Here is a 279918-nt window from a genome sequence, read left to right on the forward strand (position 1 = left end):
GGAGGTACGAGCCCACCCGGTGGTGGTGCGGCGCTTTTTTTTCTTTGGGCTGATAGCTTTGAGGATATGTTCTGATGGTGGTGAGAGTGGAGCACGACTGTCTCCGTGGCGCGATTGGCTATTCGATCGGCTGTTAACCGAAAGGTTGGAGGTTCGAACCGTCCCGGTGGTGGTGTGGCGCTTTTTTTTCTTTGGACTGAGAGCTTTGAAGATATGTTCTGATGGTGGTGAGAGTGGAGCACGACTGTCTCCGTGGCGCAATTGGCTAGCGCGATCGGCTGTTATCCGAAAGGTTGGAGGTACGAGCCCACCCGGTGGTGGTGCGGCGCTTTTTTTTCTTTGGGCTGATAGCTCTGAAGAAATGTTCTGACGGTGGTGAGAGTGGAGCAGGACTGTCTCCGTGGCACAATTGGCTACCGCGATCGGCTGTTAACAAAAAGGTTGGAGGTACGAGCCCACCCGGTGGAGGTGCGGCGCTTTTTTTTCTTTGGACTGAGAGCTTTGAAGATATGTTCTGATGGTGGTGAGAGTGGAGCACGACTGTCTCCGTGGCGCAATTGGCTAGCGCGATCGGCTGTTAACCGAGAGGTTGGAGGTTCGAGCCCACCCGGTGGTGGTGCGGCGCTTCTTTTTCTTTGGGCTGATAGCTTTGAAGATATGTTCTGATGGTGGTGAGAGTGGAGCAGGACTGTCTCCGTGGCGCAATCGGCTAACGCGATCGGCTGTTAACCGAAAGGTTGGAGGTACGAGCCTTCCCGGGAGTGGTGTGTTGCTTTTTTATTTTGGGCTGATAGCTTTGAAGATATGTTCTGATGGTGGTGAGAGTGGAGCACGACTGTCTAGCGCCATCGGCTGTTAACCGAAAGGTTGGAGGTACGAGCCCACCCGGTGGTGGTGCGGCGCTTTTTTTTCTTTGGGCTGATAGCTTTGAAGATATGTTCTGATGGTGGTGAGAGTGGAGCACGACTGTCTCCGTGGCGCAATTGGCTAGCGCAATCGGCTGTTAACCGAAAGGTTGGAGGTACGAGCCATCCCGGGAGTGGTGTGTTGCTTTTTTTCTTTGGGCTGATAGCTTTGAAGATATGTTCTGATGGTGGTGAGAGTGGAGCACGACTGTCTCCGTGGCGCAATTGGCTAGCGCGATCGGCTGTTAACCGAAAGGTTGGAGGTACGAGCCCACCTGGTAGTGGTGCGGCGCTTTTTTTTCTTTGGGCTGATAGCTCTGAAGAATTGTTCTGACGGTGGTGAGAGTAGAGCACGACTGTCTCCGTGGCGCAATCGGCTAGCGCGATTGGCTGTTAACCGAAATGTTGGAGGTACGAGCCCTCCAGGGAGTGGTGTGTTGCTTTTTATTCTTTGGGCTGATAGCTTTGAAGATATGTTCTGATGGTGGTGAGAGTGAAGCACGACTGTCTCCGTGGCGCAATCGGCTATTCGATCGGCTGTTAACTGAAAGGTTGGATGTTCGAGCCCTCCCGGGAGTGGTGTGTTGCTTTTTTTATTTTGGGCTGATAGCTTTGAAGAAATGTTCTGGTGGTGGTGAGAGTGGAGCACGACTGTCTCCGTGGCGCAATTGGCTAGCGCGATCGGCTGTTAACCGAAATGTTGGAGGTACGAGCCCTCCCGGGAGTGGTGTGTTGCTTTTTATTTTTTGGGCTGATAGCTTTGAAGTTATGTTCTGATGGTGGTGAGAGTGGAGCACGACTGTCTCGTGGCGCAATTGGCTATTCGATCGGCTGTTTACTGAAAGGTTGGATGTTCGAGCCCTCCCGGGAGTGGTGTGTTTCTTTTTTTCTTTGGGCTGATAGCTTTTAAGATATGTTCTGATGGTGGTGAGAGAGGAGCACGACTGTCTCCGTGGCGCAATAGGCTAGCGCGATCGGCTGTTAACCGAAAGGTTAGAGGTTTGAGCCCTCCCGGGAGTGGTGTGTTGTTTTGTTTATTTTGGGCTGATAGCTTTGAAGATATGTTCTGGTGGTGGTGAGTGTGGAGCAGGACTGTCTCCGTGGCGCATAAGGCTAGCGCGATCGGCTGTTAACCAAGAGGTTGGAGGTACGAGCCCTCCCGGGAGTGGTGCGTTGCCTTCTTTTCTTTGGGCTGATAGCTTTGAAGATATGTTCTGATGGTGGTGAGAGTGGAGCAGGACTGTCTCCGTGGCGCAATCGGCTAACGCGATCGGCTGTTAACCGAAAGGTTGGAGGTACGAGCCCTCCCTGGAGTGGTGTGTTGCTTTTTTTATTTTGGGCTGATAGCTTTGAAGATATGTTCTGATGGTGGTGAGAGTGGAGCACGACTGTCTAGCGCGATCGGCTGTTAACCGAAAGGTTGGAGGTACGAGCCCACCCGGTGGTGGTGCGGCGCTTTTTTTTCTTTGGGCTGATAGCTTTGAGGATATGTTCTGATGGTGGTGAGAGTGGAGCACGACTGTCTCCGTGGCGCAATTGGCTATTCGATCGGCTGTTAACCGAAAGGTTGGAGGTTCGAGCCCACCTGGTGGTAGTGCGGCGCTTTTTTTTCTTTGGGCTGATAGCTTTGAAGATATGTTCTGATGGTGGTGAGAGTGGAGCACGACTGTCTCCGTGGCGCAATTGGCTAGCGCGATCGGCTGTTATCCGAAAGGTTGGAGGTACGAGCCCACCCGGTGGTGGTGCGGCGCTTTTTTTTCTTTGGGCTGATAGCTCTGAAGAAATGTTCTGATGGTGGTGAGAGTGGAGCACGACTGCCTCTGTGGCGCATTTGGCAAGCGCGATCGGCTGTTAACCGAAAGGTTGGAGGTACGAGCCCTCCCGGGAGTGGTGTGTTGCTTTTTATTCTTTGGGCTGATAGCTTTGAAGATATGTTCTGATGGTGGTGAGAGTGGAGCACGACTGTCTCCTTGGCGCAATTGGCTATTCGATCGGCTGTTAACTGAAAGGTTGGATGTTCGAGCCCTCCCGGGAGTGGTGTGCTGCTTTTTTTCTTTGGGCTGATAGTTTCGAAGATATGTTCTGATGGTGCTGAGAGTGGAGCAGGACTGTCTCCGTGGCGGAATTGGCTACCGCGATCGGCTGTTAACAAAAAGGTTGGAGGTACGAGCCCACCCGGTGGAGGTGCGGCGCTTTTTTTTCTTTCGACTGATAGCTTTGAAGATATGTTCTGATGGTGGTGAGAGTGGAGCACGACTGTCTCGGTGGCGCATTTGGCTAGCGCGATCGGCTGTTAACCGAGAGGTTGGAGGTTCGAGCCCACCCGGTGGTGGTGCGGCGCTTCTTTTTCTTTGGGCTGATAGCTTTGAAGATATGTTCTGATGGTGGTGAGAGTGGAGCACGACTGTCTCCGTGGCGCAATAGGCTAGCGCGATCGGCTGTTAACCGAAAGGTTGGAGGTTTGAGCCCTCCCGGGAGTGGTGTGTTGCTTTGTTTATTTTGGGCTGATAGCTTTGAAAATATGTTCTGGTGGTGGTGAGTGTGGAGCAGGACTGCCTCCGTGGCGCATATGGCTAGCGCGATCGGCTGTTAACCGAGAGGTTGGAGGTACGAGCCCTCCCGGGAGTGGTGCGTTGCTTTTTTTTCTTTGGGCTGATAGCTTCGAAGATATAATCTGATGGTGGTGAGATTGGAGCACGACTGTCTTCGTGGCGCAATTGGCTAGCGCGATCGGCTGTTAACCGAGCGGGTAGAGGTTGGAGCCCACCCGGTGGTAGTGCGGCGCTTTTTTTTCTTTGGGCTGATAGCTTTGAAGATATGTTCTGATGGTGGTGAGAGTGGAGCACGACTGTCTCCGTGGCGCAATTGGCTAGCGCGATCGGCTGTTATCCGAAAGGTTGGAGGTACGAGCCCACCCGGTGGTGGTGCGGCGCTTTTTTTTCTTTGGGCTGATAGCTCTGAAGAAATGTTCTGATGGTGGTGAGAGTGGAGCACGACTGCCTCTGTGGCGCATTTGGCAAGCGCGATCGGCTGTTAACCGAAAGGTTGGAGGTACGAGCCCTCCCGGGAGTGGTGTGTTGCTTTTTATTCTTTGGGCTGATAGCTTTGAAGATATGTTCTGATGGTGGTGAGAGTGGAGCACGACTGTCTCCTTGGCGCAATTGGCTATTCGATCGGCTGTTAACCGAAAGGTTGGAGGTTTGAGCCCTCCCGGGAGTGGTGTGTTGCTTTTTTTATTTTGGGCTGATAGCTTTGAAGATTTGTTCTGATGGTGGTGAGAGTGGAGCACGACTGTCTTCGTGGCGCAATTGGCTAGCGCGATCGGCTGTTAACCGAGCGGGTAGAGGTTGGAGCCCACCCGGTGGTGGTGCGGCGATTTTTTTCCTTTGGGCTGATAGCTCTGAACAAATGTTCTGACGGTGCTGAGAGTGGAGCACGACTGTCTCCATGGCGCAATTGGCTATGCGATCGGCTGTTAACTGAAAGGTTGGAGGTTCGAGTCCTCCCGGGAGTGGTGTATTGCTTTTCTTTTTTTGGGCTGATAGCTTTGAAGATATGTTCTGATGGTGGTGAGAGTGGAGCACGACTGTCTCCATGGCGCAATTGGCTAGCGCGATCAGCTGTTAACCGAAAGGTTGGAGGTACGAGCCCACCCAGTGGTGGCATGGCGCTTTTTTTCTTTGGGCTGATAGCTCTGAAGAAATGTTCTGACGGTGGTGAGAGTGGAGCACGACTGTCTTCGCGGCGCAATAGGCTATGCGATTGGCTGTTATCTGAAAGGTTGGAGGTTGGAGCCCTCCCGGGAGTGGTGTGTTGCTTTTTTTCTTTGGACTGATAGCTTTGAAGATATGTTCTGATGGTGGTGAGAGTGGAGCAGGACTGCCTCCGTGGCGCAATTGGCTAGCGCAATTGGCTGTTAACCGAAAGGTTGGAGGTTCGAGCCCTCTCGGGAGTGGTGTGTTGCTTTTTTTATTTTGGGCTGATAGCTTTGAAGAAATGTTCTGGTGGTGGTGAGTGTGGAGCAGGACTGTCTCCGTGGCGCAATTGGCTAGCGCGATCGGCTGTTAACCGAAAGGTTGGAGGTACGAGCCCTCCCGGGAGTGGTGTGTTGCTTTTTAGTTTTTGGGCTGATAGCTCTGAAGAAATGTTCTGACGGTGGTGAGAGTGGAGCACGACTGTCTTCGTGGCGCAATTGGCTATGCGATCGGCTGTTAACTGAAAGGTTGGTGGTTCGAGCCCTCCCGGGAGTGGTGTGTTGCTTTTTTTTCTTTGGGCTGATAGCTTTGAAGATATGTTCTCATGGTGTTGAGAGTGAAGCAGGACTGTCTCCGTGGCGCATAAGGCTAGCACGATCGGCTGTTAACCGAGAGGTTGGAGGTACGAGCCCTCCCGGAACTGGTGCGTTGCTTTTTTTTCTTTGGGCTGATAGCTTTGAAGATATGTTCTGATGGTGGTGAGACTGGAGCAGGACTGTCTCCGTGGCGCAATCGGCTAACGCGATCGGCTGTTAACCGAAAGGTTGGAGGTACGAGCCCTCCCGGGAGTGGTGTGTTGCTTTTTTTATTTTGGGCTGATAGCTTTGAAGATATGTTCTGATGGTGGTGAGAGTGGAGCACGACTGTCTAGCGCGATCGGCTGTTAACCGAAAGGTTGGAGGTACGAGCCCACCCGGTGGTGGTGCGGCGCTTTTTTTTCTTTGGGCTGATAGCTTTGAGGATATGTTCTGATGGTGGTGAGAGTGGAGCACGACTGTCTCCGTGGCGCGATTGGCTATTCGATCGGCTGTTAACCGAAAGGTTGGAGGTTCGAACCGTCCCGGTGGTGGTGTGGCGCTTTTTTTTCTTTGGACTGAGAGCTTTGAAGATATGTTCTGATGGTGGTGAGAGTGGAGCACGACTGTCTCCGTGGCGCAATTGGCTAGCGCGATCGGCTGTTATCCGAAAGGTTGGAGGTACGAGCCCACCCGGTGGTGGTGCGGCGCTTTTTTTTCTTTGGGCTGATAGCTCTGAAGAAATGTTCTGACGGTGGTGAGAGTGGAGCAGGACTGTCTCCGTGGCACAATTGGCTACCGCGATCGGCTGTTAACAAAAAGGTTGGAGGTACGAGCCCACCCGGTGGAGGTGCGGCGCTTTTTTTTCTTTGGACTGAGAGCTTTGAAGATATGTTCTGATGGTGGTGAGAGTGGAGCACGACTGTCTCCGTGGCGCAATTGGCTAGCGCGATCGGCTGTTAACCGAGAGGTTGGAGGTTCGAGCCCACCCGGTGGTGGTGCGGCGCTTCTTTTTCTTTGGGCTGATAGCTTTGAAGATATGTTCTGATGGTGGTGAGAGTGGAGCAGGACTGTCTCCGTGGCGCAATCGGCTAACGCGATCGGCTGTTAACCGAAAGGTTGGAGGTACGAGCCTTCCCGGGAGTGGTGTGTTGCTTTTTTATTTTGGGCTGATAGCTTTGAAGATATGTTCTGATGGTGGTGAGAGTGGAGCACGACTGTCTAGCGCCATCGGCTGTTAACCGAAAGGTTGGAGGTACGAGCCCACCCGGTGGTGGTGCGGCGCTTTTTTTTCTTTGGGCTGATAGCTTTGAAGATATGTTCTGATGGTGGTGAGAGTGGAGCACGACTGTCTCCGTGGCGCAATTGGCTAGCGCAATCGGCTGTTAACCGAAAGGTTGGAGGTACGAGCCATCCCGGGAGTGGTGTGTTGCTTTTTATTCTTTGGGCTGATAGCTTTGAAGATATGTTCTGATGGTGGTGAGAGTGGAGTACGACTGTCTCCGTGGCGCAATAGGCTAGTGCGATCGGCTGTTAACCGAAAGGTTGGAGGTACGAGCCCTCCCGGAAGTGGTGTGTTGCTTTGTTTATTTTGGGCTGATAGCTTTGAAGATATGTTCTGATGGTGGTGAGAGTGGAGCAGGACTGTCTCCGTGGCGCAATCGGCTAACGCGATCGGCTGTTAACCGAAAGGTTGGAGGTACGAGCCCTCCCTGGAGTGGTGTGTTGCTTTTTTTATTTTGGGCTGATAGCTTTGAAGATATTGTTGCGGGTTCGCGGCTATGCAGCTATGCGGGCGGTGCGAAGAAGAAGACGACGACGTTTTGGGGCTGTTCGAAATACACAACGGCTGCCATCTTGACTGCTGGAGTACTTTTCTACTCTAAAGTAGTAAATACATTCGCAACATTTTGGTGGTGGCGCTGGGTACGACGCAAGACGGAACTTCGAAGCGGACGTGTTCTCGACTGCCCGACCATGGCAACAGAAACCAATTCTGCCGCTCCTGTTTCAGCCGCGACTCCGGCGCAGCCTGTACAGCCGGTCGTATTGACGCAACCGCGCGACCCTGGCAACTTCTGCGGCACCGACCATGTTGACGTTGACGACTGGATTCCGAAGTTCGAGCGGTTTGCAGCAGTGTACCGGTGGGACCCTACGATGATGCTCGCCAACGTTGGCTTCTATCTCTGCGGAACAGCTGGCGCGTGGTTCGAGGCTCATGAAGCGGACATAACCAGCTGGGATACTTGCAAACAGAAGCTTCGTGACCTGTTTGGTAAGGCCGTCGGACGCCAGCGGGCCGCTTCTAAAGAACTCTCTGGTCGGGCACAAACTACGACCGAATCATATGTCACCTACATCCTTGACGTTCTCGCCCTTTGCCATCGTGCCGACCCCAACATGTCCGAGGAAGACAAAGTAAGCCATTTACTTAAAGGCATTGCAGATGATGCTTTTAACATACTGGTTTCCAAAGACTGTTCCACCATTGATGACATCATCAAAGAGTGCCGCCGATTCGAAGAGCTGAAGAGTCGCCGGGTCGCCAAGAATTTCTTGCGACTTCCGAACACGGCCGCTACGTCATCTTGCGAGGACCTTCAGCCGCCATGCAGTCAACCACATAACAACGAAAGTGTGGTTCGCATCGTTCGTAGAGAAATCGAGGCCGCGTCTCCGTCTTTTCTGACCCGCCCATCTGATGATCGACCAACGATCTCGTTGATCCAACAGGTCGTGAGAGAGGAGCTGGCAAACGTTGGGCTGCAGCCTGTGTGTTCGTTGACGGAACCTCGGGTCAGTACCATAGCGCCTTCTCCTGCACCAGAAAGATTCCGCCGCTATCGTGATCCTGCTCAGTGGAGGACACAGGACGACAAGCCTATATGTTTTCATTGTCATGGTGTAGGACACATCTCCCGCTACTGTCGTTTCCGCACGTATCCACCTCGGTCGTTTCCTGGCTATCGACGTGACGACAACCACCGGCCCCTGCAGTACAGCGCTCGTGACGATGGACCGTACAATGGCACTCCTGCGACACCAGTCCGCCGGTCCAGCCGTTCGCCGTCCCCGCATGACCGTCGCTCCAGGTCACCTCAGCACCGCCGCTATTCGTCGCCCCACCCTAGTGGACGCCCTTCTTCGGAAAACTGAGCAATGCAGCTCCCGGAGGTGACGCTGCATTGGACTCCCGACCTGAAAACCCTCTGCTGACCTTGACTACGGACAAGAACCTGCTTGATGTAGAAGTGGATGGCCTTCCTGTTACTGCCCTTATTGACACCGGCGCACATATTTCAATTCTGAGCTCTGACCTCCGTGCACGATTAAACAAGGTCCTTACGCCGCCAGAGTCCCTATTTGTACGTGTCGCTAGTGGAGCGACCCCGGCTGTGCTCGGAATGTGCACCGCGCGTGTGAGATTCGCCGACCGCCAGACGTCCGTTCTATTCCATGTTCTCGCTCACTGTCCACATGACGTCATCCTTGGACTCGATTTTTTGTCCGACCACTCCGCTGTAATTGACTGCTCAGCCGGCGTCGTGCAACTTGACTTGCCTGCGGCCACCGAAGAGTCGAAGATGGTACAGAACAAGCTTTCGTGCGCTGAGTTTGTTCGCCTCCCACCCCAAGCCCTAACTTGTGTCACAGTTGAACCATATCCCAGTGTTCCGGATGGGGATTACGTGGTCTTTCCCTCTCCCGGTGTTTTATTGGCCCGCAACGTTTCCTCCCCATACACCATATTAACTGTCACAGCGAACAAGACGTGCCTTCGTCTTCTGAACTTCGGACTCAGCCCTCAAATCCTACCACAAGGCATTGTTCTCGCCACTCTTTCACCGTCACACGAGTGCCAGATCTCATCAGTGTCACGTGAACTGGCCGCAGTCGCCTCGCCGAACCCGCATAGCACCGACCCAGCCAAATCTACACGGCTCAACAATGTAACTAAGATGATTGCCTCAGACCTCTTGCCGTCTCAGGTCAAAGACCTCACTGATCTTCTCACGAGCTATTAGGACATATTTGACTTTGACGGTAGGCCCATAAGTCAAACATCGCAAGTCAAACATCGCATTAATACCGGTGATGCAGCTCCAATTCACAGGCGTCCCTATCGAGTGTCACCATCAGAACGCCAAGTTATCCAACAGGAGGTGAATAAGATGCTCACAAAAGGCATCATAGAGCCCTCATCGAGTCCGTGGGCGTCCCCTGTAGTCTTAGTTAAAAAGAAGGACAATACCTGGCGTTTCTGCGTGGACTATCGGCATTTAAACAAGGTCACCAAAAGGGATGTCTACCCGCTTCCTCGTATTGATGATGCCCTGGACTGCCTTCATGGCGCAACCTATTTTTCTTCGATAGACTTACGCTCCGGTTACTGGCAGATCGCCGTGGACGACCTCGACCGGGAGAAGACCGCCTTTGTAACGCCTGACGGTCTCTACCAATTCAAGGTAATGCCGTTTGGCTTGTGCAATGCGCCGGCAACGTTCGAGCGGATGATGGACACGCTTTTGCGCAGCTTTAAATGGTCTATCTGCCTGTGTTATCTGGACGACGTGATTGTGTTTGCCCCAACCTTTAAGTCTCACCTCGAGCGCCTTTCCTCAATTCTTTCAGTATTTCGAGAGGCTGGGCTCCAACTTAATTCCTCGAAATGCCATTTTGGGCATCGCCAAGTTACTATTCTAGGGCATCTCGTTGACTCCTCCGGCATCCGCCCCGATCCCGACAAAGTCCGAGCTGTCCTGGATTTTCCTGTACCGACTTGTGTCAAGGACGTTCGAAGTTTTGTGGGCCTATGCTCATATTTCCGACGATTTGTCAGAAACTTCGCAGAGGTCGCACGCCCCCTCACTGATCTTTTGAAGAAAGATGTACCATTTGAGTGGGGTCCTGATCAAGGCACGGCCTTTTCCCAGCTCATAACACTTCTGACCACGCCACCGATTCTCGCCCACTTCGACCCGTCTGCTCCAACCGAGGTCCGCACTGATGCTAGTGGCTACGGTATTGGCGCGGTTTTAGCCCAGCGTCAATCCGGTCACGATCGAGTTCTTGCGTATGCCAGCCGGCTCCTTTCTCCTGCCGAACGCAATTACTCTATTACGGAACGCGAGTGCCTGGCGCTTGTATGGGCAGTTGGTAAATTCCGCCCCTATTTATATGGCCGGCCTTTCACAGTTACCACTGACCATCACGCTCTATGCTGGCTTTCAGCCCTCAAAGATCCAACGGGGCGCCTTGCTCGTTGGGCTCTGCGCCTCCAGGAATTCACATACACAGTGGTTTACAAGTCTGGCCGTTTACACCAAGACGCCGACTGCCTCTCTCGGTACCCCGTTGACGCTCCAGATCTAGTAACCGACGACGCGTCCATCTGTATTTCCTCGCTCTCTGCTTTCGGCAACATGGGATGTGAGCAACGGCGTGACGCGTCCCTACGCGAGCTAATCGACCGCCTGAACACAGGCTGTACAGACAGTTCGCTTCGCATGTTCGTTGTCATAGACGGCATTTTATACCGCCGCAACATGCACCATGTGGGAAACGAACTACTACTCGTAATACCCACTCATTTGCACTCGACCGTACTTCAGCAACTACATGATGTACCAACGGCTGGCCACCTTGGTGTTGCCAGAACGTACGACCGTGTCCGCCGACGCTTTTTCTGGCCCGGCCTCTACCGTTCTGTACAACGTTATGTTAGGTCTTGTGAGTCGTGCCAACGCCGCAAAAGGCCAGCGCTACACCCCGCCGGGCTCCTTCAACCGATCGACGTACCTGCCGAGCCTTTCTATCGTGTCGGCCTCGACCTGCTGGGCCCTTTCCCTCTTTCTACCGACGGTAACAGGTGGGTCGCCGTCGCCATAGATTACTCGACCCGTTTCGCAATTACGAGACCTCTTCCAAGCAGCTGCGCTACAGATGTCGCCGACTTTTTGATTCAAGACGTCATCTTACATCATGGTGCTCCTCGTCAACTGGTCACCGATCGCGGTCGCTACTTTTTATCTAAGGTAATTGACGATCTACTTCGTTCTTGTGCAACCAAGCACAAGCTTACGACGGCCTACCATCCTCAAACAAACGGCCTCACAGAACGTCTGAATCGCACACTCACTGACATGCTCGCCATGTACGTGTCGACGGATCATCGTGACTGGGACATTGCGCTACCCTTTGTCACTTTCGCTTACAATAGCTCACGCCACGACACTGCTGGATATTCTCCCTTTTACCTTTTGTATGGAAGAGACCCGACATTGCCGTTCGACACGCTTGTACCCAACCCTACCGACCTGTCCACAGCATATGCTCGCCGCGCTATTAGCACCGCGGAGAAAGCCCGTCAGATTGCCCACCAGCGCCTTTCGGACTCGCAGCTCCGTCAGAAACGTAGCTATGACAGCCACCATCGGGACGTCCACTTTAGTCCAGGTGACCTCGTTCTTCTGTGGACTCCGTCGCGACATGTTGGTCTGGCTGAAAAGCTTCTACCCAAGTATTCCGGACCTTATCGTGTGCTACGGCAGGTAACTGATGTTACCTATGAAATAGCACCTCTAAACCCTTCGATACCTTCCACATCTTCCGACATCGTCCACGTCGCTCGCCTCAAGCCGTACATCTCGTCCAACACCTGCTAACAAGCGCCGGGTCGGCGCTTTTCGCCGCCGGAGGTCGATGTTGCGGGTTCGCGGCTATGCAGCTATGCGGGCGGTGCGAAGAAGAAGACGACGACGTTTTTGGGCTGTTCGAAATACACAACGGCTGCCATCTTGACTGCTGGAGTACTTTTCTACTCTAAAGTAGTAAATACATTCGCAACAATATGTTCTGATGGTGGTGAGAGTGGAGCACGACTGTCTAGCGCGATCGGCTGTTAACCGAAAGGTTGGAGGTACGAGCCCACCCGGTGGTGGTGCGGCGCTTTTTTTTCTTTGGGCTGATAGCTTTGAGGATATGTTCTGATGGTGGTGAGAGTGGAGCACGACTGTCTCCGTGGCGCAATTGGCTATTCGATCGGCTGTTAACCGAAAGGTTGGAGGTTCGAGCCCACCTGGTGGTAGTGCGGCGCTTTTTTTTCTTTGGGCTGATAGCTTTGAAGATATGTTCTGATGGTGGTGAGAGTGGAGCACGACTGTCTCCGTGGCGCAATTGGCTAGCGCGATCGGCTGTTATCCGAAAGGTTGGAGGTACGAGCCCACCCGGTGGTGGTGCGGCGCTTTTTTTTCTTTGGGCTGATAGCTCTGAAGAAATGTTCTGATGGTGGTGAGAGTGGAGCACGACTGCCTCTGTGGCGCATTTGGCAAGCGCGATCGGCTGTTAACCGAAAGGTTGGAGGTACGAGCCCTCCCGGGAGTGGTGTGTTGCTTTTTATTCTTTGGGCTGATAGCTTTGAAGATATGTTCTGATGGTGGTGAGAGTGGAGCACGACTGTCTCCTTGGCGCAATTGGCTATTCGATCGGCTGTTAACTGAAAGGTTGGATGTTCGAGCCCTCCCGGGAGTGGTGTGCTGCTTTTTTTCTTTGGGCTGATAGTTTCGAAGATATGTTCTGATGGTGCTGAGAGTGGAGCAGGACTGTCTCCGTGGCGGAATTGGCTACCGCGATCGGCTGTTAACAAAAAGGTTGGAGGTACGAGCCCACCCGGTGGAGGTGCGGCGCTTTTTTTTCTTTCGACTGATAGCTTTGAAGATATGTTCTGATGGTGGTGAGAGTGGAGCACGACTGTCTCGGTGGCGCATTTGGCTAGCGCGATCGGCTGTTAACCGAGAGGTTGGAGGTTCGAGCCCACCCGGTGGTGGTGCGGCGCTTCTTTTTCTTTGGGCTGATAGCTTTGAAGATATGTTCTGATGGTGGTGAGAGTGGAGCACGACTGTCTCCGTGGCGCAATAGGCTAGCGCGATCGGCTGTTAACCGAAAGGTTGGAGGTTTGAGCCCTCCCGGGAGTGGTGTGTTGCTTTGTTTATTTTGGGCTGATAGCTTTGAAAATATGTTCTGGTGGTGGTGAGTGTGGAGCAGGACTGCCTCCGTGGCGCATATGGCTAGCGCGATCGGCTGTTAACCGAGAGGTTGGAGGTACGAGCCCTCCCGGGAGTGGTGCGTTGCTTTTTTTTCTTTGGGCTGATAGCTTCGAAGATATAATCTGATGGTGGTGAGATTGGAGCACGACTGTCTTCGTGGCGCAATTGGCTAGCGCGATCGGCTGTTAACCGAGCGGGTAGAGGTTGGAGCCCACCCGGTGGTAGTGCGGCGCTTTTTTTTCTTTGGGCTGATAGCTTTGAAGATATGTTCTGATGGTGGTGAGAGTGGAGCACGACTGTCTCCGTGGCGCAATTGGCTAGCGCGATCGGCTGTTATCCGAAAGGTTGGAGGTACGAGCCCACCCGGTGGTGGTGCGGCGCTTTTTTTTTCTTTGGGCTGATAGCTCTGAAGAAATGTTCTGATGGTGGTGAGAGTGGAGCACGACTGCCTCTGTGGCGCATTTGGCAAGCGCGATCGGCTGTTAACCGAAAGGTTGGAGGTACGAGCCCTCCCGGGAGTGGTGTGTTGCTTTTTATTCTTTGGGCTGATAGCTTTGAAGATATGTTCTGATGGTGGTGAGAGTGGAGCACGACTGTCTCCTTGGCGCAATTGGCTATTCGATCGGCTGTTAACCGAAAGGTTGGAGGTTTGAGCCCTCCCGGGAGTGGTGTGTTGCTTTTTTTATTTTGGGCTGATAGCTTTGAAGATTTGTTCTGATGGTGGTGAGAGTGGAGCACGACTGTCTTCGTGGCGCAATTGGCTAGCGCGATCGGCTGTTAACCGAGCGGGTAGAGGTTGGAGCCCACCCGGTGGTGGTGCGGCGATTTTTTTCCTTTGGGCTGATAGCTCTGAACAAATGTTCTGACGGTGCTGAGAGTGGAGCACGACTGTCTCCATGGCGCAATTGGCTATGCGATCGGCTGTTAACTGAAAGGTTGGAGGTTCGAGTCCTCCCGGGAGTGGTGTATTGCTTTTCTTTTTTTGGGCTGATAGCTTTGAAGATATGTTCTGATGGTGGTGAGAGTGGAGCACGACTGTCTCCATGGCGCAATTGGCTAGCGCGATCAGCTGTTAACCGAAAGGTTGGAGGTACGAGCCCACCCAGTGGTGGCATGGCGCTTTTTTTCTTTGGGCTGATAGCTCTGAAGAAATGTTCTGACGGTGGTGAGAGTGGAGCACGACTGTCTTCGCGGCGCAATAGGCTATGCGATTGGCTGTTATCTGAAAGGTTGGAGGTTGGAGCCCTCCCGGGAGTGGTGTGTTGCTTTTTTTCTTTGGACTGATAGCTTTGAAGATATGTTCTGATGGTGGTGAGAGTGGAGCAGGACTGCCTCCGTGGCGCAATTGGCTAGCGCAATTGGCTGTTAACCGAAAGGTTGGAGGTTCGAGCCCTCTCGGGAGTGGTGTGTTGCTTTTTTTATTTTGGGCTGATAGCTTTGAAGAAATGTTCTGGTGGTGGTGAGTGTGGAGCAGGACTGTCTCCGTGGCGCAATTGGCTAGCGCGATCGGCTGTTAACCGAAAGGTTGGAGGTACGAGCCCTCCCGGGAGTGGTGTGTTGCTTTTTAGTTTTTGGGCTGATAGCTCTGAAGAAATGTTCTGACGGTGGTGAGAGTGGAGCACGACTGTCTTCGTGGCGCAATTGGCTATGCGATCGGCTGTTAACTGAAAGGTTGGTGGTTCGAGCCCTCCCGGGAGTGGTGTGTTGCTTTTTTTTCTTTGGGCTGATAGCTTTGAAGATATGTTCTCATGGTGTTGAGAGTGAAGCAGGACTGTCTCCGTTGCGCAATGGACTAGCGCGATCGGCTGGTAACCGAAAGGTTGGAGGTACGAGCCCACCCGGTGGTGGTGCGGCGCTTTTTTTTCTTTGGGCTGATAGCTCTGAAGAGATGTTCTGAGGGTGGTGAGAGTGGAGCACGACTGTCTCCGTGGCGCAATTGGCTAGGGCGGTCGGCTGTTAATGGAAAGGTTGGAGGTTCGAGCCCTCCCGAGAGTGGTGTGTTGCTTTTTTTATTTTGGGCTCATAGCTTTGAAAATATGTTCTGATGGTGGTGAGTGTGGCGCAGGACTGTCTCCGTGACGCAATTCGCTAGCGCGATCGGCTGTTAACCGAAAGGTTGGAGGTGCGAGCCTACCCAGTGGAGGTGCGGCGCTTTTTTTTCTTTGGGCTGAAAGCTTTGAAGATATGTTCTGATGGTGGTGAGAGTGGAGCACGACTCTCTCCGTGGCGCAATTGGCTAGCGCGACCGGCTGTTAACCGAAAGGTTGGAGGTACGAGCCCACCCGGTGGTGGTGCGGCGCTTTTTTTTTCTTTGGGCTGATCGCTTTGAAGATATGTTCTGATGGTGGTGAGAGTGGAGCACGACTGTCTACGTGGCGCAATCGGGTATTCGATCGGCTGTTAACTGAAAGGTTGGTTGTTCTAGCCCTCCCGGGAGTGGTGTTTGGCTTTTTTTTCTTTGACTGATAGCTTCGAAGATATGTTCTGATGGTGGTGAGAGTGGAGCAGGACTGTCTCCGTGGCGCAATCGGCTACCGCGATCGGCTGTTAACCGAAAGGTTGGAGGTACGAGCCCACCCGGTGGTGGTGCGGCGCTTTTTTTTCTTTGGGCTGATAGCTTTGAAGATATGTTCTGATGGTGGTGAGAGTGGAGCACGACTGTCTCCGTGGCGCAATTGGCTAGCGCAATCGGCTGTTAACCGAAAGGTTGGAGGTACGAGCCATCCCGGGAGTGGTGTGTTGCTTTTTATTCTTTGGGCTGATAGCTTTGAAGATATGTTCTGATGGTGGTGAGAGTGGAGCACGACTGCCCTTGTGGCGCATTTGGCTAGCGCGATCGGCTGTTAACCGAAAGGTTGGAGGTACGAGCCCTCCCGGGAGTGGTGTGTTGCTTTTTATTCTTTGGGCTGATAGCTTTGAAGATATGTTCTGATGGTGGTGAGAGTGGAGCATGACTGTCTAGCGCGATTGGCTGTTAACCGAAAGGTTGGAGGTACGAGCCCACCCGGTGGTGGTGCGGCGCTTTTTTTTCTTTGGGCTGATAGCTTCGAAGATATAATCTGATGGTGGTGAGAGTGGAGCACGACTGTCTCCGTGGCGCAATTGGCTATTCGATCGGCTGTTAACCGAAAGGTTGGAGGTTTGAGCCCTCCCGGGAGTGGTGTGTTGCTTTTTTTATTTTGGGCTGATAGCTTTGAAGATTTGATCTGATGGTGGTGAGTGTGGAGCAGGACTGTCTCCGTGGCGCATAAGGCTAGCACGATCGGCTGTTAACCGAGAGGTTGGAGGTACGAGCCCTCCCGGAACTGGTGCGTTGCTTTTTTTTCTTTGGGCTGATAGCTTTGAAGATATGTTCTGATGGTGGTGAGACTGGAGCAGGACTGTCTCCGTGGCGCAATCGGCTAACGCGATCGGCTGTTAACCGAAAGGTTGGAGGTACGAGCCCTCCCGGGAGTGGTGTGTTGCTTTTTTTATTTTGGGCTGATAGCTTTGAAGATATGTTCTGATGGTGGTGAGAGTGGAGCACGACTGTCTAGCGCGATCGGCTGTTAACCGAAAGGTTGGAGGTACGAGCCCACCCGGTGGTGGTGCGGCGCTTTTTTTTCTTTGGGCTGATAGCTTTGAGGATATGTTCTGATGGTGGTGAGAGTGGAGCACGACTGTCTCCGTGGCGCGATTGGCTATTCGATCGGCTGTTAACCGAAAGGTTGGAGGTTCGAACCGTCCCGGTGGTGGTGTGGCGCTTTTTTTTCTTTGGACTGAGAGCTTTGAAGATATGTTCTGATGGTGGTGAGAGTGGAGCACGACTGTCTCCGTGGCGCAATTGGCTAGCGCGATCGGCTGTTATCCGAAAGGTTGGAGGTACGAGCCCACCCGGTGGTGGTGCGGCGCTTTTTTTTCTTTGGGCTGATAGCTCTGAAGAAATGTTCTGACGGTGGTGAGAGTGGAGCAGGACTGTCTCCGTGGCACAATTGGCTACCGCGATCGGCTGTTAACAAAAAGGTTGGAGGTACGAGCCCACCCGGTGGAGGTGCGGCGCTTTTTTTTCTTTGGACTGAGAGCTTTGAAGATATGTTCTGATGGTGGTGAGAGTGGAGCACGACTGTCTCCGTGGCGCAATTGGCTAGCGCGATCGGCTGTTAACCGAGAGGTTGGAGGTTCGAGCCCACCCGGTGGTGGTGCGGCGCTTCTTTTTCTTTGGGCTGATAGCTTTGAAGATATGTTCTGATGGTGGTGAGAGTGGAGCAGGACTGTCTCCGTGGCGCAATCGGCTAACGCGATCGGCTGTTAACCGAAAGGTTGGAGGTACGAGCCTTCCCGGGAGTGGTGTGTTGCTTTTTTATTTTGGGCTGATAGCTTTGAAGATATGTTCTGATGGTGGTGAGAGTGGAGCACGACTGTCTAGCGCCATCGGCTGTTAACCGAAAGGTTGGAGGTACGAGCCCACCCGGTGGTGGTGCGGCGCTTTTTTTTCTTTGGGCTGATAGCTTTGAAGATATGTTCTGATGGTGGTGAGAGTGGAGCACGACTGTCTCCGTGGCGCAATTGGCTAGCGCAATCGGCTGTTAACCGAAAGGTTGGAGGTACGAGCCATCCCGGGAGTGGTGTGTTGCTTTTTATTCTTTGGGCTGATAGCTTTGAAGATATGTTCTGATGGTGGTGAGAGTGGAGTACGACTGTCTCCGTGGCGCAATAGGCTAGTGCGATCGGCTGTTAACCGAAAGGTTGGAGGTTTGAGCCCTCCCGGAAGTGGTGTGTTGCTTTGTTTATTTTGGGCTGATAGCTTTGAAGATATGTTCTGGTGGTGGTGAGTGTGGAGCAGGACTGTCTCCGTGGCGCATAAGGCTAGCGCGATGGGCTGTTAACCGAGAGGTTGGAGGTACGAGCCCTCCCGGGAGTGGTGCGTTGCTTTTTTTTCTTTGGTTCGATAGCTTTGAAGATATGTTCTGATGGTGGTGGGAGTGGAGCAGGACTGTCTCCGTGGCGCAATCGGCTAACGCGATCGGCTGTTAACCGAAAGGTTGGAGGTACGAGCCCTCCCGGGAGTGGTGTGTTGCTTTTTTATTTTGGGCTGATAGCTTTGAAGATATGTTCTGATGGTGGTGAGAGTGGAGCACGACTGTCTAGCGCGATCGGCTGTTAACCGAAAGGTTGGAGGTACGACCCCACCCGGTGGTGGTGCGGAGCTTTTTTTTCTTTGGGCTGATAGCTTTGAGGATATGTTCTGGTGGTGGTGAGAGTGGAGCACGACTGTCTCCGTGGCGCAATTGGCTATTCGATCGGCTGTTAACCGAAAGGTTGGAGGTTCGAGCCCACCCGGTGGTGGTGTGGCGCTTTTTTTTCTTTGGGCTGATAGCTTTGAAGATATGTTCTGATGGTGGTAAGAGTCGAGCACGACTGTCTCCGTGGCGCAATTGGCTAGTGCGATCGGCTGTTAACCGAAAGGTTGGAGGTTCGAGCCCACCTGGTGGTAGTGCGGCGCTTTTTTTTTCTTTGGGCTGATAGCTTTGAAGATATGTTCTGATGGTGGTAAGAGTCGAGCACGACTGTCTCCGTGGCGCAATTGGCTAGTGCGATAGGCTGTTAACCGAAAGGTTGGAGGTTCGAGCCCACCTGGTGGTAGTGCGGCGCTTTTTTTTTTCTTTGGGCTGATAGCTTTGAAGATATGTTCTGACGGTGGTGAGAGTGGAGCACGACTGTCTCCGTGGCGCAATAGGCTAGTGCGATCGGCTGTTAACCGAAAGGTTGGAGGTACGAGCCCTCCCGGGAGTGGTGCGTTGCTTTTTTTTCTTTGGGCTGATAGCTTTGAAGATATGTTCTGATGGTGGTGAGAGTGGTGCAGGACTGTCTCCATGGCGCAATCGGCTAACGCGATCGGCTGTTAACCGAAAGGTTGGAGGTACGAGCCCTCCCGGGAGTGGTGTGTTGCTTTTTTATTTTGGGCTGATAGCTTTGAAGATATGTTCTGATGGTGGTGAGAGTGGAGCACGACTGTCTAGCGCGATCGGCTGTTAACCGAAAGGTTGGAGGTACGAGCCCACCCGGTGGTGGTGCGGCGCTTTTTTTTCTTTGGGCTGATAGCTTTGAGGATATGTTCTGATGGTGGTGAGAGTGGAGCACGACTGTCTCCGTGGCGCAATTGGCTATTCGATCGGCTGTTAACCGAAAGGTTGGATGTTCGAGCCCTCCCGGGAGTGGTGTGTTGCTTTTTTTCTTTGGGCTGATAGTTTCGAAGATATGTTCTGATGGTGGTGAGAGTGGAGCAGGACTGTCTCCGTGGCGGAATTGGCTACCGCGATCGGCTGTTAACAAAAAGGTTGGAGGTACGAGCCCAACCGGTGGAGGTGCGGCGCTTTTTTTTCTTTGGACTGATAGCTTTGAAGATATGTTCTGATGGTGGTGAGAGTGGAGCACGACTGTCTCCGTGGCGCAATTGGCTAGCGCGATCGGATGTTAACCGAGAGGTTGGAGGTTCGAGCCCACCCGGTGGTGGTGCGGCGCTTCTTTTTCTTTGGGCTGATAGCTTTGAAGATATGTTCTGATGGTGGTGAGAGTGGAGCACGACTGTCTCCGTGGCGCAATAGGCTAGCGCGATCGGCTGTTAATCGAAAGGTTGGAGGTTTGAGCCCTCCCGGGAGTGGTGTGTTGCTTTGTTTATTTTGGGGTGATAGCTTTGAAGATATGTTCTGGTGGTGGTGAGTGTGGAGCAGGACTGTCTCCGTGGCGCATATGGCTAGCGCGATCGGCTGTTAACCGAGAGGTTGGAGGTACGAGCCCTCCCGGGAGTGGTGCGTTGCTTTTTTTCTTTGGGCTGATAGCTTTGAAGATATGTTGTGATGGTGGTGAGAGTAGAGCACGACTGTCTCCGTGGCGCAATTGGCTAGTGCAATCGGCTGTTAACCGGAAGGTTGGAGGTACGAGCCCTCCCGGGAGTGGTGTGTTGCTTTTTATTCTTTGGGCTGATAGCTTTGAAGATATGTTCTGATGGTGGTGAGAGTGGAGCAGGACTGTCTCCGTGGCGCAATCGGCTAACGCGATCGGCTGTTAACCGAAAGGTTGGAGGTACGAGCCTTCCCGGGAGTGGTGTGTTGCTTTTTTTATTTTGGGCTGATAGCTTTGAAGATATGTTTTGATGGTGGTGAGAGTGGAGCACGAGTGTCTCCGTGGCGCAATTGGCTATTCGATCGGCTGTTAACCGAAAGGTTGGAGGTTTGAGCCCTCCCGGGAGTGGTGTGTTGCTTTTTTTAATTTGGGCTGATAGCTTTGAAGATATGTTCTGATGGTGGTGAGAGTGGAGCACGACTGTCTTCGTGGCGCAATTGGCTAGCGCGATCGGCTGGTAACCGAGAGGGTAGAGGTTGGAGCCCACCCGGTGGTGGTGCGCCGTTTTTTTTCCTTTGGGCTGATAGCTCTGAAGAAATGTTCTGACGGTGGTGAGAGTGGAGCACGACTGTCTTCGCGGCGCAATAGGCTATGCGATTGGCTGTTATCTGAAAGGTTGGAGGTTGGAGCCCTCCCGGGAGTGGTGTGTTGCTTTTTTTCTTTGGGCTGATAGCTTTGAAGATATGTTCTGATGGTGGTGAGAGTGGAGCAGGACTGTCTCCGTGGCGCAATTGGCCAGCGCGATCGGCTGTTAACCGAAAGGTTGGAGGTACGAGCCCAACCGGTGTTGGTGCGGTGCTTTTTTTTCTTTGGGCTGATAGCTTTGAAGAAATGTTCTGATGGTGGTGAGAGTGGAGCACGACTGCCTCCGTGGCGCAATTGGCTAGCGCAGTCGGCTGTTAACCGAAAGGTTGGAGGTTCGAGCCCACTCGGGAGTGGTGTGTTGCTTTTTTTTATTTTGGCCTGATAGCTTTGAAGAAATGTTCTGGTGGTGGTGAGTGTGGAGCAGGACTGTCTCCGTGGCGCAATTGGCTAGCGCGATCGGCTGTTAACCGAAACGTTGGAAGTACGAGCCCTCCCGGGACTGGTGCGTTGCTTTTTTTTCTTTGGGCTGATAGCTTTGAAGGTATGTTCTGATGGTGGTGAGAGTGGAGCACGACTGTCTCCGTGGCGCAATTGGCCAGCGCGATCGGCTGTTAACCGAAAGGTTGGAGGTTCGAGCCCACCCGGTGGTGGTGTGGCGCTTTTTTTTTCTTTGGGCTGATAGCTTTGAAGATATGTTCTGATGGTGGTAAGAGTCGAGCACGACTGTCTCCGTGGCGCAATTGGCTAGTGCGATCAGCTGTTAACCGAAAGGTTGGAGGTTCGAGCCCACCTGGTGGTGGTGAGGCGCTTTTTTCTTTCTTTGGGCTGATAGCTTTGAAGATATGTTCTGATGGTGGTGAGAGTGGAGCACGAGTGTCTTCGTGGCGCAATTGGCTAGCGCGATCGGCTGTTAACCGAGACGTTGGAGGTTGGAGCCCACCCGGTGATGGTGCGGCGATTTTTTTCCTTTGGGCTGATAGCTCTGAAGAAATGTTCTGACGGTGGTGAGAGTGGAGCAGGACTGTCTCCGTGGCGCAATCGGCTAACGCGATCGGCTGTTAACCGAAATGTTGGAGGTACGAGCCTTCCCGGGAGTGGTGTGTTGCTTTTTTATTTTGGGCTGATAGCTTTGAAGATATGTTCTGATGGTGGTGAGAGTGGAGCACGACTGTCTAGCGCCATCGGCTGTTAACCGAAAGGTTGGAGGTACGAGCCCACCCGGTGGTGGTGTGGCGCTTTTTTTTCTTTGGGCTGATAGCTTTGAAGATATGTTCTGATGGTGGTGAGAGTGGAGCACGACTGTCTCCGTGGCGCAATTGGCTAGCGCAATCGGCTGTTAACCTAAAGGTTGGAGGTACGAGCCATCCCGGGAGTGGTGTGTTGCTTTTTATTCTTTGGGCTGATAGCTTTGAAGATATGTTCTGATGGTGGTGAGAGTGGAGTACGACTGTCTCCGTGGCGCAATAGGCTAGCGCGATCGGCTGTTAACCGAAAGGTTGGAGGTTTGAGCCCTCCCGGGAGTGGTGTGTTGCTTTGTTTATTTTGGGCTGATAGCTTTGAAGATATGTTCTGGTGGTGGTAAGTGTGGAGCAGGACTGTCTCCGTGGCGCATAAGGCTAGCGCGATCGGCTGTTAACCGAGAGGTTGGAGGTACGAGCCCTCCCGGGAGTGGTGCGTTGCTTTTTTTTTGGGCTGATAGCTTTGAAGATATGTTGTGATGGTGGTGAGAGTGGAGCAGGACTGTCTCCGTGGCGCAATCGGCTAACGCGATCGGCTGTTAACCGAACGGTTGGAGGTACGAGCCCTCCCGGGAGTGGTGTGTTGCTTTTTTTATTTTGGGCTGATAGCTTTGAAGATATGTTCTGATGGTGGTGAGAGTGGAGCACGACTGTCTAGCGCGATCGGCTGTTAACCGAAAGGTTGGAGGTACGAGCCCACCCGGTGGTGGTGCGGCGCTTTTTTTTCTTTGGGCTGATAGCTTTGAGGATATGTTCTGATGGTGGTGAGAATGGAGCACGACAGTCTCCGTGGCGCAATTGGCTATTCGATCGGCTGTTAACCGAAAGGTTGGAGGTTCGAGCCCACCCGGTGGTGGTGTGGCGCTTTTTTTTCTTTAGGCTGATAGCTTTGAAGATATGTTCTGATGGTGGTAAGAGTCGAGCACGACTGTCTCCGTGGCGCAATTGGCTAGTGCGATCGGCTGTTAACCGAAAGGTTGGAGGTTCGAGCCCACCTGGTGGTAGTGCGGCGCTTTTTTTTCTTTGGGCTGATAGCTTTGAAGATATGTTCTGATGGTGGTGAGAGTGGAGCACGACTGTCTCCGTGGCGCAATTGGCTATTCGATCGGCTGTTAACTGAAAGGTTGGATGTTCGAGCCCTCCCGGGAGTGGTGTGTTGCTTTTTTTCTTTGGGCTGATAGTTTCGAAGATATGTTCTGATGGTGGTGAGAGTGGAGCAGGACTGTCTCCGTGGCGGAATTGGCTACCGCGATCGGCTGTTAACAAAAAGGTTGGAGGTACGAGCCCACCCGGTGGAGGTGCGGCGCTTTTTTTTCTTTGGACTGATAGCTTTGAAGATATGTTCTGATGGTGGTGAGAGTGGAGCACGACTGTCTCCGTGGCGCAATAGGCTAGTGCGATCGGCTGTTAACCGAAAGGTTGGAGGTACGAGCCCTCCCGGGAGTGGTGCGTTGCTTTTTTTTCTTTGGGCTGATAGCTTTGAAGATATGTTCTGATGGTGGTGAGAGTGGTGCAGGACTGTCTCCATGGCGCAATCGGCTAACGCGATCGGCTGTTAACCGAAAGGTTGGAGGTACGAGCCCTCCCGGGAGTGGTGTGTTGCTTTTTTATTTTGGGCTGATAGCTTTGAAGATATGTTCTGATGGTGGTGAGAGTGGAGCACGACTGTCTAGCGCGATCGGCTGTTAACCGAAAGGTTGGAGGTACGAGCCCACCCGGTGGTGGTGCGGCGCTTTTTTTTCTTTGGGCTGATAGCTTTGAGGATATGTTCTGATGGTGGTGAGAGTGGAGCACGACTGTCTCCGTGGCGCAATTGGCTATTCGATCGGCTGTTAACCGAAAGGTTGGATGTTCGAGCCCTCCCGGGAGTGGTGTGTTGCTTTTTTTCTTTGGGCTGATAGTTTCGAAGATATGTTCTGATGGTGGTGAGAGTGGAGCAGGACTGTCTCCGTGGCGGAATTGGCTACCGCGATCGGCTGTTAACAAAAAGGTTGGAGGTACGAGCCCAACCGGTGGAGGTGCGGCGCTTTTTTTTCTTTGGACTGATAGCTTTGAAGATATGTTCTGATGGTGGTGAGAGTGGAGCACGACTGTCTCCGTGGCGCAATTGGCTAGCGCGATCGGATGTTAACCGAGAGGTTGGAGGTTCGAGCCCACCCGGTGGTGGTGCGGCGCTTCTTTTTCTTTGGGCTGATAGCTTTGAAGATATGTTCTGATGGTGGTGAGAGTGGAGCACGACTGTCTCCGTGGCGCAATAGGCTAGCGCGATCGGCTGTTAATCGAAAGGTTGGAGGTTTGAGCCCTCCCGGGAGTGGTGTGTTGCTTTGTTTATTTTGGGGTGATAGCTTTGAAGATATGTTCTGGTGGTGGTGAGTGTGGAGCAGGACTGTCTCCGTGGCGCATATGGCTAGCGCGATCGGCTGTTAACCGAGAGGTTGGAGGTACGAGCCCTCCCGGGAGTGGTGCGTTGCTTTTTTTCTTTGGGCTGATAGCTTTGAAGATATGTTGTGATGGTGGTGAGAGTAGAGCACGACTGTCTCCGTGGCGCAATTGGCTAGTGCAATCGGCTGTTAACCGGAAGGTTGGAGGTACGAGCCCTCCCGGGAGTGGTGTGTTGCTTTTTATTCTTTGGGCTGATAGCTTTGAAGATATGTTCTGATGGTGGTGAGAGTGGAGCAGGACTGTCTCCGTGGCGCAATCGGCTAACGCGATCGGCTGTTAACCGAAAGGTTGGAGGTACGAGCCTTCCCGGGAGTGGTGTGTTGCTTTTTTTATTTTGGGCTGATAGCTTTGAAGATATGTTTTGATGGTGGTGAGAGTGGAGCACGAGTGTCTCCGTGGCGCAATTGGCTATTCGATCGGCTGTTAACCGAAAGGTTGGAGGTTTGAGCCCTCCCGGGAGTGGTGTGTTGCTTTTTTTAATTTGGGCTGATAGCTTTGAAGATATGTTCTGATGGTGGTGAGAGTGGAGCACGACTGTCTTCGTGGCGCAATTGGCTAGCGCGATCGGCTGGTAACCGAGAGGGTAGAGGTTGGAGCCCACCCGGTGGTGGTGCGCCGTTTTTTTTCCTTTGGGCTGATAGCTCTGAAGAAATGTTCTGACGGTGGTGAGAGTGGAGCACGACTGTCTTCGCGGCGCAATAGGCTATGCGATTGGCTGTTATCTGAAAGGTTGGAGGTTGGAGCCCTCCCGGGAGTGGTGTGTTGCTTTTTTTCTTTGGGCTGATAGCTTTGAAGATATGTTCTGATGGTGGTGAGAGTGGAGCAGGACTGTCTCCGTGGCGCAATTGGCCAGCGCGATCGGCTGTTAACCGAAAGGTTGGAGGTACGAGCCCAACCGGTGTTGGTGCGGTGCTTTTTTTTCTTTGGGCTGATAGCTTTGAAGAAATGTTCTGATGGTGGTGAGAGTGGAGCACGACTGCCTCCGTGGCGCAATTGGCTAGCGCAGTCGGCTGTTAACCGAAAGGTTGGAGGTTCGAGCCCACTCGGGAGTGGTGTGTTGCTTTTTTTTATTTTGGCCTGATAGCTTTGAAGAAATGTTCTGGTGGTGGTGAGTGTGGAGCAGGACTGTCTCCGTGGCGCAATTGGCTAGCGCGATCGGCTGTTAACCGAAACGTTGGAAGTACGAGCCCTCCCGGGACTGGTGCGTTGCTTTTTTTTCTTTGGGCTGATAGCTTTGAAGGTATGTTCTGATGGTGGTGAGAGTGGAGCACGACTGTCTCCGTGGCGCAATTGGCCAGCGCGATCGGCTGTTAACCGAAAGGTTGGAGGTTCGAGCCCACCCGGTGGTGGTGTGGCGCTTTTTTTTTCTTTGGGCTGATAGCTTTGAAGATATGTTCTGATGGTGGTAAGAGTCGAGCACGACTGTCTCCGTGGCGCAATTGGCTAGTGCGATCAGCTGTTAACCGAAAGGTTGGAGGTTCGAGCCCACCTGGTGGTGGTGAGGCGCTTTTTTCTTTCTTTGGGCTGATAGCTTTGAAGATATGTTCTGATGGTGGTGAGAGTGGAGCACGAGTGTCTTCGTGGCGCAATTGGCTAGCGCGATCGGCTGTTAACCGAGACGTTGGAGGTTGGAGCCCACCCGGTGATGGTGCGGCGATTTTTTTCCTTTGGGCTGATAGCTCTGAAGAAATGTTCTGACGGTGGTGAGAGTGGAGCAGGACTGTCTCCGTGGCGCAATCGGCTAACGCGATCGGCTGTTAACCGAAATGTTGGAGGTACGAGCCTTCCCGGGAGTGGTGTGTTGCTTTTTTATTTTGGGCTGATAGCTTTGAAGATATGTTCTGATGGTGGTGAGAGTGGAGCACGACTGTCTAGCGCCATCGGCTGTTAACCGAAAGGTTGGAGGTACGAGCCCACCCGGTGGTGGTGTGGCGCTTTTTTTTCTTTGGGCTGATAGCTTTGAAGATATGTTCTGATGGTGGTGAGAGTGGAGCACGACTGTCTCCGTGGCGCAATTGGCTAGCGCAATCGGCTGTTAACCTAAAGGTTGGAGGTACGAGCCATCCCGGGAGTGGTGTGTTGCTTTTTATTCTTTGGGCTGATAGCTTTGAAGATATGTTCTGATGGTGGTGAGAGTGGAGTACGACTGTCTCCGTGGCGCAATAGGCTAGCGCGATCGGCTGTTAACCGAAAGGTTGGAGGTTTGAGCCCTCCCGGGAGTGGTGTGTTGCTTTGTTTATTTTGGGCTGATAGCTTTGAAGATATGTTCTGGTGGTGGTAAGTGTGGAGCAGGACTGTCTCCGTGGCGCATAAGGCTAGCGCGATCGGCTGTTAACCGAGAGGTTGGAGGTACGAGCCCTCCCGGGAGTGGTGCGTTGCTTTTTTTTTTGGGCTGATAGCTTTGAAGATATGTTGTGATGGTGGTGAGAGTGGAGCAGGACTGTCTCCGTGGCGCAATCGGCTAACGCGATCGGCTGTTAACCGAACGGTTGGAGGTACGAGCCCTCCCGGGAGTGGTGTGTTGCTTTTTTTATTTTGGGCTGATAGCTTTGAAGATATGTTCTGATGGTGGTGAGAGTGGAGCACGACTGTCTAGCGCGATCGGCTGTTAACCGAAAGGTTGGAGGTACGAGCCCACCCGGTGGTGGTGCGGCGCTTTTTTTTCTTTGGGCTGATAGCTTTGAGGATATGTTCTGATGGTGGTGAGAATGGAGCACGACAGTCTCCGTGGCGCAATTGGCTATTCGATCGGCTGTTAACCGAAAGGTTGGAGGTTCGAGCCCACCCGGTGGTGGTGTGGCGCTTTTTTTTCTTTAGGCTGATAGCTTTGAAGATATGTTCTGATGGTGGTAAGAGTCGAGCACGACTGTCTCCGTGGCGCAATTGGCTAGTGCGATCGGCTGTTAACCGAAAGGTTGGAGGTTCGAGCCCACCTGGTGGTAGTGCGGCGCTTTTTTTTCTTTGGGCTGATAGCTTTGAAGATATGTTCTGATGGTGGTGAGAGTGGAGCACGACTGTCTCCGTGGCGCAATTGGCTATTCGATCGGCTGTTAACTGAAAGGTTGGATGTTCGAGCCCTCCCGGGAGTGGTGTGTTGCTTTTTTTCTTTGGGCTGATAGTTTCGAAGATATGTTCTGATGGTGGTGAGAGTGGAGCAGGACTGTCTCCGTGGCGGAATTGGCTACCGCGATCGGCTGTTAACAAAAAGGTTGGAGGTACGAGCCCACCCGGTGGAGGTGCGGCGCTTTTTTTTCTTTGGACTGATAGCTTTGAAGATATGTTCTGATGGTGGTGAGAGTGGAGCACGACTGTCTCCGTGGCGCAATTGGCTAGCGCGATCGGCTGTTAACTGAGAGGTTGGAGGTTCGAGCCCACCCGGTGGTGGTGCGGCGCTTCTTTTTCTTTGGGCTGATAGCTTTGAAGATATGTTTTGATGGTGGTGAGAGTGGAGCACGACTGTCTTCGTGGCGCAATTGGCTAGCGCGATCGGCTGTTAACCGAGACGTTGGAGGTTGGAGCCCACCCGGTGATGGTGCGGCGATTTTTTTCCTTTGGGCTGATAGCTCTGAAGAAATGTTCTGACGGTGGTGAGAGTGGAGCAGGACTGTCTCCGTGGCGCAATCGGCTAACGCGATCGGCTGTTAACCGAAAGGTTGGACGTACGAGCCTTCCCGGGAGTGGTGTGTTGCTTTTTTATTTTGGGCTGATAGCTTTGAAGATATGTTCTGATGGTGGTGAGAGTGGAGCACGACTGTCTAGCGCCATCGGCTGTTAACCGAAAGGTTGGAGGTACGAGCCCACCCGGTGGTGGTGCGGCGCTTTTTTTTCTTTGGGCTGATAGCTTTGAAGATATGTTCTGATGGTAGTGAGAGTGGAGCACGACTGTCTCCGTGGCGCAATTGGCTAGCGCAATCGGCTGTTAACCGAAAGGTTGGAGGTAAGAGCCATCCCGGGAGTGGTGTGTTGCTTTTTATTCTTTGGGCTGATAGCTTTGAAGATATGTTCTGATGGTGGTGAGAGTGGAGTACGACTGTCTCCGTGGCGCAATAGGCTAGCGCGATCGGCTGTTAACCGAAAGGTTGGAGGTTTGAGCCCTCCCGGGAGTGGTGTGTTGCTTTGTTTATTTTGGGCTGATAGCTTTGAAGATATGTTCTGGTGGTGGTAAGTGTGGAGCAGGACTGTCTCCGTGGCGCATAAGGCTAGCGCGATCGGCTGTTAACCGAGAGGTTGGAGGTACGAGCCCTCCCGGGAGTGGTGCGTTGCTTTTTTTTCTTTGAGCTGATAGCTTTGAAGATATGTTCTGATGGTGGTGAGAGTAGAGCAGGACTGTCTCCGTGGCGCAATCGGCTAACGCGATCGGCTGTTAACCGAAAGGTTGGAGGTACGAGCCCTCCCGGGAGTGGTGTGTTGCTTTTTTTATTTTGGGCTGATAGCTTTGAAGATATGTTCTGATGGTGGTGAGAGTGGAGCACGACTGTCTAGCGCGATCGCCTGTTAACCGAAAGGTTGGAGGTACGAGCCCACCCGGTGGTGGTGCGGCGCGTTTTTTTCTTTGGGCTGATAGCTTTGAGGATATGTTCTGATGGTGGTGAGAGTGGAGCAAGACTGTCTCCGTGGCGCAATTGGCTATTCGATCGGCTGTTAACCGAAAGGTTGGAGGTTCGAGCCCACCCGGTGGTGGTGCGGCGCTTTTTTTTCTTTGGGCTGATAGCTCTGAAGAAATGTTCTGACGGTGGTGAGAGTGGAGCACGACTGTCTCCGTGGCGCATTTGGCTAGCGCGATCGGCTGTTAACCGAAAAGTTGGAGGTTCGAGCCCTCCCGGGAGTGGTGTGTTGCTTTTTATTCTTTGGGCTGATGGCTTTGAAGATATGTTCTGATGGTGGTGAGAGTGGAGCACGACTGTCTCCGTGGCGCAATTGGCTATTCGATCGGCTGTTAACTGAAAGGTTGGATGTTCGAGCCCTCCCGGGAGTGGTGTGTTGCTTTTTTTCTTTGGGCTGATAGTTTCGAAGATATGTTCTGATGGTGGTGAGAGTGGAGCAGGACTGTCTCCGTGGCGGAATTGGCTACCGCGATCGGCTGTTAACAAAAAGGTTGGAGGTACGAGCCCACCCGGTGGAGGTGCGGCGCTTTTTTTTCTTTGGACTGATAGCTTTGAAGATATGTTCTGATGGTGGTGAGAGTGGAGCACGACTGTCTCCGTGGCGCAATTGGCTAGCGCGATCGGCTGTTAACCGAGAGGTTGGAGGTTCGAGCCCACCCGGTGGTGGTGCGGCGCTTCTTTTTCTTTGGGCTGATAGCTTTGGAGATATGTTCTGATGGTGGTGAGAGTGGAGCACGACTGTCTCCGTGGCGCAATAGGCTAGCGCAATCGGCTGTTAACCAAAAGGTTGGAGGTTTGAGCCCTCCCGGGAGTGGTGCGTTGCTTTTTTTCTTTGGGCTGATAGCTTTGAAGATATGTTCTGATGGTGGTGAGAGTGGAGCACGACTGTCTCCGTGGCGCAATTGGCTAGCGCAATCGGCTGTTAACCGAAAAGTTGGAGGTACGAGCCCTCCCGGGAGTGGTGTGTTGCTTTTTATTCTTTGGGCTGATAGCTTTGAAGATATGTTCTGATGGTGGTGAGAGTGGAGCAGGACTGTCTCCGTGGCGCAATCGGCTAAAGCGATCGGCTATTAACCGAAAGGTTGGAGGTACGAGCCTTCCCGGGAGTGGTGTGTTGCTTTTTTTATTTTGGGCTGATAGCTTTGAAGATATGTTCTGATGGTGGTGAGAGTGGAGCACGACTGTCTAGCGCGATCGGCTGTTAACCGAAGGGTTGGAGGTACGAGCCCACCCGGTGGTGGTGCGGCGCTTTTTTTTCTTTGGGCTGATAGCTTTGAAGATATAATCTGATGGTGGTGGGAGTGGAGCACGAGTGGCTCCGTGGCGCAATTGGCTATTCGATCGGCTGTTAACCGAAAGGTTGGAGGTTCGAGCCCTCCCGGGAGTGGTGTGTTGCTTTTTTTAATTTGGGCTGATAGCTTTGAAGATATGTTCTGATGGTGGTGAGAGTGGAGCACGACTGTCTTCGTGGCGCAATTGGCTAGCGCGATCGGCTGTTAACCGAGAGGGTAGAGGTTGGAGCCCACCCGGTGGTGGTGCGGCGATTTTTTTCCTTTGGGCTGATAGCTCTGAAGAAATGTTCTGACGGTAGTGAGAGTGGAGCACGACTGTCTCCATGGCGCAATTGGCTATGCGATCGGCTGTTAACTGAAAGGTTGGAGGTTCGAGTCCTCCCGGGAGTGGTGTATTGATTTTCTTTCTTTGGGCTGATAGCTTTGAAGATATGTTCTGATGGTGGCGAGAGTGGAGCAGGGCTGTCTCCATGGCGCAATTGGCTAACGCGATCGGCAGTTAACCGAAAGGTTGGAGGTACGAGCCCTCCCGGGAGTGGTGTGTTGCTTTTTTTATTTTGGGCTGATAGCTTCGAAGCTATGTTCTGATGGTGGTGAGAGTGGAGCACGACTGTCTCCGTAGCGCAATTGGCTAGCGCGATCGGCTGTTAACCGAAAGGTTGGAGGTACGAGCCCACCCGGTGGTGGTGCGGCGCTTTTTTTTCTTTGGGCTGATAGCTTTGAAGAAATGTTCTGATGGTGGTGAGAGTGGAGCACGACTGTCTCCGTGGCGCAATTGGCTATTCGATCGGCTGTTAACTGAAAGGTTGGATGTTCGAGCCCTCCCGGGAGTGGTGTGTTGCTTTTTTTCTTTGGGCTGATAGTTTCGAAGATATGTTCTGATAGTGGTGAGAGTGGAGCAGGACTGTCTCCGTGGCACAATTGGCTACAGCGATCGGCTGTTAACCAAAAGGTTGGAGGTACGAGCCCACCCGGTGGACGTGCGGCGCTTTTTTTTCTTTGGACTGATAGCTTTGAAGATATGTTCTGATGGTGGTGAGAGTGGAGCACGACTGTCTTTGTGGCGCAATTGGCTAGCGTGATCGGCTGTTAACCGAGAGGTTGGAGGTTCGTGCCCACCCGGTGGTGGTGCGGCGCTTCTTTTTCTTTGGGCTGATAGCTTTGAAGACATATTCTGATGGTGGTGAGAGTGGAGCACGACTGTCTCCGTGGCGCAATAGGCTAGCGCGATCGGCTGTTAACCGAAAGGTTGGAGGTTTGAGCCCTCCCGGGAGTGGTGTGTTGCTTTGTTTATTTTGGGCTGATAGCTTTGAAGATATGTTCTGATGGTGTTGAGAGTGAAGCAGGACTGTCTCCGTGGCGCAATGGACTAGCGCGATCGGCTGTTAACCGAAAGGTTGGAGGTACGAGCCCTCCCGGGAGTGGTGTGTTGCTTTTTTTTATTTTGGGCTGATAGCTTTGAAGATATGTTCTGATGGTGGTGAGAGTGGAGCACGACTGTCTAGCGCGATCGGCTGTTAACCGAAAGGTTGGAGGTACGAGCCCACCCGGTGGTGGTGCGGCGCTTTTTTTTCTTTGGGCTGATAGCTTTGAGGATATGTTCTGATGGTGGTGAGAGTGGAGCACGACTGTCTCCGTGGCGCAATTGGCTATTCGATCGGCTGTTAACCGAAAGGTTGGAGGTTCGAGCCCACCCGGTGGTGGTGTGTTGCTTTTTTTTCTTTGGGCTGATAGCTTTGAAGATATGTTCTGATGGTGGTAAGAGTCGAGCACGACTGTATCCGTGGCGCAATTGGCTAGTGCGATTGGCTGTTAACCGAAAGGTTGGAGGTTCGAGCCCACCTGGTGGTAGTGCGGCGCTTTTTTTTTCTTTGGGCTGATAGCTTTGAAGATATGTTCTGATGGTGGTGAGAGTGGAGCACGACTGTCTCCGTGGCGCAATAGGCTAGCGCGATCGGCAGTTAACCGAAAGGTTGGAGGTTTGAGCCCTCCCGGGAGTGGTGTGTTGCTTTTTTTATTTTGGGCTGATAGCTTTGAAGATATGTTCTGATGGTGGTGAGAGTGGAGCACGACTCTCTCCGTGGCGCAATTGGCTAGCGCGATCGGCTGTTATCCGAAAGGTTGGAGGTACGAGCCCACCCGGTGGTGGTGCGGCGCTTTTTTTTCTTTGGGCTGATAGCTCTGAAGAAATGTTCTGATGGTGGTGAGAGTGGAGCACGACTGTCTCCGTGGCGCATTTGGCTAGCGCGATCGGCTGTTAACCGAAAGGTTGGAGGTACGAGCCCTCCCGGGAGTGGTGTGTTGCTTTTTATTCTCTGGGCTGATAGCTTTGAAGATATGTTCTGATGGCGGTGAGAGTGGAGCACGACTGTCTCCGTGGCGCAATTGGCTATTCTATCGGCTGTTAACTGAAAGGTTGGATGTTCGAGCCCTCCCGGGAGTGGTGTGTTGCTTTTTTTCTTTGGGCTGATAGTTTCGAAGATATGTTCTGATGGTGGTGAGAGTGGAGCAGGAATGTCTCCGTGGCGCAATTGGCTACCGCGATCGGCTGTTAAAAAAGGTTGGAGGTACGAGCCCACCCGGTGGAGGTGCGGCGCTTTTTTTTCTTTGGACTGATAGCTTTGAAGATATGTTCTGATGGTGGTGAGAGTGGAGCACGATTGTCTCCGTGGCGCAATTGGCTAGCGCGATCGGCTGTTAACCGAGAGGTTGGAGGTTCGAGCCCACCCGGTGGTGGTGCGGCACTTCTTTTTCTTTGGGCTGATAGCTTTGAAGATATGTTCTGATGGTGGTGAGAGTGGAGCACGACTGTCTCCGTGGCGCAATAGGCTAGCGCGATCGGCTGTGAACCGAAAGGTTGGAGGTTTGAGCCCTCCCGGGAGTGGTGTGTTACTTTGTTTATTTTGGGCTGATAGCTTTGAAGATATGTTCTGGTGGTGGTGAGTGTGGAGCAGGACTGTCTCCGTGGCGCATATGGCTAGAGCGATCGGCTGTTAACCGAGAGGTTGGAGGTACGAGCCGTCCCGGGAGTGGTGCGTTGCTTTTTTTTCTTTGGGCTGATAGCTTTGAAGATATGTTCTGATGGTGGTGAGAGTGGAGCACGACTGTCTCCGTGGCACAATTGGCTAGCGCAATCGGCTGTTTTTCGAAAGGTTGGAGGTACGAGCCCTCCCGGGAGTGGTGTGTTGCTTTTTATTCTTTGGGCTGATAGCTTTGAAGATATGTTCTGATGGTGGTGAGAGTGGAGCACGACTGTCTTCGTGGCGCAATTGGCTAGCGCGATCGGCTGTTAACCGAGAGGGTAGAGGTTGGAGCCCACCCGGTGGTGGTGCGGCGATTTTTTTTCCTTTGGGCTGATAGCTCTGAACAAATGTTCTGACGGTGGTGAGAGTGGAGCACGACTGTCTCCATGGCGCAATTGGCTATGCGATCGGCTGTTAACTGAAAGGTTGGAGGTTCGTGTCCTCCCAGGAGTGGTGTATTGCTTTTCTTTTTTTGGGCTGATAGGTTTGAAGATATGTTCTGATGGTGGTGAGAGTGGAGCATGACTGTCTCCATGGCGCAATTGGCTAGCGCGATCAGCTGTTAACCGAAAGGTTGGAGGTACGAGCCCACCCAGTGGTGGCATGGCGCTTTTTTTCTTTGGGCTGATAGCTCTGAAGAAATGTTCTGACGGTGGTGAGAGTGGAGCACGACTGTCTTCGCGGCGCAATAGGCTATGCGATTGGCTGTTATCTGAAAGGTTGGAGGTTGGAGCCCTCCCGGGAGTGGTGTGTTGCTTTTTTTCTTTGGGCTGATAGCTTTGAAGATATGTTCTGATGGTGGTGAGAGTGGAGCAGGACTGTCTCCGTGGCGCAATGGGCTAGCGCGATCGGCTGTTAACCGAAAGGTTGGAGGTACGAGCCCAACCGGTGTTGGTGCGGTGCTTTTTTTTCTTTGGGCTGATAGCTTTGAAGAAATGTTCTGATGGTGGTGAGAGTGGAGCACGACTGCCTCCGTGGCGCAATTGGCTAGCGCAGTCGGCTGTTAACCAAAGGTTGGAGGTTCGAGCCCTCTCGGGAGTGGTGTGTTGTTTTTTTATTTTGGGCTGATAGGTTTGAAGAAATGTTCTGGTGGTGGTGAGTGTGGAGCAGGACTGTCTCCGTGGCGCAATTGGCTAGCGCGATCGGCTGTTAACCGAAAGGTTGGAGGTACGAGCCCTCCCGGGAGTGGTGTGTTGCTTTTTATTCTTTGGGCTGATAGCTCTGAAGAAATGTTCTGATGGTGGTGAGAGTGGAGCACGACTGTCTTCGTGGCGCAGTTGGCTAGTGCGATCGGCTGTTAACCGAAAGGTTGGAGGTTCGAGCCCACCTGGTGGTGGTGAGGCGCTTTTTTTTCTTTGGGCTGATAGCTTTGAAGATATGTTCTGATGGCGGTGAGAGTGGAGCACGACTGTCTCCGTGGCGCGATTCGCTAGCGCGATCGGCTGTGAACCGAAAGTTTGGAGGTACGAGCCCACCCGGTGGTGGTGCGGCGCTTTTTTTTCTTTGGGCTGATAGCTCTGAAGAAATGTTCTGATGGTGGTGAGAGTGGAGAACGACTGTCTCCATGGCGCAATTGGCTAGCGCGATCGGCTGTTAACCGAAAGGTTGGAGGTACGAGCCCTCCCGGGAGTGGTGTGTTGCTTTTTATTCTTTGGGCTGATAGCTCTGAAGAAATGTTCTGATGGTGGTGAGAGTGGCGCACGACTGTCTTCGTGGCGCAGTTGGCTATGCGATCGGCTGTTAACTGAAAGGTTGGTGGTTCGAGCCCTCCCGGGAGTGGTGTGTTGCTTTTTTTTCTTTGGGCTGATAGCTTTGAAGATATGTTCTGTTGGTGTTGAGAGTGAAGCAGGACTGTCTCCGTGGCGCAATGGACTAGCGCGATCGGCTGTTAACCGAAAGGTTGGAGGTACGAGCCCTCCCGGGAGTGGTGTGTTGCTTTTTTTATTTTGGGCTGATAGCTTCGAAGATATGTTCTGATGGTGGTGAGAGTGGAGCACGACTGTCTCCGTGGCGCAATTGGCTAGCGCGATCGGCTGTGAACCTAAAGGTTGGAGGTACGAGCCCACCCGGTGGAGGTGCGGCGCTTTTTTTTCTTTGGACTGATAGCTTTGAAGATATGTTCTTTTGGTGGTGAGAGTGGAGCACGACTGTCTCCGTGGCGCAATTGGCCAGCGCGATCTGCTGTTAACCGAGAGGTTGGAGGTTCGAGCCCACCCGTTGGTGGTGCGGCGATTTTTTTCCTTTGGGCTGATAGCTCTGAAAAAATTTTCTGACGGGTGTGAGAGTGGAGCACGACTGTCTCCATGGCGCAATTGGCTATGCGATCGGCTTTTAACTGAAAGGTTGGAGGGTCGAGCCCTCCCGGGGGTGGTGTGTTGTTTTTTTTGGGCTGATAGCTTTGAAGATATGTTCTGATGGTGGCTAGAGTGGAGCAGGACTGTCTCCGTGGCGCAATTGGCTAGCGTGATCGGCTGTTAACCGAAAGGTTGGAGGTACGAGCCCACCCGGTGGTGGTGCGCCGCTTTTTTTTCTTTGGGCTGATAGCTTTGAAGATATGTTCTGATGGTGGTGAGAGTGGAGCACGACTGTCTCCGTGGCGCAATAGGCTAGCGCGATCGGCAGTTAACCGAAAGGTTGGAGGTTTGAGCCCTCCCGGGAGTGGTGTGTTGCTTTTTTTATTTTGGGCTGATAGCTTTGAAGATATGTTCTGATGGTGGTGAGAGTGGAGCACGACTGTCTCCGTGGCGCAATTGGCTAGCGCGATCGGCTGTTAACCGAAAGGTTGGAGGTACGAGCCCACCCGGTGGTGGTGCGGCGCTTTTTTTTCTTTGGGCTGATAGCTTTGAAGATATGTTCTGACGGTGGTGAGAGTGGAGCACGACTGTCTCCGTGGCGCAATTGGCTATTCGATCGGCTGTTAACTGAAAGGTTGGTTGTTCTAGCCCTACCGGGAGTGGTGTGTGGCTTTTTTTCTTTGGGCTGATAGATTCGAAGATATGTTCTGATGGTGGTGAGAGTGGAGCAGGACTGTCTCCGTGGCGCAATCGGCTACCGCGATCGGTTGTTAACCGAAAGGTTGGAAGTACGAGCCCACCCGGTGGTGGTGCGGCGCTTTTTTTCTTTGGGCTGAGAGCTTTGAAGATATGTTCTCATGGTGGGGAGAGTGGAGCACGACTGTCTCAGTGGTGCAATTGGGTAGCGCGATCGGCTGTTAATCGAAAGGTTGGAGGGTCGAGCCCACGCGGTGGTTGTGCGGTGCTTTTTTTTTGGGCTGATAGCTTTGAACAAATGTTCTGATGGGGGTGAGAGTGGAGCACGACTGTCTCCGTGGCGCAATCGGCTATTCGATCGGCTGTTAACTGAAAAATTGGATGTTCGAGCCCTCCCGGGAGTGGTGTGTTGCTTTTTTTCTTTGTGCTGATAGCTTCGAAGATATGTTCTAATGGTGGTGAGAGTGGAGCAGGACTGTCTCCGTGGCGCGATTGGCTACCGCGATTGGCTGTTAACCGAAAGGTTGGAGGTACGAGCCCACCTGGTGAAGGTGCGGCGCTTTTTTTTCTTTGGGCTGATAGCTTTGAAGATATTTTTTTATTTATTTATTTATTTTATTTATTTATAAATACTGCGATCCTTCAGCTGAAAGATCATGGCAGGGTGGAAAAAAAATGTTCGAGAATCGGTACATACAAAAAAAAATAATGAAAACACAATAAATCGTACGATTTGAATATACAAGGCGAAGGTTCACAAACGCTTATTTCAACAAATTTTTCGAGTAACATAACACATAAGAACGTAACACGTAGAATACGGGTTATAGACTAACACAATAATTACAATAAAACAAATAATACAATGCAATGTGTAGTGATGGTTTAGGCGATGCTGTTTTCAAACAATGACAGTTTGTTCTGTAAAACGACATCATTTGTCAGGCTATTCCAGTCACTAATAGTTCTAGGGAAGAACGAATACTTGTGGCAGTTAATCCGTGCTCTGATGGTGGTGAGAGTGGAGCACGACTGTCTCCGTGGCGCAATTGGCTAGCGCGATTGGCTGTTAACCAAAAGGTTGGAGGTACGAGCCCACCCGGTGGAGGTGCGGCGCTTTTTTTTCTTTGGACTGATAGCTTTGAAGATATGTTCTGATGGTGGTGAGAGTGGAGCACGACTGTCTCCGTGGCGCAATTGGCTAGCGCGATCGGCTCTTAACCGAAGGTTGGAGGTATGAGCCCACCCGGTGTTGGTGCGGCGCTTTTTTATCTTTGGGCTGATAGCTTTGAAGAAATGTTCTGATGGTGGTGAGAGTAGAGCACGACTGCCTCGGTGGCGCAATTGGCTAGCGCAGTCGGCTGTTAACCGAAAGGTTGGAGGTTCGAGCCCTCCCGGGAGTGGTGTGTTGCTTTTTTTATTTTGGGCTGATAGCTTTGAAGAAATGTTCTGGTGGTGGTGAGTGTGGAGCACGACTGTCTCCAAGGCGCAATTGGCTAGCGCGATCGGCTGTTAACCGAGAGGTTGGCGGTTCGAGCCCACGCGGTGGTGGTGCGGCGATTTTTTTCCTTTGGGCTGATAGCTCTGAAGAAATGTTCTGATGGGGGTGAGAGTGGAGCACGACTGTCTCCGCGGCGCAATTGGCTAGCGCGATTGGCTGTTAACCGAAAGGTTGGAGGTTCGAGCCAACCCGGTGGTGGTGCGGCGCTTTTTTTCCTTTGGGCTGATAGCTCTGAAGAAATCTTCTGACGGTGGTGACTGTGGAGCACGACTGTCTTCGTGGCGCGATTGGCTATGCGATCGGCTGTTAACTGAAAGGTTGGAGGTTCGAGCCCTGCCGGGAGTGGTGTGTTGCTTTTTTTTTCTTTGGGCTTATAGCTTTGAAAATATATTCTGATGGTGGTGAGAGTGGACCACGACTGTCTCCGTGGCGCAATTGGCTAGCGCGATCGGCTTTGAAACGAGAGGTTGGCGGTTCGAGCCCACCCGGTGGTGGTGCGGCGATTTTTTTCCTTTGGGCTGATAGCTCTGAAGAAATGTTCTGATGGGGGTGAGAGTGGAGCACGACTGTCTCCGTGGCGCAATAGGCTAGCGCGATCGGCTGTTAACCGAAAGGTTGGAGGTTTGAGCCCTCCCGGGAGTGGTGTGTTGCTTTTTTTATTTTGGGCTGATAGCTTTGAAGATATGTTCTGGTGGTGGTGAGTGTGGAGCAGGACTGTCTCCGTGGCGCATATGGCTAGCGCGATCGGCTGTTAAGCGAAAGGTTGGAGGTACGAGCCCTCCCGGGAGTGGTGCGTTGCTTTTTTTTCTTTGGGCTGATAGCTTTGAAGATATGTTCTGATGGTGGTGAGAGTGGAGCACGACTGTCTCGGTGGCGCCATTGGCTAGCGCGATCGGCTGTTAACCGAAAGGTTGGAGGTTCGAGCCCACCCGGTGGTGGTGCGGCGCTTTTTTATTCTTTGGGCTGTTGCTTTGAAGATGTGTTCGGATAGTGGTAAGAGTGGAGCACGACTGTCTCCGTGGCGCAACTGGCTAGCGCGATCGGCTGTTAACCGAAAGGTTGGAGGTACGAGCCCTCCCGGGAGTGGTGTGTTGCTTTTTATTCTTTGGACTGATAGCTTTGAAGATATGTTCTGATGGTGGTGAGAGTGGAGCACGACTGTCTTTGTGGCGCAATTGGCTAGCGTGATCGGCTGTTAACCGAGAGGTTGGAGGTTCGTGCCCACCCGGTGGTGGTGCGGCGCTTCTTTTTCTTTGGGCTGATAGCTTTGAAGATATGTTCTGATGGTGGTGAGAGTGGAGCACGACTGTCTCCGTGGCGCAATAGGCTAGCGCGATCGGCTGTTAACCGAAAGGTTGGAGGTTTGAGCCCTCCCGGGAGTGGTGTGTTGCTTTGTTTATTTTGGGCTGATAGCTTTGAAGATATGTTCTGATGGTGTTGAGAGTGAAGCAGGACTGTCTCCGTGGCGCAATGGACTAACGCGATCGGCTGTTAACCGAAAGGTTGGAGGTACGAGCCCTCCCGGGAGTGGTGTGTTGCTTTTTTTTATTTTGGGCTGATAGCTTTGAAGATATGTTCTGATGGTGGTGAGAGTGGAGCACGACTGTCTAGCGCGATCGGCTGTTAACCGAAAGGTTGGAGGTACGAGCCCACCCGGTGGTGGTGCGGCGCTTTTTTTTCTTTGGGCTGATAGCTTTGAGGATATGTTCTGATGGTGGTGAGAGTGGAGCACGACTGTCTCCGTGGCGCAATTGGCTATTCGATCGGCTGTTAACCGAAAGGTTGGAGGTTCGAGCCCACCCGGTGGTGGTGTGGCGCTTTTTTTTCTTTGGGCTGATAGCTTTGAAGATATGTTCTGATGGTGGTAAGAGTCGAGCACGACTGTATCCGTGGCGCAATTGGCTAGTGCGATTGGCTGTTAACCGAAAGGTTGGAGGTTCGAGCCCACCTGGTGGTAGTGCGGCGCTTTTTTTTTCTTTGGGCTGATAGCTTTGAAGATATGTTCTGATGGTGGTGAGAGTGGAGCACGACTCTCTCCGTGGCGCGATTGGCTAGCGCGATCGGCTGTTATCCGAAAGGTTGGAGGTACGAGCCCACCCGGTGGTGGTGCGGCGCTTTTTTTTCTTTGGGCTGATAGCTCTGAAGAAATGTTCTGATGGTGGTGAGAGTGGAGCACGACTGTCTCCGTGGCGCATTTGGCTAGCGCGATCGGCTGTTAACCGAAAGGTTGGAGGTACGAGCCCTCCCGGGAGTGGTGTGTTGCTTTTTATTCTCTGGGCTGATAGCTTTGAAGATATGTTCTGATGGCGGTGAGAGTGGAGCACGACTGTCTCCGTGGCGCAATTGGCTATTCTATCGGCTGTTAACTGAAAGGTTGGATGTTCGAGCCCTCCCGGGAGTGGTGTGTTGCTTTTTTTCTTTGGGCTGATAGTTTCGAAGATATGTTCTGATGGTGGTGAGAGTGGAGCAGGAATGTCTCCGTGGCGCAATTGGCTACCGCGATCGGCTGTTAAAAAGGTTGGAGGTACGAGCCCACCCGGTGGAGGTGCGGCGCTTTTTTTTCTTTGGACTGATAGCTTTGAAGATATGTTCTGATGGTGGTGAGAGTGGAGCACGATTGTCTCCGTGGCGCAATTGGCTAGCGCGATCGGCTGTTAACCGAGAGGTTGGAGGTTCGAGCCCACCCGGTGGTGGTGCGGCACTTCTTTTTCTTTGGGCTGATAGCTTTGAAGATATGTTCTGATGGTGGTGAGAGTGGAGCACGACTGTCTCCGTGGCGCAATAGGCTAGCGCGATCGGCTGTTAACCGAAAGGTTGGAGGTTTGAGCCCTCCCGGGAGTGGTGTGTTGCTTTGTTTATTTTGGGCTGATAGCTTTGAAGATATGTTCTGGTGGTGGTGAGTGTGGAGCAGGACTGTCTCCGTGGCGCATATGGCTAGCGCGATCGGCTGTTAACCGAGAGGTTGGAGGTACGAGCCCTCCCGGGAGTGGTGCGTTGCTTTTTTTTCTTTGGGCTGATAGCTTTGAAGATATGTTCTGATGGTGGTGAGAGTGGAGCACGACTGTCTCCGTGGCACAATTGGCTAGCGCAATCGGCTGTTTTTCGAAAGGTTGGAGGTTCGAGCCCTCTCGGGAGTGGTGTGTTGTTTTTTTATTTTGGGCTGATAGGTTTGAAGAAATGTTCTGGTGGTGGTGAGTGTGGAGCAGGACTGTCGCCGTGGCGCAATTGGCTAGCGCGATCGGCTGTTAACCGAAAGGTTGGAGGTACGAGCCCTCCCGGGAGTGGTGTGTTGCTTTTTATTCTTTGGGCTGATAGCTCTGAAGAAATGTTCTGATGGTGGTGAGAGTGGAGCACGACTGTCTTCGTGGCGCAGTTGGCTAGTGCGATCGGCTGTTAACTGAAAGGTTGGAGGTTCGAGCCCACCTGGTGGTGGTGAGGCGCTTTTTTTTTCTTTGGGCTGATAGCTTTGAAGATATGTTCTGATGGCGGTGAGAGTGGAGCACGACTGTCTCCGTGGCGCGATTCGCTAGCGCGATCGGCTGTTAACCGAAAGTTTGGAGGTACGAGCCCACCCGGTGGTGGTGCGGCGCTTTTTTTCTTTGGGCTGATAGCTCTGAAGAAATGTTCTGATGGTGGTGAGAGTGGAGAACGACAGTCTCCATGGCGCAATTGGCTATGCGATCGGCTTTTAACTGAAAGGTTGGAGGGTCGAGCCCTCCCGGGGGTGGTGTGTTGTTTTTTTTGGGCTGATAGCTTTGAAGATATGTTCTGATGGTGGCTAGAGTGGAGCAGGACTGTCTCCGTGGCGCAATTGGCTAGCGTGATCGGCTGTTAACCGAAAGGTTGGAGGTACGAGCCCACCCGGTGGTGGTGCGCCGCTTTTTTTTCTTTGGGCTGATAGCTTTGAAGATATGTTCTGATGGTGGTGAGAGTGGAGCACGACTGTCTCCGTGGCGCAATAGGCTAGCGCGATCGGCAGTTAACCGAAAGGTTGGAGGTTTGAGCCCTCCCGGGAGTGGTGTGTTGCTTTTTTTATTTTGGGCTGATAGCTTTGAAGATATGTTCTGATGGTGGTGAGAGTGGAGCACGACTGTCTCCGTGGCGCAATTGGCTAGCGCGATCGGCTGTTAACCGAAAGGTTGGAGGTACGAGCCCACCCGGTGGTGGTGCGGCGCTTTTTTTTCTTTGGGCTGATAGCTTTGAAGATATGTTCTGACGGTGGTGAGAGTGGAGCACGACTGTCTCCGTGGCGCAATTGGCTATTCGATCGGCTGTTAACTGAAAGGTTGGTTGTTCTAGCCCTACCGGGAGTGGTGTGTGGCTTTTTTTCTTTGGGCTGATAGATTCGAAGATATGTTCTGATGGTGGTGAGAGTGGAGCAGGACTGTCTCCGTGGCGCAATCGGCTACCGCGATCGGTTGTTAACCGAAAGGTTGGAAGTACGAGCCCACCCGGTGGTGGTGCGGCGCTTTTTTTCTTTGGGCTGAGAGCTTTGAAGATATGTTCTCATGGTGGGGAGAGTGGAGCACGACTGTCTCAGTGGTGCAATTGGGTAGCGCGATCGGCTGTTAATCGAAAGGTTGGAGGTTCGAGCCCACGCGGTGGTTGTGCGGTGCTTTTTTTGGGCTGATAGCTTTGAACAAATGTTCTGATGGGGGTGAGAGTGGAGCACGACTGTCTCCGTGGCGCAATCGGCTATTCGATCGGCTGTTAACTGAAAAATTGGATGTTCGAGCCCTCCCGGGAGTGGTGTGTTGCTTTTTTTCTTTGTGCTGATAGCTTCGAAGATATGTTCTAATGGTGGTGAGAGTGGAGCAGGACTGTCTCCGTGGCGCGATTGGCTACCGCGATTGGCGGTTAACCGAAAGGTTGGAGGTACGAGCCCACCTGGTGAAGGTGCGGCGCTTTTTTTTCTTTGGGCTGATAGCTTTGAAGATATGCTCTGATGGTGGTGAGAGTGGAGCACGACTGTCTCCGTGGCGCAATTGGCTAGCGCGATTGGCTGTTAACCAAAAGGTTGGAGGTACGAGCCCACCCGGTGGAGGTGCGGCGCTTTTTTTTCTTTGGACTGATAGCTTTGAAGATATGTTCTGATGGTGGTGAGAGTGGAGCACGACTGTCTCCGTGGCGCAATTGGCTAGCGCGATCGGCTCTTAACCGAAGGTTGGAGGTATGAGCCCACCCGGTGTTGGTGCGGCGCTTTTTTTTCTTTGGGCTGATAGCTTTGAAGAAATGTTCTGATGGTGGTGAGAGTAGAGCACGACTGCCTCGGTGGCGCAATTGGCTAGCGCAGTCGGCTGTTAACCGAAAGGTTGGAGGTTCGAGCCCTCCCGGGAGTGGTGTGTTGCTTTTTTTATTTTGGGCTGATAGCTTTGAAGAAATGTTCTGGTGGTGGTGAGTGTGGAGCACGACTGTCTCCAAGGCGCAATTGGCTAGCGCGATCGGCTGTTAACCGAGAGGTTGGCGGTTCGAGCCCACGCCGTGGTGGTGCGGCGATTTTTTTCCTTTGGGCTGATAGCTCTGAAGAAATGTTCTGATGGGGGTGAGAGTGGAGCACGACTGTCTCCGTGGCGCAATTGGCTAGCGCGATTGGCTGTTAACCGAAAGGTTGGAGGTTCGAGCCAACCCGGTGGTGGTGCGGCGCTTTTTTTCCTTTGGGCTGATAGCTCTGAAGAAATCTTCTGACGGTGGTGACTGTGGAGCACGACTGTCTTCGTGGCGCGATTGGCTATGCGATCGGCTGTTAACTGAAAGGTTGGAGGTTCGAGCCCTGCCGGGAGTGGTGTGTTGCTTTTTTTTTCTTTGGGCTTATAGCTTTGAAAATATATTCTGATGGTGGTGAGAGTGGACCACGACTGTCTCCGTGGCGCAATTGGCTAGCGCGATCGGCTTTGAAACGAGAGGTTGGCGGTTCGAGCCCACCCGGTGGTGGTGCGGCGATTTTTTTCCTTTGGGCTGATAGCTCTGAAGAAATGTTCTGATGGGGGTGAGAGTGGAGCACGACTGTCTCCGTGGCGCAATAGGCTAGCGCGATCGGCTGTTAACCGAAAGGTTGGAGGTTTGAGCCCTCCCGGGAGTTGTGTGTTGCTTTTTTTATTTTGGGCTGATAGCTTTGAAGATATGTTCTGGTGGTGGTGAGTGTGGAGCAGGACTGTCTCCGTGGCGCATATGGCTAGCGCGATCGGCTGTTAAGCGAAAGGTTGGAGGTACGAGCCCTCCCGGGAGTGGTGCGTTGCTTTTTTTTCTTTGGGCTGATAGCTTTGAAGTTATGTTCTGATGGTGGTGAGAGTGGAGCACGACTGTCTCGGTGGCGCCATTGGCTAGCGCGATCGGCTGTTAACCGAAAGGTTGGAGGTTCGAGCCCACCCGGTGGTGGTGCGGCGCTTTTTTATTCTTTGGGCTGTTGCTTTGAAGATGTGTTCGGATAGTGGTAAGAGTGGAGCACGACTGTCTCCGTGGCGCAACTGGCTAGCGCGATCGGCTGTTAACCGAAAGGTTGGAGGTACGAGCCCTCCCGGGAGTGGTGTGTTGCTTTTTATTCTTTAGGCTGATAGCTTTGAAGATATGTTCTGATGGTGGTGAGAGTAGAGCAGGACTGTCTCCGTGGCGCAATCGGCTAACGCGCTCGGCTGTTAACCGAAAGGTTGGAGGTACGAGCCCTCCCTGGAGTGGTGCGTTGCTTTTTTTTTTCTTTGGGCTGATAGCTTTGAAGATATGTTCTGATGGTGTTGAGAGTGGAGCAGGACTGTCTCCGTGGCGCAATGGGCTAGCGCGATCGGCTGTTAACCAAAAGGTTGGAGGTACGAGCCCACCCGGTGGAGGTGCGGCGCTTTTTTTCTTTGGACTGATAGCTTTGAAGATATGTTCTGATGGTTGTGAGAGTGGAGCACGTGTGTCTCTGTGGCGCAATTGGCTAGCGTGATCGGCTGTTAACCGAGAGGTTGGAGGTTCGAGCCCACCCGGTGGTGGTGCGGCGCTTCTTTTTCTTTGGGCTGATAGCTTTGAAGATAAGTTCTGATGGTGGTGAGAGTGGAGCACGACTGTCTCCGTGGCGCAATAGGCTAGCGCGATCGGCTGTTAACCGAAAGGTTGGAGGTTTGAGCCCTCCCGGGAGTGGTGTGTTGCTTTGTTTATTTTGGGCTGATAGCTTTGAAGATATGTTCTGATGGTGTTGAGAGTGAAGCAGGACTGTCTCCGTGGCGCAATGGACTAGCGCGATCGGCTGTTAACCGAAAGGTTGGAGGTATGAGCCCTCCCGGGAGTGGTGTGTTGCTTTTTTTATTTTGGGCTGATAGCTTTGAAGATATGTTCTGATGGTGGTGAGAGTGGACACGACTGTCTAGCGCGATCGGCTGTTAACCGAAAGGTTGGAGGTACGAGCCCACCCGGTGGTGGTGCGGCGCTTTTTTTTCTTTGGGCTGATAGCTTTGAGGATATGTTCTGATGGTGGTGAGAGTGGAGCACGACTGTCTCCGTGGCGCAATTGGCTATTCGATCGGCTGTTAACCGAAAGGTTGGAAGTTCGAGCCCACCCGGTGGTGGTGTGGCGCTTTTTTTTCTTTGGGCTGATAGCTTTGAAGATATGTTCTGATGGTGGTGAGAGTGGAGCACGACTGTCTCCGTGGCGCAATTGGCTAGCGCGATCGGCTGTTATCCGAAAGGTTGGAGGTACGAGCCCACCCGGTGGTGGTGCGGCGCTTTTTTTTCTTTGGGCTGATAGCTCTGAAGAAATGTTCTGACGGTGGTGAGAGTGGAGCACGACTGTCTCCGTGGCGCATTTGGCTAGCGCGATCGGCTGTTAACCGAAAGGTTGGAGGTACGAGCCCTCCCGGGAGTGGTGTGTTGCTTTTTATTCTCTGGGCTGATAGCTTTGAAGATATGTTCTGATGGTGGTGAGAGTGGAGCACGACTGTCTCCGTGGCGCAATTGGCTATTCGATCGGCTGTTAACTGAAAGGTTGGATGTTCGAGCCCTCCCGGGAGTGGTGTGTTGCTTTTTTTCTTTGGGCTGATAGTTTCGAAGATATGTTCTGATGGTGGTGAGAGTAGAGCAGGACTGTCTCCGTGGCGCAATTGGCTACCGCGATCGGCTGTTAACAAAAAGGTTGGCGGTTCGAGCCCACCCGGTGGTGGTGCGGCGATTTTTTTCCTTTGGGCTGATAGCTCTGAAGAAATGTTCTGATGGGGGTGAGAGTGGAGCACGACTGTCTCCGTGGCGCAATAGGCTAGCGCGATCGGCTGTTAACCGAAAGGTTGGAGGTTTGAGCCCTCCCGGGAGTGGTGTGTTGCTTTTTTTATTTTGGGCTGATAGCTTTGAAGATATGTTCTGGTGGTGGTGAGTGTGGAGCAGGACTGTCTCCGTGGTGCATATGGCTAGCGCGATCAGCTGTTAACCGAAAGGTTGGAGGTACGAGCCCTCCCGGGAGTGGTGCGTTGCTTTTCTTTCTTTGGGCTGATGGCTTTGAAGATATGTTCTGATGGTGGTGAGAGTGGAGCACGACTGTCTCGGTGGCGCCATTGGCTAGCGCGATCGTCTGTTAACCGAAAGGTTGGAGGTTCGAGCCCAACCGGTGGTGGTGCGGCGCTTTTTTTTTCTTTGGGCTGTTGCTTTGAAGATGTGTTCGGATAGTGGTAAGAGTGGAGCACGACTGTCTCCGTGGCGCAACTGGCTAGCGCGGTCGGCTGTTAACCGAAAGGTTGGAGGTACGAGCCCTCCCGGGAGTGGTGTGTTGCTTTTTATTCTTTGGGCTGATAGCTTTGAAGATATGTTCTGATGGTGGTGAGAGTGGAGCAGGACTGTCTCCGGGGCGCAATCGGCTAACGCGCTCGGCTGTTAACCGAAAGGTTGGAGGTACGAGCCCTCCCGGGAGTGGTGCGTTGCTTTTTTTTCTTTGGGCTGATAGCTTTGAAGATATGTTCTGATGGTGTTGAGAGTGGAGCAGGACTGTCTCCGTGGCGCAATGGGCTAGCGCGATCAGCTGTTAACCAAATGGTTGGAGGTACGAGCCCACCCGGTGGAGGTGCGGCGCTTTTTTTTCTTTGGACTGATAGCTTTGAAGATATGTTCTGATGGTTGTGAGAGTGGAGCACGACTGTCTCTGTGGCGCAATTGGCTAGCGTGATCGGCTGTTAACCGAGAGGTTGGAGGTTCGAGCCCACCCGGTGGTGGTGCGGCGCTTCTTTTTCTTTGGGCTGATAGCTTTGAAGATATGTTCTGATGGTGGTGAGAGTGGAGCACGACTGTCTCCGTGACGCAATAGGCTAGCGCGATCGGCTGTTAACCGAAAGGTTGGAGGTTTGAGCCCTCCCGGGAGTGGTGTGTTGCTTTGTTTATTTTGGGCTGATAGCTTTGAAGATATGTTCTGATGGTGTTTAGAGTGAAGCAGGACTGTCTCCGTGGCGCAATGGACTAGCGCGATCGGCTGTTAACCGAAAGGTTGGAGGTACGAGCCCTCCCGGGAGTGGTGTGTTGCTTTTTTTATTTTGGGCTGATAGCTTTGAAGATATGTTCTGATGGGGGTGAGAGTGGAGCACGACTGTCTAGCGCGATCGGCTGTTAACCGAAAGGTTGGAGGTACGAGCCCACCCGGTGGTGGTGCGGCGTTTTTTTTTCTTTGGGCTGATAGCTTTGAGGATATGTTCTGATGGTGGTGAGAGTGGAGCACGACTGTCTCCGTCGCGCAATTGGCTATTCGACCGGCTGTTAACCGAAAGGTTGGAGGTTCGAGCCCACCCGGTGGTGGTGTGGCGCTTTTTTTTCTTTGGGCTGATAGCTTTGAAGATATGTTCTGATGGTGGTAAGAGTCGAGCACGACTGTCTCCGTGGCGCGATTGGCTAGTGCGATTGGCTTTTGACCGAAAGGTTGGAGGTTCGAGCCCACCTGGTGGTAGTGCGGCGCTTTTTTTTTCTTTGGGCTGATAGCTTTGAAGATATGTTCTGATGGTGGTGAGAGTGGAGCACGACTGTCTCCGTGGCGCAATTTGCTAGCGCGATCGGCTGTTATCCGAAAGGTTGGAGGTACGAGCCCACCCGGTGGTGGTGCGGCGCTTTTTTTTCTTTGGGCTGATAGCTCTGAAGAAATGTTCTGACGGTGGTGAGAGTGGAGCACGACTGTCTCCGTGGCGCATTGGGCTAGCGCGATCGGCTGTTAACCGAAAGGTTGGAGGTACGAGCCCTCCCGGGAGTGGTGTGTTGCTTTTTATTCTCTGGGCTGATAGCTTTGAAGATATGTTCTGATGGTGGTGAGAGTGGAGCACGACTGTCTCCGTGGCGCAATTGGCTATTCGATCGGCTGTTAACTGAAAGGTTGGATGTTCGAGCCCTCCCGGGAGTGGTGTGTTGCTTTTTTTCTTTGGGCTGATAGTTTCGAAGATATGTTCTGATGGTGGTGAGAGGGGAGCAGGACTGTCTCCGTGGCGCAATTGGCTACCGCGATCGGCTGTTAACAAAAAGGTTGGAGGTACGAGCCCACCCGGTGGAGGTGCGGCGCTTTTTTTTCTTTGGACTGATAGCTTTGAAGATATGTTCTGATGGTGGTGAGAGTGGAGCACGACTGTCTCCGTGGCGCAATTGGCTAGCGCGATCGGCTGTTAACCGAGAGGTTGGAGGTTCGAGCCCACCCGGTGGTGGTGCGGCGCTTCTTTTCCTTTGGGCTGATAGCTTTGAAGATATGTTCTGATGGTGGTGAGAGTGGAGCACGACTGTCTCCGTGGCGCAATAGGCTAGCGCGATCGGCTGTTAGCCGAAAGGTTGGAGGTTTGAGCCCTCCCGGGAGTGGTGTGTTGCTTTGTTTATTTTGGGCTGATAGCTTTGAAGATATGTTCTGGTGGTGGTGAGTGTGGAGCAGGACTGTCTCCGTGGCGCATATGGCTAGCGCGATCGGCTGTTAACCGAGAGGTGTGAGAAACGAGCCCTCCCGGGAGTGGTGCGTTGCTTTTTTTTTCTTTGGGCTGATAGCTTTGAAGATATGTTCTGATGGTGGTGAGAGTGGAGCACGACTGTCTCCGTGGCACCATTGGCTAGCGCAATCGGCTGTTAACCGAAAGGTTGGAGGTACGAGCCCTCCCGGGAGTGGTGTGTTGCTTTTTATTCTTTGGGCTGATAGCTTTGAAGATATCTTCTGATGGTGGTGAGAGTGGAGCACGACTGTCTTCGTGGCGCAATTGGCTAGCGCGATCGGCTGTTAACCGAGAGGGTAGAGGTTGGAGCCCACCCGGTGGTGGTGCGGCGATTTTTTTCCTTTGGGCTGATAGCTCTGAATAAATGTTCTGACGGTGGTGAGAGTGGAGCACGACTGTCTCCATGGCGCAATTGGCTATGCGATCGGCTGTTAACTGAAAGGTTGGAGGTTCGAGTCCTCCCAGGAGTGGTGTATTGCTTTTCTTTTTTTGGGCTGATAGCTTTGAAGATATGTTCTGATGGTGGTGAGAGTGGAGCACGACTGTCTCCATGGCGCAATTGGCTAGCGCGATCAGCTGTTAACCGAAAGGTTGGAGGTACGAGCCCACCCAGTGGTGGCGTGGCGCTTTTTTTCTTTGGGCTGATAGCTCTGAAGAAATGTTCTGATGGTGGTGGGAGTGGAGCACGGCTGTCTTCGCGGCGCAATAGGCTAGCGCGATCGGCAGTTAACCGAAAGGTTGGAGGTTTGAGCCCTCCCGGGAGTGGTGCGTTGCTTTTTTTATTTTGGGCTGATAGCTTTGAAGATATGTTCTGATGGTGGTGAGAGTGGAGCAGGACTGTCTCCGTGGCGCAATTGGCTAACGCGATCGGCTGTTAACCGAAAGGATGGACGTACGAGCCCTCCCGGGAGTGGTGTGTTGCTTTTTTTATTTTGGGCTGATAGCTTTGAAGATATGTTCTGATGGTGGTGAGAGTGGAGCACGACTGTCTCCGTGGCGCAATTGGCTAGCGCGATCGGCTGTTAACCGAAAGGTTGGAGGTACGAGCCCACCCGGTGGTGGTGCGGCGCTTTTTTTTCTTTGGGCTGATAGCTTTGAAGATATGTTCTGACGGTGGTGAGAGTGGAGCACGACTGTCTCCGTGGCGCAATTGGCTATTCGATCGGCTGTTAACTGAAAGGTTGGATGTTCTAGCCCTCCCGGGAGTGGTGTGTGGCTTTTTTTCTTTGGGCTGATAGATTCGAAGATATGTTCTGATGGTGGTGAGAGTGGAGCAGGACTGTCTCCGTGGCGCAATCGGCTACCGCGATCGGTTGTTAACCGAAAGGTTGGAAGTACGAGCCCACCCGGTGGTGGTGCGGCGCTTTTTTTCTTTGGGCTGAGAGCTTTGAAGATATGTTCTGATGGTGGGGAGAGTGGAGCACGACTGTATCAGTGGTGCAATTGGGTAGCGCGATCGGCTGTTAATCGAAAGGTTGGAGGTTCGAGCCCACGCGGTGGTTGTGCGGTGCTTTTTTTGGGCTGATAGCTTTGAACAAATGTTCTGATGGTGGTGAGAGTGGAGCACGACTGTCTTCGTGGCGCAATCGGCTATTCGATCGGCTTTTAACTGAAAGGTTGGAGGGTCGAGCTCTCCCGGGGGTGGTGTGTTGTTTTTTTGGGGCTGATAGCTTTGAAGATATGTTCTGATGGTGGCTAGAGTGGAGCAGGACTGTCTGCGTGGCGCAATTGGCTAGCGTGATCGGCTGTTAACCGAAGGGTTGGAGGTACGAGCCCACCCGGTGGTGGTGCGGCGCTTTTTTTTCTTTGGGCTGATAGCTTTGAAGATATGTTCTAATGGTGGTGAGAGTGGAGCACGACTGTCTCCGTGGCGCAATAGGCTAGCGCGATCGGCAGTTAACCGAAAGGTTGGAGGTTTGAGCCCTCCCGGGAGTGGTGTGTTGCTTTTTTTATTTTGGGCTGATAGCTTTGAAGATATGTTCTGATGGTGGTGAGAGTGGAGCAGGACTGTCTCCGTGGCGCAATTGGCTAACGCGATCGGCTGTTAACCGAAAGGATGGACGTACGAGCCCTCCTGGGAGTGGTGTGTTGCTTTTTTTATTTTGGGCTGATAGCTTTGAAGATATGTTCTGATTGTGGTGAGAGTGGAGCACGACTGTCTCCGTGGCGCAATTGGCTAGCGCGATCGGCTGTTAACCGAAAGGTTGGAGGTACGAGCCCACCCGGTGGTGGTGCGGCGCTTTTTTTTCATTGGGCTGATAGCTTTGAAGATATGTTCTGACGGTGGTGAGAGTGGAGCACGACTGTCTCCGTGGCGCAATTGGCTATTCGATCGGCTGTTAACTGAAAGGTTGGATGTTCGAGCCCTCCCGGGAGTGGTGTGTGGCTTTGTTTATTTTGGGCTGATAGCTTTGAAGATATGTTCTGGTGGTGGTGAGTGTGGAGCAGGACTGTCTCCGTGGCGCATATGGCTAGCGCGATCGGCTGTTAACCGAGAGGTGTGAGAAACGAGCCCTCCCGGGAGTGGTGCGTTGCTTTTTTTTTCTTTGGGCTGATAGCTTTGAAGATATGTTCTGATGGTGGTGAGAGTGGAGCACGACTGTCTCCGTGGCACCATTGGCTAGCGCAATCGGCTGTTAACCGAAAGGTTGGAGGTACGAGCCCTCCCGGGAGTGGTGTGTTGCTTTTTATTCTTTGGGCTGATAGCTTTGAAGATATCTTCTGATGGTGGTGAGAGTGGAGCACGACTGTCTTCGTGGCGCAATTGGCTAGCGCGATCGGCTGTTAACCGAGAGGGTAGAGGTTGGAGCCCACCCGGTGGTGGTGCGGCGATTTTTTTCCTTTGGGCTGATAGCTCTGAATAAATGTTCTGACGGTGGTGAGAGTGGAGCACGACTGTCTCCATGGCGCAATTGGCTATGCGATCGGCTGTTAACTGAAAGGTTGGAGGTTCGAGTCCTCCCAGGAGTGGTGTATTGCTTTTCTTTTTTTGGGCTGATAGCTTTGAAGATATGTTCTGATGGTGGTGAGAGTGGAGCACGACTGTCTCCATGGCGCAATTGGCTAGCGCGATCAGCTGTTAACCGAAAGGTTGGAGGTACGAGCCCACCCAGTGGTGGCGTGGCGCTTTTTTTCTTTGGGCTGATAGCTCTGAAGAAATGTTCTGATGGTGGTGGGAGTGGAGCACGGCTGTCTTCGCGGCGCAATAGGCTATGCGATTGGCTGTTATCTGAAAGGTTGGAGGTTGGAGCCCTCCCGGGAGTAGTGTGTTGCTTTTTTTCTTTGGGCTGATAGCTTTGAAGATATGTTCTGATGGTGGTGAGAGTGGAGCAGGACTGTCTCCGTGGCGCAATTGGCTAGCGCGATCGGCTGTTAACCGAAAGGTTGGAGGTACGAGCCCAACCGGTGTTGGTGCGGTGCTTTTTTTTCTTTGGGCTGATAGCTTTGAAGAAATGTTCTGATGGTGGTGAGAGTGGAGCACGACTGCCTCCGTGGCGCAATTGGCTAGCGCAGTCGGCTGTTAACCGAAAGGTTGGAGGTTCGAGCCCTCTCGGGAGTGGTGTGTTGTTTTTTTATTTTGGGCTGATAGGTTTGAAGAAATGTTCTGGTGGTGGTGAGTGTGGAGCAGGACTGTCTCCGTGGCGCAATTGGCTAGCGCGATCGGCTGTTAAAAAAAGGTTGGAGGTACGAGCCCACCCGGTGGAGGTGCGGCGCTTTTTTTCCTTTGGGCTGATAGCTCTGAAAAAATGTTCTGACGGTGGTGAGAGTGGAGCACGACTGTCTCCATGGCGCAATTGGCTATGCGATCGGCTTTTAACTGAAAGGTTGGAGGGTCGAGCCCTCCCGGGGGTGGTGTGTTGATTTTTTGGGGCTGATAGCTTTGAAGATATGTTCTGATGGTGGCTAGAGTGGAGCAGGACTGTCTCCGTGGCGCAATTGGCTAGCGTGATCGGCTGTTAACCGAAAGGTTGGAGGTACGAGCCCACCCGGTGGTGGTGCGGCGCTTTTTTTCTTTGGGCTGATACCTTTGAAGATATGTTCTGATGGTGGTGAGAGTGGAGCACGACTGTCTCCGTGGCGCAATAGGCTAGCGCGATCGGCAGTTAACCGAAAGGTTGGAGGTTTGAGCCCTCCCAGGAGTGGTGCGTTGCTTTTTTTATTTTGGGCTGATAGCTTTGAAGATATGTTCTGATGGTGGTGAGAGTGGAGCAGGACTGTCTCCGTGGCGCAATTGGCTAACGCGATCGGCTGTTAACCGAAAGGATGGACGTACGAGCCCTCCCGGGAGTGGTGTGTTGCTTTTTTTATTTTGGGCTGATAGCTTTGAAGATATGTTCTGATGGTGGTGAGAGTGGAGCACGACTGTCTCCGTGGCGCAATTGGCTAGCGCGATCGGCTGTTAACCGAAAGGTTGGAGGTACGAGCCCACCCGGTGGTGGTGCGGCGCTTTTTTTTCTTTGGGCTGATAGCTTTGAAGATATGTTCTGACGGTGGTGAGAGTGGAGCACGACTGTCTCCGTGGCGCAATTGGCTATTCGATCGGCTGTTAACTGAAAGGTTGGATGTTCTAGCCCTCCCGGGAGTGGTGTGTGGCTTTTTTTCTTTGGGCTGATAGATTCGAAGATATGTTCTGATGGTGGTGAGAGTGGAGCAGGACTGTCTCCGTGGCGCAATCGGCTACCGCGATCGGTTGTTAACCGAAAGGTTGGAAGTACGAGCCCACCCGGTGGTGGTGCGGCGCTTTTTTTCTTTGGGCTGAGAGCTTTGAAGATATGTTCTGATGGTGGGGAGAGTGGAGCACGACTGTATCAGTGGTGCAATTGGGTAGCGCGATCGGCTGTTAATCGAAAGGTTGGAGGTTCGAGCCTACGCGACGCGGTGGTTGTGCGGTGCTTTTTTTGGGCTGATAGCTTTGAACAAATGTTCTGATGGTGGTGAGAGTGGAGCACGACTGTCTTCGTGGCGCAATCGGCTATTCGATCGGCTTTTAACTGAAAGGTTGGAGGGTCGAGCTCTCCCGGGGGTGGTGTGTTGTTTTTTTGGGGCTGATAGCTTTGAAGATATGTTCTGATGGTGGCTAGAGTGGAGCAGGACTGTCTCCGTGGCGCAATTGGCTAGCGTGATCGGCTGTTAACCGAAGGGTTGGAGGTACGAGCCCACCCGGTGGTGGTGCGGCGCTTTTTTTTCTTTGGGCTGATAGCTTTGAAGATATGTTCTGATGGTGGTGAGAGTGGAGCACGACTGTCTCCGTGGCGCAATAGGCTAGCGCGATCGGCAGTTAACCGAAAGGTTGGAGGTTTGAGCCCTCCCGGGAGTGGTGTGTTGCTTTTTTTATTTTGGGCTGATAGCTTTGAAGATATGTTCTGATGGTGGTGAGAGTGGAGCAGGACTGTCTCCGTGGCGCAATTGGCTAACGCGATCGGCTGTTAACCGAAAGGATGGACGTACGAGCCCTCCTGGGAGTGGTGTGTTGCTTTTTTTATTTTGGGCTGATAGCTTTGAAGATATGTTCTGATTGTGGTGAGAGTGGAGCACGACTGTCTCCGTGGCGCAATTGGCTAGCGCGATCGGCTGTTAACCGAAAGGTTGGAGGTACGAGCCCACCCGGTGGTGGTGCGGCGCTTTTTTTTCTTTGGGCTGATAGCTTTGAAGATATGTTCTGACGGTGGTGAGAGTGGAGCACGACTGTCTCCGTGGCGCAATTGGCTATTCGATCGGCTGTTAACTGAAAGGTTGGATGTTCGAGCCCTCCCGGGAGTGGTGTGTGGCTTTTTTTCTTTGGGCTGATAGATTCGAAGATATGTTCTGATGGTGGTGAGAGTGGAGCACGACTGTCTCCGTGGCGCAATTGGCTAGCGCGATCGGTTGTTAACCGAAAGGTTGGAAGTACGAGCCCACCCGGTGGGGGTGCGGCGCTTTTTTTCTTTGGGCTGAGAGCTTTGAAGATATGTTCTGATGGTGGGGAGAGTGGAGCACGACTGTCCCAGTGGTGCAATTGGGTAGCGCGATCGGCTGTTAATCGAAAGGTTGGAGGTTCGAGCCCACGCGGTGGTTGTGCGGTGATTTTTTTTTGGGCTGATAGCTTTGAACAAATGTTCTGATGGTGGTGAGAGTGGAGCACGACTGTCTCCGTGGCGCAATCGGCTATTCGATCGGCTGTTAACTGAAAAATTGGATGTTCGAGCCCTCCCGGGAGTGGTGTGTTGCTTTTTTTCTTTGTGCTGATAGCTTCGAACATATGTTCTAATGGTGGTGAGAGTGGAGCAGGACTGTCTCCGTGGTGCAATTGGCTACCGCGATCGGCTGTTAACCGAAAGGTTGGAGGCACGAGCCCACCCGGTGAAGGTGCGGCGCTTTTTTTTCTTTGGGCTGATAGCTTTGAAGATATGCTCTGATGGTGGTGAGAGTGGAGCACGACTGTCTCCGTGGCGCAATTGGCTAGCGCGATTGGCTGTTAACCAAAAGGTTGGAGGTACGAGCCCACCCGGTGGAGGTGCGGCGCTTTTTTTTCTTTGGACTGATAGCTTTGAAGATATGTTCTGATGGTGGTGAGAGTGGAGCACGACTGTCTCCGTGGCGCAATTGGCTAGCGCGATCGGCTCTTAACCGAAGGTTGGAGGTACGAGCCCACCCGGTGTTGGTGCGGCGCTTTTTTTTTCTTTGGGCTGATAGCTTTGATGAAATGTTCTGATGGTGGTGAGAGTGGAGCACGACTGCCTCCGTGGCGCAATTGGCTAGTGCAGTCGGCTGTTAACCGAAAGGTTGGAGGTTCGAGCCCTCCCGGGAGTGGTGTGTTGCTTTTTTTAGTTTGGGCTGATAGCTTTGAAGAAATGTTCTGGGGGTGGTGAGTGTGGAGCACGACTGTCTCCAAGGCGCAATTGGCTAGCGCGATCGGCTGTTAACCGAGAGGTTGGCGGTTCGAGCCCACGCGGTGGTGGTGCGGCGATTTTTTTCCTTTGGGCTGATAGCTCTGAAGAAATGTTCTGATGGGGGTGAGAGTGGAGCACGACTGTCTCCGTGGCGCAATTGGCTAGCGCGATTGGCTGTTAACCGAAAGGTTGGAGGTTCGAGCCAACCCGGTGGTGGTGCGGCGCTTTTTTTCCATTGGGCTGATAGCTCTGAAGAAATCTTCTGACGGTGGTGACTGTGGAGCACGACTGTCTTCGTGGCGCGATTGGCTATGCGATCGGCTGTTAACTGAAAGGTTGGAGGTTCGAGCCCTCCCGGGAGTGGTGTGTTGCTTTTTTTTCTTTGGGCTGATAGCTTTGAAAATATATTCTGATGGTGGTGAGAGTGGAGCACGACTGTCTCCGTGGCGCAATTGGCTAGCGCGATCGGCTGTTAACCGAGAGGTTGGCGGTTCGAGCCCACCCGGTGGTGGTGCGGCGATTTTTTTCCTTTGGGCTGATAGCTCTCAAGAAATGTTCTGGTGGTGGTGAGTGTGGAGCAGGACTGTCTCCGTGGCGCATATGGCTAGCGCGATCGGCTGTTAACCGAAAGGTTGGAGGTACGAGCCCTCCCGGGAGTGGTGCGTTGCTTTTCTTTCTTTGGGCTGATAGCTTTGAAGAAATGTTCTGGTGGTGGTGACTGTGGAGCACGACTGTCCCCGTGGCGCAATTGGCTAGCGCGATCGGCTGTTAACCGAAAGGTTGGAGGCACGAGCCCTCCCGGGACTGGTGCGTTGCTTTTTTTTCTTTGGGCTGTTGCTTTGAAGATATGTTCTGATGGTGGTAAGAGTGGAGCACGACTGTCTCCGTGGCGCAATTGGCTAGCACGATCGGCTGTTAACCAAAAGGTTGGAGGTTCGAGCCCTCCCGGTGGTGGTGTGGCGCTTTTTTTTCTTTGGGCTGATAGCTTTGAAGATATGTTCTGATGGTGGTAAGAGTCGAGCACGACTGTCTCCGTGGCGCACATGGCTAGTGCGATTGGCTGTTAACCGAAAGGTTGGAGGTTCGAGCCCACCTGGTGGTGGTGCGGCGCTTTTCTTTCTTTGGGCTGATAGCTCTGAAGAAATGTTCTGACGGTGGTGAGAGTGGAGCACGACTGTCTCCGTGGCGCAATGGGCTAGAGCGATCGGCTCTTAACCGAAAGGTTGGAGGTACGAGCCCACCCGGTGTTGGTGCGGCGCTTTTTTTTCTTTGGGCTGATAGCTTTGAAGAAATGTTCTGATGGTGGTGAGAGTGGAGCACGACTGCCTCCGTGGCGCAATTGGCTAGCGCAGTCGGCTTTTAACCGAAAGGTTGGAGGTACGAGCCCTCCTGGGAGTGGTGTGTTGCATTTTATTCTTTGGGCTGATAGCTTTGAAGATATGTTCTGATGGTGGTGAGAGTGGAGCAGGACTGTCTCTGTGGCGCCATTGGCTAACGCAATCGGCTGATAAATGATAGGTTGGAGGTACGAGCCCTCCCGGGACTGGTGCGTTGCTTTTTTTTCTTTGGGCTGATAGCTTTGAAGATATGTTCTGATGGTGGTGAGAGTGGAGCACGACTGTCTCCGTGGCGCAATCGGCTAATCGATCGGCTGTTAACTGAAAGGTTGGATGTTCGAGCCCTCTCGGGAGTGGTGTGTTGCTTTTTTTCTTTGGGCTGATAGTTTCGAAGATATGTACTGATGGTGGTGAGAGTGGAGCAGGACTGTCTCCGCGGCGCAATTGGCTACCACGATCGGCTGTTAACCAAAAGGTTGGAGGTACGAGCCCACCCGGTGGAGGTGCGGCGCTTTTTTTTCTTTGGACTGATAGCTTTGAAGATATGTTCTGATGGTGGTGAGTGTGGAGCACGACTGTCTCCGTGGCGCAATTGGCTAGCGCGATCGGCTGTTAACCGAAACGTTGGAGGTACGAGCCCTCCCGGGACTGGTGCGTTCCTTTTTTTTCTTTGGGCTGATAGCTTTGAAGATATGTTCTGATGGTGGTGAGAGCGGAGCACGACTGTCTCCGTGGCGCAATTGGCTAGCGCGATCGGCTGTTAACCGAAAGGTTGGAGGTTCGAGCCCACCCGGTGGTGGTGTGGCACTTTTTTTTTCTTTGGGCTGATAGTTTTGAAGATATGTTCTGATGGTGGTAAGAGTCGAGCACGACTGTCTCCGTGGCGCAATTGGCTAGTGCGATCGGCTGTTAACCGAAAGGTTGGAGGTTCAAGCCCACCTGGTGGTGGTGCGGCGCTTTTTTTTCTTTGGGCTGATAGCTTTGAAGATTTGTTCAGATGGCGGTGAGAGTGGAGCACGACTGTCTCCATGGCGCAATTGGCTATTCGATCGGCTGTTAACTGAAAAATTGGATGTTCGAGCCCTCCCGGGAGTGGTGTGTTGCTTTTTTTCTTTGTGCTGATAGCTTCGAAGATATGTTCTGATGGTGGTGAGAGTGGAGTACGACTGTCTCCGTGGCGCAATTGGCTAGCGCGGTCGGCTGTTAACCGAAAGATTGGAGGTACGAGCCCTCCCGGGAGTGGTGTGTTGCTTTTTATTCTTTGGGCTGATAGCTTTGAAGATATGTTCTGATGGTGGTGAGAGTGGAGCAGGACTGTCTCCGTGGCGCAATCGGCTAACGCGATCGGCTGTTAACCGAAAGGTTTGAGGTACGAGCCCTCCCGGGAGTGGTGTGTTGCTTTTTTTATTTTGGGCTGATAGCTTTGAAGATATGTTCTGATGGTGGTGAGAGTGGAGCACGACGGTCTAGCGCGATCGGCTGTTAACCGAAAGGTTGGAGGTACGAGCCCCCCCGGTGGTGGTGCGGCACTTTTTTTTCTTTGGGCTGATAGCTTTGAAGATATGTTCCGATGGTGGTGAGAGTGGAGCACGACTGTCTCCGTGGCGCAATTGGCTATTCGATCGGCTGTTAACCGAAAGGTAGAAGGTTCGAGCCCACCCGGTGGTGGTGTGGCGCTTTTTTTTCTTTGGGCTGATAGCTTTGAATATATGTTCTGATGGTGGTAAGAGTCGAGCACGACTGTCTCCGTGGCGCAATTGGCTAGTGCGATCGGCTGTTATCCGAAAGGTTGGAGGTACGAGCCCACCCGGTGGTGGTGCGGCGCTTTTTTTTCTTTGGGCTGATAGCTCTGAAGAAATGTTCTGACGGTAGTGAGAGTGGAGCACGACTGTCTCCGTGGCGCAATTGGCTAGCGCGATCGGCTGTTAACCGAAAGGTTGGAGGTACGAGCCCTCCCGGGAGTGGTGTGTTGCTTTTTATTCTTTGGGCTGATAGCTTTGAAGATATGTTCTGATGGTGGTGAGAGTGGAGCACAACGGTCTCCATGGTGCAGTTGGCTATTCGATCGGCTGTTAACTGAAAGGTTGGATGTTCGAGCCCTCCCGGGAGTGGTGTGTTGCTTTTTTTCTTTGGGCTGATAGTTTAAAAGATATGTTCTGATGGTGGTGAGAGTGGAGCAGGACTGTCTCCGTGGCGCAATTGGCTACCGCGATCGGCTGTTAACCAAAAGGTTGTAGGTACGAGCCCACCCGGTGGAGGTGCGGCGCTTTTTTTCTTTGGACTGATAGCTTTGAAGATATGTTCTGATGGTGGTGAGAGTGGAGCACGACTGTCTCCGTGGCGCAATTGGCTAGCGCGATCGGCTGTTAACCGAGAGGTTGGAGGTTCGAGCCCACCCGGTGGTGGTGCGGCGCTTCTTTTTCTTTGGGCTCATAGCTTTGAAGATATGTTCTGATGGTGGTGAGAGTGGAGCACGACTGTCTCCGTGGCGCAATAGGCTAGCGCGATCGGCTGTTAACCGAAAGGTTGGAGGTTTGAGCCCTCCCGGGAGTGGTGTGTTGCTTTGTTTATTTTGGGCTGATAGCTTTGAAGATATGTTCTGGTGGTGGTGAGTGTGGAGCAGGACTGTCTCCGTGGCGCATATGGCTAGCGCGATCGGCTGTTAACCGAGAGGTAGAGGTACGAGCCCTCCTGGGAGTGGTGCGTTGCTTTTTTTTCTTTGGGCTGATAGCTTTGAAGATATGTTCTGATGGTGGTGAGAGTGGAGCACGACTGTCTCCGTGGCGCAATTGGCTAGCGCGATCGGCTGTTAACCGAAACGTTGGAAGTACGAGCCCTCCCGGGACTGGTGCGTTGCTTTTTTTTCTTTGGGCTGATAGCTCTGAAGAAATGTTCTGACGGTGGTGAGAGTGGAGCAGGACTGTCTCCGTGGCGCAATCGGCTAAAGCGATCGGCTGTTAACCGAAAGGTTGGAGGTACGAGCCTTCCCGAAAGTGGTGTGTTGCTTTTTTTATTTTGGGCTGACAGCTTTGAAGATATGTTCTGATGGTGGTGAGAGTGGAGCACGACTGTCTGGCGCGATCGGCTGTTAACCGAAAGGTTGGAGGTACGAGCCCACCCGGTGGTGGTGCGGCGCTTTTTTTTCTTTGGGCTGGTAGTTTGAATATATGTTCTGATGGTGGTGAGAGTGGAGCACGACTGTCTCCGTGGCGCAATTGGCTATTCGATCGGCTGTTAACCGAAAGGTTGGAGGTTTGAGCCCTCCCGGGAGTGGTGTGTTGCTTTTTTTAATTTGGGCTGATAGCTTTGAAGATATGTTTTGATGGTGGTGAGAAGGGAGCACGACTGTCTTCGTGGCGCAATTGGCTAGCGCGATCGGCTGTTAACCGAGAGGGTAGAGGTTGGAGCCCACCCGGTGGTGGTGCGGCGATTTTTTTCCTTTGGGCTGATAGCTTTGAAGATATGTTCTGATGGTGGTGAGAGTGGAGCAGGACTGTCTCCGTGGCGCAATTGGCTAGCGCGATCGGCTGTTAACCGAAAGGTTGGAGGTACGAGCCCAACCGGTGTTGGTGCGGTGCTTTTTTTTCTTTGGGCTGATAGCTTTGAAGAAATGTTCTGATGGTGGTGAGAGTGGAGCACGACTGCCTCCGTGGCGCAATTGGCTAGCGCAGTCGGCTGTTAACCGAAAGGTTGGAGGTTCGAGCCCTCTCGGGAGTGGTGTGTTGTTTTTTTATTTTGGGCTGATAGGTTTGAAGAAATGTTCTGGTGGTGGTGAGTGTGGAGCAGGACTGTCTCCGTGGCGCAATTGGCTAGCGCGATCGGCTGTTAAAAAAAGGTTGGAGGTACGAGCCCACCCGGTGGAGGTGCGGCGCTTTTTTTCCTTTGGGCTGATAGCTCTGAAAAAATGTTCTGACGGTGGTGAGAGTGGAGCACGACTGTCTCCATGGCGCAATTGGCTATGCGATCGGCTTTTAACTGAAAGGTTGGAGGGTCGAGCCCTCCCGGGGGTGGTGTGTTGATTTTTTGGGGCTGATAGCTTTGAAGATATGTTCTGATGGTGGCTAGAGTGGAGCAGGACTGTCTCCGTGGCGCAATTGGCTAGCGTGATCGGCTGTTAACCGAAAGGTTGGAGGTACGAGCCCACCCGGTGGTGGTGCGGCGCTTTTTTTCTTTGGGCTGATACCTTTGAAGATATGTTCTGATGGTGGTGAGAGTGGAGCACGACTGTCTCCGTGGCGCAATAGGCTAGCGCGATCGGCAGTTAACCGAAAGGTTGGAGGTTTGAGCCCTCCCAGGAGTGGTGCGTTGCTTTTTTTATTTTGGGCTGATAGCTTTGAAGATATGTTCTGATGGTGGTGAGAGTGGAGCAGGACTGTCTCCGTGGCGCAATTGGCTAACGCGATCGGCTGTTAACCGAAAGGATGGACGTACGAGCCCTCCCGGGAGTGGTGTGTTGCTTTTTTTATTTTGGGCTGATAGCTTTGAAGATATGTTCTGATGGTGGTGAGAGTGGAGCACGACTGTCTCCGTGGCGCAATTGGCTAGCGCGATCGGCTGTTAACCGAAAGGTTGGAGGTACGAGCCCACCCGGTGGTGGTGCGGCGCTTTTTTTTCTTTGGGCTGATAGCTTTGAAGATATGTTCTGACGGTGGTGAGAGTGGAGCACGACTGTCTCCGTGGCGCAATTGGCTATTCGATCGGCTGTTAACTGAAAGGTTGGATGTTCTAGCCCTCCCGGGAGTGGTGTGTGGCTTTTTTTCTTTGGGCTGATAGATTCGAAGATATGTTCTGATGGTGGTGAGAGTGGAGCAGGACTGTCTCCGTGGCGCAATCGGCTACCGCGATCGGTTGTTAACCGAAAGGTTGGAAGTACGAGCCCACCCGGTGGTGGTGCGGCGCTTTTTTTCTTTGGGCTGAGAGCTTTGAAGATATGTTCTGATGGTGGGGAGAGTGGAGCACGACTGTATCAGTGGTGCAATTGGGTAGCGCGATCGGCTGTTAATCGAAAGGTTGGAGGTTCGAGCCTACGCGACGCGGTGGTTGTGCGGTGCTTTTTTTGGGCTGATAGCTTTGAACAAATGTTCTGATGGTGGTGAGAGTGGAGCACGACTGTCTTCGTGGCGCAATCGGCTATTCGATCGGCTTTTAACTGAAAGGTTGGAGGGTCGAGCTCTCCCGGGGGTGGTGTGTTGTTTTTTTGGGGCTGATAGCTTTGAAGATATGTTCTGATGGTGGCTAGAGTGGAGCAGGACTGTCTCCGTGGCGCAATTGGCTAGCGTGATCGGCTGTTAACCGAAGGGTTGGAGGTACGAGCCCACCCGGTGGTGGTGCGGCGCTTTTTTTTCTTTGGGCTGATAGCTTTGAAGATATGTTCTGATGGTGGTGAGAGTGGAGCACGACTGTCTCCGTGGCGCAATAGGCTAGCGCGATCGGCAGTTAACCGAAAGGTTGGAGGTTTGAGCCCTCCCGGGAGTGGTGTGTTGCTTTTTTTATTTTGGGCTGATAGCTTTGAAGATATGTTCTGATGGTGGTGAGAGTGGAGCAGGACTGTCTCCGTGGCGCAATTGGCTAACGCGATCGGCTGTTAACCGAAAGGATGGACGTACGAGCCCTCCTGGGAGTGGTGTGTTGCTTTTTTTATTTTGGGCTGATAGCTTTGAAGATATGTTCTGATTGTGGTGAGAGTGGAGCACGACTGTCTCCGTGGCGCAATTGGCTAGCGCGATCGGCTGTTAACCGAAAGGTTGGAGGTACGAGCCCACCCGGTGGTGGTGCGGCGCTTTTTTTTCTTTGGGCTGATAGCTTTGAAGATATGTTCTGACGGTGGTGAGAGTGGAGCACGACTGTCTCCGTGGCGCAATTGGCTATTCGATCGGCTGTTAACTGAAAGGTTGGATGTTCGAGCCCTCCCGGGAGTGGTGTGTGGCTTTTTTTCTTTGGGCTGATAGATTCGAAGATATGTTCTGATGGTGGTGAGAGTGGAGCACGACTGTCTCCGTGGCGCAATTGGCTAGCGCGATCGGTTGTTAACCGAAAGGTTGGAAGTACGAGCCCACCCGGTGGGGGTGCGGCGCTTTTTTTCTTTGGGCTGAGAGCTTTGAAGATATGTTCTGATGGTGGGGAGAGTGGAGCACGACTGTCCCAGTGGTGCAATTGGGTAGCGCGATCGGCTGTTAATCGAAAGGTTGGAGGTTCGAGCCCACGCGGTGGTTGTGCGGTGATTTTTTTTTGGGCTGATAGCTTTGAACAAATGTTCTGATGGTGGTGAGAGTGGAGCACGACTGTCTCCGTGGCGCAATCGGCTATTCGATCGGCTGTTAACTGAAAAATTGGATGTTCGAGCCCTCCCGGGAGTGGTGTGTTGCTTTTTTTCTTTGTGCTGATAGCTTCGAACATATGTTCTAATGGTGGTGAGAGTGGAGCAGGACTGTCTCCGTGGTGCAATTGGCTACCGCGATCGGCTGTTAACCGAAAGGTTGGAGGTACGAGCCCACCCGGTGAAGGTGCGGCGCTTTTTTTTCTTTGGGCTGATAGCTTTGAAGATATGCTCTGATGGTGGTGAGAGTGGAGCACGACTGTCTCCGTGGCGCAATTGGCTAGCGCGATTGGCTGTTAACCAAAAGGTTGGAGGTACGAGCCCACCCGGTGGAGGTGCGGCGCTTTTTTTTCTTTGGACTGATAGCTTTGAAGATATGTTCTGATGGTGGTGAGAGTGGAGCACGACTGTCTCCGTGGCGCAATTGGCTAGCGCGATCGGCTCTTAACCGAAGGTTGGAGGTACGAGCCCACCCGGTGTTGGTGCGGCGCTTTTTTTTTCTTTGGGCTGATAGCTTTGATGAAATGTTCTGATGGTGGTGAGAGTGGAGCACGACTGCCTCCGTGGCGCAATTGGCTAGTGCAGTCGGCTGTTAACCGAAAGGTTGGAGGTTCGAGCCCTCCCGGGAGTGGTGTGTTGCTTTTTTTAGTTTGGGCTGATAGCTTTGAAGAAATGTTCTGGGGGTGGTGAGTGTGGAGCACGACTGTCTCCAAGGCGCAATTGGCTAGCGCGATCGGCTGTTAACCGAGAGGTTGGCGGTTCGAGCCCACGCGGTGGTGGTGCGGCGATTTTTTTCCTTTGGGCTGATAGCTCTGAAGAAATGTTCTGATGGGGGTGAGAGTGGAGCACGACTGTCTCCGTGGCGCAATTGGCTAGCGCGATTGGCTGTTAACCGAAAGGTTGGAGGTTCGAGCCAACCCGGTGGTGGTGCGGCGCTTTTTTTCCATTGGGCTGATAGCTCTGAAGAAATCTTCTGACGGTGGTGACTGTGGAGCACGACTGTCTTCGTGGCGCGATTGGCTATGCGATCGGCTGTTAACTGAAAGGTTGGAGGTTCGAGCCCTCCCGGGAGTGGTGTGTTGCTTTTTTTTCTTTGGGCTGATAGCTTTGAAAATATATTCTGATGGTGGTGAGAGTGGAGCACGACTGTCTCCGTGGCGCAATTGGCTAGCGCGATCGGCTGTTAACCGAGAGGTTGGCGGTTCGAGCCCACCCGGTGGTGGTGCGGCGATTTTTTTCCTTTGGGCTGATAGCTCTCAAGAAATGTTCTGGTGGTGGTGAGTGTGGAGCAGGACTGTCTCCGTGGCGCATATGGCTAGCGCGATCGGCTGTTAACCGAAAGGTTGGAGGTACGAGCCCTCCCGGGAGTGGTGCGTTGCTTTTCTTTCTTTGGGCTGATAGCTTTGAAGAAATGTTCTGGTGGTGGTGACTGTGGAGCACGACTGTCCCCGTGGCGCAATTGGCTAGCGCGATCGGCTGTTAACCGAAAGGTTGGAGGCACGAGCCCTCCCGGGACTGGTGCGTTGCTTTTTTTTCTTTGGGCTGTTGCTTTGAAGATATGTTCTGATGGTGGTAAGAGTGGAGCACGACTGTCTCCGTGGCGCAATTGGCTAGCACGATCGGCTGTTAACCAAAAGGTTGGAGGTTCGAGCCCTCCCGGTGGTGGTGTGGCGCTTTTTTTTCTTTGGGCTGATAGCTTTGAAGATATGTTCTGATGGTGGTAAGAGTCGAGCACGACTGTCTCCGTGGCGCACATGGCTAGTGCGATTGGCTGTTAACCGAAAGGTTGGAGGTTCGAGCCCACCTGGTGGTGGTGCGGCGCTTTTCTTTCTTTGGGCTGATAGCTCTGAAGAAATGTTCTGACGGTGGTGAGAGTGGAGCACGACTGTCTCCGTGGCGCAATGGGCTAGAGCGATCGGCTCTTAACCGAAAGGTTGGAGGTACGAGCCCACCCGGTGTTGGTGCGGCGCTTTTTTTTCTTTGGGCTGATAGCTTTGAAGAAATGTTCTGATGGTGGTGAGAGTGGAGCACGACTGCCTCCGTGGCGCAATTGGCTAGCGCAGTCGGCTTTTAACCGAAAGGTTGGAGGTACGAGCCCTCCTGGGAGTGGTGTGTTGCATTTTATTCTTTGGGCTGATAGCTTTGAAGATATGTTCTGATGGTGGTGAGAGTGGAGCAGGACTGTCTCTGTGGCGCCATTGGCTAACGCAATCGGCTGATAAATGATAGGTTGGAGGTACGAGCCCTCCCGGGACTGGTGCGTTGCTTTTTTTTCTTTGGGCTGATAGCTTTGAAGATATGTTCTGATGGTGGTGAGAGTGGAGCACGACTGTCTCCGTGGCGCAATCGGCTAATCGATCGGCTGTTAACTGAAAGGTTGGATGTTCGAGCCCTCTCGGGAGTGGTGTGTTGCTTTTTTTCTTTGGGCTGATAGTTTCGAAGATATGTACTGATGGTGGTGAGAGTGGAGCAGGACTGTCTCCGCGGCGCAATTGGCTACCACGATCGGCTGTTAACCAAAAGGTTGGAGGTACGAGCCCACCCGGTGGAGGTGCGGCGCTTTTTTTTCTTTGGACTGATAGCTTTGAAGATATGTTCTGATGGTGGTGAGTGTGGAGCACGACTGTCTCCGTGGCGCAATTGGCTAGCGCGATCGGCTGTTAACCGAAACGTTGGAGGTACGAGCCCTCCCGGGACTGGTGCGTTCCTTTTTTTTCTTTGGGCTGATAGCTTTGAAGATATGTTCTGATGGTGGTGAGAGCGGAGCACGACTGTCTCCGTGGCGCAATTGGCTAGCGCGATCGGCTGTTAACCGAAAGGTTGGAGGTTCGAGCCCACCCGGTGGTGGTGTGGCACTTTTTTTTTCTTTGGGCTGATAGTTTTGAAGATATGTTCTGATGGTGGTAAGAGTCGAGCACGACTGTCTCCGTGGCGCAATTGGCTAGTGCGATCGGCTGTTAACCGAAAGGTTGGAGGTTCAAGCCCACCTGGTGGTGGTGCGGCGCTTTTTTTTCTTTGGGCTGATAGCTTTGAAGATTTGTTCAGATGGCGGTGAGAGTGGAGCACGACTGTCTCCATGGCGCAATTGGCTATTCGATCGGCTGTTAACTGAAAAATTGGATGTTCGAGCCCTCCCGGGAGTGGTGTGTTGCTTTTTTTCTTTGTGCTGATAGCTTCGAAGATATGTTCTGATGGTGGTGAGAGTGGAGTACGACTGTCTCCGTGGCGCAATTGGCTAGCGCGGTCGGCTGTTAACCGAAAGATTGGAGGTACGAGCCCTCCCGGGAGTGGTGTGTTGCTTTTTATTCTTTGGGCTGATAGCTTTGAAGATATGTTCTGATGGTGGTGAGAGTGGAGCAGGACTGTCTCCGTGGCGCAATCGGCTAACGCGATCGGCTGTTAACCGAAAGGTTTGAGGTACGAGCCCTCCCGGGAGTGGTGTGTTGCTTTTTTTATTTTGGGCTGATAGCTTTGAAGATATGTTCTGATGGTGGTGAGAGTGGAGCACGACGGTCTAGCGCGATCGGCTGTTAACCGAAAGGTTGGAGGTACGAGCCCCCCCGGTGGTGGTGCGGCACTTTTTTTTCTTTGGGCTGATAGCTTTGAAGATATGTTCCGATGGTGGTGAGAGTGGAGCACGACTGTCTCCGTGGCGCAATTGGCTATTCGATCGGCTGTTAACCGAAAGGTAGAAGGTTCGAGCCCACCCGGTGGTGGTGTGGCGCTTTTTTTTCTTTGGGCTGATAGCTTTGAATATATGTTCTGATGGTGGTAAGAGTCGAGCACGACTGTCTCCGTGGCGCAATTGGCTAGTGCGATCGGCTGTTATCCGAAAGGTTGGAGGTACGAGCCCACCCGGTGGTGGTGCGGCGCTTTTTTTTCTTTGGGCTGATAGCTCTGAAGAAATGTTCTGACGGTAGTGAGAGTGGAGCACGACTGTCTCCGTGGCGCAATTGGCTAGCGCGATCGGCTGTTAACCGAAAGGTTGGAGGTACGAGCCCTCCCGGGAGTGGTGTGTTGCTTTTTATTCTTTGGGCTGATAGCTTTGAAGATATGTTCTGATGGTGGTGAGAGTGGAGCACAACGGTCTCCATGGCGCAGTTGGCTATTCGATCGGCTGTTAACTGAAAGGTTGGATGTTCGAGCCCTCCCGGGAGTGGTGTGTTGCTTTTTTTCTTTGGGCTGATAGTTTCAAAGATATGTTCTGATGGTGGTGAGAGTGGAGCAGGACTGTCTCCGTGGCGCAATTGGCTACCGCGATCGGCTGTTAACCAAAAGGTTGTAGGTACGAGCCCACCCGGTGGAGGTGCGGCGCTTTTTTTCTTTGGACTGATAGCTTTGAAGATATGTTCTGATGGTGGTGAGAGTGGAGCACGACTGTCTCCGTGGCGCAATTGGCTAGCGCGATCGGCTGTTAACCGAGAGGTTGGAGGTTCGAGCCCACCCGGTGGTGGTGCGGCGCTTCTTTTTCTTTGGGCTCATAGCTTTGAAGATATGTTCTGATGGTGGTGAGAGTGGAGCACGACTGTCTCCGTGGCGCAATAGGCTAGCGCGATCGGCTGTTAACCGAAAGGTTGGAGGTTTGAGCCCTCCCGGGAGTGGTGTGTTGCTTTGTTTATTTTGGGCTGATAGCTTTGAAGATATGTTCTGGTGGTGGTGAGTGTGGAGCAGGACTGTCTCCGTGGCGCATATGGCTAGCGCGATCGGCTGTTAACCGAGAGGTAGAGGTACGAGCCCTCCTGGGAGTGGTGCGTTGCTTTTTTTTCTTTGGGCTGATAGCTTTGAAGATATGTTCTGATGGTGGTGAGAGTGGAGCACGACTGTCTCCGTGGCGCAATTGGCTAGCGCGATCGGCTGTTAACCGAAACGTTGGAAGTACGAGCCCTCCCGGGACTGGTGCGTTGCTTTTTTTTCTTTGGGCTGATAGCTCTGAAGAAATGTTCTGACGGTGGTGAGAGTGGAGCAGGACTGTCTCCGTGGCGCAATCGGCTAAAGCGATCGGCTGTTAACCGAAAGGTTGGAGGTACGAGCCTTCCCGAAAGTGGTGTGTTGCTTTTTTTATTTTGGGCTGACAGCTTTGAAGATATGTTCTGATGGTGGTGAGAGTGGAGCACGACTGTCTGGCGCGATCGGCTGTTAACCGAAAGGTTGGAGGTACGAGCCCACCCGGTGGTGGTGCGGCACTTTTTTTTCTTTGGGCTGGTAGTTTGAATATATTGCCGCGCGCTTGATCTGCCAGCGCAAAAGAGGCAGACGAAGTGGCAGTTCCCCTCGTGCCATTGTTCTGTTTTTGGCTGCGCTGAGCCGACCGCTCTTCGGACTTTTGTGAGGACGCCTTAAAAACGTCTCCTGTCTCTTTAACGTGACATTTTAATGGTGGAGGTGCTGGGTAACCTCACCTATGCAACAGACTCCTTCTAGCAGCCGGAACGTGACCCAAAACCCAGAGCTTACGCCGGTACACCGTTTCAGTCGGAGGATTCGAGGACTGTCCCCCGAGTTTGTGCCTCACAGTACAAGTACGTCGACTGGTATGGAGAATACTGTTGCTGTCACCGCTTCCCCTACCGCTGGAGCCGCCGCTGCTCCAACCGCTGCACCCGCAGCTGCACCCACTCATTACACGCTACAAAAACCACGTGTTCCGAGTCCCTTTCGTGGTGGCCTCTATGAAGATGTGGAAGATTGGCTGGCTGAGTACGAGTACGTAGCGGATTTCAACGGGTGGGACGAAGTAGCGAAGCTCAAGAATGTGTACTTTAGTCTTCTGGATGGTGCTCGCACATGGTTCCAGAACCGCAAGGGCCTCCTAACGTCGTGGCATGAGTTCTGTCACAGGCTCCGCGAAACGTACTCGAGTCTCGATCGTCGAGAGCGCGCTGAAAGGGCCCTCCAGTCCCGCATGCAGATGCCTAATGAAGGTGTGGCTACATACGTGGAGGATATGGTTCATCTGTTCACTCGCGCCGATCCAACCATGCCGGAAGACAAGAAGCTGCGACACTTGATGCGAGGTGTGAAAGAGCAGCTCTTCGCTGGACTCATTCGTAGTCCGCCTAGAACGGTCGCGGAGTTCCTCACTGAAGCCGTCGCCATGGAAAAGGCGCTGCAGCAGCGGAACCAGTACGATCGGCAAGTGAATGCTACCTATACCACCGGGCTAGGCTCGTTCCCGACCGACGTGGGAGCGCTTCGCGAGCTGATACGTTCGGTTGTTCGCGACGAGCTACAACAGCTGCAACAGCTGAACCAGGCGCAGCAGCAGCCTTCCACGAATTGCATCGCCACCATCATACGTGACGAAGTTCAGCATGCGCTCGGCACACCTCGCCGCGAGACACCAACGCAGGTTGCTGCACCACTTCAGGCGTTCGCAACTTCAAGTGAACCTCTAGGGGTGACCTACGCAGACGTATTGAGACGCACCGTTCCGTCGTCCACGACACCATCCCCAGTGAGTGGTTTCCAGCGCACCACTTATACCGACACGTTCGAACACAACGCACCTGCACCAGTCCCACTACCAGCCGCAACCCCGTACGCCACACTGCAGTCCGCACAGGTGGTCCCTTATTTTGCAGACACTCGACCCGTCATGCGTAAATCCGACATATGGCGCATGCCCGACCGACGACCGCTTTGCTACCACTGCGGTGAAGCGGGTCACCTCTACCGAGACTGCCAGTACCGCCGACTTGGGCTGCAGGGTTTTCCTGCCAATTCACCCCGCCCCCGGTTTGGACAGAGACCACCAGAAATTGAAGATTTTATCGCTCGGCAGAACGTCCCACTCAGGCGTCAGTCGCGCTCACCGTCACCGCGGTCGTCATCTTATTCAGGCAACGGAAATCGAAGGCCGCAAGGACGGTCTCCGAGCCCTCGCCTGGAAAACTAACGCCAGCGACCTTTCGAGGCGAGGCCGCTGATTCTCGACGTGATGAAGACCTCGCCCTCCAATCGACGCGACATCGGACCAACGGAAATTCGACTACGCCGGCGCCTGTATCCCAGCTGAGCGACTTTTCAATGGACATACCTGTGCTGCTCGACGGTCGCAATTTAACTGCCTTAATAGACACTGGTGCTGACTACTCGATTATTAGCGGACAATTGGCACGTACCTTGAAGAAAGTGATAATGCCTTGGACAGGATCGCATGTACGTACAGCTGGCGGACATGTTGTAACGCCGGTTGGTTTGTGCACGTCCAGGCTACAAATACGAGGCTGCACGTTTTTGGTCAGCTCCATCGTGCTACGTGACTGCTCCCGCGAATTAATTCTCGGCCTCGATTTTCTTCGGGAATATGGCGCCGTAATCGACCTACGGCGACGCTGCATTTCCTTTTCGACAGTCAACGCTACGTCAAGGGACTCCAACCGCCGTACAACCGCCCTCCGTGTTTCCGACGACAGTGTCACAATACCACCTCGTGCAAGTATCCTAATTCAGGTGACTTCCGAAGGAACCAGTGACGGTGAAACAGTGGCAGAGTGCAACGTCTCCCTGCTGCTGGCGCTTGGAATTTCTGTGGCACGAGGCATCATTGACATTCGGAACGGTACAGCCGAGGTCATGATTACAAATTTCACCAATGAGCATCGTCACCTTTTCCGGGGCACTGCGGTCGCCTACGCTGAAGCCTTGGAGGACGTCATTGAGTGTTTTGCCTGTGAAGACAGTAGCCGCAATGGACAAACCGTAATAGATGTTGACATGAACAGTGCACTGCCAGAAGAGAACCAGAGGGCCTTGCGAGAGCTATTGTTTGAATTCAGGGCGTGCTTTGCTCAGTCGTCTAAAGTGAGTCAGACGCCAATTACACAGCACAGGATAATCACTTACGACGACGCAAGACCTATTCACCAACAGCCATACCGCGTCTCGCCGACAGAACGCGCAGCTATCAAGCAGCAAGTGAAAGAAATGATCGACGACGGCGTTATCCAGCCTTCGAACAGTCCCTGGTCCTCACCGGTCGTTCTGGTTAAGAAGAAGGACGGTACGCTTCGCTTCTGTGTAGATTACAGAAAGCTCAACAACGTCACAAAAAAAGATGTTTATCCGCTGCCGCGTATTGATGACTCGCTTGACCGACTACGACGAGCGAAGTATTTTTCTTCCCTGGATTTAAAGAGTGGCTACTGGCAAATTGAGGTTGATGAGCGCGACCGCGAAAAAACCGCCTTTGTCACGCCGGATGGCCTCTACGAATTTCGGGTGCTACCGTTCGGACTCTGCTCTGCGCCAGCTACCTTCCAACGCATGATGGACACTGTGTTGACTGACTTAAAATGGCAAAGCTGCCTTGTGTACTTGGATGATGTGGTCGTGTTTTCAACCAGCTTCTCCGAACATCTGAAGCGACTACGACAAGTACTTGAGGCGATTCGGACGGCTAACCTTACGTTAAAGCCGCAAAAATGCCATTTCGGTTACGAAGAACTAAAGTTCCTTGGACATGTCGTAAGCGCAGAAGGCGTCCGTCCTGACCCTGAGAAAACCGCCGCTGTCGCAGCCTTCCCGACTCCTGCCGATAAGAAAAGTGTGCGGCGGTTTCTTGGTCTATGCGCGTACTACCGGCGCTTTATAGGCAATTTTTCGAAAATTGCCGAACCATTAACTAGACTCACTAGAGACGATACGCCGTTCGTTTGGAGTGCTGAACAAGAATCAGCATTCACAGAGCTTCGGCTTCGCCTGGCATCACCACCTGTTCTTGGACATTTCGACGAGGAAGCCGAAACAGAAATTCATACCGACGCCAGTAACGTCGGTCTGGGCGCGGTACTCGTCCAACGGCAGGAGGGAATTGAAAAGGTTATCGCCTACGCAAGCCGAACCCTAACACGCCCGGAGTCAAACTACAGTACCACGGAGAAGGAGTGCCTTGCTGTCGTGTGGGCAATTGCTAAGTTTCGACCTTACCTTTACGGCCGTCCATTCAGAGTAGTGACGGATCATCACTCGCTGTGCTGGCTTGCGAACCTCAGAGACCCCTCCGGACGACTGGCAAGGTGGAGCCTACGTCTGCAGGAGTACGACGTCACTATCGTGTACAAGTCCGGTCGTGCACACGAAGATGCGGACACGTTGTCACGCGCGCCAGTTGAGCCTGCCGCTCAGAGCTTCGAAGAGGACTGCCCTTTCCTTGGCTCCGTAAGCGTAACAGACTTGGCTTTACGGCAGCGAGCAGATGCTCAATTGCGACCTATCATTGAACATCTAGAGGGCCGCAACGTATCACTGCCCCAGCATATAACTCGCGGATTGTCATCCTTCTGCTTACGACAGGGCGTGTTGTACAAGAAGAACGCAGCCGCCAGCAACAAAACTTACCTGTTGGTCGTCCCCGCAGAGCTGCGTGAGGAAATTCTATTTGCCTGCCACAACGAGCCTCCATCGGGCCATCTGGGCATCACCCGAACCATCGCTAGGGTACGAAAGTCTTACTACTGGCCGAAACTTGCCGCTTGCGTTAAACAGTACGTTCAAGCCTGCCGCGAATGCCAGCGCCGAAAATCCCCATCTGTTAAGCCTGCGGGATTACTTCACCCTATCGAGCCACCCAGAACACCCTTCGATCAAGTCGGCATGGACCTCCTGGGTCCGTTTCCCTTGTCATCTTCCGGCAACAAGTGGATAATCGTCGCTACAGATTATCTAACCCGCTATGCTGAAACTAAGGCGCTTCCTAAAAGCACGGCTTGTGAAGTTGCTCAGTTTTTCATCGAGAGAATTGTATTACGCCACGGTGCTCCATCCTGTGTCATCACAGACCGAGGAACAGCGTTTACAGCAAGGCTCCTTGAACAAGTTTTTCAGTTAAGTTACTCCACGCATCGCAAGACAACAGCGTATCACCCTCAGACAAATGGACTGACCGAGCGGCTTAACAAAACGATGACTGATATGCTGTCTATGTACATAGACGTACAGCACAAGACGTGGGATGAAATACTGCCTTACGTAACATTCGCGTATAATACCGCTACGCAAGAGACCACACGATTCACTCCGTTTCGTCTTCTATACGGTCGGGACGTTCAGACGATGTTGGACGCAATGCTCCCATGCGACATTGACAACATCGAGAATCTCGACGAAGATGCTGAGTGTTTCGTGCAACGAGCCGAGGAAGCACGTCAACTAGCCCGCGTAAACATCAAGAAACAACAAGGCGTCGATGCACAGCGCTACAACCGCTGCCACAGACAAGTCGATTATAAACCAGGTGACCAGGTGTTGGTTTGGACCCCTGTGCGCTGCAAAGGTCTCTCTGAGAAGCTTCTCAGTCGGTATTTTGGCCCGTACAAAGTGCTACGACAAGTGAGCGACGTCAATTACGAAGTCCTTCCGGACGGAAGCCAACCACCCCGACGCCGACAGCTACGACCCGAGATTGTGCACGTGGTGCGGTTAAAACCGTACCACACACTGTGACAATGTTTTTTTTTTTTTTACGATACACGCTTCGTTTAGCATCGAGGCGATGCTCTTCAGGGAGGAGGGGCAGTGCCGCGCGCTTGATCTGCCAGCGCAAAAGAGGCAGACGAAGTGGCAGTTCCCCTCGTGCCATTGTTCTGTTTTTGGCTGCGCTGAGCCGACCGCTCTTCGGACTTTTGTGAGGACGCCTTAAAAACGTCTCCTGTCTCTTTAACGTGACAATATGTTCTGATGGTGGTGAGAGTGGAGCACGACTGTCTCCGTGGCGCAATTGGCTATTCGATCGGCTGTTAACCGAAAGGTTGGAGGTTTGAGCCCTCCCGGGAGTGGTGTGTTGCTTTTTTTAATTTGGGCTGATAGCTTTGAAGATATGTTTTGATGGTGGTGAGAAGGGAGCACGACTGTCTTCGTGGCGCAATTGGCTAGCGCGATCGGCTGTTAACCGAGAGGGTAGAGGTTGGAGCCCACCCGGTGGTGGTGCGGCGATTTTTTTCCTTTGGGCTGATAGCTTTGAAGATATGTTCTGATGGTGGTGAGAGTGGAGCACGACTGTCTCAATGGCGCAATTGGCTATGCGATCGGCTGTTAACTGAAAGGTTGGAGGTTTGAGTCCTCCCGGGAGTGGTGTATTGCTTTTCTTTTTTTGGGCTGATAGCTTTGAAGATATGTTCTGATGGTGGTGAGAGTGGAGCACGACTGTCTCCATGGCGCAATTGGCTAGCGCGATCGGCTGTTAACCGAAAGGTTGGAGGTACGAGCCCACCCGGTGGTGGCGTGGTGCTTTTTTTCTTTGGGCTGATAGCTCTGAAGAAATGTTCTGACGGTGGTGAGAGTGGAGCACGACTGTCTTCGCGGCGCAATAGGCTATGCGATCGGCTGTTATCTGAAAGGTTGGAGGTTGGAGCCCTCCCGGGAGTGGTGTGTTGCTTTTTTTCTTTGGGCTGATAGCTTTGAAGATATGTTCTGATGGTGGTGAGAGTGGAGCAGGACTGTCTCCGTGTCGCAATTGGCTAGCGCGATCGGCTGTTAACCGAAAGGTTGGAGGTACGAGCCCACCCGGTGTAGGTGCGGCGCTTTTTTTTCTTTGGGCTGATAGCTTTGAAGAAATGTTTTGATGGTGGTGAGAGTGGAGCACGACTGCCTCCGTGGCGCAATTGGCTAGCGCAGTCGGCTGTTAACCGAAAGGTTGGAGGTTCGAGCCCTCTAAGGAGTGGTGTGTTGCTTTTTTATTTTAGGCTGATAGCTTTGAACAAATGTTCTGGTGGTGGTGGGTGTGGAGCAGGACTGTCTCCGTGGCGCAATTGGCTAGCGCGATGGGCTGTTACCCGAAACGTTGGAAGTACGAGCCCTCCCGAGACTGGTGCGTTGCTTTTCTTTCTTTGGGCTGATAGCTTTGAAGATATGTTCTGATGGTGGTGAGAGTGGAGCACGACTGTCTCCGTGGCGCAATTGGCTAGCGCGACCAGCTGTTAACCGAAAGGTTGGAGGCTCGCGCCCACCCGGTGGTGGTGTGGCGCTTTTTTTTCTTTGGGCTGATAGCTTTGAAGATATGTTCTGATGGTGGTAAGAGTCGAGCACGACTGTCTCCGTGGCGCAATTGGCTAGTGCGATCGGCTGTTAACTGAAAGGTTGGAGGTTCGAGCCCACCTGGTGGTGGTGCGGCGCTTTTTTTTCTTTGGGCTGATAGCTTTGAAGATACGTTCTGATGGCGGTGAGAGTGGAGCACGACTGTCTCCGTGGCGCAATTGGCTAGCGCGATCGGCTGTTACCCGAAAGGTTGGAGGTACGAGCCCACCCGGTGGTGGTGCGGCGCTTTTTTTTCTTTGGGCTGATAGCTCTGAAGAAATGTTCTGACGGTGGTGAGAGTGGAGCACGACTGTCTCCATGGCGCAATTGGCTAGCGAGATCGGCTGTTAACCGAAAGGTTGGAGGTTCGAGCCCACCCGGTGGTGGTGTGGCGCTTTTTTTTCTTTAGGCTGATAGCTTTGAAGATATGTTCTGATGGTGGTAAGAGTCGAGGACGACTGTCTCCATGGCGCAATTGGCTATGCGATCGGCTGTTAACTTAAAGGTTGGAGGTTCGAGTCCTCCCGGGAGTGGTGTATTGATTTTCTTTCTTTGGGCTGATAGCTTTGAAGATATGTTCTGATGGTGGTGAGAGTGGAGCAGGGCTGTCTCCATGGCGCAATTGGCTAACGCGATCGGCTGTTAGTTGAAAGGTTGGAGGTACGAGCCCTCCCGGGAGTGGTGTGTTGCTTTTTTTAATTTGGGCTGACAGCTTTGAAGATATGTTCTGATGGTGGTGAGAATGGAGCACGACTGTCTTCGTGGTGCAATTGGCTACCGCGATCGGCTGTTAACCGAAAGGTTGGAGGTACGAGCCCACCCGGTGAAGGTGCGGCGCTTTTTTTTCTTTGGGCTGATAGCTTTGAAGATATGCTCTGATGGTGGTGAGAGTGGAGCACGACTGTCTCAGTGGTGCAATAGGGTAGCGCGATCGGCTGTTAATCGAAAGGTTGGAGGTTCGAGCCCACGCGGTGGTTGTGCGGTGATTTTTTTTTGGGCTGATAGCTTTGAACAAATGTTCTGATGGTGTTGAGAGTGAAGCACGACTGTCTCCGTGGCGCAATCGGCTATTCGATCGGCTGTTAACTGAAAAATTGGATGTTCGAGCCCTCCCGGGAGTGGTGTGTTGCTTTTTTTCTTTGTGCTGATAGCTTCGAAGATATGTTCTAATGGTGGTGAGAGTGGAGCAGGACTGTCTCCGTGGTGCAATTGGCTACCGCGATCGGCTGTTAACCGAAAGGTTGGAGGTACGAGCCCACCCGGTGAAGGTGCGGCGCTTTTTTTTCTTTGGGCTGATAGCTTTGAAGATATGCTCTGATGGTGGTGAGAGTGGAGCACGACTGTCTCCGTGGCGCAATTGGCTAGCGCGATTGGCTGTTAACCAAAAGGTTGGAGGTACGAGCCCACCCGGTGGAGGTGCGGCGCTTTTTTTTCTTTGGACTGATAGCTTTGAAGATATGTTCTGATGGTGGTGAGAGTGGAGCACGACTGTCTCCGTGGCGCAATTGGCTAGCGCGATCGGCTCTTAACCGAAGGTTGGAGGTACGAGCCCACCCGGTGTTGGTGCGGCGCTTTTTTTTCTTTGGGCTGATAGCTTTGATGAAATGTTCTGATGGTGGTGAGAGTGGAGCACGACTGCCTCCGTGGCGCAATTGGCTAGTGCAGTCGGCTGTTAACCGAAAGGTTGGAGGTTCGAGCCCTCCCGGGAGTGGTGTGTTGCTTTTTTTATTTTGGGCTGATAGCTTTGAAGAAATGTTCTGGTGGTGGTGAGTGTGGAGCACGACTGTCTCCAAGGCGCAATTGGCTAGCGCGATCGGCTGTTAACCGAGAGGTTGGCGGTTCGAGCCCACGCGGTGGTGGTGCGGCGATTTTTTTCCTTTGGGCTGATAGCTCTGAAGAAATGTTCTGATGGGGGTGAGAGTGGAGCACGACTGTCTCCGTGGCGCAATTGGCTAGCGCGATTGGCTGTTAACCGAAAGGTTGGAGGTTCGAGCCCACCCGGTGGTGGTGCGGCGCTTTTTTTTCTTTGGGCTGATAGCTCTGAAGAAATGTTCTGACGGTGGTGAGAGTGGAGCACGACTGTCTCCATGGCGCAATTGGCTAGCGCGATCGGCTGTTAACCGAAAGGTTGGAGGTTCGAGCCCACCCGGTGGTGGTGTGGCGCTTTTTTTTCTTTAGGCTGATAGCTTTGAAGATATGTTCTGATGGTGGTAAGAGTCGAGGACGACTGTCTCCATGGCGCAATTGGCTATGCGATCGGCTGTTAACTTAAAGGTTGGAGGTTCGAGTCCTCCCGGGAGTGGTGTATTGATTTTCTTTCTTTGGGCTGATAGCTTTGAAGATATGTTCTGATGGTGGTGAGAGTGGAGCAGGGCTGTCTCCATGGCGCAATTGGCTAACGCGATCGGCTGTTAGTTGAAAGGTTGGAGGTACGAGCCCTCCCGGGAGTGGTGTGTTGCTTTTTTTAATTTGGGCTGATAGCTTTGAAGATATGTTCTGATGGTGGTGAGAATGGAGCACGACTGTCTTCGTGGTGCAATTGGCTACCGCGATCGGCTGTTAACCGAAAGGTTGGAGGTACGAGCCCACCCGGTGAAGGTGCGGCGCTTTTTTTTCTTTGGGCTGATAGCTTTGAAGATATGCTCTGATGGTGGTGAGAGTGGAGCACGACTGTCTCAGTGGTGCAATTGGGTAGCGCGATCGGCTGTTAATCGAAAGGTTGGAGGTTCGAGCCCACGCGGTGGTTGTGCGGTGATTTTTTTTTTGGGCTGATAGCTTTGAACAAATGTTCTGATGGTGGTGAGAGTGAAGCACGACTGTCTCCGTGGCGCAATCGGCTATTCGATCGGCTGTTAACTGAAAAATTGGATGTTTGAGCCCTCCCGGGAGTGGTGTGTTGCTTTTTTTCTTTGTGCTGATAGCTTCGAAGATATGTTCTAATGGTGGTGAGAGTGGAGCAGGACTGTCTCCGTGGTGCAATTGGCTACCGCGATCGGCTGTTAACCGAAAGGTTGGAGGTACGAGCCCACCCGGTGGAGGTGCGGCGCTTTTTTTTCTTTGGACTGATAGCTTTGAAGATATGTTCTGATGGTGGTGAGAGTGGAGCACGACTGTCTCCGTGGCGCAATTGGCTAGCGCGATCGGCTCTTAACCGAAGGTTGGAGGTACGAGCCCACCCGGTGTTGGTGCGGCGCTTTTTTTTCTTTGGGCTGATAGCTTTGATGAAATGTTCTGATGGTGGTGAGAGTGGAGCACGACTGCCTCCGTGGCGCAATTGGCTAGTGCAGTCGGCTGTTAACCGAGAGGTTGGAGGTTCGAGCCCACGCGGTGGTTGTGCGGTGATTTTTTTTTTGGGCTGATAGCTTTGAACAAATGTTCTGATGGTGTAGAGAGTGAAGCACGACTGTCTCCGTGGCGCAATCGGCTATTCGATCGGCTGTTAACTGAAAAATTGGATGTTCGAGCCCTCCCGGGAGTGGTGTGTTGCTTTTTTTCTTTGTGCTGATAGCTTCGAAGATATGTTCTAATGGTGGTGAGAGTGGAGCAGGACTGTCTCCGTGGTGCAATTGGCTACCGCGATCGGCTGTTAACCGAAAGGTTGGAGGTACGAGCCCACCCGGTGAAGGTGCGGCGCTTTTTTTTCTTTGGGCTGATAGCTTTGAAGATATGCTCTGATGGTGGTGAGAGTGGAGCACGACTGTCTCCGTGGCGCAATTGGCTAGCGCGATTGGCTGTTAACCAAAAGGTTGGAGGTACGAGCCCACCCGGTGGAGGTGCGGCGCTTTTTTTTCTTTGGACTGATAGCTTTGAAGATATGTTCTGATGGTGGTGAGAGTGGAGCACGACTGTCTCCGTGGCGCAATTGGCTAGCGCGATCGGCTCTTAACCGAAGGTTGGAGGTACGAGCCCACCCGGTGTTGGTGCGGCGCTTTTTTTTCTTTGGGCTGATAGCTTTGATGAAATGTTCTGATGGTGGTGAGAGTGGAGCACGACTGCCTCCGTGGCGCAATTGGCTAGTGCAGTCGGCTGTTAACCGAAAGGTTGGAGGTTCGAGCCCTCCCGGGAGTGGTGTGTTGCTTTTTTTATTTTGGGCTGATAGCTTTGAAGAAATGTTCTGGTGGTGGTGAGTGTGGAGCACGACTGTCTCCAAGGCGCAATTGGCTAGCGCGATCGGCTGTTAACCGAGAGGTTGGCGGTTCGAGCCCACGCGGTGGTGGTGCGGCGATTTTTTTCCTTTGGGCTGATAGCTCTGAAGAAATGTTCTGATGGGGGTGAGAGTGGAGCACGACTGTCTCCGTGGCGCAATTGGCTAGCGCGATTGGCTGTTAACCGAAAGGTTGGAGGTTCGAGCCCACCCGGTGGTGGTGCGGCGCTTTTTTTTCTTTGGGCTGATAGCTCTGAAGAAATGTTCTGACGGTGGTGAGAGTGGAGCACGACTGTCTCCATGGCGCAATTGGCTAGCGCGATCGGCTGTTAACCGAAAGGTTGGAGGTTCGAGCCCACCCGGTGGTGGTGTGGCGCTTTTTTTTCTTTAGGCTGATAGCTTTGAAGATATGTTCTGATGGTGGTAAGAGTCGAGGACGACTGTCTCCATGGCGCAATTGGCTATGCGATCGGCTGTTAACTTAAAGGTTGGAGGTTCGAGTCCTCCCGGGAGTGGTGTATTGATTTTCTTTCTTTGGGCTGATAGCTTTGAAGATATGTTCTGATGGTGGTGAGAGTGGAGCAGGGCTGTCTCCATGGCGCAATTGGCTAACGCGATCGGCTGTTAGTTGAAAGGTTGGAGGTACGAGCCCTCCCGGGAGTGGTGTGTTGCTTTTTTTAATTTGGGCTGATAGCTTTGAAGATATGTTCTGATGGTGGTGAGAATGGAGCACGACTGTCTTCGTGGTGCAATTGGCTACCGCGATCGGCTGTTAACCGAAAGGTTGGAGGTACGAGCCCACCCGGTGAAGGTGCGGCGCTTTTTTTTCTTTGGGCTGATAGCTTTGAAGATATGCTCTGATGGTGGTGAGAGTGGAGCACGACTGTCTCAGTGGTGCAATTGGGTAGCGCGATCGGCTGTTAATCGAAAGGTTGGAGGTTCGAGCCCACGCGGTGGTTGTGCGGTGATTTTTTTTGGGCTGATAGCTTTGAACAAATGTTCTGATGGTGGTGAGAGTGAAGCACGACTGTCTCCGTGGCGCAATCGGCTATTCGATCGGCTGTTAACTGAAAAATTGGATGTTTGAGCCCTCCCGGGAGTGGTGTGTTGCTTTTTTTCTTTGTGCTGATAGCTTCGAAGATATGTTCTAATGGTGGTGAGAGTGGAGCAGGACTGTCTCCGTGGTGCAATTGGCTACCGCGATCGGCTGTTAACCGAAAGGTTGGAGGTACGAGCCCACCCGGTGGAGGTGCGGCGCTTTTTTTTCTTTGGACTGATAGCTTTGAAGATATGTTCTGATGGTGGTGAGAGTGGAGCACGACTGTCTCCGTGGCGCAATTGGCTAGCGCGATCGGCTCTTAACCGAAGGTTGGAGGTACGAGCCCACCCGGTGTTGGTGCGGCGCTTTTTTTTCTTTGGGCTGATAGCTTTGATGAAATGTTCTGATGGTGGTGAGAGTGGAGCACGACTGCCTCCGTGGCGCAATTGGCTAGTGCAGTCGGCTGTTAACCGAAAGGTTGGAGGTTCGAGCCCTCCCGGGAGTGGTGTGTTGCTTTTTTTATTTTGGGCTCATAGCTTTGAAGAAATGTTCTGGTGGTGGTGAGTGTGGAGCACGACTGTCTCCAAGGCGCAATTGGCTAGCGCGATCGGCTGTTAACCGAGAGGTTGGCGGTTCGAGCCCACGCGGTGGTGGTGCGGCGATTTTTTTCCTTTGGGCTGATAGCTCTGAAGAAATGTTCTGATGGGGGTGAGAGTGGAGCACGACTGTCTCCGTGGCGCAATTGGCTAGCGCGATTGGCTGTTAACCGAAAGGTTGGAGGTTCGAGCCAACCCGGTGGAGGTGCGGCGCTTTTTTTCCTTTGGGCTGATAGCTCTGAAGAAATCTTCTGACGGTGGTGACTGTGGAGCACGACTGTCTTCGTGGCGCGATTGGCTATGCGATCGGCTGTTAACTGAAAGGTTGGAGGTTCGAGCCCTCCCGGGAGTGGTGTGTAGCTTTTTTTTTTCTTTGGGCTGATAGCTTTGAAAATATATTCTGATGGTGGTGAGAGTGGAGCACGACTGTCTCCGTGGCGCAATTGGCTAGCGCGATCGGCTGTTAACCGAGAGGTTGGCGGTTCGAGCCCACCCGGTGGTGGTGCGGCGATTTGTTTCCTTTGGGCTGTTGCTTTGAAGATATGTTCTGATGGTGGTAAGAGTGGAGCACGACTGTCTCCGTGGCGCAATTGGCTAGCACGATCGGCTGTTAACCAAAAGGTTGGAGGTTCGAGCCCACCCGGTGGTGGTGTGGCGCTTTTTTTTCTTTGGGCTGATAGCTTTGAAGATATGTTCTGATGGTGAAAAGAGTCGAGCACGACTGTCTCCGTGGCGCAATTGGCTAGTGCGATTGGCTGTTAACCGAAAGGTTGGAGGTTCGAGCCCACCTGGTGGTGGTCCGGCGCTTTTTTTTTTCTTTGGGCTGATAGCTCTGAAGAAATGTTCTGACGGTGGTGAGAGTGGAGCACGACTGTCTCCGTGGCGCAATGGGCTAGCGCGATCGGCTCTTAACCGAAAGGTTGGAGGTACGAGCCCACCCGGTGTTGGTGCGGCGTTTTTTTTTCTTTGGACTGATAGCTTTGAAGAAATGTTCTGATGGTGGTGAGAGTGGAGCACGACTGCCTCCGTGGCGCAATTGGCTAGCGCGATCGGCTGTTAACCGAAAGGTTGGAGGTACGAGCCCTCCCGGGAGTGGTGTGTTGCTTTTTATTCTTTGGGCTGATAGCTTTGAAAATATGTTCTGATGGTGGTGAGAGTGGAGCACGACGGTCTCCGTGGCGCAGTTGGCTATTCGATCGGCTGTTAACTGAAAGGTTGGATGTTCGAGCCCTCCCGGGAGTGGTGTGTTGCTTTTTTTCTTTGGGCTGATAGTTTCAAAGATATGTTCTGATGGTGGTGAGAGTGGAGCAGGACTGTCTCCGTGGCGCAATTGGCTACCGCGATCGGCTGTTAACCAAAAGGTTGGAGGTACGAGCCCACCCGGTGGAGGTGCGGCGCTTTTTTTCTTTGGACTGATAGCTTTGCAGATATGTACTGATGGTGGTGAGAGTGGAGCACGACTGTCTCCGTGGCGCAATTGGCTAGCGCGATCGGCTGTTAACCGAGAGTTTGGAGGTTCGAGCCCACCCAGTGGTGGTGCGGCGCTTCTTTTTCTTTGGGCTGATAGCTTTGAAGATATGTTCTGATGGTGGTGAGAGTGGAGCACGACTGTCTCCGTGGCGCAATAGGCTAGCGAGATCGGCTGTTAACCGAAAGGTTGGAGGTTTGAGCCCTCCCGGGAGTGGTGTGTTGCTTTGTTTATTTTGGGCTGATAGCTTTGAAGATATGTTCTGGTGGTGGTGAGTGTGGAGCAGGACTGTCTCCGTGGCGCATATGGCTAGCGCGATCGGCTGTTAACCGAGAGGTAGAGGTACGAGCCCTCCTGGGAGTGGTGCGTTGCTTTTATTTCTTTGGGGTGATAGCTTTGAAGATATGTTCTGATGGTGGTGAGAGTGGAGCACGACTGTCTCCGTGGCGCAATTGGCTAGCGCGATCGGCTGTTAACCGAAACGTTGGAAGTACGAGCCCTCCCGGGACTGGTGCGTTGCTTTTTTTTCTTTGGGCTGATAGCTCTGAAGAAATGTTCTGACGGTGGTGAGAGTGGAGCAGGACTGTCTCCGTGGCGCAATCGGCTAAAGCGATCGGCTGTTAACCGAAAGGTTGGAGGTACGAGCCTTCCCGAAAGTGGTGTGTTGCTTTTTTTATTTTGGGCTGACAGCTTTGAAGATATGTTCTGATGGTGGTGAGAGTGGAGCACGACTGTCTAGCGCGATCGGCTGTTAACCGAAAGGTTGGAGGTACGAGCCCACCCGGTGGTGGTGCGGCGCTTTTTTTTCTTTGGGCTGGTAGTTTGAATATATGTTCTGATGGTGGTGAGAGTGGAGCACGACTGTCTCCGTGGCGCAATCGGCTATTCGATCGGCTGTTAACCGAAAGGTTGGAGGTTTGAGCCCTCCCGGGAGTGGTGTGTTGCATTTTTTAATTTGGGCTGATAGCTTTGAAGATATGTTCTGATGGAGGTGAGAAGGGAGCACGACTGTCTTCGTGGCGCAATTGGCTAGCGCGATCGGCTGTTAACCGAGAGGGTAGAGGTTGGAGCCCACCCGGTGGTGGTGCGGCGATTTTTTTCCTTTGGGCTGATAGCTCTGAAGAAATGTTCTGGCGCTGGTGAGAGTGGAGCACGACTGTCTCCATGGCGCAATTGGCTATGCGATCGGCTGTTAACTGAAAGGTTGGAGGTTTGAGTCCTCCCGGGAGTGGTGTATTGCTTTTCTTTTTTTGGGCTGATAGCTTTGAAGATATGTTCTGATGGTGGTGAGAGTGGAGCACGACTGTCTCCAAGGCGCAATTGGCTAGCGCGATCGGCTGTTAACCGAAAGGTTGGAGGTACGAGCCCACCCGGTGGTGGCGTGGTGCTTTTTTTCTTTGGGCTGATAGCTCTGAAGAAATGTTCTGACGGTGGTGAGAGTGGAGCACGACTGTCTTCGCGGTGCAATAGGCTATGCGATCGGCTGTTATCTGAAAGGTTGGAGGTTGGAGCCCTCCCGGGAGTGGTGTGTTGCTTTTTTTCTTTGGGCTGATAGCTTTGAAGATATGTTCTGATGGTGGTGAGAGTGGAGCAGGACTGTCTCCGTGTCGCAATTGGCTAGCGCGATCGGCTGTTAACCGAAAGGTTGGAGGTACGAGCCCACCCGGTGTAGGTGCGGCGCTTTTTTTTCTTTGGGCTGATAGCTTTGAAGAAATGTTTTGATGGTGGTGAGAGTGGAGCACGACTGCCTCCGTGGCGCAATTGGCTAGCGCAGTCGGCTGTTAACCGAAAGGTTGGAGGTTCGAGCCCTCTCGGGAGTGGTGTGTTGCTTTTTATTTTAGGCTGATAGCTTTGAACAAATGTTCTGGTGGTGGTGGGTGTGGAGCAGGACTGTCTCCGTGGCGCAATTGGCTAGCGCGATGGGCTGTTACCCGAAACGTTGGAAGTACGAGCCCTCCCGAGACTGGTGCGTTGCTTTTTTTTCTTTGGGCTGATAGCTTTGAAGATATGTTCTGATGGTGGTGAGAGTGGAGCACGACTGTCTCCGTGGCGCAATTGGCTAGCGCGACCGGCTGTTAACCGAAAGGTTGGAGGCTCGCGCCCACCCGGTGGTGGTGTGGCGCTTTTTTTTCTTTGGGCTGATAGCTTTGAAGATATGTTCTGATGGTGGTAAGAGTCGAGCACGACTGTCTCCGTGGCGCAATTGGCTAGTGCGATCGGCTGTTAACTGAAAGGTTGGAGGTTCGAGCCCACCTGGTGGTGGTGCGGCGCTTTTTTTTCTTTGGGCTGATAGCTTTGAAGATATGTTCTGATGGCGGTGAGAGTGGAGCACGACTGTCTCCGTGGCGCAATTGGCTAGCGCGATCGGCTGTTACCCGAAAGGTTGGAGGTACGAGCCCACCCGGTGGTGGTGCGGCGCTTTTTTTTCTTTGGGCTGATAGCTCTGAAGAAATGTTCTGACGGTGGTGAGAGTGGAGCACGACTGTCTCCATGGCGCAATTGGCTAGCGCGATCGGCTGTTAACCGAAAGGTTGGAGGTTCGAGCCCACCCGGTGGTGGTGTGGCGCTTTTTTTTCTTTAGGCTGATAGCTTTGAAGATATGTTCTGATGGTGGTAAGAGTCGAGCACGACTGTCTCCATGGCGCAATTGGCTATGCGATCGGCTGTTAACTTAAAGGTTGGAGGTTCGAGTCCTCCCGGGAGTGGTGTATTGATTTTCTTTCTTTGGGCTGATAGCTTTGAAGATATGTTCTGATGGTGGTGAGAGTGGAGCAGGGCTGTCTCCATGGCGCAATTGGCTAACGCGATCGGCTGTTAGTTGAAAGGTTGGAGGTACGAGCCCTCCCGGGAGTGGTGTGTTGCTTTTTTTAATTTGGGCTGACAGCTTTGAAGATATGTTCTGATGGTGGTGAGAATGGAGCACGACTGTCTTCGTGGTGCAATTGGCTACCGCGATCGGCTGTTAACCGAAAGGTTGGAGGTACGAGCCCACCCGGTGAAGGTGCGGCGCTTTTTTTTCTTTGGGCTGATAGCTTTGAAGATATGCTCTGATGGTGGTGAGAGTGGAGCACGACTGTCTCAGTGGTGCAATAGGGTAGCGCGATCGGCTGTTAATCGAAAGGTTGGAGGTTCGAGCCCACGCGGTGGTTGTGCGGTGATTTTTTTTTGGGCTGATAGCTTTGAACAAATGTTCTGATGGTGTTGAGAGTGAAGCACGACTGTCTCCGTGGCGCAATCGGCTATTCGATAGCTGTTAACTGAAAAATTGGATGTTCGAGCCCTCCCGGGAGTGGTGTGTTGCTTTTTTTCTTTGTGCTGATAGCTTCGAAGATATGTTCTAATGGTGGTGAGAGTGGAGCAGGACTGTCTCCGTGGTGCAATTGGCTACCGCGATCGGCTGTTAACCGAAAGGTTGGAGGTACGAGCCCACCCGGTGAAGGTGCGGCGCTTTTTTTTCTTTGGGCTGATAGCTTTGAAGATATGCTCTGATGGTGGTGAGAGTGGAGCACGACTGTCTCCGTGGCGCAATTGGCTAGCGCGATTGGCTGTTAACCAAAAGGTTGGAGGTACGAGCCCACCCGGTGGAGGTGCGGCGCTTTTTTTTCTTTGGACTGATAGCTTTGAAGATATGTTCTGATGGTGGTGAGAGTGGAGCACGACTGTCTCCGTGGCGCAATTGGCTAGCGCGATCGGCTCTTAACCGAAGGTTGGAGGTACGAGCCCACCCGGTGTTGGTGCGGCGCTTTTTTTTCTTTGGGCTGATAGCTTTGATGAAATGTTCTGATGGTGGTGAGAGTGGAGCACGACTGCCTCCGTGGCGCAATTGGCTAGTGCAGTCGGCTGTTAACCGAAAGGTTGGAGGTTCGAGCCCTCCCGGGAGTGGTGTGTTGCTTTTTTTATTTTGGGCTGATAGCTTTGAAGAAATGTTCTGGTGGTGGTGAGTGTGGAGCACGACTGTCTCCAAGGCGCAATTGGCTAGCGCGATCGGCTGTTAACCGAGAGGTTGGCGGTTCGAGCCCACGCGGTGGTGGTGCGGCGATTTTTTTCCTTTGGGCTGATAGCTCTGAAGAAATGTTCTGATGGGGGTGAGAGTGGAGCACGACTGTCTCCGTGGCGCAATTGGCTAGCGCGATTGGCTGTTAACCGAAAGGTTGGAGGTTCGAGCCCACCCGGTGGTGGTGCGGCGCTTTTTTTTCTTTGGGCTGATAGCTCTGAAGAAATGTTCTGACGGTGGTGAGAGTGGAGCACGACTGTCTCCATGGCGCAATTGGCTAGCGCGATCGGCTGTTAACCGAAAGGTTGGAGGTTCGAGCCCACCCGGTGGTGGTGTGGCGCTTTTTTTTCTTTAGGCTGATAGCTTTGAAGATATGTTCTGATGGTGGTAAGAGTCGAGGACGACTGTCTCCATGGCGCAATTGGCTATGCGATCGGCTGTTAACTTAAAGGTTGGAGGTTCGAGTCCTCCCGGGAGTGGTGTATTGATTTTCTTTCTTTGGGCTGATAGCTTTGAAGATATGTTCTGATGGTGGTGAGAATGGAGCACGACTGTCTTCGTGGTGCAATTGGCTACCGCGATCGGCTGTTAACCGAAAGGTTGGAGGTACGAGCCCACCCGGTGAAGGTGCGGCGCTTTTTTTTCTTTGGGCTGATAGCTTTGAAGATATGCTCTGATGGTGGTGAGAGTGGAGCACGACTGTCTCAGTGGTGCAATTGGGTAGCGCGATCGGCTGTTAATCGAAAGGTTGGAGGTTCGAGCCCACGCGGTGGTTGTGCGGTGATTTTTTTTTTGGGCTGATAGCTTTGAACAAATGTTCTGATGGTGGTGAGAGTGAAGCACGACTGTCTCCGTGGCGCAATCGGCTATTCGATCGGCTGTTAACTGAAAAATTGGATGTTTGAGCCCTCCCGGGAGTGGTGTGTTGCTTTTTTTCTTTGTGCTGATAGCTTCGAAGATATGTTCTAATGGTGGTGAGAGTGGAGCAGGACTGTCTCCGTGGTGCAATTGGCTACCGCGATCGGCTGTTAACCGAAAGGTTGGAGGTACGAGCCCACCCGGTGGAGGTGCGGCGCTTTTTTTTCTTTGGACTGATAGCTTTGAAGATATGTTCTGATGGTGGTGAGAGTGGAGCACGACTGTCTCCGTGGCGCAATTGGCTAGCGCGATCGGCTCTTAACCGAAGGTTGGAGGTACGAGCCCACCCGGTGTTGGTGCGGCGCTTTTTTTTCTTTGGGCTGATAGCTTTGATGAAATGTTCTGATGGTGGTGAGAGTGGAGCACGACTGCCTCCGTGGCGCAATTGGCTAGTGCAGTCGGCTGTTAACCGAGAGGTTGGAGGTTCGAGCCCACGCGGTGGTTGTGCGGTGATTTTTTTTTTGGGCTGATAGCTTTGAACAAATGTTCTGATGGTGTTGAGAGTGAAGCACGACTGTCTCCGTGGCGCAATCGGCTATTCGATCGGCTGTTAACTGAAAAATTGGATGTTCGAGCCCTCCCGGGAGTGGTGTGTTGCTTTTTTTCTTTGTGCTGATAGCTTCGAAGATATGTTCTAATGGTGGTGAGAGTGGAGCAGGACTGTCTCCGTGGTGCAATTGGCTACCGCGATCGGCTGTTAACCGAAAGGTTGGAGGTACGAGCCCACCCGGTGAAGGTGCGGCGCTTTTTTTTCTTTGGGCTGATAGCTTTGAAGATATGCTCTGATGGTGGTGAGAGTGGAGCACGACTGTCTCCGTGGCGCAATTGGCTAGCGCGATTGGCTGTTAACCAAAAGGTTGGAGGTACGAGCCCACCCGGTGGAGGTGCGGCGCTTTTTTTTCTTTGGACTGATAGCTTTGAAGATATGTTCTGATGGTGGTGAGAGTGGAGCACGACTGTCTCCGTGGCGCAATTGGCTAGCGCGATCGGCTCTTAACCGAAGGTTGGAGGTACGAGCCCACCCGGTGTTGGTGCGGCGCTTTTTTTTCTTTGGGCTGATAGCTTTGATGAAATGTTCTGATGGTGGTGAGAGTGGAGCACGACTGCCTCCGTGGCGCAATTGGCTAGTGCAGGCGGCTGTTAACCGAAAGGTTGGAGGTTCGAGCCCTCCCGGGAGTGGTGTGTTGCTTTTTTTATTTTGGGCTGATAGCTTTGAAGAAATGTTCTGGTGGTGGTGAGTGTGGAGCACGACTGTCTCCAAGGCGCAATTGGCTAGCGCGATCGGCTGTTAACCGAGAGGTTGGCGGTTCGAGCCCACGCGGTGGTGGTGCGGCGATTTTTTTCCTTTGGGCTGATAGCTCTGAAGAAATGTTCTGATGGGGGTGAGAGTGGAGCACGACTGTCTCCGTGGCGCAATTGGCTAGCGCGATTGGCTGTTAACCGAAAGGTTGGAGGTTCGAGCCCACCCGGTGGTGGTGCGGCGCTTTTTTTTCTTTGGGCTGATAGCTCTGAAGAAATGTTCTGACGGTGGTGAGAGTGGAGCACGACTGTCTCCATGGCGCAATTGGCTAGCGCGATCGGCTGTTAACCGAAAGGTTGGAGGTTCGAGCCCACCCGGTGGTGGTGTGGCGCTTTTTTTTCTTTAGGCTGATAGCTTTGAAGATATGTTCTGATGGTGGTAAGAGTCGAGGACGACTGTCTCCATGGCGCAATTGGCTATGCGATCGGCTGTTAACTTAAAGGTTGGAGGTTCGAGTCCTCCCGGGAGTGGTGTATTGATTTTCTTTCTTTGGGCTGATAGCTTTGAAGATATGTTCTGATGGTGGTGAGAGTGGAGCAGGGCTGTCTCCATGGCGCAATTGGCTAACGCGATCGGCTGTTAGTTGAAAGGTTGGAGGTACGAGCCCTCCCGGGAGTGGTGTGTTGCTTTTTTTAATTTGGGCTGATAGCTTTGAAGATATGTTCTGATGGTGGTGAGAATGGAGCACGACTGTCTTCGTGGTGCAATTGGCTACCGCGATCGGCTGTTAACCGAAAGGTTGGAGGTACGAGCCCACCCGGTGAAGGTGCGGCGCTTTTTTTTCTTTGGGCTGATAGCTTTGAAGATATGCTCTGATGGTGGTGAGAGTGGAGCACGACTGTCTCAGTGGTGCAATTGGGTAGCGCGATCGGCTGTTAATCGAAAGGTTGGAGGTTCGAGCCCACGCGGTGGTTGTGCGGTGATTTTTTTTGGGCTGATAGCTTTGAACAAATGTTCTGATGGTGGTGAGAGTGAAGCACGACTGTCTCCGTGGCGCAATCGGCTATTCGATCGGCTGTTAACTGAAAAATTGGATGTTTGAGCCCTCCCGGGAGTGGTGTGTTGCTTTTTTTCTTTGTGCTGATAGCTTCGAAGATATGTTCTAATGGTGGTGAGAGTGGAGCAGGACTGTCTCCGTGGTGCAATTGGCTACCGCGATCGGCTGTTAACCGAAAGGTTGGAGGTACGAGCCCACCCGGTGGAGGTGCGGCGCTTTTTTTTCTTTGGACTGATAGCTTTGAAGATATGTTCTGATGGTGGTGAGAGTGGAGCACGACTGTCTCCGTGGCGCAATTGGCTAGCGCGATCGGCTCTTAACCGAAGGTTGGAGGTACGAGCCCACCCGGTGTTGGTGCGGCGCTTTTTTTTCTTTGGGCTGATAGCTTTGATGAAATGTTCTGATGGTGGTGAGAGTGGAGCACGACTGCCTCCGTGGCGCAATTGGCTAGTGCAGTCGGCTGTTAACCGAAAGGTTGGAGGTTCGAGCCCTCCCGGGAGTGGTGTGTTGCTTTTTTTATTTTGGGCTCATAGCTTTGAAGAAATGTTCTGGTGGTGGTGAGTGTGGAGCACGACTGTCTCCAAGGCGCAATTGGCTAGCGCGATCGGCTGTTAACCGAGAGGTTGGCGGTTCGAGCCCACGCGGTGGTGGTGCGGCGATTTTTTTCCTTTGGGCTGATAGCTCTGAAGAAATGTTCTGATGGGGGTGAGAGTGGAGCACGACTGTCTCCGTGGCGCAATTGGCTAGCGCGATTGGCTGTTAACCGAAAGGTTGGAGGTTCGAGCCAACCCGGTGGAGGTGCGGCGCTTTTTTTCCTTTGGGCTGATAGCTCTGAAGAAATCTTCTGACGGTGGTGACTGTGGAGCACGACTGTCTTCGTGGCGCGATTGGCTATGCGATCGGCTGTTAACTGAAAGGTTGGAGGTTCGAGCCCTCCCGGGAGTGGTGTGTAGCTTTTTTTTTCTTTGGGCTGATAGCTTTGAAAATATATTCTGATGGTGGTGAGAGTGGAGCACGACTGTCTCCGTGGCGCAATTGGCTAGCGCGATCGGCTGTTAACCGAGAGGTTGGCGGTTCGAGCCCACCCGGTGGTGGTGCGGCGATTTTTTTCCTTTGGGCTGTTGCTTTGAAGATATGTTCTGATGGTGGTAAGAGTGGAGCACGACTGTCTCCGTGGCGCAATTGGCTAGCACGATCGGCTGTTAACCAAAAGGTTGGAGGTTCGAGCCCACCCGGTGGTGGTGTGGCGCTTTTTTTTCTTTGGGCTGATAGCTTTGAAGATATGTTCTGATGGTGAAAAGAGTCGAGCACGACTGTCTCCGTGGCGCAATTGGCTAGTGCGATTGGCTGTTAACCGAAAGGTTGGAGGTTCGAGCCCACCTGGTGGTGGTCCGGCGCTTTTTTTTTTCTTTGGGCTGATAGCTCTGAAGAAATGTTCTGACGGTGGTGAGAGTGGAGCACGACTGTCTCCGTGGCGCAATGGGCTAGCGCGATCGGCTCTTAACCGAAAGGTTGGAGGTACGAGCCCACCCGGTGTTGGTGCGGCGTTTTTTTTTCTTTGGACTGATAGCTTTGAAGAAATGTTCTGATGGTGGTGAGAGTGGAGCACGACTGCCTCCGTGGCGCAATTGGCTAGCGCGATCGGCTGTTAACCGAAAGGTTGGAGGTACGAGCCCTCCCGGGAGTGGTGTGTTGCTTTTTATTCTTTGGGCTGATAGCTTTGAAAATATGTTCTGATGGTGGTGAGAGTGGAGCACGACGGTCTCCGTGGCGCAGTTGGCTATTCGATCGGCTGTTAACTGAAAGGTTGGATGTTCGAGCCCTCCCGGGAGTGGTGTGTTGCTTTTTTTCTTTGGGCTGATAGTTTCAAAGATATGTTCTGATGGTGGTGAGAGTGGAGCAGGACTGTCTCCGTGGCGCAATTGGCTACCGCGATCGGCTGTTAACCAAAAGGTTGGAGGTACGAGCCCACCCGGTGGAGGTGCGGCGCTTTTTTTCTTTGGACTGATAGCTTTGCAGATATGTACTGATGGTGGTGAGAGTGGAGCACGACTGTCTCCGTGGCGCAATTGGCTAGCGCGATCGGCTGTTAACCGAGAGTTTGGAGGTTCGAGCCCACCCAGTGGTGGTGCGGCGCTTCTTTTTCTTTGGGCTGATAGCTTTGAAGATATGTTCTGATGGTGGTGAGAGTGGAGCACGACTGTCTCCGTGGCGCAATAGGCTAGCGAGATCGGCTGTTAACCGAAAGGTTGGAGGTTTGAGCCCTCCCGGGAGTGGTGTGTTGCTTTGTTTATTTTGGGCTGATAGCTTTGAAGATATGTTCTGGTGGTGGTGAGTGTGGAGCAGGACTGTCTCCGTGGCGCATATGGCTAGCGCGATCGGCTGTTAACCGAGAGGTAGAGGTACGAGCCCTCCTGGGAGTGGTGCGTTGCTTTTATTTCTTTGGGGTGATAGCTTTGAAGATATGTTCTGATGGTGGTGAGAGTGGAGCACGACTGTCTCCGTGGCGCAATTGGCTAGCGCGATCGGCTGTTAACCGAAACGTTGGAAGTACGAGCCCTCCCGGGACTGGTGCGTTGCTTTTTTTTCTTTGGGCTGATAGCTCTGAAGAAATGTTCTGACGGTGGTGAGAGTGGAGCAGGACTGTCTCCGTGGCGCAATCGGCTAAAGCGATCGGCTGTTAACCGAAAGGTTGGAGGTACGAGCCTTCCCGAAAGTGGTGTGTTGCTTTTTTTATTTTGGGCTGACAGCTTTGAAGATATGTTCTGATGGTGGTGAGAGTGGAGCACGACTGTCTAGCGCGATCGGCTGTTAACCGAAAGGTTGGAGGTACGAGCCCACCCGGTGGTGGTGCGGCGCTTTTTTTTCTTTGGGCTGGTAGTTTGAATATATGTTCTGATGGTGGTGAGAGTGGAGCACGACTGTCTCCGTGGCGCAATTGGCTATTCGATCGGCTGTTAACCGAAAGGTTGGAGGTTTGAGCCCTCCCGGGAGTGGTGTGTTGCATTTTTTAATTTGGGCTGATAGCTTTGAAGATATGTTCTGATGGAGGTGAGAAGGGAGCACGACTGTCTTCGTGGCGCAATTGGCTAGCGCGATCGGCTGTTAACCGAGAGGGTAGAGGTTGGAGCCCACCCGGTGGTGGTGCGGCGATTTTTTTCCTTTGGGCTGATAGCTCTGAAGAAATGTTCTGGCGCTGGTGAGAGTGGAGCACGACTGTCTCCATGGCGCAATTGGCTATGCGATCGGCTGTTAACTGAAAGGTTGGAGGTTTGAGTCCTCCCGGGAGTGGTGTATTGCTTTTCTTTTTTTGGGCTGATAGCTTTGAAGATATGTTCTGATGGTGGTGAGAGTGGAGCACGACTGTCTCCAAGGCGCAATTGGCTAGCGCGATCGGCTGTTAACCGAAAGGTTGGAGGTACGAGCCCACCCGGTGGTGGCGTGGTGCTTTTTTTCTTTGGGCTGATAGCTCTGAAGAAATGTTCTGACGGTGGTGAGAGTGGAGCACGACTGTCTTCGCGGTGCAATAGGCTATGCGATCGGCTGTTATCTGAAAGGTTGGAGGTTGGAGCCCTCCCGGGAGTGGTGTGTTGCTTTTTTTCTTTGGGCTGATAGCTTTGAAGATATGTTCTGATGGTGGTGAGAGTGGAGCAGGACTGTCTCCGTGTCGCAATTGGCTAGCGCGATCGGCTGTTAACCGAAAGGTTGGAGGTACGAGCCCACCCGGTGTAGGTGCGGCGCTTTTTTTTCTTTGGGCTGATAGCTTTGAAGAAATGTTTTGATGGTGGTGAGAGTGGAGCACGACTGCCTCCGTGGCGCAATTGGCTAGCGCAGTCGGCTGTTAACCGAAAGGTTGGAGGTTCGAGCCCTCTCGGGAGTGGTGTGTTGCTTTTTATTTTAGGCTGATAGCTTTGAACAAATGTTCTGGTGGTGGTGGGTGTGGAGCAGGACTGTCTCCGTGGCGCAATTGGCTAGCGCGATGGGCTGTTACCCGAAACGTTGGAAGTACGAGCCCTCCCGAGACTGGTGCGTTGCTTTTTTTTCTTTGGGCTGATAGCTTTGAAGATATGTTCTGATGGTGGTGAGAGTGGAGCACGACTGTCTCCGTGGCGCAATTGGCTAGCGCGACCGGCTGTTAACCGAAAGGTTGGAGGCTCGCGCCCACCCGGTGGTGGTGTGGCGCTTTTTTTTCTTTGGGCTGATAGCTTTGAAGATATGTTCTGATGGTGGTAAGAGTCGAGCACGACTGTCTCCGTGGCGCAATTGGCTAGTGCGATCGGCTGTTAACTGAAAGGTTGGAGGTTCGAGCCCACCTGGTGGTGGTGCGGCGCTTTTTTTTCTTTGGGCTGATAGCTTTGAAGATATGTTCTGATGGCGGTGAGAGTGGAGCACGACTGTCTCCGTGGCGCAATTGGCTAGCGCGATCGGCTGTTACCCGAAAGGTTGGAGGTACGAGCCCACCCGGTGGTGGTGCGGCGCTTTTTTTTCTTTGGGCTGATAGCTCTGAAGAAATGTTCTGACGGTGGTGAGAGTGGAGCACGACTGTCTCCATGGCGCAATTGGCTAGCGCGATCGGCTGTTAACCGAAAGGTTGGAGGTTCGAGCCCACCCGGTGGTGGTGTGGCGCTTTTTTTTCTTTAGGCTGATAGCTTTGAAGGTATGTTCTGATGGTGGTAAGAGTCGAGCACGACTGTCTCCATGGCGCAATTGGCTATGCGATCGGCTGTTAACTTAAAGGTTGGAGGTTCGAGTCCTCCCGGGAGTGGTGTATTGATTTTCTTTCTTTGGGCTGATAGCTTTGAAGATATGTTCTGATGGTGGTGAGAGTGGAGCAGGGCTGTCTCCATGGCGCAATTGGCTAACGCGATCGGCTGTTAGTTGAAAGGTTGGAGGTACGAGCCCTCCCGGGAGTGGTGTGTTGCTTTTTTTAATTTGGGCTGACAGCTTTGAAGATATGTTCTGATGGTGGTGAGAATGGAGCACGACTGTCTTCGTGGTGCAATTGGCTACCGCGATCGGCTGTTAACCGAAAGGTTGGAGGTACGAGCCCACCCGGTGAAGGTGCGGCGCTTTTTTTTCTTTGGGCTGATAGCTTTGAAGATATGCTCTGATGGTGGTGAGAGTGGAGCACGACTGTCTCAGTGGTGCAATAGGGTAGCGCGATCGGCTGTTAATCGAAAGGTTGGAGGTTCGAGCCCACGCGGTGGTTGTGCGGTGATTTTTTTTTGGGCTGATAGCTTTGAACAAATGTTCTGATGGTGTTGAGAGTGAAGCACGACTGTCTCCGTGGCGCAATCGGCTATTCGATAGCTGTTAACTGAAAAATTGGATGTTCGAGCCCTCCCGGGAGTGGTGTGTTGCTTTTTTTCTTTGTGCTGATAGCTTCGAAGATATGTTCTAATGGTGGTGAGAGTGGAGCAGGACTGTCTCCGTGGTGCAATTGGCTACCGCGATCGGCTGTTAACCGAAAGGTTGGAGGTACGAGCCCACCCGGTGAAGGTGCGGCGCTTTTTTTTCTTTGGGCTGATAGCTTTGAAGATATGCTCTGATGGTGGTGAGAGTGGAGCACGACTGTCTCCGTGGCGCAATTGGCTAGCGCGATTGGCTGTTAACCAAAAGGTTGGAGGTACGAGCCCACCCGGTGGAGGTGCGGCGCTTTTTTTTCTTTGGACTGATAGCTTTGAAGATATGTTCTGATGGTGGTGAGAGTGGAGCACGACTGTCTCCGTGGCGCAATTGGCTAGCGCGATCGGCTCTTAACCGAAGGTTGGAGGTACGAGCCCACCCGGTGTTGGTGCGGCGCTTTTTTTTCTTTGGGCTGATAGCTTTGATGAAATGTTCTGATGGTGGTGAGAGTGGAGCACGACTGCCTCCGTGGCGCAATTGGCTAGTGCAGTCGGCTGTTAACCGAAAGGTTGGAGGTTCGAGCCCTCCCGGGAGTGGTGTGTTGCTTTTTTTATTTTGGGCTGATAGCTTTGAAGAAATGTTCTGGTGGTGGTGAGTGTGGAGCACGACTGTCTCCAAGGCGCAATTGGCTAGCGCGATCGGCTGTTAACCGAGAGGTTGGCGGTTCGAGCCCACGCGGTGGTGGTGCGGCGATTTTTTTCCTTTGGGCTGATAGCTCTGAAGAAATGTTCTGATGGGGGTGAGAGTGGAGCACGACTGTCTCCGTGGCGCAATTGGCTAGCGCGATTGGCTGTTAACCGAAAGGTTGGAGGTTCGAGCCAACCCGGTGGTGGTGCGGCGCTTTTTTTCCTTTGGGCTGATAGCTCTGAAGAAATCTTCTGACGGTGGTGACTGTGGAGCACGACTGTCTTCGTGGCGCGATTGGCTATGCGATCGGCTGTTAACTGAAAGGTTGGAGGTTCGAGCCCTCCCGGGAGTGGTGTGTTGCTTTTTTTTTCTTTGGGCTGATAGCTTTGAAATTATATTCTGATGGTGGTGAGAGTGGAGCACGACTGTCTCCGTGGCGCAATTGGCTAGCGCGATCGGCTGATAACCGAGAGGTTGGCGGTTCGAGCCCACCCGGTGGTGGTGCGGCGATTTTTTTCCTTTGGGCTGATAGCTCTGAAGAAATGTTCTGATGGGGGTGAGAGTGGAGCACGACTGTCTCCGTTGGGCAATAGGCTAGCGCGATCGGCTGTTAACCGAAAGGTTGGAGGTTTGAGCCCTCCCGGGAGTGGTGTGTTGCTTTTTTTATTTTGGGCTGATAGCTTTGAAGATATGTTCTGGTGGTGGTGAGTGTGGAGCAGGACTGTCTCCGTGGCGCATATGGCTAGCGCGATCGGCTGTTAACCGAAAGGTTGGAGGTACGAGCCCTCCCGGGAGTGGTGCGTTGCTTTTCTTTCTTTGGGCTGATAGCTTTGAAGAAATGTTCTGGTGGTGGTGACTGTGGAGCACGACTGTCTCCGTGGCGCAATTGGATAGCGCGATCGGCTGTTAACCGAAAGGTTGGAGGCACGAGCCCTCCCGGGACTGGTGCGTTGCTTTTTTTTCTTTGGGCTATTGCTTTGAAGATATGTTCTGATGGTGGTAAGAGTGGAGCACGACTGCCTCCGTGGCGCAATTGGCTAGCACGATCGGCTGTTAACCAAAAGGTTGGAGGTTCGAGCCCACCCGGTGGTGGTGTGGCGCTTTTTTTTCTTTGGGCTGATAGCTTTGAAGATATGTTCTGATGGTGGTAAGAGTCGAGCACGACTGTCTCCGTGGCGCAATCGGCTAGTGCGATTGGCTGTTAACCGAAAGGTTGGAGGTTCGAGCCCACCTGGTGGTGGTGCGGCGCTTTTTTTTTTCTTTGGGCTGATAGCTCTGAAGAAATGTTCTGACGGTGGTGAGAGTGGAGCACGACTGTCTCCGTGGCGCAATGGGCTAGCGCGATCGGCTCTTAACCGAAAGGTTGGAGGTACGAGCCCACCCGGTGTTGGTGCGGCGCTTTTTTTTCTTTGGACTGATAGCTTTGAAGAAATGTTCTGATGGTGGTGAGAGTGGAGCACGACTGCCTCCGTGGCGCAATTGGCTAGCGCAGTCGGCTGTTAACCGAAAGGTTGGAGGTACGAGCCCTCCCGGGAGTGGTGTGTTGCATTTTATTCTTTGGGCTGATAGCTTTGAAGATATGTTCTGATGGTGGTGAGAGTGGAGCAGGACTGTCTCTGTGGCGCCATTGGCTAACGCAATCGGCTGATAAATGATAGGTTGGAGGTACGAGCCCTCCCGGGACTGGTGCGTTGCTTTTTTTTCTTTGGGCTGATAGCTTTGAAGATATGTTCTGATGGTGGTGAGAGTGGAGCACGACTGTCTCCGTGGCGCAATTGGCTATTCGATCGGCTGTTAACTGAAAGGTTGGATGTTCGAGCCCTCTCGGGAGTGGTGTGTTGCTTTTTTTCTTTGGGCTGATAGTTTCGAAGATATGTACTGATGGTGGTGAGAGTGGAGCAGGACTGTCTCCGCGGCGCAATTGGCTAGCGCGATCGGCTGTTGACCGAAAGGTTGGAGGTTCGAGCCCACCCGGTGGTGGTGTGGCACTTTTTTTTTTCTTTGGGCTGATAGTTTTGAAGATATGTTCTGATGGTGGTAAGAGTCGAGCACGACTGTCTCCGTGGCGCAATTGGCTAGTGCGATCGGCTGTTAACCGAAAGGTTGGAGGTTCAAGCCCACCTGGTGGTGGTGCGGCGCTTTTTTTTCTTTGGGCTGATAGCTTTGAAGATTTGTTCTGATGGCGGTGAGAGTGGAGCACGACTGTCTCCATGGCGCAATTGGCTATTCGATCGGCTGTTAACTGAAAAATTGGATGTTCGAGCCCTCCCGGGAGTGGTGTGTTGCTTTTTTTCTTTGTGCTGATAGCTTCGAAGATATGTTCTGATGGTGGTGAGAGTGGAGCACGACTGTCTCCGTGGCGCAATTGGCTAGCGCGGTCGGCTGTTAACCGAAAGATTGGAGGTACGAGCCCTCCCGGGAGTGGTGTGTTGCTTTTTATTCTTTGGGCTGATAGCTTTGAAGATATGTTCTGATGGTGGTGAGAGTGGAGCAGGACTGTCTCCGTGGCGCAATCGGCTAACGCGATCGGCAGTTAACCGAAAGGTTTGAGGTACGAGCCCTCCCGGGAGTGGTGTGTTGCTTTTTTTATTTTGGGCTGATAGCTTTGAAGATATGTTCTGATGGTGGTGAGAGTGGAGCACGACGGTCTAGCGCGATCGGCTGTTAACCGAAAGGTTGGAGGTACGAGCCCCCCCGGTGGTGGTGCGGCACTTTTTTTTCTTTGGGCTGATAGCTTTGAAGATATGTTCCGATGGTGGTGAGAGTGGAGCACGACTGTCTCCGTGGCGCAATTGGCTATTCGATCGGCTGTTAACCGAAAGGTAGAAGGTTCGAGCCCACCCGGTGGTGGTGTGGCGCATTTTTTTCTTTGGGCTGATAGCTTTGAATATATGTTCTGATGGTGGTAAGAGTCGAGCACGACTGTCTCCGTGGCGCAATTGGCTAGCGCGATCGGCTGTTAACCGAAAGGTTGGAGGTACGAGCCCTCCCGGGAGTGGTGTGTTGCTTTTTATTCTTTGGGCTGATAGCTTTGAAGATATGTTCTGATGGTGGTGAGAGTGGAGCACGACGGTCTCCGTGGCGCAATTGGCTATTCGATCGGCTGTTAACTGAAAGGTTGGATGTTCGAGCCCTCCCGGGAGTGGTGTGTTGCTTTTTTTCTTTGGGCTGATAGTTTCAAAGATATGTTCTGATGGTGGTGAGAGTGGAGCAGGACTGTCTCCGTGGCGCAATTGGCTACCGCGATCGGCCGTTAACCAAAAGGTTGGAGGTACGAGCCCACCCGGTGGAGGTGCGGCGCTTTTTTTCTTTGGACTGATAGCTTTGAAGATATGTTCTGATGGTGGTGAGAGTGGAGCACGACTGTCTCCGTGGCGCAATTGGCTAGCGCAATCGGCTGTTAACCGAGAGGTTGGAGGTTCGAGCCCACCCGGTGGTGGTGCGGCGCTTCTTTTTCTTTGGGCTGATAGCTTTGAAGATATGTTCTGATGGTGGTGAGAGTGGAGCACGACTGTCTCCGTGGCGCAATAGGCTAGCGCGATCGGCTGTTAACCGAAAGGTTGGAGGTTTGAGCCCTCCCGGGAGTGGTGTGTTGCTTTGTTTATTTTGGGCTGATAGCTTTGAAGATATGTTCTGGTGGTGGTGAGTGTGGAGCAGGACTGTCTCCGTGGCGCATATGGCTAGCGCGATCGGCTGTTAACCGAGAGGTAGAGGTACGAGCCCTCCTGGGAGTGGTGCGTTGCTTTTTTTTCTTTGGGCTGATAGCTTTGAAGATATGTTCTGATGGTGGTGAGAGTGGAGCACGACTGTCTCCGTGGCGCAATTGGCTAGCGCGATCGGCTGTTAACCGAAACGTTGGAAGTACGAGCCCTCCCGGGACTGGTGCGTTGCTTTTTTTTCTTTGGGCTGATAGCTCTGAAGAAATGTTCTGACGGTGGTGAGAGTGGAGCAGGACTGTCTCCGTGGCGCAATCGGCTAAAGCGATCGGCTGTTAACCGAAAGGTTGGAGGTACGAGCCTTCCCGAAAGTGGTGTGTAGCTTTTTTTATTTTGGGCTGACAGCTTTGAAGATATGTTGTGATGGTGGTGAGAGTGGAGCACGACTGTCTAGCGCGATCGGCTGTTAACCGAAAGGTTGGAGGTACGAGCCCACCCGGTGGTGGTGCGGCGGTTTTTTTTCTTTGGGCTGGTAGTTTGAATATATGTTCTGATGGTGGTGAGAGTGGAGCACGACTGTCTCCGTGGCGCAATTGGCTATTCGATCGGCTGTTAACCGAAAGGTTGGAGGTTTGAGCCCTCCCGGGAGTGGTGTGTTGCTTTTTTTAATTTGGGCTGATAGCTTTGAAGATATGTTCTGATGGTGGTGAGAAGGGAGCACGACTGTCTTCGTGGCGCAATTTGCTAGCGCGATCGGCTGTTAACCGAGAGGGTAGAGGTTGGAGCCCACCCGGTGGTGGTGCGGCGATTTTTTTCCTTTGGGCTGATAGCTCTGAAGAAATGTTCTGGCGGTGGTGAGAGTGGAGCACGACTGTCTCCATGGCGCAATTGGCTATGCGATCGGCTGTTAACTGAAAGGTTGGAGGTTTGAGTCCTCCCGGGAGTGGTGTATTGCTTTTCTTTTTTTGGGCTGATAGCTTTGAAGATATGTTCTGATGGTGGTGAGAGTGGAGCACGACTGTCTCCATGGCGCAATTGGCTAGCGCGATCGGCTGTTAACCGAAAGGTTGGAGGTACGAGCCCACCCGGTGGTGGCGTGGTGCTTTTTTTCTTTGGGCTGATAGCTCTGAAGAAATGTTCTGACGGTGGTGAGAGTGGAGCACGACTGTCTTCGCGGCGCAATAGGCTATGCGATCGGCTGTTATCTGAAAGGTTGGAGGTTGGAGCCCTCCCGGGAGTGGTGTGTTGCTTTTTTTCTTTGGGCTGATAGCTTTGAAGATATGTTCTGATGGTGGTGAGAGTGGAGCAGGACTGTCTCCGTGTCGCAATTGGCTAGCGCGATCGGCTGTTAACCGAAAGGTTGGAGGTACGAGCCCACCCGGTGTAGGTGCGGCGCTTTTTTTTCTTTGGGCTGATAGCTTTGAAGAAATGTTTTGATGGTGGTGAGAGTGGAGCACGACTGCCTCCGTGGCGCAATTGGCTAGCGCAGTCGGCTGTTAACCGAAAGGTTGGAGGTTCGAGCCCTCTCGGGATTGGTGTGTTGCTTTTTTATTTTAGGCTGATAGCTTTGAACAAATGTTCTGGTGGTGGTGGGTGTGGAGCAGGACTGTCTCCGTGGCGCAATTGGCTAGCGCGATGGGCTGTTACCCGAAACGTTGGAAGTACGAGCCCTCCCGAGACTGGTGCGTTGCTTTTTTTTTCTTTGGGCTGATAGCTTTGAAGATATTTTCCAATCACAACGCATTCTCTCAGTTCCGATGTTGCGTGACTGCAAAATTGCTGTTTCAGTAAATAACATTATTAATAGAAATTCACCTTTGCCTGCTGATCTTTTTTCAATTCCTAAACGCAATACGCGACATGCTTCGAATGGTAATTTCAATCTGCCCAAATGTTTTAATGTTTACGGAGAAAGACTGATACAGTTTAGTGGAACAAAAATATGGAACACGGTCCCCCTAGAGATTAAAACGGCACGTAATTTCAGCATGGCATGTAAATCATTTTTTCTGTGGAGTCAAGACATGTAAGCATGTGTGTGTGATTCGATTTTCATTGTATTTTTTTAATAAGTGCCTATGTATAGAAACTAGCTGCAAGCTAATAAGTATGCATATCTGCAAGAAAAAATGTATTACTGTGTTATCTGTATCACATGATTGTTTTTTTTATATTGTTACCTCAGAGCTGACCTGTACACTTTTTTATGTTGCACATTGTATTGGACCGTCCACTAGCCACTTTAGGCTATCGGTCCAAATAATCCCTGTAATTGCATATATCTATTTATGAAAATAAAGCTTCATTGATTGATTGATTGATTGATTGATATGTTCTGATGGTGGTGAGAGTGGAGCACGACTGTCTCCGTGGCGCAATTGGCTAGCGCGACCGGCTGTTAACCGAAAGGTTGGAGGCTCGCGCCCACCCGGTGATGGTGTGGCGCTTTTTTTTCTTTGGGCTGATAGCTTTGAAGATATGTTCTGATGGTGGTAAGAGTCGAGCACGAATGTCTCCGTGGCGCAATTGGCTAGTGCGATCGGCTGTTAACTGAAAGGTTGGAGGTTCGAGCCCACCTGGTGGTGGTGCGGCGCTTTTTTTTTTCTTTGGGCTGATAGCTTTGAAGATATGTTCTGATGGCGGTGAGAGTGGAGCACGACTGTCTCCGTGGCGCAATTGGCTAGCGCGATCGGCTGTTACCCGAAAGGTTGGAGGTACGAGCCCACCCGGTGGTGGTGCGGCGCTTTTTTTTCTTTGGGCTGATAGCTCTGAAGAAATGTTCTGACGGTGGTGAGAGTGGAGCACGACTGTCTCCATGGCGCAATTGGCTAGCGCGATCGGCTGTTAACCGAAAGGTTGGAGGTTCGAGCCCACCCGGTGGTGGTGTGGCGCTTTTTTTTCTTTAGGCTGATAGCTTTGAAGATATGTTCTGATGGTGGTAAGAGTCGAGCACGACTGTCTCCATGGCGCAATTGGCTATGCGATCGGCTGTTAACTTAAAGGTTGGAGGTTCGAGTCCTCCCGGGAGTTGTGTATTGATTTTCTTTCTTTGGGCTGATAGCTTTGAAGATATGTTCTGATGGTGGTGAGAGTGGAGCAGGGCTGTCTCCATGGCGCAATTGGCTAACGCGATCGGCTGTTAGTTGAAAGGTTGGAGGTACGAGCCCTCCCGGGAGTGGTGTGTTGCTTTTTTTAATTTGGGCTGATAGCTTTGAAGATATGTTCTGATGGTGGTGAGAATGGAGCACGACTGTCTTCGTGGCGCAATGGCTAGCGCGATCGGCTGTTAACTGAAAGGTTGGAGGTTCGAGTCCTCCCGGGAGTGGTGTATTGCTTTTAATTTTTGGGCTGATAGCTTTGAAGATATGTTCTGATGGTGGTGAGAGTGGAGCACGACTGTCTCCATGGCGCAATTGGCTAGCGCGATCGGCTGTTAACCGAAAGGTTGGAGGTACGAGCCCACCCGGTGGTGGCGTGGCGCTTTTTTCTTTGGGCTGATAGCTCTGAAGAAATGTTCTGGTGGTGGTGAGTGTGGAGCAGGACTGTCTCCGTGGCGCAATTGGCTAGCGCGATGGGCTGTTAACCGAAACGTTGGAAGTACGAGCCCTCCCGGGACTGGTGCGTTGCTTTTTTTTCTTTGGGCTGATAGCTTTGAAGATATGTTCTGATGGTGGTGAGACTGGAGAACGACTGTCTCTGTGGCGCAATTGGCTAGCGCGATCGGCTGTTAACCGAAAGGTTTGAGGTACGAGCCCTCCCGGGAGTGGTGTGTTGCTTTTTTTATTTTCGGCTGATAGCTTTGAAGATATGTTCTGATGGTGGTGAGAGTGGAGCACGACGGTCTAGCGCGATCGGCTGTTAACCGAAAGGTTGGAGGTACGAGCCCACCCGGTGGTGGTGCGGCGCTTTTTTTTCTTTGGGCTGATAGCCTTGAAGATATGTTCCGATGGTGGGGAGAGTGGAGCACGACTGTCTCCGTGGCGCAATTGGCTATTCGATCGGCTGTTAACCGAAAGGTTGAAGGTTGGAGCCCACCCGGTGGTGGTGTGGCGCTTTTTTTTCTTTGGGCTGATAGCTTTGAAGATATGTTCTGATGGTGGTGAGACTGGAGAACGACTGTCTCCGTGGCGCAATTGGCTAGCGCGATCGGCTGTTAACCGAAAGGTTGGAGGTTCGAGCCCACCCGGTGGTGGTGTGGCGCTTTTTTTTTCTTTGGGCTGATAGCTTTGAAGATATGTTCTGATGGTGGTAAGAGTCGAGCACGACTGTCTCCGTGGCGCAATTGGCTAGTGCGATCGGCTGTTAACCGAAAGGTTGGAGGTTCAAGCCCACCTGGTGGTGGTGCGGCGCTTTTTTTTCTTTGGGCTGATAGCTTTGAAGATATGTTCTGATGGCGGTGAGAGTGGAGCACGACTGTCTCCATGGCGCAATTGGCTATTCGATCGGCTGTTAACTGAAAAATTGGATGTTCGAGCCCTCCCGGGAGTGGTGTGTTGCTTTTTTTCTTTGTGCTGATAGCTTCGAAGATATGTTCTGATGGTGGTGAGAGTGGAGCACGACTGTCTCCGTGGCGCAATTGGCTAGCGCGGTCGGCTGTTAACCGAAAGATTGGAGGTACGAGCCCTCCCGGGAGTGGTGTGTTGCTTTTTATTCTTTGGGCTGATAGCTTTGAAGATATGTTCTGATGGTGGTGAGAGTGGAGCAGGACTGTCTCCGTGGCGCAATCGGCTAACGCGATCGGCTGTTAACCGAAAGGTTTGAGGTACGAGCCCTCCCGGAAGTGGAGTGTTGCTTTTTTTATTTTGGGCTGATAGCTTTGAAGATATGTTCTGATGGTGGTGAGAGTGGAGCACGACGGTCTAGCGCGATCGGCTGTTAACCGAAAGGTTGCAGGTACGAGCCCACCCGGTGGTGGTGCGGCGCTTTTTTTTCTTTGGGCTGATAGCTTTGAAGATATGTTCCGATGGTGGTGAGAGTGGAGCACGACTGTCTCCGTGGCGCAATTGGCTAGTGCGATCGGCTGTTATCCGAAAGGTTGGAGGTACGAGCCCACCCGGTGGTGGTGCGGCGCTTTTTTTTCTTTGGGCTGATAGCTCCGAAGAAATGTTCTGACGGTAGTGAGAGGTGAGCACGACTGTCTCCGTGGCGCAATTGGCTAGCGCGATCGGCTGTTAACCGAAAGGTTGGAGGTACGAGCCCTCGCGGGAGTGGTGTGTTGCTTTTTATTCTTTGGGCTGATAGCTTTGAAGATATGTTCTGATGGTGGTGAGAGTGGAGCACGACGGTCTCCGTGGCGCAATTGGCTATTCGATCGGCTGTTAACTGAAAGGTTGGATGTTCGAGCCCTCCCGGGAGTGGTGTGTTGCTTTTTTTCTTTGGGCTGATAGTTTCAAAGATATGTTCTGATGGTGGTGAGAGTGGAGCAGGACTGTCTCCGTGGCGCAATTGGCTACCGCGATCGGCTGTTAACCACAAGGTTGGAGGTACGAGCCCACCCGGTGGAGGTGCGGCGCTTTTTTTCTTTGGACTGATAGCTTTGAAGATATGTTCTGATGGTGGTGAGAGTGGAGCACGACTGTCTCCGTGGCGCAAGTGGCTAGCGAGATCGGCTGTTAACCGAGAGGTTGGAGGTTCGAGCCCACCCGGTGGTGGTGCGGCGCTTCTTTTTCTTTGGTCTGATAGCTTTGAAGATATGTTCTGATGGTGGTGAGAGTGGAGCACGACTGTCTCCGTGGCGCAATCGGCTAAAGCGATCGGCTGTTAACCGAAAGTTTGGAGGTACGAGCCTTCCCGAAAGTGGTGTGTTGCTTTTTTTATTTTGGGCTGACAGCTTTGAAGATATGTTCTGATGGCGGTGAGAGTGGAGCAGGACTGTCTCCGTGGCGCAATTGGCTAGCGCGATGGGCTGTTACCCGAAACGTTGGAAGTACGAGCCCTCCCGAGACTGGTGCGTTGCTTTTTTTTCTTTGGGCTGATAGCTTTGAAGATATGTTCTGATGGTGGTGAGAGTGGAGCACGACTGTCTCCGTGGCGCAATTGGCTAGTGCGACCGGCTGTTAACCGAAAGGTTGGAGGTTGGAGCCCACCCGGTGGTGGTGTGGCGCTTTTTTTTCTTTGGGCTGATAGCTTTGAAGATATGTTCTGATGGTGGTAAGAGTCGAGCACGACTGTCTCCGTGGCGCAATTGGCTAGTGCGATCGGCTGTTAACTGAAAGGTTGGAGGTTCGAGCCCACCTGGTGGTGGTGCGGCGCTTTTTTTTTTCTTTGGGCTGATAGCTTTGAAGATATGTTCTGATGGCGGTGAGAGTGGAGCACGACTGTCTCCGTGGCGCAATTGGCTAGCGCGATCGGCTGTTAACCGAAAGGTTGGAGGTACGAGCCCACCCGGTGGTGGTGCGGCGCTTTTTTTTCTTTGGGCTGATAGCTCTGAAGAAATGTTCTGACGGTGGTGAGAGTGGAGCACGACTGTCTCCATGGCGCAATTGGCTAGCGCGATCGGCTGTTAACCGAAAGGTTGGAGGTTCGAGCCCACCCGGTGGTGGTGTGGCGCTTTTTTTTTCTTTAGGCTGATAGCTTTGAAGATATGTTCTGATGGTGGTAAGAGTCGAGCACGACTGTCTCCATGGCGCAATTGGCTATGCGATCGGCTGTTAACTGAAAGGTTGGAGGTTCGAGTCCTCCCGGGAGTGGTGTATTGATTTTCTTTCTTTGGGCTGATAGCTTTGAAGATATGTTCTGATGGTGGTGAGAGTGGAATAGGGCTGTCTCCATGGCGCAATTGGCTAACGCGATCGGCTGTTAGTTGAAAGGTTGGAGGTACGAGCCCTCCCGGGAGTGGTGTGTTGCTTTTTTTAATTTGGGCTGATAGCTTTGAAGATATGTTCTGATGGTGGTGAGAATGGAGCACGACTGTCTTCGTGGCGCAATGGCTAGCGCGATCGGCTGTTAACCGAGAGGGTAGAGGTTGGAGCCCACCCGGTGGTGGTGCGGCGATTTTTTTCCTTTGGGCTGATAGCTCTGAACAAATGTTCTGACGGTGGTGAGAGTGGAGCACGACTGTCTCCATGGCGCAATTGGCTATGCGATCGGCTGTTAACTGAAAGGTTGGAGGTTCGAGTCCTCCCAGGAGTGGTGTATTGCTTTTCTTTTTTGGGCTGATAGCTTTGAAGATATGTTCTGATGGTGGTGAGAGTGGAGCACGACTGTCTCCATGGCGCAATTGGCCAGCGCGATCGGCTGTTAACCGAAAGGTTGGAGGTACGAGCCCACCCGGTGGTGGCGTGGCGCTTTTTTTCTTTGGGCTGATAGCTCTGAAGAAATGTTCTCGTGGTGGTGAGTGTGGAGCAGGACTGTCTCCGTGGCGCAATTGGCTAGCGCGATGGGCTGTTAACCGAAACGTTGGAAGTACGAGCCCTCCCGGGACTGGTGCGTTGCTTTTTTTTCTTTGGGCTGATAGCTTTGAAGATATGTTCTGATGGTGGTGAGACTGGAGAACGACTGTCTCCGTGGCGCAATTGGCTAGCGCGATCGGCTGTTAACCGAAAGGTTGGAGGTTCGAGCCCACCCGGTGGTGGTGTGGCGCTTTTTTTTTTCTTTGGGCTGATAGCTTTGAAGATATGTTTTGATGGTGGTAAGAGTCGAGCACGACTGTCTCCGTGGCGCAATTGGCTAGTGCGATCGGCTGTTAACTGAAAGGTTGGAGGTTCGAGCCCTCCTGGTGGTGGTGCGGCGCTTTTTTTTTCTTTTGGCTGATAGCTTTGAAGATATGTTCTGATGGCGGTGAGAGTGGAGCACGACTGTTTCCGTGGCGCAATTGGCTAGCGCGATCGGCTGTTACCGAAAGGTTGGAGGTACGAGCCCACCCGGTGGTGGTGCGGCGCTTTTTTTTCTTTGGGCTGATAGCTCTGAAGAAATGATCTGAAGGTGGTGAGAGTGGAGCACGACTGTCTCCGCGGCGCAATTGGCTAGCGCGGTCGGCTGTTGACGGAAAGGTTGGAGGTTCGAGCCCTCCTGGGAGTGGTGTGTTGCTTTTTTTATTTTGGGCTGATAGCTTTGAAAATATGTTCTGATGGTGGTGAGTGTGGCGCAGGACTGTCTCCGTGGCGCAATTGGCTAGCGCGATCGGCTGTTAACCGAAAGGTTGGAGGTGCGAGCCTACCCAGTGGAGGTGCGGCGATTTTTTTCCTTTGGGCTGATAGCTCTGAAGAAATGTTCCGACGGTGGTGAGAGTGGAGCACGACTGTCTTCATGGCGCAATTAGCTATGCGATCGGCTGTTAACTGAAAGGTTGGAGGTTCGAGTCCTCCCGGGAGTGGTGTATTGATTTTCTTTCTTTGGGCTGATAGCTTTGAAGATATGTTCTGAAGGTGGTGAGAGTGGAGCAGGGCTGCCTCCATGGCGCAATTGGCTAACGCGATCGGCTGTTAATCGAAAGGTTGGAGGTACGAGCCCTCCCGGGAGTGTTGTGTTGCTTTTTTTTTATTTTGGGCTGATAGCTTCGAAGATATGTTCTGATGGTGGTGAGAGTGAAGCACGACTGTCTCCGTGGCGCAATTGGCTAGCGCGATCTGCTGTTAACCGAAAGGTTGGAGGAACGAGCCGACCCGTTGGTGGTGCAGCGCTTTTTTTTTCTTTGGGCTGATCGCTTTGAAGATATGTTCTGATGGTGGTGAGAGTGGAGCAGGACTGTCTCCGTGGCGTAATCGGCTACCGCGATCGGCTGTTAACCGAAAGGTTGGAGGTACGAGCCCACCCGGTGGAGGTGCGGCGCTTTTTTTTCTTTGGGCTGATAGCTTTGAAGAAATGTTCTGATGGTGGTGAGAGTGGAGCACGACTGTCTCCGTGGCGCAATTGGCTAGCGCGGTCGGCTGGTAACCGAAAGTTTGGAGGTTCGAGCCCTCCCGGGAGTGGTGTGTTGCTTTTTTGATTTTGGGCTGATAGCTTTGAAAATATGTTCTGATGGTTGTGAGTGTGGAGCAGGACTGTCTCCGTGACGAAATTGGCTTGCGCGATCGGCTGTGAACCGAAAGGTTGGAGGTACGAGCCCACCCGGTGGAGGTGCGGCGCTTTTTTTTCTTTGGACTGATAGCTTTGAAGATATGTTCTTTTGGTGGTGAGAGTGGAGCACGACTGTCTCCGTGGCGCAATTGGCTAGCGCGATCTGCTGTTAACCGAGAGGTTGGAGGTTCGAGCCCACGCGGTGGTGGTGCGGCGATTTTTTTCCTTTGGGCTGAAAGCTCTGAAGAAATGTTCTGACGGTGGTGAGAGTGGAGCACGACTGTCTCCGTGGCGCAATTGGCTAGCGCGATCGGCTGTTAACCGAAAGGTTGGAGGTACGAGTCCTCCCGGGAGTGGTATGTTGCTTTTTATTCTTTGGGCTGATAGCTTTGAAGATATGTTTTGATGGTGGTGAGAGTGGAGCAGGACTGTCTCCGTGGCGCAATTGGCTAACGCGATCGGCTGTTAATCGAAAGGTTGGACGTACGAGCCCTCCCGGGAGTGGTGTGTTGCTTTTTTTATTTTGGGCTGATAGCTTTGAAGATATGTTCTGATGGTGGTGAGAGTGGAGCACGACTGTCTCCGTGGCGCAATGGGCTAGCGCGATCAGCTGTTAACCGAAAGGTTGGAGGTACGAGCCCACCCGGTGGTGGTGCGGCGCTTTTTTTGGGGGGCTGATAGCGTTGAAGATATGTTCTGATGGTGGTGAGAGTGGAGCACGACTGTCTCCGTGGCGCAATTGGCTATTCGATCAGCTGTTAACTGAAAGGTTGGATGTTCTAGCCCTCCCGGGAGTGGTGTGTGGCTTTTTTTCTTTGGGCTGATAGATTCGAAGATATGTTCTGATGGTGGTGAGAGTGTAGCAGGACTGTCTCCGTGGCGCAATCGGCTACCGCGATCGGCTGTTAACCGAAAGGTTGGAGGTACGAGCCCACCCGGTGGTGGTGCGGCGCTTTTTTTCTTTGGGCTGAGAGCTTTGAAGATATGTTCTGATGGTGGGGAGAGTGGAGCACGACTGTCTCAGTGGTGCAATGGGGTAGCGCGATCGGCTGTTAATCGAAAGGTTGGAGGTTCAAGCCCACGCGGTGGTTGTGGGGTGCTTTTTTTTCTTTGGGCTGATAGCTTTGAACAAATGTTCTCATTGTGCTGAGAGTGGAGCACGACTGTCTCCGTGGCGCAATCGGCTATTCGATCGGCTGTTAAGTGAAAAATTGGATGTTCGAGCCCTCCCGGGAGTGGTGTGTTCCTTTTTTTCTTTGTGCTGATAGCTTCGAAGATATGTTCTAATGGTGGTGAGAGTGAAGCAGGACTGTCTCCGTGGCGCAATAGGCTACCGCGATCGGCTGTTAACCGAAAGGTTGGAGGTACGAGCCCACCCGGTGAAGGTGCGGCGCTTTTTTTTTCTTTGGGCTGATAGATTCGAAGATATGTTCTGATGGTGGTGAGAGTGGAGCAGGACTTTCTCCGTGGCGCAATTGGCTAGCGCGATCGGCTGTTAACCGAAAGGTTGGAGGTTCGAGCCCACCTGGTGGTGGTGCGGCGCGTTTTTTTCTTTGGGCTGATAGCTTTGAAGATATGTTCTGATGGTGGTGAGAGTGGAGCACGACTGTCTCCGTGGCGCAATTGGCTAGCGCGATCGGCTGCTAACCGAAAGGTTGGAGGTACGAGCCCACCCGGTGGTGGTGCGGCGCTTTTTTTTTCTTTGGGCTGATAGCTCTGAAGAAATGTTCTGACGGTGGTAGAGTGGAGCACGACTGTCTCCATGGCGCAATTGGCTATGCGATCGGCTGTTAACTGAAAGGTTGGAGGTTCGAGTCCTCCCAGGAGTGGTGTATTGCTTTTCTTTTTTGGGCTGATAGCTTTGAAGATATGTTCTGATGGTGGTGAGAGTGGAGCACGACTGTCTCCATGGCGCAATTGGCCAGCGCGATCGGCTGTTAACCGAAAGGTTGGAGGTACGAGCCCACCCGGTGGTGGCGTGGCGCTTTTTTTCTTTGGGCTGATAGCTCTGAAGAAATGTTCTGGTGGTGGTGAGTGTGGAGCAGGACTGTCTCCGTGGCGCAATTGGCTAGCGCGATGGGCTGTTAACCGAAACGTTGGAAGTACGAGCCCTCCCGGGACTGGTGCGTTGCTTTTTTTTCTTTGGGCTGATAGCTTTGAAGATATGTTCTGATGGTGGTGAAACTGGAGAACGACTGTCTCCGTGGCGCAATTGGCTAGCACGATCGGCTGTTAACCGAAAGGTTGGAGGTTCGAGCCCACCCGGTGGTGGTGTGGCGCTTTTTTTTTCTTTGGGCTGATAGCTTTGAAGATATGTTTTGATGGTGGTAAGAGTCGAGCACGACTGTCTCCGTGGCGCAATTGGCTAGTGCGATCGGCTGTTAACTGAAAGGTTGGAGGTTCGAGCCCACCTGGTGGTGGTGCGGCGCTTTTTTTTTCTTTTGGCTGATAGCTTTGAAGATATGTTCTGATGGCGGTGAGAGTGGAGCACGACTGTCTCCGTGGCGCAACTAGCTATGCGATCGGCTGTTAACTGAAAGGTTGGAGGTTCGAGTCCTCCCGGGAGTGGTGTATTGATTTTCTTTCTTTGGGCTGATAGCTTTGAAGATATGTTCTGAAGGTGGTGAGAGTGGAGCAGGGCTGCCTCCATGGCGCAATTGGCTAACGCGATCGGCTGTTAATCGAAAGGTTGGAGGTACGAGCCCTCCCGGGAGTGTTGTGTTGCTTTTTTTTTATTTTGGGCTGATAGCTTCGAAGATATGTTCTGATGGTGGTGAGAGTGAAGCACGACTGTCTCCGTGGCGCAATTGGCTAGCGCGATCTGCTGTTAACCGAAAGGTTGGAGGAACGAGCCCACCCGTTGGTGGTGCAGCGCTTTTTTTTTCTTTGGGCTGATCGCTTTGAAGATATGTTCTGATGGTGGTGAGAGTGGAGCAGGACTGTCTCCGTGGCGCAATCGGCTACCGCGATCGGCTGTTAACCGAAAGGTTGGAGGTACGAGCCCACCCGGTGGAGGTGCGGCGCTTTTTTTTCTTTGGGCTGATAGCTTTGAAGAAATGTTCTGATGGTGGTGAGAGTGGAGCACGACTGTCTCCGTGGCGCAATTGGCTAGCGCGGTCGGCTGGTAACCGAAAGTTTGGAGGTTCGAGCCCTCCCGGGAGTGGTGTGTTGCTTTTTTTATTTTGGGCTGATAGCTTTGAAAATATGTTCTGATGGTTGTGAGTGTGGAGCAGGACTGTCTCCGTGACGAAATTGGCTTGCGCGATCGGCTGTGAACCGAAAGGTTGGAGGTACGAGCCCACCCGGTGGAGGTGCGGCGCTTTTTTTTCTTTGGACTGATAGCTTTGAAGATATGTTCTTTTGGTGGTGAGAGTGGAGCACGACTGTCTCCGTGGCGCAATTGGCTAGCGCGATCTGCTGTTAACCGAGAGGTTGGAGGTTCGAGCCCACCCGGTGGTGGTGCGGCGATTTTTTTCCTTTGGGCTGAAAGCTCTGAAGAAATGTTCTGACGGTGGTGAGAGTGGAGCACGACTGTCTCCGTGGCGCAATTGGCTAGCGCGATCGGCTGTTAACAGAAAGGTTGGAGGTACGAGTCCTCCCGGGAGTGGTATGTTGCTTTTTATTCTTTGGGCTGATAGCTTTGAAGATATGTTTTGATGGTGGTGAGAGTGGAGCAGGACTGTCTCCGTGGCGCAATTGGCTTACGCGATCGGCTGTTAATCGAAAGGTTGGACGTACGAGCCCTCCCGGGAGTGGTGTGTTGCTTTTTTTATTTTGGGCTGATAGCTTTGAAGATATGTTCTGATGGTGGTGAGAGTGGAGCACGACTGTCTCCGTGGCGCAATGGGCTAGCGCGATCAGCTGTTAACCGAAAGGTTGGAGGTACGAGCCCACCCGGTGGTGGTGCGGCGCTTTTTTTGGGGGGCTGATAGCGTTGAAGATATGTTCTGATGGTGGTGAGAGTGGAGCACGACTGTCTCCGTGGCGCAATTGGCTATTCGATCAGCTGTTAACTGAAAGGTTGGATGTTCTAGCCCTCCCGGGAGTGGTGTGTGGCTTTTTTTCTTTGGGCTGATAGATTCGAAGATATGTTCTGATGGTGGTGAGAGTGTAGCAGGACTGTCTCCGTGGCGCAATCGGCTACCGCGATCGGCTGTTAACCGAAAGGTTGGAGGTACGAGCCCACCCGGTGGTGGTGCGGCGCTTTTTTCTTTGGGCTGAGAGCTTTGAAGATATGTTCTGATGGTGGGGAGAGTGGAGCACGACTGTCTCAGTGGTGCAATGGGGTAGCGCGATCGGCTGTTAATCGAAAGGTTGGAGGTTCAAGCCCACGCGGTGGTTGTGGGGTGCTTTTTTTTCTTTGGGCTGATAGCTTTGAACAAATGTTCTCATGGTGCTGAGAGTGGAGCACGACTGTCTCCGTGGCGCAATCGGCTATTCGATCGGCTGTTAAGTGAAAAATTGGATGTTCGAGCCCTCCCGGGAGTGGTGTGTTCCTTTTTTTCTTTGTGCTGATAGCTTCGAAGATATGTTCTAATGGTGGTGAGAGTGAAGCAGGACTGTCTCCGTGGCGCAATAGGCTACCGCGATCGGCTGTTAACCGAAAGGTTGGAGGTACGAGCCCACCCGGGGAAGGTGCGGCGCTTTTTTTTTCTTTGGGCTGATAGATTCGAAGATATGTTCTGATGGTGGTGAGAGTGGAGCAGGACTTTCTCCGTGGCGCAATTGGCTAGCGCGATCGGCTGTTAACCGAAAGGTTGGAGGTTCGAGCCCACCTGGTGGTGGTGCGGCGCGTTTTTTTCTTTGGGCTGATAGCTTTGAAGATATGTTCTGATGGTGGTGAGAGTGGAGCACGACTGTCTCCGTGGCGCAATTGGCTAGCGCGATCGGCTGCTAACCGAAAGGTTGGAGGTACGAGCCCACCCGGTGGTGGTGCGGCGCTTTTTTTTTCTTTGGGCTGATAGCTCTGAAGAAATGTTCTGACGGTGGTGAGAGTGGAGCACGACTGTCTCCATGGCGCAATTGGCTATGCGATCGGCTGTTAACTGAAAGGTTGGAGGTTCGAGTCCTCCCAGGAGTGGTGTATTGCTTTTCTTTTTTGGGCTGATAGCTTTGAAGATATGTTCTGATGGTGGTGAGAGTGGAGCACGACTGTCTCCATGGCGCAATTGGCCAGCGCGATCGGCTGTTAACCGAAAGGTTGGAGGTACGAGCCCACCCGGTGGTGGCGTGGCGCTTTTTTTCTTTGGGCTGATAGCTTTGAAGATATGTTTTGATGGTGGTAAGAGTCGAGCACGACTGTCTCCGTGGCGCAATTGGCTAGTGCGATCGGCTGTTAACTGAAAGGTTGGAGGTTCGAGCCCACCTGGTGGTGGTGCGGCGCTTTTTTTTTCTTTTGGCTGATAGCTTTGAAGATATGTTCTGATGGCGGTGAGAGTGGAGCACGACTGTCTCCGTGGCGCAACTAGCTATGCGATCGGCTGTTAACTGAAAGGTTGGAGGTTCGAGTCCTCCCGGGAGTGGTGTATTGATTTTCTTTCTTTGGGCTGATAGCTTTGAAGATATGTTCTGAAGGTGGTGAGAGTGGAGCAGGGCTGCCTCCATGGCGCAATTGGCTAACGCGATCGGCTGTTAATCGAAAGGTTGGAGGTACGAGCCCTCCCGGGAGTGTTGTGTTGCTTTTTTTTTATTTTGGGCTGATAGCTTCGAAGATATGTTCTGATGGTGGTGAGAGTGAAGCACGACTGTCTCCGTGGCGCAATTGGCTAGCGCGATCTGCTGTTAACCGAAAGGTTGGAGGAACGAGCCCACCCGTTGGTGGTGCAGCGCTTTTTTTTTCTTTGGGCTGATCGCTTTGAAGATATGTTCTGATGGTGGTGAGAGTGGAGCAGGACTGTCTCCGTGGCGCAATCGGCTACCGCGATCGGCTGTTAACCGAAAGGTTGGAGGTACGAGCCCACCCGGTGGAGGTGCGGCGCTTTTTTTTCTTTGGGCTGATAGCTTTGAAGAAATGTTCTGATGGTGGTGAGAGTGGAGCACGACTGTCTCCGTGGCGCAATTGGCTAGCGCGGTCGGCTGGTAACCGAAAGTTTGGAGGTTCGAGCCCTCCCGGGAGTGGTGTGTTGCTTTTTTTATTTTGGGCTGATAGCTTTGAAAATATGTTCTGATGGTTGTGAGTGTGGAGCAGGACTGTCTCCGTGACGAAATTGGCTTGCGCGATCGGCTGTGAACCGAAAGGTTGGAGGTACGAGCCCACCCGGTGGAGGTGCGGCGCTTTTTTTTCTTTGGACTGATAGCTTTGAAGATATGTTCTTTTGGTGGTGAGAGTGGAGCACGACTGTCTCCGTGGCGCAATTGGCTAGCGCGATCTGCTGTTAACCGAGAGGTTGGAGGTTCGAGCCCACCCGGTGGTGGTGCGGCGATTTTTTTCCTTTGGGCTGAAAGCTCTGAAGAAATGTTCTGACGGTGGTGAGAGTGGAGCACGACTGTCTCCGTGGCGCAATTGGCTAGCGCGATCGGCTGTTAACAGAAAGGTTGGAGGTACGAGTCCTCCCGGGAGTGGTATGTTGCTTTTTATTCTTTGGGCTGATAGCTTTGAAGATATGTTTTGATGGTGGTGAGAGTGGAGCAGGACTGTCTCCGTGGCGCAATTGGCTTACGCGATCGGCTGTTAATCGAAAGGTTGGACGTACGAGCCCTCCCGGGAGTGGTGTGTTGCTTTTTTTATTTTGGGCTGATAGCTTTGAAGATATGTTCTGATGGTGGTGAGAGTGGAGCACGACTGTCTCCGTGGCGCAATGGGCTAGCGCGATCAGCTGTTAACCGAAAGGTTGGAGGTACGAGCCCACCCGGTGGTGGTGCGGCGCTTTTTTTGGGGGGCTGATAGCGTTGAAGATATGTTCTGATGGTGGTGAGAGTGGAGCACGACTGTCTCCGTGGCGCAATTGGCTATTCGATCAGCTGTTAACTGAAAGGTTGGATGTTCTAGCCCTCCCGGGAGTGGTGTGTGGCTTTTTTTCTTTGGGCTGATAGATTCGAAGATATGTTCTGATGGTGGTGAGAGTGTAGCAGGACTGTCTCCGTGGCGCAATCGGCTACCGCGATCGGCTGTTAACCGAAAGGTTGGAGGTACGAGCCCACCCGGTGGTGGTGCGGCGCTTTTTTCTTTGGGCTGAGAGCTTTGAAGATATGTTCTGATGGTGGGGAGAGTGGAGCACGACTGTCTCAGTGGTGCAATGGGGTAGCGCGATCGGCTGTTAATCGAAAGGTTGGAGGTTCAAGCCCACGCGGTGGTTGTGGGGTGCTTTTTTTTCTTTGGGCTGATAGCTTTGAACAAATGTTCTCATGGTGCTGAGAGTGGAGCACGACTGTCTCCGTGGCGCAATCGGCTATTCGATCGGCTGTTAAGTGAAAAATTGGATGTTCGAGCCCTCCCGGGAGTGGTGTGTTCCTTTTTTTCTTTGTGCTGATAGCTTCGAAGATATGTTCTAATGGTGGTGAGAGTGAAGCAGGACTGTCTCCGTGGCGCAATAGGCTACCGCGATCGGCTGTTAACCGAAAGGTTGGAGGTACGAGCCCACCCGGGGAAGGTGCGGCGCTTTTTTTTTCTTTGGGCTGATAGATTCGAAGATATGTTCTGATGGTGGTGAGAGTGGAGCAGGACTTTCTCCGTGGCGCAATTGGCTAGCGCGATCGGCTGTTAACCGAAAGGTTGGAGGTTCGAGCCCACCTGGTGGTGGTGCGGCGCGTTTTTTTCTTTGGGCTGATAGCTTTGAAGATATGTTCTGATGGTGGTGAGAGTGGAGCACGACTGTCTCCGTGGCGCAATTGGCTAGCGCGATCGGCTGCTAACCGAAAGGTTGGAGGTACGAGCCCACCCGGTGGTGGTGCGGCGCTTTTTTTTTCTTTGGGCTGATAGCTCTGAAGAAATGTTCTGACGGTGGTGAGAGTGGAGCACGACTGTCTCCATGGCGCAATTGGCTATGCGATCGGCTGTTAACTGAAAGGTTGGAGGTTCGAGTCCTCCCAGGAGTGGTGTATTGCTTTTCTTTTTTGGGCTGATAGCTTTGAAGATATGTTCTGATGGTGGTGAGAGTGGAGCACGACTGTCTCCATGGCGCAATTGGCCAGCGCGATCGGCTGTTAACCGAAAGGTTGGAGGTACGAGCCCACCCGGTGGTGGCGTGGCGCTTTTTTTCTTTGGGCTGATAGCTCTGAAGAAATGTTCTGGTGGTGGTGAGTGTGGAGCAGGACTGTCTCCGTGGCGCAATTGGCTAGCGCGATGGGCTGTTAACCGAAACGTTGGAAGTACGAGCCCTCCCGGGACTGGTGCGTTGCTTTTTTTTCTTTGGGCTGATAGCTTTGAAGATATGTTCTGATGGTGGTGAGACTGGAGAACGACTGTCTCCGTGGCGCAATTGGCTAGCGCGATCGGCTGTTAACCGAAAGGTTGGAGGTTCGAGCCCACCCGGTGGTGGTGTGGCGCTTTTTTTTTTCTTTGGGCTGATAGCTTTGAAGATATGTTTTGATGGTGGTAAGAGTCGAGCACGACTGTCTCCGTGGCGCAATTGGCTAGTGCGATCGGCTGTTAACTGAAAGGTTGGAGGTTCGAGCCCACCTGGTGGTGGTGCGGCGCTTTTTTTTTCTTTTGGCTGATAGCTTTGAAGATATGTTCTGATGGCGGTGAGAGTGGAGCACGACTGTCTCCGTGGCGCAATTGGCTAGCGCGATCGGCTGTTACCGAAAGGTTGGAGGTACGAGCCCACCCGGTGGTGGTGCGGCGCTTTTTTTTCTTTGGGCTGATAGCTCTGAAGAAATGATCTGAAGGTGGTGAGAGTGGAGCACGACTGTCTCCGTGGCGCAATTGGCTAGCGCGGTCGGCTGTTGACGGAAAGGTTGGAGGTTCGAGCCCTCCTGGGAGTGGTGTGTTGCTTTTTTTATTTTGGGCTGATAGCTTTGAAAATATGTTCTGATGGTGGTGAGTGTGGCGCAGGACTGTCTCCGTGGCGCAATTGGCTAGCGCGATCGGCTGTTAACCGAAAGGTTGGAGGTGCGAGCCTACCCAGTGGAGGTGCGGCGATTTTTTTCCTTTGGGCTGATAGCTCTGAAGAAATGTTCCGACGGTGGTGAGAGTGGAGCACGACTGTCTTCATGGCGCAATTAGCTATGCGATCGGCTGTTAACTGAAAGGTTGGAGGTTCGAGTCCTCCCGGGAGTGGTGTATTTATTTTCTTTCTTTGGGCTGATAGCTTTGAAGATATGTTCTGAAGGTGGTGAGAGTGGAGCAGGGCTGCCTCCATGGCGCAATTGGCTAACGCGATCGGCTGTTAATCGAAAGGTTGGAGGTACGAGCCCTCCCGGGAGTGTTGTGTTGCTTTTTTTTTATTTTGGGCTGATAGCTTCGAAGATATGTTCTGATGGTGGTGAGAGTGAAGCACGACTGTCTCCGTGGCGCAATTGGCTAGCGCGATCTGCTGTTAACCGAAAGGTTGGAGGAACGAGCCCACCCGTTGGTGGTGCAGCACTTTTTTTTTCTTTGGGCTGATCGCTTTGAAGATATGTTCTGATGGTGGTGAGAGTGGAGCAGGACTGTCTCCGTGGCGCAATCGGCTACCGCGATCGGCTGTTAACCGAAAGGTTGGAGGTACGAGCCCACCCGGTGGAGGTGCGGCGCTTTTTTTTCTTTGGGCTGATAGCTTTGAAGAAATGTTCTGATGGTGGTGAGAGTGGAGCACGACTGTCTCCGTGGCGCAATTGGCTAGCGCGGTCGGCTGGTAACCGAAAGTTTGGAGGTTCGAGCCCTCCCGGGAGTGGTGTGTTGCTTTTTTTATTTTGGGCTGATAGCTTTGAAAATATGTTCTGATGGTTGTGAGTGTGGAGCAGGACTGTCTCCGTGACGAAATTGGCTTGCGCGATCGGCTGTGAACCGAAAGGTTGGAGGTACGAGCCCACCCGGTGGAGGTGCGGCGCTTTTTTTTCTTTGGACTGATAGCTTTGAAGATATGTTCTTTTGTTGGTGAGAGTGGAGCACGACTGTCTCCGTGGCGCAATTGGCTAGCGCGATCTGCTGTTAACCGAGAGGTTGGAGGTTCGAGCCCACCCGATGGTGGTGCGGCGATTTTTTTCCTTTGGGCTGAAAGCTCTGAAGAAATGTTCTGACGGTGGTGAGAGTGGAGCACGACTGTCTCCGTGGCGCAATTGGCTAGCGCGATCGGCTGTTAACCGAAAGGTTGGAGGTACGAGTCCTCCCGGGAGTGGTATGTTGCTTTTTATTCTTTGGGCTGATAGCTTTGAAGATATGTTTTGATAGTGGTGAGAGTGGAGCAGGACTGTCTCCGTGGCGCAATTGGCTAACGCGATCGGCTGTTAATCGAAAGGTTGGACGTACGAGCCCTCCCGGGAGTGGTGTGTTGCTTTTTTTATTTTGGGCTGATAGCTTTGAAGATATGTTCTGATGGTGGTGAGAGTGGAGCACGACTGTCTCCGTGGCGCAATGGGCTAGCGCGATCAGCTGTTAACCGAAAGGTTGGAGGTACGAGCCCACCCGGTGGTGGTGCGGCGCTTTTTTTGGGGGGCTGATAGCGTTGAAGATATGTTCTGATGGTGGTGAGAGTGGAGCACGACTGTCTCCGTGGCGCAATTGGCTATTCGATCAGCTGTTAACTGAAATGTTGGATGTTCTAGCCCTCCCGGGAGTGGTGTGTGGCTTTTTTTCTTTGGGCTGATAGATTCGAAGATATGTTCTGATGGTGGTGAGAGTGTAGCAGGACTGTCTCCGTGGCGCAATCGGCTACCGCGATCGGCTGTTAACCGAAAGGTTGGAGGTACGAGCCCACCCGGTGGTGGTGCGGCGCTTTTTTTCTTTGGGCTGAGAGCTTTGAAGATATGTTCTGATGGTGGGGAGAGTGGAGCACGACTGTCTCAGTGGTGCAATGGGGTAGCGCGATCGGCTGTTAATCGAAAGGTTGGAGGTTCAAGCCCACGCGGTGGTTGTGGGGTGCTTTTTTTTCTTTGGGCTGATAGCTTTGAACAAATGTTCTCATGGTGCTGAGAGTGGAGCACGACTGTCTCCGTGGCGCAATCGGCTATTCGATCGGCTGTTAAGTGAAAAATTGGATGTTCGAGCCCTCCCGGGAGTGGTGTGTTCCTTTTTTTCTTTGTGCTGATAGCTTCGAAGATATGTTCTAATGGTGGTGAGAGTGAAGCAGGACTGTCTCCGTGGCGCAATAGGCTACCGCGATCGGCTGTTAACCGAAAGGTTGGAGGTACGAGCCCACCCGGTGAAGGTGCGGCGCTTTTTTTTTCTTTGGGCTGATAGATTCGAAGATATGTTCTGATGGTGGTGAGAGTGGAGCAGGACTTTCTCCGTGGCGCAATTGGCTAGCGCGATCGGCTGTTAACCGAAAGGTTGGAGGTTCGAGCCCACCTGGTGGTGGTGCGGCGCGTTTTCTTCTTTGGGCTGATAGCTTTGAAGATATTTTCTGATGGTGGTGAGAGTGGAGCACGACTGTCTCCGTGGCGCAATTGGCTAGCGCGATCGGCTGCTAACCGAAAGGTTGGAGGTACGAGCCCACCCGGTGGTGGTGCGGCGCTTTTTTTTTCTTTGGGCTGATAGCTCTGAAGAAATGTTCTGACGGTGGTGAGAGTGGAGCACGACTGTCTCCGTGGCGCAATTGGCTAGCGCGATCGGCTGTTAACCGAAAGGTTGGAGGTACGAGCCCTCCCGGGAGTGGTGTGTTGCTTTTTATTCTTTGGGCTGATAGCTTTGAAGATATGTTCTGATGGTGGTGAGAGTGGAGCAGGACTGTCTCTGTGGCACCATTGGCTAACGCGATCGGCTGTTAACCGATAGCTTGGAGGTACGAGCCCTCCCGGGACTGGTGCGTTGCTTTTTTTTCTTTGGGCTGATAGCTTTGAAGATATGTTCTGATGGTGGTGAGAGTGGAGCACGACTGTCTCCGTAGCGCAATTGGCTATTCGATCGGCTGTTAACTGAAAGGTTGGATGTTCGAGCCCTCTCGGGATTGGTGTGTTGCTTTTTTCTGGGCTGATAGTTTCGAAGATATGTTCTGATGGTGGTGAGAGTGGAGCAGGACTGTCTCCGCGGCGCAATTGGCTAGCGCGATCGGCTCTTAACCAAAGGTTGGAGGTACGAGCCCACCCGGTGTTGGTGCGGCGCTTTTTTTTCTTTGGGCTGATAGCTTTGAAGAAATGTTCTGATGGTGGTGAGAATGGAGCACGACTGCCTCCGTGGCGCAATTGACTAGCGCAGTCGGCTGTTAACCGAAAGGTTGGAGGTTCGAGCCCTCCCGGGATTGGTGTGTTGCTTTTTTTATTTCGGGCTGATAGCTTTGAAGAAATGTTCTGGTGGTGGTGAGTGTGGAGCCGGACTGTCTCCGTGGCGCAATTGGCTAGCGCGATCGGCTGTTAACCGAAACGTTGGAGGTACGAGCCCTCCCGGGACTGGTGCGTTGCTTTTTTTTCTTTGGGCTGATAGGTTTGAAGATATGTTCTGATGGTGGTGAGAGTGGAGCACGACTGTCTCCGTGGCACAATTGGCTAAGGCGATCGGCTGTTAACCGAAAGGTTGGAGGTTCGAGCCCACCCGGTGGTGGTGTGGCGCTTTTTTTTTCTTTGGGCTGATAGCTTTGAAGATATGTTCTGATGGTGGTAAGAGTCGAGCACGACTGTCTCCGTGGCGCAATTGGCTAGTGCGATCGGCGGTTAACCTAAAGGTTGGAGGTTCGAGCCCACCTGGTGGTGGTGCGGCGCTTTTTTTTTCTTTGGGCTGATAGCTTTGAAGATATGTTCTGATGGCGGTGAGAGTGGAGCACGACTGTCTCCCTGGCGCAATTGGCTAGCGCGATCGGCTGTTAAGCAGAAGGTTGGAGGTACGAGCCCACCCGGTGGTGGTGCGGCGCTTTTTTTTCTTTCGGCTGATAGCTTTGAAGAAATGTTCTGACGGTGGTGAGAGTGGAGCACGACTGTCTCCATGGCGCAATTGGCTAGCGCGATCGGCTGTTAACCGAAAGGTTAGAGGTACGAGCCCTCCCGGGAGTGGTGTGTTGCTTTTTATTCTTTGGGCTGATAGCTCTGAAAAAATGTTCTGACGGTGGCTCGAGTGAAGCACGACTGTCTTCGTGGCGCAATTGGCTATGCGATCGGCTGTTAACTGAAAGGTTGGTGGTTCGAGTCCTCCCGGGAGTGGTGTGTTGCTTTTTTTTCTTTGGGCTGATAGCTTTGAAGATATGTTCTGATTGTGTTGAGAGTGGAGCACGACTGTCTCCGTGGCGCAATTGGCTAGCGCGATCGGCTGTTAACCGAAAGGTTGGAGGTACGAGCCTACCCGGTGGTGGTGCGGCGCATTTTTTTCTTTGGGCTGATAGCTTTGAAGATATGTTCTGATGGTGGTGAGAGTGGAGCACGACTGTCTCCGTGGCGCAATTGGCTAGCGCGATCGGCTGTTAACCAAAAGGTTATAGGTACGAGCCCACCCGGTGGTGGTGCGGCGCTTTTTTTCTTTGGGCTGATAGCTCTGAAAAAATGTTCGTAGGGTGGTGAGAGTGGAGCACGACTGTCTCCGTGGCGCAATTGGCTAGCGCGATCGGCTGTTAACGGAAAGGTTGGAGGTTCGAGCCCTCCCGGGAGTGGTGTGTTGCTTTTTTTATTTTGGGCTGATAGCTTTGAAAATGTGTTCTGATGGTGGTGAGAGTGGAGCACGACTGTCTTCGTTGCGCAATTGGCTAGCGTGATCGGCTGTTAACCGAGACGTTGGAGGTTGGAGCCCACCCGGTGGTGGTGCGGCGATTGTTTTCCTTTGGGCTGATAGCTCTGAAGAAATGTTCTGACGGTGGTGAGAGTGGAACACGACTGTCTCCATGGCACAATTGGCTATGCGATCGGCTGTTAACTGAAAGGTTGGAGGTTCAAGTCCTCCCGGGAGTGGTGTATTGATTTTCTTTCTTTGGGCTGATAGCTTTGAAGATATGTTCTGATGGTGGTGAGAGTGGAGCACGACTGTCTCCATGGCGCAATTGGCTAGCGCGATTGGCTTTTAACCGAAAGGTTTGAGGTACGAGCCCACCCGGTGGTGGCGTGGCGTTTTTTTTTTGGGCTGATAGCTCTGAAGAAATGTTCTGACGGTGGTGAGAGTGGAGCACGACTGTCTTCGCGGCGCAATAGGCTATGCGATCGGCTGTTAACTGAAAGGTTGGAGGTTGGAGCCCGCCCGGGAATGGTGTGTTGCTTTTTTTTCTTTGGGCTGATAGCTTTGAAGAAATGTTCTGATGGTGGTGAGAATGGAGCACGACTGCCTCCGTGGCGCAATTGACTAGCGCAGTCGGCTGTTAACCGAAAGGTTGGAGGTTCGAGCCCTCCCGGGATTGGTGTGTTGCTTTTTTTATTTCGGGCTGATAGCTTTGAAGAAATGTTCTGGTGGTGGTGAGTGTGGAGCCGGACTGTCTCCGTGGCGCAATTGGCTAGCGCGATGGGCTGTTAACCGAAAGGTTGGAGGTACGAGCCCACCCGGTGTTGGTGCGGCGCTTTTTTTTCTTTGGGCTGATAGCTTTTAAGAAATGCTCTGATGGTGGTGAGAGTGGAGCACGACTGCCTCCGTGGCGCAATTGGCTAGCGCAGTCGGCTGTTAACCGAAAGGTCGGAGGTTTGAGCCCTCCCGGGAGTGGTGTGTTGCTTTTTTTATTTTGGGCTGATAGCTTTGAAGGAATGTTCTGGTGGTGGTGAGTGTGGAGCAGGACTGTCTCCGTGGCGCAATTGGCTAGCGCGATCGGCTGTTAACCGAAACGTTGGAGGTACGAGCCCTCCCGGGACTGGTGCGTTGCTTTTTTTTCTTTGGGCTGATAGCTTCGAAGATATGTTCTGATGGTGGTGAGAGTGGAGCACGACTGTCTCCTTGGCGCAATTGGCTAGCGCGATCGGCTGTTAACCGAAAATTTGGAGTTTCGAGCCCACCCGGTGGTGGTGTGGCGCTTTTTTTTTTCTTTGGGCTGATAGCTTTGAAGAAATGTTCTGACGGTGGTGAGAGTGGAGCGCGACTGTCTTCGTGGCGCAATTGGCTATGCGATCGGCTGTTAACTGAAAGGTTGGTGGTTCGAGCCCTCCCGGGAGTGGTGTGTTGCTTTTTATTCTTTGGGCTGATAGCTCTGAAGAAATGTTCTGACGGTGGTGAGAGTGGAGCACGACTGTCTTCGTGGCGCAATTGGCTATGCGATCGGCTGTTAACTGAAAGGTTGGTGGTTCGAGCCCTCCCGGGAGTGGTGTGTTGCTTTTTTTTCTTTGGGCTGATAGCTTTGAAGATATGTTCTGATGGTGGTGAGAGTGGAGCAGGACTGTCTCTGTGGCACCATTGGCTAACGCGATCGGCTGTTAACCGATAGCTTGGAGGTACGAGCCCTCCCGGGACTGGTGCGTTGCTTTTTTTTCTTTGGGCTGATAGCTTTGAAGATATGTTCTGATGGTGGTGAGAGTGGAGCAGAACTGTCTCCGTAGCGCAATTGGCTATTCGATCGGCTGTTAACTGAAAGGTTGGATGTTCGAGCCCTCTCGGGAGTGGTGTGTTGCTTTTTTTTGGGCTGATAGTTTCGAAGATATGTTCTGATGGTGGTGAGAGTGGAGCAGGACTGTCTCCGCGGCGCAATTGGCTAGCACGATCGGCTGTTAACCAAAAGGTTGGAGGTACGAGCCCACCCGGTGGAGGTGCGGCGCTTTTTTTTCTTTGGACTGATAGCTTTGAAGATATGTTCTGATGGTGGTGAGAGTGGAGCACGACTGTCTCCGTGGCGCAATTGGCTAGCGCGATCGGCTCTTAACCAAAGGTTGGAGGTACGAGCCCACCCGGTGTTGGTGCGGCGCTTTTTTTTCTTTGGGCTGATAGCTTTGAAGAAATGTTCTGATGGTGGTGAGAATGGAGCACGACTGCCTCCGTGGCGCAATTGACTAGCGCAGTCGGCTGTTAACCGAAAGGTTGGAGGTTCGAGCCCTCCCGGGATTGGTGTGTTGCTTTTTTTATTTCGGGCTGATAGCTTTGAAGAAATGTTCTGGTGGTGGTGAGTGTGGAGCTGGACTGTCTCCGTGGCGCAATTGGCTAGCGCGATCGGCTGTTAACCGAAACGTTGGAGGTACGAGCCCTCCCGGGACTGGTGCGTTGCTTTTTTTTCTTTGGGTTGATAGCTTTGAAGATATGTTCTGATGGTGGTGAGAGTGGAGCACGACTGTCTCCGTGGCACAATTGGCTAAGGCGATCGGCTGTTAACCGAAAGGTTGGAGGTTCGAGCCCACCCGGTGGTGGTGTGGCGCTTTTTTTTTCTTTGGGCTGATAGCTTTGAAGATATGTTCTGATGGTGGTAAGAGTCGAGCACGACTGTCTCCGTGGCGAAATTGGCTAGTGCGATCGGCGGTTAACCTAAAGGTTGGAGGTTCGAGCCCACCTGGTGGTGGTGCGGCGCTTTTTTTTTCTTTGGGCTGATAGCTTTGAAGATATGTTCTGATGGCGGTGAGAGTGGAGCACGACTGTCTCCCTGGCGCAATTGGCTAGCGCGATCGGCTGTTAAGCAGAAGGTTGGAGGTACGAGCCCATCCGGTGGTGGTGCGGCGCTTTTTTTTCTTTCGGCTGATAGCTTTGAAGAAATGTTCTGACGGTGGTGAGAGTGGAGCACGACTGTCTCCATGGCGCAATTGGCTAGCGCGATCGGCTGTTAACCGAAAGGTTGGAGGTACGAGCCCTCCCGGGAGTGGTGTGTTGCTTTTTATTCTTTGAGCTGATAGCTCTGAAAAAATGTTCTGACGGTGGCTCGAGTGAAGCACGACTGTCTTCGTGGCGCAATTGGCTATGCGATCGGCTGTTAACTGAAAGGTTGGTGGTTCGAGCCCTCCCGGGAGTGGTGTGTTGCTTTTTTTCTTTGGGCTGATAGCTTTGAAGATATGTTCTGATTGTGTTGAGAGTGGAGCACTACTGTCTCCGTGGCGCAATTGGCTAGCGCGATCGGCTGTTAACCAAAAGGTTAGAGGTACGAGCCCACCCGGTGGTGGTGCGGCGCTTTTTTTCTTTGGGCTGATAGCTCTGAAAAAATGTTCGTAGGGTGGTGAGAGTGGAGCACGACTGTCTCCGTGGCGCAATTGGCTAGCGCGATCGGCTGTTAACGGAAAGGTTGGAGGTTCGAGCCTTCCCGGGAGTGGTGTGTTGCTTTTTTTATTTTGGGCTGATAGGTTTGAAAATGTGTTCTGATGGTGGTGAGAGTGGAGCACGACTGTCTTCGTTGCGCAATTGGCTAGCGTGATCGGCTGTTAACCGAGACGTTGGAGGTTGGAGCCCACCCGGTAGTGGTGCGGCGATTGTTTTCCTTTGGGCTGATAGCTCTGAAGAAATGTTCTGACGGTGGTGAGAGTGGAACACGACTGTCTCCATGGCACAATTGGCTATGCGATCGGCTGTTAACTGAAAGGTTGGAGGTTCAAGTCCTCCCGGGAGTGGTGTATTGATTTTCTTTCTTTGGGCTGATAGCTTTGAAGATATGTTCTGATGGTGGTGAGAGTGGAGCACGACTGTCTCCATGGCGCAATTGGCTAGCGCGATTAGCTTTTAACCGAAAGGTTTGAGGTACGAGCCCACCCGGTGGTGGCGTGGCGTTTTTTTTCTTTGGGCTGATAGCTCTGAAGAAATGTTCTGACGGTGGTGAGAGTGGAGCACGACTGTCTTCGCGGCGCAATAGGCTATGCGATCGGCTGTTAACTGAAAGGTTGGAGGTTGCAGCCCTCCCGGGAATGGTGTGTTGCTTTTTTTTCTTTGGGCTGATAGCTTTGAAGATATGTTCTGATGGTGGTGAGAGTGGAGCAGGACTGTCTCCGTGGCGCAATTGGCTAGCGCGATGGGCTGTTAACCGAAAGGTTGGAGGTACGAGCCCACCCGGTGTTGGTGCGGCGCTTTTTTTTCTTTGGGCTGATAGCTTTTAAGAAATGCTCTGATGGTGGTGAGAGTGGAGCACGACTGCCTCCGTGGCGCAATTGGCTAGCGCAGTCGGCTGTTAACCGAAAGGTTGGAGGTTTGAGCCCTCCCGGGAGTGGTGTGTTGCTTTTTTTTATTTTGGGCTGATAGCTTTGAAGAAATGTTCTGGTGGTGGTGAGTGTGGAGCAGGACTGTCTCCGTGGCGCAATTGGCTAGCGCGATCGGCTGTTAACCGAAACGTTGGAGGTACGAGCCCTCCCGGGACTGGTGCGTTGCTTTTTTTTCTTTGGGCTGATAGCTTCGAAGATATGTTCTGATGGTGGTGAGAGTGGAGCACGACTGTCTCCTTGGCGCAATTGGCTAGCGCGATCGGCTGTTAACCGAAAGTTTGGAGTTTCGAGCCCACCCGGTGGTGGTGTGGCGCTTTTTTTTTCTTTGGGCTGATAGCTTTGAAGATATGTTCTGATGGTGGTAAGAGTCGAGCAGGACTGTCCCTGTGGCGCCATTGGCTAACGCAATCGGCTTTTAACCGATAGGTTGGAGGTTCGGGCCCACCTGGTGGTGGTGCGGCGTTTTTTTTTCTTTGGGCTGATAGCTTTGAAGATATGTTCTGATGGTGGTGAGAGTGGAGCACGACTGTCTCCGTGGCGCAATTGGCTATTCGATCGGCTGTTAACCGAAAGGTTGGATGTTCGAGCCCTCCCGGGAGTGGTGTGTTGCTTTTTATTCTTTGGGCTAATAGCTCTGAAGAAATGTTCTGACGGTGGTGAGAGTGGAGCGCGACTGTCTTCGTGGCGCAATTGGCTATGCGATCGGCTGTTAACTGAAAGGTTGGTGGTTCGAGCCCTCCCGGGAGTGGTGTGTTGCTTTTTATTCTTTGGGCTGATAGCTCTGAAGAAATGTTCTGACGGTGGTGAGAGTGGAGCACGACTGTCTTCGTGGCGCAATTGGCTATGCGATCGGCTGTTAACTGAAAGGTTGGTGGTTCGAGCCCTCCCGGGAGTGGTGTGTTGCTTTTTTTTCTTTGGGCTGATAGCTTTGAAGATATGTTCTGATGGTGTTGAGAGTGGAGCAGGACTGTCTCCGTGGCGCAATGGGCTAGCGCGATCGGCTGTTAATCGAAAGGTTAGAGGTACGAGCCCACCCGGTGGTGGTGCGGCGCTTTTTTTTCTTTGGGCTGATAGCTTTGAAGATATGTTCTGGTGGTGGTGAGAGTGGAGCACGACTGTCTCCGTGGCGCAATTGGCTAGCGCGATCGGCTGTTAACCAAAAGGTTAGAGGTACGAGCCCACCCGGTGATGGTGCGGCGCTTTTTTTTCTTTGGGCTGATAGCTCTGAAGAAATGTTCTGAGGGTGGTGAGAGTGGAGCAAGACTGTCTCCGTGGCGCAATTGGCTAGCGCGATCGGCTGTTAACCGAAAAGTTGGAGGTTCGAGCCCTCCCGGGAGGGGTGTGTTGCTTTTTCTATTTTGGGCTGATAGCTTTGAAAATATGTTCTGATGGTGGTGAGTGTGGCGCAGGACTGTCTCCGTGGCGCAATGGGCTAGCGCGATCGGCTGTTAACCGAAAGGTTGGAGGTGCGAGCCTACCCGGTGAAGGTGCGGCGCTTTTTTTTTCTTTGGGCTGATAGCTTTGAAGATATGTTCTGATGGTGGTGAGAGTGGAGCACGACTGTCTTCGTGGCGCAATTGGCTCGCGCGATCGGCTGTTAACCGAGAGGTTGGAGGTTGGAGCCCACCCGGTGGTGGTGCGGCAATTTTTTTCCTATGGGCTGATAGCTCTGAAGAAATGTTCTGACGGTGGTGAGAGTGGAGCACGACTGTCTCCATGGCGCAATTGGCTATGCGATCGGCTGTTAACTGAAAGGTTGGAGGTTCGAGTCCTCCCGGGAGTGGTTGATTGATTTTCTTTCTTTGGGCTGATAGCTTTGAAGATATGTTCTGATGGTGGTGAGAGTGGAGCACGACTGTCTCCATGGCGCAATTGGCTAGCGCGATCGGCTGTTAACCGAAAGGTTGGAGGTACGAGCCCACCCGGTGTTGGTGCGGCGCTTTTTTTCTTTGGGCTGATAGCTTTGAAGAAATGTTCTGATGGTGGTGATAGTGGAGCCCGACTGTCTTCATGGCACAATTGGCTAGCGCGATCGGGTGTTAACCGAGAGGTTGGAAGTTGGAGCCCACCCGGTGGTGGTGCGGCGCTTTTTTCCCTTCGGGCTGATAGCTCTGAAGAAATGTTCTGACGGTGGTGAGAGTGGAGCAACACTCTCTCCGTGGCGCAATTGGCTAGCGCGATCTGCTGTTAACCGAAAGGTTGGAGGTTCGAGCCCTCCCAGGAGTGGTGTGTTGCTTTTTTTATTTTGGGCTGATAGCTTTGAAAATATGTTCTGATGGTGGTGAGTTTGGAGCAGGACTGTCTCCGTGGCGCAATTGGCTAGCGCGATCGGCTGTTAACCGAAAGGTTGGAGGTACGAGCCCCCCCCGGTGTTGGTGCGGCGCTTTTTTTTCTTTGGGCTGATAGCTTTGAAGAAATGTTCTGATGGTGGTGAGAGTGGAGCACGACTGTCTCCTTGGCGCAATTGGCTAGCGCAGTCGGCTGTTAACCGAAAGGTCTGAGGTTCGAGCCCTCCCGGGAGTGGTGTGTTGCTTTTTTTTATTTTGGGCTGATAGCTTTGAAGATATGTTCTGGTGGTGGGGAGTGTGGAGCAGGACTGTCTCTGTGGCGCAATTGGCTAGCGCGATCGGCTGTTAACCGAAAGGTTGGAGGTACGAGCCCTCCCGGGACTGGTGTGTTGCTTTTTTTTCTTCGGGCTGATAGCTTTGAAGATATGTTCTGATGGTGGTGAGAGTGGAGCACGACTGTCTCCGTGGCGCAATTGGCTAGCGCGATCGGCTGTTAACCGAAAGGTTGGAGGTACGAGCCCTCCCGGGAGTGGTGTGTTGCTTTTTTTTCTTTGGGCTGGTAGCTTTGAAGATATGTTCTCATGGTGGTGAGAGTGGAGCAGGACTGTCTCCGTGGCGCAATTGGCTAGCGCGATCGGCTGTTAACCGAAAGGTTGGAGGTACGAGCCCCCCCCCCCCCCCCGGTGTTGGTGCGGCGCTTTTTTTTCTTTGGGCTGATAGCTTTGAAGAAATGTTCTGATGGTGGTGAGAGTGGAGCACGACTGTCTCCTTGGCGCAATTGGCTAGCGCAGTCGGCTGTTAACCGAAAGGTTGGAGGTACGAGCCCTCCCGGGAGTGGTGTGTTGCTTTTTATTCTTTGGGCTGATAGCTTTGAAGATATGTTCTGATGGTGGTGAGAGAGGAGCAGGACTGTCTCCGTGGCGCTATTCGATAACGCAATCGGCTGTTAACCGATAGGTTGGAGGTACGAACCCTCCCGGGACTGGTGCGTTGCTTTTTTTTCTTTGGGCTGATAGCTTTGAAGATATGTTCTGATGCTGGTGAGAGTGGAGCAGGACTGTCTCCGTGGCGCAATTGGCTAGCGCGATCGGCTGTTAACCGAAAGGTTGGAGGTACGAGCCCCCCCCCCCCCGGTGTTGGTGCGGCGCTTTTTTTTCTTTGGCCTGATAGCTTTGAAGAAATGTTCTGATGGTGGTGAGAGTGGAGCACGACTGTCTCCTTGGCGCAATTGGCTAGCGCAGTCGGCTGTTAACCGAAAGGTTGGAGGTACGAGCCCTCCCGGGAGTGGTGTGTTGCTTTTTATTCTTTGGGCTGATAGCTTTGAAGATATGTTCTGATGGTGGTGAGAGAGGAGCAGGACTGTCTCCATGGCGCTATTCGATAACGCAATCGGCTGTTAACCGATAGGTTGGAGGTACGAACCCTCCCGGGACTGGTGCGTTGCTTTTTTTTCTTTGGGCTGATAGCTTTGAAGATATGTTCTGATGGTGGTGAGAGTGGAGCACGACTGTCTCCGTGGCGCAATTGGCTATTCGATCGGCTGTTAACTGAAAGGTTGGATGTTCGAGCTCTCCCAGGAGTGGTGTGTTGCTTTTTTTCTTTGGGCTCATAGTTTCGAAGATATGTTCCTATGGTGGTGAGAGTGGAGCAAGACTGTCTCCGTGGCGCAATTGGCTACCGCGATCGGCTGTTAACCAAAAGGTTGGAGGTACGAGCCCACCCGGTGGAGGTGCGGCGCTTTTTTTTCTTTGGACTGATAGCTTTGAAGATATGTTCTGATGGTGGTGAGAGTGGAGCACGACTGTCTCCGTGGCGCAATTGGCTAGCGCGATCGGCTGTTTTCCGAGAGGTTGGAGGTTCGAGCCCACCCTGTGGTGGTGCGGCGCTTTTTTTTCTTTGGGCTGATAGCTTTGAAGATATGTTCTGATGGTGGTGAGAGTGGAGCACGACTGTCTTCGTGGCGCAATTGGCTAGCGCGATCGGCTGTTAACCGAGAGGTTGGAGGTTGGAGCCCACCCGGTGGTGGTGCGGCGATTTTTTTCCTATGGACTGATAGCTCTGAAGAAATGTTCTGACGGTGGTGAGAGTGGAGCACGACTGTCTCCATGGCGCAATTGGCTATGCGATCGGCTGTTAACTGAAAGGTTGGAGGTTCGAGTCCTCCCGGGAGTGGTGTATTGATTTTCTTTCTTTGCGCTGATAGCTTTGAAGATATGTTCTGATGGTGGTGAGAGTGGAGCACGACTGTCTCCATGGCGCAATTGGCTAGCGCGATCGGCTGTTAACCGAAAGGTTGGAGGTACGAGCCCACCCGGTGGTGGCGTGGCACTTTTTTTCTTTGGGCTGATAGCTCTGAAAAAATGTTCTGACGGTGGTGAGAGTGGAGCACGACTGTCTTCGCGGCGCAATAGGCTATGCGATCAGCTGTTAACTGAAAGGTTGGAGGTTGGAGCAATCCCGGGAGTGGTGTGTTGCTTTTTTTTCTTTGGGCTGATATAGCTTTGAAGATATGTTCTGATGGTGGTGAGAGTGGAGCAGGACTGTGTCCGTGGCGCAATTGGCTAGCGCGATCGGCTGTTAACCGAAAGATTGGAGGTACGAGCCCACCCGGTGTCGGTGCGGCGCTTTTTTTCTTTGGGCTGATAGCTTTGAAGAAATGTTCTGATGGTGGTGATAGTGGAGCCCGACTGTCTTCATGGCACAATTGGCTAGCGCGATCGGGTGTTAACCGAGAGGTTGGAAGTTGGAGCCCACCCGGTGGTGGTGCGGCGCTTTTTTCCCTTCGGGCTGATAGCTCTGAAGAAATGTTCTGACGGTGGTGAGAGTGGAGCAACACTCTCTCCGTGGCGCAATTGGCTAGCGCGATCTGCTGTTAACCGAAAGGTTGGAGGTTCGAGCCCTCCCGGGAGTGGTGTGTTGCTTTTTTTATTTTGGGCTGATAGCTTTGAAAATATGTTCTGATGGTGGTGAGTTTGGAGCAGGACTGTCTCCGTGGCGCAATTGGCTAGCGCGATCGGCTGTTAACCGAAAGGTTGGAGGTACGAGCCCCCCCGGTGTTGGTGCGGCGCTTTTTTTCTTTGGGCTGATAGCTTTGAAGAAATGTTCTGATGGTGGTGAGAGTGGAGCACGACTGTCTCCTTGGCGCAATTGGCTAGCGCAGTCGGCTGTTAACCGAAAGGTCTGAGGTTCGAGCCCTCCCGGGAGTGGTGTGTTGCTTTTTTTATTTTGGGCTGATAGCTTTGAAGATATGTTCTGGTGGTGGTGAGTGTGGAGCAGGACGGTCTCTGTGGCGCAATTGGCTAGCGCAATCGGCTGTTAACCGAAAGGTTGGAGGTACGAGCCCTCCCGGGACTGGTGCGTTGCTTTTTTTTCTTCGGGCTGATAGCTTTGAAGATATGTTCTGATGGTGGTGAGAGTGGAGCACGACTGTCTCCATGGCGCAATTGGCTAGCACGATTGGCTTTTAACCGAAAGGTTTGAGGTACGAGCCCACCCGGTGGTGGCGTGGCGTTTTTTTTCTTTGGGCTGATAGCTCTGAAGAAATGTTCTGACGGTGGTGAGAGTGGAGCACGACTGTCTTCGCGGCGCAATAGGCTATGCGATCGGCTGTTAACTGAAAGGTTGGAGGTTGGAGCCCTCCCGGGAATGGTGTGTTGCTTTTTTTTCTTTGGGCTGATAGCTTTGAAGATATGTTCTGATAGTGGTGAGAGTGGAGCACGACTGTCTCCATGGCGCAATTGGCTAGCGCGATTGGCTTTTAACCGAAAGGTTTGAGGTACGAGCCCACCCGGTGGTGGCGTGGCGTTTTTTTTCTTTGGGCTGATAGCTCTGAAGAAATGTTCTGACGGTGGTGAGAGTGGAGCACGACTGTCTTCGCGGCGCAATAGGCTATGCGATCGGCTGTTAACTGAAAGGTTGGAGGTTGCAGCCCTCCCGGGAATGGTGTGTTGCTTTTTTTTTCTTTGGGCTGATAGCTTTGAAGATATGTTCTGATGGTGGTGAGAGTGGAGCAGGACTGTCTCCGTGGCGCAATTGGCTAGCGCGATGGGCTGTTAACCGAAAGGTTGGAGGTACGAGCCCACCCGGTGTTGGTGCGGCGCTTTTTTTTCTTTGGGCTGATAGCTTTTAAGAAATGCTCTGATGGTGGTGAGAGTGGAGCACGACTGCCTCCGTGGCGCAATTGGCTAGCGCAGTCGGCTGTTAACCGAAAGGTTGGAGGTTTGAGCCCTCCCGGGAGTGGTGTGTTGCTTTTTTTATTTTGGGCTGATAGCTTTGAAGAAATGTTCTGGTGGTGGTGAGTGTGGAGCAGGACTGTCTCCGTGGCGCAATTGGCTAGCGCGATCGGCTGTTAACCGAAACGTTGGAGGTACGAGCCCTCCCGGGACTGGTGCGTTGCTTTTTTTTCTTTGGGCTGATAGCTTCGAAGATATGTTCTGATGGTGGTGAGAGTGGAGCACGACTGTCTCCGTGGCGCAATTGGCTATTCGATCGGCTGTTAACCGAAAGGTTGGATGTTCGAGAACTCCCGGGAGTGGTGTGCTGCTTTTTATTCTTTGGGCTGATAGCTCTGAAGAAATGTTCTGACGGTGGTGAGAGTGGAGCGCGACTGTCTTCGTGGCGCAATTGGCTATGCGATCGGCTGTTAACTGAAAGGTTGGTGGTTCGAGCCCACCCGGTGATGGTGCGGCGCTTTTTTTTCTTTGGGCTGATAGCTCTGAAGAAATGTTCTGAGGGTGGTGAGAGTGGAGCAAGACTGTCTCCGTGGCGCAATTGGCTAGCGCGATCGGCTGTTAACCGAAAAGTTGGAGGTTCGAGCCCTCCCGGGAGGGGTGTGTTGCTTTTTCTATTTTGGGCTGATAGCTTTGAAAATATGTTCTGATGGTGGTGAGTGTGGCGCAGGACTGTCTCCGTGGCGCAATGGGCTAGCGCGATCGGCTGTTAACCGAAAGGTTGGAGGTGCGAGCCTACCCGGTGAAGGTGCGGCGCTTTTTTTTTCTTTGGGCTGATAGCTTTGAAGATATGTTCTGATGGTGGTGAGAGTGGAGCACGACTGTCTTCGTGGCGCAATTGGCTAGCGCGATCGGCTGTTAACCGAGAGGTTGGAGGTTGGAGCCCACCCGGTGGTGGTGCGGCGATTTTTTTCCTATGGGCTGATAGCTCTGAAGAAATGTTCTGACGGTGGTGAGAGTGGAGCACGGCTGTCTCCATGGCGCAATTGGCTATGCGATCGGCTGTTAACTGAAAGGTTGGAGGTTCGAGTCCTCCCGGGAGTGGTTGATTGATTTTCTTTCTTTGGGCTGATAGCTTTGAAGATATGTTCTGATGGTGGTGAGAGTGGAGCACGACTGTCTCCGTGGCGCAATTGGCTATTCGATCGGCTGTTAACTGAAAGGTTGGATGTTCGAGCCCTCCCAGGAGTGGTGTGTTGCTTTTTTTCTTTGGGCTCATAGTTTCGAAGATATGTTCCTATGGTGGTGAGAGTAGAGCAAGACTGTCTCCGTGGCGCAATTGGCTACCGCGATCGGCTGTTAACCAAAAGGTTGGAGGTACGAGCCCACCCGGTGGAGGTGCGGCGCTTTTTTTTCTTTGGACTGATAGCTTTGAAGATATGTTCTGATGGTGGTGAGAGTGGAGCACGACTGTCTCCGTGGCGCAATTGGCTAGCGCGATCGGCTGTTATCCGAGAGGTTGGAGGTTCGAGCCCACCCTGTGGTGGTGCGGCGCTTTTTTTCTTTGGGCTGATAGCTTTGAAGATATGTTCTGATGGTGGTGAGAGTGGAGCACGACTGTCTTCGTGGCGCAATTGGCTAGCGCGATCGGCTGTTAACCGAGAGGTTGGAGGTTGGAGCCCACCCGGTGGTGGTGCGGCGATTTTTTTCCTATGGGCTGATAGCTCTGAAGAAATGTTCTGACGGTGGTGAGAGTGGAGCACGACTGTCTCCATGGCGCAATTGGCTATGCGATCGGCTGTTAACTGAAAGGTTGGAGGTTCGAGTCCTCCCGGGAGTGGTGTATTGATTTTCTTTCTTTGCGCTGATAGCTTTGAAGATATGTTCTGATGGTGGTGAGAGTGGAGCACGACTGTCTCCATGGCGCAATTGGCTAGCGCGATCGGCTGTTAACCGAAAGGTTGGAGGTACGAGCCCACCCGGTGGTGGCGTGGCACTTTTTTTCTTTGGGCTGATAGCTCTGAAAAAATGTTCTGACGGTGGTGAGAGGGGAGCACGACTGTCTTCGCGGCGCAATAGGCTATGCGATCAGCTGTTAACTGAAAGGTTGGAGGTTGGAACAATCCCGGGAGTGGTGTGTTGCTTTTTTTTCTTTGGGCTGATATAGCTTTGAAGATATGTTCTGATGGTGGTGAGAGTGGAGCAGGACTGTGTCCGTGGCGCAATTGGCTAGCGCGATCGGCTGTTAACCGAAAGATTGGAGGTACGAGCCCACCCGGTGTCGGTGCGGCGCTTTTTTTCTTTGGGCTGATAGCTTTGAAGAAATGTTCTGATGGTGGTGATAGTGGAGCCCGACTGTCTTCATGGCACAATTGGCTAGCGCGATCGGGTGTTAAACGAGAGGTTGGAAGTTGGAGCCCACCCGGTGGTGGTGCGGCGCTTTTTTCCCTTCGGGCTGATAGCTCTGAAGAAATGTTCTGACGGTGGTGAGAGTGGAACAACACTCTCTCCGTGGCGCAATTCGCTAGCGCGATCTGCTGTTAACCGAAAGGTTGGAGGTTCGAGCCCTCCCGGGAGTGGTGTGTTGCTTTTTTTTATTTTGGGCTGATAGCTTTGAAAATATGTTCTGATGGTGGTGAGTTTGGAGCAGGACTGTCTCCGTGGCGCAATTGGCTAGCGCGATCGGCTGTTAACCGAAAGGTTGGAGGTACGAGCCCCCCCGGTGTTGGTGCGGCGCTTTTTTTCTTTGGGCTGATAGCTTTGAAGAAATGTTCTGATGGTGGTGAGAGTGGAGCACGACTGTCTCCTTGGCGCAATTGGCTAGCGCAGTCGGCTGTTAACCGAAAGGTCTGAGGTTCGAGCCCTCCCGGGAGTGGTGTGTTGCTTTTTTTATTTTGGGCTGATAGCTTTGAAGATATGTTCTGGTGGTGGTGAGTGCGGAGCAGGACTGTCTCTGTGGCGCAATTGGCTAGCGCAATCGGCTGTTAACCGAAAGGTTGGAGGTACGAGCCCTCCCGGGACTGGTGTGTTGCTTTTTTTTCTTCGGGCTGATAGCTTTGAAGATATGTTCTGATGGTGGTGAGAGTGGAGCACGACTGTCTCCATGGCGCAATTGGCTAGCGCGATTGGCTTTTAACCGAAAGGTTTGAGGTACGAGCCCACCCGGTGGTGGCGTGGCGTTTTTTTTCTTTGGGCTGATAGCTCTGAAGAAATGTTCTGACGGTGGTGAGAGTGGAGCACGACTGTCTTCGCGGCGCAATAGGCTATGCGATCGGCTGTTAACTGAAAGGTTGGAGGTTGGAGCCCTCCCGGGAATGGTGTGTTGCTTTTTTTTTCTTTGGGCTGATAGCTTTGAAGATATGTTCTGATGGTGGTGAGAGTGGAGCAGGACTGTCTCCGTGGCGCAATTGGCTAGCGCGATCGGCTGTTAACCGAAAGGTTGGAGGTACGAGCCCACCCGGTGTTGGTGCGGCGCTTTTTTTTCTTTGGGCTGATAGCTTTGAAGAAATGCTCTGATGGTGGTGAGAGTGGAGCACGACTGCCTCCGTGGCGCAATTGGCTAGCGCAGTTGGCTGTTAACCGAAAGGTTGGAGGTTTGAGCCCTCCCGGGAGTGGTGTGTTGCTTTTTTTATTTTGGGCTGATAGCTTTGAAGGAATGTTCTGGTGGTGGTGAGTGTGGAGCAGGACTGTCTCCGTGGCGCAATTGGCTAGCGCGATCGGCTGTTAACCGAAACGTTGGAGGTACGAGCCCTCCCGGGACTGGTGCGTTGCTTTTTTTTCTTTGGGCTGATAGCTTTGAAGATATGTTCTGATAGTGGTGAGAGTGGAGCACGACTGTCTCCATGGCGCAATTGGCTAGCGCGATTGGCTTTTAACCGAAAGGTTTGAGGTACGAGCCCACCCGGTGGTGGCGTGGCGTTTTTTTTTCTTTGGGCTGATAGCTCTGAAGAAATGTTCTGACGGTGGTGAGAGTGGAGCACGACTGTCTTCGCGGCGCAATAGGCTATGCGATCGGCTGTTAACTGAAAGGTTGGAGGTTGCAGCCCTCCCGGGAATGGTGTGTTGCTTTTTTTTTCTTTGGGCTGATAGCTTTGAAGATATGTTCTGATGGTGGTGAGAGTGGAGCAGGACTGTCTCCGTGGCGCAATTGGCTAGCGCGATGGGCTGTTAACCGAAAGGTTGGAGGTACGAGCCCACCCGGTGTTGGTGCGGCGCTTTTTTTTCTTTGGGCTGATAGCTTTTAAGAAATGCTCTGATGGTGGTGAGAGTGGAGCACGACTGCCTCCGTGGCGCAATTGGCTAGCGCAGTCGGCTGTTAACCGAAAGGTTGGAGGTTTGAGCCCTCCCGGGAGTGGTGTGTTGCTTTTTTTATTTTGGGCTGATAGCTTTGAAGAAATGTTCTGGTGGTGGTGAGTGTGGAGCAGGACTGTCTCCGTGGCGCAATTGGCTAGCGCGATCGGCTGTTAACCGAAACGTTGGAGGTACGAGCCCTCCCGGGACTGGTGCGTTGCTTTTTTTTCTTTGGGCTGATAGCTTCGAAGATATGTTCTGATGGTGGTGAGAGTGGAGCACGACTGTCTCCGTGGCGCAATTGGCTATTCGATCGGCTGTTAACCGAAAGGTTGGATGTTCGAGAACTCCCGGGAGTGGTGTGCTGCTTTTTATTCTTTGGGCTGATAGCTCTGAAGAAATGTTCTGACGGTGGTGAGAGTGGAGCGCGACTGTCTTCGTGGCGCAATTGGCTATGCGATCGGCTGTTAACTGAAAGGTTGGTGGTTCGAGCCCACCCGGTGATGGTGCGGCGCTTTTTTTTCTTTGGGCTGATAGCTCTGAAGAAATGTTCTGAGGGTGGTGAGAGTGGAGCAAGACTGTCTCCGTGGCGCAATTGGCTAGCGCGATCGGCTGTTAACCGAAAAGTTGGAGGTTCGAGCCCTCCCGGGAGGGGTGTGTTGCTTTTTCTATTTTGGGCTGATAGCTTTGAAAATATGTTCTGATGGTGGTGAGTGTGGCGCAGGACTGTCTCCGTGGCGCAATAGGCTAGCGCGATCGGCTGTTAACCGAAAGGTTGGAGGTGCGAGCCTACCCGGTGAAGGTGCGGCGCTTTTTTTTTCTTTGGGCTGATAGCTTTGAAGATATGTTCTGATGGTGGTGAGAGTGGAGCACGACTGTCTTCGTGGCGCAATTGGCTAGCGCGATCGGCTGTTAACCGAGAGGTTGGAGGTTGGAGCCCACCCGGTGGTGGTGCGGCGATTTTTTTCCTATGGGCTGATAGCTCTGAAGAAATGTTCTGACGGTGGTGAGAGTGGAGCACGGCTGTCTCCATGGCGCAATTGGCTATGCGATCGGCTGTTAACTGAAAGGTTGGAGGTTCGAGTCCTCCCGGGAGTGGTTGATTGATTTTCTTTCTTTGGGCTGATAGCTTTGAAGATATGTTCTGATGGTGGTGAGAGTGGAGCACGACTGTCTCCGTGGCGCAATTGGCTATTCGATCGGCTGTTAACTGAAAGGTTGGATGTTCGAGCCCTCCCAGGAGTGGTGTGTTGCTTTTTTTCTTTGGGCTCATAGTTTCGAAGATATGTTCCTATGGTGGTGAGAGTAGAGCAAGACTGTCTCCGTGGCGCAATTGGCTACCGCGATCGGCTGTTAACCAAAAGGTTGGAGGTACGAGCCCACCCGGTGGAGGTGCGGCGCTTTTTTTTCTTTGGACTGATAGCTTTGAAGATATGTTCTGATGGTGGTGAGAGTGGAGCACGACTGTCTCCGTGGCGCAATTGGCTAGCGCGATCGGCTGTTATCCGAGAGGTTGGAGGTTCGAGCCCACCCTGTGGTGGTGCGGCGCTTTTTTTTCTTTGGGCTGATAGCTTTGAAGATATGTTCTGATGGTGGTGAGAGTGGAGCACGACTGTCTTCGTGGCGCAATTGGCTAGCGCGATCGGCTGTTAACCGAGAGGTTGGAGGTTGGAGCCCACCCGGTGGTGGTGCGGCGATTTTTTTCCTATGGGCTGATAGCTCTGAAGAAATGTTCTGACGGTGGTGAGAGTGGAGCACGACTGTCTCCATGGCGCAATTGGCTATGCGATCGGCTGTTAACTGAAAGGTTGGAGGTTCGAGTCCTCCCGGGAGTGGTGTATTGATTTTCTTTCTTTGCGCTGATAGCTTTGAAGATATGTTCTGATGGTGGTGAGAGTGGAGAACGACTGTCTCCATGGCGCAATTGGCTAGCGCGATCGGCTGTTAACCGAAAGGTTGGAGGTACGAGCCCACCCGGTGGTGGCGTGGCACTTTTTTTCTTTGGGCTGATAGCTCTGAAAAAATGTTCTGACGGTGGTGAGAGGGGAGCACGACTGTCTTCGCGGCGCAATAGGCTATGCGATCAGCTGTTAACTGAAAGGTTGGAGGTTGGAACAATCCCGGGAGTGGTGTGTTGCTTTTTTTTCTTTGGGCTGATATAGCTTTGAAGATATGTTCTGATGGTGGTGAGAGTGGAGCAGGACTGTGTCCGTGGCGCAATTGGCTAGCGCGATCGGCTGTTAACCGAAAGATTGGAGGTACGAGCCCACCCGGTGTCGGTGCGGCGCTTTTTTTCTTTGGGCTGATAGCTTTGAAGAAATGTTCTGATGGTGGTGATAGTGGAGCCCGACTGTCTTCATGGCACAATTGGCTAGCGCGATCGGGTGTTAAACGAGAGGTTGGAAGTTGGAGCCCACCCGGTGGTGGTGCGGCGCTTTTTTCCCTTCGGGCTGATAGCTCTGAAGAAATGTTCTGACGGTGGTGAGAGTGGAACAACACTCTCTCCGTGGCGCAATTCGCTAGCGCGATCTGCTGTTAACCGAAAGGTTGGAGGTTCGAGCCCTCCCGGGAGTGGTGTGTTGCTTTTTTTATTTTGGGCTGATAGCTTTGAAAATATGTTCTGATGGTGGTGAGTTTGGAGCAGGACTGTCTCCGTGGCGCAATTGGCTAGCGCGATCGGCTGTTAACCGAAAGGTTGGAGGTACGAGCCCCCCCGGTGTTGGTGCGGCGCTTTTTTTCTTTGGGCTGATAGCTTTGAAGAAATGTTCTGATGGTGGTGAGAGTGGACCACGACTGTCTCCTTGGCGCAATTGGCTAGCGCAGTCGGCTGTTAACCGAAAGGTCTGAGGTTCGAGCCCTCCCGGGAGTGGTGTGTTGCTTTTTTTATTTTGGGCTGATAGCTTTGAAGATATGTTCTGGTGGTGGTGAGTGCGGAGCAGGACTGTCTCTGTGGCGCAATTGGCTAGCGCAATCGGCTGTTAACCGAAAGGTTGGAGGTACGAGCCCTCCCGGGACTGGTGTGTTGCTTTTTTTTCTTCGGGCTGATAGCTTTGAAGATATGTTCTGATGGTGGTGAGAGTGGAGCACGACTGTCTCCATGGCGCAATTGGCTAGCGCGATTGGCTTTTAACCGAAAGGTTTGAGGTACGAGCCCACCCGGTGGTGGCGTGGCGTTTTTTTTCTTTGGGCTGATAGCTCTGAAGAAATGTTCTGACGGTGGTGAGAGTGGAGCACGACTGTCTTCGCGGCGCAATAGGCTATGCGATCGGCTGTTAACTGAAAGGTTGGAGGTTGGAGCCCTCCCGGGAATGGTGTGTTGCTTTTTTTTTCTTTGGGCTGATAGCTTTGAAGATATGTTCTGATGGTGGTGAGAGTGGAGCAGGACTGTCTCCGTGGCGCAATTGGCTAGCGCGATCGGCTGTTAACCGAAAGGTTGGAGGTACGAGCCCACCCGGTGTTGGTGCGGCGCTTTTTTTTCTTTGGGCTGATAGCTTTGAAGAAATGCTCTGATGGTGGTGAGAGTGGAGCACGACTGCCTCCGTGGCGCAATTGGCTAGCGCAGTTGGCTGTTAACCGAAAGGTTGGAGGTTTGAGCCCTCCCGGGAGTGGTGTGTTGCTTTTTTTATTTTGGGCTGATAGCTTTGAAGGAATGTTCTGGTGGTGGTGAGTGTGGAGCAGGACTGTCTCCGTGGCGCAATTGGCTAGCGCGATCGGCTGTTAACCGAAACGTTGGAGGTACGAGCCCTCCCGGGACTGGTGCGTTGCTTTTTTTTCTTTGGGCTGATAGCTTCGAAGATATGTTCTGATGGTGGTGAGAGTGGAGCACGACTGTCTCCTTGGCGCAATTGGCTAGCGCGATCGGCTGTTAACCGAAAGTTTGGAGTTTCGAGCCCACCCGGTGGTGGTGTGGCGCTTTTTTTTTCTTTGGGCTGATAGCTTTGAAGATATGTTCTGATGGTGGTAAGAGTCGAGCAGGACTGTCCCTGTGGCGCCATTGGCTAACGCAATCGGCTTTTAACCGATAGGTTGGAGGTTCGGGCCCACCTGGTGGTGGTGCGGCGCTTTTTTTTCTTTGGGCTGATAGCTTTGAAGATATGTTCTGATGGTGGTGAGAGTGGAGCACGACTGTCTCCGTGGCGCAATTGGCTATTCGATCGGCTGTTAACCGAAAGGTTGGATGTTCGAGAACTCCCGGGAGTGGTGTGCTGCTTTTTATTCTTTGGGCTGATAGCTCTGAAGAAATGTTCTGACGGTGGTGAGAGTGGAGCGCGACTGTCTTCGTGGCGCAATTGGCTATGCGATCGGCTGTTAACTGAAAGGTTGGTGGTTCGAGCCCTCCCGGGAGTGGTGTGTTGCTTTTTATTCTTTGGGCTGATAGCTCTGAAGAAATGTTCTGACGGTGGTGAGAGTGGAGCACGACTGTCTTCGTGGCGCAATTGGCTAGCGCGATCGGCTGTTAACCGAGAGGTTGGAGGTTGGAGCCCACCCGGTGGTGGTGCGGCGATTTTTTTCCTATGGGCTGATAGCTCTGAAGAAATGTTCTGACGGTGGTGAGAGTGGAGCACGACTGTCTCCATGGCGCAATTGGCTATGCGATCGGCTGTTAACTGAAAGGTTGGAGGTTCGAGTCCTCCCGGGAGTGGTTGATTGATTTTCTTTCTTTGGGCTGATAGCTTTGAAGATATGTTCTGATGGTGGTGAGAGTGGAGCACGACTGTCTCCATGGCGCAATTGGCTAGCGCGATCGGCTGTTAACCGAAAGCTTGGAGGTACGAGCCCACCCGGTGGTGGCGTGGCACTTTTTTTCTTTGGGCTGATAGCTCTGAAAAAATGTTCTGACGGTGGTGAGAGTGGAGCACGACTGTCTTCGCGGCGCAATAGGCTATGCGATCAGCTGTTAACTGAAAGGTTGGAGGTTGGAGCAATCCCGGGAGTGGTGTGTTGCTTTTTTTTTTCTTTGGGCTGATATAGCTTTGAAGATATGTTCTGATGGTGGTGAGAGTGGAGCAGGACTGTGTCCGTGGCGCAATTGGCTAGCGCGATCGGCTGTTAACCGAAAGATTGGAGGTACGAGCCCACCCGGTGTTGGTGCGGCGCTTTTTTTCTTTGGGCTGATAGCTTTGAAGAAATGTTCTGATGGTGGTGATAGTGGAGCCCGACTGTCTTCATGGCACAATTGGCTAGTGCGATCGGGTGTTAACCGAGAGGTTGGAAGTTGGAGCCCACCCGGTGGTGGTGCGGCGCTTTTTTCCCTTCGGGCTGATAGCTCTGAAGAAATGTTCTGACGCTGGTGAGAGAAGAGCAACACTCTCTCCGTGGCGCAATTGGCTAGCGCGATCTGCTGTTAACCGAAAGGTTGGAGGTTCGAGCCCTCCCGGGAGTGGTGTGTTGCTTTTTTTATTTTGGGCTGATAGCTTTGAAAATATGTTCTGATGGTGGTGAGTTTGGAGCAGGACTGTCTCCGTGGCGCAATTGGCTAGCGCGATCGGCTGTTAACCGAAAGGTTGGAGGTACGAGCCCCCCCGGTGTTGGTGCGGCACTTTTTTTTCTTTGGGCTGATAGCTTTGAAGAAATGTTCTGATGGTGGTGAGAGTGGAGCACGACTGTCTCCTTGGCGCAATTGGCTAGCGCAGTCGGCTGTTAACCGAAAGGTCTGAGGTTCGAGCCCTCCCGGGAGTGGTGTGTTGCTTTTTTTATTTTGGGCTGATAGCTTTGAAGATATGTTCTGGTGGTGGTGAGTGTGGAGCAGGACTGTCTCTGTGGCGCAATTGGCTAGCGCGATCGGCTGTTAACCGAAAGGTTGGAGGTACGAGCCCTTCCGGGACTGGTGCGTTGCTTTTTTTTCTTCGGGCTGATAGCTTTGAAGATATATTCTGATGGTGGTAAGAGCGGAGCACGACTATCTCCGTGGCGCAATTGGCTAGTGCAATCGGCTGTTAACCGAAAGGTTGGAGTTCGAGCCCTCCTGGTGGTGGTGCGGCGCTTATTTTTTCTTTGGGCTGATAGCTTTGAAGATATGTTCTGATGGTGGTGAGAGTGGAGCACGACTGTCTCCGTGGCGCAATTGGCTAGCGCGATCGTCTGTTAACCGAAAGGTGGGAGGTACGAGCCCACCCGGTGGTGGTGCGGCGCTTTTTTTTCTTTGGGCTGATAGCTTCGAAGATATGTTCTGATAGTGGTTAGAGTGGAGCAGGACTGTCTCCGTGGCGCAATTGGCTACCGCGATCGGCTGTTAACCGAAAGGTTGGAGGTACGAGCCCACCCGGTGGAGGTGCGGCACTTTTTTTCACTGGGCTGATAGCTTTGAAGATATGTTCTGATGGTGGTGAGAGTGGAGCACGACTGTCTTCGTGGTGCAATTGGCAAGCGCGATCGGCTGTTAACCGAGAGGTTGGAAGTTGGAGCCCACCCGGTGGTGGTGCGGCGATTCTTTTCCTTCGGGCTGAAGCTCTGAAGAAATGTTCTGACGGTGGTGAGAGTGGAGCACGACTGTCTTCGCGGCGCAATAGGCTATGCGATCGGCTGTTAACTGAAAGGTTGGAGGTTGGAGCCCTCCCGGGAATGGTGTGTTGCTTTTTTTTCTTTGGGCTGATAGCTTTGAAGATATGTTCTGATGGTGGTGAGAGTGGAGCAGGACTGTCTCCGTGGCGCAATTGGCTAGCGCGATCGGCTGTTAACCGAAAGGTTGGAGGTACGAGCCCACCCGGTGTTGGTGCGGCGCTTTTTTTTCTTTGGGCTGATAGCTTTGAAGAAATGCTCTGATGGTGGTGAGAGTGGAGCACGACTGCCTCCGTGGCGCAATTGGCTAGCGCAGTTGGCTGTTAACCGAAAGGTTGGAGGTTTGAGCCCTCCCGGGAGTGGTGTGTTGCTTTTTTTATTTTGGGCTGATAGCTTTGAAGGAATGTTCTGGTGGTGGTGAGTGTGGAGCAGGACTGTCTCCGTGGCGCAATTGGCTAGCGCGATCGGCTGTTAACCGAAACGTTGGAGGTACGAGCCCTCCCGGGACTGGTGCGTTGCTTTTTTTTCTTTGGGCTGATAGCTTCGAAGATATGTTCTGATGGTGGTGAGAGTGGAGCACGACTGTCTCCTTGGCGCAATTGGCTAGCGCGATCGGCTGTTAACCGAAAGTTTGGAGTTTCGAGCCCACCCGGTGGTGGTGTGGCGCTTTTTTTTTCTTTGGGCTGATAGCTTTGAAGATATGTTCTGATGGTGGTAAGAGTCGAGCAAGACTGTCCCTGTGGCGCCATTGGCTAACGCAACCGGCTTTTAACCGATAGGTTGGAGGTTCGGGCCCACCTGGTGGTGGTGCGGCGCTTTTTTTTCTTTGGGCTGATAGCTTTGAAGATATGTTCTGATGGTGGTGAGAGTGGAGCACGACTGTCTCCGTGGCGCAATTGGCTATTCGATCGGCTGTTAACCGAAAGGTTGGATGTTCGAGAACTCCCGGGAGTGGTGTGCTGCTTTTTATTCTTTGGGCTGATAGCTCTGAAGAAATGTTCTGACGGTGGTGAGAGTGGAGCGCGACTGTCTTCGTGGCGCAATTGGCTATGCGATCGGCTGTTAACTGAAAGGATGGTGGTTCGAGCCCTCCCGGGAGTGGTGTGTTGCTTTTTATTCTTTGGGCTGATAGCTCTGAAGAAATGTTCTGACGGTGGTGAGAGTGGAGCACGACTGTCTTCGTGGCGCAATTGGCTAGCGCGATCGGCTGTTAACCGAGAGGTTGGAGGTTGGAGCCCACCCGGTGGTGGTGCGGCGATTTTTTTCCTATGGGCTGATAGCTCTGAAGAAATGTTCTGACGGTGGTGAGAGTGGAGCACGACTGTCTCCATGGCGCAATTGGCTATGCGATCGGCTGTTAACTGAAAGGTTGGAGGTTCGAGTCCTCCCGGGAGTGGTTGATTGATTTTCTTTCTTTGGGCTGATAGCTTTGAAGATATGTTCTGATGGTGGTGAGAGTGGAGCACGACTGTCTCCATGGCGCAATTGGCTAGCGCGATCGGCTGTTAACCGAAAGCTTGGAGGTACGAGCCCACCCGGTGGTGGCGTGGCACTTTTTTTCTTTGGGCTGATAGCTCTGAAAAAATGTTCTGACGGTGGTGAGAGTGGAGCACGACTGTCTTCGCGGCGCAATAGGCTATGCGATCAGCTGTTAACTGAAAGGTTGGAGGTTGGAGCAATCCCGGGAGTGGTGTGTTGCTTTTTTTTTCTTTGGGCTGATATAGCTTTGAAGATATGTTCTGATGGTGGTGAGAGTGGAGCAGGACTGTGTCCGTGGCGCAATTGGCTAGCGCGATCGGCTGTTAACCGAAAGATTGGAGGTACGAGCCCACCCGGTGTTGGTGCGGCGCTTTTTTTCTTTGGGCTGATAGCTTTGAAGAAATGTTCTGATGGTGGTGATAGTGGAGCCCGACTGTCTTCATGGCACAATTGGCTAGTGCGATCGGGTGTTAACCGAGAGGTTGGAAGTTGGAGCCCACCCGGTGGTGGTGCGGCGCTTTTTTCCCTTCGGGCTGATAGCTCTGAAGAAATGTTCTGACGCTGGTGAGAGAGGAGCAACACTCTCTCCGTGGCGCAATTGGCTAGCGCGATCTGCTGTTAACCGAAAGGTTGGAGGTTCGAGCCCTCCCGGGAGTGGTGTGTTGCTTTTTTTATTTTGGGCTGATAGCTTTGAAAATATGTTCTGATGGTGGTGAGTTTGGAGCAGGACTGTCTCCGTGGCGCAATTGGCTAGCGCGATCGGCTGTTAACCGAAAGGTTGGAGGTACGAGCCCCCCCGGTGTTGGTGCGGCACTTTTTTTTCTTTGGGCTGATAGCTTTGAAGAAATGTTCTGATGGTGGTGAGAGTGGAGCACGACTGTCTCCTTGGCGCAATTGGCTAGCGCAGTCGGCTGTTAACCGAAAGGTCTGAGGTTCGAGCCCTCCCGGGAGTGGTGTGTTGCTTTTTTTATTTTGGGCTGATAGCTTTGAAGATATGTTCTGGTGGTGGTGAGTGTGGAGCAGGACTGTCTCTGTGGCGCAATTGGCTAGCGCGATCGGCTGTTAACCGAAAGGTTGGAGGTACGAGCCCTTCCGGGACTGGTGCGTTGCTTTTTTTTCTTCGGGCTGATAGCTTTGAAGATATATTCTGATGGTGGTAAGAGCGGAGCACGACTATCTCCGTGGCGCAATTGGCTAGTGCAATCGGCTGTTAACCGAAAGGTTGGAGGTTCGAGCCCACCTGGTGGTGGTGCGGCGCTTATTTTTTCTTTGGGCTGATAGCTTTGAAGATATGTTCTGATGGTGGTGAGAGTGGAGCACGACTGTCTCCGTGGCGCAATTGGCTAGCGCAATCGTCTGTTAACCGAAAGGTGGGAGGTACGAGCCCACCCGGTGGTGGTGCGGCGCTTTTTTTTCTTTGGGCTGATAGCTTCGACGATATGTTCTGATAGTGGTGAGAGTGGAGCAGGACTGTCTCCGTGGCGCAATTGGCTACCGCGATCGGCTGTTAACCGAAAGGTTGGAGGTACGAGCCCACCCGGTGGAGGTGCGGCACTTTTTTTCACTGGGCTGATAGCTTTGAAGATATGTTCTGATGGTGGTGAGAGTGGAGCACGACTGTCCTCGTGGTGCAATTGGCAAGCGCGATCGGCTGTTAACCGAGAGGTTGGAAGTTGGAGCCCACCCGGTGGTGGTGCGGCGATTCTTTTCCTTCGGGCTGAAGCTCTGAAGAAATGTCCTGACGGTGGAGAGAGTGGAGCACGACTGTCTCCATGGCGCAATTGGCTATGCGATCGGCTGTTAACTGAAAGGTTGGAGGTTCGAGTCCTCCCGGGAGTGGTCTATTGCTTTTTTTCTTTGGGCGGATAGCTTTGAAGATATGATCTGATGGTGGTGAGAGTGGAGCACTACTGTCTCCGTGGCGCAATTGGCTTGCGTGATCGGCTGTTAACCGAAAGGTTGGAGGTTGGAGCCCTCCCGGGAGTGGTGTGTTGCTTTTTTTTCTTTGGGCTGGTAGCTTTGAAGATATGTTCTCATGGTGGTGAGAGTGGAGCAGGACTGTCTCCGTGGCGCAATTGGCTAGCGCGATCGGCTGTTAACCGAAAGGTTGGAGGTACGAGCCCCCCCCCCGGTGTTGGTGCGGCGCTTTTTTTTCTTTGGGCTGATAGCTTTGAAGAAATGTTCTGATGGTGGTGAGAGTGGAGCACGACTGTCTCCTTGGCGCAATTGGCTAGCGCAGTCGGCTGTTAACCGAAAGGTTGGAGGTTCGAGCTCTCCCGGGAGTGGTGTGTTGCTTTTTTTATTTTGGGCTGATAGCTCTGAAGAAATGTTCTGACGGTGGTGAGAGTGGAGCACGACTGTCTCCGTGGCGCAATTGGCTAGCGCGATCGGCTGTTAACCGAAGGTTGGAGGTACGAGCCCTCCCGGGAGTGGTGTGTTGCTTTTTATTATTTGGGCTGATAGCTTTGAAGATATGTTCTGATGGTGGTGAGAGAGGAGCAGGACTGTCTCCGTGGCGCTATTCGATAACGCAATCGGCTGTTAACCGATAGGTTGGAGGTACGAACCCTCCCGGGACTGGTGCGTTGCTTTTTTTTTCTTTGGGCTGATAGCTTTGAAGATATGTTTTGATGGTGGTGAGAGTGGAGCACGACTGTCTCCTTGGCGCAATTGGCTAGCGCAGTCGGCTGTTAACTGAAAGGTTGGATGTTCGAGCCCTCCCAGGAGTGGTGTGTTGCTTTTTTTCTTTGGGCTGATAGTTTCGAAGATATGTTCGTATGGTGGTGAGAGTGGAGCAAGACTGTCTCCGTGGCGCAATTGGCTACCGCGATCGGCTGTTAACCAAAAGGTTGGAGGTACGAGCCCACCCGGTGGAGGTGCGGCGCTTTTTTTTCTTTGGACTGATAGCTTTGAAGATATGTTCTGATGGTGGTGAGAGTGGAGCACGACTGTCTCCGTGGCGCAATTGGCTAGCGCGATCGGCTGTTATCCGAGAGGTTGGAGGTTCGAGCCCACCCTGTGGTGGTGCAGCGCTTTTTTTTCTTTGGGCTGATAGCTTTGAAGATATGTTCTGGTGGTGGTGAGAGTGGAGCACGACTGTCCCCGTGGCGCAATTGGCTAGCGCGATCAGCTGTTAACCGAAAAGTTGGAGGTTCGAGCCCTCCCGGGAGGGGTGTGTTGCTTTTTCTATTTTGGGCTGATAGCTTTGAAAATATGTTCTGATGGTGGTGAGTGTGGCGCAGGACTGTCTCCGTGGCGCAATGGGCTAGCGCGATCGGCTGTTAACCGAAAGGTTGGAGGTGCGAGCCTACCCGGTGAAGGCGCGGCGCTTTTTTTTTCTTTGGGCTGATAGCTTTGAAGATATGTTCTGATGGTGGTGAGAGTGGAGCACGACTGTCTCCGTGGCGCAATGGGCTAGCGCGATCGGCTGTTAACCGAAAGGTTGGAGGTGCGAGCCCACCCTGTGGTGGTGCGGCGCTTTTTTTTCTTTGGGCTGATAGCTTTGAAGATATGTTCTGGTGGTGGTGAGAGTGGAGCACGACTGTCTCCGTGGCGCAATTGGCTAGCGCGATCGGCTGTTAACCGAAAGGTTGGAGGTACGAGCCCTTCCGGGACTGGTGCGTTGCTTTTTTTTCTTCGGGCTGATAGCTTTGAAGATATGTTCTGATGGTGGTGAGAGTGGAGCACGACTGTCTCCGTGGCGCAATTGGCTAGCGCGGTCGGCTGTTAACCGAAAGGTTGGAGGTTCGAGCCCACCCGGTGGTGGTGTGGCACTTTTTTTTTCTTTGGGCTGATAGCTTTGAAGATATATTCTGATGGTGGTAAGAGCGGAGCACGACTATCTCCGTGGCGCAATTGGCTAGTGCGATCGGCTGTTAACCGAAAGGTTGGAGGTTCGAGCCCACCTGGTGGTGGTGCGGCGCTTATTTTTTCTTTGGGCTGATAGCTTTGAAGATATGTTCTGATGGTGGTGAGAGTGGAGCACGACTGTCTCCGTGGCGCAATTGGCTAGCGCGATCGTCTGTTAACCGAAAGATGGGAGGTACGAGCCCACCCGGTGGTGGTGCGGCGCTTTTTTTTCTTTGGGCTGATAGCTTCGAAGATATGTTCTGATAGTGGTGAGAGTGGAGCAGGACTGTCTCCGTGGCGCAATTGGCTACCGCGATCGGCTGTTAACCGAAAGGTTGGAGGTACGAGCCCACCCGGTGGAGGTGCGGCACTTTTTTTCACTGGGCTGATAGCTTTGAAGATATGTTCTGATGGTGGTGAGAGTGGAGCACGACTGTCTTCGTGGTGCAATTGGCAAGCGCGATCGGCTGTTAACCGAGAGGTTGGAGGTTGGAGCCCACCCGGTGGTGGTGCGGCGATTCTTTTCCTTCGGGCTGAAGCTCTGAAGAAATGTCCTGACGGTGGAGAGAGTGGAGCACGACTGTCTCCATGGCGCAATTGGCTATGCGATCGGCTGTTAACTGAAAGGTTGGAGGTTCGAGTCCTCCCGGGAGTGGTGTATTGCTTTTTTTCTTTGGGCTGATAGCTTTGAAGATATGATCTGATGGTGGTGAGAGTGGAGCACTACTGTCTCCGTGGCGCAATTGGCTAGCGTGATCGGCTGTTAACCGAGAGGTTGGAGGTACGAGCCCCCCCGGTGTTGGTGCGGCGCTTTTTTTTCTTTGGGCTGATAGCTTTGAAGAAATGTTCTGATGGTGGTGAGAGTGGAGCACGACTGTCTCCGTGGCGCAATTGCCTATTCGATCGGCTGTTAACTGAAAGGTTGGATGTTCGAGCCCTCCCAGGAGTGGTGTGTTGCTTTTTTTCTTTGGGCTGATAGTTTCGAAGATATGTTCGTATGGTGGTGAGAGTGGAGCAAGACTGTCTCCGTGGCGCAATTGGCTACCGCGATCGGCTGTTAACCAAAAGGTTGGAGGTACGAGCCCACCCGGTGGAGGTGCGGCGCTTTTTTTTCTTTGGACTGATAGCTTTGAAGATATGTTCTGATGGTGGTGAGAGTGGAGCACGACTGTCTCCGTGGCGCAATTGGCTAGCGCGATCGGCTGTTATCCGAGAGGTTGGAGGTTCGAGCCCACCCTGTGGTGGTGCGGCGCTTTTTTTTCTTTGGGCTGATAGCTTTGAAGATATGTTCTGGTGGTGGTGAGAGTGGAGCACGACTGTCCCCGTGGCGCAATTGGCTAGCGCGATCAGCTGTTAACCGAAAAGTTGGAGGTTCGAGCCCTCCCGGGAGGGGTGTGTTGCTTTTTCTATTTTGGGCTGATAGCTTTGAAAATATGTTCTGATGGTGGTGAATGTGGCGCAGGACTGTCTCCCTGGCGCAATGGGCTAGCGCGATCGGCTGTTAACCGAAAGGTTGGAGGTGCGAGCCTACCCGGTGAAGGTGCGGCGCTTTTTTTTTCTTTGGGCTGATAGCTTTGAAGATATGTTCTGATGGTGGTGAGAGTGGAGCACGACTGTCTCCGTGGCGCAATGGGCTAGCGCGATCGGCTGTTAACCGAAAGGTTGGAGGTGCGAGCCCACCCTGTGGTGGTGCGGCGCTTTTTTTTCTTTGGGCTGATAGCTTTGAAGATATGTTCTGGTGGTGGTGAGAGTGGAGCACGACTGTCTCCGTGGCGCAATTGGCTAGCGCGATCGGCTGTTAACCGAAAGGTTGGAGGTACGAGCCCTTCCGGGACTGGTGCGTTGCTTTTTTTTCTTCGGGCTGATAGCTTTGAAGATATGTTCTGATGGTGGTGAGAGTGGAGCACGACTGTCTCCGTGGCGCAATTGGCTAGCGCGGTCGGCTGTTAACCGAAAGGTTGGAGGTTCGAGCCCACCCGGTGGTGGTGTGGCACTTTTTTTTTCTTTGGGCTGATAGCTTTGAAGATATATTCTGATGGTGGTAAGAGCGGAGCACGACTATCTCCGTGGCGCAATTGGCTAGTGCGATCGGCTGTTAACCGAAAGGTTGGAGGTTCGAGCCCACCTGGTGGTGGTGCGGCGCTTATTTTTTCTTTGGGCTGATAGCTTTGAAGATATGTTCTGATGGTGGTGAGAGTGGAGCACGACTGTCTCCGTGGCGCAATTGGCTAGCGCGATCGTCTGTTAACCGAAAGATGGGAGGTACGAGCCCACCCGGTGGTGGTGCGGCGCTTTTTTTTCTTTGGGCTGATAGCTTCGAAGATATGTTCTGATAGTGGTGAGAGTGGAGCAGGACTGTCTCCGTGGCGCAATTGGCTACCGCGATCGGCTGTTAACCGAAAGGTTGTAGGTACGAGCCCACCCGGTGGAGGTGCGGCACTTTTTTTCACTGGGCTGATAGCTTTGAAGATATGTTCTGATGGTGGTGAGAGTGGAGCACGACTGTCTTCGTGGTGCAATTGGCAAGCGCGATCGGCTGTTAACCGAGAGGTTGGAGGTTGGAGCCCACCCGGTGGTGGTGCGGCGATTCTTTTCCTTCGGGCTGAAGCTCTGAAGAAATGTCCTGACGGTGGAGAGAGTGGAGCACGACTGTCTCCATGGCGCAATTGGCTATGCGATCGGCTGTTAACTGAAAGGTTGGAGGTTCGAGTCCTCCCGGGAGTGGTGTATTGCTTTTTTTCTTTGGGCTGATAGCTTTGAAGATATGATCTGATGGTGGTGAGAGTGGAGCACTACTGTCTCCGTGGCGCAATTGGCTAGCGTGATCGGCTGTTAACCGAGAGGTTGGAGGTACGAGCCCCCCCCGGTGTTGGTGCGGCGCTTTTTTTTCTTTGGGCTGATAGCTTTGAAGAAATGTTCTGATGGTGGTGAGAGTGGAGCACGACTGTCTCCTTGGCGCAATTGGCTAGCGCAGTCGGCTGTTAACCGAAAGGTTGGAGGTTCGAGCCCTCCCGGGAGTGGTGTGTTGCTTTTTTTATTTTGGGCTGATAGCTCTGAAGAAATGTTCTGACGGTGGTGAGAGTGGAGCACGACTGTCTCCGTGGCGCAATTGGCTAGCGCGATCGGCTGTTAACCGAAGGTTGGAGGTACGAGCCCTCCCGGGAGTGGTGTGTTGCTTTTTATTCTTTGGGCTGATAGCTTTGAAGATATGTTCTGATGGTGGTGAGAGAGGAGCAGGACTGTCTCCGTGGCGCTATTCGATAACGCAATCGGCTGTTAACCGATAGGTTGGAGGTACGAACCCTCCCGGGACTGGTGCGTTGCTTTTTTTTTCTTTGGGCTGATAGCTTTGAAGATATGTTTTGATGGTGGTGAGAGTGGAGCACGACTGTCTCCGTGGCGCAATTGGCTATTCGATCGGCTGTTAACTGAAAGGTTGGATGTTCGAGCCCTCCCAGGAGTGGTGTGTTGCTTTTTTTCTTTGGGCTGATAGTTTCGAAGTTATGTTCCTATGGTGGTGAGAGTGGAGCAAGACTGTCTCCGTGGCGCAATTGGCTACCGCGATCGGCTGTTAACCAAAAGGTTGGAGGTACGAGCCCACCCGGTGGAGGTGCGGCGCTTTTTTTTCTTTGGACTGATAGCTTTGAAGATATGTTCTGATGGTGGTGAGAGTGGAGCACGACTGTCTCCGTGGCGCAATTGGCTAGCGCGATCGGCTGTTATCCGAGAGGTTGGAGGTTCGAGCCCACCCTGTGGTGGTGCGGCGCTTTTTTTTCTTTGGGCTGATAGCTTTGAAGATATGTTCTGGTGGTGGTGAGAGTGGAGCACGACTGTCTCCGTGGCGCAATTGGCTAGCGCGATCGGCTGTTAACCGAAAAGTTGGAGGTTCGAGCCCTCCCGGGAGGGGTGTGTTGCTTTTTCTATTTTGGGCTGATAGCTTTGAAAATATGTTCTGATGGTGGTGAGTGTGGCGCAGGACTGTCTCCGTGGCGCAATGGGCTAGCGCGATCGGCTGTTAACCGAAAGGTTGGAGGTGCGAGCCTACCCGGTGAAGGTGCGGCGCTTTTTTTTCTTTGGGCTGATAGCTTTGGAGATATGTTCTGATGGTGGTGAGAGTGGAGCACGACTGTCTTCGTGGCGCAATTGGCTAGCGCGATCGGCTGTTAACCGAGAGGTTGGAGGTTGGAGCCCACCCGGTGGTGGTGCGGCGATTTTTTTCCTATGGGCTGATAGCTCTGAAGAAATGTTCTGACGGTGGTGAGAGTGGAGCACGACTGTCTCCATGGCGCAATTGGCTATGCGATCGGCTGTTAACTGAAAGGTTGGAGGTTCGAGTCCTCCCGGGAGTGGTGTATTGATTTTCTTTCTTTGGGCTGATAGCTTTGAAGATATGTTCTGATGGTGGTGAGAGTGGAGCACGACTGTCTCCATGGCGCAATTGGCTAGCGCGATCGGCTGTTAACCGAAAGGTTGGAGGTACGAGCCCACCCGGTGGTGGCGTGGCACTTTTTTTCTTTGGGCTGATAGCTCTGAAAAAATGTTCTGACGGTGGTGAGAGTGGAGCACGACTGTCTTCGCGGCGCAATAGGCTATGCGATCAGCTGTTAACTGAAAGGTTGGAGGTTGGAGCAATCCCGGGAGTGCTGTGTTGCTTTTTTTTTCTTTGGGCTGATATAGCTTTGAAGATATGTTCTGATGGTGGTGAGAGTGGAGCAGGACTGTGTCCGTGGCGCAATTGGCTAGCGCGATCGGCTGTTAACCGAAAGATTGGAGGTGAGAGCCCACCCGGTGTTGGTGCGGCGCTTTTTTTCTTTGGGCTGATAGCTTTGAAGAAATGTTCTGATGGTGGTGATAGTGGAGCCCGACTGTCTTCATGGCACAATTGGCTAGCGCGATCGGGTGTTAACAGAGAGGTTGGAAGTTGGAGCCCACCCGGTGGTGGTGCGGCGCTTTTTTCCCTTCGGGCTGATAGCTCTGAAGAAATGTTCTGACGGTGATGAGAGTGGAGCAACACTCTCTCCGTGGCGCAATTGGCTAGCGCGATCTGCTGTTAACCGAAAGGTTGGAGGTTCGAGCCCTCCCGGGAGTGGTGTGTTGCTTTTTTTATTTTGGGCTGATAGCTTTGAAAATATGTTCTGATGGTGGTGAGTTTGGAGCAGGACTGTCTCCGTGGCGCAATTGGCTAGCGCGATCGGCTGTTAACCGAAAGGTTGGTGGTACGAGCCCCCCCGGTGTTGGTGCGGCGCTTTTTTTTCTTTGGGCTGATAGCTTTGAAGAAATGTTCTGATGGTGGTGAGAGTGGAGCACGACTGTCTCCTTGGCGCAATTGGCTAGCGCAGTCGGCTGTTAACCAAAAGGTCTGAGGTTCGAGCCCTCCCGGGAGTGGTGTGTTGCTTTTTTTATTTTGGGCTGATAGCTTTGAAGATATGTTCTGGTGGTGGTGAGTGTGGAGCAGGACTGTCTCTGTGGCGCAATTGGCTAGCGCGATCGGCTGTTAACCGAAAGGTTGGAGGTACGAGCCCTCCCGGGACTGGTGCGTTGCTTTTTTTTCTTCGGGCTGATAGCTTTGAAGATATATTCCGATGGTGGTAAGAGCGGAGCACGACTGTCTCCGTGGCGCAATTGGCTAGTGCGATCGGCTGTTAACCGAAAGGTTGGAGGTTCGAGCCCTCCCGGGACTGGTGCGTTGCTTTTTTTTCTTCGGGCTGATAGCTTTGAAGATATATTCTGATGGTGGTAAGAGCGGAGCACGACTGTCTCCGTGGCGCAATTGGCTAGTGCGATCGGCTGTTAACCGAAAGGTTGGAGGTTCGAGCCCACCCGGTGGTGGTGTGGCACTTTTTTTTTCTTTGGGCTGATAGCTTTGAAGATATATTCTGATGGTGGTAAGAGCGGAGCACGACCGTCTCCGTGGCGCAATTGGCTAGTGCGATCGGCTGTTAACCGAAAGGTTGGAGGTACGAGCCCACCCGGTGGTGGCGTGGCACTTTTTTTCTTTGGGCTGATAGCTCTGAAAAAATGTTCTTACGGTGGTGAGAGTGGAGCACGACTGTCTTCGCGGCGCAATAGGCTATGCGATCAGCTTTTAACTGAAAGGTTGGAGGTTGGAGCAATCCCGGGAGTGGTGTGTTGCTTTTTTTTTCTTTGGGCTGATATAGCTTTGAAGATATGTTCTGATGGTGGTGAGAGTGGAGCAGGACTGTGTCCGTGGCGCAATTGGCTAGCGCGATCGGCTGTTAACCGAAAGATTGGAGGTACGAGCCCACCCGGTGGAGGTGCGGCACTTTTTTTCACTGGGCTGATAGCTTTGAAGATATGTTCTGATGGTGGTGAGAGTGGAGCACGACTGTCTTCGTGGTGCAATTGGCAAGCGCGATCGGCTGTTAACCGAGAGGTGGGAGGTTGGAGCCCACCCGGTGGTGGTGCGGCGATTCTTTTCCTTCGGGCTGAAGCTCTGAAGAAATGTCCTGACGGTGGTGAGAGTAGAGCACGACTGTCTCCATGGCGAAATTGGCTATGCGATCGGCTGTTAACTGAAAGGTTGGAGGTTCGAGTCCTCCCGGGAGTGGTGTATTGCTTTTTTTCTTTGGGCTGATAGCTTTGAAGATATGATCTGATGGTGGTGAGAGTGGAGCACTACTGTCTCCGTGGCGCAATTGGCTAGCGTGATCGGCTGTTAACCGAAAGGTTGGAGGTACGAGCCCACCCGGTGGTGGTGTGGCGATTTTTTCTTTGGGCTGATAGCTCTGAAGAAATGTTCTGACGGTGGTGAGAGTGGAGCACGACTGTCTTCGTGGCACAATTGGCTATGCGATCGGCTGTTAACTGAAAGGTTGGAGGTTGGAGCCCTCCCGGGAGTGGTGTGTTGCTTTTTTTTCTTTGGGTTGGTAGCTTTGAAGATATGTTCTCATGGTGGTGAGAGTGGAGCAGGACTGTCTCCGTGGCGCAATTGGCTAGCGCGATCGGCTGTTAACCGAAAGGTTGGAGGTACGAGCCCCCCCCCCCCGGTGTTGGTGCGGCGCTTTTTTTTCTTTGGGCTGATAGCTTTGAAGAAATGTTCTGATGGTGGTGAGAGTGGAGCACGACTGTCTCCTTGGCGCAATTGGCTAGCGCAGTCGGCTGTTAACCGAAAGGTTGGAGGTTCGAGCCCTCCCGGGAGTGGTGTGTTGCTTTTTTTATTTTGGGCTGATAGCTCTGAAGAAATGTTCTGACGGTGGTGAGAATGGAGCACGACTGTCTCCGTGGCGCAAGTGGCTAGCGCGATCGGCTGTTAACCGAAAGGTTGGAGGTACGAGCCCTCCCGGGAGTGGTGTGTTGCTTTTTATTCTTTGGGCTGATAGCTTTGAAGATATGTTCTGATGGTGGTGAGAGAGGAGCAGGACTGTCTCCGTGGCGCTATTCGATAACGCAATCGGCTGTTAACCAATAGGTTGGAGGTACGAACCCTCCCGGGACTGGTGCGTTGCTTTTTTTTCTTTGGGCTGATAGCTTTGAAGATATGTTCTGATGGTGGTGAGAGTGGAGCACGACTGTCTCCGTGGCGCAATTGGCTATTCGATCGGCTGTTAACTGAAAGGTTGGATGTTCGAGCCCTCCCAGGAGTGGTGTGTTGCTTTTTTTCTTTGGGCTGATAGTTTCGAAGATATGTTCCTATGGTGGTGAGAGTGGAGCAAGACTGTCTCCGTGGCGCAATTGGCTACCGCGATCGGCTGTTAACCAAAAGGTTGGAGGTACGAGCCCACCCGGTGGAGGTGCGGCGCTTTTTTTTCTTTGGACTGATAGCTTTGAAGATATGTTCTGATGGTGGTGAGAGTGGAGCACGACTGTCTCCGTGGCGCAATTGGCTAGCGCGATCGGCTGTTATCCGAGAGGTTGGAGGTTCGAGCCCACCCTGTGGTGGTGCGGCGCTTTTTTTTCTTTGGGCTGATAGCTTTGAAGATATGTTCAGATGGTGGTGAGAGTGGAGCACGACTGTCTCCGTGGCGCAATAGGCTAGCGCGATCGGCTGTTAACCGAAAGGTTGGAGGTTTGAGCCCTACCGGGAGTGGTGTGTTGCTTTTTTTATTTTGGGCTGATAGCTTTGAAGATATGTTCTGGTGGTGGTGAGTGTGGAGCAGGACTGTCTCCGTGGCGACTATGGCTAGCGCGATCGGCGGTTAACCGAAAGGTTGGAGGTACGAGCCCTCCCGGGAGTGGTGTGTTTCTTTTTTTATTTTGGGCTGATAGCTTTGAAGATATGTTCTGATGGTGGTGAGAGTGGAGCACGACTTTCTAGCGCGATCGGCTGTTAACCGAAAGGTTGGAGGTACGAGCCCACCCGGTGGTGTTGCGGCGCTTTTTTTTCTTTGGGCTGATAGCTCTGAAGAAATGTTCTGACGGTGGTGAGAGTGGAGCACGACTGTCTTCGCGGCGCAATAGGCTATGCGATCGGCTGTTACCTGAAAGGTTGCAGGTTGGAGCCCTCCCGGGAGTGGTGTGTTGCTTTTTTTTCTTTGGGCTGATAGCTTTGAACATATGTTCTGATGGTGGTGAGAGTGGAGCAGGACTGTCTCCGTGGCGCAATTGGCTAGTGCGATCGGCTGTTAACCGAAAGGTTGGATGTACGAGCCGACCCGGTGTTGGTGCGGCGCTTTTTTTTCTTTGGGCTGATAGCTTTGAATAAATGTTCTGATGGTGGTGAGAGTGGAGCACGACTGCCTCCGTGGCGCTATTGGCTAGCGCAGTCGGCTGTTAACCGAAAGGTTGGAGGTTCGAGCCCTCCCGGGAGTTGTGTGTTGCTTTTTTTATTTTGGGCTGATAGCTTTCAAGAAATGTTCTGATGGTGGTGAGAGTGGAGCACGACTGCCTCCGTGGCGCAATAGGCTAGCGCGATCGGCTGTTAACCGAAATGTTGGAGGTTTGAGCCCTCCCGGGAGTGGTGTGTTGCTTTTTTTATTTTGGGCTGATAGCTTTGAAGATATGTTCTGGTGGTGATGAGTGTGGAGCAGGACTGTCTCCGTGGCGCATATGGCTAGCGCGATCGGCTGTTAACCGAAAGGTTGGAGGTACGAGCCCTCCCGGGAGTGGTGTGTTTCTTTTTTTATTTTGGGCTGATAGCTTTGAAGATATGTTCTGATGGTGGTGAGAGTGGAGCACGACTTTCTAGCGCGATCGGCTGTTAACCGAAAGGTTGGAGGTACGAGCCCACCCGGTGGTGTTGCGGCGCTTTTTTTTCTTTGGGCTGATAGCTCTGAAGAAATGTTCTGACGGTGGTGAGAGTGGAGCACGACTGTCTTCGCGGCGCAATAGGCTATGCGATCGGCTGTTACCTGAAAGGTTGCAGGTTGGAGCCCTCCCGGGAGTGGTGTGTTGCTTTTTTTTCTTTGGGCTGATAGCTTTGAACATATGTTCTGATGGTGGTGAGAGTGGAGCAGGACTGTCTCCGTGGCGCAATTGGCTAGTGCGATCGGCTGTTAACCAAAAGGTTAGAGGTACGAGCCCACCCGGTGATGGTGCAGCGCTTTTTTTTCTTTGGGCTGATAGCTCTGAAGAAATGTTCTGAGGGTGGTGAGAGTGGAGCAAGACTGTCTCCGTGGCGCAATTGGCTAGCGCGATCGGCTGTTAACCGAAAAGTTGGAGGTTCGAGCCCTCCCGGGAGGGGTGTGTTGCTTTTTCTAATTTGGGCTGATAGCTTTGAAAATATGTTCTGATGGTGGTGAGTGTGGCGCAGGACTGTCTCCGTGGCGCAATGGGCTAGCGCGATCGGCTCTTAACCGAAAGGTTGGAGGTGCGAGCCTACCCGGTGAAGGTGCGGCGCTTTTTTTTTCTTTGGGCTGATAGCTTTGAAGATATGTTCTGATGGTGGTGAGAGTGGAGCACGACTGTCTTCGTGGCGCAATTGGCTAGCGCGATCGGCTGTTAACCGAAAGGTTGGAGGTACGAGCCCACCCGGTGGTGGCGTGGCACTTTTTTTCTTTGGGCTGATAGCTCTGAAAAAATGTTCTGACGGTGGTGAGAGTGGAGCACGACTGTCTTCGCGGCGCAATAGGCTATGCGATCAGCTGTTAACTGAAAGGTTGGAGGTTGGAGCAATCCCGGGAGTGGTGTGTTGCTTTTTTTTCTTTGGGCTGATATAGCTTTGAAGATATGTTCTGATGGTGGTGAGAGTGGAGCAGGACTGTGTCCGTGGCGCAATTATTGGCTAGCGCGATCGGCTGTTAACCGAAAGATTGGAGGTACGAGCCCACCCGGTGTTGGTGCGGCGCTTTTTTTCTTTGGGCTGATAGCTTTGAAGAAATGTTCTGATGGTGGTGATAGTGGAGCCCGACTGTCTTCATGGCACAATTGGCTAGCGCGATCGGGTGTTAACCGAGAGGTTGGAAGTTGGAGCCCACCCGGTGGTGGTGCGGCGCTTTTTTCCCTTCGGGCTGATAGCTCTAAAGAAATGTTCTGACGGTGGTGAGAGTGGAGCAACACTCTCTCCGTGGCGCAATTGGCTAGCGCGATCTGCTGTTAACCGAAAGGTTGGAGGTTCGAGCCCTCCCGGGAGTGGTGTGTTGCTTTTTTTATTTTGGGCTGATAGCTTTGAAAATATGTTCTGATGGTGGTGAGTTTGGAGCAGGACTGTCTCCGTGGCGCAATTGGCTAGCGCGATCGGCTGTTAACCGAAAGGTTGGAGGTACGAGCCCCCGCGGTGTTGGTGCGGCGCTTTTTTTTCTTTGGGCTGATAGCTTTGAAGAAATGTTCTGATGGGGGTGAGAGTGGAGCACGACTGTCTCCTTGGCGCAATTGGCTAGCGCAGTCGGCTGTTAACCGAAAGGTCTGAGGTTCGAGCCCTCCCGGGAGTGGTGTGTTGCTTTTTTTATTTTGGGCTGATAGCTTTGAAGATATGTTCTGGTGGTGGTGAGTGTGGAGCAGGACTGTCTCTGTGGCGCAATTGGCTAGCGCGATCGGCTGTTAACCGAAAGGTTGGAGGTACGAGCCCTCCCGGGACTGGTGCGTTGCTTTTTTTTCTTCGGGCTGATAGCTTTGAAGATATGTTCTGATGGTGGTGAGAGTGGAGCACGACTGTCTCCGCGGCGCAATTGGCTAGCGCGATCGGCTGTTAACCGAAAGGTTGGAGGTTCGAGCCCACCCGGTGGTGGTGTGGCACTTTTTTTTCTTTGGGCTGATAGCTTTGAAGATATATTCTGATGGTGGTAAGAGCGGAGCACGACTGTCTCCGTGGCGCAATTGGCTAGTGCGATCGGCTGTTAACCTAAAGGTTGGAGGTTCGAGCCCACCTGGTGGTGGTGCGGCGCTTATTTTTTCTTTGGGCTGATAGCTTTGAAGATATGTTCTGATGGTGGTGAGAGTGGAGCACGACTGTCTCCGTGGCGCAATTGGCTAGCGCGATCGTTCTTTAACCGAAAGGTGGGAGGTACGAGCCCACCCGGTGGTGGTGCGGCACTTTTTTTCACTGGGCTGATAGCTTTGAAGATATGTTCTGATGGTGGTGAGAGTGGAGCACGACTGTCTTCGTGGTGCAATTGGCAAGCGCGATCGGCTGTTAACCGAGAGGTTGGAGGTTGGAGCCCACCCGGTGGTGGTGCGGCGATTCTTTTCCTTCGGGCTGAAGCTCTGAAGAAATGTCCTGACGGTGGTGAGAGTGGAGCACGACTGTCTCCATGGCGCAATTGGCTATGCGATCGGCTGTTAACTGAAAGGTTGGAGGTTCGAGTCCTCCCGGGAGTGGTGTATTGCTTTTTTTCTTTGGGCTGATAGCTTTGAAGATATGATCTGATGGTGGTGAGAGTGGAGCACTACTGTCTCCGTGGCGCAATTGGCTAGCGTGATCGGCTGTTAACCGAAAGGTTGGAGGTACGAGCCCACCCGGTGGTGGTGTGGCGATTTTTTCTTTGGGCTGATAGCTCTGAAGAAATGTTCTGACGGTGGTGAGAGTGGAGCACGACTGTCTTCGTGGCACAATGGGCTATGCGATCGGCTGTTAACTGAAAGGTTGGAGGTTGGAGCCCTCCCGGGAGTGGTGTGTTGCTTTTTTTTCTTTGGGCTGGTAGCTTTGAAGATATGTTCTCATGGTGGTGAGAGTGGAGCAGGACTGTCTCCGTGGCGCAATTGGCTAGCGCGATCGGCTGTTAACCGAAAGGTTGGAGGTACGAGCCCCCCCCCCCCCCCCGGTGTTGGTGCGGCGCTTTTTTTTATTTGGGCTGATAGCTTTGAAGAAATGTTCTGATGGTGGTGAGAGTGGAGCACGACTGTCTCCTTGGCGCAATTGGCTAGCGCAGTCGGCTGTTAACCGAAAGGTTGGAGGTTCGAGCCCTCCCGGGAGTGGTGTGTTGCTTTTTTTATTTTGGGCTGATAGCTCTGAAGAAATGTTCTGACGGTGGTGAGAGTGGAGCACGACTGTCTCCGTGGCGCAAGTGGCTAGCGCGATCGGCTGTTAACCGAAAGGTTGGAGGTACGAGCCCTCCCGGGAGTGGTGTGTTGCTTTTTATTCTTTGGGCTGATAGCTTTGAAGATATGTTCTGATGGTGGTGAGAGAGGAGCAGGACTGTCTCCGTGGCGCTATTCGATAACGCAATCGGCTGTTAACCAATAGGTTGGAGGTACGAACCCTCCCGGGACTGGTGCGTTGCTTTTTTTTCTTTGGGCTGATAGCTTTGAAGATATGTTCTGATGGTGGTGAGAGTGGAGCACGACTGTCTCCGTGGCGCAATTGGCTATTCGATCGGCTGTTAACTGAAAGGTTGGATGTTCGAGCCCTCCCAGGAGTGGCGTGTTGCTTTTTTTCTTTGGGCTGATAGTTTCGAAGATATGTTCCTATGGTGGTGAGAGTGGAGCAAGACTGTCTCCGTGGCGCAATTGGCTACCGCGATCGGCTGTTAACCAAAAGGTTGGAGGTACGAGCCCACCCGGTGGAGGTGCGGCGCTTTTTTTTTCTTTGGACTGATAGCTTTGAAGATATGTTCTGATGGTGGTGAGAGTGGAGCACGACTGTCTCCGTGGCGCAATTGGCTAGCGCGATCGGCTGTTATCCGAGAGGTTGGAGGTTCGAGCCCACCCTGTGGTGGTGCGGCGCTTTTTTTTCTTTGGGCTGATAGCTTTGAAGATATGTTCAGATGGTGGTGAGAGTGGAGCACGACTGTCTCCGTGGCGCAATAGGCTAGCGCGATCGGCTGTTAACCGAAAGGTTGGAGGTTTGAGCCCTCCCGGGAGTGGTGTGTTGTTTTTTTATTTTGGGCTGATAGCTTTGAAGATATGTTCTGGTGGTGGTGAGTGTGGAGCAGGACTGTCTCCGTGGCGACTATGGCTAGCGCGATCGGCTGTTAACCGAAAGGTTGGAGGTACGAGCCCTCCCGGGAGTGGTGTGTTTCTTTTTTTATTTTGGGCTGATAACTTTGAAGATATGTTCTGATGGTGGTGAGAGTGGAGCACGACTTTCTAGCGCGATCGGCTGTTAACCGAAAGGTTGGAGGTACGAGCCCACCCGGTGGTGTTGCGGCGCTTTTTTTTCTTTGGGCTGATAGCTCTGAAGAAATGTTCTGACGGTGGTGAGAGTGGAGCACGACTGTCTTCGCGGCGCAATAGGCTATGCGATCGGCTGTTACCTGAAAGGTTGCAGGTTGGAGCCCTCCCGGGAGTGGTGTGTTGCTTTTTTTTCTTTGGGCTGATAGCTTTGAACATATGTTCTGATGGTGGTGAGAGTGGAGCAGGACTGTCTCCGTGGCGCAATTGGCTAGTGCGATCGGCTGTTAACCGAAAGGTTGGATGTACGAGCCGACCCGGTGTTGGTGCGGCGCTTTTTTTTCTTTGGGCTGATAGCTTTGAAGAAATGTTCTGATGGTGGTGAGAGTGGAGCACGACTGCCTCCGTGGCGCTATTGGCTAGCGCAGTCGGCTGTTAACCGAAAGGTAGGAGGTTCGAGCCCTCCCGGGAGTTGTGTGTTGCTTTTTTAATTTTGGGCTGATAGCTTTCAAGAAATGTTCTGATGGTGGTGAGAGTGGAGCACGACTGCCTCAGTGGCGCAATAGGCTAGCGCGATCGGCTGTTAACCGAAATGTTGGAGGTTTGAGCCCTCCCGGGAGTGGTGTGTTGCTTTTTTTATTTTGGGCTGATAGCTTTGAAGATATGTTCAGGTGGTGATGAGTGTGGAGCAGGACTGTCTCCGTGGCGCATATGGCTAGCGCGATCGGCTGTTAACCGAAAGGTTGGAGGTACGAGCCCTCCCGGGAGTGGTGTGTTTCTTTTTTATTTTGGGCTGATAGCTTTGAAGATATGTTCTGATGGTGGTGAGAGTGGAGCACGACTTTCTAGCGCGATCGGCTGTTAACCGAAAGGTTGGAGGTACGAGCCCACCCGGTGGTGTTGCGGCGCTTTTTTTTCTTTGGGCTGATAGCTCTGAAGAAATGTTCTGACGGTGGTGAGAGTGGAGCACGACTGTCTTCGCGGCGCAATAGGCTATGCGATCGGCTGTTACCTGAAAGGTTGCAGGTTGGAGCCCTCCCGGGAGTGGTGTGTTGCTTTTTTTTCTTTGGGCTGATAGCTTTGAACATATGTTCTGATGGTGGTGAGAGTGGAGCAGGACTGTCTCCGTGGCGCAATTGGCTAGTGCGATCGGCTGTTAACCAAAAGGTTAGAGGTACGAGCCCACCCGGTGATGGTGCGGCGCTTTTTTTTCTTTGGGCTGATAGCTCTGAAGAAATGTTCTGAGGGTGGTGAGAGTGGAGCAAGACTGTCTCCGTGGCGCAATTGGCTAGCGCGATCGGCTGTTAACCGAAAAGTTGGAGGTTCGAGCCCTCCCGGGAGGGGTGTGTTGCTTTTTCTAATTTGGGCTGATAGCTTTGAAAATATGTTCTGATGGTGGTGAGTGTGGCGCAGGACTGTCTCCGTGGCGCAATGGGCTAGCGCGATCGGCTGTTAACCGAAAGGTTGGAGGTGCGAGCCTACCCGGTGAAGGTGCGGCGCTTTTTTTTCTTTGGGCTGATAGCTTTGAAGATATGTTCTGATGGTGGTGAGAGTGGAGCACGACTGTCTTCGTGGCGCAATTGGCTAGCGCGATCGGCTGTTAACCGAGAGGTTGGAGGTTGGAGCCCACCCGGTGGTGGTGCGGCGATTTTTTTCCTATGGGCTGATAGCTCTGAAGAAATGTTCTGACGGTGGTGAGAGTGGAGCACGACTGTCTCCATGGCGCAATTGGCTATGCGATCGGCTGTTAACTGAAAGGTTGGAGGTTCGAGTCCTCCCGGGAGTGGTGTATTGATTTTCTTTCTTTGGGCTGATAGCTTTGAAGATATGTTCTGATGGTGGTGAGAGTGGAGCACGACTGTCTCCATGGCGCAATTGGCTAGCGCGATCGGCTGTTAACCGAAAGGTTGGAGGTACGAGCCCACCCGGTGGTGGCGTGGCACTTTTTTTCTTTGGGCTGATAGCTCTGAAAAAATGTTCTGACGGTGGTGAGAGTGGAGCACGACTGTCTTCGCGGCGCAATAGGCTATGCGATCAGCTGTTAACTGAAAGGTTGGAGGTTGGAGCCCACCCGGTGGTGGTGCGGCGCTTTTTTCCCTTCGGGCTGATAGCTCTGAAGAAATGTTCTGACGGTGGTGAGAGTGGAGCAACACTCTCTCCGTGGCGCAATTGGCTAGCGCGATCTGCTGTTAACCGAAAGGTTGGAGGTTCGAGCCCTCCCGGGAGTGGTGTGTTGCTTTTTTTATTTTGGGCTGATAGCTTTGAAAATATGTTCTGATGGTGGTGAGTTTGGAGCAGGACTGTCTCCGTGGCGCAATTGGCTAGCGCGATCGGCTGTTAACCGAAAGGTTGGAGGTACGAGCCCCCGCGGTGTTGGTGCGGCGCTTTTTTTTCTTTGGGCTGATAGCTTTGAAGAAATGTTCTGATGGTGGTGAGAGTGGAGCACGACTGTCTCCTTGGCGCAATTGGCTAGCGCAGTCGGCTGTTAACCGAAAGGTCTGAGGTTCGAGCCCTCCCGGGAGTGGTGTGTTGCTTTTTTTATTTTGGGCTGATAGCTTTGAAGATATGTTCTGGTGGTGGTGAGTGTGGAGCAGGACTGTCTCTGTGGCGCAATTGGCTAGCGCGATCGGCTGTTAACCGAAAGGTTGGAGGTAAGAGCCTTCCCGGGACTGGTGCGTTGCTTTTTTTTCTTCGGGCTGATAGCTTTGAAGATATGTTCTGATTGTGGTGAGAGTGGAGCACGACTGTCTCCGCGGCGCAATTGGCTAGCGCGATCGTCTGTTAACCGAAAGGTTGGAGGTTCGAGCCCACCCGGTGGTGGTGTGGCACTTTTTTTTCTTTGGGCTGATAGCTTTGAAGATATATTCTGATGGTGGTAAGAGCGGAGCACGACTGTCTCCGTGGCGCAATTGGCTAGTGCGATCGGCTGTTAACCGAAAGGTTGGAGGTTCGAGCCCACCTGGTGGTGGTGCGGCGCTTATTTTTTCTTTGGGCTGATAGCTTTGAAGATATGTTCTGATGGTGGTGAGAGTGGAGCACGACTGTCTCCGTGGCGCAATTGGCTAGCGCGATCGTCTGTTAACCGAAAGGTGGGAGGTACGAGCCCACCCGGTGGTGGTGCGGCACTTTTTTTCACTGGGCTGATAGCTTTGAAGATATGTTCTGATGGTGGTGAGAGTGGAGCACGACTGTCTTCGTGGTGCAATTGGCAAGCGCGATCGGCTGTTAACCGAGAGGTTGGAGGTTGGAGCCCACCCGGTGGTGGTGCGGCGATTCTTTTCCTTCGGGCTGAAGCTCTGAAGAAATGTCCTGACGGTGGTGAGAGTGGAGCACGACTGTCTCCATGGCGCAATTGGCTATGCGATCGGCTGTTAACTGAAAGGTTTGAGGTTCGAGTCCTCCCGGGAGTGGTGTATTGCTTTTTTTCTTTGGGCTGATAGCTTTGAAGATATGGTCTGGTGGTGGTGAGAGTGGAGCACTACTGTCTCCGTGGCGCAATTGGCTAGCGTGATCGGCTGTTAACCGAAAGGTTGGAGGTACGAGCCCACCCGGTGGTGGTGTGGCGATTTTTTCTTTGGGCTGATAGCTCTGAAGAAATGTTCTGACGGTGGTGAGAGTGGAGCACGACTGTCTTCGTGGCACAATTGGCTATGCGATCGGCTGTTAACTGAAAGGTTGGAGGTTGGAGCCCTCCCGGGAGTGGTGTGTTGCTTTTTTTTCTTTGGGCTGATAGCTTTGAAGATATGTTTTGATGGTGGTGAGAGTGGAGCAGGACTGTCTCCGTGGCGCAATTGGCTAGCGCGATCGGCTGTTAACCGAAAGGTTGGAGGTACGAGCCAACCCGGTGTTGGTGCGGCGCTTTTTTTTCTTTGGGCTGATAGCTTTGAAGAAATGTTCTGATGGTGGTGAGAGTGGAGCACGACTGCCTCTGTGGCGCAATTGGCTAGCGCGATCGGCTGTTAACCGAAAGGTTGGAGGTACGAGCCCACCCAGTGGTGGTGCGGCGCTTTTTTTTTCTTTGGGCTGATAGCTTTGGAGATATGTTCTGATGGTGGTGAGAGTAGAGCACGACTGTCTCCGTGGCGCAATTGGCTATTCGATCGGCTGTTAACTGAAAGGTTGGATGTTCGAGCCCTCCCGGGAGTGGTGTGTTGCTTTTTTTTCTTTGGGCTGATAGTTTCGAAGATATATTCTGATGGTGGTGAGAGTGGACCAGGACTGTCTCCGTGGCGCAATTGGCTACCGCGATTGGCTCTTAACCAAAAGGTTGGAGGTACAAGCCCACCCGGTGGAGGTGCGGCGCTTTTTTTTCTTTGGACTGATAGCTTTGAAGATATGTTCTGATGATGGTGAGAGTAGAGCACGACTGTCTCCGTGGCGCAATTGACTAGCGTGATCGGCTGTTAACCGAGAAGTTGGAGGTTCGAGCCCACCCGGTGGTGGTGCGGCGATTTTTTTCCTTTGGGCTGATAGCTCTGAAGAAATGTTCTGACGGTGGTGAGAGTGGAGCACGACTGTCTCCATGGCGCATTTGGCTATGCGATCGGCTGTTAACTGAAAGGTTGGAGGTTCGAGACCTCCCGGGAGTGGTGTATTGCTTTTCTTTCTTTGGGCTGATAGCTCTGAAGATATGTTCTGACGGTGGTGAGAGTGGAGCACGACTGTCTCCATGGCGCAATTGGCTATGCGAACGGCTGTTAACTGAAAGGTTGGAGGTTGGAGCCCTCCCGGGAGTGGTGAGTTGCTTTTTTTTCTTTGGGCTGATAGCTTTGAAGATATGTTTTGATGGTGGTGAGAGTGGAGCAGGACTGTCTCCGTGGCGCAATTGGCTAGCGCGATCGGCTGTTAACCGAAAGGTTGGAGGTACGAGCCAACCCGGTGTTGGTGCGGCGCTTTTTTTTCTTTGGGCTGATAGCTTTGAAGAAATGTTCTGATGGTGGTGAGAGTGGAGCACGACTGCCTCTGTGGCGCAATTGGCTAGTGCAGTCGGCTGTTAACCGAAAGGTTGGAGGTTTGAGCCCTCCCGGGAGTGCTGTGTTGCTTTTTTTTAATTTGGGCTGATAGTTTGAAGATATGTTCTGGTGGTGGTGAGTGTGGAGCAGGACTGTCTCCGTGGCGCATATGGCTAGCGCGATCGGCTGTTAACCGAAAGGTTGGAGGTACGAGCCCTCCCGGGAGTGGTGCGCTGCTTTTTTTCCTTCGGGCTGATAGCTCTGAAGAAATGTTCTGACGGTGGTGAGAGTGGAGCACGACTGTCTTCGTAGTGCAATTGGCTATGCGATCGTCTGTTAACTGAAAGGTTGGTGGTTCGAGCCCTCCCGGGAGTGGTGTGTTGCTTTTTTTCTATGGGCTGATAGCTTTGAAGATATGTTCTGATGGTGTTGAGAGTGGAGCAGGACTGTCTTCGTGGCGCAATGGGCTAGCGCGATCGGCTGTTAACCGAAAGGTTGGAGGTACGAGCCCACCCGGTGGTGGTGCGCGCTTTTTTTCTTTGGGCCAATAGCTTTAAAGATATGTTCTGATTGTGGTGAGAGTGGAGCAGGACTGTCTACGTGGTGCCATTGGCTAGCGCGATCGGCTGTTATCTGAAAGGTTGGATGTTCGAGCCCTCCCGGGAGTGGTGTGTTGCTTTTTTTCTTTGGGCTGATAGTTTCGAAGATATGTTCTGATGGTGGTGAGAGTGGAGACGACTGTCTCCGTGGCGTAATTGGCTACCGCAATCGGCTGTTAACCAAAAGGTTGGAGGTACGAGCCCTCCCGGGAGTGGTGTGTTGCTTTTTATTCTTTGGGCTGATAGCTTTGAAGATATGTTCTGATGGTGGTGAGAGTTGAGCAGGACTGTCTCCGTGGCGCAATCGGCTAACGCGATCGGCTGTTAACCGAAAGGTTGGAGGTACGAGCCCTCCCGGGAGTGGTGTGTTGCTTTTTTTTATTTTGGGCTGATAGCTTTGAAGATATGTTCTGATGGTGGTGAGAGTGGAGCACGACTGTCTCCGTGGCGCAACTGGCTAGCGCGATCGGCTGTTAACCGAAAGGTTGGAGGTACGAGCCCACCCGGTGGTGGTGTGGCGCTTTTTTTTCTTTGGACTGATAGCTTTGAAGATATGTTCTGATGGTGGTGAGAGTGGAGCACGACTGTCTCCGTGGCGCAATTGGCTATTCGATCGGCTGTTAACTGAAAAATTGGATGTTCGAGCCCTCCCGGGAGTGGTGTGTTGCTTTTTTTTCTTTGGGCTGATAGCTTCGAAGATATGTTCTGATAGTGGTGAGAGTGGAGCACGACTGTCTCCGTGGCGCAATTGGCTAGTGCGATCGGCTGTTAACCGATAGGTTGGAGGTTCTGCTTTTTTTTCTTTGGGCTGATATAGCTTTGAAGATATGTTCTGATGGTGGTGAGAGTGGAGCAGGACTGTGTCCGTGGCGCAATTGGCTAGCGCGATCGGCTGTTAACCGAAAGATTGGAGGTACGAGCCCACCCGGTGTTGGTGCGGCGCTTTTTTTCTTTGGGCTGATAGCTCCGAAAAAATGTTCTGACGGTGGTGAGAGTGGAGCACGACTGTCTTCGCGGCGCAATAGGCTATGCGATCAGCTGTTAACTGAAAGGTTGGAGGTTGGAGCAATCCCGGGAGTGGTGTGTTGCTTTTTTTTCTTTGGGCTGATATAGCTTTGAAGATATGTTCTGATGGTGGTGAGAGTGGAGCAGGACTGTGTCCGTGGCGCAATTGGCTAGCGCGATCGGCTGTTAACCGAAAGGTTGGAGGTACGAGCCCACCCGGTGGTGGCGTGGCACTTTTTTTCTTTGGGCTGATAGCTCTGAAAAAATGTTCTGACGGTGGTGAGAGTGGAGCACGACTGTCTTCGCGGCGCAATTGGCTATGCGATCGGCTGTTAACTGAAAGGTTGGAGGTTCGAGTCCTCCCGGGAGTGGTGTATTGATTTTCTTTCTTTGGGCTGATAGCTTTGAAGATATGTTCTGATGGTGGTGAGAGTGGAGCACGACTGTCTCCATGGCGCAATTGGCTAGCGCGATCGGCTGTTAACCGAAAGGTTGGAGGTAGGAGCCCACCCGGTGGTGGCGTGGCACTTTTTTTCTTTGGGCTGATAGCTCTGAAAAAATGTTCTGACGGTGGTGAGAGTGGAGCACGACTGTCTTCGCGGCGCAATAGGCTATGCGATCAGCTGTTAACTGAAAGGTTGGAGGTTGGAGCAATCCCGGGAGTGGTGTGTTGCTTTTTTTTCTTTGGGCTGATATAGCTTTGAAGATATGTTCTGATGGTGGTGAGAGTGGAGCAGGACTGTGTCCGTGGCGCAATTGGCTAGCGCGATCGGCTGTTAACCGAAAGATTGGAGGTACGAGCCCACCCGGTGTTGGTGCGGCGCTTTTTTTCTTTGGGCTGATAGCTTTGAAGAAATGTTCTGATGGTGGTGATAGTGGAGCCCGACTGTCTTCATGGCACAATTGGCTAGCGCGATCGGGTGTTAACCGAGAGGTTGGAAGTTGGAGCCCACCCGGTGGTGGTGCGGCGCTTTTTTCCCTTCGGGCTGATAGCTCTGAAGAAATGTTCTGACGGTGGTGAGAGTGGAGCAACACTCTCTCCGTGGCGCAATTGGCTAGCGCGATCTGCTGTTAACCGAAAGGTTGGAGGTTCGAGCCCTCCCGGGAGTGGTGTGTTGCTTTTTTTATTTTGGGCTGATAGCTTTGAAAATATGTTCTGATGGTGGTGAGTTTGGAGCAGGACTGTCTCCGTGGCGCAATTGGCTAGCGCGATCGGCTGTTAACCGAAAGGTTGGAGGTACGAGCCCCCGCGGTGTTGGTGCGGCGCTTTTTTTTCTTTGGGCTGATAGCTTTGAAGAAATGTTCTGATGGTGGTGAGAGTGGAGCACGACTGTCTCCTTGGCGCAATTGGCTAGCGCAGTCGGCTGTTAACCGAAAGGTCTGAGGTTCGAGCCCTCCCGGGAGTGGTGTGTTGCTTTTTTTATTTTGGGCTGATAGCTTTGAAGATATGTTCTGGTGGTGGTGAGTGTGGAGCAGGACTGTCTCTGTGGCGCAATTGGCTAGCGCGATCGGCTGTTAACCGAAAGGTTGGAGGTACGAGCCCTCCCGGGACTGGTGCGTTGCTTTTTTTTCTTCGGGCTGATAGCTTTGAAGATATGTTCTGATGGTGGTGAGAGTGGAGCACGACTGTCTCCGCGGCGCAATTGGCTAGCGCGATCGGCTGTTAACCGAAAGGTTGGAGGTTCGAGCCCACCCGGTGGTGGTGTGGCACTTTTTTTTCTTTGGGCTGATAGCTTTGAAGATATATTCTGATGGTGGTAAGAGCGGAGCACGACTGTCTCCGTGGCGCAATTGGCTAGTGCTATCGGCTGTTAACCGAAAGGTTGGAGGTTCGAGCCCACCTGGTGGTGGTGCGGCGCTTATTTTTTCTTTGGGCTGATAGCTTTGAAGATATGTTCTGATGGTGGTGAGAGTGGAGCACGACTGTCTCCGTGGCGCAATTGGCTAGCGCGATCGTCTGTTAACCGAAAGGTGGGAGGTACGAGCCCACCCGGTGGTGGTGCGGCACTTTTTTTCACTGGGCTGATAGCTTTGAAGATATGTTCTGATGGTGGTGAGAGTGGAGCACGACTGTCTTCGTGGTGCAATTGGCAAGCGCGATCGGCTGTTAACCGAGAGGTTGGAGGTTGGAGCCCACCCGGTGGTGGTGCGGCGATTCTTTTCCTTCGGGCTGAAGCTCTGAAGAAATGTCCTGACGGTGGTGAGAGTGGAGCACGACTGTCTCCATGGCGCAATTGGCTATGCGATCGGCTGTTAACTGAAAGGTTGGAGGTTGGAGCCCTCCCGGGAGTGGTGTGTTGCTTTTTTTTCTTTGGGCTGATAGCTTTGAAGATATGTTTTGATGGTGGTGAGAGTGGAGCAGGACTGTCTCCGTGGCGCAATTGGCTAGCGCGATCGGCTGTTAACCGAAAGGTTGGAGGTACGAGCCAACCCGGTGTTGGTGCGGCGCTTTTTTTTCTTTGGGCTGATAGCTTTGAAGAAATGTTCTGATGGTGGTGAGAGTGGAGCACGACTGCCTCTGTGGCGCAATTGGCTAGTGCAGTCGGCTGTTAACCGAAAGGTTGGAGGTTCGAGCCCTCCCGGGTGTGGTGTGTTGCTTTTTTTATTTTGGGCTGATAGCTTTGAAGAAATGTTCTGGTGGTGGTGAGTGGGGAGCAGGACTGTCTCCGTGGCGCAATTGGCTAGCGCAATCGGCGGTTAACCGAAACGTTGGAGGTACGAGCCCTCCCGGGACTGGTGCGTTGTTTTTTTTTCTTTGGGCTGATAGCTTTGAAGATATGTTCTGATGGAGGTGAGAGTGGAGCACGACTGTCTCCGTGGCGCAATTGGCTAGCGCGAGCGGCTGTTAACCGAAAGGTTGGAGGTTCGAGCCCACCCGGTGGTGGTGTGGCGCTTTTTTTTTCTTTGGGCTGATAGCTTTGATGATATGTTCTGATGGTGGTGAGAGTGGAGCACGACTGTCTCCGTGGCGCAATTGGCTAGCGCGATCGGCTGTTAACCGAAAAGTTGGAGGTACGAGCCCACCTGGTGGTGGTGCGGCGCTTTTTTTTCTTTGGGCTGATAGCTCTGAAGAAATGTTCTGACGGTGGTGAGAGTGGAGCACGACTGTCTCCGTGGCGCAATTGGCTAGCGCGATCGGCTGTTAACCGAAAGGTTGGAGGTACGAGCCCTCCCGGGTGTGGTGTGTTGCTTTTTATTCTTTGAGCTGATAGCTTTGAAGATATGTTCTGATGGTGGTGAGAGTGGAGCAGGACTGTCTCCGTGGTGCCATTGGCTAACGTAATCGGCTGTTAACCGATAGGTTGGAGGTACGAGCCCTCCCGGGAGTGGTGTGTTGCTTTTTTTATTTTGGGCTGATAGCTTTGAAGATATGTTTTGATGGTGGTGAGAGTGGAGCACGACTGTCTCCGTGGCGCAATCGGCTAGCGCGATCGGCTGTTAACCGAAAGGTTGGAGGTACGAGCCCACCCAGTGGTGGTGCGGCGCTTTTTTTTTATTTGGGCTGATAGCTTTGAAGATATGTTCTGATGGTGGTGAGAGTAGAGCACGACTGTCTCCGTGGCGCAATTGGCTATTCGATCGGCTGTTAACTGAAAGGTTGGATGTTCGAGCTCTCCCGGGAGTGGTGTGTTGCTTTTTTTTCTTTGGGCTGATAGTTTCGAAGATATATTCTGATGGTGGTGAGAGTGGACCAGGACTGTCTCCGTGGCGCAATTGGCTACCGCGATCGGCTGTTAACCAAAAGGTTGGAGGTACAAGCCCACCCGGTGGAGGTGCGGTGCTTTTTTTTCTTTGGACTGATAGCTTTGAAGATATGTTCTGATGATGGTGAGAGTAGAGCACGACTGTCTCCGTGGCGCATATGGCTAGCGCGATCGGCTGTTAACCGAAAGGTAGGAGGTTTGAGCCCTCCCGGGAGTGCTGTGTTGCTTTTTTTTAATTTGGGCTGATAGTTTGAAGATATGTTCTGGTGGTGGTGAGTGTGGAGCAGGACTGTCTCCGTGGCGCATATGGCTAGCGCGATCGGCTGTTAACCGAAAGGTTGGAGGTACGAGCCCTCCCGGGAGTGGTGCGCTGCTTTTTTTCCTTCGGGCTGATAGCTCTGAAGAAATGTTCTGACGGTGGTGAGAGTGGAGCACGACTGTCTTCGTAGTGCAATTGGCTATGCGATCGTCTGTTAACTGAAAGGTTGGTGGTTCGAGCCCTCCCGGGAGTGGTGTGTTGCTTTTTTTCTATGGGCTGATAGCTTTGAAGATATGTTCTGATGGTGTTGAGAGTGGAGCAGGACTGTCTCCGTGGCGCAATGGGCTAGCGCGATCGGCTGTTAACCGAAAGGTTGGAGGTACGAGCCCACCCGGTGGTGGTGCGGCGCTTTTTTTCTTTGGGCCAATAGCTTTAAAGATATGTTCTGATTGTGGTGAGAGTGGAGCAGGACTGTCTACGTGGTGCCATTGGCTAGCGCGATCGGCTGTTATCTGAAAGGTTGGATGTTCGAGCCCTCCCGGGAGTGGTGTGTTGCTTTTTTTCTTTGGGCTGATAGTTTCGAAGATATGTTCTGATGGTGGTGAGAGTGGAGACGACTGTCTCCGTGGCGCAATTGGCTACCGCAATCGGCTGTTAACCAAAAGGTTGGAGGTACGAGCCCTCCCGGGAGTGGTGTGTTGCTTTTTATTCTTTGGGCTGATAGCTTTGAAGATATGTTCCGATGGTGGTGAGAGTTGAGCAGGACTGTCTCCGTGGCGCAATCGGCTAACGCGATCGGCTGTTAACCGAAAGGTTGGAGGTACGAGCCCTCCCGGGAGTGGTGTGTTGCTTTTTTTTATTTTGGGCTGATAGCTTTGAAGATATGTTCTGATGGTGGTGAGAGTGGAGCACGACTGTCTCCGTGGCGCAACTGGCTAGCGCGATCGGCTGTTAACCGAAAGGTTGGAGGTACGAGCCCACCCGGTGGTGGTGTGGCGCTTTTTTTTCTTTGGACTGATAGCTTTGAAGATATGTTCTGATGGTGGTGAGAGTGGAGCACGACTGTCTCCGTGGCGCAATTGGCTATTCGATCGGCTGTTAACTGAAAAATTGGATGTTCGAGCCCTCCCGGGAGTGGTGTGTTGCTTTTTTTTCTTTGGGCTGATAGCTTCGAAGATATGTTCTGATAGTGGTGAGAGTGGAGCACGACTGTCTCCGTGGCGCAATTGGCTAGTGCGATCGGCTGTTAACCGATAGGTTGGAGGTTCTGCTTTTTTTTCTTTGGGCTGATATAGCTTTGAAGATATGTTCTGATGGTGGTGAGAGTGGAGCAGGACTGTGTCCGTGGCGCAATTGGCTAGCGCGATCGGCTGTTAACCGAAAGATTGGAGGTACGAGCCCACCCGGTGTTGGTGCGGCGCTTTTTTTCTTTGGGCTGATAGCTCTGAAAAAATGTTCTGACGGTGGTGAGAGTGGAGCACGACTGTCTTCGCGGCGCAATAGGCTATGCGATCAGCTGTTAACTGAAAGGTTGGAGGTTGGAGCAATCCCGGGAGTGGTGTGTTGCTTTTTTTTCTTTGGGCTGATATAGCTTTGAAGATATGTTCTGATGGTGGTGAGAGTGGAGCAGGACTGTGTCCGTGGCGCAATTGGCTAGCGCGATCGGCTGTTAACCGAAAGGTTGGAGGTACGAGCCCACCCGGTGGTGGCGTGGCACTTTTTTTCTTTGGGCTGATAGCTCTGAAAAAATGTTCTGACGGTGGTGAGAGTGGAGCACGACTGTCTTCGCGGCGCAATTGGCTATGCGATCGGCTGTTAACTGAAAGGTTGGAGGTTCGAGTCCTCCCGGGAGTGGTGTATTGATTTTCTTTCTTTGGGCTGATAGCTTTGAAGATATGTTCTGATGGTGGTGAGAGTGGAGCACGACTGTCTCCATGGCGCAATTGGCTAGCGCGATCGGCTGTTAACCGAAAGGTTGGAGGCACGAGCCCACCCGGTGGTGGCGTGGCACTTTTTTTCTTTGGGCTGATAGCTCTGAAAAAATGTTCTGACGGTGGTGAGAGTGGAGCACGACTGTCTTCGCGGCGCAATAGGCTATGCGATCAGCTGTTAACTGAAAGGTTGGAGGTTGGAGCAATCCCGGGAGTGGTGTGTTGCTTTTTTTTCTTTGGGCTGATATAGCTTTGAAGATATGTTCTGATGGTGGTGAGAGTGGAGCAGGACTGTGTCCGTGGCGCAATTGGCTAGCGCGATCGGCTGTTAACCGAAAGATTGGAGGTACGAGCCCACCCGGTGTTGGTGCGGCGCTTTTTTTCTTTGGGCTGATAGCTTTGAAGAAATGTTCTGATGGTGGTGATAGTGGAGCCCGACTGTCTTCATGGCACAATTGGCTAGCGCGATCGGGTGTTAACCGAGAGGTTGGAAGTTGGAGCCCACCCGGTGGTGGTGCGGCGCTTTTTTCCCTTCGGGCTGATAGCTCTGAAGAAATGTTCTGACGGTGGTGAGAGTGGAGCAACACTCTCTCCGTGGCGCAATTGGCTAGCGCGATCTGCTGTTAACCGAAAGGTTGGAGGTTCGAGCCCTCCCGGGAGTGGTGTGTTGCTTTTTTTATTTTGGGCTGATAGCTTTGAAAATATGTTCTGATGGTGGTGAGTTTGGAGCAGGACTGTCTCCGTGGCGCAATTGGCTAGCGCGATCGGCTGTTAACCGAAAGGTTGGAGGTACGAGCCCCCGCGGTGTTGGTGCGGCGCTTTTTTTTCTTTGGGCTGATAGCTTTGAAGAAATGTTCTGATGGTGGTGAGAGTGGAGCACGACTGTCTCCTTGGCGCAATTGGCTAGCGCAGTCGGCTGTTAACCGAAAGGTCTGAGGTTCGAGCCCTCCCGGGAGTGGTGTGTTGCTTTTTTTATTTTGGGCTGATAGCTTTGAAGATATGTTCTGGTGGTGGTGAGTGTGGAGCAGGACTGTCTCTGTGGCGCAATTGGCTAGCGCGATCGGCTGTTAACCGAAAGGTTGGAGGTACGAGCCCTCCCGGGACTGGTGCGTTGCTTTTTTTTCTTCGGGCTGATAGCTTTGAAGATATGTTCTGATGGTGGTGAGAGTGGAGCACGACTGTCTCCGCGGCGCAATTGGCTAGCGCGATCGGCTGTTAACCGAAAGGTTGGAGGTTCGAGCCCACCCGGTGGTGGTGTGGCACTTTTTTTTCTTTGGGCTGATAGCTTTGAAGATATATTCTGATGGTGATAAGAGCGGAGCACGACTGTCTCCGTGGCGCAATTGGCTAGTGCTATCGGCTGTTAACCGAAAGGTTGGAGGTTCGAGCCCACCTGGTGGTGGTGCGGCGCTTATTTTTTCTTTGGGCTGATAGCTTTGAAGATATGTTCTGATGGTGGTGAGAGTGGAGCACGACTGTCTCCGTGGCGCAATTGGCTAGCGCGATCGTCTGTTAACCGAAAGGTGGGAGGTACGAGCCCACCCGGTGGTGGTGCGGCACTTTTTTTCACTGGGCTGATAGCTTTGAAGATATGTTCTGATGGTGGTGAGAGTGGAGCACGACTGTCTTCGTGGTGCAATTGGCAAGCGCGATCGGCTGTTAACCGAGAGGTTGGAGGTTGGAGCCCACCCGGTGGTGGTGCGGCGATTCTTTTCCTTCGGGCTGAAGCTCTGAAGAAATGTCCTGACGGTGGTGAGAGTGGAGCACGACTGTCTCCATGGCGCAATTGGCTATGCGATCAGCTGTTAACTGAAAGGTTGGAGGTTCGAGTCCTCCCGGGAGTGGTGTATTGCTTTTTTTCTTTGGGCTGATAGCTTTGAAGATATCATCTGATGGTGGTGAGAGTGGAGCACTACTGTCTCCGTGGCGCAATTGGCTAGCGTGATCGGCTGTTAACCAAAAGGTTGGAGGTACGAGCCCACCCGGTGGTGGTGTGGCGATTTTTTCTTTGGGCTGATAGCTCTGAAGAAATGTTCTGACGGTGGTGAGAGTGGAGCACGACTGTCTTCGTGGCACAATTGGCTATGCGATCGGCTGTTAACTGAAAGGTTGGAGGTTGGAGCCCTCCCGGGAGTGGTGTGTTGCTTTTTTTTCTTTGGGCTGATAGCTTTGAAGATATGTTTTGATGGTGGTGAGAGTGGAGCAGGACTGTCTCCGTGGCGCAATTGGCTAGCGCGATCGGCTGTTAACCGAAAGGTTGGAGGTACGAGCCAACCCGGTGTTGGTGCGGCGCTTTTTTTTCTTTGGGCTGATAGCTTTGAAGAAATGTTCTGATGGTGGTGAGAGTGGAGCACGACTGCCTCTGTGGCGCAATTGGCTAGCGCGATCGGCTGTTAACTGAAAGGTTGGAGGTACGAGCCCACCCAGTGGTGGTGCGGCGCTTTTTTTTTCTTTGGGCTGATAGCTTTGAAGATATGTTCTGATGGTGGTGAGAGTAGAGCACGACTGTCTCCGTGGCGCAATTGGCTATTCGATCGGCTGTTAACTGAAAGGTTGGATGTTCGAGCCCTCCCGGGAGTGGTGTGTTGCTTTTTTTTCTTTGGGCTGATAGTTTCGAAGATATATTCTGATGGTGGTGAGAGTGGACCAGGACTGTCTCCGTGGCGCAATTGGCTACCGCGATCGGCTCTTAACCAAAAGGTTGGAGGTACAAGCCCACCCGGTGGAGGTGCGGCGCTTTTTTTTCTTTGGACTGATAGCTTTGAAGATATGTTCTGATGATGGTGAGAGTAGAGCACGACTGTCTCCGTGGCGCAATTGACTAGCGTGATCGGCTGTTAACCGAGAAGTTGGAGGTTCGAGACCTCCCGGGAGTGGTGTATTGCTTTTCTTTCTTTGGGCTGATAGCTCTGAAGATATGTTCTGACGGTGGTGAGAGTGGAGCACGACTGTCTCCATGGCGCAATTGGCTATGCGAACGGCTGTTAACTGAAAGGTTGGAGGTTGGAGCCCTCCCGGGAGTGGTGTGTTGCTTTTTTTTCTTTGGGCTGATAGCTTTGAAGATATGTTTTGATGGTGGTGAGAGTGGAGCAGGACTGTCTCCGTGGCGCAATTGGCTAGCGCGATCGGCTGTTAACCGAAAGGTTGGAGGTACGAGCCAACCCGGTGTTGGTGCGGCGCTTTTTTTTCTTTGGGCTGATAGCTTTGAAGAAATGTTCTGATGGTGGTGAGAGTGGAGCACGACTGCCTCTGTGGCGCAATTGGCTAGTGCAGTCGGCTGTTAACCGAAAGGTTGGAGGTTCGAGCCCTCCCGGGAGTGGTGTGTTGCTTTTTTTATTTTGGGCTGATAGCTTTGAAGAAATGTTCTGGTGGTGGTGAGTGGGGAGCAGGACTGTCTCCGTGGCGCAATTGGCTAGCGCAATCGGCGGTTAACCGAAACGTTGGAGGTACGAGCCCTCCCGGGACTGGTGCGTTGTTTTTTTTTCTTTGGGCTGATAGCTTTGAAGATATGTTCTGATGGAGGTGAGAGTGGAGCACGACTGTCTCCGTGGCGCAATTGGCTAGCGCGAGCGGCTGTTAACCGAAAGGTTGGAGGTTCGAGCCCACCCGGTGGTGGTGTGGCGCTTTTTTTTTCTTTGGGCTGATAGCTTTGATGATATGTTCTGATGGTGGTGAGAGTGGAGCACGACTGTCTCCGTGGCGCAATTGGCTAGCGCGATCGGCTGTTAACCGAAAAGTTGGAGGTACGAGCCCACCTGGTGGTGGTGCGGCGCTTTTTTTTCTTTGGGCTGATAGCTCTGAAGAAATGTTCTGACGGTGGTGAGAGTGGAGCACGACTGTCTCCGTGGCGCAATTGGCTAGCGCGATCGGCTGTTAACCGAAAGGTTGGAGGTACGAGCCCTCCCGGGTGTGGTGTGTTGCTTTTTATTCTTTGGGCTGATAGCTTTGAAGATATGTTCTGATGGTGGTGAGAGTGGAGCAGGACTGTCTCCGTGGTGCCATTGGCTAACGTAATCGGCTGTTAACCGATAGGTTGGAGGTACGAGCCCTCCCGGGAGTGGTGTGTTGCTTTTTTTATTTTGGGCTGATAGCTTTGAAGATATGTTTTGATGGTGGTGAGAGTGGAGCACGACTGTCTCCGTGGCGCAATCGGCTAGCGCGATCGGCTGTTAACCGAAAGGTTGGAGGTACGAGCCCACCCAGTGGTGGTGCGGCGCTTTTTTTTTATTTGGGCTGATAGCTTTGAAGATATGTTCTGATGGTGGTGAGAGTAGAGCACGACTGTCTCCGTGGCGCAATTGGCTATTCGATCGGCTGTTAACTGAAAGGTTGGATGTTCGAGCTCTCCCGGGAGTGGTGTGTTGCTTTTTTTTCTTTGGGCTGATAGTTTCGAAGATATATTCTGATGGTGGTGAGAGTGGACCAGGACTGTCTCCGTGGCGCAATTGGCTACCGCGATCGGCTGTTAACCAAAAGGTTGGAGGTACAAGCCCACCCGGTGGAGGTGCGGCGCTTTTTTTTCTTTGGACTGATAGCTTTGAAGATATGTTCTGATGCTGGTGAGAGTAGAGCACGACTGTCTCCGTGGCGCATATGGCTAGCGCGATCGGCTGTTAACCGAAAGGTAGGAGGTTTGAGCCCTCCCGGGAGTGCTGTGTTGCTTTTTTTTAATTTGGGCTGATAGTTTGAAGATATGTTCTGGTGGTGGTGAGTGTGGAGCAGGACTGTCTCCGTGGCGCATATGGCTAGCGCGATCGGCTGTTAACCGAAAGGTTGGAGGTACGAGCCCTCCCGGGAGTGGTGCGCTGCTTTTTTTCCTTCGGGCTGATAGCTCTGAAGAAATGTTCTGACGGTGGTGAGAGTGGAGCACGACTGTCTTCGTAGTGCAATTGGCTATGCGATCGTCTGTTAACTGAAAGGTTGGTGGTTCGAGCCCTCCCGGGAGTGGTGTGTTGCTTTTTTTCTATGGGCTGATAGCTTTGAAGATATGTTCTGATGGTGTTGAGAGTGGAGCAGGACTGTCTCCGTGGCGCAATGGGCTAGCGCGATCGGCTGTTAACCGAAAGGTTGGAGGTACGAGCCCACCCGGTGGTGGTGCGGCGCTTTTTTTCTTTGGGCCAATAGCTTTAAAGATATGTTCTGATTGTGGTGAGAGTGGAGCAGGACTGTCTACGTGGTGCCATTGGCTAGCGCGATCGGCTGTTATCTGAAAGGTTGGATGTTCGAGCCCTCCCGGGAGTGGTGTGTTGCTTTTTTTCTTTGGGCTGATAGTTTCGAAGATATGTTCTGATGGTGGTGAGAGTGGAGACGACTGTCTCCGTGGCGCAATTGGCTACCGCAATCGGCTGTTAACCAAAAGGTTGGAGGTACGAGCCCTCCCGGGAGTGGTGTGTTGCTTTTTATTCTTTGGGCTGATAGCTTTGAAGATATGTTCTGATGGTGGTGAGAGTGGAGCACGACTGTCTCCATGGCGCAATTGGCTATTCGATCGGCTGTTAACTGAAAAATTGGATGTTCGAGCCCTCCCGGGAGTGGTGTGTTGCTTTTTTTTCTTTGGGCTGATAGCTTCGAAGATATGTTCTGATAGTGGTGAGAGTGGAGCACGACTGTCTCCGTGGCGCAATTGGCTAGTGCGATCGGCTGTTAACCGATAGGTTGGAGGTTCTGCTTTTTTTTCTTTGGGCTGATATAGCTTTGAAGATATGTTCTGATGGTGGTGAGAGTGGAGCAGGACTGTGTCCGTGGCGCAATTGGCTAGCGCGATCGGCTGTTAACCGAAAGATTGGAGGTACGAGCCCACCCGGTGTTGGTGCGGCGCTTTTTTTCTTTGGGCTGATAGCTCTGAAAAAATGTTCTGACGGTGGTGAGAGTGGAGCACGACTGTCTTCGCGGTGCAATAGGCTATGCGATCAGCTGTTAACTGAAAGGTTGGAGGTTGGAGCAATCCCGGGAGTGGTGTGTTGCTTTTTTTTCTTTGGGCTGATATAGCTTTGAAGATATGTTCTGATGGTGGTGAGAGTGGAGCAGGACTGTGTCCGTGGCGCAATTGGCTAGCGCGATCGGCTGTTAACCGAAAGGTTGGAGGTACGAGCCCACCCGGTGGTGGCGTGGCACTTTTTTTCTTTGGGCTGATAGCTCTGAAAAAATGTTCTGACGGTGGTGAGAGTGGAGCACGACTGTCTTCGCGGCGCAATTGGCTATGCGATCGGCTGTTAACTGAAAGGTTGGAGGTTCGAGTCCTCCCGGGAGTGGTGTATTGATTTTCTTTCTTTGGGCTGATAGCTTTGAAGATATGTTCTGATGGTGGTGAGAGTGGAGCACGACTGTCTCCATGGCGCAATTGGCTAGCGCGATCGGCTGTTAACCGAAAGGTTGGAGGTACGAGCCCACCCGGTGGTGGCGTGGCACTTTTTTTCTTTGGGCTGATAGCTCTGAAAAAATGTTCTGACGGTGGTGAGAGTGGAGCACGACTGTCTTCGCGGCGCAATAGGCTATGCGATCAGCTGTTAACTGAAAGGTTGGAGGTTGGAGCAATCCCGGGAGTGGTGTGTTGCTTTTTTTTCTTTGGGCTGATATAGCTTTGAAGATATGTTCTGATGGTGGTAAGAGTGGAGCAGGACTGTGTCCGTGGCGCAATTGGCTAGCGCGATCGGCTGTTAACCGAAAGATTGGAGGTACGAGCCCACCCGGTGTTGGTGCGGCGCTTTTTTTCTTTGGGCTGATAGCTTTGAAGAAATGTTCTGATGGTGGTGATAGTGGAGCCCGACTGTCTTCATGGCACAATTGGCTAGCGCGATCGGGTGTTAACCGAGAGGTTGGAAGTTGGAGCCCACCCGGTGGTGGTGCGGCGCTTTTTTCCCTTCGGGCTGATAGCTCTGAAGAAATGTTCTGACGGTGGTGAGAGTGGAGCAACACTCTCTCCGTGGCGCAATTGGCTAGCGCAATCTGCTGTTAACCGAAAGGTTGGAGGTTCGAGCCCTCCCGGGAGTGGTGTGTTGCTTTTTTATTTTGGGCTGATAGCTTTGAAAATATGTTCTGATGGTGGTGAGTTTGGAGCAGGACTGTCTCCGTGGCGCAATTGGCTAGCGCGATCGGCTGTTAACCGAAAGGTTGGAGGTACGAGCCCCCGCGGTGTTGGTGCGGCGCTTTTTTTTCTTTGGGCTGATAGCTTTGAAGAAATGTTCTGATGGTGGTGAGAGTGGAGCACGACTGTCTCCTTGGCGCAATTGGCTAGCGCAGTCGGCTGTTAACCGAAAGGTCTGAGGTTCGAGCCCTCCCGGGAGTGGTGTGTTGCTTTTTTTATTTTGGGCTGATAGCTTTGAAGATATGTTCTGGTGGTGGTGAGTGTGGAGCAGGACTGTCTCTGTGGCGCAATTGGCTAGCGCGATCGGCTGTTAACCGAAAGGTTGGAGGTACGAGCCCTCCCGGGACTGGTGCGTTGCTTTTTTTTCTTCGGGCTGATAGCTTTGAAGATATGTTCTGATGGTGGTGAGAGTGGAGCACGACTGTCTCCGCGGCGCAATTGGCTAGCGCGATCGGCTGTTAACCGAAAGGTTGGAGGTTCGAGCCCACCCGGTGGTGGTGTGGCACTTTTTTTTCTTTGGGCTGATAGCTTTGAAGATATATTCTGATGGTGGTAAGAGCGGAGCACGACTGTCTCCGTGGCGCAATTGGCTAGTGCTATCGGCTGTTAACCGAAAGGTTGGAGGTTCGAGCCCACCTGGTGGTGGTGCGGCGCTTATTTTTTCTTTGGGCTGATAGCTTTGAAGATATGTTCTGATGGTGGTGAGAGTGGAGCACGACTGTCTCCGTGGCGCAATTGGCTAGCGCGATCGTCTGTTAACCGAAAGGTGGGAGGTACGAGCCCACCCGGTGGTGGTGCGGCACTTTTTTTCACTGGGCTGATAGCTTTGAAGATATGTTCTGATGGTGGTGAGAGTGGAGCACGACTGTCTTCGTGGTGCAATTGGCAAGCGCGATCGGCTGTTAACCGAGAGGTTGGAGGTTGGAGCCCACCCGGTGGTGGTGCGGCGATTCGTTTCCTTCGGGCTGAAGCTCTGAAGAAATGTCCTGACGGTGGTGAGAGTGGAGCACGACTGTCTCCATGGCGCAATTGGCTATGCGATCGGCTGTTAACTGAAAGGTTGGAGGTTCGAGTCCTCCCGGGAGTGGTGTATTGCTTTTTTTCTTTGGGCTGATAGCTTTGAAGATATCATCTGATGGTGGTGAGAGTGGAGCACTACTGTCTCCGTGGCGCAATTGGCTAGCGTGATCGGCTGTTAACCGAAAGGTTGGAGGTACGAGCCAACCCGGTGTTGGTGCGGCGCTTTTTTTTCTTTGGGCTGATAGCTTTGAAGAAATGTTCTGATGGTGGTGAGAGTGGAGCACGACTGCCTCTGTGGCGCAATTGGCTAGCGCGATCGGCTGTTAACCGAAAGGTTGGAGGTACGAGCCCACCCAGTGGTGGTGCGGCGCTTTTTTTTTCTTTGGGCTGATAGCTTTGAAGATATGTTCTGATGGTGGTGAGAGTAGAGCACGACTGTCTCCGTGGCGCAATTGGCTATTCGATCGGCTGTTAACTGAAAGGTTGGATGTTCGAGCCCTCCCGGGAGTGGTGTGTTGCTTTTTATTCTTTGGGCTGATAGCTTTGAAGATATGTTCTGATGGTGGTGAGAGTGGAGCAGGACTGTCTCCGTGGTGCCATTGGCTAACGTAATCGGCTGTTAACCGATAGGTTGGAGGTACGAGCCCTCCCGGGAGTGGTGTGTTGCTTTTTTTTATTTTGGGCTGATAGCTTTGAAGATATGTTTTGATGGTGGTGAGAGTGGAGAACGACTGTCTCCGTGGCGCAATCGGCTAGCGCGATCGGCTGTTAACCGAAAGGTTGGAGGTACGAGCCCACCCAGTGGTGGTGCGGCGCTTTTTTTTTATTTGGGCTGATAGCTTTGAAGATATGTTCTGATGGTGGTGAGAGTAGAGCACGACTGTCTCCGTGGCGCAATTGGCTATTCGATCGGCTGTTAACTGAAAGGTTGGATGTTCGAGCTCTCCCGGGAGTGGTGTGTTGCTTTTTTTTCTTTGGGCTGATAGTTTCGAAGATATATTCTGATGGTGGTGAGAGTGGACCAGGACTGTCTCCGTGGCGCAATTGGCTACCGCGATCGGCTGTTAACCAAAAGGTTGGAGGTACAAGCCCACCCGGTGGAGGTGCGGCGCTTTTTTTTCTTTGGACTGATAGCTTTGAAGATATGTTCTGATGATGGTGAGAGTAGAGCACGACTGTCTCCGTGGCGCATATGGCTAGCGCGATCGGCTGTTAACCGAAAGGTAGGAGGTTTGAGCCCTCCCGGGAGTGCTGTGTTGCTTTTTTTTAATTTGGGCTGATAGTTTGAAGATATGTTCTGGTGGTGGTGAGTGTGGAGCAGGACTGTCTCCGTGGCGCATATGGCTAGCGCGATCGGCTGTTAACCGAAAGGTTGGAGGTACGAGCCCTCCCGGGAGTGGTGCGCTGCTTTTTTTCCTTCGGGCTGATAGCTCTGAAGAAATGTTCTGACGGTGGTGAGAGTGGAGCACGACTGTCTTCGTAGTGCAATTGGCTATGCGATCGTCTGTTAACTGAAAGGTTGGTGGTTCGAGCCCTCCCGGGAGTGGTGTGTTGCTTTTTTTCTATGGGCTGATAGCTTTGAAGATATGTTCTGATGGTGTTGAGAGTGGAGCAGGACTGTCTCCGTGGCGCAATGGGCTAGCGCGATCGGCTGTTAACCGAAAGGTTGGAGGTACGAGCCCACCCGGTGGTGGTGCGGCGCTTTTTTTCTTTGGGCCAATAGCTTTAAAGATATGTTCTGATTGTGGTGAGAGTGGAGCAGGACTGTCTACGTGGTGCCATTGGCTAGCGCGATCGGCTGTTATCTGAAAGGTTGGATGTTCGAGCCCTCCCGGGAGTGGTGTGTTGCTTTTTTTCTTTGGGCTGATAGTTTCGAAGATATGTTCTGATGGTGGTGAGAGTGGAGACGACTGTCTCCGTGGCGCAATTGGCTACCGCAATCGGCTGTTAACCAAAAGGTTGGAGGTACGAGCCCTCCCGGGAGTGGTGTGTTGCTTTTTATTCTTTGGGCTGATAGCTTTGAAGATATGTTCTGATGGTGGTGAGAGTGGAGCACGACTGTCTCCGTGGCGCAATTGGCTATTCGATCGGCTGTTAACTGAAAAATTGGATGTTCGAGCCCTCCCGGGAGTGGTGTGTTGCTTTTTTTTCTTTGGGCTGATAGCTTCGAAGATATGTTCTGATAGTGGTGAGAGTGGAGCACGACTGTCTCCGTGGCGCAATTGGCTAGTGCGATCGGCTGTTAACCGATAGGTTGGAGGTTCTGCTTTTTTTTCTTTGGGCTGATATAGCTTTGAAGATATGTTCTGATGGTGGTGAGAGTGGAGCAGGACTGTGTCCGTGGCGCAATTGGCTAGCGCGATCGGCTGTTAACCGAAAGATTGGAGGTACGAGCCCACCCGGTGTTGGTGCGGCGCTTTTTTTCTTTGGGCTGATAGCTCTGAAAAAATGTTCTGACGGTGGTGAGAGTGGAGCACGACTGTCTTCGCGGCGCAATAGGCTATGCGATCAGCTGTTAACTGAAAGGTTGGAGGTTGGAGCAATCCCGGGAGTGGTGTGTTGCTTTTTTTTCTTTGGGCTGATATAGCTTTGAAGATATGTTCTGATGGTGGTGAGAGTGGAGCAGGACTGTGTCCGTGGCGCAATTGGCTAGCGCGATCGGCTGTTAACCGAAAGGTTGGAGGTACGAGCCCACCCGGTGGTGGCGTGGCACTTTTTTTCTTTGGGCTGATAGCTCTGAAAAAATGTTCTGACGGTGGTGAGAGTGGAGCACGACTGTCTTCGCGGCGCAATTGGCTATGCGATCGGCTGTTAACTGAAAGGTTGGAGGTTCGAGTCCTCCCGGGAGTGGTGTATTGATTTTCTTTCTTTGGGCTGATAGCTTTGAAGATATGTTCTGATGGTGGTGAGAGTGGAGCACGACTGTCTCCATGGCGCAATTGGCTAGCGCGATCGGCTGTTAACCGAAAGGTTGGAGGTACGAGCCCACCCGGTGGTGGCGTGGCACTTTTTTTCTTTGGGCTGATAGCTCTGAAAAAATGTTCTGACGGTGGTGAGAGTGGAGCACGACTGTCTTCGCGGCGCAATAGGCTATGCGATCAGCTGTTAACTGAAAGGTTGGAGGTTGGAGCAATCCCGGGAGTGGTGTGTTGCTTTTTTTCTTTGGGCTGATATAGCTTTGAAGATATGTTCTGATGGTGGTGAGAGTGGAGCAGGACTGTGTCCGTGGCGCAATTGGCTAGCGCGATCGGCTGTTAACCGAAAGATTGGAGGTACGAGCCCACCCGGTGTTTGTGCGGCGCTTTTTTTCTTTGGGCTGATAGCTTTGAAGAAATGTTCTGATGGTGGTGATAGTGGAGCCCGACTGTCTTCATGGCACAATTGGCTAGCGCGATCGGGTGTTAACCGAGAGGTTGGAAGTTGGAGCCCACCCGGTGGTGGTGCGGCGCTTTTTTCCCTTCGGGCTGATAGCTCTGAAGAAATGTTCTGACGGTGGTGAGAGTGGAGCAACACTCTCTCCGTGGCGCAATTGGCTAGCGCAATCTGCTGTTAACCGAAAGGTTGGAGGTTCGAGCCCTCCCGGGAGTGGTGTGTTGCTTTTTTTATTTTGGGCTGATAGCTTTGAAAATATGTTCTGATGGTGGTGAGTTTGGAGCAGGACTGTCTCCGTGGCGCAATTGGCTAGCGCGATCGGCTGTTAACCGAAAGGTTGGAGGTACGAGCCCCCGCGGTGTTGGTGCGGCGCTTTTTTTTCTTTGGGCTGATAGCTTTGAAGAAATGTTCTGATGGTGGTGAGAGTGGAGCACGACTGTCTCCTTGGCGCAATTGGCTAGCGCAGTCGGCTGTTAACCGAAAGGTCTGAGGTTCGAGCCCTCCCGGGAGTGGTGTGTTGCTTTTTTTATTTTGGGCTGATAGCTTTGAAGATATGTTCTGGTGGTGGTGAGTGTGGAGCAGGACTGTCTCTGTGGCGCAATTGGCTAGCGCGATCGGCTGTTAACCGAAAGGTTGGAGGTACGAGCCCTCCCGGGACTGGTGCGTTGCTTTTTTTTCTTCGGGCTGATAGCTTTGAAGATATGTTCTGATGGTGGTGAGAGTGGAGCACGACTGTCTCCGCGGCGCAATTGGCTAGCGCGATCGGCTGTTAACCGAAAGGTTGGAGGTTCGAGCCCACCCGGTGGTGGTGTGGCACTTTTTTTTCTTTGGGCTGATAGCTTTGAAGATATATTCTGATGGTGGTAAGAGCGGAGCACGACTGTCTCCGTGGCGCAATTGGCTAGTGCTATCGGCTGTTAACCGAAAGGTTGGAGGTTCGAGCCCACCTGGTGGTGGTGCGGCGCTTATTTTTTCTTTGGGCTGATAGCTTTGAAGATATGTTCTGATGGTGGTGAGAGTGGAGCATGACTGTCTCCGTGGCGCAATTGGCTAGCGCGATCGTCTGTTAACCGAAAGGTGGGAGGTACGAGCCCACCCGGTGGTGGTGCGGCACTTTTTTTCACTGGGCTGATAGCTTTGAAGATATGTTCTGATGGTGGTGAGAGTGGAGCACGACTGTCTTCGTGGTGCAATTGGCAAGCGCGATCGGCTGTTAACCGAGAGGTTGGAGGTTGGAGCCCACCCGGTGGTGGTGCGGCGATTCTTTTCCTTCGGGCTGAAGCTCTGAAGAAATGTCCTGACGGTGGTGAGAGTGGAGCACGACTGTCTCCATGGCGCAATTGGCTATGCGATCGGCTGTTAACTGAAAGGTTGGAGGTTCGAGTCCTCCCGGGAGTGGTGTATTGCTTTTTTTCTTTGGGCTGATAGCTTTGAAGATATCATCTGATGGTGGTGAGAGTGGAGCACTACTGTCTCCGTGGCGCAATTGGCTAGCGTGATCGGCTGTTAACCGAAAGGTTGGAGGTACGAGCCCACCCGGTGGTGGTGTGGCGATTTTTTCTTTGGGCTGATAGCTCTGAAGAAATGTTCTGACGGTGGTGAGAGTGGAGCACGACTGTCTTCGTGGCACAATTGGCTATGCGATCGGCTGTTAACTGAAAGGTTGGAGGTTGGAGCCCTCCCGGGAGTGGTGTGTTGCTTTTTTTTCTTTGGGCTGATAGCTTTGAAGATATGTTTTGATGGTGGTGAGAGTGGAGCAGGACTGTCTCCGTGGCGCAATTGGCTAGCGCGATCGGCTGTTAACCGAAAGGTTGGAGGTACGAGCCAACCCGGTGTTGGTGCGGCGCTTTTTTTTCTTTGGGCTGATAGCTTTGAAGAAATGTTCTGATGGTGGTGAGAGTGGAGCACGACTGCCTCTGTGGCGCAATTGGCTAGCGCGATCGGCTGTTAACCGAAAGGTTGGAGGTACGAGCCCACCTAGTGGTGGTGCGGCGCTTTTTTTTTCTTTGGGCTGATAGCTTTGAAGATATGTTCTGATGGTGGTGAGAGTAGAGCACGACTGTCTCCGTGGCGCAATTGGCTATTCGATCGGCTGTTAACTGAAAGGTTGGATGTTCGAGCCCTCCCGGGAGTGGTGTGTTGCTTTTTTTTCTTTGGGCTGATAGTTTCGAAGATATATTCTGATGGTGGTGAGAGTGGACCAGGACTGTCTCCGTGGCGCAATTGGCTACCGCGATCGGCTCTTAACCAAAAGGTTGGAGGTACAAGCCCACCCGGTGGAGGTGCGGCGCTTTTTTTTCTTTGGACTGATAGCTTTGAAGATATGTTCTGATGATGGTGAGAGTAGAGCACGACTGTCTCCGTGGCGCAATTGACTAGCGTGATCGGCTGTTAACCGAGAAGTTGGAAGTTCGAGCCCACCCGGTGGTGGTGCGGCGATTTTTTTCCTTTGGGCTGATAGCTCTGAAGAAATGTTCTGACGGTGGTGAGAGTGGAGCACGACTGTCTCCATGGCGCATTTGGCTATGCGATCGGCTGTTAACTGAAAGGTTGGAGGTTCGAGACCTCCCGGGAGTGGTGTATTGCTTTTCTTTCTTTGGGCTGATAGCTCTGAAGATATGTTCTGACGGTGGTGAGAGTGGAGCACGACTGTCTCCATGGCGCAATTGGCTATGCGAACGGCTGTTAACTGAAAGGTTGGAGGTTGGAGCCCTCCCGGGAGTGGTGTGTTGCTTTTTTTTCTTTGGGCTGATAGCTTTGAAGATATGTTTTGATGGTGGTGAGAGTGGAGCAGGACTGTCTCCGTGGCGCAATTGGCTAGCGCGATCGGCTGTTAACCGAAAGGTTGGAGGTACGAGCCAACCCGGTGTTGGTGCGGCGCTTTTTTTTCTTTGGGCTGATAGCTTTGAAGAAATGTTCTGATGGTGGTGAGACTGGAGCACGACTGCCTCTGTGGCGCAATTGGCTAGTGCAGTCGGCTGTTAACCGAAAGGTTGGAGGTTCGAGCCCTCCCGGGAGTGGTGTGTTGCTTTTTTTATTTTGGGCTGATAGCTTTGAAGAAATGTTCTGGTGGTGGTGAGTGGGGAGCAGGACTGTCTCCGTGGCGCAATTGGCTAGCGCAATCGGCGGTTAACCGAAACGTTGGAGGTACGAGCCCTCCCGGGACTGGTGCGTTGTTTTTTTTTCTTTGGGCTGATAGCTTTGAAGATATGTTCTGATGGAAGTGAGAGTGGAGCACGACTGTCTCCGTGGCGCAATTGGCTAGCGCGAGCGGCTGTTAACCGAAAGGTTGGAGGTTCGAGCCCACCCGGTGGTGGTGTGGCGCTTTTTTTTTCTTTGGGCTGATAGCTTTGATGATATGTTCTGATGGTGGTGAGAGTGGAGCACGACTGTCTCCGTGGCGCAATTGGCTAGCGCGATCGGCTGTTAACCGAAAAGTTGGAGGTACGAGCCCACCTGGTGGTGGTGCAGCGCTTTTTTTTCTTTGGGCTGATAGCTCTGAAGAAATGTTCTGACGGTGGTGAGAGTGGAGCACGACTGTCTCCGTGGCGCAATTGGCTAGCGCGATCGGCTGTTAACCGAAAGGTTGGAGGTACGAGCCCTCCCGGGTGTGGTGTGTTGCTTTTTATTCTTTGGGCTGATAGCTTTGAAGATATGTTCTGATGGTGGTGAGAGTGGAGCAGGACTGTCTCCGTGGTGCCATTGGCTAACGTAATCGGCTGTTAACCGATAGGTTGGAGGTACGAGCCCTCCCGGGAGTGGTGTGTTGCTTTTTTTATTTTGGGCTGATAGCTTTGAAGATATGTTTTGATGGTGGTGAGAGTGGAGCACGACTGTCTCCGTGGCGCAATCGGCTAGCGCGATCGGCTGTTAACCGAAAGGTTGGAGGTACGAGCCCACCCAGTGGTGGTGCGGCGCTTTTTTTTTATTTGGGCTGATAGCTTTGAAGATATGTTCTGATGGTGGTGAGAGTAGAGCACGACTGTCTCCGTGGCGCAATTGGCTATTCGATCGGCTGTTAACTGAAAGGTTGGATGTTCGAGCTCTCCCGGGAGTGGTGTGTTGCTTTTTTTTCTTTGGGCTGATAGTTTCGAAGATATATTCTGATGGTGGTGAGAGTGGACCAGGACTGTCTCCGTGGCGCAATTGGCTACCGCGATCGGCTGTTAACCAAAAGGTTGGAGGTACAAGCCCACCCGGTGGAGGTGCGGCGCTTTTTTTTCTTTGGACTGATAGCTTTGAAGATATGATCTGATGATGGTGAGAGTAGAGCACGACTGTCTCCGTGGCGCATATGGCTAGCGCGATCGGCTGTTAACCGAAAGGTAGGAGGTTTGAGCCCTCCCGGGAGTGCTGTGTTGCTTTTTTTTAATTTGGGCTGATAGTTTGAAGATATGTTCTGGTGGTGGTGAGTGTGGAGCAGGACTGTCTCCGTGGCGCATATGGCTAGCGCGATCGGCTGTTAACCGAAAGGTTGGAGGTACGAGCCCTCCCGGGAGTGGTGCGCTGCTTTTTTTCCTTCGGGCTGATAGCTCTGAAGAAATGTTCTGACGGTGGTGAGAGTGGAGCACGACTGTCTTCGTAGTGCAATTGGCTATGCGATCGTCTGTTAACTGAAAGGTTGGTGGTTCGAGCCCTCCCGGGAGTGGTGTGTTCTTTTTTTCTATGGGCTGATAGCTTTGAAGATATGTTCTCATGGTGTTGAGAGTGGAGCAGGACTGTCTCCGTGGCGCAATGGGCTAGCGCGATCGGCTGTTAACCGAAAGGTTGGAGGTACGAGCCCACCCGGTGGTGGTGCGGCGCTTTTTTTCTTTGGGCCAATAGCTTTAAAGATATGTTCTGATTGTGGTGAGAGTGGAGCAGGACTGTCTACGTGGTGCCATTGGCTAGCGCGATCGGCTGTTATCTGAAAGGTTGGATGTTCGAGCCCTCCCGGGAGTGGTGTGTTGCTTTTTTTCTTTGGGCTGATAGTTTCGAAGATATGTTCTGATGGTGGTGAGAGTGGAGACGACTGTCTCCGTGGCGCAATTGGCTACCGCAATCGGCTGTTAACCAAAAGGTTGGAGGTACGAGCCCTCCCGGGAGTGGTGTGTTGCTTTTTATTCTTTGGGCTGATAGCTTTGAAGATATGTTCTGATGGTGGTGAGAGTTGAGCAGGACTGTCTCCGTGGCGCAATCGGCTAACGCGATCGGCTGTTAACCGAAAGGTTGGAGGTACGAGCCCTCCCGGGAGTGGTGTGTTGCTTTTTTTTATTTTGGGCTGATAGCTTTGAAGATATGTTCTGATGGTGGTGAGAGTGGAGCACGACTGTCTCCGTGGCGCAACTGGCTAGCGCGATCGGCTGTTAACCGAAAGGTTGGAGGTACGAGCCCACCCGGTGGTGGTGTGGCGCTTTTTTTTCTTTGGACTGATAGCTTTGAAGATATGTTCTGATGGTGGTGAGAGTGGAGCACGACTGTCTCCGTGGCGCAATTGGCTATTCGATCGGCTGTTAACTGAAAAATTGGATGTTCGAGCCCTCCCGGGAGTGGTGTGTTGCTTTTTTTTCTTTGGGCTGATAGCTTCGAAGATATGTTCTGATAGTGGTGAGAGTGGAGCACGACTGTCTCCGTGGCGCAATTGGCTAGTGCGATCGGCTGTTAACCGATAGGTTGGAGGTACGAACCCTCCCGGGACTGGTGCGTTGCTTTTTTTTCCTTCGGGCTGATAGCTCTGAAGAAATGTTCTTACGGTGGTGAGAGTGGAGCACGACTGTCTTCGTGGTGCAATGGGGTAGCGCGATCGGCTGGTAACCGAAAGGTTGAAGGTACGAGCCCACCCGGTGGTGGTGCGGAGCTTTTTTTTCTTTGGGCTAATAGCTTTGAAGATATGTTCTGATGGTGGTGAGAGTAGAGCACGACTGTCTCCGTGGCGCAATCGGCTAGCCCGATCGGCTGTTAAATGAAAGGTTGGAGGTACGAGCCCACCCAGTGGTGGTGCGGCGCTTTTTTTTCTTTGGGCTGATAGCTTTGAAGATATGTTCTGATGGTGGTGAGAGTGGAGCACGACTGTCTCCGTGGCGCAATTGGCTATTCGATCGGCTGTTAACTGAAAGGTTGGATGTTCGAGCCCACCCGGTGGTGGTGCGGCGATTTTTTTCCTTTGGGCTAATAGCTCTGAAAAAAGGTTCTGTCGGTGGTGAGAGTGGAGCATGACTGTCTCCATGGCGCAATTGGCTATGCGATCGGCTGTTAACTGAAAGGTTGGAGGTTCGAGCCCTCCCGGGAGTGGTGTGTTGCTTTTTTTTGGGCTGATAGCTTTGAAGATATGTTCTGATGGTGGTGAGAGTGGAGCAGGACTGTCTCCGTGGCGCAATTGGCTAGCACGATCGGCTGTTAGCCGAAAGGATGGAGGTACGAGCCCTCCCAGGAGTGGTGGGTTGCTTTTTATTCTTTGGGTTGATAGCTTTGAAGATATGTTCTGGTGGTGGTGAGAGAGGAGCAGGACTGTCTTCGTGGCGCAATTGGCTAACGCGATCGGCTGTTAACCGATAGGTTGGAGGTACGAGCCCTCCCGAGAGTGGTGTGTTGCTATTTTATTTCGGGCTGATAGCTTTGAAGATATGTTCTGATGGTGGTGAGAGTGGAGCACGACTGTCTGCGTGGCACAATGGGCTAGCGCGATCGGCTGTTAACCGAAAGGTTGGAGGTACGAGCCCACCCAGTGGTGGTGCGGCGCTTTTTTTTCTTTGGGCTGATAGCTTTGAAGATATGTTCTGATGGTGGTGAGAGTAGAGCAGGACTGTCTCCGTGGCGCAATTGGCTATTCGATCGGTTGTTAACTGAAAGGTTGGATGTTCGAGCCCTCCTGGGAGTGGTGTGTTGCTTTTTTTTCTTTGGGCTGATAGTTTGGAAGATATTTTCTGATAGTGGTGAGAGTGGAGCAGGACTGTCTCCGTGGCGGAATAGGCTACCGCGATCGGCTGTTGACCGAAAGGTTGGAGGTTCGAGCCCTCCCGGGAGTGGTGTGTTGCTTTTTTTGGGCTGATAGCTTTAAAGATATGTTCTGATGGTGGTTAGAGTGGAGCACGACTGTCTCTGTGGCGCAATTGGCTAGCGCGATCGGCTCTTAACCGAAAGGTTGGAGGTACGAGCCCACCCGGTGGTGGTGCGGCGCTTTTTTTCCTTCGGTCTGAAGCTCTGAAGAAATGTTCTGACGGTGGTGAGAGTAGAGCACGACTGTCTTCGTGGCGCAATTGGCTCTGCGATCGGCTGTTAACTGAAAGGTTGGTGGTTCGAGCCCTCCTGGGAGTGGTGTGTTGCTTTTTTTCTTTGGGCTGAGAGCTCTGAAGAGATGTTCTGATGGTGTTGAGAGTGGAGCAGGACTCTCTCCGTTGCGCAATGGGCTAGCGCGATCGGCTGTTAACCGAAAGGGTGGAGGTACGAGCCCATCCGGTGGTGGTGTGTTGCTTTTTATTCTTTGGGCTGATAGCTTTGAAGATATGTTCTGATCTTGGTGTGAGTGGAGCACGACTGTCTCCGTGGCGCAATTGGCTAGCGCGATCGGCTGTTAACCGAAAGGTTAGAGGTACGAGCCCACCCGGTGGTGGTGCGGCGCTTTTTTTTCTTTGGGCTGATAGCTCTGCAGAAATGTTCTGAGGGTGGTGAGAGCGTAGGACGACTGTCTCCGTGGCGCAATTGGCTAGCGCGATCGGCTGTTAACCGAAAGGTTGGAGGTTCGAGCCCTCCCGGGAGTGGTGTGTTGCTTTTTTTATTTTGGGCTGATAGCTTTGAAAATATGTTCTGCTGGTGGTGAGTGTGGAGCAGGACTGTCTCCGTGGCGCAATTGGCTAGCGCGATCGGCTGTTAACCGAAAGGTTGGAGGTGCGAGCCCTACCGGGAGTGGTGTGTTGCTTTTTTTTCTTTGGGCTGGTAGCTTTAAAGATATGTTCTGATGGTGGTGAGAGTGGAGCACGACTGTCTCCGTGGCGCAATTGGCTAGCGCGATCGGCTGTTAACCGAAAGGTTGGAGGTACGAGCCCACCCGGTGGTTGTGCGGCGCTTTTTTTCCTTCGGGCTGATAGCTCTCAAGAAATGTTCTGACGGTGGTGAGAGTGGAACACGACTTTCTTCGTGGTGCAATTGGCTATGCGATCGGCTGTTAACTGAAAGGTTGGTGGTTCGAGCCCTCCCGGGAGTGGTGTGTTGCTTTTTTTTCTTTGGGCTGATAGCTTTGAAGATATGTTCTGATGGTGTTGAGAGTGGAGCAGGACTGTCTCCGTTGCGCAATGGCTAGCGCCATCGGCTGTTAACCAAAAGGTTGGAGGTACAAGCCCACCCGGTGGAGGTGCGGCGCTTTTTTTTTTGGGCTGATAGCTTTGAGGATATGTTCTGATGGTGGTGAGAGTAGAGCAGGACTGTCTCCGTGGCGCAATTGGCTATTCGATCGGCTGTTAACTGAAAGGTTGGATGTTCGAGCCCTCCTGGGAGTGGTGTGTTGCTTTTTTTTCTTTGGGCTGATAGTTTGGAAGATATTTTCTGATAGTGGTGAGAGTGGAGCAGGACTGTCTCCGTGGCGGAATAGGCTACCGCGATCGGCTGTTGACCGAAAGGTTGGAGGTTCGAGCCCTCCCGGGAGTGGTGTGTTGCTTTTTTTGGGCTGATAGCTTTAAAGATATGTTCTGATGGTGGTTAGAGTGGAGCACGACTGTCTCTGTGGCGCAATTGGCTAGCGCGATCGGCTCTTAACCGAAAGGGTGGAGGTACGAGCCCATCCGGTGGTGGTGTGTTGCTTTTTATTCTTTGGGCTGATAGCTTTGAAGATATGTTCTGATGGTGGTGAGAGTTGAGCAGGACTGTCTCCGTGGCGCAATCGGCTAACGCCATCGGCTGTTAACCGAAAGGTTGGAGTTACGAGCCCACCCGGTGGTGGTGCGGCGCTTTTTTTCCTTCGGTCTGAAGCTCTGAAGAAATGTTCTGACGGTGGTGAGAGTAGAGCACGACTGTCTTCGTGGCGCAATTGGCTATGCGATCGGCTGTTAACTGAAAGGTTGGTGGTTCGAGCCCTCCTGGGAGTGGTGTTGCTTTTTTTCTTTGGGCTGATAGCTCTGAAGAGATGTTCTGATGGTGTTGAGAGTGGAGCAGGACTCTCTCCGTTGCGCAATGGGCTAGCGCGATCGGCTGTTAACCGAAATGGTGGAGGTACGAGCCCATCCGGTGGTGGTGTGTTGCTTTTTATTCTTTGGGCTGATAGCTTTGAAGATATGTTCTGATGGTGGTGAGAGTTGAGCAGGACTGTCTCCGTGGCGCAATCGGCTAACGCCATCGGCTGTTAACCGAAAGGTTGGAGGTACGAGCCCTCCCGGGAGTGGTGTGTTGCTTTTTTTTATTTTGGGCTGATAGCTTTGAAGATATGTTCTGATGGTGGTGAGAGTGCAGCAGGACTGTCTCCGTGGCGCAACTGGCTAGCGCGATCGGCTGTTAACCGAAAGGTTGGAGGTACGAGCCCACCCGGTGGTGGTGTGGCGCTTTTTTTTTCTCTGGACTGATAGCTTTGAAGATATGTTCTGATGGTGGTGAGAGTGGAGCACGACTGTCTCCGTGGCGCAATTGGCTATTCGATCGGCTGTTAACTGAAAAATTGGATGTTCGAGCCCTCCCGGGAGTGGTGTGTTGCTTTTTTTTCTTTGGGCTGATAGCTTCGAAGATATGTTCTGATAGTGGTGAGAGTGGAGCAGGACTGTCTCCGTGGCGCAATTGGCTACCGTGATCGGCTGTTAACCGAAAGGTTGGAGGTACGAGCCCACCCGGTGGAGGTGCGGCGCTTCTTTTTCTTTGGGCTAATAGCTTTGAAGATATGTTCTGATGGTGGTGAGAGTGGAGCACGACTGTCTCCGTGGCGCAATTGGCTAGTGCGATCGGCTGTTAACCGAAAGGTTGGAGGTTCGAGCCCACCCGGTGTTGGTGCGGCGCTTTTTTTTCTTTGGGCTGATAGCTTTGAAGAAATGTTCTGATGGTGGTAAGAGTGGAGCACGACTGCCTGTGTGGCGCAATTGGCTAGCGCAGTCGGCTGTTAACCGAAAGGTTGGAGGTTCGAGCCCTCCCAGGAGTGGTGTATTGCTTTTTTTATTTTGGGCTGATAGCTTTGAAGAAATGTTCTGGTGCTGGTGAGTGCTGAGCAGGACTGTCTCCGTGACGCAATTGGCTAGCGCGATCGGCTGTTAACCGAAACGTTGGAGGTACAAGCCCTCCCGGGACTGGTGCGTTGCTTTTTTTTCTTTGGGCTGATAGCTTTGAAGATATGTTCTGATGGTGGTGAGAGTGGAGCACGACTGTCTCCGTGGCGCAATTGGCTGGCGCGACCGGCTGTTAACCGAAAGGTTGAAGGGTCGAGCCCACCCGGTGGTGGTGTGGCGGTTTTTTTTCTTAGGGCTGATAGCTTTGAAGCTATGTTCTGATGGTGGTAAGAGTCGTGCACGACTGTCTCCGTGGCGCAATTGGCTAACGCGATCGGCTGTTAACCGATAGGTTGGAGGTACGAGCCCTCCCGGGAGTGGTGTGTTGCTATTTTATTTCGGGCTGATAGCTTTGAAGATATGTTCTGATGGTGGTGAGAGTGGAGCACGACTGTCTCCGTGGCGCAATTGGCTAGCGCGATCGGCTGTTAACCGAAAGGTTGGAGGTACGAGCCCACCCGGTGGTGGTGCGGCGCTTTTTTTTCTTTGGGCTGATAGCTTTGAAGATATGTTCTGATGGTGGTGAGAGTGGAGCACGACTGTCTCCGTGGCGCAATTGGCTATTCGATCGGCTGTTAACTGAAAAATTGGATGTTCGAGCCCTCCCGGGAGTGGTGTGTTGCTTTTTTTTCTTTGGGCTGATAGCTTCGAAGATATGTTCTGATAGTGGTGAGAGTGCAGCAGGACTGTCTCCGTGGCGCAATTGGCCACCGCGATCGGCTGTTAACCGAAAGGTTGGAGGTACGAGCCCACCCGGTGGAGGTGCGGCGCTTTTTTTTCTTTGGGCTAAAAGCTTTGAAGATATGTTCTTATGGTGGTAAGAGTGGAGCACGACTGTCCCCGTGGCGCGATTGGCTAGTGCGATCGGCTGTTAACCGAAAGGGTGGAGGTTCGAGCCCACCCGGTGGTGGTGCGGCGCTTTTTTTTCTTTGGGCTAATAGCTTTGAAGATATGTTCTGATGGTGGTGAGAGTGGAGCACGACTGTCTCTGTGGCGCAATCGGCTATTCGATCGGCTGTTAACTGAAAAATTGGATGTTCGAGCCCTCCCGGGAGTGGGGTGTTGCTTTTTTTTCTTTGGGCTGATAGCTTCGAAGATATGTTCTGATAGTGGTGAGAGTGGAGCAGGACTGTCTCCGTGGCGCAATTGGCCACCGCGATCGGCTGTTAACCGAAAGGTTGGAGGTACGAGCCCACCCGGTGGAGGTGCGGCGCTTTTTTTCCTTCGGGCTAATAGCTTTGAAGATATGTTCTGATGGTGGTGAGAGTGGAGCACGACTGTCTCTGTGGCGCAATCGGCTAGCCCGATCGGCTGTTAAATGAAAGGTTGGAGGTATTTGCCCACCCAGTGGTGGTGTGGCGCTTTTTTTTCTTTGGGCTGATAGCTTTGAAGATATGTTCTGATGGTGGTGAGAGTGGAGCACGACTGTCTCCGTGGCGCAATTGGCTATTCGATCGGCTTTTAACTGAAAGGTTGGATGTTCGAGCCCACCCGGTGGTGGTGCGGCGATTTTTTTCTTTTGGGCTAATAGCTCTGAAAAAAGGTTCTGATGGTGGTGAGAGTGGAGCACGACTGTCTCCATGGCGCAATTGGCTATGCGATCGGCTGTTAACTGAAAGGTTGGAGGTTCGAGCCCTCCCGGGAGTGGTGTGTTGCTTTTTTTCGGCTGATAGCTTTGAAGATATGTTCTGATGGTGGTGAGAGTGGAGCAGGACTGTCTTCGTGGCGCAATTGGCTAGCACGATCTGCTGTTAGCCGAAAGGATGGAGGTACGAGCCCTCCCAGGAGTGGTGTGTTGCTTTTTATTCTTTGGGCTGATAGCTTTGAAGATATGTTCTGATGGTGGTGAGAGTGGAGCAGGACTGTCTTCGTGGCGCAATTGGCTAACGCGATCGGCTGTTAACCGATAGGTTGGAGGTACGAGCCCTCCCGGGAGTGGTGTGTTGCTATTTTATTTCGGGCTGATAGCTTTGAAGATATGTTCTGATGGTGGTGAGAGTGGAGCACGACTGTCTCCGTGGCGCAATCGGCTAGCGCGATCGGCTGTTAACCGAAAGGTTGGAGGTACGAGCCCACCCAGTGGTGGTGCGGCGCTTTTTTTTCTTTGGGCTGATAGCTTTGAAGATATGATCTGATGGTGGTGAGAGTGGAGCACGACTGTCTCCGTGGCGCAATTGGCCATTCGATCGGCTGTTAACTGAAAGGTTGGATGTTCGAGCCCTCCTGGGAGTGGTGTGTTGCTTTTTTTTCTTTGTGCTGATAGTTTGGAAGATATGTTCTGATAGTGGTGAGAGTGGAGCAGGACTGTCACCATGGCGAAATAGGCTACCGCGATCGGCTGTTTACCGAATGGTTGGAGGTTCGAGCCCTCCCGGGAGTGGTGTGTTGCTTTTTTTGGGCTGATAGCTTTGAAGGTATGTTCTGATGGTGGTGAGAGTGGAGCAGGACTGTCTCCGTGGCGCAATTGGCTAGCGCGATCGGCTGTTAACCGAAGGTTGGAGGTTTGAGCCCTACCGGGAGTGGTGTGTTGCTTTTTTTTCTTTGGGCTGGTAGCTTTAAAGATATGTTCTGATGGTGGTGAGAGTGGAGCACGACTGTCTCCGTGGCGCAATTAGCTTGCGCGATCGGCTGTTAACCGAAAGGTTGGAGGTACGAGCCCACCCGGTGGTGGTGCGGCGCTTTTTTTCCTTCGGGCTGATAGCTCTGAAGAAATGTTCTGACGGTGGTGAGAGTAGGGCACGACTGTCTTCGTGGCGCAATTGGCTATGCGATCGGCTCTTAACTGAAAGGTTGGTGGTTCGAGCCCTCCCGGGAGTGGTGTGTTGCTTTTTTTTCTTTGGGCTTATAGCTTTGAAGATATGTTCTGATGGTGTTGAGAGTGGAGCAGGACTGTCTCCGTTGCGCAATGGGCTAGCGCGATCGGCTGTTAACCGAAAGGTTGGAGGTACGAGCCCATCCGGTGGTGGTGCGGCGCTTTTTTTTGGGCTGATAGCTTTGAAGATATGTTCTGATGGTGGTGAGAGTGGAGCACGACTGTCTGCGTGGCGCAATTGGCTAGCGCCATCGGCTGTTAACCGAAAGGTTAGAGGTACGAGCCCACATGGTGGTGGTGCGGCGCTTTTTTTTCTTTGGGCTGATAGCTCTGCAGAAATGTTCTGAGGGGGGTGAGAGTGTAGGACGACAGTCCCCGTGGCGCAATTGGCCAGCGCGATCGGCTGTTAACCGAAAGGTTGGAGGTTCGAGCCCTCCCGGGAGTGGTTTGTCGCTTTTTTTTTATTTTGGGCTGATAGCTTTGAAAATATGTTCTGATGGTGGTGAGTGTGGAGCAGGACTGTCTCCGTGGCGCAATTGGCTAGCGCGATCAGCTGTTAACCGAAAGGTTGGAGGTGCGAGCCCTACCGGGAGTGGTGTGTTGCTTTTTTTTCTTTGGGCTGGTAGCTTTAAAGATATGTTCTGATGGTGGTGAGAGTGGAACACGACTGTCTCCGTGGCGCAATTGGCTAGCGCGATCGGCTGTTAACCGAAAGGTTGGAGGTACCAGCCCACCCGGTGGTAGTGCGGCGCTTTTTTTCCTTCGGGCTGATAGCTCTGAAGAAATGTTCTGACGGTGGTGAGAGTGGAGCACGACTGTCTTCGTGGCGCAATTGGCTATGCGATCGGCTGTTAACTGAAAGGTTGGTGGTTCGAGCCCTCCCGGGAGTTGTGTGTTGCTTTTTTTTCTTTGGGCTGATAGCTTTGAAGATATGTTTTGATGGTGTTGAGAGTGGAGCAGGACTGTCTCCGTTGCGCAATGGGCTAGCGCGATCGGCTGTTAACCGAAAGGTTGGAGGTACGAGCCCATCCGGTGGTGGTGCGGCGCTTTTTTTTCTTTGGGCTGATAGCTTTGAAGATATGTTCTGATGGTGGTGAGAGTGGAGCACGACTGTCTCCGTGGCGCAATTGGCTAGCGCGATCGGCTGTTAACCGAAAGGTTAGAGGTACGAGCCCACCCGGTGGTGGTGCGGCGCTTTTTTTTTCTTTGGGCTGATAGTTCTGCAGAAATGTTCTGAGGGGGGTGAGAGTGTAGGACGACTGTCCCCGTGGCGCAATTGGCCAGCGCGATCGGCTGTTAACCGAAAGGTTGGAGGTTCGAGCCCTCCCGGGAGTGGTTTGTCGCTTTTTTTTTACTTTGGGCTGATAGCTTTGAAAATATGTTCTGATGGTGAGTGTGGAGCAGGACTGTCTCCGTGGCGCAATTGGCTAGCGCGATCAGCTGTTAACCGAAAGGTTGGAGGTGCGAGCCCTACCGGGAGTGGTGTGTTGCTTTTTTTTCTTTGGGCTGGTAGCTTTAAAGATATGTTCTGATGGTGGTGAGAGTGGAACACGACTGTCTCCGTGGCGCAATTGGCTAGCGCGATCGGCTGTTAACCGAAAGGTTGGAGGTACCAGCCCACCCGGTGGTAGTGCGGCGCTTTTTTTCCTTCGGGCTGATAGCTCTGAAGAAATTTTCTGACGGTGGTGAGAGTGGAGCACGACTGTCTTCGTGGCGCAATTGGCTATGCGATCGGCTGTTAACTGAAAGGTTGGTGGTTCGAGCCCTCCCGGGAGTAGTGTGTTGCTTTTTTTTCTTTGGGCTGATAGCTTTGAAGATATGTTCTGATGGTGTTGAGAGTGGAGCAGGACTGTCTCCGTTGCGCAATGGGCTAGCGCGATCGGCTGTTAACCGAAAGGTTGGAGGTACGAGCCCATCCGGTGGTGGTGCGGCGCTTTTTTTTCTTTGGGCTGATAGCTTTGAAGATATGTTCTGATGGTGGTGAGAGTGGAGCACGACTGTCTCCGTGGCGCAATTGGCTAGCGCGATCGGCTGTTAACGGAAAGGTTAGAGGTACGAGCCCACCCGGTGGTGGTGCGGCGCTTTTTTTTCTTTGGACTGATAGCTCTGCAGAAATGTTCTGAGGGTGGTGAGAGGGGTGCACGACTGTCTCCGTGGCGCAATTGGCTAGCGCGATCGGCTGTTAACCAAAAGGTTGGAGGTTCGAGCCCACCCGGTGGTGGCGTGGCGCTTTTTTTCTTTGGGCTGATAGCTCTGAAGAAATGTTCTGACGGTGGTGAGAGTGGAGCACGACTGTCTTCGCGGCGCAATAGGCTATGCGATCGGCTGTTACCTGAAAGTTTGCAGGTTGGAGACCTCCCGGGAGTGGTGTGTTGCTTTTTTTTCTTTGGGCTGATAGCTTTGAACATATGTTCTGATGGTGGTGAGAGTGGAGCAGGACTGTCTCCATGGCGCAATTGGCTAGCGCGATCGGCTGTTAACCGAAAGGTTGGAGGTACGAGCCCACTCGGTGTTGGTGCGGCGCTTTTTTTTCTTTGGGCTGATAGCTTTGAAGAAATGTTCTGATGGTGGTAAGAGTGGAGCACGACTGCCTCAGTGGCGCTATTGGCTAGCGCAGTCGGCTGTTAACCGAAAGGTTGGAGGTTCGAGCTCTCCCGGGAGTTGTGTGTTGCTTTTTTTCTTTGGGCTGATAGCTTTGAAGATATGTTCTGATGGTGGTGAGAGTGGAGCACGACTGTCTCCGTGGCGCAATTGGCTAGCGCGATCGGCTGTTAACCGAAAGGTTGGAGGTACGAGCCCACCCGGTGGTGGTACGGCGCTTTTTTTTCTTTGGGCTGATAGCTCTGAAGAAATTTTCTGACGGTGGTGAGAGTGGAGCACGACTGTCTCCATGGCGCAATTGGCTAGTGCGATCGGCTGTTAACCGAAAGGTTGGAGGTACGAGCCCTCCCGGGAGTGGTGTGTTGCTTTTTATTCTTTGGGCTGATAGCTTTGAGGATATGTTCTGATGGTGGTGAGAGTGGAGCAGGACTGTCTCCGTGGCGCGATTGGCTAACGCAATCGGCTGTTAACCGATAGGTTGGAGGTACGAGCCCTCCCAGGACTGGTGCGTTGCTTTTTTTCTTTGGGCTGATAGCTTTGAAGATATGTTCTGATGGTGGTGAGAGTGGAGCACGACTTCCTCCGTGGCGCAATTGGCTATTCGATCGGCTGTTAACTGAAAGGTTGGATGTTGGAGCCCTCCCGGGAGTGGTGTGTTGCTTTTTTTTCTTTGGGCTGATAGCTTTGAAGATATGTTCTGATGGTGGTGAGAGTGGAGCACGACTGTCTCCGTGGCGCAATTGGCTATTCGATCGGCTGTTAACTGAAAGGTTGGATGTTCGAGCCCTCCCGGGAGTGGTGTGTTGCTTTTTTTTCTTTGGGCTGATAGCTTTGAAGATATGTTCTGATGGTGGTGAGAGTGGAGCACGACTGTCTCCGTGGCGCAATTGGCTAGTGCGATCGGCTGTTAACCGAGAGGTTGGAGGTTCGAGCACACCCGGTGGTGGTGCGGCGCTTTTTTTTCTTTGGGCTGATAGCTTTGAAGATATGTTCTGATGGTGGTGAGAGTGGAGCACGAATGTCTCCGTGGCGCAATAGGCTAGCGCGATCGGCTGTTAACCGAAAGGTTGGAGGTTTGAGCCCTCCCGGGAGTGGTGTGTTGGTTTTTTTTTGGGCTGATAGCTTTGAAGATATGTTCTGGTGGTGGTCAGTGTGGAGCAGGACTGTCTCCGTGGCGCATATGGCTAGCGCGATCGGCTCTTAACCGAAAGGTTGGAGGTACGAGCCCTCCCGGGAGTGGTGCGTTGCTTTTTTTTCTTTGGGCTGATAGCTTTGAAGATACGTTCTGATGGTGGTGAGAGTGGAGCACGACTGTCTCCGTGGCGCAATTGGCTAGCGCGATCGGCTGTTAACCGAAAGGTTGGAGGTACGAGCCCTCCCGGGAGTGGTGTGTTGCTTTTTATTCTTTGGGCTGATAGCTTTGAAGATATGTTCTGATGGTGGTGAAAGTGGAGCAGGACTGTCTCCGTGGCGCAATCGGCTAACGCGATCGGCTGCTAACCGAAACGTTGGAGGTACGAGCCCTCCCGGGAGGGGTGTGTTGCTTTTTTAGGGGCGAAGCTCCTTAGAGCGTGGGCTGTGCGTCCCCTGTAGCCTGTATGTAGCCACCTCTAGTTTAGTTCTTGCAGTGTTCACTAGATGGCGGTACCGTTCCTTGTATGTAGCCAACTCTAGTTTAGTTCTTGCAGTGTTCACTAGATGGCGGTACCGTCTCCTGTATGTAGCCACCTCTCGTTTAGTTCTTGTAGTGTTTAATAGATGGTGGTACTTGTAGCTGATGATGAAAAGATGCAAGATGTTATAAACTAGAAAGCGGTACTTGTAGTTTATGAAAGACGCGAGATCTTATAAAATAAGAATGATGTCACATATGGCGCGTGTCATTGGTTGAAGGCAATCGTTCGATTTAGTGTGGCGACGTACGCTAGGGGGAGCGTTGTTATAAAATCCGTTCGCTGTTGGCGCGCGCTCGGAGTCGCCGGATGGATAAGGCTGCACAGCGGAGAGAGCGCAAGGCGGCAGCAGCGCGCGCTCGCAGACAGAATCCCGATGTGCGAGCGCGCGAGGCAAGGGACATCGCAAGCCATCCATCGTCTAAGAACAAATAAAAGTTGATTTGTGTATATACACACACAGCGTTTCTCACGTCTTTACATGATGATCGACTGGGCGAATTACACGGAAGGTTCACAGTTTACCGATGAATCCCTCCGGAGCTTCGCCCATTCATCATCATTCACCCCGTGAATATGCCGTAATTTTTTTTATTTTGGGCTCATAGCTTTGAAGATATGTTCTGATGGTGGTGAGAGTGGAGCACGACTGTCTAGCGCGATCGGCTGTTAACCGAAAGGTTGGAGGTTCGAGCCCACACGGTGGTGGTGCGGCGCTTTTTTTTCTTTGGGCTAATAGCTTTGAAGATATGTTCTGATGGTGGTGAGAGTGGAGCACGACTGTCTTCGTGGCGCAATTGGCTATGCGATCGGCTGTTAACTGAAAGGTTGGTGGTTCGAGCCCTCCCGGGAGTGGTGTGTTGCTTTTTTTTCTTTGGGCTGATAGCTTTGAAGATATGTTCTGATGGTGTTGAAAGTGGAGCAGGACTGTCTCCGTGGCGCAATGGGCTAGCGCGATCGGCATTTAACCGAAAGGTTGGAGGTACGAGCCCACCCGGTGTGGTGCGGCGCTTTTTTTCTTTGGGCTAATAGCTTTGAAGATATGTTCTGATGGTGGTGAGAGTGGAGCACGACTGTCTCCGTGGCGCAATTGGCTAGCGCGAGTGGCTCTTAACCGAAATGTTAGAGGCACGAGCCCACCCGGTGGTGGTGCGGCGCTTTTTTTTCTTTGGGCTGATAGCTCTGAAAAAATGTTCTGAGGGTGGTGAGAGTGGAGCACGACTGTCTCCGTGGCGCAATTGGCTAGCGCGATCTGCTGTTAACCGAAAGGTTGGAGGTTCGAGCCCTCCCGGGAGTGGTGTGTTGCTTTATTAATTTTGGGCTGATAGCTTTGAAAATATGTTCTGATGGTGGTGAGTTTGGAGCAGGACTGTCTCCGTGGCGCAATTGGCTAGCGCTATCGGCTGTTAACCGAAAGGTGGGAGGTGCGAGCCTACCCGGTGGAGGTGCGGCCCTTTTTTCACTGGGCTGATAGCTTTGAAGATATGTTCTGATGGTGGTGAGAGTGGAGCACGACTGTCTTCGTTGTGCAATTGGCTAGCGCTATCGGCTGTTAACCGAGAGGTTGGAGGTTGGAGCCCACCCGGTGGTGGTGCGGCGATTCTTTTCCTTCGGGCTGAAGCTCTGAAGAAATGTTGTGACTGTGGTGAGAGTGGAGCACGACTGTCTCCATGGCGCAATTGGCTATGCGATCGGCTGTTAACTGAAAGGTTGGAGGTTCGAGTCCTCCCGGGAGTGGTGTATTGGTTTTTTTTTGGGCTGATAGCTTTGAAGATATGATCTTTTGGTGGTGAGAGTGGAGCAGGACTGTCTCCGTGGCGCAATCGGCTAACGCGATCGGCTGTTAACCGAAAGGTTGGAGGTACGAGCCCTCCCGGGAGGGGGGTGTTGCTTTTTTAGGGGCGAAGCTCCTTAGGGCGTGGGCTGTGCGTCCCCTGTAGCCTGTATATAGCCACCTCTAGTTTAGTTCTTGCAGTGTTCACTACATGGCGGTACCGTCCCCTGTATGTAGCCACCTCAAGTTTAGTTCTTGCAGTGTTCACTAGATGGCGGTACCGTCTCCTGTATGTAGCCACCTCTCGTTTAGTTCTTGTAGTGTTTAATAGATGGTGGTACTTGTAGCTGATGATGAAAAGATGCAAGATGTTATAAACTAGAAAGCGGTACTTGTAGTTGATGAAAGACGCGAGATCTTATAAAATAGGAATGATGTCACATATGGCGCGTGTCATTGGTTGAAGGCAATCGTTCGATTTAGTGTGGCGACGTACGCTAGGGGGATCGTTGTAATAAAATCCATTCGCTGTTGGCGCGCGCTCGGAGTCGCCGGATGGATAAGGCTGCACAGCGGAGAGAGCGCAAGGCTTGCAGCGCGCGCTCGCAGACAGAATCCCTATGTGCGAGCGCGCGAGGCAAGGGACATCGCAAGCCATCCATCGTCTAAGAACAAATAAAAGTTGATTTGTGTATATACACACACAGCGTTTCTCACGTCTTTACATGATGATCGACTGGGCGAATTACACGGAAGGTTCACAGTTTACCGATGAATCCCTCCGGAGCTTCGCCCATTCATTATCATTCACCCCGTGAATATGCCGTAATTTTTTTTTTATTTTGGGCTGATAGCTTTGAAGATATGTTCTGATGGTGGTGAGAGTGGAGCACGACTGTGTAGCGCGATCGGCTGTTAACCGAAAGGTTGGAGGTTCGAGCCCACACGGTGGTGGTGCGGCGCTTTTTTTTCTTTGGGCTGATAGCTTTGAAGATATGTTCTAATGGTGGTGAGACTGGAGCACGACTGTCTCCGTGGCGCAATTGGCTATTCGATCGGCTGTTAACTGAAAAATTGGATGTTCGAGCCCTCCCGGGAGTGGTGTGTTGCTTTTTGTTTCTTTGGGCTGATAGCTTCGAAGATATGTTCTGATAGTGGTGAGAGTGGAGCAGGACTGTCTCCGTGGCGCTATTGGCTACCGCGATCGGCTGTTAACCGAAAGGTTGGAGGTACGAGCCCACCCGGTGGAGGTGCGGCGCTTTTTTTTCTTTGGGCTAATAGCTTTGAAGATATGTTCCGATGGTGGTGAGAGTGGAGCACGACTGTCTCCGTGGCGCAATTGGCTAGTGGGATCGGCTGTTAACCGAAAGGTTGGAGGTTCGAGCCCACCCGGTGGTGGTGTGGCGCTTTTTTTCCTTCGGGCTGATAGCTTTGAAGATATGTTCTGACGGTGGTGAGAGTAGAGCACGACTGTCTTCGTGGCGCAATTGGCTATGCGATCGGCTGTTAACTGAAAGGTTGGTGGTTCGAGCCCTCCCGGGAGTGGTGTGTTGCTTTTTTTTTCTTTGGGCTGATAGCTTTGAAGATATGTTCTGGTGGTGGTGAGTGTGGAGCAGGACTGTCTCCGTGGCGCAATTGGCTAGCGCGATCAACTGTTAACCGAAAGGTTGGAGGTTCGAGGCCACCCGGTGTGGTGCGGCGCTTTTTTTTCTTTGGGCTAATAGCTTTGAAGATATGTTCTGATGGTGGTGAGAGTGGAGCACGCCTGTCTCCGTGGCGCAATTGGCTAGTGCGAGCGGCTGTTAACCGAAAGGTTAGAGGCACGAGCCCACCCGGTGGTGGTGCGGCGCTTTTTTTTCTTTGGGCTGATAGCTCTGAAGAAATGTTCTGAGGGTGGTGAGAGTGGAGCACGACTGTCTCCGTGGCGCAATTGGCTAGCGCGATCTGCTGTTAACTGAAAGGTTGGAGGTTCGAGCCCTCTCGGGAGTGGTGTGTTGCTTTTTTAATTTTGGGCTGATAGCTTTGAAAATATGTTCTGATGGTGGTGAGTTTGGAGCAGGACTGTCTCCGTGGCGCAATTGGCTAGCGCTATCGGCTGTTAACCGAAAGGTGGGAGGTGCGAGCCTACCCGGTGGAGGTGCGGCACTTTTTTTCACTGGGCCGATAGCTTTGAAGATATGTTCTGATGGTGGTGAGAGTGGAGCACGACTGTCTTCGTGGCGCAATTGGCTAGCGCGATCGGCTGTTAACCGAAAGGTTGGAGGTACGAGCCGCCCCGGTGTTGGTGCGGCGCTTTTTTTTCTTTGTGCTGATAGCTTTGAAGAAATGTTCTGATGGTGGTGAGAGTGGAACACGACTGTCTCCGTGGCGCAATTGGCTAGCGCAGTCGGCTGTTAACCGAAAGGTTGGAGGTTCGAGCCCTCCCGGGAGTGGTGTGTTGATTTTTTTATTTTGGGCTGATAGCTTTGAAGATATGTTCTGATGGTGGTGAGAGTGGAGCAGGACTGTCTCCGTGGCGCAATAGGCTACCGCGATCGGCTGTTAACCGAAAGGTTGGAGGTACGAGCCCACCCGGTTGAGGTGCGGCGCTTTTTTTTCTTTGGACTGATAGCTTTGAAGATATGTTATGATGGTGGTGAGAGTGGAGCACGACTGTCTTCGTGGCGCAATGGGCTAGAATGATCGGCTGTTAACCGAAAGGTTGGAGGTACGAGCCCAGCCGGTGGTGGTGCGGCGCTTTTTTTCCTTCGGGCTGATAGCTCTGAAGAAATGTTCTGATGGTGGTGAGAGTGGAGCACGACTGTCTCCGTGGAGCTATTGGCTGTTAACCGAAAGGTTGGAGGTACGAGCCCTCCCGGGAGTGGTGTGTTGCTTTTTATTTTTTGGGCTGATAGCTTTGAAGATATGTTCTGATGGTGGTAAGAGTCGAGCCCGACTGTCTCCGTGGCGCAATTGGCTAGCGCGATCGCCTGTTAACCGAAAGGTTGGAGGTTCGAGCCCACCCGGTGGTGGTGTGGCGGTTTTTTTTCTTAGGGCTGATAGCTTTGAAGCTATGTTCTGATGGTGGTAAAAGTCGAGCACGACTGTCTCCGTGTTGCAATTGGCTAGTGTGATCGGCTGTTAACCGATAGGTTGGAGGTTCGAGCCCACCCGGTGGTGGTGTGGCGCTTTTTTTTTCTTAGGGATGATAGCTTTGAAGATATGTTCTGATGCTGGTGAGAGTGGAGCACGACTGTCTCCGTGGAGCGATTGGCTGTTAACCGAAAGGTTAGAGGTACGAGCCCTCCCGGGAGTAGTGTGTTGCTTTTTATTTTTTGGGCTGATAGCTTTGAAGATATGTTCTGATGGTGGTAAGAGTCGAGCCCGACTGTCTCCGTGGCGCAATTGGCTAGCGCGATCGGCTGTTAATCGAAAGGGTGGAGGTACGAGCCCACCCAGTGGTGGTGCGGCGCTTTTTTTTCTTTGGGCTGATAGCTTTGAAGATATGTTCTGATGGTGGTGAGAGTGGAGCACGACTGTCTCCGTGGCGCAATTGGCTATTCGATCGGCTGTTAACTGAAAGGTTGGATGTTCGAGCCCTCCCGGGAGTGGTGTGTTGCTTTTTTTTTTTGGGCTGATAGTTTCGAAGATATGTTCTGATGGTGGTGAGAGTGAAGCAGGACTGTCTCCGTGGCGCAATTGGCTACCGCGATCGGCTGTTAACCAAAAGGTTGGAGGTTCGAGCCCACCCGGTGGTGGTGTGGCGCTTTTTTTTCTTTGGGCTGATAGCTTTGAAGATATGTTCTGATGGCGGTGAGAGTGGAGCACGACTGTCTCCGTGGCGCAATAGGCTAGCGCGATCGGCTCTTAACCGAAAGGTTGGAGGTTTGAGCCCTCCCGGGAGTGGTGTGTTGCTTTTTTTATTTTGGGCTGATAGATTTGAAGATATGTTCTGGTGGTGGTGAGTGTGGAGCAGGACTGTCTCCGTGGCGCAATTGGCTACCGCGATCGGCTGTTAACCAAAAGGTTGGAGGTTCGAGCCCACCCGGTGGTGGTGTGGCGCTTTTTTTTCTTTGGGCTGATAGCTTTGAAGATATGTTCTGATGGTGGCTAGAGTGGAGCAGGACTGTCTCCGTGGCGCAATTGGCTAGCGCGATCGGCTGTTAACCGAAAGGTTGGAGGTTTGAGCCCTACCGGGAGTGGTGTGTTGCTTTTTTTTCTTTGGGCTGATAGCTTTGAAGATATGTTCTGATGTTGTTGAGAGTGGAGCAGGACTGTCTCAGTTGCGCAATGGGCTAGCGCGATCGGCTGTTAACCGAAAGGTTGGAGGTACGAGCCCATCCGGTGGTGGTGCGGCGCTTTTTTTTCTTTGGGCTGATAGCTTTGAAGATATGTTCTGATGGTGGTGAGAGTGGAGCACGACTGTCTCCGTGGCGCAATTGGCTAGCGCGATCGGCTGTTAACCGAAAGGTTAGAGGTACGAGCCCACCCGGTGGTGGTGCGTCGCTTTTTTTTCTTTGGGCTGATAGTTCTGCAGAAATGTTCTGAGGGGGGTGAGAGTGTAGGACGACTGTCCCCGTGGCGCAATTGGCCAGCGCGATCGGCTGTTAACCGAAAGGTTGGAGGTTCGAGCCCTCCCGGGAGTGGTTTGTCGCTTTTTTTATTTTGGGCTGATAGCTTTGAAAATATGTTCTGATGGTGGTGAGGGTGGAGCAGGACTGTCTCCGTGGCGCAATTGGCTAGCGCGATCAGCTGTTAACCGAAAGGTTGGAGGTGCGAGCCCTACCGGGAGTGGTGTGTTGCTTTTTTTTCTTTGGGCTGGTAGCTTTAAAGATATGTTCTGATGGTGGTGAGAGTGGAACACGACTGTCTCCGTGGCGCAATTGGCTAGCGCGATCGGCTGTTAACCGAAAGGTTGGAGGTACCAGCCCACCCGGTGGTAGTGCGGCGCTTTTTTTCCTTCGGGCTGATAGCTCTGAAGAAATTTTCTGACGGTGGTGAGAGTGGAGCACGACTGTCTTCGTGGCGCAATTGGCTATGCGATCGGCTGTTAACTGAAAGGTTGGTGGTTCGAGCCCTCCCGGGAGTAGTGTGTTGCTTTTTTTTCTTTGGGCTGATAGATTTGAAGATATGTTCTGATGGTGTTGAGAGTGGAGCAGGACTGTCTCCGTTGCGCAATGGGCTAGCGCGATCGGCTGTTAACCGAAAGGTTGGAGGTACGAGCCCATCCGGTGGTGGTGCGGCGCTTTTTTTTCTTTGGGCTGATAGCTTTGAAGAAATGTTCTGATGGTGGTGAGAGTGGAGCACGACTGCCTCCGTGGCGCTATTGGCTAGCGCAGTCGGCTGTTAACCGAAAGGTTGGAGGTTCGAGCTCTCCCGGGAGTTGTGTGTTGCTTTTTTTCTTTGGGCTGATAGCTTTGAAGATATGTTCTGATGGTGGTGAGAGTGGAGCACGACTGTCTCCGTGGCGCAATTGGCTAGCGCGATCGGCTGTTAACCGAAAGGTTGGAGGTACGAGCCCACCCGGTGGTGGTACGGCGCTTTTTTTTCTTTGGGCTGATAGCTCTGAAGAAATTTTCTGACGGTGGTGAGAGTGGAGCACGACTGTCTCCATGGCGCAATTGGCTAGTGCGATCGGCTGTTAACCGAAAGGTTGGAGGTACGAGCCCTCCCGGGAGTGGTGTGTTGCTTTTTATTCTTTGGGCTGATAGCTTTGAGGAATGTGTTCTGATGGTGGTGAGAGTGGAGCAGGACTGTCTCCGTGGCGCGATTGGCTAACGCATTCGGCTGTTAACCGATAGGTTGGAGGTACGAGCCCTCCCAGGACTGGTGCGTTGCTTTTTTTCTTTGGGCTGATAGCTTTGAAGATATGTTCTGATGGTGGTGAGAGTGGAGCACGACTTTCTCCGTGGCGCAATTGGCTATTTGATCGGCTGTTAACTGAAAGGTTGGATGTTGGAGCCCTCCCGGGAGTGGTGTGTTGCTTTTTTTTCTTTGGGCTGATAGCTTTGAAGATATGTTCTGATGGTGGTGAGAGTGGAGCACGACTGTCTCCGTGGCGCAATTGGCTATTCGATCGGCTGTTAACTGAAAGGTTGGATGTTCGAGCCCTCCCGGGAGTGGTGTGTTGCTTTTTTTTCTTTGGGCTGATAGCTTTGAAGATATGTTCTGATGGTGGTGAGAGTGGAGCACGACTGTCTCCGTGGCGCAATTGGCTAGCGCGATCGGCTGTTAACCGAGAGGTTGGAGGTTCGAGCACACCCGGTGGTGGTGCGGCGCTTTTTTTTTCTTTGGGCTGATAGCTTTGAAGATATGTTCTGATGGTGGTGAGAGTGGAGCACGAATGTCTCCGTGGCGCAATAGGCTAGCGCGATCGGCTGTTAACCGAAAGGTTGGAGGTTTGAGCCCTCCCGGGAGTGGTGCGTTGCTTTTTTTTCTTTGGGCTAATAGCTTTGAAGATACGTTCTGATGGTGGTGAGAGTGGAGCACGACTGTCTCCGTGGCGCAATTGGCTAGCGCGATCGGCTGTTAACCGAAAGGTTGGAGGTACGAGCCCTCCCGGGAGTGGTGTGTTGCTTTTTATTCTTTGGGCTGATAGCTTTGAAGATATGTTCTGATGGTGGTGAAAGTGGAGCAGGACTGTCTCCGTGGCGCAATCGGCTAACGCGATCGGCTGCTAACCGAAAGGTTGGAGGTACGAGCCCTCCCGGGAGGGGTGTGTTGCTTTTTTAGGGGCGAAGCTCCTTAGAGCGTGGGCTGTGCGTCCCCTGTAGCCTGTATGTAGCCACCTCTAGTTTAGTTCTTGCAGTGTTCACTAGATGGCGGTACCGTCCCTTGTATGTAGCCATCTCTAGTTTAGTTCTTGCAGTGTTCACTAGATGGCGGTACCGTCTCCTGTATGTAGCCACCTCTCGTTTAGTTCTTGTAGTGTTTAATAGATGGTGGTACTTGTAGCTGATGATGAAAAGATGCAAGATGTTATAAACTAGAAAGCGGTACTTGTAGTTGATGAAAGACGCGAGATCTTATAAAATAGGAATGATGTCACATATGGCGCGTGTCATTGGTTGAAGGCAATCGTTCGATTTAGTGTGGCGACGTACGCTAGGGGGAGCGTTGTTATAAAATCCGTTCGCTGTTGGCGCGCGCTCGGAGTCGCCGGATGGATAAGGCTGCACAGCGGAGAGAGCGCAAGGCGGCAGCAGCGCGCGCTCGCAGACAGAATCCCGATGTGCGAGCGCGCGAGGCGAGGGACATCGCAAGCCATCCATCGTCTAAGAACAAATAAAAGTTGATTTGTGTATATACACACACAGCGTTTCTCACGTCTTTACATGATGATCGACTGGGCGAATTACACGGAAGGTTCACAGTTTACCGATGAATCCCTCCGGAGCTTCGCCCGTTCATCATCATTCACCCCGTGAATATGCCGTAATTTTTTTTATTTTGGGCTCATAGCTTTGAAGATATGTTCTGATGGTGGTGAGAGTGGAGCACGACTGTCTAGCGCGATCGGCTGTTAACCGAAAGGTTGGAGGTTCGAGCCCACACGGTGGTGGTGCGGCGCTTTCTTTTCTTTGGGCTAATAGCTTTGAAGATATGTTATGATGGTGGTGAGAGTGGAGCACGACTGTCTTCGTGGCGCAATGGGCTAGAATGATCGGCTGTTAACCGAGAGGTTGGAGGATCGAGCCCACCCGGTGGTGGTGCGGCGATTTTTTTCCTTTGGGCTTATAGCTCTGAAAAAAGGTTCTGACGGTGTAGAGAGTGGAGCACGACTGTCTCCGTGGCGCAATTGGCTAGCGCGATCGGCTGTTAACCGAAAGGTTGGAGGTACGAGCCCAGCCGGTGGTGGTGCGGCGCTTTTTTTCCTTCGGGCTGATAGCTCTGAAGAAATGTTCTGATGGTGGTGAGAGTGGAGCACGACTGTCTCCGTGGAGCTATTGGCTGTTAACCGAAAGGTTGGAGGTACGAGCCCTCCCGGGAGTGGTGTGTTGCTTTTTATTTTTTGGGCTGATAGCTTTGAAGATATGTTCTGATGGTGGTAAGAGTCGAGCCCGACTGTCTCCGTGGCGCAATTGGCTAGCGCGATCGCCTGTTAACCGAAAGGTTGGAGGTTCGAGCCCACCCGGTGGTGGTGTGGCGGTTTTTTTTCTTAGGGCTGATAGCTTTGAAGCTATGTTCTGATGGTGGTAAAAGTCGAGCACGACTGTCTCCGTGTTGCAATTGGCTAGTGTGATCGGCTGTTAACCGATAGGTTGGAGGTTCGAGCCCACCCGGTGGTGGTGTGGCGCTTTTTTTTTCTTAGGGATGATAGCTTTGAAGATATGTTCTGATGCTGGTGAGAGTGGAGCACGACTGTCTCCGTGGAGCGATTGGCTGTTAACCGAAAGGTTAGAGGTACGAGCCCTCCCGGGAGTAGTGTGTTGCTTTTTATTTTTTGGGCTGATAGCTTTGAAGATATGTTCTGATGGTGGTAAGAGTCGAGCCCGACTGTCTCCGTGGCGCAATTGGCTAGCGCGATCGGCTGTTAATCGAAAGGGTGGAGGTACGAGCCCACCCAGTGGTGGTGCGGCGCTTTTTTTTCTTTGGGCTGATAGCTTTGAAGATATGTTCTGATGGTGGTGAGAGTGGAGCACGACTGTCTCCGTGGCGCAATTGGCTATTCGATCGGCTGTTAACTGAAAGGTTGGATGTTCGAGCCCTCCCGGGAGTGGTGTGTTGCTTTTTTTTTTGGGCTGATAGTTTCGAAGATATGTTCTGATGGTGGTGAGAGTGAAGCAGGACTGTCTCCGTGGCGCAATTGGCTACCGCGATCGGCTGTTAACCAAAAGGTTGGAGGTTCGAGCCCACCCGGTGGTGGTGTGGCGCTTTTTTTTCTTTGGGCTGATAGCTTTGAAGATATGTTCTGATGGCGGTGAGAGTGGAGCACGACTGTCTCCGTGGCGCAATAGGCTAGCGCGATCGGCTGTTAACCGAAAGGTTGGAGGTTTGAGCCCTCCCGGGAGTGGTGTGTTGCTTTTTTTATTTTGGGCTGATAGATTTGAAGATATGTTCTGGTGGTGGTGAGTGTGGAGCAGGACTGTCTCCGTGGCGCAATTGGCTACCGCGATCGGCTGTTAACCAAAAGGTTGGAGGTTCGAGCCCACCCGGTGGTGGTGTGGCGCTTTTTTTTCTTTGGGCTGATAGCTTTGAAGATATGTTCTGATGGTGGCTAGAGTGGAGCAGGACTGTCTCCGTGGCGCAATTGGCTAGCGCGATCGGCTGTTAACCGAAAGGATGGAGGTTTGAGCCCTACCGGGAGTGGTGTGTTGCTTTTTTTTCTTTGGGCTGGTAGCTTTAAAGATATGTTCTGATGGTGGTGAGAGTGGAGCACGACTGTCTCCGTGGCGCAATTGGCTAGCGCGATCGGCTCTTAACCGAAAGGTTGGAGGTACGAGCCCACCCGGTGGTGGTGCGGTGCTTTTTTTCCTTCGGGCTGATAGCTCTGAAGAAATGTTCTGACGGTGGTGAGAGTAGACCACGACTGTCTTCGTGGCGCAATTGGCTATGCGATCGGCTGTTAACTGAAAGGTTGGTGGTTCGAGCCCTCCCGGGAGTGGTGTGTTGCTTTTTTTTCTTTGGGCTGATAGCTTTGAAGATATGTTCTGATGTTGTTGAGAGTGGAGCAGGACTGTCTCAGTTGCGCAATGGGCTAGCGCGATCGGCTGTTAACCGAAAGGTTGGAGGTACGAGCCCATCCGGTGGTGGTGCGGCGCTTTTTTTTCTTTGGGCTGATAGCTTTGAAGATATGTTCTGATGGTGGTGAGAGTGGAGCACGACTGTCTCCGTGGCGCAATTGGCTAGCGCGATCGGCTGTTAACCGAAAGGTTAGAGGTACGAGCCCACCCGGTGGTGGTGCGTCGCTTTTTTTTCTTTGGGCTGATAGTTCTGCAGAAATGTTCTGAGGGGGGTGAGAGTGTAGGACGACTGTCCCCGTGGCGCAATTGGCCAGCGCGATCGGCTGTTAACCGAAAGGTTGGAGGTTCGAGCCCTCCCGGGAGTGGTTTGTCGCTTTTTTTTATTTTGGGCTGATAGCTTTGAAAATATGTTCTGATGGTGGTGAGGGTGGAGCAGGACTGTCTCCGTGGCGCAATTGGCTAGCGCGATCAGCTGTTAACCGAAAGGTTGGAGGTGCGAGCCCTACCGGGAGTGGTGTGTTGCTTTTTTTTCTTTGGGCTGGTAGCTTTAAAGATATGTTCTGATGGTGGTGAGAGTGGAACACGACTGTCTCCGTGGCGCAATTGGCTAGCGCGATCGGCTGTTAACCGAAAGGTTGGAGGTACCAGCCCACCCGGTGGTAGTGCGGCGCTTTTTTTCCTTCGGGCTGATAGCTCTGAAGAAATTTTCTGACGGTGGTGAGAGTGGAGCACGACTGTCTTCGTGGCGCAATTGGCTATGCGATCGGCTGTTAACTGAAAGGTTGGTGGTTCGAGCCCTCCCGGGAGTAGTGTGTTGCTTTTTTTTCTTTGGGCTGATAGATTTGAAGATATGTTCTGATGGTGTTGAGAGTGGAGCAGGACTGTCTCCGTTGCGCAATGGGCTAGCGCGATCGGCTGTTAACCGAAAGGTTGGAGGTACGAGCCCATCCGGTGGTGGTGCGGCGCTTTTTTTTCTTTGGGCTGATAGCTTTGAAGAAATGTTCTGATGGTGGTGAGAGTGGAGCACGACTGCCTCCGTGGCGCTATTGGCTAGCGCAGTCGGCTGTTAACCGAAAGGTTGGAGGTTCGAGCTCTCCCGGGAGTTGTGTGTTGCTTTTTTTCTTTGGGCTGATAGCTTTGAAGATATGTTCTGATGGTGGTGAGAGTGGAGCACGACTGTCTCCGTGGCGCAATTGGCTAGCGCGATCGGCTGTTAACCGAAAGGTTGGAGGTACGAGCCCACCCGGTGGTGGAACGGCGCTTTTTTTTCTTTGGGCTGATAGCTCTGAAGAAATTTTCTGACGGTGGTGAGAGTGGAGCACGACTGTCTCCATGGCGCAATTGGCTAGTGCGATCGGCTGTTAACCGAAAGGTTGGAGGTACGAGCCCTCCCGGGAGTGGTGTGTTGCTTTTTATTCTTTGGGCTGATAGCTTTGAGGAATGTGTTCTGATGGTGGTGAGAGTGGAGCAGGACTGTCTCCGTGGCGCGATTGGCTAACGCATTCGGCTGTTAACCGATAGGTTGGAGGTACGAGCCCTCCCAGGACTGGTGCGTTGCTTTTTTTCTTTGGGCTGATAGCTTTGAAGATATGTTCTGATGGTGGTGAGAGTGGAGCACGACTTTCTCCGTGGCGCAATTGGCTATTTGATCGGCTGTTAACTGAAAGGTTGGATGTTGGAGCCCTCCCGGGAGTGGTGTGTTGCTTTTTTTTCTTTGGGCTGATAGCTTTGAAGATATGTTCTGATGGTGGTGAGAGTGGAGCACGACTGTCTCCGTGGCGCAATTGGCTATTCGATCGGCTGTTAACTGAAAGGTTGGATGTTCGAGCCCTCCCGGGAGTGGTGTGTTGCTTTTTTTTCTTTGGGCTGATAGCTTTGAAGATATGTTCTGATGGTGGTGAGAGTGGAGCACGACTGTCTCCGTGGCGCAATTGGCTAGCGCGATCGGCTGTTAACCGAGAGGTTGGAGGTTCGAGCACACCCGGTGGTGGTGCGGCGCTTTTTTTTTCTTTGGGCTGATAGCTTTGAAGATATGTTCTGATGGTGGTGAGAGTGGAGCACGAATGTCTCCGTGGCCCAATAGGCTAGCGCGATCGGCTGTTAACCGAAAGGTTGGAGGTTTGAGCCCTCCCGGGAGTGGTGCGTTGCTTTTTTTTCTTTGGGCTAATAGCTTTGAAGATACGTTCTGATGGTGGTGAGAGTGGAGCACGACTGTCTCCGTGGCGCAATTGGCTAGCGCGATCGGCTGTTAACCGAAAGGTTGGAGGTACGAGCCCTCCCGGGAGTGGTGTGTTGCTTTTTATTCTTTGGGCTGATAGCTTTGAAGATATGTTCTGATGGTGGTGAAAGTGGAGCAGGACTGTCTCCGTGGCGCAATCGGCTAACGCGATCGGCTGCTAACCGAAAGGTTGGAGGTACGAGCCCTCCCGGGAGGGGTGTGTTGCTTTTTTAGGGGCGAAGCTCCTTAGAGCGTGGGCTGTGCGTCCCCTGTAGCCTGTATGTAGCCACCTCTAGTTTAGTTCTTGCAGTGTTCACTAGATGGCGGTACCGTCCCTTGTATGTAGCCACCTCTAGTTTAGTTCTTGCAGTGTTCACTAGATGGCGGTACCGTCTCCTGTATGTAGCCACCTCTCGTTTAGTTCTTGTAGTGTTTAATAGATGGTGGTACTTGTAGCTGATGATGAAAAGATGCAAGATGTTATAAACTAGAAAGCGGTACTTGTAGTTGATGAAAGACGCGAGATCTTATAAAATAGGAATGATGTCACATATGGCGCGTGTCATTGGTTGAAGGCAATCGTTCGATTTAGTGTGGCGACGTACGCTAGGGGGAGCGTTGTTATAAAATCCGTTCGCTGTTGGCGCGCGCTCGGAGTCGCCGGATGGATAAGGCTGCACAGCGGAGAGAGCGCAAGGCGGCAGCAGCGCGCGCTCGCAGACAGAATCCCGATGTGCGAGCGCGCGAGGCGAGGGACATCGCAAGCCATCCATCGTCTAAGAACAAATAAAAGTTGATTTGTGTATATACACACACAGCGTTTCTCACGTCTTTACATGATGATCGACTGGGCGAATTACACGGAAGGTTCACAGTTTACCGATGAATCCCTCCGGAGCTTCGCCCGTTCATCATCATTCACCCCGTGAATATGCCGTAATTTTTTTTATTTTGGGCTCATAGCTTTGAAGATATGTTCTGATGGTGGTGAGAGTGGAGCACGACTGTCTAGCGCGATCGGCTGTTAACCGAAAGGTTGGAGGTTCGAGCCCACACGGTGGTGGTGCGGCGCTTTCTTTTCTTTGGGCTAATAGCTTTGAAGATATGTTCTGATGGTGGTGAGAGTGGAGCACGACTGTCTTCGTGGCGCAATTGGCTATGCGATCGGCTGTTAACTGAAAGGTTGGTGGTTCGAGCCCTCCCGGGAGTGGTGTGTTGCTTTTTTTTTCTTTGGGCTGATAGCTTTGAAGATATGTTCTGATGGTGTTGAAAGTGGAGCAGGACTGTCTCCGTGGCGCAATGGGCTAGCGCGATCGGCATTTAACCGAAAGGTTGGAGGTACGAGCCCACCCGGTGTGGTGCGGCGCTTTTTTTTCTTTGGGCTAATAGCTTTGAAGATATGTTCTGATGGTGGTGAGAGTGGAGCACGACTGTCTCCGTGGCGCAATTGGCTAGCGCGAGCGGCTCTTAACCGAAATGTTAGAGGCACGAGCCCACCCGGTGGTGGTGCGGCGCTTTTTTTTCTTTGGGCTGATAGCTCTGAAAAAATGTTCTGAGGGTGGTGAGAGTGGAGCACGACTGTCTCCGTGGCGCAATTGGCTAGCGCGATCTGCTGTTAACCGAAAGATTGGAGGTTCGAGCCCTCCCGGGAGTGGTGTGTTGCTTTATTAATTTTGGGCTGATAGCTTTGAAAATATGTTCTGATGGTGGTGAGTTTGGAGCAGGACTGTCTCCGTGGCGCAATTGGCTAGCGCTATCGGCTGTTAACCGAAAGGTGGGAGGTGCGAGCCTACCCGGTGGAGGTGCGGCCCTTTTTTCACTGGGCTGATAGCTTTGAAGATATGTTCTGATGGTGGTGAGAGTGGAGCACGACTGTCTTCGTGGTGCAATTGGCTAGCGCTATCGGCTGTTAATCGAGAGGTTGGAGGTTGGAGCCCACCCGGTGGTGGTGCGGCGATTCTTTTCCTTCGGGCTGAAGCTCTGAAGAAATGTTGTGACTGTGGTGAGAGTGGAGCACGACTGTCTCCATGGCGCAATTGGCTATGCGATCGGCTGTTAACTGAAAGGTTGGAGGTTCGAGTCCTCCCGGGAGTGGTGTATTGGTTTTTTTTTGGGCTGATAGCTTTGAAGATATGATCTTATGGTGGTGAGAGTGGAGCAGGACTGTCTCCGTGGCGCAATCGGCTAACGCGATCGGCTGTTAACCGAAAGGTTGGAGGTACGAGCCCTCCCGGGAGGGGTGTGTTGCTTTTTTAGGGGCGAAGCTCCTTAGGGCGTGGGCTGTGCGTCCCCTGTAGCCTGTATATAGCCACCTCTAGTTTAGTTCTTGCAGTGTTCACTACATGGCGGTACCGTCCCCTGTATGTAGCCACCTCAAGTTTAGTTCTTGCAGTGTTCACTAGATGGCGGTACCGTCTCCTGTATGTAGCCACCTCTCGTTTAGTTCTTGTAGTGTTTAATAGATAGTGGTACTTGTAGCTGATGATGAAAAGATGCAAGATGTTATAAACTGGAAAGCGGTACTTGTAGTTGATGAAAGACGCGAGATCTTATAAAATAGGAATGATGTCACATATGGCGCGTGTCATTGGTTGAAGGCAATCGTTCGATTTAGTGTGGCGACGTACGCTAGGGGGAGCGTTGTAATAAAATCCATTCGCTGTTGGCGCGCGCTCGGAGTCGCCGGATGGATAAGGCTGCACAGCGGAGAGAGCGCAAGGCTTGCAGCGCGCGCTCGCAGACAGAATCCCTATGTGCGAGCGCGCGAGGCAAGGGACATCGCAAGCCATCCATCGTCTAAGAACAAATAAAAGTTGATTTGTGTATATACACACACAGCGTTTCTCACGTCTTTACATGATGATCGACTGGGCGAATTACACGGAAGGTTCACAGTTTACCGATGAATCCTTCGGAGCTTCGCCCATTCATCATCATTCACCCCGTGAATATGCCGTAATTTTTTTTTATTTTGGGCTGATAGCTTTGAAGATATGTTCTGATGGTGGTGAGAGTGGAGCACGACTGTGTAGCGCGATCGGCTGTTAACCGAAAGGTTTGAGGTTCCAGCCCACACGGTGGTGGTGCGGCGCTTTTTTTTCTTTGGGCTGATAGCTTTGAAGATATGTTCTAATGGTGGTGAGACTGGAGCACGACTGTCTCCGTGGCGCAATTGGCTATTCGATCGGCTGTTAACTGAAAAATTGGATGTTCGAGCCCTCCCGGGAGTGGTGTGTTGCTTTTTGTTTCTTTGGGCTGATAGCTTCGAAGATATGTTCTGATAGTGGTGAGAGTGGAGCAGGACTGTCTCCGTGGCGCTATTGGCTACCGCGATCGGCTGTTAACCGAAAGGTTGGAGGTACGAGCCCACCCGGTGGAGGTGCGGCGCTTTTTTTTCTTTGGGCTAATAGCTTTGAAGATATGTTCCGATGGTGGTGAGAGTGGAGCACGACTGTCTCCGTGGCGCAATTGGCTAGTGGGATCGGCTGTTAACCGAAAGGTTGGAGGTTCGAGCCCACCCGGTGGTGGTGTGGCGCTTTTTTTCCTTCGGGCTGATAGCTTTGAAGATATGTTCTGACGGTGGTGAGAGTTGAGCACGACTGTCTTCGTGGCGCAATTGGCTATGCGATCGGCTGTTAACTGAAAGGTTGGTGGTTCGAGCCCTCCCGGGAGTGGTGTGTTGCTTTTTTTTTCTTTGGGCTGATAGCTTTGAAGATATGTTCTGGTGGTGGTGAGTGTGGAGCAGGACTGTCTCCGTGGCGCAATTGGCTAGTGCGATCGGCTGTTAACCGAAAGGTTGGAGGTTCGAGGCCACCCGGTGTGGTGCGGCGCTTTTTTTTCTTTGGGCTAATAGCTTTGAAGATATGTTCTGATGGTGGTGAGAGTGGAGCACGACTGTCTCCGTGGCGCAATTGGCTAGTGCGAGCGGCTCTTAACCGAAAGGTTAGAGGCACGAGCCCACCCGGTGGTGGTGCGGCGCTTTTTTTTCTTTGGGCTGATAGCTCTGAAGAAATGTTCTGAGGGTGGTGAGAGTGGAGCACGACTGTCTCCGTGGCGCAATTGGCTAGCGCGATCTGCTGTTAACTGAAAGGTTGGAGGTTCGAGCCCTCTCGGGAGTGGTGTGTTGCTTTTTTAATTTTGGGCTGATAGCTTTGAAAATATGTTCTGATGGTGGTGAGTTTGGAGCAGGACTGTCTCCGTGGCGCAATTGGCTAGCGCTATCGGCTGTTAACCGAAAGGTGGGAGGTGCGAGCCTACCCGGTGGAGGTGCGGCACTTTTTTTCACTGGGCCGACAGCTTTGAAGATATGTTCTGATGGTGGTGAGAGTGGAGCACGACTGTCTTCGTGGCGCAATTGGCTAGCGCGATCGGCTGTTAACCGAAAGGTTGGAGGTACGAGCCGCCCCGGTGTTGGTGCGGCGCTTTTTTTTCTTTGTGCTGATAGCTTTGAAGAAATGTTCTGATGGTGGTGAGAGTGGAGCACGACTGTCTCCGTGGCGCAATTGGCTAGCGCAGTCGGCTGTTAACCGAAAGGTTGGAGGTTCGAGCCCTCCCGGGAGTGGTGTGTTGATTTTTTTATTTTGGGCTGATAGCTTTGAAGATATGTTCTGATGGTGGTGAGAGTGGAGCAGGACTGTCTCCGTGGCGCAATAGGCTACCGCGATCGGCTGTTAACCGAAAGGTTGGAGGTACGAGCCCACCCGGTTGAGGTGCGGCGCTTTTTTTTTCTTTGGACTGATAGCTTTGAAGATATGTTATGATGGTGGTGAGAGTGGAGCACGACTGTCTTCGTGGCGCAATGGGCTAGAATGATCGGCTGTTAACCGAGAGGTTGGAGGATCGAGCCCACCCAGTGGTGGTGCGGCGATTTTTTTCCTTTGGGCTTATAGCTCTGAAAAAAGGTTCTGACGGTGTAGAAAGTGGAGCACGACTGTCTCCGTGGCGCAATTGGCTAGCGCGATCGGCTGTTAACCGAAAGGTTGGAGGTACGAGCCCAGCCGGTGGTGGTGCGGCGCTTTTTTTCCTTCGGGCTGATAGCTCTGAAGAAATGTTCTGACGGTGGTGAGAGTGGAGCACGACTGTCTTCGTGGCGCGAGTGGCTATGCGATCGGCTGTTAACTGAAAGGTTGGTGGTTCGAGCCCTCCCGGGAGTGGTGTGTTGCTTTTTTTTCTTTGGGCTGATAGCTTTGAAGATATGTTCTGATGGTGGTGAGAGTGGAGCAGGACTGTCTCCGTGGCGCAATTGGCTAGCGCGATCGGTTGTTAACCGAAAGGTTAGAGGTTCGAGCCCACCCGGTGGTGGTGCGGCGATTTTTTTCCTTTGGGCTGATAGCTCTGAAGAAATGTTCTGACGGTGGTGAGAGTGGAGCACGACTGTCTTCGCGGCGCAATTGGCTATGTGAACGGCTGTTAACTGAAAGGTTGGAGGTTGGAGCCCTCCTGGGAGTGGTGTGTTGCTTTTTTTATTTTGGGCTGATAGCTTTGAAGAAATGTTCTGGTGGTGGTGAGTGTGGAGCAGGACTGTCTCCGTGACGCAATTGGCTAGCACGATCGGCTGTTAACCGAAACGTTGGAGGTACGAGCCCTCCCGGGACTGGTGCGTTGCTTTTTTTTCTTTGGGCTGATAGCTTTGAAGATATGTTCTGATGGTGGTGAGAGTGGAGCACGACTGTCTCCGTGGCGCAATTGGCTAGCGCGATCGCCTGTTAACCGAAAGGTTGGAGGTTCGAGCCCACCCGGTGGTGGTGTGGCGGTTTTTTTTTCTTAGGGCTGATAGGTTTGAAGCTATGTTCTGATGGTGGTAAAAGTCGAGCACGACTGTCTCCGTGTTGCAATTGGCTAGTGTGATCGGCTGTTAACCGATAGGTTGGAGGTTCGAGCCCACCCGGTGGTGGTGTGGCGCTTTTTTTTTCTTAGGGATGATAGCTTTGAAGATATGTTCTGATGGTGGTGAGAGTGGAGCACGACTGTCTCCGTGGAGCGATTGGCTGTTAACCGAAAGGTTGGAGGTACGAGCCCTCCCGGGAGTGGTGTGTTGCTTTTTATTTTTTGGGCTGATAGCTTTGAAGATATGTTCTGATGGTGGTATGAGTCGAGCCCGACTGTCTCCGTGGCGCAATTGGCTAGCGCGATCGGCTGTTAATCGAAAGGGTGGAGGTACGAGCCCACCCAGTGGTGGTGCGGCGCTTTTTTTTCTTTGGGCTGATAGCTTTGAAGATATGTTCTGATGGTGGTGAGAGTGGAGCACGACTGTCTCCGTGGCGCAATTGGCTATTCGATCGGCTGTTAACTGAAAGGTTGGATGTTCGAGCCCTCCCGGGAGTGGTGTGTTGCTTTTTTTTTGGGCTGATAGTTTCGAAGATATGTTCTGATGGTGGTGAGAGTGAAGCAGGACTGTCTCCGTGGCGCAATTGGCTACCGCGATCGGCTGTTAACCAAAAGGTTGGAGGTTCGAGCCCACCCGGTGGTGGTGTGGCGCTTTTTTTTCTTTGGGCTGATAGCTTTGAAGATATGTTCTGATGGCGGTGAGAGTGGAGCACGACTGTCTCCGTGGCGCAATAGGCTAGCGCGATCGGCTGTTAACCGAAAGGTTGGAGGTTTGAGCCCTCCCGGGAGTGGTGTGTTGCTTTTTTTATTTTGGGCTGATAGATTTGAAGATATAATCTGGTGGTGGTGAGTGTGGAGCAGGACTGTCTCCGTGGCGCAATTGGCTACCGCGATCGGCTGTTAACCAAAAGGTTGGAGGTTCGAGCCCACCCGGTGGTGGTGTGGCGCTTTTTTTTCTTTGGGCTGATAGCTTTGAAGATATGTTCTGATGGTGGCTAGAGTGGAGCAGGACTGTCTCCGTGGCGCAATTGGCTAGCGCGATCGGCTGTTAACCGAAAGGTTGGAGGTTTGAGCCCTACCGGGAGTGGTGTGTTGCTTTTTTTTCTTTGGGCTGGTAGCTTTAAAGATATGTTCTGATGGTGGTGAGAGTGGAGCGCGACTGTCTCCGTGGCGCAATTGGCTAGCGCGATCGGCTCTTAACCGAAAGGTTGGAGGTACGAGCCCACCCGGTGGTGGTGCGGTGCTTTTTTTCCTTCGGGCTGATAGCTCTGAAGAAATGTTCTGACGGTGGTGAGAGTAGAGCACGACTGTCTTCGTGGCGCAATTGGCTATGCGATCGGCTGTTAACTGAAAGGTTGGTGGTTCGAGCCCTCCCGGGAGTGGTGTGTTGCTTTTTTTTCTTTGGGCTGATAGCTTTGAAGATATGTTCTGATGTTGTTGAGAGTGGAGCAGGACTGTCTCAGTTGCGCAATGGGCTAGCGCGATCGGCTGTTAACCGAAAGGTTGGAGGTACGAGCCCATCCGGTGGTGGTGCGGCGCTCTTTTTTCTTTGGGCTGATAGCTTTGAAGATATGTTCTGATGGTGGTGAGAGTGGAGCACGACTGTCTCCGTGGCGCAATTGGCTAGCGCGATCGGCTGTTAACCGAAAAGTTAGAGGTACGAGCCCACCCGGTGGTGGTGCGGCGCTTTTTTTTCTTTGGGCTGATAGCTCTGCAGAAATGTTCTGAGGGTAGTGAGAGCGTAGGACGACTGTCTCCGTGGCGCAATTGGCTTGCGCGATCGGCTGTTAACCGAAAGGTTGGAGGTTCGAGCCCTCCCGGGCGTGGTGTGTTGCTTTTTTTATTTTGGGCTGATAGCTTTGAAAATATGTTCTGATGGTGGTGAGTGTGGAGCAGGACTGTCTCCGTGGCGCAATTGGCTAGCGCGATCAGCTGTTAACCGAAAGGTTGGAGGTGCGAGCCCTACCGGGAGTGGTGTGTTCGTTTTTTTTCTTTGGGCTGGTAGCTTTAAAGATATGTTCTGATGGTGGTGAGAGTGGAGCACGACTGTCTCCGTGGCGCAATTGGCTAGCGCGATCGGCTGTTAACCCAAAGGTTGGAGGTACGAGCCCAGCCGGTGGTGGTGCGGCGCTTTTTTTCCTTCGGGCTGATAGCTCTGAAGAAATGTTCTGACGGTGGTGAGAGTGGAGCACGACTGTCTTCGTGGCGCAATTGGCTATGCGATCGGCTGTTAACTGAAAGGTTGGTCGTTCGAGCCCTCCCGGGAGTGCTGTGTTGCTTTTTTTGGGCTGATAGCTTTGAAGATATGTTCTGATGGTGGTGAGGGTGGAGCACGACTGTCTCCGTGGCGCCATTGGCTAGCGCGATCGGTTGTTAACCGAAAGGTTAGAGGTACGAGCCCACCCGGTGGTGGTGCGGCGCTTTTTTTTCTTTGGGCTGATAGCTTTGAAAATATGTTCTGATGGTAGTGAGTGTAGAGCAGGACTGTCTCCGTGGCGCAATTGGCTAGCGCGATCGGCTGTTAACCGAAAGGTTGGAGGTGCGAGCCTACCCAGTGGAGGTGCGGCGCTTTTTTGGGGGGGCTGATAGCTTTGAAGATATGTTCTGATGGTGGTGAGAGCGGAGCACGACTGTCTTCATGGCACAATTGGCTAGCGCGATCGGGTGTTAACCGAGAGGTTGGAAGTTGGAGCGCACCCGGTGGTGGTGCGGCGATTTTTTTCCTTTGGGCTGATAGCTCTGAAGAAATGTTCTGACGGTGGTGAGAGTGGAGCACGACTGTCTCCATGGCGCAATTGGCTATGCGATCGGCTGTTAACTGAAAGGTTGGAGGTTCGAGTCCTCGCGGGAGGTGTGTATTACTTTTCTTTCTTTGTGCTGATAGCTTTGAAGATATGTTCTGATGGTGGTGAGAGTGGAGCACGACTGTCTCCATGGCGCATTTGGCTGCCGCGATCGGCTGTTAACCGAAAGGTTGGAGGTACAAGCCCGCCCGGTGGTGGTGTGGCGCTTTTTTTCTTTGGGCTGATAGCTCTGAAGAAATGTTCTGACGGTGGTGAGAGTGGAGCACGACTGTTTTCGCGGCGCAATTGGCTATGTGAACGGCTGTTAACTGAAAGGTTGGAGGTTGGAGCCCTCCCGGGAGTGGTGTGTTGCTTTTTTTATTTTGGGCTGATAGCTTTGAAGAAATGTTCTGGTGGTGGTGAGTGTGGAGCAGGACTGTCTCCGTGACGCAATTGGCTAGCACGATCGGCTGTTAACCGAAACGTTGGAGGTACGAGCGCTCCCGGGACTGGAGCGTTGCTTTTTTTTTCTTTGGGCTGATAGCTTTGAAGATATGTTCTGATGGTGGTGAGAGTGGAGCACGACTGTCTCCGTGGCGCAATTGGCTAGCGCGATCGCCTGTTAACCGAAAGGTTGGAGGTTCGAGCCCACCCGGTGGTGGTGTGGCGGTTTTTTTTCTTAGGGCTGATAGCTTTGAAGCAATGTTCTGATGGTGGTAAGAGTCGAGCACGACTGTCTCCGTGTTGCAATTGGCTAGTGTGATCGGCTGTTAACCGATAGGTTGGAGGTTCGAGCCCACCCGGTGGTGGTGTGGCGCATTTTTTTTTCTTTGGGCTGATAGCTTTGAAGATATGTTCTGATGGTGGTGAGAGTGGAGCACGACTGTCTCCGTGGCGCAATTGGCTAGTGCGATCGGCTGTTAACCAAAAGGTTGAAGGTTCGAGCCCACCCGGTGGTGGTGTGGCGCTTTTTTTTCTTAGGGCTGATAGCTCTGAAGAAATGTTCTGATGGTGGTGAGAGTGGAGCACGACTGTCTTCGTGGTGCAATTGGCTATGCGATCGGCTGTTAACTGAAAGGTTGGTGGTTCGAGCCCTCCCAGGAGTGGTGTGTTGCTTTTTTTTCTATGGGCTGAAAGCTTTGAAGACATGTTCTGATGGTGTTGAGAGGGGAGCAGGACTGTCTCCGTGGCGCAATGGGCTAGCGCGATCGGCTGTTAACCGAAAGGTTGGAGGTACGAGCATATCCGGTGGTGGTGCAGCGCTTGTTTTGTGTGGGCTAATAGCTTTAAAAATATGTTCTGATGGTGGTGAGAGTGGAGCAGGACTGTCTCCATGGTGCCATTGGCTAGCGCGATCGGCTGTTAATGGAAAGGGTGGAGGTACGAGCCCACCCAGTGGTGGTGCGGCGCTTTTTTTTCTTTGGGCTGATAGCTTTGAAGATATGTTCTGATGGTGGTGAGAGTGGAGCACGACTGTCTCCGTGGCGCAATTGGCTATTCGATCGGCTGTTAACTGAAAGGTTGGATGTTCGAGCCCTCCCGGGAGTGGTGTGTTGCTTTTTTTTCTTTGGGCTGATAGTTTCGAAGATATGTTCTGATGGTGGTGAGAGTGGAGCAGGACTGTCTCCGTGGCGCAATTGGCTACCGCGATCGGCTGTTAACCAAAACGTTGGAGGTTCGAGCCCACCCGGTGGTGGTGTGGCGCTTTTTTTTCTTGGGGCTGATAGCTTTGAAGATATGTTCTGATGGCGGTGAGAGTGGAGCACGACTGTCTCCGTGGCGCAATAGGCTAGCGCGATCGGCTGTTAACCGAAAGGTTGGAGGTTTGAGCCCTCCCGGGAGTGGTGTGTTGCTTTTTTTATTTTGGGCTGATAGATTTGAAGATATGTTGTGGTGGTGGTGAGTGTGGAGCAGGACTGTCTCCGTGGCGCATGTGGCTAGCGCGATCGGCTATTAACCAAAAGGTTGGAGGTACGAGCCCTCCCTGGAGTGGTGCGTTGCTTTTTTTCTTTGGGTGGATAGCTTTGAAGATATGTTCTGATGGTGGTGAGAGTGGAGCACGACTGTCTCCGTGGCGCAATTGGCTAGCGCGATCGGCTGTTAACCGAAAGGTTGGAGGTACGAGCCCTCCCGGGAGTGGTGTGTTGCTTTTTATTCTTTGGGCTGATAGCTTTGAAGATATGTTCTGATGGTGGTGAGAGTGGAGCAGGACTGTCTCCGTGGCACAATCGGCTAACGCGATCGGCTGTTAACCGAAAGGTTGGAGGTACGAGCCCTCCCGGGAGTGGTGTGTTGCTTTTTTTTGGGCTGATAGCTTTGAAGATATGTTCTGATGGTGGTGAGAGTGGAGCACGAATGTCTCCGTGGCGCAATTGGCTAGCGCGATCGGCTGTTAACCGAAAGGTTGGAGGTACGAGCCCACCCGTTGGTGGTGCGGCGCTTTTTTTCTTTGAGCTGATAGCTTTGAAGATATGTTCTGATGGTGGTGAGAGTGGAGCACGACTGTCTCCGTGGCGCAATTGGCTATTCGATCGGCTGTTAACTGAAAAATTGGATGTTCGAGCCCTCCCGGGAGTGGTGTGTTGCTTTTTTTCTTTGGGCTGATAGCTTCGAAGATATGTTCTGATAGTGGTGAGAGTGGAGCAGGACTGTCTCCGTGGCGCAATTGGCCACCGCGATCGGCTGTTAACCGAAAGGTTGGAGGTACGAGCCCACCCGGTGGAGGTGCGGCGCTTTTTTTTCTTTGGGCTAATAGCTTTGAAGATATGTTCTTATGGTGGTGAGAGTGGAGCACGACTGTCTCCGTGGCGCAATTTGCTAGTGCGATCGGCTGTTAACCGAAAGGTTGGAGGTTCGAGCCCACCCGGTGGTGGTGCGGCGCTTTTTTTCCTTCGGGCTGATAGCTCTGAAGAAATGTTCTGACGGTGGTGAGAGTGGAGCACGACTGTCTTCGTGGTGCAATGGGCTAGCGCGATCGGCTGTTAACCGAAAGGTTGGAGGTACGAGCCCACCCGGTGGTGGTGCGGCGCTTTTTTTTCTTTGGGCTAATAGCTTTGAAGATATGTTCTGATGGTGGTGAGAATGGAGCACGACTGTCTCCGTGGCGCAATCGGCTAGCCCGATCGGCTGTTAAATGAAAGGTTTGAGGTACGAGCCCACCCAGTGGTGGTGTGGCGCTTTTTTTTCTTTGGGCTGATAGCTTTGAAGATATGTTCTGATGGTGGTGAGAGTGGAGCACGACTGTCTCCGTGGCGCAATTGGCTATTTGATCTGCTGTTAACTGAAAGGTTGGATGTTCGAGCCCACCCGGTGGTGGTGCGGCGATTTTTTTCTTTTGGGCTAATAGCTCTGAAATAAGGTTCTGACGGTGGTGAGAGTGGAGCACGACTGTCTCCATGGCGCAATTGGCTATGCGATCGGCTGTTAACTGAAAGGTTGGAGGTTCGAGCCCTCCTGGGAGTGGTGTGTTGCTTTTTTTGGGCTGATAGCTTTGAAGATATGTTCTGATGGTGGTAAGAGTGGAGCAGGACTGTCTCCGTGGCGCAATTGGCTAGCACGATTGGCTGTTAGCCGAAAGGATGGAGGTACGAGCCCTCCCAGGAGTGGTGTGTTGCTTTTTATTCTTTGGGCTGATAGCTTTGAAGATATGTTCTGATGGTGGTGAGAGTGGAGCAGGACTGTCTTCGTGGCGCAATTGGCTAACGTGATCGGCTGTTAACCGATAGGTTGGAGGTACGAGCCCTCCCGAGATTGGTGTGTTGCTATTTTATTTCGGGCTGATAGCTTTGAAGATATGTTTTGATGGTGGTGAGAGTGGAGCACGACTGTCTCCGTGGCGCAATCGGCTAGCGCGATCGGCTGTTAACCGAAAGGTTGGAGGTAGAGCCCACCCAGTGGTGGTGCGGCGCTTTTTTTTCTTTGGGCTGATAGCTTTGAAGATATGTTCTGATGGTGGTGAGAGTGGAGCACGACTGTCTCCGTGGCACAATTGGCTATTCGACCGGCTGTTAACTGAAAGGTTGGATGTTCGAGCCCTCCTGGGAGTGGTGTGTTGCTTTTTTTTCTTTGGGCTGATAGTTTGCAAGATATGTTCTGATAGTGGTGAGAGTGAAGCAGGACTGTCTCCGTGGCGCAATAGGCTACCGCGATCGGCTGTTAACCGAAAGGTTGGAGGTTCGAGCCCTCCCGGGAGTGGTGTGTTGCTTTTTTTTTGGGCTGATAGCTTTGAAGATATGTTCTGATGGTGGTGAGAGTGGAGCAGGACTGTCTCCGTTGCGCAATGGGCTAGCGCGATCGGCTGTTAACAGAAAGGTTGGAGGTACGAGCCCATCCGGTGGTGGTGCGGCGCTTTTTTTTCTTTGGGCTGATAGCCTTGAAGATATGTTCTGATGGTGGTGAGAGTGGAGCACGACTGTGTCTGTGGCGCAATTGGCTAGCGTGATCGGCTGTTAACCGAAAGGTTAGAGGTACGAGCCCACCCGATGGTGGTGCGGCGCTTTTTTTTCTTTGGGCTGATAGCTCTGCAGAAATGTTCTGAGGGGGGTGAGAGTGCAGGACGACTGTCTCCGTGGCGCAATTGGCTAGCGCGATCGGCTGTTAACCGAAAGGTTGGAGGTTCGAGCCCTCCCGGGAGTGGTGTGTTGCTTTTTTATTTTGGGCTGATAGCTTTGAAAATATGTTCTGATGGTGGTGAGTGTGGAGCAGGACTGTCTCCGTGGCGCAATTGGCTAGCGCGATCAGCTGTTAACCGAAAGGTTGGAGGTGCGAGCCCTACCGGGAGTGGTGTGTTGCTTTTTTTTCTTTGGGCTGGTAGCTTTAAAGATATGTTCTGATGGTGGTGAGAGTGGAGCACGACTGTCTCCGTGGCGCAATTGGCTAGCGCGATTGGCTGTTAACCGAAAGGTTGGAGGTACCAGCCCACCCGGTGGTGGTGCGGCGCTTTTTTTCCTTCGGGCTGATAGCTCTGAAGAAATGTTCTGACGGTGGTGAGTGTGGAGCACGACTGTCTTCGTGGTGCAGAGGGCTAGCGCGATCGGCTGTTAACCGAAAGGTTGGAGGTACGAGCCCACCCGGTGGTGGTGCGGCGCTTTTTTTTCTTTGGGCTAATAGCTTTGAAGATATGTTCTGATGGTGGTGAGAGTGGAGCACGACTGTCTCCGTGGCGCAATCAGCTAGCCCGATCGGCTGTTAAATGAAATGTTGGAGGTACGAGCCCACCCAGTGGTGGTGTGGCGCTTTTTTTTCTTTGGGCTGATAGTTTTGAAGATATGTTCTGATGGTGGTGAGAGTGGAGCACGACTGTCTCCGTGGCGCATATGGCTAGCGCGATCGGCTGTTAACCGAAAGGTTAGAGGTACGAGCCCACCAGGTGGTGGTGCGGCGCTTTTTTTTCTTTGGGCTGATAGCTCTGCAGAAATGTTCTGAGGGTGGTGAGAGTGGAGGACGACTGTCTCCGTGGCGCAATTGGATAGCGCGATCAGCTGTTAACCGAAAGGTTGGAGGTTCGAGCCCTCCCGGGAGTGGTGTGTTGCTTTTTTTATTTTGGGCTGATAGCTTTGAAAATATGTTCTGATGGTGGTGAATGTGGAGCAGGACTGTCTCCGTGGCGCAATTGGCTAGCGCGATCGGCTGTTAACCGAAAGGTTGGAGGTGTGAGCCTACCCAGTGGAGGTTCGGCGCTTTTTTGTGGGGGGCTGATAGCTTTGAAGATATGTTCTGATGGTGGTGAGAGTGGAGCACGACTGTCTTCATGGCACAATTGGCTAGCGCGATCGGGTGTTAACCGAGAGGTTGGAAGTTGGAGCCCACCCGGTGGTGGCGCGGCGATTTTTTTCCTTTGGGCTGATAGCTCTGAAGAAATGTTCTGACGGTGGTGAGAGTGGAGCACGACTGTCTCCATGGCGCAATTGTCTATGCGATCGGCTGTTAACTGAAAGGTTGGAGGTTCGAGTCCTCCCGGGAGTGGTGTATTGCTTTTCTTTCTTTGACATGATAGCTTTGAAGATATGTTCTGATGGTGGTGAGAGTGGAGCACGACTGTCTCCATGGCAAATGGCTAGCGCGATCGGCTGTTAACCGAAAGGTTGGAGGTACGAGCCCACCCGGTGGTGGTGTGGTGCTTTTTTTCTTTGCGCTGATAGCTCTGAAGAAATGTTCTGATGGTGGTGAGAGTGGAGCACGACTGTCTTCGCGGCGCAATTGGCTATGCGAACGGCTGTTAACTGAAAGGTTGGAGGTTGGAGCCCTCCCGGGAGTGGTGTGTTGCTTTTTTTTCTTTGGGCTGATAGCTTTGAAGATATGTTCTGATGGTGGTGAGAGTGGAGCAGGACTGTCTCCGTGGCGCAATTGGTAGCGCGATCGGCTGTTACCCGAAAGGTTGGAGGTACGAGCCCACCCGGTGTTGGTGCGGCGCTTTTTTTTCTTTGGGCTGATAGCTTTGAAGAAATGTTCTGATGGTGGTGAGAGTGGAGCACGACTGTCTTCGTGGTGCAATTGGCTATGAGATCGGCTGTTAACTGAAAGGTTGGTGGTTCGAGCCCTCCCAGGAGTGGTGTGTTGCTTTTTTTTCTATGGGCTGAAAGCTTTGAAGACATGTTCTGATGGTGTTGAGAGTGGAGCAGGACTGTCTCCGTGGCGCAATGGGCTAGCGCGATCGGCCGTTAACCGAAAGGTTGGAGGTACGAGCATATCCGGTGGTGGTGCGGCGCTTTTTTTCTTTGGGCTAATAGCTTTGAAGATATGTTCTGATGGTGGTGAGAGTGGAGCAGGACTGTCTCCGTGGCGCAATTGGTAGCGCGATCGGCTGTTACCCGAAAGGTTGGAGGTACGAGCCCACCCGGTGTTGGTGCGGCGCTTTTTTTTCTTTGGGCTGATAGCTTTGAAGAAATGTTCTGATGGTGGTGAGAGTGGAGCACGACTGTCTCCATGGCGCAATTGGCTATGCGATCGGCTGTTAACTGAAAGGTTGGAGGTTCGAGCCCTCCTAGGAGTGGTGTGTTGCTTTTTTTGGGCTGATAGCTTTGAAGATATGTTCTGATGGTGGTGAGAGTGGAGCAGGACTGTCTCCGTGGCGCAATTGGCTAGCACGATTGGCTGTTAGCCGAAAGGATGGAGGTACGAGCCCTCCCAGGAGTGGTGTGTTGCTTTTTATTCTTTGGGCTGATAGCTTTGAAGATATGTTCTGATGGTGGTGAGAGTGGAGCAGGACTGTCTTCGTGGCGCAATTGGCTAACGTGATCGGCTGTTAACCGATAGGTTGGAGGTACGAGCCCTCCCGAGATTGGTGTGTTGCTATTTTATTTCGGGCTGATAGCTTTGAAGATATGTTTTGATGGTGGTGAGAGTGGAGCACGACTGTCTACGTGGCGCAATCGGCTAGCGCGATCGGCTGTTAACCGAAAGGTTTGAGGTAGAGCCCACCCAGTGGTGGTGCGGCGCTTTTTTTTCTTTGGGCTGATAGCTTTGAAGATATGTTCTGATGGTGGTGAGAGTGGAGCACGACTGTCTCCGTGGCACAATTGGCTATTCGACCGGCTGTTAACTGAAAGGTTGGATGTTCGAGCCCTCCTGGGAGTGGTGTGTTGCTTTTTTTTCTTTGGGCTGATAGTTTGCAAGATATGTTCTGATAGTGGTGAGAGTGGAGCAGGACTGTCTCCGTGGCGCAATAGGCTACCGCGATCGGCTGTTAACCGAAAGGTTGGAGGTTCGAGCCCTCCCGGGAGTGGTGTGTTGCTTTTTTTTGGGCTGATAGTTTTGAAGATATGTTCTGATGGTGGTGAGAGTGGAGCAGGACTGTCTCCGTTGCGCAATGGGCTAGCGCGATCGGCTGTTAACAGAAAGGTTGGAGGTACGAGCCCATCCGGTGGTGGTGCGGCGCTTTTTTTTCTTTGGGCTGATAGCTTTGAAGATATGTTCTGATGGTGGTGAGAGTGGAGCACGACTGTGTCTGTGGCGCAATTGGCTAGCGTGATCGGCTGTTAACCGAAAGGTTAGAGGTACGAGCCCACCCGGTGGTGGTGCGGCGCTTTTTTTTCTTTGGGCTGATAGCTCTGCAGAAATGTTCTGAGGGGGGTGAGAGTGCAGGACGACTGTCTCCGTGGCGCAATTGGCTAGCGCGATCGGCTGTTAACCGAAAGGTTGGAGGTTCGAGCCCTCCCGGGAGTGGTGTGTTGCTTTTTTATTTTGGGCTGATAGCTTTGAAAATATGTTCTGATGGTGGTGAGTGTGGAGCAGGACTGTCTCCGTGGCGCAATTGGCTAGCGCGATCAGCTGTTAACCGAAAGGTTGGAGGTGCGAGCCCTACCGGGAGTGGTGTGTTGCTTTTTTTTCTTTGGGCTGGTAGCTTTAAAGATATGTTCTGATGGTGGTGAGAGTGGAGCACAACTGTCTCCGTGGCGCAATTGGCTAGCGCGATCGGCTGTTAACCGAAAGGTTGGAGGTACCAGCCCACCCGGTGGTGGTGCGGCGCTTTTTTTCCTTCGGGCTGATAGCTCTGAAGAAATGTTCTGACGGTGGTGAGTGTGGAGCACGACTGTCTTCGTGGTGCAGAGGGCTAGCGCGATCGGCTGTTAACCGAAAGGTTGGAGGTACGAGCCCACCCGGTGGTGGTGCGGCGCTTTTTTTTCTTTGGGCTAATAGCTTTGAAGATATGTTCTGATGGTGGTGAGAGTGGAGCACGACTGTCTCCGTGGCGCAATCAGCTAGCCCGATCGGCTGTTAAATGAAATGTTGGAGGTACGAGCCCACCCAGTGGTGGTGTGGCGCTTTTTTTTCTTTGGGCTGATAGTTTTGAAGATATGTTCTGATGGTGGTGAGAGTGGAGCACGACTGTCTCCGTGGCGCAATTGGCCAGCGCGATCGGCTGTTAACCGAAAGGTTAGAGGTACGAGCCCACCAGGTGGTGGTGCGGCGCTTTTTTTTCTTTGGGCTGATAGCTCTGCAGAAATGTTCTGAGGGTGGTGAGAGTGGAGGACGACTGTCTCCGTGGCGCAATTGGATAGCGCGATCAGCTGTTAACCGAAAGGTTGGAGGTTCGAGCCCTCCCGGGAGTGGTGTGTTGCTTTTTTTATTTTGGGCTGATAGCTTTGAAAATATGTTCTGATGGTGGTGAATGTGGAGCAGGACTGTCTCCGTGGCGCAATTGGCTAGCGCGATCGGCTGTTAACCGAAAGGTTGGAGGTGTGAGCCTACCCAGTGGAGGTGCGGCGCTTTTTTGTGGGGGGCTGATAGCTTTGAAGATATGTTCTGATGGTGGTGAGAGTGGAGCACGACTGTCTTCATGGCACAATTGGCTAGCGCGATCGGGTGTTAACCGAGAGGTTGGAAGTTGGAGCCCACCCGGTGGTGGCGCGGCGATTTTTTTCCTTTGGGCTGATAGCTCTGAAGAAATGTTCTGACGGTGGTGAGAGTGGAGCACGACTGTCTCCATGGCGCAATTGTCTATGCGATCGGCTGTTAACTGAAAGGTTGGAGGTTCGAGTCCTCCCGGGAGTGGTGTATTGCTTTTCTTTCTTTGACATGATAGCTTTGAAGATATGTTCTGATGGTGGTGAGAGTGGAGCACGACTGTCTCCATGGCAATTGGCTAGCGCGATCGGCTGTTAACCGAAAGGTTGGAGGTACGAGCCCACCCGGTGGTGGTGTGGTGCTTTTTTCCTTTGCGCTGATAGCTCTGAAGAAATGTTCTGATGGTGGTGAGAGTGGAGCACGACTGTCTTCGCGGCGCAATTGGCTATGCGAACGGCTGTTAACTGAAAGGTTGGAGGTTGGAGCCCTCCCGGGAGTGGTGTGTTGCTTTTTTTTCTTTGGGCTGATAGCTTTGAAGATATGTTCTGATGGTGGTGAGAGTGGAGCAGGACTGTCTCCGTGGCGCAATTGGTAGCGCGATCGGCTGTTACCCGAAAGGTTGGAGGTACGAGCCCACCCGGTGTTGGTGCGGCGCTTTTTTTTCTTTGGGCTGATAGCTTTGAAGAAATGTTCTGATGGTGGTGAGAGTGGAGCACGACTGTCTTCGTGGTGCAATTGGCTATGCGATCGGCTGTTAACTGAAAGGTTGGTGGTTCGAGCCCTCCCAGGAGTGGTGTGTTGCTTTTTTTTCTATGGGCTGAAAGCTTTGAAGACATGTTCTGATGGTGTTGAGAGTGGAGCAGGACTGTCTCCGTGGCGCAATGGGCTAGCGCGATCGGCTGTTAACCGAAAGGTTGGAGGTACGAGCATATCCGGTGGTGGTGCGGCGCTTTTTTTCTTTGGGCTAATAGCTTTAAAAATATGTTCTGATGGTGGTGAGAGTGGAGCAGGACTGTCTCCGTGGTGCCATTGGCTAGCGCGATCGGCTGTTAATCGAAAGAATGGATGTACGAGCCCACCCAGTGGTGGTGCGGCGCTTTTTTTTCTTTGGGCTGATAGCTTTGAAGATATGTTCTGATGGTGGTGAGAGTGGAGCACGACCGTCTCCGTGGCGCAGTTGGCTATTCGATCGGCTGTTAACTGAAAGGTTGGATGTTCGAGCCCTCCCGGGAGTGGTGTGTTGCTTTTTTTTCTTTGGGCTGATAGTTTCGAAGATATGTTCTGATGGCGGTGAGGGTGGAGCAAGACTGTCTCCGTGGCGCAATAGGCTAGCGCGATCGGCTGGTAACCGAAAGGTTGGAGGTTTGAGCCCTCCCGGGAGTGGTGTGTTGCTTTTTTTATTTTGGGCTTATAGATTTGAAGATATGTTCTGGTGGTGGTGAGTGTGGAGCAGGACTGTCTCCGTGGCGCATATGGCTAGCGCGATCGGCTATTAACAAAAAGGTTGGAGGTACGAGCCCTCCCGGGAGTGGTGCGTTGCTTTTTTTCTTTGGGTTGATAGCTTTGAAGATATGTTCTGATGGTGATGAGAGTGGAGCACGACTGTCTCCGTGGCGCAATTGGCTAGCGCGATCGGCTGTTAACCGAAACGTTGGAGGTACGAGCCCTCCCGGGAGTGGTGTGTTGCTTTTTATTCTTTGGGCTGATAGCTTTGAAGATATGTTCTGATGGTGGTGAGAGTGGAGCAGGACTGTCTCCGTGGCGCAATCGGCTAACGCGATCGGCTGTTAACCGAAAGGTTGGAGGTACGAGCCCTCCCTGGAGTTGTGTGTTGCTTTTTTTATTTTGGGCTGATAGCTTTGAAGATATGTTCTGATGGTGGTGAGAGTGGAGCACGACTGTCTCCGTGGCGCAATTGGCCAGTGCGATCGGCTGTTAACCGAAAGGATGGAGGTACGAGCCCACCCGGTGGGTTTGCGGCGCTTTTTTCTTTGAGCTGATAGCTTTGAAGATATGTTCTGATGATGGTGAGAGTGGAGCACGCCTGTCTCCGTGGCGCAATTGGCTATTCGATCGGCTGTTAACCTAAAAATTGGATGTTCGAGCTCTCCCGGGAGTGGTGTGTTGCTTTTTTTTCTTTGGGCTGATAGCTTCGAAGATATGTTCTGATAGTGGTGAGAGTGGAGCACGACTGTCTCCGTGGCGCAATTGGCTAGTGCGATCGGCTGTTAACCGAAAGGTTGGAGGTTCGAGCCCACCCGGTGGTGGTGCGGCGCTTTTTTTCCTTCGGGCTGATAGCTCTGAAGAAATGTTCTGACGGTGGTGAGAGTGGAGCACGACTGTCTTCGTGGTGCAATGGGCTAGCGCGATCGGCTGTTAACCGAAAGGTTGGAGGTACGAGCCCACCCGGTGGTGGTGCGGCGCTTTTTTTTCTTTGGGCTAATAGCTTTGAAGATATGTTCTGATGGTGGTGAGAGTGGAGCACGACTGTCTCCGTGGCGCAATCGGCTAGCCCGATCGGCTGTTAAATGAAAGGTTGGAGGTACGAGCCTACCCAGTGGTGGTGTGGCGCTTTTTTTTCTTTGGGCTGATAGCTTTGAAGATATGTTCTGATGGTGGTGAGAGTGGAGCACGACTGTCTCCGTGGCGCAATTGGCTATACGATCGGCTGTTAACTGAAAGGTTGGATGTTCGAGCCTACCCGGTGGTGGTGCGGCGATTTTTTTCTTTTGGGCTAATAGCTCTGAAAAAAGGTTCTGACGGTGGTGAGAGTGGAGCACGACTGTCTCCATGGCGCAATTGGCTATGCGATCGGCTGTTAACTGAAAGGTTGGAGGTTCGAGCCCTCCCGGGAGTGGTGTGTTGCTTTTTTTGGGCTGATAGCTTTGAAGATATGTTCTGATGGTGGTGAGAGTGGAGCAGGACTGTCTCCGTGGCGCAATTGGCTAGCACGATTGGCTGTTAGCCGAAAGGATGGAGGTACGAGCCCTCCCAGGAGTGGTGTGTTGCTTTTTATTCTTTGGGCTGATAGCTTTGAAGATATGTTCTGATGGTGGTGAGAGTGGAGCACGACTGTCTTCGTGGTGCAATGGGCTAGCGCGATCGGCTGTTAACCGAAAGGTTGGAGGTACGAGCCCACCCGGTGGTGGTGCGGCGCTTTTTTTTCTTTGGGCTAATAGCTTTGAAGATATGTTCTGATGGTGGTGAGAGTGGAGCACGACTGTCTCCGTGGCGCAATCGGCTAGCCCGATCGGCTGTTAAATGAAAGGTTCGAGGTACGAGCCTACCCAGTGGTGGTGTGGCGCTTTTTTTTCTTTGGGCTGATAGCTTTGAAGATATGTTCTGATGGTGGTGAGAGTGGAGCACGACTGTCTCCGTGGCGCAATTGGCTATTCGATCGGCTGTTAACTGAAAGGTTGGATGTTCGAGCCTACCCGGTGGTGGTGCGGCGATTTTTTTCTTTTGGGCTAATAGCTCTGAAAAAAGGTTCTGACGGTGGTGAGAGTGGAGCACGACTGTCTCCATGGCGCAATTGGCTATGCGATCGGCTGTTAACTGAAAGGTTGGAGGTTCGAGTCCTCCCGGGAGTGGTGTGTTGCTTTTTTTGGGCTGATAGCTTTGAAGATATGTTCTGATGGTGGTGAGAGTGGAGCAGGACTGTCTCCGTTGCGCAATGGGCTAGCGCGATCGGCTGTTAACCGAAAGGTTGGAGGTACGAGCCCATCCGGTGGTGGTGCGGCGCTTTTTTTTCTTTGGGCTGATAGCTTTGAAGATATGTTCTGATGGTGGTGAGAGTGGAGCACGACTGTCTCCGTGGCGCAATTGGCTAGCGTGATCGGCTGTTAACCGAAAGGTTAGAGGTACGAGCCCACCCGGTGGTGGTGTGGCGCTTTTTTTCTTTGGGCTGATAGCTCTGCAGAAATGTTCTGAGGGGGGTGAGAGTGCAGGACGACTGTCTCCGTGGCGCAATTGGCTAGCGCGATCGGCTGTTAACCGAAAGGTTGGAGGTTTGAGCCCATCCGGTGGTGGTGCGGCGCTTTTTTTTCTTTGGGCTGATAGCTTTGAAGATATGTTCTGATGGTGGTGAGAGTGGAGCACGACTGTCTCCGTGGCGCAATTGGCTAGCGTGATCGGCTGTTAACCGAAAGGTTAGAGGTACGAGCCCACCCGGTGGTGGTGTGGCGCTTTTTTTCTTTGGGCTGATAGCTCTGCAGAAATGTTCTGAGGGGGGTGAGAGTGCAGGACGACTGTCTCCGTGGCGCAATTGGCTAGCGCGATCGGCTGTTAACCGAAAGGTTGGAGGTTTGAGCCCTACCGGGAGTGGTGCGGCGCTTTTTTTACTTCGGGCTGATAGCTCTGAAGAAATGTTCTTACGGTGGTGAGTGTGGAGCACGACTGTCTCCGTGGCGCAATTGGCTAGCGCGATCGGCTGTTAACCGAAAGGTTGGAGGTTTGAGCCCTACCGGGAGTGGTGCGGCGCTTTTTTTACTTCGGGCTGATAGCTTTGAAAATATGTTCTGATGGTGGTGAGCGTGGAGCAGGACTGTCTTCGTGGCGCAATTGGCTAGCGCGATCGGCTGTTAACTGAAAGGTTGGAGGTGTGAGCCTACCCAGTGGAGGTGCGGCGCTTTTTTGGGGGGCTGATAGCTTTGAAGATATGTTCTGATGGTGGTGAGAGTGGAGCACTACTGTCTTCATGGCACAATTGGCTAGCGCGATCGGGTGTTAACCGAGAGGTTGGAAGTTGGAGCCCACCCGGTGGTGGCGCGGCGATTTTTTTCCTTTGGGCTGATAGCTCTGAAGAAATGTTCTGACGGTGGTGAGAGTGGAGCACGACTGTCTCCATGGCGCAATTGTCTATGCGATCGGCTGTTAACTGAAAGGTTGGAGGTTCGAGTCCTCCCGGGAGTGGAGTATTGCTTTTCTTTCTTTGACATGATAGCTTTGAAGATATGTTCTGATGGTGGTGAGAGTGGAGCACGACTGTCTCCATGGCAATTGGCTAGCGCGATCGGCTGTTAACCGAAAGGTTGGAGGTACGAGCCCACCCGGTGGTGGTGTGGTGCTTTTTTTCTTTGCGCTGATAGCTCTGAAGAAATGTTCTGATGGTGGTGAGAGTGGAGCACGACTGTCTTCGCGGCGCAATTGGCTATGCGAACGGCTGTTAACTGAAAGGTTGGAGGTTGGAGCCCTCCCGGGAGTGGTGTGTTGCTTTTTTTTCTTTGGGCTGATAGCTTTGAAGATATGTTCTGATGGTGGTGAGAGTGGAGCAGGACTGTCTCCGTGGCGCAATTGGTAGCGCGATCGGCTGTTACCCGAAAGGTTAAAGGTACGAGCCCACCCGGTGTTGGTGCGGCGCTTTTTTTTTCTTTGGGCTGATAGCTTTGAAGAAATGTTCTGATGGTGGTGAGAGTGGAGCACGACTGTCTTCGTGGTGCAATTGGCTATGCGATCGGCTGTTAACTGAAAGGTTGGTGGTTCGAGCCCTCCCAGGAGTGGTGTGTTGCTTTTTTTTCTATGGGCTGAAAGCTTTGAAGACATGTTCTGATGGTGTTGAGAGTGGAGCAGGACTGTCTCCGTGGCGCAATGGGCTAGCGCGATCGGCTGTTAACCGAAAGGTTGGAGGTACGAGCATATCCGGTGGTGGTGCGGCGCTTTTTTTCTTTGGGCTAATAGCTTTAAAAATATGTTCTGATGGTGGTGAGAGTAGAGCAGGACTGTCTCCGTGGTGCCATTGGCTAGCGCGATCGGCTGTTAATCGAAAGAATGGAGGTACGAGCCCACCCAGTGGTGGTGCGGCGCTTTTTTTTCTCTGGCCTGATAGCTTTGAAGATATGTTCTGATGGTGGTGAGAGTGGAGCACGACCGTCTCCGTGGCGCAGTTGGCTATTCGATCGGCTGTTAACTGAAAGGTTGGATGTTCGAGCCCTCCCGGGAGTGGTGTGTTGCTTTTTTTTCTTTGGGCTGATAGTTTCGAAGATATGTTCTGATGGCGGTGAGAGTGGAGCACGACTGTCTCCGTGGCGCAATAGGCTAGCGCGATCGGCTGGTAACCGAAAGGTTGGAGGTTTGAGCCCTCCCGGGAGTGGTGTGTTGCTTTTTTTATTTTGGGCTGATAGATTTGAAGATATGTTCTGGTGGTGGTGAGTGTGGAGCAGGACTGTCTCCGTGGCGCATATGGCTAGCGCGATCGGCTATTAACAAAAAGGTTGGAGGTACGAGCCCTCCCGGGAGTGGTGCGTTGCTTTTTTTCTTTGGGTTGATAGCTTTGAAGATATGTTCTGATGGTGATGAGAGTGGAGCACGACTGTCTCCGTGGCGCAATTGGCTAGCGCGATCGGCTGTTAACCGAAAGGTTGGAGGTACGAGCCCTCCCGGGAGTGGTGTGTTGCTTTTTATTCTTTGGGCTGATAGCTTTGAAGATATGTTCTGATGGTGGTGAGAGTGGAGCAGGACTGTCTCCGTGGCGCAATCGGCTAACGCGATCGGCTGTTAACCGAAAGGTTGGAGGTACGAGCCCTCCCTGGAGTTGTGTGTTGCTTTTTTTATTTTGGGCTGATAGCTTTGAAGATATGTTCTGATGGTGGTGAGAGTGGAGCACGACTGTCTCCGTGGCGCAATTGGCCAGTGCGATCGGCTGTTAACCGAAAGGTTGGAGGTACGAGCCCACCCGGTGGTGGTGCGGCGCTTTTTTTCTTTGAGCTGATAGCTTTGAAGATATGTTCTGATGATGGTGAGAGTGGAGCACGACTGTCTCCGTGGCGCAATTGGCTATTCGATCGGCTGTTAACCTAACAATTGGATGTTCGAGCCCTCCCGGGAGTGGTGTGTTGCTTTTTTTTCTTTGGGCTGATAGCTTCGAAGATATGTTCTGATAGTGGTGAGAGTGGAGCACGACTGTCTCCGTGGCGCAATTGGCTAGTGCGATCGGCTGTTAACCGAAAGGTTGGAGGTTCGAGCCCACCCGGTGGTGGTGCGGCGCTTTTTTTCTTCGGGCTGATAGCTCTGAAGAAATGTTCTGACGGTGGTGAGAGTGGAGCACGACTGTCTTCGTGGTGCAATGGGCTAGCGCGATCGGCTGTTAAATGAAAGGTTGGAGGTACGAGCCTACCCAGTGGTGGTGTGGCGCTTTTTTTTCTTTGGGCTGATAGCTTTGAAGATATGTTCTGATGGTGGTGAGAGTGGAGCACGACTGTCTCCGTGGCGCAATCGGCTAGCCCGATCGGCTGTTAAATGAAAGGTTGGAGGTTCGAGCCCACCCGGTGGTGGTGCGGCGCTTTTTTTTCTTTGGGCTAATAGCTTTGAAGATATGTTCTGATGGTGGTGAGAGTGGAGCACGACTGTCTCCGTGGCGCAATCGGCTAGCCCGATCGGCTGTTAAATGAAAGGTTGGAGGTACGAGCCTACCCAGTGGTGGTGTGGCGCTTTTTTTTCTTTGGGCTGATAGCTTTGAAGATATGTTCTGATGGTGGTGAGAGTGGAGCACGACTGTCTCCGTGGCGCAATTGGCTATTCGATCGGCTGTTAACTGAAAGGTTGGATGTTCGAGCCTACCCGGTGGTGGTGCGGCGATTTTTTTCTTTTGGGCTAATAGCTCTGAAAAAAGGTTCTGACGGTGGTGAGAGTGGAGCACGACTGTCTCCATGGCGCAATTGGCTATGCGATCGGCTGTTAACTGAAAGGTTGGAGGTTCGAGCCCTCCCGGGAGTGGTGTGTTGCTTTTTTTGGGCTGATAGCTTTGAAGATATGTTCTGATGGTGGTGAGAGTGGAGCAGGACTGTCTCCGTGGCGCAATTGGCTAGCACGATTGGCTGTTAGCCGAAAGGATGGAGGTACGAGCCCTCCCAGGAGTGGTGTGTTGCTTTTTATTCTTTGGGCTGATAGCTTTGAAGATATGTTCTGATGGTGGTGAGAGTGGAGCAGGACTGTCTTCGTGGCGCAATTGGCTAACGTGATCGGCTGTTAACCGATAGGTTAGAGGTACGAGCCCTCCCGAGATTGGTGTGTTGCTATTTTATTTCGGGCTGATAGCTTTGAAGATATGTTCTGATGGTGGTGAGAGTGGAGCACGACTGTCTCCGTGGCGCAATCGGCTAGCGCGATCGGCTGTTAACCGAAAGGTTGGAGGTAGAGCCCACCCAGTGGTGGTGCGGCGCTTTTTTTTCTTTGGGCTGATAGCTTTGAAGATATGTTCTGATGGTGGTGAGAGTGGAGCACGACTGTCTCCGTGGCACAATTGGCTATTCGACCGGCTGTTAACTGAAAGGTTGGATGTTCGAGCCCTCCTGGGAGTGGTGTGTTGCTTTTTTTTCTTTGGGCTGATAGTTTGCAAGATATGTTCTGATAGTGGTGAGAGTGGAGCAGGACTGTCTCCGTGGCGCAATAGGCTACCGCGATCGGCTGTTAACCGAAAGGTTGGAGGTTCGAGCCCTCCCGGGAGTGGTGTGTTGCTTTTTTTTGGGCTGATAGCTTTGAAGATATGTTCTGATGGTGGTGAGAGTGGAGCAGGACTGTCTCCGTTGCGCAATGGGCTAGCGCGATCGGCTGTTAACCGAAAGGTTGGAGGTACGAGCCCATCCGGTGGTGGTGCGGCGCTTTTTTTTCTTTGGGCTGATAGCTTTGAAGATATGTTCTGATGGTGGTGAGAGTGGAGCACGACTGTCTCCGTGGCGCAATTGGCTAGCGTGATCGGCTGTTAACCGAAAGGTTAGAGGTACGAGCCCACCCGGTGGTGGTGTGGCGCTTTTTTTCTTTGGGCTGATAGCTCTGCAGAAATGTTCTGAGGGGGGTGAGAGTGCAGGACGACTGTCTCCGTGGCGCAATTGGCTAGCGCGATCGGCTGTTAACCGAAAGGTTGGAGGTTCGAGCCCTACCGGGAGTGGTGCGGCGCTTTTTTTCCTTCGGGCTGATAGCTCTGAAGAAATGTTCTTACGGTGGTGAGTGTGGAGCACGACTGTCTTCGTGGTGCAATGGGCTAGCGCGATCGGCTGTTAACCGAAAGGTTGGAGGTACGAGCCCACCCGGTGGTGGTGCGGCGCTTTTTTTTCTTTGGGCTAATAGCTTTAAGATATGTTCTGATGGTGGTGAGAGTGGAGCACGACTGTCTCCGTGGCGCAATCGGCTAGCCCGATCGGCTGTTAAATGAAAGGTTGGAGGTTCGAGCCCTCCCGGGAGTGGTGTGTTGCTTTTTTATTTTGGGCTGATAGCTTTGAAAATATGTTCTGATGGTGGTGAGCGTGGAGCAGGACTGTCTTCGTGGCGCAATTGGCTAGCGCGATCGGCTGTTAACCGAAAGGTTGGAGGTGTGAGCCTACCCAGTGGAGGTGCGGCGCTTTTTTGGGGGGCTGATAGCTTTGAAGATATGTTCTGATGGTGGTGAGAGTGGAGCACTACTGTCTTCATGGCACAATTGGCTAGCGCGATCGGGTGTTAACCGAGAGGTTGGAAGTTGGAGCCCACCCGGTGGTGGTGCGGCGGTTTTTTTCCTTTGGGCTGATAGCTCTGAAGATATGTTCTGACGGTGGTGAGAGCGGAGCACGACTGTCTCCATGGCGCAATTGCCTATGCGATCGGCTGTTAACTGAAAGGTTGGAGGTTCGAGTCCTCCCGGGAGTGGTGTATTGCTTTTCTTTCTTTGGGATGATAGCTTTGAAGATATGTTCTGATGGTGGTGAGAGTGGAGCACGACTGTCTCCATGGCGATTGGCTAGCGCGATCGGCTGTTAACCGAAAGGTTGGAGGTACGAGCCCACCCGGTGGTGGTGTGGTGCGTTTTTTCTTTGGGCTGATAGCTCTGAAGAAATGTTCTGATGGTGGTGAGAGTGGAGCACGACTGTCTTCGCGGCGCAATTGGCTATGCGAACGGCTGTTAACTGAAAGGTTGGAGGTTGGAGCCCTCCCGGGAGTGGTGTGTTGCTTTTTTTTCTTTGGGCTGATAGCTTTGAAGATATGTTCTGATGGTGGTTTGTCACGATGAGTCACAAGTACTGGGGGGATTTATTGAACGACCGGGTAGCTAGCTCTAGGACGATGCGTCAGTCGTGGCTGGCTCTCGAGCAGAGAAGAACGCGATCTTCTTTTTTCCTCCAGATTTTGAGCCGCTCTTGCTGCCAACCCACTACGTGCTGGCGGCATTATCCCCCCTTCCGAAAAGAAAAAAAAACAACAAGTACCAAAAAGAGGAAAGGAAAGTACATAGCAGCACCGCGATGCTACTACATAGGCACGTGAAAAAAAATGGAAATTCGGATGAAGTGAAAGTAAAAATTGAAGAGCGTGGCAACATAGGAAACGTCAATGAACGAGAAAGTAAGTTCGCAAAATAAACAAAAAACACAAAGAACGCTGTACGGTAAAGGAAAAGTTACGAACAACGCGCAATAAATGGCTTCATGCGCAACACATGAACGACGTCCGGCCTCAGCCGTGTCCTGCTCCGTGCATGGGGTGTTGAGTCCGGAACCACTTCGTAGTTCACGTCACTGACGCGGCGTAACACTTTATATGGGCCAAAGTACCGGCTCAGCAACTTTTCACTAAGGCCACGGCGGCGGACGGGCGTCCACACCCAAACTTGATCTCCGGGGCTGTAAAACACTTCTCTGTGGCGGGCATTATAGCGTCGTGCGTCTGCCTGCTGTTGCTGGCCGATGTGCAGTCGCGCGAGCTGCCGGGCTTTCTCGGCACGCTCTGCGAATTCTTCGGCGTCTGTTGCCAACTCGTCTTCGTCCTGACACGGTAGCATTGAGTCTAGCATGGTCTGCACTTCGCGGCCGTAGAGAAGCCGAAATGGCGTGAATCGCGTGGTCTCTTGCACGGCGGTATTATACGCGAAGGTCACGTAAGGCAAGATCCGGTCCCATGTTTTGTGCTGTACGTCGATGTACATTGAGATCATGTCTGCGAGGGTCTTATTCAGTCGTTCAGTAAGTCCGTTGGTTTGCGGGTGGTACGCAGTTGTCCTTCGGTGTCTGGTGTTGCTCAGTTTGAAAACTTCGTCCGTAAGCTGCGCCATGAATGCCGTCCCTCTGTCCGTTATTACACTGGAAGGAGCACCGTGTCGTAACACGATGTGGCGCATGAAAAATTGTGCTACCTCAGAAGCCGTGGCTCGTGGGATCGCCTGGCTTTCAGCGTAGCGTGTCAAATAGTCGGTCGCGACGATCACCCATTTGTTGCTGTCCGCAGACATAAAAAAAGGCCCGAGAATGTCCATGCCGACTTGGTCGAACGGCGTGCAGGGTGCATCAATGGGCTGAAGCAAACCAGCTGGCTTAACAGATGGTTGCTTTCGGCGCTGACATTCCTGACAGCTCTTGACGTACTTCTTGACGCTTGCCGAAAGTCCTGGCCAATAGTACCTCTCGCTCACTCTGGCAAGTGTCCGTGAGTAGCCCAGATGACCGGATGTGGGTTCGTCATGGCAAGCGAAGAGGACGTCGTCTCGCATGTCTCGAGGAACCACCAGGAGGTAGGCACGGTCGTTCGAACGAGCGTTCTTCTTGTACAGCACACCATCTCGAAGGCAGAACGACGGCAACGAGCGGAATAAATGACGTGGTATGATTGTGTCCTGGCCCTCTAAATGATCGATGATCGGACGAATCTCTGCGTCATCCCGCTGCCGTTTACTCAAGTCTGATGAGCTAATGGCGCCCAGGAAGCCTTCGTCTTCCTCTGCTTCCTGACTGACGACATGAAGGGGCGCGCGTGACTGTGTGTCAGCGTCTTCATGCTTACGGCCGGACTTATGGACGATGGTGACGTCAAATTCCTGCAGCCGCAAGCTCCACCGTGCTAGCCGTCCTGAAGGGTCGCGCAGGCTTGCCAACCAGCAGAGGGCGTGGTGGTCCGTCACTATCTTGAAGGGACGACCATAAAGGTACGGGCGGAACTTGGTGATTGCCCACACGACTGCGAGGCACTCTTTCTCCGTAGTGGAATAATTCGCCTCAGCACGCGATAGAGAGCGGCTGGCGTAGGCTATCACTCTTTCGATGTCTTCTTGACGCTGGACGAGCACTGCACCGAGCCCAATGTTACTAGCGTCGGTATGGACCTCCGTGTCAGCATCATCGTCGAAATGAGCGAGAACGGGCGCTGATTGCATGCGCTGTCGCAGCTCATCAAAAGCTTCTTGTTGCTCGTTTTCCCAGACAAACGGTGTGTCGTCCCTTGTGAGACGAGTCAGAGGTTCTGCTATCTGTGAAAAGCCATGAATGAATCGGCGATAGTAGGCGCACAAACCAAGGAAGCGCCGGACGGCTTTCTTATCGGCAGGAGCTGGTAATTCGGCAACAGCGGCAAGCTTGTCCGGATCGGGACGGATTCCTTCGGCGCTAACTACATGTCCAAGAAACTTTAGTTCTTTATAGCCGAAGTGACACTTCTGTGGCTTTAGTGTGAGGTCCGCCGATCGGATAGCCTCCAGCACGCTGCGCAGGCGCTGAAGGTGCTGCTCGAACGTGGCAGAGAAGACCACCACATCGTCAAGGTAGACAACACAAGTCTGCCACTTCAGCCCTGTGAGGACAGTGTCCATCATTCGCTGGAAAGTCGCCGGCGCTGAACACAAGCCGAAAGGGAGTACTCGAAATTGGTATAGGCCGTCTGGAGTCACGAAGGCTGTCTTTTCGTGGTCTCGCTGATCTACCTCGATTTGCCAGTACCCGCTTTTGAGGTCGAGAGAAGTGAAATAATGGGCACGATGAAGTCTATCTAGCGAATCGTCGATACGCGGTAGCGGGTACACATCCTTTTTGGTCACGTTGTTAAGCTTTCGGTAATCGACGCAGAAGCGTAGCGACCCGTCCTTCTTTTTGACAAGCACGACTGGAGATGACCACGGGCTGTTGGATGGTTCGATAACGCCATCGTCAAGCATCTCGCGAACTTGCGTACGTATCGCTTCACGTTCTTTAGCCGACACGCGGTAGGGGTGCTGGTGTATTGGGCGTGCGTCCTCGTACGTGATGATCCTGTGTTGAGTGATGGACGTCTGGCGGATCTTCGAGCAACTTGCGAAGCAAGACCTGTACTCAAACAAGAGCGCTCGCAGCGCAGTCTGGTTATCGGTGGACAGATCAGGATTGATGTCAATGTTGCTCATTGATGTGTCTGCGTTATCCACTACTTCTGACGTGAGACAGTTGGTTACGTTTGCTACTTCGTGGGCAAACGCTATCGAAGTGCCACGGAAAAGGTGTCGATGCTCGTTGCTAAAGTTGGTAACGAGCAATTCAGATCGGCCGTCACGAACGTGTATTACACTTCTCGCTACACATATGCCTTGCTGCAGGAGGTGTTCTAAATTTGTCTCGGCCACCACATCGCCATCGCTCAAACCACAGCATATTACGTCGACTAGAACACTGGCTCGGGGAGGAAGCGTCACGCTCTGTTCAGAAATACGGAGTACGTCGACACGCATTCCGTCATCCTGCACGTTGATTGCTCGCTGGGCTGAGAACGTGACGCGGCGCTCTTGCAGATCAATGATAGCTCCATTTTCCTGTAGAAAATCAACTCCCAGAATGACGTCACGGGAGCATTCACGTAGAACAAGGCAGCTTGCTACGAATGTGTACCCTTGAATCTGTACTCTATTTGTGCAGGCACCCAGTGGAGTAACGACATGGCCACCAGCTGTCCGAATCTGCGAGTTATGCCATGGTGTGATCACTTTCTTCAGCTGCGTTGTCAGTTTCCCGCTCAGTATGGAATAGTCTGCGCCGGTGTCCACTAACGCATTAACTACACAACCATCAATTGTTACTGCTATGTCGAGTGAAAGCCGGCTATCCTTTGCAGCAGCAGGTGATGTCGGACCAGTTTCTGTACAGTTCTGCGTCAATAGGAGGTCTTCAGCGCTTCGACGTTCAGCGACCCCGCCCCCAGAGTCGCTTCTGCTAGTTTTCCCGGCGGGGGCTGGGAGATCGTGCGGTAGAATACCGCTGGGGCGTTGATGAAAATCGCCTCGGTGATGGCGAGCGCGACTGGCGCTCGGCAGACGGTGGTGCATGCTGCTGGGAGAGGTAGTTTTGGATGTCGCGTGGTCTCTGACCGTAACGGGGTGGCGGCGAGTACGCAGAGAAGCCGCGAAGCCCAAGACAGCGATATGGGCACTGGCGGTACAAGTGATCAGCTTCTCCGCAGTGAAAGCACAGAGGCCGGCGATCAGGTGTGCGCCAAACATCAGACTTTCGAGGAGATGTGCGCCGATCGTCGATGTACTGAACTGGTTGCACTGAACGATGGGCGACAGAAGCACCAGGGACAAAGGGCAGGGGCGGTGGCGTGTACGTGCCTTCGTAGTACGGTATGTGCTGCGCTGACTGTAGTGAAACAGCAGGAACAGGATGGAAGAATAATGGCGGCGTTGCAGCAGGGCGTTTCAAGGCTTCCGCGTAGGTTGTCTCACGGCGGTATTCAGCAGGAGCTGGCACAGCTGTATCATGAGGCAAGGTGTCCCGGAGGGCCTGGTGCAGCTCATCCTTGATCACAGTTGAAATAGAGTTGACTGTAGGATGAGGTGTTACACCAGCCTTTTGTAACTCTTCACGTACTATATCACGGATGAGTTCACGTAGACAGTCGTTGTTGGTTCTAGTGGCGGTGAAAATGTCGGCAGTAGACATGCCACTGACTTGCCTGTCGTATTGGTTGGATCGCTGCTGCAGCATTTTTTCCATTGTCACGGCCTCGGACAAGAACTCCGCGACCGTCTTCGGAGGACTTCGCACGAGGCCGGCAAAAAGCTGGTCCTTGACACCGCGCATCAAGTGACGCAACTTGTTGTCCTCAGTCATTCTTGAATCGGCCCGTCGGAAGAGGCGCGTCATGTCTTCGACGTACGCGGTCACAGTTTCGTTTGGCGACTGGACGCGGGCAAGAATAGCTCGTTCAGCTCTTTCTTGGCGGTCAGTGCTGGCATATGTCTGCAGAAGTCTACGACAGAATTCGGGCCACGTCGTCAGCTGCTCCTCCCGATTTTGATACCACGTGCGAGCCCCGTCTTCGAGATAGAAGTAGACACGACCCAGTTTCGCCGCGTCGTCCCACTGATTCAAGTTGGCTACGCGCTCGAAGTCCGCCAACCAGTCCTCAACGTCTTCGCGCTCCGTACCATGGAACGTCGGCGGTGCCCGTGGGCTTTCCAACGTATAGCGGTTCGGCGACGTGCTTCCCGTGCTGGTTGCCAAGGTTTGTACCGAAGTGCTGGTCATGTTTGTTGACGTGGTGGGAGCAGTATCGTTGACTTCCGGAGGCAATCCCCTGATTCGGCGGCTGGTCCGATGCACGGGAGTGTTGACTGGCACTGGACTCGTAATACGGCTTCCTGGGGGGGGGTCTGCAGCATCCGTGAGGCTACCCAGCACCTTCCACCAGTTTGTCACGATGAGTCACAAGTACTGGGGGGATTTATTGAACGACCGGGTAGCTAGCTCTAGGACGATGCGTCAATCGTGGCTGGCTCTCGAGCAGAGAAGAACGCGATCTTCTTTTTTCCTCCAGATTTTGAGCCGCTCTTGCTGCCAACCCACTACGTGCTGGCGGCAATATGTTCTGATGGTGGTGAGCGTGGAGCAGGACTGTCTTCGTGGCGCAATTGGCTAGCGCGATCGGCTGTTAACCGAAAGGTTGGAGGTGTGAGCCTACCCAGTGGAGGTGCGGCGCTTTTTTTGGGGGGCTGATAGCTTTGAAGATATGTTCTGATGGTGGTGACAGTGGAGCACGACTGTCTTCATGGCACAATTGGCTAGCGCGATCGGGTGTTAACCGAGAGGTTGGAAGTTGGAGCCCACCCGGTGGTGGTGCGGCGATTTTTTTCCTTTGGGCTGATAGCTCTGAAGAAATGTTCTGACGGTGGTGAGAGTGGAGCACGACTGTCTCCATGGCACAATTGCCTATGCGATCGGCTGTTAACTGAAAGGTTGGAGGTTCGAGTCCTCCCGGGAGTGGTGTATTGCTTTTCTTTCTTTGGGATGATAGCTTTGAAGATATGTTCTGATGGTGGTGAGAGTGGAGCACGACTGTCTCCATGGCAATTGGCTAGCGCGATCGGCTGTTAACCGAAAGGTTGGAGGTACGAGCCCACCCGGTGGTGGTGTGGTGCTTTTTTTCTTTGGGCTGATAGCTCTGAAGAAATGTTCTGATGGTGGTCAGAGTGGAGCACGACTGTCTTCGCGGCGCAATTGGCTATGCGAACGGCTGTTAACTGAAAGGTTGGAGGTTGGAGCCCTCCCGGGAGTGGTGTGTTGCTTTTTTTTCTTTGGGCTGATAGCTTTGAATATATGTTCTGATGGTGGTGAGAGTGGAGCAGGACTGTCTCCGTGGCGCAATTGGTAGCGCGATCGGCTGTTACCCGAAAGGTTGGAGGTACGAGCCCACCCGGTGTTGGTGCGGCGCTTTTTTTTCTTTGGGCTGATACATTTGAAGAAATGTTCTGATGGTGGTGAGAGTGGAGCACGACTGCCTGTGTGGCGCAATTCTCTAGCGCAGTCGGCTGTTAACCGAAAGGTTGGAGGTTCGAGCCCTCCCGGGAGTGGTGTGTTGCTTTTTTTATTTTGGGCTGATAGCTTTGAAGAAATGTTCTGGTGGTGGTGAGTGTGGAGCAGGACTGTCTCCGTGACGCAATTGGCTAGCGCGATCGGCTGTTAACCGAAACGTTGGAGGTACGAGCCCTCCCGGGACTGGTGCATTGCTTTTTTTTCTTTGGGCTGATAGCTTTGAAGATACGTTCTGATGGTGGTGAGAGTGGAGCACGACTGTCTCCGTGGCGCAATTGGCTAGCGCGATCGGCTGTTAACCGAAAGGTTGGAGGTTCGAGCCCACCCGGTGGTGGTGTGGTGCTTTTTTTTTCTTAGGGCTGATAGCTTTGAAGATATGTTCTGATGGTGGTAAGAGTCGAGCACGACTGTCTCCGTGGCGCAATTGGCTAGTGCAATCGGCTTTTAACCGAAAGGTTGGAGGTTCGAGCCCACCTGGTGGTGGTGCGGCGCTTTTTTTTCTTTGGGCTGATAGCTTTGAAGATATGTTCTGACGGTGGTGAGAGTGGAGCACGACTGTCTCCGTGGCGCAATTGGCTAGCGCGATCGGCTGTTAACCGAAAGGTTGGAAATACGAGCCCTCCCAGTTGTGGTGTGTTGCTTTTTATTCTTTGGGCTGATAGCTTTGAAGATGTGTTCTGATGGGGGTGAGAGTGGAGCAGGACTGTCTCCGTGGTGCCATTGGGTAACGTAATCGGCTGTTAACCGATAGGTTGGAGGTACGAGCCCTCCCGGGAGTGGTGTGTTGCTGTTTTTATTTTTGGCTGATAGCTTTGAAGATAGGTTCTGATGTTGGTGAGAGTGGAGCACCACGACTGTCTCCGTGGCGCAATCGGCTAGCCCAATCGGCTGTTAACCGAAAGGTTGGAGGTGCGAGCCTACCCAGTGGAGGTGCGGCGCTTTTTTTGGGGGGCTGATAGCTTTGAAGATATGTTCTGATGGTGGTGAGAGTGGAGCACGACTGTCTTCATGGCACAATTGACTAGCGCGATCGGGTGTTAACCGAGAGGTTGGAAGTTGGAGCCCAACCGGTGGTGGTGCAGCGATTTTTTCCTTTGGGCTGATAGCTCTGAAGAAATGTTCTGACGGTGGTGAGAGTGGAGCACGACTGTCTCCATGGCGCAATTGGCTATGCGATCGGCTGTTAACTGAAAGGTTGGAGGTTCGAGCCCACCCGGTGGTGGTGTGGTGCTTTTTTTCTTTGGGCTGATAGCTATGAAGAAATGTTCTGACGGTGGTGAGAGTGGAGCACGACTGTCTTCGTGGTGCAATGGGCTAGCGCGATCGGCTGTTAACCGAAAGGTTGGAGGTACGAGCCCACCCGGTGGTGGTGCGGCGCTTTTTTTTCTTTGGGCTAATAGCTTTGAAGATATGTTCTGATGGTGGTGAGAGTGGAGCACGACTGTCTCCGTGGCGCAATCGGCTAGCCCGATCGGCTGTTAAATGAAAGGTTGGAGGTACGAGCCCACCCAGTGGTGGTGTGGCGCTTTTTTTTCTTTGGGCTGATAGCTTTGAAGATATGTTCTGATGGTGGTGAGAGTGGAGCACGACAGTCTCCGTGGCGCAATTGGCTATTCGATCGGCTGTTAACTGAAAGGTTGGATGTTCGAGCCCACCCGGTGGTGGTGCGGCGATTTTTTCTTTTGGGCTAATAGCTCTGAAAAAAGGTTCTGACGGTGGTGAGAGTGGAGTACGACTGTCTCCATGGCGCAATTGGCTATGCGATCGGCTGTTAACTGAAAGGTTGGAGGTTCGAGCCCTCCCGGGAGTGGTGTGTTGCTTTTTTTTGGGCTGATAGCTTTGAAGATATGTTCTGATGGTGGTGAGAGTGGAGCAGGACTGTCTCCGTGGCGCAATTGGCTAGCACGATTGGCTGTTAGCCGAAAGGATGGAGGTACGAGCCCTCCCAGGAGTGGTGTGTTGCTTTTTATTCTTTGGGCTGATAGCTTTGAAGATATGTTCTGATGGTGGTGAGAGTGGAGCAGGACTGTCTTCGTGGCGCAATTGGCTAACGTGATCGGCTGTTAACCGATACGTTGGAGGTACGAGCCCTCCCGAGAGTGGTGTGTTGCTATTTTATTTCGGGCTGATAGCTTTGAAGATATGTTCTGATGGTGGTGAGAGTGGAGCACGACTGTCTCCGTGGCGCAATCGGCTAGCGCGATCGGCTGTTAACCGAAAGGTTGGAGGTAGAGCCAACCCAGTGGTGGTGCGGCGCTTTTTTTTCTTTGGGCTGATAGCTTTGAAGATATGTTCTGATGGTGGTGAGAGTGGAGCACGACTGTCTCCGTGGCACAATTGGCTATTCGACCGGCTGTTAACTGAAAGGTTGGATGTTCGAGCCCTCCTGGGAGTGGTGTGTTGCTTTTTTTTCTTTGGGCTGATAGTTTGCAAGATATGTTCTGATAGTGGTGAGAGTGGAGCAGGACTGTCTCCGTGGCGCAATAGGCTACCGCGATCGGCTGTTAACTGAAAGGTTGGAGGTTCGAGCCCTCCCGGGAGTGGTGTGTTGCTTTTTTTTGGGCTGATAGCTTTGAAGATATGTTCTGATGGTGGTGAAAGTGGAGCACGACTGTCTCCGTGGCGCAATTGGCTAGCGTGATCGGCTGTTACCCGAAAGGTTAGAGGTACGAGCCCACCCGGTGGTGGTGCGGCGCTTTTTTTTCTTTGGGCTAATAGCTCTGCAGAAATGTTCTGAGGGGGGTGAGAGTGCAGGACGACTGTCTCCGTGGCGCAATTGGCTAGCGCGATCGGCTGTTAACCGAAAGGTTGGAGGTTCGAGCCCTCCCGAGAGTGGTGTGTTGCTTTTTTTTATTTTTGGCTGATAGCTTTGAAAATATGTTCTGATGGTGGTGAGTGTGGAGCAGGACTGTCTCCGTTGCGCAATTGGCTACCGCGATCAGCTGTGAACCGAAAGGTCGGAGGTGCGAGCCCTACCGGGAGTGGTGTGTTGCTTTTTTTTCTTTGGGCTGGTAGCTTTAAAGATATGTTCTGATGGTGGTGAGAGTGGAGCACGACTGTCTCCGTGGCGCAATTGGCTAGCGCGATCGGCTGTTAACCGAAAGGTTGGAGGTACCAGCCCACCCGGTGGTGGTGCGGCGCTTTTTTTCCTTCGGGCTGATAGCTCTGAAGAAATGTTCTGACGGTGGTGAGTGTGGAGCACGACTGTCTTCGTGGTGCAATGGGCTAGCGCGATCGGCTGTTAACCGAAAGGTTGGAGGTACGAGCCCACCGGTGGTGGTGCGGCGCTTTTTTTTCTTTGGGCTAATAGCTTTGAAGATATGTTCTGATGGAGGTGAGAGTGGAGCACGACTGTCTCCGTGGCGCAATCGGCTAGCCCGATCGGCTGGTAAATGAAAGGTTGGAGGTACGAGCCCACCCAGTGGTGGTGTGGCGCTTTGTTTCTTTGGGCTGATAGCTTTGAAGATATGTTCTGATGGTGGTGAGAGTGGGGCACGACTGTCTCCGTGGCGCAATTGGCTAGCGCGATCGGCTGTTAACCGAAAGGTTAGAGGTACGAGCCCACCAGGTGGTGGTGCGGCGCTTTTTTTTCTTTGGGCTGATAGCTCTGCAGAAATGTTCTGAGGGTGGTGAGAGTGGAGGACGACTGTCTCCGTGGCGCAATTGGATAGCACGATCGGCTGTTAACCGAAAGGTTGGAGGTTCGAGCCCTCTCGGGAGTGGTGTGTTGCTTTTTTTATTTTGGGCTGATAGCTCTTAAAATATGTTCTGATGGTGGTGAGTGTGGAGCAGGGCTGTCTCCGTGGCGCAATTGGCTAGCGCGATCGGCTGTTAACCGAAAGGTTGGAGGTGTGAGCCTACCCAGTGGAGGTGCGGCGCTTTTTTTGGGGGGCTGATAGCTTTGATGATATGTTCTGATGGTGGTGAGAGCGGAGCACGACTGTCTCCGTGGCGCAATTGGCTAGCGCGATCGGCTGTAGACCGAAAGGTTGGAAATACGAGCCCTCCCGGGTGTGGTGTGTTGCTTTGTATTCTTTGGGCTGATAGCTTTGAAGATGTGTTCTGATGGTGGTGAGAGTGGAGCAGGACTGTCTCCGTGGTGCCATTGGCTAACGTAATCGGCTGTTAACCGATAGGTTGGAGGTACGAGCCCTCCCGGGAGTGGTGTGTTGCTGTTTTTATTTTGGGCTGATAGCTTTGAAGATAGGTTCTGATGGTGGTGAGAGTGGAGCACCACGACTGTCTCCGTGGCGCAATCGGCTAGCCCAATCGGCTGTTAACCGAAAGGTTGGAGGTGCGAGCCTACCCAGTGGAGGTGCGGCGCTTTTTTGGGGGGGCTGATAGCTTTGATGATATGTTCTGATGTTGGTGAGAGTGGAGCACGACTGTCTTCATGGCACAATTGGCTAGCGCGATCGGGTGTTAACCGAGAGGTTGGAAGTTGGAGCCCACCCGGTGGTGGTGCGGCGATTTTTTTCCTTTGGGCTGATAGCTCTGAAGAAATGTTCTGACGGTGGTGAGAGTGGAGCACGACTGTCTCCATGGCGCAATTGGCTATGCGATCGGCTGTTAACTGAAAGGTTGGAGGTTCGAGTCCTCGCGGGAGTGGTGTATTGCTTTTCTTTCTTTGGGCTGATAGCTTTGAAGATATGTTCTGATGGTGGTGAGAGTGGAGCACGACTGTCTCCATGGCAATTGGCTAGCGCGATCGGCTGTTAACCGAAAGGTTGGAGGTACGAGCCCACCCGGTGGTGGTGTGGTGCTTTTTTTCTTTGGGCTGATAGCTCTGAAGAAATGTTCTGATGGTGGTGCGAGTGGAGCACGACTGTCTTCGCGGCGCAATTGGCTAGCGCAGTCGGCTGTTAACCGAAAGGTTGGAGGTTCGAGCCCACCCGGTGGTGGTGTTGCGCTTTTTTTTCTTAGGGCTGATAGCTTTGAAGATATGTTCTGATGGTGGTAAGAGTCGAACACGACTGTCTCCGTGGCGCAATTGGCTAGTGCGATCGGCTTTTAACCGAAAGGTTGGAGGTTCGAGCCCACCTGGTGGTGGTGCGGCGCTTTTTTTTCTTTGGGCTGATAGCTTTGAAGATATGTTCTGATGGTGGTGAGAGTGTAGCACGACTGTCTCCGTGGCGCAATTGGCTAGCGCGATCGGCTGTTAACCGAAAGGTTGGAGGTACGAGCCCACCCGGTGGTAGTGCGGCGCTTTTTTTTCTTTGGGCTGATAGCTCTGAAGAAATGTTCTGACGGTGGTGAGAGTGGAGCACGACTGTCTCCGTGGCGCAATTGGCTAGCGCGATCGGCTGTTAACCGAAAGGTTGGAGGTACGAGCCCTCCCGGGTGTGGTGTGTTGCTTTTTATTCTTTGGGCTGATAGCTTTGAAGATATGTTCTGATGGTGGTGAGAGTGGAGCAGGACTGTCTCCGTGGTGCCATTGGCTAACGTAATCGGCTGTTAACCGATAGGTTGGAGGTACAAGCCCTCTCGGGAGTGGTGTGTTGCTGTTTTTATTTTGGGCTGATAGCTTTGAAGATATGTTCTGATGGTGGTGAGAGTGGAGCACGACTGTCTCCGTGGCGCAATCGGCTAGCCCAATCGGCTGTTAACCGAAAGGTTGGAGGTACGAGCCCACCCAGTGGTGGTGCGGCGCTTTTTTTTCTTTGGGCTGATAGCTTTGAAGATATGTTCTGATGGTGGTGAGATTGGAGCACGATTGTCTCCATGGCGCAATTGGCTATTCGATCGGCTGTTAACTGAAAGGTTGGATGTTCGAGCCCTCCCTGGAGTGGTGTGTTGCTTTTTTTTCTTTGGGCTGATAGTTCCGAAGATATGTTCTGATGGTGGTGAGAGTGAAGCAGGACTGTCTCCCTGGCGCAATCGGCTAACGCTATCGGCTGTTAACCGAAGGTTGTAGGTACGAGCCCTCCCGGGAGTGGTTTGTTTCTTTTTTATTTTGGGCTGATAGCTTTGAAGATATGCTCTGATGGTGGTGAGAATGGAGCACGACTGTCTCCGTGGCGCAATTGGCTAGCGCGATCGGCTGTTAACCGACAGGTTGGAGGTACGAGCCCACCCGGTGGTGGTGTGGCGCTTTTTTTTCTTTGGGCTGATAGCTTTGAAGATGTGTTCTGATGGTGGTGATTGTGGAGCACGACGGCCTCCGTGGCGCAATTGGCTATTCGATCGGCTGTTAACAGAAAAATTGGATGTTCGAGCCCTCCCGGGAGTGGTGTGTTGCTTTTTTTTCTTTGGGCTGATAGCTTCGAAGACATGTTCTGATAGTGGTGAGAGTGGAGCAGGACTGTCTCCGTGGCGCAATTGGCTACCGCGATCGGCTGTTAACCGAAAGGTTGGAGGTACGAGCCCACCCGGTGGAGGTGCGGCGCTTTTTTTTCTTTGGGCTAATAGCTTTGAAGATATGTCCTGATGGTGGTGAGAGTGGAGCACGACTGTCTCCGTGGCGCAATTGGCTAGTGCGATCGGCTGTTAACCGAAAGGTTGGAGGTTCGAGCGCACCCGGTGGTGTTGCGGCGCTTTTTTTTCTTTGGGCTGATAGCTTTGAAGATGTGTTCTGATGGTGGTGATTGTGGAGCACGACGGTCTCCGTGGCGCAATTGGCTATTCGATCGGCTGTTAACAGAAAAATTGGATGTTCGAGCCCTCCCGGGAGTGGTGTGTTGCTTTTTTTTCTTTGGGCTGATAGCTTCGAAGACATGTTCTGATAGTGGTGAGAGTGGAGCAGGACTGTCTCCGTGGCGCAATTGGCTACCGCGATCGGCTGTTAACCGAAAGGTTGGAGGTACGAGCCCACCCGGTGGAGGTGCGGCGCTTTTTTTTCTTTGGGCTAATAGCTTTGAAGTTATGTCCTGATGGTGGTGAGAGTGGAGCACGACTGTCTCCGTGGCGCAATTGGCTAGTGCGATCGGCTGTTAACCGAAAGGTTGGAGGTTCGAGCGCACCCGGTGGTGGTGCGGCGCTTTTTTTTCCTTCGGGCTGATAGCTCTGAAGAAATGTTCTGACGGTGGTGAGAGTGGAGGACGACTGTCTCCGTGGCGCAATTGGATAGCGCGATCGGCTGTTAACCGAAAGGTTGGAAGTTCGAGTCCTCCCGGGAGTGGTGTGTTGCTTTTTTTATTTCGGGCTGATAGCTTTGAAAATATGTTCTGATGGTGGTGAGTGTGGAGCGGGACTGTCTCCGTGGCGCAATTGGCTAGCGCGATCGGCTGTTAACCGAAGAGTTGGAGGTGCGAGCCTACCCAGTGGAGGTGCGGCGCTTTTTTGGGGGGCTGATAGCTTTGAAGATATGTTCTGATGGTGGTGAGAGTGGAGCACGACTGTCTCCGTGGCGCAATTGGCTAGCGCGATCGGCTGTTAACCGAAAGGTTGGAGGTTCGAGCCCTCCCGAGAGTGGTGTGTTGCTTTTTTTTATTTTTGGCTGATAGCTTTGAAAATATGTTCTGATGGTGGTGAGTGTGGAGCAGGACTGTCTCCGTTGCGCAATTGGCTACCGCGATCAGCTGTGAACCGAAAGGTCGGAGGTGCGAGCCCTACCGGGAGTGGTGTGTTGCTTTTTTTTCTTTGGGCTGGTAGCTTTAAAGATATGTTCTGATGGTGGTGAGAGTGGAGCACGACTGTCTCCGTGGCGCAATTGGCTAGCGCGATCGGCTGTTAACCGAAAGGTTGGAGGTACCAGCCCACCCGGTGGTGGTGCGGCGCTTTTTTTCCTTCGGGCTGATAGCTCTGAAGAAATGTTCTGACGGTGGTGAGTGTGGAGCACGACTGTCTTCGTGGTGCAATGGGCTAGCGCGATCGGCTGTTAACCGAAAGGTTGGAGGTACGAGCCCACCGGTGGTGGTGCGGCGCTTTTTTTTCTTTGGGCTAATAGCTTTGAAGATATGTTCTGATGGAGGTGAGAGTGGAGCACGACTGTCTCCGTGGCGCAATCGGCTAGCCCGATCGGCTGTTAAATGAAAGGTTGGAGGTACGAGCCCACCCAGTGGTGGTGTGGCGCTTTGTTTCTTTGGGCTGATAGCTTTGAAGATATGTTCTGATGGTGGTGAGAGTGGAGCACGACTGTCTCCGTGGCGCAATTGGCTAGCGCGATCGGCTGTTAACCGAAAGATTAGAGGTACGAGCCCACCAGGTGGTGGTGCGGCGCTTTTTTTTCTTTGGGCTGATAGCTCTGCAGAAATGTTCTGAGGGTGGTGAGAGTGGAGGACGACTGTCTCCGTGGCGCAATTGGATAGCACGATCGGCTGTTAACCGAAAGGTTGGAGGTTCGAGCCCTCTCGGGAGTGGTGTGTTGCTTTTTTTATTTTGGGCTGATAGCTCTTAAAATATGTTCTGATGGTGGTGAGTGTGGAGCAGGGCTGTCTCCGTGGCGCAATTGGCTAGCGCGATCGGCTGTTAACCGAAAGGTTGGAGGTGTGAGCCTACCCAGTGGAGGTGCGGCGCTTTTTTTGGGGGGCTGATAGCTTTGATGATATGTTCTGATGGTGGTGAGAGTGGAGCACGACTGTCTCCGTGGCGCAATTGGCTAGCGCGATCGGCTGTAGACCGAAAGGTTGGAAATACGAGCCCTCCCGGGTGTGGTGTGTTGCTTTTTATTCTTTGGGCTGATAGCTTTGAAGATGTGTTCTGATGGTGGTGAGAGTGGAGCAGGACTGTCTCCGTGGTGCCATTGGCTAACGTAATCGGCTGTTAACCGATAGGTTGGAGGTACGAGCCCTCCCGGGAGTGGTGTGTTGCTGTTTTTATTTTGGGCTGATAGCTTTGAAGATAGGTTCTGATGGTGGTGAGAGTGGAGCACCACGACTGTCTCCGTGGCGCAATCGGCTAGCCCAATCGGCTGTTAACCGAAAGGTTGGAGGTGCGAGCCTACCCAGTGGAGGTGCGGCGCTTTTTTTGGGGGGCTGATAGCTTTGATGATATGTTCTGATGGTGGTGAGAGTGGAGCACGACTGTCTTCATGGCACAATTGGCTAGCGCGATCGGGTGTTAACCGAGAGGTTGGAAGTTGGAGCCCACCCGGTGGTGGTGCGGCGATTTTTTTCCTTTGGGCTGATAGCTCTGAAGAAATGTTCTGACGGTGGTGAGAGTGGAGCACGACTGTCTCCATGGCGCAATTGGCTATGCGATCGGCTGTTAACTGAAAGGTTGGAGGTTCGAGTCCTCCCGGGAGTGGTGTATTGCTTTTCTTTCTTTGGGATGATAGCTTTGAAGATATGTTCTGATGGTGGTGAGAGTGGAGCACGACTGTCTCCATGGCAATTGGCTAGCGCGATCGGCTGTTAACCGAAAGGTTGGAGGTACGAGCCCACCCGGTGGTGGTGTGGTGCTTTTTTTCTTTGGGCTGATAGCTCTGAAGAAATGTTCTGATGGTGGTCAGAGTGGAGCACGACTGTCTTCGCGGCGCAATTGGCTATGCGAACGGCTGTTAACTGAAAGGTTGGAGGTTGGAGCCCTCCCGGGAGTGGTGTGTTGCTTTTTTTTCTTTGGGCTGATAGCTTTGAATATATGTTCTGATGGTGGTGAGAGTGGAGCAGGACTGTCTCCGTGGCGCAATTGGTAGCGCGATCGGCTGTTACCCGAAAGGTTGGAGGTACGAGCCCACCCGGTGTTGGTGCGGCGCTTTTTTTTCTTTGGGCTGATACATTTGAAGAAATGTTCTGATGGTGGTGAGAGTGGAGCACGACTGCCTGTGTGGCGCAATTCTCTAGCGCAGTCGGCTGTTAACCGAAAGGTTGGAGGTTCGAGCCCTCCCGGGAGTGGTGTGTTGCTTTTTTTATTTTGGGCTGATAGCTTTGAAGAAATGTTCTGGTGGTGGTGAGTGTGGAGCAGGACTGTCTCCGTGACGCAATTGGCTAGCGCGATCGGCTGTTAACCGAAACGTTGGAGGTACGAGCCCTCCCGGGACTGGTGCATTGCTTTTTTTTCTTTGGGCTGATAGCTTTGAAGATACGTTCTGATGGTGGTGAGAGTGGAGCACGACTGTCTCCGTGGCGCAATTGGCTAGCGCGATCGGCTGTTAACCGAAAGGTTGGAGGTTCGAGCCCACCCGGTGGTGGTGTGGTGCTTTTTTTTTCTTAGGGCTGATAGCTTTGAAGATATGTTCTGATGGTGGTAAGAGTCGAGCACGACTGTCTCCGTGGCGCAATTGGCTAGTGCAATCGGCTTTTAACCGAAAGGTTGGAGGTTCGAGCCCACCTGGTGGTGGTGCGGCGCTTTTTTTTCTTTGGGCTGATAGCTTTGAAGATATGTTCTGACGGTGGTGAGAGTGGAGCACGACTGTCTCCGTGGCGCAATTGGCTAGCGCGATCGGCTGTTAACCGAAAGGTTGGAAATACGAGCCCTCCCAGTTGTGGTGTGTTGCTTTTTATTCTTTGGGCTGATAGCTTTGAAGATGTGTTCTGATGGGGGTGAGAGTGGAGCAGGACTGTCTCCGTGGTGCCATTGGGTAACGTAATCGGCTGTTAACCGATAGGTTGGAGGTACGAGCCCTCCCGGGAGTGGTGTGTTGCTGTTTTTATTTTTGGCTGATAGCTTTGAAGATAGGTTCTGATGTTGGTGAGAGTGGAGCACCACGACTGTCTCCGTGGCGCAATCGGCTAGCCCAATCGGCTGTTAACCGAAAGGTTGGAGGTGCGAGCCTACCCAGTGGAGGTGCGGCGCTTTTTTTGGGGGGCTGATAGCTTTGAAGATATGTTCTGATGGTGGTGAGAGTGGAGCACGACTGTCTTCATGGCACAATTGACTAGCGCGATCGGGTGTTAACCGAGAGGTTGGAAGTTGGAGCCCAACCGGTGGTGGTGCAGCGATTTTTTCCTTTGGGCTGATAGCTCTGAAGAAATGTTCTGACGGTGGTGAGAGTGGAGCACGACTGTCTCCATGGCGCAATTGGCTATGCGATCGGCTGTTAACTGAAAGGTTGGAGGTTCGAGCCCACCCGGTGGTGGTGTGGTGCTTTTTTTCTTTGGGCTGATAGCTATGAAGAAATGTTCTGACGGTGGTGAGAGTGGAGCACGACTGTCTTCGTGGTGCAATGGGCTAGCGCGATCGGCTGTTAACCGAAAGGTTGGAGGTACGAGCCCACCCGGTGGTGGTGCGGCGCTTTTTTTTCTTTGGGCTAATAGCTTTGAAGATATGTTCTGATGGTGGTGAGAGTGGAGCACGACTGTCTCCGTGGCGCAATCGGCTAGCCCGATCGGCTGTTAAATGAAAGGTTGGAGGTACGAGCCCACCCAGTGGTGGTGTGGCGCTTTTTTTTCTTTGGGCTGATAGCTTTGAAGATATGTTCTGATGGTGGTGAGAGTGGAGCACGACAGTCTCCGTGGCGCAATTGGCTATTCGATCGGCTGTTAACTGAAAGGTTGGATGTTCGAGCCCACCCGGTGGTGGTGCGGCGATTTTTTTCTTTTGGGCTAATAGCTCTGAAAAAAGGTTCTGACGGTGGTGAGAGTGGAGTACGACTGTCTCCATGGCGCAATTGGCTATGCGATCGGCTGTTAACTGAAAGGTTGGAGGTTCGAGCCCTCCCGGGAGTGGTGTGTTGCTTTTTTTTGGGCTGATAGCTTTGAAGATATGTTCTGATGGTGGTGAGAGTGGAGCAGGACTGTCTCCGTGGCGCAATTGGCTAGCACGATTGGCTGTTAGCCGAAAGGATGGAGGTACGAGCCCTCCCAGGAGTGGTGTGTTGCTTTTTATTCTTTGGGCTGATAGCTTTGAAGATATGTTCTGATGGTGGTGAGAGTGGAGCAGGACTGTCTTCGTGGCGCAATTGGCTAACGTGATCGGCTGTTAACCGATACGTTGGAGGTACGAGCCCTCCCGAGAGTGGTGTGTTGCTATTTTATTTCGGGCTGATAGCTTTGAAGATATGTTCTGATGGTGGTGAGAGTGGAGCACGACTGTCTCCGTGGCGCAATCGGCTAGCGCGATCGGCTGTTAACCGAAAGGTTGGAGGTAGAGCCAACCCAGTGGTGGTGCGGCGCTTTTTTTTCTTTGGGCTGATAGCTTTGAAGATATGTTCTGATGGTGGTGAGAGTGGAGCACGACTGTCTCCGTGGCACAATTGGCTATTCGACCGGCTGTTAACTGAAAGGTTGGATGTTCGAGCCCTCCTGGGAGTGGTGTGTTGCTTTTTTTTCTTTGGGCTGATAGTTTGCAAGATATGTTCTGATAGTGGTGAGAGTGGAGCAGGACTGTCTCCGTGGCGCAATAGGCTACCGCGATCGGCTGTTAACTGAAAGGTTGGAGGTTCGAGCCCTCCCGGGAGTGGTGTGTTGCTTTTTTTTTGGGCTGATAGCTTTGAAGATATGTTCTGATGGTGGTGAAAGTGGAGCACGACTGTCTCCGTGGCGCAATTGGCTAGCGTGATCGGCTGTTACCCGAAAGGTTAGAGGTACGAGCCCACCCGGTGGTGGTGCGGCGCTTTTTTTTCTTTGGGCTAATAGCTCTGCAGAAATGTTCTGAGGGGGGTGAGAGTGCAGGACGACTGTCTCCGTGGCGCAATTGGCTAGCGCGATCGGCTGTTAACCGAAAGGTTGGAGGTTCGAGCCCTCCCGAGAGTGGTGTGTTGCTTTTTTTTATTTTTGGCTGATAGCTTTGAAAATATGTTCTGATGGTGGTGAGTGTGGAGCAGGACTGTCTCCGTTGCGCAATTGGCTACCGCGATCAGCTGTGAACCGAAAGGTCGGAGGTGCGAGCCCTACCGGGAGTGGTGTGTTGCTTTTTTTTCTTTGGGCTGGTAGCTTTAAAGATATGTTCTGATGGTGGTGAGAGTGGAGCACGACTGTCTCCGTGGCGCAATTGGCTAGCGCGATCGGCTGTTAACCGAAAGGTTGGAGGTACCAGCCCACCCGGTGGTGGTGCGGCGCTTTTTTTCCTTCGGGCTGATAGCTCTGAAGAAATGTTCTGACGGTGGTGAGTGTGGAGCACGACTGTCTTCGTGGTGCAATGGGCTAGCGCGATCGGCTGTTAACCGAAAGGTTGGAGGTACGAGCCCACCGGTGGTGGTGCGGCGCTTTTTTTTCTTTGGGCTAATAGCTTTGAAGATATGTTCTGATGGAGGTGAGAGTGGAGCACGACTGTCTCCGTGGCGCAATCGGCTAGCCCGATCGGCTGTTAAATGAAAGGTTGGAGGTACGAGCCCACCCAGTGGTGGTGTGGCGCTTTGTTTCTTTGGGCTGATAGCTTTGAAGATATGTTCTGATGGTGGTGAGAGTGGGGCACGACTGTCTCCGTGGCGCAATTGGCTAGCGCGATCGGCTGTTAACCGAAAGGTTAGAGGTACGAGCCCACCAGGTGGTGGTGCGGCGCTTTTTTTTCTTTGGGCTGATAGCTCTGCAGAAATGTTCTGAGGGTGGTGAGAGTGGAGGACGACTGTCTCCGTGGCGCAATTGGATAGCACGATCGGCTGTTAACCGAAAGGTTGGAGGTTCGAGCCCTCTCGGGAGTGGTGTGTTGCTTTTTTTATTTTGGGCTGATAGCTCTTAAAATATGTTCTGATGGTGGTGAGTGTGGAGCAGGGCTGTCTCCGTGGCGCAATTGGCTAGCGCGATCGGCTGTTAACCGAAAGGTTGGAGGTGTGAGCCTACCCAGTGGAGGTGCGGCGCTTTTTTTGGGGGGCTGATAGCTTTGATGATATGTTCTGATGGTGGTGAGAGCGGAGCACGACTGTCTCCGTGGCGCAATTGGCTAGCGCGATCGGCTGTAGACCGAAAGGTTGGAAATACGAGCCCTCCCGGGTGTGGTGTGTTGCTTTGTATTCTTTGGGCTGATAGCTTTGAAGATGTGTTCTGATGGTGGTGAGAGTGGAGCAGGACTGTCTCCGTGGTGCCATTGGCTAACGTAATCGGCTGTTAACCGATAGGTTGGAGGTACGAGCCCTCCCGGGAGTGGTGTGTTGCTGTTTTTATTTTGGGCTGATAGCTTTGAAGATAGGTTCTGATGGTGGTGAGAGTGGAGCACCACGACTGTCTCCGTGGCGCAATCGGCTAGCCCAATCGGCTGTTAACCGAAAGGTTGGAGGTGCGAGCCTACCCAGTGGAGGTGCGGCGCTTTTTTGGGGGGGCTGATAGCTTTGATGATATGTTCTGATGTTGGTGAGAGTGGAGCACGACTGTCTTCATGGCACAATTGGCTAGCGCGATCGGGTGTTAACCGAGAGGTTGGAAGTTGGAGCCCACCCGGTGGTGGTGCGGCGATTTTTTTCCTTTGGGCTGATAGCTCTGAAGAAATGTTCTGACGGTGGTGAGAGTGGAGCACGACTGTCTCCATGGCGCAATTGGCTATGCGATCGGCTGTTAACTGAAAGGTTGGAGGTTCGAGTCCTCGCGGGAGTGGTGTATTGCTTTTCTTTCTTTGGGCTGATAGCTTTGAAGATATGTTCTGATGGTGGTGAGAGTGGAGCACGACTGTCTCCATGGCAATTGGCTAGCGCGATCGGCTGTTAACCGAAAGGTTGGAGGTACGAGCCCACCCGGTGGTGGTGTGGTGCTTTTTTTCTTTGGGCTGATAGCTCTGAAGAAATGTTCTGATGGTGGTGCGAGTGGAGCACGACTGTCTTCGCGGCGCAATTGGCTAGCGCAGTCGGCTGTTAACCGAAAGGTTGGAGGTTCGAGCCCACCCGGTGGTGGTGTTGCGCTTTTTTTTCTTAGGGCTGATAGCTTTGAAGATATGTTCTGATGGTGGTAAGAGTCGAACACGACTGTCTCCGTGGCGCAATTGGCTAGTGCGATCGGCTTTTAACCGAAAGGTTGGAGGTTCGAGCCCACCTGGTGGTGGTGCGGCGCTTTTTTTTCTTTGGGCTGATAGCTTTGAAGATATGTTCTGATGGTGGTGAGAGTGTAGCACGACTGTCTCCGTGGCGCAATTGGCTAGCGCGATCGGCTGTTAACCGAAAGGTTGGAGGTACGAGCCCACCCGGTGGTAGTGCGGCGCTTTTTTTTCTTTGGGCTGATAGCTCTGAAGAAATGTTCTGACGGTGGTGAGAGTGGAGCACGACTGTCTCCGTGGCGCAATTGGCTAGCGCGATCGGCTGTTAACCGAAAGGTTGGAGGTACGAGCCCTCCCGGGTGTGGTGTGTTGCTTTTTATTCTTTGGGCTGATAGCTTTGAAGATATGTTCTGATGGTGGTGAGAGTGGAGCAGGACTGTCTCCGTGGTGCCATTGGCTAACGTAATCGGCTGTTAACCGATAGGTTGGAGGTACAAGCCCTCTCGGGAGTGGTGTGTTGCTGTTTTTATTTTGGGCTGATAGCTTTGAAGATATGTTCTGATGGTGGTGAGAGTGGAGCACGACTGTCTCCGTGGCGCAATCGGCTAGCCCAATCGGCTGTTAACCGAAAGGTTGGAGGTACGAGCCCACCCAGTGGTGGTGCGGCGCTTTTTTTTCTTTGGGCTGATAGCTTTGAAGATATGTTCTGATGGTGGTGAGATTGGAGCACGATTGTCTCCATGGCGCAATTGGCTATTCGATCGGCTGTTAACTGAAAGGTTGGATGTTCGAGCCCTCCCTGGAGTGGTGTGTTGCTTTTTTTTCTTTGGGCTGATAGTTCCGAAGATATGTTCTGATGGTGGTGAGAGTGAAGCAGGACTGTCTCCCTGGCGCAATCGGCTAACGCTATCGGCTGTTAACCGAAGGTTGTAGGTACGAGCCCTCCCGGGAGTGGTTTGTTTCTTTTTTATTTTGGGCTGATAGCTTTGAAGATATGCTCTGATGGTGGTGAGAATGGAGCACGACTGTCTCCGTGGCGCAATTGGCTAGCGCGATCGGCTGTTAACCGACAGGTTGGAGGTACGAGCCCACCCGGTGGTGGTGCGGCGCTTTTTTTTCTTTGGGCTGATAGCTTTGAAGATGTGTTCTGATGGTGGTGATTGTGGAGCACGACGGCCTCCGTGGCGCAATTGGCTATTCGATCGGCTGTTAACAGAAAAATTGGATGTTCGAGCCCTCCCGGGAGTGGTGTGTTGCTTTTTTTTCTTTGGGCTGATAGCTTCGAAGACATGTTCTGATAGTGGTGAGAGTGGAGCAGGACTGTCTCCGTGGCGCAATTGGCTACCGCGATCGGCTGTTAACCGAAAGGTTGGAGGTACGAGCCCACCCGGTGGAGGTGCGGCGCTTTTTTTTCTTTGGGCTAATAGCTTTGAAGATATGTCCTGATGGTGGTGAGAGTGGAGCACGACTGTCTCCGTGGCGCAATTGGCTAGTGCGATCGGCTGTTAACCGAAAGGTTGGAGGTTCGAGCGCACCCGGTGGTGTTGCGGCGCTTTTTTTTCTTTGGGCTGATAGCTTTGAAGATGTGTTCTGATGGTGGTGATTGTGGAGCACGACGGTCTCCGTGGCGCAATTGGCTATTCGATCGGCTGTTAACAGAAAAATTGGATGTTCGAGCCCTCCCGGGAGTGGTGTGTTGCTTTTTTTTCTTTGGGCTGATAGCTTCGAAGACATGTTCTGATAGTGGTGAGAGTGGAGCAGGACTGTCTCCGTGGCGCAATTGGCTACCGCGATCGGCTGTTAACCGAAAGGTTGGAGGTACGAGCCCACCCGGTGGAGGTGCGGCGCTTTTTTTTCTTTGGGCTAATAGCTTTGAAGTTATGTCCTGATGGTGGTGAGAGTGGAGCACGACTGTCTCCGTGGCGCAATTGGCTAGTGCGATCGGCTGTTAACCGAAAGGTTGGAGGTTCGAGCGCACCCGGTGGTGGTGCGGCGCTTTTTTTTCCTTCGGGCTGATAGCTCTGAAGAAATGTTCTGACGGTGGTGAGAGTGGAGGACGACTGTCTCCGTGGCGCAATTGGATAGCGCGATCGGCTGTTAACCGAAAGGTTGGAAGTTCGAGTCCTCCCGGGAGTGGTGTGTTGCTTTTTTTATTTCGGGCTGATAGCTTTGAAAATATGTTCTGATGGTGGTGAGTGTGGAGCGGGACTGTCTCCGTGGCGCAATTGGCTAGCGCGATCGGCTGTTAACCGAAGAGTTGGAGGTGCGAGCCTACCCAGTGGAGGTGCGGCGCTTTTTTGGGGGGCTGATAGCTTTGAAGATATGTTCTGATGGTGGTGAGAGTGGAGCACGACTGTCTCCGTGGCGCAATTGGCTAGCGCGATCGGCTGTTAACCGAAAGGTTGGAGGTTCGAGCCCTCCCGAGAGTGGTGTGTTGCTTTTTTTTATTTTTGGCTGATAGCTTTGAAAATATGTTCTGATGGTGGTGAGTGTGGAGCAGGACTGTCTCCGTTGCGCAATTGGCTACCGCGATCAGCTGTGAACCGAAAGGTCGGAGGTGCGAGCCCTACCGGGAGTGGTGTGTTGCTTTTTTTTCTTTGGGCTGGTAGCTTTAAAGATATGTTCTGATGGTGGTGAGAGTGGAGCACGACTGTCTCCGTGGCGCAATTGGCTAGCGCGATCGGCTGTTAACCGAAAGGTTGGAGGTACCAGCCCACCCGGTGGTGGTGCGGCGCTTTTTTTCCTTCGGGCTGATAGCTCTGAAGAAATGTTCTGACGGTGGTGAGTGTGGAGCACGACTGTCTTCGTGGTGCAATGGGCTAGCGCGATCGGCTGTTAACCGAAAGGTTGGAGGTACGAGCCCACCGGTGGTGGTGCGGCGCTTTTTTTTCTTTGGGCTAATAGCTTTGAAGATATGTTCTGATGGAGGTGAGAGTGGAGCACGACTGTCTCCGTGGCGCAATCGGCTAGCCCGATCGGCTGTTAAATGAAAGGTTGGAGGTACGAGCCCACCCAGTGGTGGTGTGGCGCTTTGTTTCTTTGGGCTGATAGCTTTGAAGATATGTTCTGATGGTGGTGAGAGTGGAGCACGACTGTCTCCGTGGCGCAATTGGCTAGCGCGATCGGCTGTTAACCGAAAGATTAGAGGTACGAGCCCACCAGGTGGTGGTGCGGCGCTTTTTTTTCTTTGGGCTGATAGCTCTGCAGAAATGTTCTGAGGGTGGTGAGAGTGGAGGACGACTGTCTCCGTGGCGCAATTGGATAGCACGATCGGCTGTTAACCGAAAGGTTGGAGGTTCGAGCCCTCTCGGGAGTGGTGTGTTGCTTTTTTTATTTTGGGCTGATAGCTCTTAAAATATGTTCTGATGGTGGTGAGTGTGGAGCAGGGCTGTCTCCGTGGCGCAATTGGCTAGCGCGATCGGCTGTTAACCGAAAGGTTGGAGGTGTGAGCCTACCCAGTGGAGGTGCGGCGCTTTTTTTGGGGGGCTGATAGCTTTGATGATATGTTCTGATGGTGGTGAGAGTGGAGCACGACTGTCTCCGTGGCGCAATTGGCTAGCGCGATCGGCTGTAGACCGAAAGGTTGGAAATACGAGCCCTCCCGGGTGTGGTGTGTTGCTTTTTATTCTTTGGGCTGATAGCTTTGAAGATGTGTTCTGATGGTGGTGAGAGTGGAGCAGGACTGTCTCCGTGGTGCCATTGGCTAACGTAATCGGCTGTTAACCGATAGGTTGGAGGTACGAGCCCTCCCGGGAGTGGTGTGTTGCTGTTTTTATTTTGGGCTGATAGCTTTGAAGATAGGTTCTGATGGTGGTGAGAGTGGAGCACCACGACTGTCTCCGTGGCGCAATCGGCTAGCCCAATCGGCTGTTAACCGAAAGGTTGGAGGTGCGAGCCTACCCAGTGGAGGTGCGGCGCTTTTTTTGGGGGGCTGATAGCTTTGATGATATGTTCTGATGGTGGTGAGAGTGGAGCACGACTGTCTTCATGGCACAATTGGCTAGCGCGATCGGGTGTTAACCGAGAGGTTGGAAGTTGGAGCCCACCCGGTGGTGGTGCGGCGATTTTTTTCCTTTGGGCTGATAGCTCTGAAGAAATGTTCTGACGGTGGTGAGAGTGGAGCACGACTGTCTCCATGGCGCAATTGGCTATGCGATCGGCTGTTAACTGAAAGGTTGGAGGTTCGAGTCCTCGCGGGAGTGGTGTATTGCTTTTCTTTCTTTGGGCTGATAGCTTTGAAGATATGTTCTGATGGTGGTGAGAGTGGAGCACGACTGTCTCCATGGCAATTGGCTAGCGCGATCGGCTGTTAACCGAAAGGTTGGAGGTACGAGCCCACCCGGTGGTGGTGTGGTGCTTTTTTTCTTTGGGCTGATAGCTCTTAAGAAATGTTCTGATGGTGGTGCGAGTGGAGCACGACTGTCTTCGCGGCGCAATTGGCTAGCGCAGTCGGCTGTTAACCGAAAGGTTGGAGGTTCGAGCCCACCCGGTGGTGGTGTTGCGCTTTTTTTTCTTAGGGCTGATAGCTTTGAAGATATGTTCTGATGGTGGTAAGAGTCGAACACGACTGTCTCCGTGGCGCAATTGGCTAGTGCGATCGGCTTTTAACCGAAAGGTTGGAGGTTCGAGCCCACCTGGTGGTGGTGCGGCGCTTTTTTTTCTTTGGGCTGATAGCTTTGAAGATATGTTCTGATGGTGGTGAGAGTGTAGCACGACTGTCTCCGTGGCGCAATTGGCTAGCGCGATCGGCTGTTAACCGAAAGGTTGGAGGTACGAGCCCACCCGGTGGTAGTGCGGCGCTTTTTTTCTTTGGGCTGATAGCTCTGAAGAAATGTTCTGACGGTGGTGAGAGTGGAGCACGACTGTCTCCGTGGCGCAATTGGCTAGCGCGATCGGCTGTTAACCGAAAGGTTGGAGGTACGAGCCCTCCCGGGTGTGGTGTGTTGCTTTTTATTCTTTGGGCTGATAGCTTTGAAGATATGTTCTGATGGTGGTGAGAGTGGAGCAGGACTGTCTCCGTGGTGCCATTGGCTAACGTAATCGGCTGTTAACCGATAGGTTGGAGGTACAAGCCCTCTCGGGAGTGGTGTGTTGCTGTTTTTATTTTGGGCTGATAGCTTTGAAGATATGTTCTGATGGTGGTGAGAGTGGAGCACGACTGTCTCCGTGGCGCAATCGGCTAGCCCAATCGGCTGTTAACCGAAAGGTTGGAGGTACGAGCCCACCCAGTGGTGGTGCGGCGCTTTTTTTTCTTTGGGCTGATAGCTTTGAAGATATGTTCTGATGGTGGTGAGATTGGAGCACGATTGTCTCCATGGCGCAATTGGCTATTCGATCGGCTGTTAACTGAAAGGTTGGATGTTCGAGCCCTCCCTGGAGTGGTGTGTTGCTTTTTTTTCTTTGGGCTGATAGTTCCGAAAATATGTTCTGATGGTGGTGAGAGTGAAGCAGGACTGTCTCCCTGGCGCAATCGGCTAACGCTATCGGCTGTTAACCGAAGGTTGTAGGTACGAGCCCTCCCGGGAGTGGCTTGTTTCTTTTTTATTTTGGGCTGATAGCTTTGAAGATATGCTCTGATGGTGGTGAGAATGGAGCACGACTGTCTCCGTGGCGCAATTGGCTAGCGCGATCGGCTGTTAACCGACAGGTTGGAGGTACGAGCCCACCCGGTGGTGGTGCGGCGCTTTTTTTTCTTTGGGCTGATAGCTTTGAAGATGTGTTCTGATGGTGGTGATTGTGGAGCACGACGGTCTCCGTGGCGCAATTGGCTATTCGATCGGCTGTTAACAGAAAAATTGGATGTTCGAGCCCTCCCGGGAGTGGTGTGTTGCTTTTTTTTCTTTGGGCTGATAGCTTCGAAGACATGTTCTGATAGTGGTGAGAGTGGAGAAGGACTGTCTCCGTGGCGCAATTGGCTACCGCGATCGGCTGTTAACCGAAAGGTTGGAGGTACGAGCCCACCCGGTGGAGGTGCGGCGCTTTTTTTTCTTTGGGCTAATAGCTTTGAAGATATGTCCTGATGGTGGTGAGAGTGGAGCACGACTGTCTCCGTGGCGCAATTGGCTAGTGCGATCGGCTGTTAACCGAAAGGTTGGAGGTTCGAGCGCACCCGGTGGTGGTGCGGCGCTTTTTTTTCTTTGGGCTGATAGCTTTGAAGATGTGTTCTGATGGTGGTGATTGTGGAGCACGACGGTCTCCGTGGCGCAATTGGCTATTCGATCGGCTGTTAACAGAAAAATTGGATGTTCGAGCCCTCCCAGGAGTGGTGTGTTGCTTTTTTTTCTTTGGGCTGATAGCTTCGAAGACATGTTCTGATAGTGGTGAGAGTGGAGCAGGACTGTCTCCGTGGCGCAATTGGCTACCGCGATCGGCTGTTAACCGAAAGGTTGGAGGTACGAGCCCACCCGGTGGAGGTGCGGCGCTTTTTTTTCTTTGGGCTAATAGCTTTGAAGATATGTCCTGATGGTGGTGAGAGTGGAGCACGACTGTCTCCGTGGCGCAATTGGCTAGTGCGATCGGCTGTTAACCGAAAGGTTGGAGGTTCGAGCGCACCCGGTGGTGGTGCGGCGCTTTTTTTTCCTTCGGGCTGATAGCTCTGAAGAAATGTTCTGACGGTGGTGAGAGTGGAGGACGACTGTCTCCGTGGCGCAATTGGATAGCGCGATCGGCTGTTAACCGAAAGGTTGGAAGTTCGAGTCCTCCCGGGAGTGGTGTGTTGCTTTTTTTATTTCGGGCTGATAGCTTTGAAAATATGTTCTGATGGTGGTGAGTGTGGAGCGGGACTGTCTCCGTGGCGCAATTGGCTAGCGCGATCGGCTGTTAACCGAAGAGTTGGAGGTGCGAGCCTACCCAGTGGAGGTGCGGCGCTTTTTTGGGGGGCTGATAGCTTTGAAGATATGTTCTGATGGTGGTGAGAGTGGAGCACGACTGTCTTCATGGCACAATTGGCTAGCGCGATCGGGTGTTAACCGAGAGGTTGGAAGTTGGAGCCCACCCGGTGGTGGTGCGGCGATTTTTTTCCTTTGGGCTGATAGCTCCGAAGAAATGTTCTGACGGTGGTGAGAGTGGAGCACGACTGTCTCCATGGCATAATTGGCTATGCGATCGGCTGTTAACTGAAAGGTTGGAGGTTCGAGTCCTCCTGGGAGTGGTGTATTGCTTTTCTTACTTTGGGCTGATAGCTTTGAAGATATGTTCTGATGGTGGTGAGAGTGGAGCACGACTGTCTCCATGGCAATTGGCTAGCGCGATCGGCTGTTAATCGAAAGGTTGGAGGTACGAGCCCACCCGGTGGTGGTGTGGTGCTTTTTTTCTTTGGGCTGATAGCTCTGAAGAAATGTTCTGACGGTGGTGAGAGTGGAGCACGACTGTCTTCGCGGCGCAATTGGCTATGCGAACGGCTGTTAACTGAAAGGTTGGAGGTTGGAGCCCTCCCGGGAGTGGTGTGTTGCTTTTTTTTCTTTGGGCTGATAGCTTTGAAGATATGTTCTGATGGTGGTGAGAGTGGAGCAGGACTGTCTACGTGGCACAATTGGTAGCGCGATCGGCTGTTACCCGAAAGGTTGGAGGTACGAGCCCACCCGGTGGTGGTGTGGCGCTTTTTTTTTCTTAGGGCTGATAGCTTTGAAGATATGTTCCGATGGTGGTAAGAGTCGAGCACGACTGTCTCCGTGGCGCAATTGGCTAGTGCGATCGGCTTTTAACCGAAAGGTTGGAGGTTCGAGCCCACCTGGTGGTGGTGCGGCGCTTTTTTTTTCTTTGGGCTGATAGCTTTGAAGATATGTTCTGATGGTGGTGAGAGTGGAGCACGTCTGTCTCCGTGGCGCAATTGGCTAGCGCGATCAGCTGTTAACCGAAAGGTTGGAGGTACGAGCCCACCCGGTGGTAGTGCGGCGCTTTTTTTTCTTTGGGCTGATAGCTCTGAAGAAATGTTCTGACGGTGGTGAGAGTGGAGCACGACTGTCTCCGTGGCGCAATTGGCTAGCGCGATCGGCTGTTAACCGAAAGGTTGGAGGTACGAGCCCTCCCGGGTGTGGTGTGTTGCTTTTTATTCTTTGGGCTGATAGCTTTGAAGATATGTTCTGATGGTGGTGAGAGTGGAGCAGGACTGTCTCCGTGGTGCCATTGGCTAACGTAATCGGCTGTTAACCGATAGGTTGGAGGTACGAGCCCTCCCGGGAGTGGTGTGTTGCTGTTTTAATTTTGGGCTGATAGCTTTGAAGATAGGTTCTGATGGTGGTGAGAGTGGAGCACGACTGTCTCTGTGGCGCAATCGGCTAGCCCAATCGGCTGTTAACCGAAAGGTTGGAGGTGCGAGCCTACCCAGTGGAGGTGCGGCGCTTTTTTTGGGGGGCTGATAGCTTTGAAGATATGTTCTGATGGTGGTGAGAGTGGAGCACGACTGTCTTCATGGCACAATTGGCTAGCGCGATCGGGTGTTAACCGAGAGGTTGGAAGTTGGAGCCCACCCGGTGGTGGTGCGGCGATTTTTTTTCTTTGGGCTGATAGCTCTGAAGAAATGTTCTGACGGTGGTGAGAGTGGAGCACGACTGTCTCCATGGCGCAATTGGCTATGCGATCGGCTGTTAACTGAAAGGTTGGAGGTTCGAGTCCTCCCGAGATTGGTGTATTGCTTTTCTTTCTTTGGGCTGATAGCTTTGAAGATATGTTCTGATGGTTGTGAGAGTGGAGCACGACTGTCTCCATGGCAATTGGCTAGCGCGATTGGCTGTTAACCGAAACGTTGGAGGTACGAGCCCACCCGGTGGTGGTGTGGTGCTTTTTTTCTTTGGGCTGATAGCTCTGAAGAAATGTTCTGACGGTGGTGAGAGTGGAGCACGACTGTCTTCGCGGCGCAATTGGCTAGCGCAGTCGGCTGTTAACCGAAAGGTTGGAGGTTCGAGCCCTCCCGGGAGTGGTGTGTTGCTTTTTTTATTTTGGGCTGATAGCTTTGAAGAAATGTTCTGGTGGTGGTGAGTGTGGAGCAGGACTGTCTCCGTGACGCAATTAGCTAGCGCGATCGGCTGTTAACCGAAACGTTGGAGGTACGAGCCCTCCCGGGACTGGTGCGTTGCTTTTTTTTCTTTGGGCTGATAGCTTTGAAGATATGTTCTGATGGTGGTGAGAGTGGAGCACGACTGTCTCCGTGGCGCAATTGGCTAGCGCGATCGGCTGTTAACCGAAAGGTTGGAGGTTCGAGCCCACCCGGTGGTGGTGTGGCACTTTTTTTTTCTTAGACTGATAGCTTTGAAGATATGTTCTGATGGTGGTGAGAGTGGAGCACGACTGTCTCCGTGGCGCAATTGGCTAGCGCGATCGGCTGTTAACCGAAAGGTTGGAGGTACGAGCCCTCCCGGGTGTGGTGTGTTGCTTTTTATTCTTTGGGCTGATAGCTTTGAAGATATGTTCTGATGGTGGTGAGAGTGGAGCAGGACTGTCTCCGTGGTGCCATTGGCTAACGTAATCGGCTGTTAACCGATAGGTTGGAGGTACGAGCCCTCCCGGGAGTGGTGTGTTGCTGTTTTAATTTTGGGCTGATAGCTTTGAAGATAGGTTCTGATGGTGGTGAGAGTGGAGCACGACTGTCTCCGTGGCGCAATCGGCTAGCCCAATCGGCTGTTAACCGAAAGGTTGGAGGTGCGAACCTACCCAGTGGAGGTGCGGCGCTTTTTTTGGGGGGCTGATAGCTTTGAAGATATGTTCTGATGGTGGTGAGAGTGGAGCACGACTGTCTTCATGGCACAATTGGCTAGCGCGATCGGGTGTTAACCAAGAGGTTGGAAGTTGGAGCCCACCCGGTGGTGGTGCGGCGATTTTTTGCCTTTGGGCTGATAGCTCTGAAGAAATGTTCTGACGGTGGTGAGAGTGGAGCACGACTGTCTCCATGGCGCAATTGGCTATGCGATCGGCTGTTAACTGAAAGGTTGGAGGTTCGAGTCCTCCCGGGAGTGGTGTATTGCTTTTCTTTCTTTGGGCTGATAGCTTTGAAGATATGTTCTGATGGTGGTGAGAGTGGAGCACGACTGTCTTCATGGCAATTGGCTAGCGCGATCGGCTGTTAACCGAAAGGTTGGAGGTTCGAGCCCTCCAGGGAGTGGTGTGTTGCTTTTTTTATTTTGAGCTGATAGCTTTGAAGAAATGTTCTGGTGGTGGTGAGTGTGGAGCAGGACTGTCTCCGTGACGCAATTAGCTAGCGCGATCGGCTGTTACCCGAAATGTTGGAGGTACGAGCCCACCCGGTGGTGGTGTGGCGCTTTTTTTTTCTTAGGGCTGATAGCTTTGAAGATATGTTCTGATGGTGGTAAGAGTCGAGCACGACTGTCTCCGTGGCGCAATTGGCTAGTGCGATCGGCTTTTAACCGAAAGGTTGGAGGTTCGAGCCCACCTGGTGGTGGTGCGGCGCTTTTTTTTCTTTGGGCTGATAGCTTTGAAGATATGTTCTGATGGTGGTGAGAGTGGAGCACGACTGTCTCCGTGGCGCAATTGGCTAGCGCGATCGGCTGTTAACCGAAAGGTTGGAGGTACGAGCCCACCCGGTGGTAGTGCGGCGCTTTTTTTTCTTTGGGCTGATAGCTCTGAAGAAATGTTCTGACGGTGGTGAGAGTGGAGCACGACTGTCTCCGTGGCGCAATTGGCTAGCGCGATCGGCTGTTAACCGAAAGGTTGGAGGTACGAGCCCTCCCGGGTGTGGTGTGTTGCTTTTTATTCTTTGGGCTGATAGCTTTGAAGATATGTTCTGATGGTGGTGAGAGTGGAGCAGGACTGTCTCCGTGGTGCCATTGGCTAACGTAATCGGCTGTTTGTTGTGAGTGAAGTGCGCGAGTCAAGTGACTTTCAAATTTGGCGCGTAAGATGAACTACTGACAATGTGTGCAAGATGGCGTATTGCGCCAGTGCGGCGAACACTGGCGATTGGAAAAAAGAAGAAAATTCAAGGGAATGGGAGAAAAATCCAGAGCCAGGGCATCGAAGAACGAGGAAGAGGAGATTCGGGCTCGTGCTTGGAAGAAGAAGGCTAGGGTGCGGCGTGCGACCTCGTCGGGTGCGAGTACCTCCTGGGCGTCAGGGCATCCACCTAGCTGGCGACTGTTTCCACGGGGTCTTGGTGACCATTCAACCGCAGCGGCTATTGGCGAATCCTTGGCAAGACCTTGGTCTGATGTTCGAGCGGAAGACAGCGCAGCAGATGACGTCTACCGGGAGCGGGAGCAAGCCGTCGGGCTACGGGCCCGAGCTTATGCACTCTCACCACGGCAGCTTCCCCAATGGACTATTGGAGGGCGTGAACCGCTGGTGAGCCGTATCCGTCGTCTTTCGCGTCCGGACTCAAACACGAGGACTTTAACGAAAAGGACTGTTTAGACTCTTAGAGGTTTCCGCTCGCTAACGAAACTGACAGTGCTAATTAGTTAACATTTTTCTGATCTTAGTATTTTCCTTTTTGTGTTTTTTTTTGTGTGTTTGTGAAAGTATAATTTTTTTTGCAAATCAAACGCTCACTTCCTTTTCTCGTGAGAGAATAACGTTTCACAGCTAGCTCGACTGGCTTTATTTACTGAACCTGTCACAAATTGGCGTCCGCTACGACAGGACGTGAGTGTTTGCCACTAAAAAAGTAGATTTGAGTAAGGCTAACTAAAAAAGTAAAATGGGCTCGCGAGAGTTGATGGCGCTGGCAGAACGCATGGGGTTGGAGGGAGCAGAATTGCAGGCTTGGTTTGACGCACGAGAAGCGCGTGAGCGCGATGAACGAGCCGCGGAGAGAGACGCGAAGAAAGAACAGTTGGAGCTGGAAGGCCGCAATTTACAGCTACGTCTTGAAGTAGCAAAAACGGAGAACCAAACCCGAGAAGCAAGCCAGCGATACTTGGAAGTAGAAGAGAGGACGCTGCAACTGCGCCTGAGAGTAGCTGAGGCCGGTGTCGGTCAGCCTACGGTGGCTGACACGGGCAACCAAAGGAACGCGCCTATGGTAGTGAACCCGCATAACTTTATACCCGTTTTCAACGAGGACAGAGACGACCTTGACGCCTACCTGAAAAGATTTGAGAGAGTGGCGACAGGTCAAGATTGGCCACGGGAAAAGTGGGCCACGGCTCTTAGTTTGTGCCTTGGCGGAGAGGCTCTGAAGGTATTTGGACGGTTGTCACCGAACGATTCCCTGTCATACGACGAAGTCAAATTGGCACTGCTCCAGCGTTTTCGCTTCACGGCTGATGGCTACCGTGAGAAATTCCGGAAAAGCAAGCCTGAAGACGGCGAAACTGGAAAACAGTATGCCACGAGACTCCAAAGTTTCTTTGACAGGTGGATAGAAATGTCTCAGACAGAGAGGAATTTCGATTCAGTCCGTGACTTGATTGTAGCCGAACAATTCATGGCGAACTGCAGTAGTCAGCTGGCGCTCTTCTTACGGGAGAAGAACTGCAAGACTCTGGAAGCCATGGCAGAGGCAGCTGATATATATATAGAGGCAAAGAGATTGAAGAACTTATTAATAGTTCAGAATAAGAGTGAGGACACAACTGGGAAGGCTAAATTGATTTCAAGCCCAAGAGCAGAGATGCAATGTTTTGTTTGTGGCCGTAAGGGGCACAAGGCTTCTGACTGTCGAAGTAAACCTAAACAAGTATTTTGTACAAACTGCCGTAAGTGGGGGCATGATGTGAAGGGCTGTCAGAAAATGACTGGCACTTCGAAATCAACTACATCTTGTTTAATGCTACCCAAAGAAGAGACCGGTCCACAACAATCCATGATTGATGGCGACGACTCGGACCGAGACGACAATGTTATGGGCACGGTGAAGACGCAAGCGCAATGTAAGAAACGTCCCATGCCAGTGTTACCAGGGGAAGTGAATGGACAGATTGTTCGAGTCCTAAGGGACACCGGAAGCAACACGTTGGTAGTACGCCGGTCATTAGTACCTGATGAAGCACTAACTGGCACTACCGCGACGTTGTGGTTGGCTGATGGCAGCACCATCGTAACCCCTGAGGCGGAGATACGTATCAGATCTCCATACTTTTCCGGCATGGCCATCGTCAAGTGTATGCCGTCGCCACTGTATGACGTCATAGTTGGGAACGTACCGGGGGCCCGTGACGCCAATGACCCCGACGTTTCGCGGAAACTTTCTCAAGATCAATTCATTAAGAAAAAAGTTCATTCTGCGGACGAAGGTAACCACCCAAATTCTCAACTGGTTGGTGCCGCACGTCTCAATAGTTCGCGAAGGGCCATCTCTGTTGGGCTCCCTGGCCAGATGTCTCGCAAAATGTTTCGCGAAGAACAAGAAAAAGACCAGACGCTTGACATCTGCAGAGCCAGAGTGGGTAAGAAGTTTGTTAGAAAGGGCTCGACATCTTTTTCTTTCGTAGTCAAGAATGGTATTCTTTACCGACAATACTTCCTGTCCCCTGGTAAGATCATTGAACAAGCCATAGTCCCGAAGTCCCTGAGAGGCCAAGTGTTACGTTTGGC

This window comes from Rhipicephalus microplus, unplaced genomic scaffold (genome assembly GCF_043290135.1).
Source record: "Rhipicephalus microplus isolate Deutch F79 unplaced genomic scaffold, USDA_Rmic scaffold_13, whole genome shotgun sequence".
Classification (NCBI taxonomy): Eukaryota; Metazoa; Arthropoda; class Arachnida; order Ixodida; family Ixodidae; genus Rhipicephalus; species Rhipicephalus microplus.